The sequence below is a fragment of the Drosophila rhopaloa genome, unplaced genomic scaffold (genome assembly GCF_018152115.1).
Source record: "Drosophila rhopaloa isolate 14029-0021.01 unplaced genomic scaffold, ASM1815211v1 contig_115, whole genome shotgun sequence".
Classification (NCBI taxonomy): Eukaryota; Metazoa; Arthropoda; class Insecta; order Diptera; family Drosophilidae; genus Drosophila; species Drosophila rhopaloa.
In genome coordinates this window covers 10,887,651-11,135,000 of record NW_025334990.1, presented here as the reverse complement: position 1 = coordinate 11,135,000, position 247,350 = coordinate 10,887,651, and the positions used below count along the sequence as shown (strand labels likewise).

At 42.5% G+C, this 247,350-nt stretch overlaps 42 protein-coding genes across 62 annotated transcripts in view; 22 read left to right on the top strand and 20 right to left on the bottom strand.

Moving 5' to 3' along the window:
- LOC108046177 overlaps positions 1–939 on the bottom strand; it is a 1,121-nt gene extending 182 nt beyond the window's left edge. The window contains exon 1 of the mRNA XM_017125753.2: positions 257–939. Coding sequence (XP_016981242.1) covers positions 257–850 — 594 coding nt within the window. The 5' untranslated portion in view covers positions 851–939. The remainder of the gene's footprint in view (positions 1–256) is intronic.
- A 594-nt stretch (positions 940–1,533) lies between these two features.
- LOC108046168 (semaphorin-2A) lies at positions 1,534–51,742 on the bottom strand. 3 transcript variants are annotated; one of them, XR_006417436.1, is made up of 16 exons: positions 51,547–51,742; positions 37,649–38,227; positions 15,013–15,100; positions 13,589–13,640; positions 12,377–12,445; positions 12,018–12,128; positions 11,396–11,533; positions 10,807–10,939; positions 10,027–10,383; positions 8,507–8,735; positions 7,251–7,754; positions 6,342–6,494; positions 4,756–4,864; positions 4,472–4,565; positions 3,757–3,888; positions 1,534–3,605 (listed from the first exon to the last, which is right to left on the bottom strand). XR_006417436.1 is itself a non-coding variant. In XM_044457417.1 (15 exons), exons 2-14 carry the CDS (start codon positions 37,839–37,841, stop codon positions 4,479–4,481), a joined length of 2,223 nt encoding a protein of 740 aa, XP_044313352.1. In that variant the 5' UTR covers positions 37,842–38,227; positions 51,547–51,742; the 3' UTR covers positions 1,534–3,605; positions 4,472–4,478. The 3 variants fall into 3 exon arrangements, 1 of the variants encoding a protein (XP_044313352.1); XR_006417438.1 differs by having other exon boundaries at positions 12,018–12,125; XM_044457417.1 differs by lacking the exon at positions 3,757–3,888.
- On the top strand, positions 16,104–18,484 carry LOC108046178 (NADP-dependent malic enzyme). The gene is made up of 4 exons (XM_017125754.2): positions 16,104–16,311; positions 16,369–17,568; positions 17,622–17,916; positions 18,206–18,484. Exons 1-4 carry the CDS (start codon positions 16,141–16,143, stop codon positions 18,370–18,372), a joined length of 1,833 nt encoding a protein of 610 aa, XP_016981243.1. The 5' UTR covers positions 16,104–16,140; the 3' UTR covers positions 18,373–18,484.
- Positions 18,383–20,732, top strand: LOC108046179 (NADP-dependent malic enzyme). Its single transcript, XM_017125755.2, has 4 exons — positions 18,383–18,626; positions 18,682–19,878; positions 19,935–20,229; positions 20,433–20,732. Exons 1-4 carry the CDS (start codon positions 18,480–18,482, stop codon positions 20,603–20,605), a joined length of 1,812 nt encoding a protein of 603 aa, XP_016981244.1. The 5' UTR covers positions 18,383–18,479; the 3' UTR covers positions 20,606–20,732.
- A 6,302-nt stretch (positions 51,743–58,044) lies between the features above and the next one.
- On the bottom strand, positions 58,045–59,770 carry LOC108037797. The gene is made up of 3 exons (XM_017114436.1): positions 59,556–59,770; positions 59,165–59,303; positions 58,045–59,099 (listed from the first exon to the last, which is right to left on the bottom strand). The coding sequence occupies exons 1-3, from the start codon at positions 59,745–59,747 to the stop codon at positions 58,993–58,995; spliced, it is 438 nt and encodes a 145-aa protein (XP_016969925.1). The 5' UTR covers positions 59,748–59,770; the 3' UTR covers positions 58,045–58,992.
- A 19,453-nt stretch (positions 59,771–79,223) lies between these two features.
- LOC108037831 lies at positions 79,224–84,291 on the bottom strand. Its single transcript, XM_017114488.2, has 4 exons — positions 84,156–84,291; positions 83,910–84,093; positions 81,556–82,836; positions 79,224–81,151 (listed from the first exon to the last, which is right to left on the bottom strand). Exons 1-4 carry the CDS (start codon positions 84,203–84,205, stop codon positions 79,349–79,351), a joined length of 3,318 nt encoding a protein of 1,105 aa, XP_016969977.1. The 5' UTR covers positions 84,206–84,291; the 3' UTR covers positions 79,224–79,348.
- An 11,365-nt stretch (positions 84,292–95,656) lies between these two features.
- On the top strand, positions 95,657–96,430 carry LOC108037791 (zinc finger protein draculin). The gene has a single exon (XM_017114430.1). It carries the CDS (start codon positions 95,657–95,659, stop codon positions 96,428–96,430), a length of 774 nt encoding a protein of 257 aa, XP_016969919.1.
- Positions 96,431–96,812: 382 nt separating this feature from the next.
- LOC108037809 (U3 small nucleolar RNA-associated protein 18 homolog) lies at positions 96,813–98,476 on the top strand. The gene has a single exon (XM_017114456.1). It carries the CDS (start codon positions 96,902–96,904, stop codon positions 98,426–98,428), a length of 1,527 nt encoding a protein of 508 aa, XP_016969945.1. The 5' UTR covers positions 96,813–96,901; the 3' UTR covers positions 98,429–98,476.
- A 156-nt stretch (positions 98,477–98,632) lies between these two features.
- LOC108037812 (nuclear pore glycoprotein p62) lies at positions 98,633–100,044 on the bottom strand. Its single transcript, XM_017114463.1, has 2 exons — positions 99,935–100,044; positions 98,633–99,875 (listed from the first exon to the last, which is right to left on the bottom strand). Exon 2 carries the CDS (start codon positions 99,864–99,866, stop codon positions 98,697–98,699), a length of 1,170 nt encoding a protein of 389 aa, XP_016969952.1. The 5' UTR covers positions 99,867–99,875; positions 99,935–100,044; the 3' UTR covers positions 98,633–98,696.
- Positions 100,045–101,306: 1,262 nt separating this feature from the next.
- On the top strand, positions 101,307–104,006 carry LOC108037811 (alpha-N-acetylgalactosaminidase). Its single transcript, XM_017114462.2, has 7 exons — positions 101,307–101,793; positions 101,852–101,881; positions 102,489–102,536; positions 102,606–102,783; positions 102,840–103,411; positions 103,469–103,770; positions 103,832–104,006. The coding sequence occupies exons 1-7, from the start codon at positions 101,690–101,692 to the stop codon at positions 103,861–103,863; spliced, it is 1,266 nt and encodes a 421-aa protein (XP_016969951.1). The 5' UTR covers positions 101,307–101,689; the 3' UTR covers positions 103,864–104,006.
- Position 104,007: 1 nt separating this feature from the next.
- On the bottom strand, positions 104,008–108,964 carry LOC108037810 (hydroxymethylglutaryl-CoA synthase 1). 5 transcript variants are annotated; one of them, XM_017114457.1, is made up of 2 exons: positions 108,843–108,964; positions 104,008–105,811 (listed from the first exon to the last, which is right to left on the bottom strand). In XM_017114457.1, the coding sequence occupies exon 2, from the start codon at positions 105,776–105,778 to the stop codon at positions 104,381–104,383; it is 1,398 nt and encodes a 465-aa protein (XP_016969946.1). In that variant the 5' UTR covers positions 105,779–105,811; positions 108,843–108,964; the 3' UTR covers positions 104,008–104,380. The 5 variants fall into 5 exon arrangements, with proteins under 5 accessions (XP_016969946.1, XP_016969949.1, XP_016969948.1 ...); XM_017114460.1 differs by having other exon boundaries at positions 108,839–108,932; XM_017114459.1 differs by lacking the exon at positions 108,843–108,964 and adding an exon at positions 107,233–107,364.
- Positions 108,965–109,055: 91 nt separating this feature from the next.
- On the top strand, positions 109,056–120,636 carry LOC108037808 (V-type proton ATPase subunit C). 5 transcript variants are annotated; one of them, XM_044461827.1, is made up of 11 exons: positions 109,056–109,214; positions 112,193–112,335; positions 112,518–112,671; positions 115,148–116,159; positions 116,554–117,008; positions 118,299–118,485; positions 118,554–118,652; positions 118,713–118,968; positions 119,031–119,128; positions 119,193–119,331; positions 119,397–120,636. In XM_044461827.1, exons 2-11 carry the CDS (start codon positions 112,201–112,203, stop codon positions 119,493–119,495), a joined length of 2,634 nt encoding a protein of 877 aa, XP_044317762.1. In that variant the 5' UTR covers positions 109,056–109,214; positions 112,193–112,200; the 3' UTR covers positions 119,496–120,636. The 5 variants fall into 5 exon arrangements, with proteins under 5 accessions (XP_044317762.1, XP_016969943.1, XP_016969939.1 ...); XM_017114454.2 differs by lacking the exons at positions 115,148–116,159; positions 116,554–117,008; XM_017114450.2 differs by lacking the exons at positions 118,299–118,485; positions 118,554–118,652; positions 118,713–118,968; ... (1 more) ...; positions 119,193–119,331; positions 119,397–120,636 and adding an exon at positions 117,568–118,232 and having other exon boundaries at positions 116,848–117,008.
- Position 120,637: 1 nt separating this feature from the next.
- On the bottom strand, positions 120,638–123,282 carry LOC108037807 (transcription factor grauzone). Its single transcript, XM_017114449.2, has 4 exons — positions 123,140–123,282; positions 121,661–123,038; positions 121,208–121,598; positions 120,638–121,147 (listed from the first exon to the last, which is right to left on the bottom strand). The coding sequence occupies exons 1-4, from the start codon at positions 123,141–123,143 to the stop codon at positions 120,941–120,943; spliced, it is 1,980 nt and encodes a 659-aa protein (XP_016969938.1). The 5' UTR covers positions 123,144–123,282; the 3' UTR covers positions 120,638–120,940.
- A 76-nt stretch (positions 123,283–123,358) lies between these two features.
- LOC108037798 lies at positions 123,359–124,921 on the top strand. Of its 2 annotated transcripts, none has more exons than XM_017114438.2 (4): positions 123,359–123,466; positions 123,576–123,610; positions 123,671–123,931; positions 123,996–124,921. In XM_017114438.2, exons 2-4 carry the CDS (start codon positions 123,587–123,589, stop codon positions 124,440–124,442), a joined length of 732 nt encoding a protein of 243 aa, XP_016969927.2. In that variant the 5' UTR covers positions 123,359–123,466; positions 123,576–123,586; the 3' UTR covers positions 124,443–124,921. The 2 variants fall into 2 exon arrangements, with proteins under 2 accessions (XP_016969927.2, XP_016969926.2); XM_017114437.2 differs by having other exon boundaries at positions 123,579–123,610; positions 123,996–124,919.
- Positions 124,922–125,164: 243 nt separating this feature from the next.
- Positions 125,165–129,301, top strand: LOC108037817 (inhibitor of Bruton tyrosine kinase). Its single transcript, XM_017114471.2, has 8 exons — positions 125,165–125,417; positions 125,476–125,741; positions 125,802–126,375; positions 126,427–126,554; positions 126,607–126,750; positions 126,807–127,405; positions 127,468–128,276; positions 128,336–129,301. The coding sequence occupies exons 1-8, from the start codon at positions 125,250–125,252 to the stop codon at positions 129,212–129,214; spliced, it is 3,567 nt and encodes a 1,188-aa protein (XP_016969960.1). The 5' UTR covers positions 125,165–125,249; the 3' UTR covers positions 129,215–129,301.
- Positions 129,258–137,885, bottom strand: LOC108037816 (NADPH oxidase 5). 2 transcript variants are annotated; one of them, XM_017114469.2, is made up of 15 exons: positions 136,678–137,885; positions 135,531–135,625; positions 134,255–134,369; positions 133,972–134,190; positions 133,379–133,529; positions 133,108–133,318; positions 132,821–133,050; positions 131,188–132,415; positions 130,794–131,130; positions 130,554–130,727; positions 130,353–130,463; positions 130,091–130,296; positions 129,938–130,034; positions 129,693–129,873; positions 129,258–129,353 (listed from the first exon to the last, which is right to left on the bottom strand). In XM_017114469.2, exons 1-15 carry the CDS (start codon positions 137,308–137,310, stop codon positions 129,331–129,333), a joined length of 4,011 nt encoding a protein of 1,336 aa, XP_016969958.1. In that variant the 5' UTR covers positions 137,311–137,885; the 3' UTR covers positions 129,258–129,330. The 2 variants fall into 2 exon arrangements, with proteins under 2 accessions (XP_016969958.1, XP_016969959.1); XM_017114470.2 differs by having other exon boundaries at positions 129,258–129,873.
- A 13,269-nt stretch (positions 137,886–151,154) lies between these two features.
- LOC108037823 (autophagy-related protein 9A) lies at positions 151,155–154,016 on the bottom strand. The gene has a single exon (XM_017114479.1). It carries the CDS (start codon positions 153,892–153,894, stop codon positions 151,345–151,347), a length of 2,550 nt encoding a protein of 849 aa, XP_016969968.1. The 5' UTR covers positions 153,895–154,016; the 3' UTR covers positions 151,155–151,344.
- A 341-nt stretch (positions 154,017–154,357) lies between these two features.
- Positions 154,358–156,237, top strand: LOC108037827 (RING-type E3 ubiquitin-protein ligase PPIL2). The gene is made up of 4 exons (XM_017114485.2): positions 154,358–154,531; positions 154,591–155,545; positions 155,600–155,751; positions 155,808–156,237. Exons 1-4 carry the CDS (start codon positions 154,500–154,502, stop codon positions 156,220–156,222), a joined length of 1,554 nt encoding a protein of 517 aa, XP_016969974.1. The 5' UTR covers positions 154,358–154,499; the 3' UTR covers positions 156,223–156,237.
- An 18-nt stretch (positions 156,238–156,255) lies between these two features.
- On the bottom strand, positions 156,256–156,730 carry LOC108037829 (mitochondrial translation release factor in rescue). The gene has a single exon (XM_017114486.2). The coding sequence runs from the start codon at positions 156,728–156,730 to the stop codon at positions 156,287–156,289; it is 444 nt and encodes a 147-aa protein (XP_016969975.1). The 3' UTR covers positions 156,256–156,286.
- LOC108037830 (MIEF1 upstream open reading frame protein) lies at positions 156,660–157,047 on the bottom strand. Its single transcript, XM_017114487.1, has 2 exons — positions 156,830–157,047; positions 156,660–156,771 (listed from the first exon to the last, which is right to left on the bottom strand). The coding sequence occupies exons 1-2, from the start codon at positions 156,995–156,997 to the stop codon at positions 156,733–156,735; spliced, it is 207 nt and encodes a 68-aa protein (XP_016969976.1). The 5' UTR covers positions 156,998–157,047; the 3' UTR covers positions 156,660–156,732.
- Positions 157,048–157,279: 232 nt separating this feature from the next.
- Positions 157,280–160,790, bottom strand: LOC108037794. Its single transcript, XM_017114434.1, has 3 exons — positions 160,490–160,790; positions 159,091–159,890; positions 157,280–157,612 (listed from the first exon to the last, which is right to left on the bottom strand). The coding sequence occupies exons 1-3, from the start codon at positions 160,724–160,726 to the stop codon at positions 157,330–157,332; spliced, it is 1,320 nt and encodes a 439-aa protein (XP_016969923.1). The 5' UTR covers positions 160,727–160,790; the 3' UTR covers positions 157,280–157,329.
- A 278-nt stretch (positions 160,791–161,068) lies between these two features.
- Positions 161,069–161,879, top strand: LOC108037801. 3 transcript variants are annotated; one of them, XM_017114443.1, is made up of 2 exons: positions 161,069–161,626; positions 161,771–161,879. In XM_017114443.1, the coding sequence occupies exons 1-2, from the start codon at positions 161,109–161,111 to the stop codon at positions 161,838–161,840; spliced, it is 588 nt and encodes a 195-aa protein (XP_016969932.1). In that variant the 5' UTR covers positions 161,069–161,108; the 3' UTR covers positions 161,841–161,879. The 3 variants fall into 3 exon arrangements, with proteins under 3 accessions (XP_016969932.1, XP_016969933.1, XP_044317364.1); XM_017114444.1 differs by lacking the exon at positions 161,771–161,879 and having other exon boundaries at positions 161,069–161,319; positions 161,378–161,493; XM_044461429.1 differs by lacking the exon at positions 161,771–161,879 and having other exon boundaries at positions 161,227–161,319; positions 161,378–161,727.
- Positions 161,784–162,452, top strand: LOC108037802. Its single transcript, XM_017114445.2, has one exon. It carries the CDS (start codon positions 161,895–161,897, stop codon positions 162,387–162,389), a length of 495 nt encoding a protein of 164 aa, XP_016969934.1. The 5' UTR covers positions 161,784–161,894; the 3' UTR covers positions 162,390–162,452.
- Positions 162,453–162,844: 392 nt separating this feature from the next.
- On the top strand, positions 162,845–164,130 carry LOC108037799 (isocitrate dehydrogenase [NAD] subunit gamma, mitochondrial). Its single transcript, XM_017114440.1, has one exon. It carries the CDS (start codon positions 162,883–162,885, stop codon positions 164,023–164,025), a length of 1,143 nt encoding a protein of 380 aa, XP_016969929.1. The 5' UTR covers positions 162,845–162,882; the 3' UTR covers positions 164,026–164,130.
- On the bottom strand, positions 164,131–164,895 carry LOC108037800. Its single transcript, XM_017114441.1, has 2 exons — positions 164,533–164,895; positions 164,131–164,270 (listed from the first exon to the last, which is right to left on the bottom strand). The coding sequence occupies exons 1-2, from the start codon at positions 164,818–164,820 to the stop codon at positions 164,238–164,240; spliced, it is 321 nt and encodes a 106-aa protein (XP_016969930.1). The 5' UTR covers positions 164,821–164,895; the 3' UTR covers positions 164,131–164,237.
- Positions 164,896–165,393: 498 nt separating this feature from the next.
- Positions 165,394–165,858, bottom strand: LOC108037806. The gene has a single exon (XM_017114448.1). The coding sequence runs from the start codon at positions 165,679–165,681 to the stop codon at positions 165,526–165,528; it is 156 nt and encodes a 51-aa protein (XP_016969937.1). The 5' UTR covers positions 165,682–165,858; the 3' UTR covers positions 165,394–165,525.
- A 4,070-nt stretch (positions 165,859–169,928) lies between these two features.
- LOC108037804 (protein lin-32) lies at positions 169,929–170,595 on the top strand. The gene has a single exon (XM_017114447.1). The coding sequence runs from the start codon at positions 169,950–169,952 to the stop codon at positions 170,520–170,522; it is 573 nt and encodes a 190-aa protein (XP_016969936.1). The 5' UTR covers positions 169,929–169,949; the 3' UTR covers positions 170,523–170,595.
- A 684-nt stretch (positions 170,596–171,279) lies between these two features.
- Positions 171,280–176,805, bottom strand: LOC108037826 (homeobox protein 2). 3 transcript variants are annotated; one of them, XM_017114483.2, is made up of 4 exons: positions 176,321–176,805; positions 176,129–176,252; positions 172,099–176,073; positions 171,928–172,045 (listed from the first exon to the last, which is right to left on the bottom strand). In XM_017114483.2, exons 1-4 carry the CDS (start codon positions 176,666–176,668, stop codon positions 172,035–172,037), a joined length of 4,458 nt encoding a protein of 1,485 aa, XP_016969972.1. In that variant the 5' UTR covers positions 176,669–176,805; the 3' UTR covers positions 171,928–172,034. The 3 variants fall into 3 exon arrangements, with proteins under 3 accessions (XP_016969971.1, XP_016969973.1, XP_016969972.1); XM_017114482.1 differs by having other exon boundaries at positions 171,280–176,073; XM_017114484.2 differs by lacking the exons at positions 176,129–176,252; positions 176,321–176,805 and having other exon boundaries at positions 171,280–172,045; positions 172,099–172,403.
- A 374-nt stretch (positions 176,806–177,179) lies between these two features.
- On the top strand, positions 177,180–182,515 carry LOC108037813 (kinesin heavy chain). The gene is made up of 4 exons (XM_017114464.1): positions 177,180–177,781; positions 178,842–179,301; positions 179,760–181,639; positions 181,767–182,515. Exons 1-4 carry the CDS (start codon positions 177,635–177,637, stop codon positions 182,205–182,207), a joined length of 2,928 nt encoding a protein of 975 aa, XP_016969953.1. The 5' UTR covers positions 177,180–177,634; the 3' UTR covers positions 182,208–182,515.
- On the bottom strand, positions 182,512–184,800 carry LOC108037814 (protein arginine N-methyltransferase 5). Its single transcript, XM_017114467.2, has 6 exons — positions 184,336–184,800; positions 183,830–184,274; positions 183,606–183,771; positions 183,383–183,545; positions 182,813–183,324; positions 182,512–182,752 (listed from the first exon to the last, which is right to left on the bottom strand). The coding sequence occupies exons 1-6, from the start codon at positions 184,709–184,711 to the stop codon at positions 182,597–182,599; spliced, it is 1,818 nt and encodes a 605-aa protein (XP_016969956.1). The 5' UTR covers positions 184,712–184,800; the 3' UTR covers positions 182,512–182,596.
- Positions 184,801–184,841: 41 nt separating this feature from the next.
- Positions 184,842–187,200, top strand: LOC108037815 (coiled-coil domain-containing protein 93). The gene is made up of 7 exons (XM_017114468.2): positions 184,842–185,037; positions 185,093–185,301; positions 185,357–185,486; positions 185,543–185,842; positions 185,903–186,261; positions 186,322–186,435; positions 186,533–187,200. The coding sequence occupies exons 1-7, from the start codon at positions 184,954–184,956 to the stop codon at positions 187,119–187,121; spliced, it is 1,785 nt and encodes a 594-aa protein (XP_016969957.1). The 5' UTR covers positions 184,842–184,953; the 3' UTR covers positions 187,122–187,200.
- A 2,563-nt stretch (positions 187,201–189,763) lies between these two features.
- LOC108037793 (cyclic nucleotide-gated cation channel subunit A) lies at positions 189,764–208,855 on the top strand. 2 transcript variants are annotated; one of them, XM_017114432.2, is made up of 9 exons: positions 189,764–190,278; positions 194,568–194,751; positions 194,974–195,469; positions 202,448–202,696; positions 203,160–203,322; positions 204,312–204,851; positions 206,501–207,166; positions 207,680–207,830; positions 207,903–208,855. In XM_017114432.2, exons 2-9 carry the CDS (start codon positions 194,651–194,653, stop codon positions 208,051–208,053), a joined length of 2,517 nt encoding a protein of 838 aa, XP_016969921.1. In that variant the 5' UTR covers positions 189,764–190,278; positions 194,568–194,650; the 3' UTR covers positions 208,054–208,855. The 2 variants fall into 2 exon arrangements, with proteins under 2 accessions (XP_016969921.1, XP_016969922.1); XM_017114433.2 differs by lacking the exons at positions 189,764–190,278; positions 194,568–194,751; positions 194,974–195,469 and adding exons at positions 198,742–198,849; positions 201,140–201,319.
- A 1,738-nt stretch (positions 208,856–210,593) lies between these two features.
- Positions 210,594–211,760, top strand: LOC108037197. Of its 2 annotated transcripts, XM_044461855.1 has the most exons (3): positions 210,594–210,681; positions 210,757–210,961; positions 211,018–211,760. In XM_044461855.1, the coding sequence occupies exons 2-3, from the start codon at positions 210,916–210,918 to the stop codon at positions 211,524–211,526; spliced, it is 555 nt and encodes a 184-aa protein (XP_044317790.1). In that variant the 5' UTR covers positions 210,594–210,681; positions 210,757–210,915; the 3' UTR covers positions 211,527–211,760. The 2 variants fall into 2 exon arrangements, with proteins under 2 accessions (XP_044317790.1, XP_044317789.1); XM_044461854.1 differs by having other exon boundaries at positions 210,612–210,961.
- Positions 211,761–212,228: 468 nt separating this feature from the next.
- Positions 212,229–212,901, top strand: LOC108037821 (mediator of RNA polymerase II transcription subunit 9). Its single transcript, XM_017114476.2, has 3 exons — positions 212,229–212,485; positions 212,619–212,682; positions 212,737–212,901. Exons 1-3 carry the CDS (start codon positions 212,280–212,282, stop codon positions 212,899–212,901), a joined length of 435 nt encoding a protein of 144 aa, XP_016969965.1. The 5' UTR covers positions 212,229–212,279.
- A 31-nt stretch (positions 212,902–212,932) lies between these two features.
- On the top strand, positions 212,933–213,357 carry LOC108037822 (protein NCBP2AS2 homolog). The gene is made up of 2 exons (XM_017114477.2): positions 212,933–213,105; positions 213,162–213,357. Exons 1-2 carry the CDS (start codon positions 212,933–212,935, stop codon positions 213,244–213,246), a joined length of 258 nt encoding a protein of 85 aa, XP_016969966.1. The 3' UTR covers positions 213,247–213,357.
- Positions 213,358–213,453: 96 nt separating this feature from the next.
- On the bottom strand, positions 213,454–217,977 carry LOC108037820 (GTP-binding protein 1). Of its 2 annotated transcripts, none has more exons than XM_017114474.1 (5): positions 217,850–217,977; positions 216,332–216,689; positions 215,905–216,085; positions 215,504–215,846; positions 213,454–215,446 (listed from the first exon to the last, which is right to left on the bottom strand). In XM_017114474.1, the coding sequence occupies exons 2-5, from the start codon at positions 216,588–216,590 to the stop codon at positions 214,220–214,222; spliced, it is 2,010 nt and encodes a 669-aa protein (XP_016969963.1). In that variant the 5' UTR covers positions 216,591–216,689; positions 217,850–217,977; the 3' UTR covers positions 213,454–214,219. The 2 variants fall into 2 exon arrangements, with proteins under 2 accessions (XP_016969963.1, XP_016969964.1); XM_017114475.2 differs by lacking the exon at positions 217,850–217,977 and adding an exon at positions 216,760–216,891.
- A 178-nt stretch (positions 217,978–218,155) lies between these two features.
- LOC108037795 lies at positions 218,156–219,231 on the top strand. Its single transcript, XM_017114435.2, has one exon. It carries the CDS (start codon positions 218,320–218,322, stop codon positions 219,103–219,105), a length of 786 nt encoding a protein of 261 aa, XP_016969924.1. The 5' UTR covers positions 218,156–218,319; the 3' UTR covers positions 219,106–219,231.
- Positions 219,232–220,720: 1,489 nt separating this feature from the next.
- On the bottom strand, positions 220,721–229,169 carry LOC108037818 (CAR1 transcription factor). 2 transcript variants are annotated; one of them, XM_017114473.1, is made up of 4 exons: positions 228,462–229,169; positions 224,520–225,470; positions 223,953–223,984; positions 222,325–222,594 (listed from the first exon to the last, which is right to left on the bottom strand). In XM_017114473.1, the coding sequence occupies exons 1-4, from the start codon at positions 228,797–228,799 to the stop codon at positions 222,440–222,442; spliced, it is 1,476 nt and encodes a 491-aa protein (XP_016969962.1). In that variant the 5' UTR covers positions 228,800–229,169; the 3' UTR covers positions 222,325–222,439. The 2 variants fall into 2 exon arrangements, with proteins under 2 accessions (XP_016969961.1, XP_016969962.1); XM_017114472.2 differs by lacking the exon at positions 223,953–223,984 and having other exon boundaries at positions 220,721–222,594; positions 228,462–229,168.
- A 495-nt stretch (positions 229,170–229,664) lies between these two features.
- On the top strand, positions 229,665–231,576 carry LOC108037825 (E3 ubiquitin-protein ligase TRAIP). Its single transcript, XM_017114481.2, has 7 exons — positions 229,665–229,878; positions 229,940–230,155; positions 230,214–230,567; positions 230,627–230,684; positions 230,741–230,860; positions 230,917–231,117; positions 231,173–231,576. Exons 1-7 carry the CDS (start codon positions 229,763–229,765, stop codon positions 231,410–231,412), a joined length of 1,305 nt encoding a protein of 434 aa, XP_016969970.1. The 5' UTR covers positions 229,665–229,762; the 3' UTR covers positions 231,413–231,576.
- On the bottom strand, positions 231,426–233,147 carry LOC108037824 (armadillo repeat-containing protein 6 homolog). Its single transcript, XM_017114480.2, has 2 exons — positions 232,907–233,147; positions 231,426–232,847 (listed from the first exon to the last, which is right to left on the bottom strand). The coding sequence occupies exons 1-2, from the start codon at positions 233,021–233,023 to the stop codon at positions 231,570–231,572; spliced, it is 1,395 nt and encodes a 464-aa protein (XP_016969969.1). The 5' UTR covers positions 233,024–233,147; the 3' UTR covers positions 231,426–231,569.
- Positions 233,148–233,828: 681 nt separating this feature from the next.
- On the bottom strand, positions 233,829–241,661 carry LOC108037789. The gene is made up of 12 exons (XM_044461445.1): positions 241,239–241,661; positions 240,168–240,275; positions 237,215–237,312; positions 236,856–237,146; positions 236,461–236,697; positions 236,276–236,404; positions 236,062–236,191; positions 235,882–236,004; positions 235,741–235,830; positions 234,670–234,793; positions 234,187–234,497; positions 233,829–233,984 (listed from the first exon to the last, which is right to left on the bottom strand). Exons 1-12 carry the CDS (start codon positions 241,659–241,661, stop codon positions 233,829–233,831), a joined length of 2,220 nt encoding a protein of 739 aa, XP_044317380.1.
- Positions 238,224–238,870, top strand: LOC108037803. The gene has a single exon (XM_017114446.1). The coding sequence runs from the start codon at positions 238,224–238,226 to the stop codon at positions 238,797–238,799; it is 576 nt and encodes a 191-aa protein (XP_016969935.1). The 3' UTR covers positions 238,800–238,870.
- Positions 241,662–247,350: the final 5,689 nt, after the last annotated feature.

Here is a 247,350-nt window from a genome sequence, read left to right as displayed (position 1 = left end):
ATATTGAGAGTGTATATGTTTAAAATCAAAACCTAAAATGGAATAATTCTTTGAGATGTCAGTAGAAAAGTATGCCGTATTTAAGCATGCAAATAGGTTCCGCTTAAAAATGTTCACAACCTAATTTATTGTCTCAAAATATCTACATAACTCATTTACTAACGAATCCTGCACAATAATATTTAATATTTTTATTTTTTTCATATTTTTTATATTTATTTTTTTCTCTATGAATTTTAACAATATTATCTCTTACCCAGGCTGCTTCGGACTTTGTCTTAAACTCTGGACTTTTCAGTGCCTCATAAAACTTTGCAAATATGGGGCTTCGCTGGCGTTTTTCATTTATTAAGGCCACAAATCGATCTCGGGGCAGATGCGTGAGTAGTTCCTGCACAAAGCTCGTAAAGGAGCTCAACTGTGTGGTCTCTGAATTAGGTTCAAGTAGCACCACAAAGATCTCCTCCCTGAGATCGTCATCAACCGATCGACGATGCCTGATGAAATTGAAATGATGATGCCAGTGTTTTTGCTCTTTTTCTGAGGCCGTGTCATTCAGATGAACAAAGTTAATTAGATCTACAACTTCTGGCAGAGACTCAATGCGCTGTTGTAATCTCTTGAAATCGGAGCTGCGCAAAAACTTTATGGCTTTGCGAAAGCCCGAATCCGTAATCATGTGCTCGGCGACAATTTCATCGATGGTGACACTGGGAATCAGTTTCTCAAAGTCTTTTAGCTCGCTTATCAACTCCGGAGAGTATTTGTACTTCCTGTGATAGCGATACTTTCCAGAAACTAGCACAATGCCGAGGAGAAGAAGCTGAAGCATCAGCTTAAATGGTGACATTTTTTCAGGTTTTCTCTTTGTTTGTTTTATATAAATTTTGTGTGTGTCAATCAATGCTTCCCGGTCAGCGGTTTGTTTATTACTAACTACTTACTCACTTTTTCTGGGGCGAGAATAAAATTTCTATACGGTATGCCGCTCAGGCATTTGTTATCTTTAAGTATGTTTACTCTATTAAAATTGATAACATGGATTCTATGGAAAGGCTTGTAACGGAAAGTGAAATGTAACATAAGTACTCCCTATAACAAAAAAAAAGTGTTGCTGGCACCACATTATAAATGTATTTATGGTAAAATAAAAAATATCAAAATTATACTATTAAAAATAAAAACCAAACAGCTAAACCTAACCAAAGAATTTTAATTTAAGATTACAACTCATATTTATTAGGAAAGATCAATATTTTTTTCCATTCCTTACTTACCATTAAAATTATTTTCGAGAAAGAGTATTAAGAAGTCGACTCATAGGAATCATTGTTTATTCCAAGACTCTCTTGTTATCGCTCTTTTTTTCGCTGTCTTTCTGCTCTAGAGAACATTGCTCATATAAAATAAATAAAGGCCTGCTTTCGAAGTTGAATACGAATTCTAATAAGAACAGTTTTGTTCATACAGTTCCCCTTTTTACAGTCGCATCCCAAATAAAAGTCCACACCAACGATTGTTTTGCTTATTAAAGAATCTTATCACATTTATTTACTGCATTTTTCTTTTTATGTGTTTACATCTAATTTGTTTTTCTTAATTTGTTTCTTTTATTCGGATTTTGCTGTTTTCCGGAAATATTTGGATAGCTCGTGAACCAATCTGCGTTTTGAAAATGTTCGAATGGAACCTTGCATTTGGTTTATTCGAATGGTGGTTAAGCGCAAATCTTCTTTTATTGTATGAATACTTTGTAAAAGTCGTTTATCTATTTATGTATATATATTTTTACCGCGAATATTTATTTAATTTGTATTAATATTTTTACAGTGAATTGTTCGTTAAGTACTCAATTAATATTAATTTTCATCTTTAATTGCCACATTGGCAATTTGATTCATATTTTCTGCGTGTTTTTTCCGAGTGTCCTTTTGTTTTTCTCTTTTGTTTCCGTTTGTTTTATTTTTTACTCAACATCATGTGATTGTCATACAAAACATTTCACATAATCTTTAAATTATTTACAATAAACGTTCAAATAAAAAAACTCTACTAAAGGCAACGCAAAAACATTTCATTCATTAAAGTTAGAAGCTCAGAGCATTAGTAGCTTTTAAATATTTGTTGTTTAATAGTTTTCTTTTTGTGGTTTTGGTTTAGTTCATTTACAATGGCAATGCCAGTATGCAATGCTAAAATTTTTGCTTTCCTTCTTTTTTTTTTTGCTTGGGTAAATCCTAAGATGAAAACATTAAAAATTTTGCAGAGAAAATCTTTAGAAAAATATTTCAAGTGTGTGTATGGGTGAGAGTAATGGTTAAGATTTTCTTACATTCGTCTCTTTTGTTTTGTTTTCTGTTGAAAAAAAACCTATTTAGGTTTTGGGTTGAGTCAAGCGTTTGGGTTTTCCTTGATTTTTTGCAATATTATGGCAGTTTTCGCGGATACAAATATGTTTACTAAATGCAACGAGATGTGTTGTTTTTGTTTTGTGTGAATGAATTTCTGCAATATTACTAAAAACGTATTTACTTGCCACACCAACTTACTTACGCTATTTACGGGTAAGTAATCATGAGCATGTTGGTCTCAATGCAGTAACTTCATGTATCTATATTTATTTATAAGTACGCGTATGCATATATATAACTATGTATTGCTTATCGTAAACATTAGGCCAACGCACAATCTATACAAGAGCGAGTTAATGCCGAATAGAGAATTTCAAATAAAAATTTGGAGCCGAGTAAAAATGAAAATCATTGCTGTTACTTTACTTACGTCTAAAGCTCTTCTATTTACAATTTTCCCCCATGCTATAGTTCATATAGCCTTTATGCTGTGCGTCATTTCTTTTCTGAAACTTTATTTCCGTTTCTTCGGTTTTGGCTATCGTAATAAGTTGGTTCCATATTCGTCTATGACCTAAACAGGGGCAGCTATTCGTGTATATGTTTATCTTACGCTAGTTTAGTCGAACAAATATGGCTAAGTAATATACAAATTCGTTTAAGATCTTCCCAACCCCAAACCCGAAATGGCCAAGCGACGAGTTGCCGGAAACTGAACCAAATCGAAATAAAAATCAAATCGTTGCGCCTCATGAGCTTGGTTAATACTTTGCCTTAGGTCAGATTCTCACTTAGGTGGTTGCAGTTCCATCTGTATCTGTATCTGTTCTGTATCTGTATCCGTATCTGTTAGATTACCTTAACCTTAGCTCGAAATAGAAATAGTGTCTTCTGTAAGTGTCTTTGTGTGAGTGTAAAACCGTAATTTCCATTTGACTTATGGCAGGATCCTTTTGATAGTAACTTTTCTCGTTTACTCCATCTTTGTATATCAGTTAGTTAATGTCGAAAATCATTCAGTTTGACGCTGACAACATCTCAAAACGAAACGAAAGCATGACCAAAAAACGCATCGAAATTATTGGAAATATTGTCGATTTTAAAAGCTTAAAAATTTCAGTCTTTGTAGTGGTTTTTTCCTCTATCTTCTTTTTTTTTTTTGTTTTGTTCATTTTGTTTTTCCTCAGCTCGGCCTTGTCACATTTTCATAGTGGTTCTCCGTATTTTCCTCGGGTGCTTACTGCCTCTCTGCGCCTGCAAACAGAATAAACCCAAATAAAGCAAATATGTTTAGATATAGAAAGTGAGATTGAGTGGGCAGCAGCGGGAAAAAGGAAAAAGGGGGAGAGAGGGGGTGGGGGTGGGGTGGTTAGTGTGGGTTGTCTTACATGGGCACTCAACTTACATTTACATTTTAACTAGAAACTTTAGAAGCGAGCAAATATGGTAAGCACGAACACGAAAATGTACAATTTGCGGTGGGCGGTGGCCACGCCCTCCGTCGACGACGACAAGAACTCAAAGCTGTACAAGTACTCTGGGCAGCGGCAACAACAATTTTTGAGTGGCATCAGCAGCAGCCAAGGGGGCGGGGGGGTTGGACAAAGGACATTTTCGGTTAGATTTCGTCAGGGTCTAATACTACCAGAACTAGAACTACTGGTTATGCGGGGACTGATGATGATGGATGGGTTATACTCGGGAAAAAAAACACCTTCCAAAGTCAAGAATATTCCAAGGGAATGTTTTTAAAAAATGTATTCCTAGATTTATTCCAGAAAATGTAGTATAAAACTTTCGATGATTAAAGTATTGAAATGTTTTTTTGATTTTCAATTTTAAACTATAGTCAAAGGTGTCCAAAAGAAAACATATTTATTTTAATAATTTTTGTGGCTTAATCATTTAAAAAACTTAATTACTTTGAGCTTATTATTTTTAGAGCTATTTATCAAAATTCAGATATTAAAAATAAATAAACTATTTTTTCTTTGTGCACCCCTTTCCATTTTCGTAGAATATTCTTGAGTGTGTGAAGTTTTTTTTTCTGTGTGCTCTGTTAATGCAGGGACTAAAGATAGCATGGGTTGTTCTATATTCTATGATTCAAGGATACTCACTTCTGGGTCAGACCAAAGCATCGTTGCTGAACACATCGTTCACATGCTTGCCGTTGCTGCTGATTGGTCCTGTTTTGTCCTTCAGGCCACATTGCTAATAAAAGGAAATGTAAAACGGGGAAGAAAGAGAAGGGGTGAACACTTAGATCTCTGCTAGCAAATTACAAAATAATTAAAACTCAAAAAGCACCCCCGCACCTGACGCCGAAAAATTAATTAAAACAATTAACGGCAGCTGGCGCCCAAGCCCAAAATATATATGCATAATTCCCAGGGATACACACCTCCTGTTTGGCCTGCCATTGCTTCATGGCCGATTTGTATTTTTCGAACTCGTTGCACCAGTGCGAGTAGATTTTCTGGTAATCCTGCTTCTGCGACGGCGGGGAGCATCTGAATGGGGAAAAGTGAGCAATAAGTTATTGACATTTTCGCGGAAATTAGTCTGCAGGGGGTTGGGTTTTGATGTGCCGGCGGTGTTGACAAGTCAGATATTTTCGCAGAATCAAAAAATTAACCGTGTTTAAGGAAAATAACAGTCTGGGAATTTTGGAAATTCAGTTATTAAATGCCTATCAGAAATTAATTGGTATTACAGCTAAACCAAATTACAATTATAAAGATTTTTATACCCTTGCAGAGGGTATTATAATTTCAGTCAAAAGTTTGCAACGCAGTGAAGGAGACATTTCCGACCCTATAAAGTATATATATTCTTGATCAGGATCACCTCCTGAGTTGATATAGCCATGTCCGTCTGTCCGTCTGTCCGTCCGTCCGTTTCTACGCAAACTAGTCCCTCAGTTTTAAAGCTATCTGCTCGAAACTTTCCCAAAAGTTGTCTTTCTATTGCAGGTAGTATATAAGTCGGAACGAGCCGGATCGGGCGACTATATCATATAGCTGCCATATAACTGAACGATCGGAAAAGCCATAACTTTGGTGTTTTTAAAGATAAGAAGTTGGGACTTTCTATGGGTTTTATTTTTGGCCAATCAATCCGACATACCGAATTTCATAAGGATCGGCCGACTATATCTTATAGCTGCCATATAACTGATTGATCGGAAGTGCCATAACTTTGGTGTTTGTAAAGTTAAGAAGTTGGGATTTTCTATGGGTTTTATTTTTGGCCAATCAATCCGACATACCAAATTTCATAAGGATCGGCCGACTATATCTTATAGCTGCCATATAACTGAACGATTGGAAATGCCATAACTTTGGTGTTTTTAAAGTTAGGAAGTTGGGATTTTTTATGAGTATTAAGAATGCATCATATGAATAATATTGGAGAATATAATTTACAGAGTATTCTGCAAGGGTATATCAACTTCGGCTCCGCCCGAAGTTAGCTTTCCTTTCTTGTTTATAGTAGCTTCTTTAGTTAAAGGATTTCGGGCTCGATATATTGTTGACTTGAATAACTTTACAATTTGTTTACTTGAGATTTAAATGAAAAAGTACATAAGTTTTATCAACACTGTATATTTATCTATTCTTAAAATTGTATATATTTTTAAAATTTCGTATTTTAAATGTGACCTGGAGCATTAGGTTATCTTAAAGAGATTTTTTTCCAATTTAATTTGAAAGTTTATATTTGGGTTGTCACAGAAATACAAAAATTATGATTCGAAAACCATTTTAGAAGTGCCCAAAAGTATGCTATGAAAAGTAAATCGCCGTCTTTCGGTCGTTTTAAAGCATATTACTAGACAAGTTTACTTAGTTTTGAGTCTTAGGATGTTTTTATGTAGCACCCCTATATTATTTATTTAAGAAAAGAAAATATATTTTACTTGTAGCCTTTTTTCACTCCCTGCTAGTAAAATTGGCCGTCTAACTTAGAGATTTCGAGCTGACTCACCTGTGGGCGTCCACGGTGACGCCGTAGCTGCAGAGCAGGGTGCCATCCAAGTAGCTGTCGTAGCGCCCGCCGTCGCCCTCGTTCACCGCCAAAAGGACCAGACCGCCCTCGTTCGTCTCGATGTATTTGGTGGGCGTGTAGCGGACCTCGTAGCTGCCAGACAGAGATGGGGAGCGGTGAGACAGAGATAGGGACAGATGTAGAGAGATGGCTTTTCAGATGGCTGCTGCGATAGCGCGCAGGGGATTTTCCATTTTCTATTCGCATTGGAAACGCACAATAAAAATCAATATAAACTGTGTGCGCGAGACACACAGACTTCGACTTCGACTTCGCCGACTATTCGGTTGGAAAGTTGAAAGTTTTTCCATTACTTGAACACCGGCAGCAGCGTAAACGCCAAAAAGCAGACTTGGAGCGCATTTTAAAGTGTCAATTTACCGCAGCATTGGCACGGCTAAGTGAGATGAAGCGGCATTTCGCTTACACATTTTCCCTACCCTCATTCGCTTTCAATTTTCCCAGAGATCTGCGATTCAGATAGATGAGAATCGTGTGGTTTTTTCCCCGAAAACTCAAAATACAATGGTCCCTGGGTTTTAGGGATATTTGTTTGAAAGTTTCCTTTTTGTTTAAATTGATGGGCTTGATTCAACATATCAAGCTGTCATAGATGTGCATACAAATGAGTGGTTTAGTTTAGCTAAAATATTCTCTCAAACGGAAAAAGTCGGTTTTGAACTAACTTTAATTATAAGAAAGTAAACATAGGTCTAATATTTTTCTCATTCAGCTAAAGCTATGTCTTTCACATATTGATTAAATTGCTGGAAACTGCCAGTAATGAACATCCAAATTTTTGTTTTTTTCTCAAGCCTATAAATATTTAAGGACATTCCCAATACTCACCGTCCTTTTTCGGTGGAGTGATGGTACCAGCGCGTCTGTTTCTTTCTCAGAACTTCCGGCATTTTGACAAAGCAGGAGAGGTGCAAAGTTTGGCCATAGGAGGAGGTGACTCTCTTTCGCAGGACACTCGTGTCGCAGATGCCCGACGTCTCGTTGGCCACGTCCTGCAGCAGACCCAGTTGATAAGGTCGGCAGGCATTGACCTCCTGATCCCATCCACAGTAAGGATCCGAAACACACCGGAAACAGCTGTCGTAACGACGGGCACACATGGCCATGTCGATCTGCTTCACCTGGTGATCGGTGGCCAGGTACAAGGAACCCGTCTTGTGGCTCAGTGTCAGCTCCCTGATCGGTTCATTATGCGGCGAGGCCTCGAATATATCCACCAAATTCGAGTGCCGCTGGCCGTAGTGCATAAACTGCACTATCTTGTAAATGTGACCCGACGTCGTGGCCACAAAGTACACTAGGAACTCCTGGTTCAGCTTGTCGATCCGTATCCTGCGGAAAAAAAGGAGGAAAAAAAGCCAGAAAGACCAGCATCAGTGGCAAGCGCTTAACTGAAAACACATCCTGCGGCACTTTGTTCACAAGTTCCGGCCAAGACAAAACATTTTTCGCTGCCAGAACAACTGACAGCACAGAGCCAGCCCAGGAGTCTGTGCACTTAGAAAAAAAGGTGAATAAAAAATTAAAAGGTCACCACTAGGGGTTTCACAGAAGAGAAAACTAATTATAAAGGTGACTTAAAGTAGGTCTTTAAATATAGAGAGTGGTCGCTCGAACACCTTTGATTTAAAAACTTGAATTTTAAAGACTTCTTTGTACGTTAAAACTGTTAAGAAAAAATGTATATTTATAGAACGTTTTTATCGTAATATTCGCAGTCAACTATTTTTTTTATTGAAAGGTCATAGAAAAAGCAATGCTTAAGATCTTTTTTTTTCAGGCCAAAGGACTTCCGTTTCCAGTGCCATTTTCTTTTCCATTAATGTAAGTATATAATTTGACAAAAAAAAAAAAAAATTTTTAAGACCTTACTATGATCTTTAGTTATTTACTTTTTTATTGAATAAAATGTAGTAATTGAATAATGAAAATAGACTATCAAATTGTGTTTTTTTTCCTGTGTACCCACACATAAGCCCCGAGAAATGTCAACAGGGATACTCCCATGCGACTGGCTCCTTGCCAGTCTGGAACTGGAAACTGAAAACTGGCTGGCGGCGCTAATGAATACAGTTCTCACTTACTTGTCCACCACCAACTTGGTGAGTATGACGTCCCGCTTGAAGAAGACCGGATTGCCAAATTCATGATCGACCGCCTTGTCCATTAGCGGATGTTTGCGAATGAAATTCAACACGGAGTCCGGCAGCGTGGCAGTGTCGTTGTGGCAAGTTCCCGGACGTGGCTCCGGCACTTTGGAGTTCAGCACGGGCAGCCAGGCGCTGTTCGAGGTGGCCTGCTCCTTGAATTTGCCTGGATGGAGTGGGATATACATATATACGGAGACCATCAGTACGGAGTTGAGTGCCGGGAAGAATGCTGCTCTTAATTTATGTGTGTCAGTGCTGTGCGAGTGCTGATTTGTGGCACTGGCACTCGGTAAATAAAAATACAATTTAAGAGTCACAGTCCGAGCTTTAATGGTCAAGTGCGTTCTACAAAAAGTTTCTGAATGCTTACACACTGAATACCGTTTAATTAATAATACTAAGAGACCAAATTGGACTGCAAATATTGTTATACATAATTCAAAATGTTTTCTAAATCATCTTTCCCCTCTACTTATACCATCATCAGCTTATAAATTTAGCTTGAGAAATTCATCTATCTTTAAATCTAAAATTTCAGTTGTGTTTTCATAAAGAATGCCAAGAGGGACCCCGAAAATAATTGACCTTAATATATTCTTTAACTTTACAAATTAGAACAAAAACCCTAGAATAAACAATGAAATAGAAAGTTCAATTAACCAATTTTTCTACTTGAATTTTTCTCAAGGCAAATAAACAATATGAAATATGAAAATGAAAAGCCTCAGGAATTGTCCAACTAATGGATATGTTTTCATTAAATTTTCAGTGTGGCTTGTGTCCTTTGGCATATTATTATCAGAATCCCGCATGGACACACATTATTACGTGGCAAGTATGAAATACAATTTAAGAATCACATCCTGGCCTTCGAGAGCGGCTCCATAATCGTTTGTGGCCATAATTAATTGCTGTGGCTTTCCACATTTTTTTTTATCACACTCGCTGCTGTCTGTGCAACATGCCCGCAAACTTTTCGTAATGAATTTTAAGTGTATGCCAGATTTTTTGCACCACTTTGCCCCGGTGGCAGTGTCTGTGTGGATCTGTCTGCCCGATTGTCTGCCCGTCAGTCTTGGCACCGCTCCACATACACACCAAGACCCCTCAACTTTATGGTGTTAATGAACTTTCCGGGCCAAGTTGGGTTAAAAAAGTGTTGGCTGTACTCATTACTTGGACGGCGGAGGCAGCGCATTTAAAGAAATTCAGCTTGAATGCGAGACTGTTTCAATAAAAGTAGGTGGAATGGGCTGTGTGGATGCCACCATCAATTCAATGCGCACCATTTAACGCTCAAATTCCAGGGACTCGGCCTCCACCTGTGCGCGTAATTCCATCCGGAGTCGCCCGAGGAAAAGGAATCCCCCCGAAGAATTATGGACAGTGCAATAAATCACTGGAGCATCCCCCACACACACACATTCATATTCTCTCGTACAGTGAACACTCACCGTCGAAGGCCGCATTGATGTCCCGGATGTCGTAGCTGCAAACTGCCGACCCAATCAGACCATTCGTATTCGTTGTGAAAGTGGCATAGAACTTGGTATCGTCCGTTGGCATCTTGTAGACCGACTGTATCTCGTTGAAGTAGAAGGGGAATTCGCTGGAGATGCTGCAGTTCATCCGCGCCTTTAAATAGGTCGCCCAATTCTGGCTGATCATGTACTTTCCACCTCTATCGTTTTTGCAAACTCGAGCTACTCTGGAGTAAACCGCCTTTCCACAGTTTATGTACTCCACGGCGTGTTCGCGGAAGAAGAAGTACACAAACTCTCCAATTTCAAAGGAGCCAACAAAGTTGGGTTCTAGAAAGGGAAATAAATTGATTCAATTTTTAGTAATTTTAATTTAATCTTGTAAGTTTTAAAAAGAGTTGAAAATTTTTAAGTAATATTTTAAGAACTTTTTGTGACCATCGCTAAACTTTTTGAAGAAGTTACCAAACATTGTAACTAAGTTTATATAGTCATTAAATTTACCATAATAATACTTTACTTTATAGATACTTTATCTTAGATACATAATTAATTTAAAGTAAATACAAATGCTTTAACTAATCTTTTGTTTTTGCAATTTAGTTTTAAACATAACTATTACATTTAAGATTTGTTGAAAATAAAACATATTCAGGAAAACATCTTAAGGGATGCTTAAAATAATAACTTCCACCAATTTATTAGTTATTATTTTTTTTAGGAATTAGAATGAGCGTTATTGCTACAACTTACTGTCCAACAGCTTGGAATCGTATTTCACGGTTCTCTTGAAGTTGGCCTCCTTGCGTCCATTCGTCAGGTTGTAGAGGTCCGAGCGGAATATGACGGAGTCCGCCTTGGTGAATTCTGCATTCGTGCCGGCGTACTGCATTTTTTGGTTGGCAACAGGATGAAAAGACACAGACATTGTTAGCAAAAGGGCAACTGTTGATAAGGCCCGAACATCACGCATACGCCCAGTAAGCCAAGGCACGCACGCACACAATTACGCATAAAGTGTACGCACGTGCCCCCTTTTCTTTTGTGAGCTTGTCTGTGTGTGCGTGTCTGTGTGTGCGTGTGTCTGTGTGTGCATGTCTGTATACGTGTGTGTGTGTGCGTATGCCTTGCTCTAATTTAATTTCAGCTGCTTTATTGCTGCCTTTCTATGTTTTTGCTGCCTTTAAAATATTCTTGCCCCATCCCAAACACAACTTTGCCAACTTCCTTCTTCTTGCCCCGCTTTACTTTTGTAATTTTATTACAATTGACATTTTTCTTTTTATTTGCGCCTTCCTTTATCCTTACTTTTATTCTACTTCCGCTTTCGGGTCGAACTTACCAGGGCGGGCAGGCCGAAGGGATTTCCGTTCTCCACATAGACGGCGGTTGAGTTGTCAGCGGGATCGTAGGGACACTTGCCAATGCCCAGACCGACGCCGGGCACGTACTGGGATCTGGGTAAATGTGTTAAGTTTGCCTGGGGGTGGATGTGGGCCATTAGGTGCGCGAGGGTTAAGGAAAGAGAGCAGAGCGAAAAGCACATTAGTTGACTTTAATTTTGGTCGCCCGCTGGGCCGAAATGAACTTCTAAAACTTGACTGACATTCACAATTAGGCACATTGATGAAGTCGCTGAAAAATCCATTTATTTCTACATAGAAAAAAAAGGATTTTTGTTGAATATTTAGGCAGATATTTTAAAGAGAAAATATTTATAGCGGAGAAGCCACAGAAATCTCTAGATATTTTATAAATAAATTTGAGAAAGATTCAATTAAAGTCAAATTATTATTTAAAACAAAATAAATTCTTAAAATATCAAATATCTAATGAATATTAAATGATGCTTTTATATAAAAATCATTTTAACAATTACGCTTTTTAAAGTCTTCTGATTTGCCAAAGATTCCTTAAGTAAATGTCAATCATATTTTTTATTTGTTTTTTCTCTGTGCACTTACATTTATTACGTAATCCTTGGGATTGTGGGCGTTGGTTCCGCAAACGTATAGCTTCTGGCCATTGAAGTTCATCGGCTGAATAACCCTTATGTGATTGCGGCATTCCACCTTCTTGTCAAGCGCCAGAAAATGCAATTGCATTTGATTTGTTTTTTTTTTTTGTGTAATTGTAACAAACGTTAGAAAACAATAGTCGTAAGGAAATCATACGGCGGTTTGGGTGGTTTTTGTGGTTTTCAAAATGCAAATGGAAATTGGAAAATGGGCGAGGCCGTGAGTTCACAAATTCGTTTATATTGATAGAAAATTTTGCACATGCTATGGAATGGTTTTAATGGTTACAATTAAGCCAGACTCACCTCGCGTTTGCCCTTGGACACACAATTCAGGATATCCGATCCGGTGGGCTCCAATATGAGGACATCGCGCTGAAAGAATGACAAATGGCATTGGGTTTAAATTTATGTTAGCCAAGTTTATTGAAAGCGTGCTGGAATGCCATCGCCAACCAAGGATGTTCAACCGAGAGCACGCGCCAGCATTTTTGGTATACTCGCATGTCGCGCTTTTATTTTGTTTTGTATTCGGTATGTGGCTCACGTTGGACATTTGTTTATTTAATTCGATTCGTCTTTCTTTTTTTTTGGGCGGCACTTGAATTGAAAAGGAATCTCCTTTCGGTGTTTGTCTTGCTGCAAATACTTCTGCCTAAGTGAAAGCCACAAATCAATGGAGGGGTAGCAAAAGCCATCGACTGACAATTTTTATGCTTGACATATAGACACAATATCCGGTGCCTCTGTGGATGCACTTTCCACTTTTATTTCCACTTGCCCGAAGTGTCAGTCCCTTTGGCCGGGCTCTAAGTGCTGCAACTCGACTTGAAATGGAATTCCTTTTGGCCGCCGCCCGCACAGAAGTCAGCACAAATAATTGCTGTTAAAAGCATTTGCTACGTCTCAGGAGGTGGCGATAGTGCACTGGGCTGCAGCTTACAAGGACGAAAAAAAACTGGCGGAAAATGGTTGAACGGACAGAGGCGGATATTGATAGTTGAAGATGGAATCATTAAAGAGCAATTGCGAGCTGTCAGTGACAAGTTGCTCACCCAGAAATGCAAAGGGTGGCTCTTTAAGCATTCATTTCTTCATCGATTTTAATATCGAAATGTGGACCGGATGTGCCATAAATATGAAAATAGCCTTTATGTGGAGTAATATATTCCTGTTTATAGATCCATTAATAAATATTCATATTTAAGGGTGCCACAAAAGTCATAGCGGTTTGGAAACCATTTAGAAAGGTGCCTACAAATATGTAACAATATATTTTGAATAAGAAAGTCCACCAGATTCATTCCCTAAACAACGTTAATTTATTTTTAGCACTTTATATGCATAAGTAATATAAAAACAATAGGATTTTCTGTGCCTACTTTTTTGAACTTTTTATAATGCTTTTATAATAAGCACTTCTCTTTTAAAACTTCTTTAAATGTTGTGAACTCTTAGTTTGTGGTGGTCTGATGAATAGTTAAAGCTACCCAATAAATATAAATTCCCATATCTTACCTCACAAATCGATTGGCTGATGTTGCGCAGATTGAGCCGAAATATGCGATCCCTGTAAGACAAAAAGGGCAAAGAAATGAATTAGCATGGTAAAGAGGAAAACTTTGTCATCCCCTGGCACTCGAGTTAATCCCCGACTCGTGCCCCCTCATGCGATAAGTTAATGCCACACCAGTTGCCAGCTGTCTGGCCCCGGTAAACTTGGGCTCATTGACATTTTTTCTGCTCTTTCTCTGGGTTGAAAAATCGTTGTCAGGGACGCACACACCTGCTGTGCACTGTCGGGACTGCCTGCCTGCCTGCGTACTTATTGCAGTCAGTGTGCCCTGATTGATTGATATGTCGAATGTGGCAATATTGCCAGCCAGACACAACTTTAAGCGGTGCCTGGCAGGCCATCTCTCGCCATTTTCCGGCCACTCGAAACTTTTGCGGCGCCACGGAAAACAAAAGGAAAACGCAAAGGGGCAGCGGCGGTCTAAAGTGTGTTTTATGTAGTTGCTGGCAGAGTTTTTGGTAGCTTTCCCTCGACAACTGCGAGACCATTAATCTTCATTTCCCTGCCGGTTCTAGGAGCCCGCCAATGGCAATCGCTGACGAGAGCCGCCAGCTGTGGTTGCGTGGGGTCGTCGGTGGTTCGGTGGTTCGTGGGTTCTCTCGGCGGCTCTCGAGTCAAGTGGTAATTTTGGTTACTTTGTTTGCCCGCTTTTAGGCATCCCTGCCCCTCCCTAATTTTCCATGGCTTCCTTCCCCCAGCCACAAAACCGTGTTCAACTTGCCGCAGACAAATGAGCAGACGGGTGCGCTCCTTGTCAAATTGCAGGCACCCATACTTTGCCCCTCGTCGGTGGCATTAATTCATAATTATGTATGCCGACAGTGTGGCCAAGACCCCTGGAAAAATGAAATATGCAGCCCCAAATGCGTTTGGCTTGCCAAGTAGGGAGCCACATGCTGTCTCAGGCGGAACTTTCTAATTGTCTGCAACCGGAAAAGAAAGTTTCCCAAAATTATAGCAGATTTTTCTACATTAAAAGGGTTTTATTAAGCCCTAAATATTTATTGCAGCCAACTAACAACTATTTATATTAATAGTTAATTGACTAGTTTCAAGGTAAATGTTTCCCAACTAAGAGATACAAAACTTAGTTTGAATTGGGGAATAGTTTGTAGTTTAATAAATGTTTTATAGTATTTGGGGGATGGCTACAAAAAGCTCTTGGGTTTTGTAATCACTTATAAAAGTGTCCTTAAATATAAAGCATTATTTATTCCGAGATTTGACGTTGTTTTCCTCCTGCATATTTTAAAGTTTAAGTCCTAATGAATAATTCTAGTTCTAAAAGGGAATATAGTTTCTCCACTCAACTAATGACTTAATGACTCAATTTTAAATTCCCCATAAATACAAAAAATGAACTTACATGGCGCCCACATAAAGGGCATTATTGTGCTCATCCGTATAGAACGTCTTGTAGTGCAGCGGCCCGCAACTGAAGTCCTTCACATGATCTGCAATATGATGAAAAGGAAGACAATATTAAGTATACGCACCGTTTACATTGATTAACAAAAGTTTAGGCAGTTAATTAAAGCCTAATGAAACTGTCAGCAGCAGTTAGCAGGGTCAAAAAACGAAATGAACTAATTAAACTATTATAATTTCGGCTCAGCAAACACAAAGTTAATTTATGGGGGGCCAGTGTAAATACAACACAGCATAAGGACAGGCTCTTCTCGTCCATGTCCTTGCACATTTGACACTGACAGTGTCACGTACTTTCCCCAGTGATGTCACGTGCCCAAAGCCCAACTCCAGACCCCAAAAACACAAGTCGAAAAAGTTGCACCGCTGTCAATGTCATTAACAAAAGATTGAGGCATTTAGCTGAAATTTTTACGACATTAAGTTGTCAACTAATTTGGCACAATTAGTGAAACAACAAGAACACAGTGTGCACACAAACAAACACAAGGACACACATACACGCGGGCACAAAGGAAAGGACAGTGGGCAAGGACAACTTTTTATTTTTTTGGGCCAAAGCCCAAAGCAAATCCTTTGATGGCCGCGCTAAAAGTCATTTGTGCTGACTTGGCCAGCTCCTTTGTCCTTTGCTCGCTGGTCATTGACAACCCTAATGGCAGGACAACAACAATAGCAGTTACAAAAGTGATTTCCATAATAATGCATAATGAGTGATAGATGCGGAACTGTTTGTGACCTCATGCAAATTAGCCCCCATTTCGACAGAGGCTCTTTTAGCCCAATTTTCCCGAAATTTTCAGGAGTTTTATTTGACTTGTTTTTAAATGCAAATTATTCCATTTGTTGTAATGGTTTCGCTATCGAGATTATCTTGAATTCTAATTGCAAATTGTCCGAAATTTTCCTTTCTATTCCAGTATGTAGACCCTTTCTAAATATTTATAATAAATTTAATTCGTAATGATTAATAAAATACCAAAAGTTAAAATCTTTAAAGCCAAAAGAGGCTATGAACCCAATATCATTTTATCTTTTATTTAAATTATAGTTGTTTTTACTTAAGATGAATTTCTTTAAAATATTGAATTGTGGTTTCACACGTCAGACACCCAATCCTCAGACACACCAATCAAATTCTAAGAGCCATCCGAATTTAATTAAAAGGTGTGCTGCCTCAACACATGACACAATCCGTATTCCATTAGAGTTGGTTCTTTCCGGAAAGTCTAACAAGGTAAGTAGATCTGCAAATGATGGTATAGCTATGTATATTGATTATGGAACTCAATAGTTTCTGGGCTTTACGTTGGAAGAACGTCAGCGTTTGGGCATTCATGGTTTAATGCCGGCCTGTATTCGTTCAGATGATGAACAGATGTTGGCCATCGAATCGAACTTTTTTTCATTTTCCGAAAACGTCGCCAGATATCGATATTTGAGGGCCTTGCGACAGAGCTACGAAAAGCTGTACTTCAAATTCGTCGCTCAAAATGTTAAGTTGGTGCTGCCCATTATCTATACGCCCACGGTGGGCGTGGCTTGCACTGTATATGGAATGCTGTACCGTGGAGTTACTGGCATACATATCACCAAACACGATCGAGGGCATATGAAGCAGGTGCTGTTGAACTGGCCGAATCGGAGCAGAACTCAAGCCATCTGTGTGACCGATGGCGAACGTATCCTGGGATTGGGCGATCTGGGTGCCAATGGCATGGGCATAGCCGTGGGTAAAATGGAGCTATACACAGCCTTGGCCGGGATTCCACCCAGTAGACTTATGCCAGTTTGCCTGGATGTGGGCACAAATAACAAATCCCTGCACGAGGATCCCTTGTACATTGGACTGCGCGATGAGCGATTGAAGGGCGATGAGTATGTGTCCTTCGTGGACGAGTTCATGGAGACCGTGGTGGAGACCTTCGGCAATCAGACCTTGATCCACTTCGAGGACTTTGCCACGCCCAACGCCTTTATGTTTCTGAGTAGATATCAGAAGTGTTATTGCCACTTCAACGACGACATCCAGGGAACAGCAGCTGTGGGCTTGGGCGGATTGCTGGGCATCCAGCGGATCACCAAGAAGGCACTGGGGGAGCACGTCATCCTTTTCGCCGGAGCTGGCAGTGCTGTCATGGGCATCTTGTATCTGCTCAAGAAGGAACTAGTGAGCAGGGGCCTCACCCAAGATGAGGCCGCCAAAAACATATACATTTATGACCAAAGTGGTCTCTTAACCAAGAATAGTAAGAAAATACAGGAGAATTTATCCATATACGCCAAAGATATGAAGCCCATCAAGTCATTGGAGAAACTAGTGGACAAAGTCAAGCCTTCGATTTTGATAGGTGCCACCTCAGCAGCAGGACTTTTCACAGAGAAAATAATACGAAGTATGGCGGCGAATCATGAGCGACCCGGAATCTTCGCCTTTTCCAATCCCACCTCCAAATCCGAGTGTACCGCCGAACAGGCCTATCAATTTTCAGATGTAAGCCTTCTAGTTTGGGGTAATAAATAGGTTTTCATTTGGATACTTTTCAGGGAAAGGCTATCTTTTCGGCTGGTTCCCCTTTTCCGCCAGTGGAGTTCAATGGCAAACGACTCACTCCCGGCCAGGCCAACAACTGCTTCGCCTTTCCCGGAATAGTTTTGGGCACCATGACAGTTTTGGCAGAGCAAATGCCCAACGAGGTCTTCCTCCTGGCAGCCCATGAGCTGTCCAAGATTCCCACCGAAGAGGATTTACAAGGAGGACGCATCTATCCACCGGTGGAGAGCGCCAATGAAGTGGCCCTCAAAATTGGTGTAGAAGTAGCCAAGTATTTGATAGAAAACGGTAGGAACATAGCACAAAAATCTAAAATTAATTTAGCTAAGGCACAATTTCTCAATTTCATGTTAAGATTATATATATATAATATATATATGTATATTTATAATAGAGAAAGTTAATATGAAGACAAATTAATGGGAAATATATACATAGATATATATAGCATTTTAACTTAACATGTTTTTGAAAAATCGTTCCTTAATTAACTAAGTTAGCAAATAAAATTCAGAAAAATATTCTAACTTAAGTAGACTACATCTCTGATAACCTTTGATTTTTATAAACTTAAAAGGTTTAGCTAAACGGGCTTTAGATCCGGATGAAGTTCACGATCATATTGCAAAGAATTCCTATGCACTGGAATATGGCAGTGCACTGGCCGAGACTTGGAGTTATCCAAAGATGAAGCCGAATCCAAGTACGGCGGCCCTTCACAAGGAACTTCAAAAGAAAAAGTAGGCGTTATCAGTTGGAAAATATTAATTGTCGTTAGTTGGTGATCGATCTCAAAATTTCCAAATGGAAAAATAACATATCAAAATTATTGGACAACAAGCATAATAGCCATGGACTTCCGCCGTCTGCATCCTTTGTTCCGTTCCTTTTCCCGTCCACTTTTGGGTTTCTGCAGATGGATCAACATCTATGACGACGAAATGGCTCAAATAGCGCGACCCGACTGGCATCTTATGCTGGATGGAAGGTTTAATAAGGTGGGTATAGGGATCCTATGAAATGGGCATCCGGAGTAATAATCATTTATTTTAGGGCCTAGCTTTCACCATTGAGGAGCGGCAACGACTGGGAATCATGGGATTGATGCCCTGCTCCGTCCGCACCATTGAAGATCAGATGGAGGCGGCCAGGGCGAATTTCGATGCCAGGCCCTCGGATATCAGTCGGTTCACCTATCTGAGTGCCGTCCACAATCGCCACCAACGACTGTACTTTAAATTTGTGAGGGAGAATATCGAAAAGGCACTGCCCATTGTTTATACCCCAACGGTGGGCGATGTGGTGGCCACCTACGGATTGAATTTCCAGCAAGCGACCAGTCTGTTCATCAGCATCCACGACAAGGGTCACATCCGGGATCTGATGCACAATTGGATCGATGAGGGTGTGACCGCCATCTGTGTGACGGATGGTGGAAGGGTCCTGGGCCTGGGCGACATGGGTGCCAATGCCATGGGCATTAGTCTGGGCAAAATGATCCTGTACACGGCGCTGGGCGGGATTCCACCCACCGCATTGATGCCCGTTTGCCTGGATGTGGGAACCAACAACCAGGCGCTACTCGATGATCCCCTCTATGTGGGCGCACGTATACCCAGGGTTAAGGGTCCCGAGTACGAGGAACTGGTTGATGAGTTCATGGATACAGCGGTTAAGTGCTTTGGGCACACCACCTTCATCCACTTCGAGGACTTTGCCACGCCGAATGCTTTGAAGTTCTTGGATAAGTATCAGTATAAGTACTGCTGCTTCAACGATGACATCCAGGGAACGGGAGCCACAGGATTGGCTGCATTTATCAATGTGGAACGGATCACGGGTCTGAAACTGGAGGATACCGTATTCGTTTTTGTGGGAGCTGGAAGTGCCGCTCTGGGTATTGCCAATATGTTGATGATCGAACTGGAGGAAAGGGGGATTCCGCCCGAGGAGGCCACCAAGAATGTCTATTTGTTCGATGCGAATGGTTTGGTCACCTGCGAGAGCACCGATGTGCCGGATCAAGGCAAACGATATATTAAACCCATGGAGCCAATCAAGGAGCTCAATGCCGTGCTGGAGAAGCTAAAGCCATCCGTACTTGTGGGTGCCACTGGAGTGGGGGGAATATTTAACGAGCAAATACTGAAAACCATGGCCAAAAATCATGAGCGTCCTGCCGTTTTTGCCCTCTCAAATCCCACCACCAACTCGGAATGCACCGCCGAACAGGCCTACACACACACTGAGGTTAGTTTTGGTATACTACTATATTATTTTGACACTATATTGTATCTACCTTAAAGGGTCGTGTTCTTTTTGGTTCCGGATCTCCATTTCCGCCCGTGGTGATCAACGGAAAACGCTTTACGCCCGCCCAGGCCAACAACTGTTTGACTTTTCCGGGAATCGCATTGGCCGCCATCTGTGCCAAGGCCAAATATCTGCCCAATTCGGTGTTCTCCGTGGTGTCGCACGAACTGGCCAAGAACACCACCCAGGAGCAACTGGATGCAGGCACCCTGTTTCCGGCCATCAAAGATGCCCACGAGGTGGCCTTCAACGTGGGCGTGGCCATGGCTCAATATTTATTTGATAATGGTAAGTAATTTTAAATAAAATTGGTAGTTGCTGTTTCACCCAAAAAAAAAAGGACACATATAAAGGTGTCTAAAGGAATGCCACAATTTATTTTGAACACGAAGTTCCAATTATTTTACACTATTATTTTTCACTCTTAGACAGTTTTCTTATGAATATTCAAATACCTTGTTAACTTCTCCCCCTTTTCTTTATATTTTCAGATCTTTCGAATATATATCCCAAGCCCGATAATGTTTGTGAGTTCATAAAGGCATCTCTGTACAATTTGGACTATCGCAACTCTATGCCAACCACTTGGCCTTATCCCAAGGAGCCGCCCAGACCTAAGGCAAAGCCACTTCCAAAGGCAAAGGAGGATGAGGCCAAGAAGTAAACTTGGAAGAAGACTGCTGACCTGCATTTTCCAGCTGACAAAAAGAAAAAAAAGAAAAGAGCCTTGTGTAATTAGTTGCAAGTACAGGCATTCGCAGGACCAAATACACACAAACTTCCACGATAAATGCCCGACATTTTAACGTTATTATTGTCCTGTCTACGGGAAGCCAGTTGACATGCTCGTGCGCCTGTGTGTGTGTGTGTGTGTGTGTGTATATCCTGCTGATTTGCATATAAAATGGGACGAAATGTCTGCTCACCAAAAATGTCAATCAATTTCTTTGCCCTCCTTTTTTTTTATTTTTTCTTCGTTTTTTTTTTTAGAGGAGAAGAGAAGAAAGAGGCGAGAGGACGTGCATGCATTAAAAAGCAATTGGTGTTAAAAGAGCAGTCAGGCGGCAGTCGCACGTTGTCTGCCTGTCTATCAGTTTGGCATTGGCATGTGCCCCCGCCCTCCGGCCCCTCGATTTTCCCTACGAGAAGAGCTTTTCCTTCGCCGCTTTCCCCGCTTTCCCCGCCCAAAGAAGCCCCGACAAAACTGGAAGCAACAGAAATGCGAAATCATTTCCCTCGACTGACAGCTGTCAAAATATTTGCTCTCTGTCGATGGCTGCGTGGCTTCTGCCGCTGCGTGTGTCCTTGTCCTCTGTAAATTTCATTTTAATATTCATTACTTCACACTTAAAACCCCATGGTGACCACATTCGGATCTTTAATCGATGGCGGGATAGGGGAAAACTTAAAGGGCCGTCGGCCAAGAACAGATCTTGAGGCTCCAGTCGCTTTCGTTACGGTTAGCCTGGCTTATGGAATTTAATTGGCCATAAAAATGTATGCGGCTTGTTGAACGTGGCAAGCTGTAGCCGTAAATCGTAAATTTCCCTCCTTTTCCTGGGGGGTGGGAGGTGGTTTTCCGCATCGATTTACGCCCCACGATAAGGCTCTAAATTTAAATGCCAGCGGCAAAGGTTAAGGGTTTTTTTTTGGTCTGCTCTGGGCTAAAGATTATATGATGCGTCAGCATATAAATTATAGGCCAGATAAACCAGATAAAAGGGAGCTAAACAAAGTCAGTACTCCAGCAGTCGCAGGGAAACTTAAGGTTGTTTTTATGTTTTATGTTTTATAAGCACGTTTTACTTGAAAATAAAAGTTTTTTTCCAAGACAGTTAGTCTGAAATGGCAATGAATTATTGTGCCATAATACTTTGGCCCTAAGTTGGGCATAAATAAATATTGAAAGCTTAACATTTAAGCAACAAGTTAAATATTAATATATGAAATATGGTTCAAACAGTAATCCAATATTTGCTTCGGCTTTTGTTAAGTGCACTATTGAATCATTTACTTTGTAGTATTTTCCCTTACAGTTAATTGCCATGCTGATATTTGAATTGTTTCTGCCTTAAACCTCAGTGTTATCTATCTGGCCAAACTTAAGCCGCAAATGGGTCAAAGTCGAGACCAAAAGTTGGGGGCCAAAGCTCACTTGACTGTGCTCAGTCGATAAGTAGCCCCAATAAACAGAAAAGTCTACTCAGCTTGGCCTCTGTTGCTGTTCGCCGACCGCTACTTCATCTTTTTGAAGATTTTCATTTATCTGCTGGCCAAGATAAAACAGCCAGGCAGGCAGGCAGGCCAAAAAAAAAAATAAAATAAAAGAAGCAAAAGAAAGCAAAACGAAAGAAAGCGGCACTTAAATCCATTTAAGCGAATTTTTCAAGCATTAAATTTGCGTTTACGTTACGTATACTTAACTTCCAATGGCAACGGCATTTGCGGATGGAAATGGTGGGGAGGATGCTGGCTGAGTTGGAGGTGGAAAAAAGAAAAGTCTGAGGCTGGCAGCAGGTAAATGAAAAATTTGCCTCCTTTTTCGTGGTGGCACGGGGTCCAAATGTATTTTGCATCATTTGTCTTAGCCAGGCCAAGGATCTCTTTCCCTATCTTTAACTCCCACACACACACACACACACACACACACACACACACACACACACACACACACACACACACACACAGATACAGAAAACACCTGCCTTCGCATATGGTCACAGTTTTCGGTCCGACTTTTGTTTCACACTCCCCATATGAAAATGGTGGTTTTCTTTTCGCCTCACCCCCTCCCCCCACAGTCAACAGTTTTGTTTGGCTGCGACTTCCATTGTTGTGTTTTGCGGCCATGTAAATGCCCTGCCACGCCCCCAACACCCTACCCCCCGCCCCCGTATGTTGCTGTTGTTATTGTGAAGCATTTTTTCTTATCTCCACTTTGCATGCCGCACAGTGCTTTCCCTTCGGTTTCCTTTCTTTTTTCCAGACGAACTGAGTCAGCACTTAATTTTTATTTGATTCTGTCTCAGTTGCGTTGCGGTTGCTTGACTTGACTTCACTTTACTTCACTTCACCGTAGATTGAAGCCGAGTGCCAGGCAGTGCGTAATTTTTTATGGCGTTAATTTAACAATGATTGGCTTCTCAACAGCCAAAGGAAACCGAACCTGTACTGCTATGTCAGTTTTTATTAAGACAAATGAAATGAAACATTCCTCGAGTTTCATTTTAAGTTGAAGAGACAGGGACAAAAAAGAGAATATTTCAAAATGAGAAAAAAACACTCTGTTGTATATAAATAAATATTTTGAAAACCCATACAGAATTTCCAGCTATGTAGATTTGAAATGGAAATTCAGCGAAACAATCATCAGGAAATAAACAAAATTTTGTCCGTGTGCATTTGGTAGTTTTGCGGATCCAGGAAGGTAAAGCCATGGGTCTTGGCCATACATCAAGCTTATCTCGCTCCCTGCAACAGAAACTGTCGCACAAATCTCGAAGCCATTTGCCAATGTCCTGAACCACCTGCATACTCCTTACATATAAATATGTGTTCGATATTTAACAGCTTCCAGTCGAATGCGCCTGGCAAAAGGACAAGCCACTCGTCGGTGGAAAAGGAGATGCCGGAGTTGGCAGAATTGGCGATGCAGACGAGACATATGTATGCAAAGTGAACTGCGGCTGATGTTGGCCAGGCTTAAATTTGGCTCTGGCTTTAGGGCAAGTTTGCTCACGGGCCAACTACAAATAGCAGTGGCACCGGGAGAAAATGTGAAGGAAATTGGGTAAATTGTAATAATTAGCATTCTATAAAAAAGTTTAATTTGTCATTTTAACAGAGTAAGAAAACATATTACATTTTTTATTAAATTTAGGCTGTTCCCTTTTTAACGAAAAAAGAAATATATGTTTAGTTTAAGACGAGAGAATTGCTAGAACTAAATTATTTTCAGTCTGTTGAGTGTATCGATTTTCTAAAGCAAAAGGTTTATAATATTATATGGTGTATTAACTTGCCAATTCTGACAGAACCTTATTTAGAACTAATACCATTTATGTAACTAACAGTATTAATTGAATATTATTATAGTTTTTTGCTGTGTGTGCCGTAAAAATCCAATAAGGTAAACGGCAAACAGCCTGCGATGGCAGTGTGTGTATTTGTGTAAGCACCTGGCATTTGTGTTGAGCACGTTCGTACCTTATGTGGGATTTAGTTTAGACTTCATTTTACTGGGCTGCGCTTTTGGTTTCATTCCGTGTGTCTCACACTGGCCCTTCTTTATGCCAGTTTATGATGGCAGAGCCGTAAAAAAGAGAGAAAGAAATTGGGAAGCGCGCGGAGAAAGCTGGAGGAGAGCGGAGAAAGCGCGCGGCGACGACACACAGGAGTGTATAGTAAAAATAAAGCCATAGACATGGCTGGCACCGGCACTTGAGTCCCCTGCAGGCTCACCAGGACCCTCAGTCGCTCCTATATATGTCCTGTAAAGCTAGACAATGCTGTAATCTAGAAACACAAACGTGCAATTCCCTGCTCACTGTAAATGTGGAGTACATAGATAGGTGTGTGTGTGTGTGTTTACTTGCACATCCTCGACACGAAATGGCGTGGGAATATATTACAAGTTGGTTTACAAGGGAAGTATGTCAGTGGCTGGCCGGGAAAAACTTAAAGCACACAACGAGCCACAATTTTTAAGGGCAAATCCCCGAGAGATACCCGCTTGAATCCGTAACTGGTCAAAAATTGAGGCAACATAATTCAGCGGATGAGTTTTACGACTTCATCGGAAGCTGGATGTTGCAACTGCACCAGCGAGAGGAAACATTAGCAAGTCTAGACACCTACGTCATGCGTCAGCAGCAGCAGGAAAAGCCGAAAAAAGGACGTGCAGCAGTAGCAGCAGTAGCAGAAGGATATGTACTCGAACGAAAGGAGCCGGAAAACTGAGAAAACTGGGAAAAAATGAGACGTCAAGCAGACGATGAAGTCGACGTGGTCTGACAGCCAGCCAGACAGCCAGCGAACTCCCGAAAGAAAAGGAGCAGAGTAGAGTAGAGCAGAGCAGAGCAGAAACAGGACGAAGACCAGGACCACCAGGAGCATTTGAACCTCTTGGCTTGCTTAATATGCTGAAAAATACGCGTCTCGACTTACTGCTGCCCGAATTTTCATCGCCCTTTTCGCCCCCAGCTTTCCACTTGGAATGCATTTCCTAGTTTTACATTTCCATTTCAATGTAACGACACATGTATTTGCGGTAAAAGCTTAGGGGCAAACTAGAGAGGAAGAAACGTGGCAAGTGGGTGGGCCAACATTTCCCTGGAATTCATCAAGCGATCTGCGCTTTGAAGCGTTTTTAATTACAGAGCATAATTGGAATTCGATATCTAACTGCGTGGGGGTCACCACCTGAAATTACAACAATTCCGTAGCCACACCCCATAGTTCGTGGTTCGAGTGTGTGGCGAACTTTCCAGCAGTATGATAAAAATTTTCCAATTACCAATTTTACATATTTCAAAGCGCCCGCATAAATATTTATGGCGAAAATTTATGAAAACTAAACGTGAGAGCTACACGATGGCAAAGTGGGTGCACAGTATTCGCATCTAAGTGCACTGAAAAACAAAACTAAGTGGAAAGCATTAAGCAAATTATTTTAATTAAATTCAATTCTTAAGGCTCTAATATGTTGATAAGTTTGCTCTGCAGCTCTGTAGTTTCTGAATAAAAGAATTATCATTTAAATACTTATTTCCAGGAATTTGAAAATATATTTTTTTAATATTCCAATGAGAAAAGAAGAGTTCTTATAAATTAGCTCATGGTACACTTTATTTGCATGACATTCTTAAACTTTAATACGTCTTAAACTTCAGGGAACATACATTTCTTTAGCACCAAATATTTTCTCAATGTATCAAATAGTTTCCCTCAGTGCTTAAATATATTTACATGCATCTGCGAGTGCAGTGGATAAGCTTTTACTATGTAGCGGGGGTGCGGGGGAAAATCTCCTGCATATTTTTTAGGTGATTTGAATTTTTCAGGGGGGGCACTAAATTTTTGCAAGCTTATCCCCGGGGCTGTGTGTCACCGTGTTAGAGAAGCTGAATATCTCTGGCCATGAATGTGGCCCAGAACACTTTCCCTGCTGCCCACCATTTCCCGATTCCCTGCGGCCACCCACGTGACATTGGAAAAGAAAGCCACGTTTGCATGCCGAGGACTTTGTGTGTTGGTTGGGTGGAGCACAAAAAAAAAAAAACAGAAAAAAAGAAAAGCGGAAAACAACCAGAGCGGCGGCACTTTACCTTGATTTCCCCAAAGCTCAAAACCAACCGCCCAGCGACCCCGCCCATCACTCATTTACCTACTTACTCACCTACTCACTTACTCACTTACTCACTTACTCACCCACTCACTGCGCAATTGGCCGCAATTTGTTTTCAGCTGCTAAACAAGTCGGGGGTTTCCCTCGACGCCTTCGGTGCGTTGCAAGTGCTAATTAATCTTAGGCCCAGGTACACTTCAGCGATATGAAGTGACTGCTCACACCCCTCTCCCCACCAAGGATTGGAGGATTCAAGGCTTCAAGGACTCACAGGATAAGTGAACTACCCCTTGCCCTGGCCATTAATTAAATTACGCAAAGGAAAAAGTTCAAAAACACATAAATCAGTCTGAATCATTGGGGTTGTCTCTCCGTGTCCTGGGGGCCAACGGCCAGATGGCTGTTTTAGTGCCCTTGCGGGACTCAACATAAATATTTGTACTACTTTCCACTCCCCTGCAGATCCACACGCACTGATAAACTCATTTAAATGTTAATGCAGCGTCAAAAGTTTCTCGAAACGTAGGAAATTGCATGCATTTTATTGGCCATTATGTGTCCGTATTGAGACGTGGTGGTTGCTCGTTTTGGGTGGTGGTGTTGCAAGCCCTCGTTGAACTATTTCCCATCTTAGTTTAATAACTGCAACATTGTTGGCTTAACCCCTGTTGTGCAAAGGGGGCGAATTGTAGCTGGTGGAGGAGGGGTTTTGAAAGTAAGGAATGGGTGTGTGCCTGTCTGCATGTTAATTACGTGGCGAAAAGAAAACTAAACAGAAACACACGAAAAGGGATTTTTTCGTGGGCTTATGTGTCGATGGAGATGTACAGTGGCGGAAGGAATATAAATGTTTTTATTATAAAAGGGGAATTTAAAAGGAAATATAATATTACAGTAATTACTATTAAAATATAATATAATAAACAAAGTTTTGTATCGATGTAGCTATAATCTTTAACCACAAACTGTTTGAAAGTTCTTTGAAATCTATACACGCGAGAAAGTTTTGCTAATTAGATCAACGAAGCTCGATGCAGATCCACAAAATGTAGACAGGATCCACCTGTCCTTCTCAATCCCTTTCCAAAATACCTGTCCTAGCCCACTTCATGTTATTGTTTATAACACATTTGCTCATCATAATAAGCAACATTTTCGTAAAAACATGCCAAGACAGTGGCGGCGCCATTAACCCTGTTAATGCTGCAATTATGCGGCAAGAATTATGTTCAAGGAGCAGGTGAGGTGGCAGTTACTAAGGGCGCACTGTTACAGTGGGTAACTGCCATAAATCCAGAGCGCCGTTCCCGAAACTTTGAACGTGTGCTGGTGGTGCGGCATAATGATAGCTACTGGATGGCTGTGGAAAATTGCGAAAGGAGTGAGCGCCTGGAGTTGCTGGCAAAACACAAATACAAAGTGGAGAATTTATACGTACATACAATGGCACTAAGTTGTAAGTTTAATTACCCACATAACAGAGACATGAAAACGAAGAGACTGAAACTCTCGTCTAATTAGACAGACATGGTCTGTCTTCTGCATCTGACACAGTTGGTCCGCCAGCTTAATATATATATGGGATTCCCCTGATTCCCCTTTACGATCGTTTTATTGTGTTCGGTGTCCGTGCGTGCACTATAATTGCATTCGCATTCACATTCGCCTCACCGAACTACTGCCATCGTATAAATCGTAAAAATGTTGAAAAATAATCATCATAAAAGACAAACAAGAAGCCATGCGGCACGCAAGGTGAGCGGACTGCTCCACTCCACCTTTATCCCAGATATTATTTAAGTTTTTATGTTCCCTTCTTCGGCTGGCGGTGTCGTGTCCTTTGCCGTAGATACACATAAATCATTTGACTTGTTTGCCCTGCCCAGCTCCTCTTCATTTACTCATTAGATTTGGCCCATTCGCCCAGTGTCTCTGTTTGTGCTTCGGGTTTTTCGTCGCTTTCATAACACAAAGGACATAATAATATGCTTATTTCCAGAATACACCTTTTGTGTCAACAGTGCCAGGAGTTTCACTGTCCTCTTATATCCTTATTCCCCATTCCTGCGTCAGCAGAATTCGTTCTCTGGCAAAATGGAAGCAACAGCAACTGGCCTCGACGTTGATTGGCAGCGGCATTTGCTTTTTGGGTTTGGGTTTGGGTTTTGGGCTTGGGGCTTTTCTCGGCTGGTTGCCTGCTATTTTCTTAATTTTCAACACGTTTGCCTCTGCTTTGAGGCATTTCTTTTTCCGGACACGCCTTGAGGGCCGGACAAAGGAGTATCTGTTTCGTGACAAAAGGCAACTTTAACTTTTCCCCCGCTGCCAACTTTACTTTGAGCCAAGACTGCTGGCCTACACCTGGCAAAAAAAGTATGCTAACGCCTTGCAGCACGCACATGTCGTGGAGTCTCGAGGACGAAGTGGCAAGGAGTATCCTTTGAGCCTTTTTGCGTTTCGTATGCGCATAACTTTGCACCTCGACCAGACGCCGCCAAAGTGCGTGCGACACACATGTCTACAGAGCAAAAAAATATCCTCAAAATGGGTCAGCAATTCGATTTTATAGCTCGAGTGACTCATATCGCAAAACGATTAAATAATAAACACGCAATTACAAAATGAGAAATAATAGTTATATTATTAAATGAGATCCAATTTTACTTTGAGGAAACCATTTTAATTTAATAAAGATTTAATAAATAATAAACATCTCCCAACAAAACAAAATATTTAAATGATAAATACATAAATTTTTCTTAATGTTACTTTTTAGTATTCATACACATTTAGGCTCATTTTGTAGAAACAATCAACATTCATGTTTATTAAATGCTGACCTTAATTGAATCGAACATAAGGCATTTATATTGCTCAATTATTTTTCTCCCTGTTGGACAGGACTTTAAGAATTAAAGCCAGGACACGCAGCTTCCTTTAGCTCCTCGTCATTTTCCGGGAAAGAAGGAGGATGAATGGTGGAATATTCGGACGCATTTCTTTGACGACGCGTGGCCTAAATTGTTTCAAATTACAGGACAGCACCTTGCTGCCTTAATCCGCAACTATGCCGTGTGTATGTGTGTGCGTTTGTATCTCTGCTCGTGAGTGTGTATGTGTGTGTGTGGCTGTGTGCTTGCCGTTTCCGGCAGCTCATTTCCGTTTCACCTCAATTGGGTAAACCAGAAAAAATAAAAGCTTCTTCTATAAAACTCGTGTAGCACTAAAAAATCGTATAAAGGCAACTCCGAGGGGAGCACATGCAACGCAGCAGGTTGCGGCGTTGCTTTCAGAAGGGTGCATAAATTAGAGAGTTAGACAGAGGGGGGTGGTGCTTTTGGGTGGTGTATGGATGAGAGTGGCAAGGTTGCATGTTGACCGTAGACCGTAGACAGCTGGCGGGCAAAGACAGAAGGAGAAACAGAAGGAGACAACCGGTGGAATCCACCCCCTTGGGAGGAATAGCGGGCAACACCTCAGCACTTATTTATGGTGGAGAATTTTAAATTCAACCCACCTCTGCTGCACACAGCGCTTACTTCTCCCCCGCCTCCCCTTGTGCCACCACCCCCGCTCTAATTCGAAAGTGTGGCAAATTGCACAGCACAAAAAGCCCTCCTGACCACGAAAAACAGAGCACCCCCCAACGCCACCTCCCTGAAGGAAATTTGGCCCAAAAATTGCACGGTAATTGTAGCCGCTAAATTTCACTTTTGCTCGGGCTTTGCGCCAAAAAAGGTAGCAGGCAACAGCAATTGAGCGGTTACAGCAGCGGGAATAACAAAAGCAACAAAAAAAAAAAAAGTGAATTATGCGGCAGACTGAAGTTCTCCCCACGAAAACCCCGCCAAACCCGCCAACCTCATCTCATGACAGCCTGGCCGGCAGTTTTCATTTTTAAATTGGCGGTTTTATGTGCAATTCGAAATGGCAATGCATGTATGTGTGTGTGTGTGTGTGTCGTGGCATGACTAATATTTGCACACACCCGCAAACACACCACTACAGGGGCGCATACGCACACACTTACGGCCACAGACAGTCTGCTTGTTGTACGCATTAGCCAAATTTTATTGCATACTTTTGTGCGCTATTGCAATTTAATGTGCCACCCCCCCTTGCCCCTTCCCCTTCCACCATCACCATGTCCTTTCACCATCTGCGCACTCCGTGTGCGGTTTTATGCTTTACGCATAATTTTTGCGTAACAATTGAAATACTCGCAATGCGAATGCAAAATATCCACGGTCTGAGTTGAGATTTATATTTTGCTATTAAGCCACATTTTCCAGGGCAAACAAGGCGCGTTCCATTCCCCCACCGTAAACACACCTCTGCTCACCGCAAAGGGAAAGTTCATTTTTCATGGAAATGACTTTATATGATTATATGTGTCGGCCCTTATAAGCGAACGGTGCGTGACGTGACATTAAGGCGCTTTGAATGTCAGCAATCGATGGGTACTGATTTCAGATTTTGAGTGGGGAGGAATTTTACAGAATGAGTTCAGAGTGAATTCATCAGACTTAAAGTTAAAATATTTTATATAAGTGCGCCACAGAAATCTGAGGCGGTTAAAATTAACTTAAAAAGTATTTTAAAGTAGGGAACAATACATTTTTAAAACAGACTGCTTACAACTTTATAAGAAGCGATACATAGATTAGTTTAAGCCAATAATGTAATCATCTAAAGAAAAGACATTTAATATTTACTTGGCTTAGAATATAAGTATAATAATCCTGATCCTATTAAATCTGATTTCGCTATAAATGCTTTCCGTATACTTATGCCACGCACTGTGCAGATACAAATGTGTATTCCAATATGACTTAAATATATATGTACACCAGACGCTGCCTTTGCGGTTGGCATTTAAATTTCAAGCTGAGTCGCAGGAAAAAGTGAAAAGTATTTGTTTATCATCAATACTTTGTCTTTCTCTTTCCCGTTCCCTGCCCTCCCTACCACTCACTTCCTCTCATGAGTCATATACAAATGAAGTGAATATTTTCTCGCATTGATTTCGGTTAGCGTGACTGCAGGACGCCACGGTGCCACACACGGCGTATGCGTAATAAATATTGAATATCCATATGAAGAAGTTGTTTGGCCATAACTTTCCTTTGTCTCCCATTTGGTGTGTGTGTGTGTGTGGGTGAGTCTTTTGTTTCAGGTTTATTATTTATTATAAATGACTGCACACACGGACAGAGCGGAGAATCCCGCTTAAATACTGTTATTGAGTGCGCCGGATCCGACTCCGATTGAGAACCTTGAGTTGGGAGTATCTGCAGAGGAAGCAGGTCAATCGATTCCCTTATTTTTTCCCCTTTTTCTGTCTTCTCTGCCACTTCGTAGGCGTTTCATTGTGAGCACAATTTTCAAACACAAACACACGGACAAGCTGTGCTATCTGGGCATTAATTAGAAATGCTTTTTCCACCCCTTCCCTTGGTCTGGAACTTTATCCGTCTGATTGCTTTGTTATCGCTTTCCATTGTGCGTCGATTAAATGATGTGTTAATTTTGCACCCCCTTCTCTGTCATTCTATCCGGAATTTATCATGCAAAAATGGTCCGATATATCCATTTAAATCAGACAATTCCCATGCAACACGAGTCCGAAAGGGAGGAAGGCTGCACTTAATGCAATTATTTGGCATGGCACAAAGTTTTTTCTGTGTCATAAAAATGGACAATAAACCAATTTAACTTTTGCAATATGCTGGCCAGCAACCCCCGGGAAACCCCCGCAATACCCAGCCCCCAAAAACTTTCCCTGCCTTATGCTTTCGGTCAAAATAGTTTGGTGTCCACTCTAAAAATCCAGCACAGGCGAACTCGTGCAGCGGGTCTTCCCCCAATTTCACGCTATTCCATATATAAATTCCGAAAAAAGGGGAACTCAAACAACCACCACTACTACGCATATGCTCGAGGGTCAGACCATAACTTTAATATATTTCACAACGAATTATTTCTGACGGACACACACCATCATCCCCTTTTCTCTTAATGAATGAACATATTTCGGCTGTTCATATTGTTCCTTGGCTGCCGTTGCCTTTGTTGTTATCCTTGCGGTTGGTGTGTCTAAATACGAGCAGATAATTGAAATCGAGTGTAAATAAGTGCACCTTGAGGTGTCTGTGTGTGTACAGTGCGTAACGGAAGTGTATGGCAGGCGGTGCGAGTGAACGTTAAGTGCTATTCCTGGAGATCAAAGTTTGCAATTTATGTCTAGTTTTAATGATTATTTATGTTTATGATATCCCGGAATGGGCAAAAGTTTTGAGAAGAATGTTTGTAATGGCCATAACTAATGAGTGAAGTAAGTGTGGCACTCCTTTCGAGGTTAAAATTCATTATTTGTCTTTACAGGAAGGGTATGCTGCTTTGTTTGAGCCAATGGCACTTACATAAATAAGAAACATGTTATGATAATAAAAATAAATCATATTTCTGTTTGCACATTACATGTTATATAAATCAGATTATGTTTCTTGTGTTTCCATTGCTGATATTTCTTCATTTAAGTCCCCAATAATTCGTGCTTTTTAAGCACCAATCTCGCTTATGTTAATGTTTAAAGAGTTTAATTAAAAACACACGGGCCGACAACAATAGCTGCGTGATATTGTCAGGTCTGGTGTTGTGGCCATTGGGTTTTCGCCGTCATGTGTCAGCTTCAGCAGCAGCAGCAGCAGCAGCAGTTGCAGCTGCAACAGCAACATCGGTCACAGCAGCAACATGCGTGCTGCTGCTGCTTCCTGCAACAAAAGCCGCAACGGTCATGTAAAGTTAATTAAATCAAGCGACATGTGTTTTAAATAAATTGAATAAACTCGGCATTAACATAAAATGAAATTAATTTTAATAGGCTTGCCGTAAGTTGTTAAGCCAAAACTATAAACAAGTTGCCATTGTCATTCGAACGGTTCCAAAGAAAAGTTAAAAGACCAAAGTTTTAATGCCTGTTTTTTTGGGGTTAATGTGTACAAGTATAGCATCATTATGTTAACGAATTTATGTCAAAAGCCACACACACAAACACACACACAAAGAGTCGAAGGGAAATTGGAATGGAAAACGTAAACTTTTATAATCAAATTTAGTGGCGCAGACATTTCTGGCTTAATTAATTTGTCGTCATTAACTTGAGCCGAATTGCGAGTGGCTGTGAAACGTGAGGAGAGCTGGCCGGAAAAGTCCTCAAGAAGGCGCATCCCTAGCTCCTCTCTTTTGCGGTCGAGGAGCCCTATCCTTGGAGGTGTCGATAGACACACAAACACACATAGTCTGGCTTTTGTTTGTAGGCAACAAGAAACCGCAGCTCGTGTGGGTGTAAGTGTATTTATATCCTGGTATCATGGCATCGCTGTATCTTTGTATCTCGGGCTGCCGCATCTGATACTTGGGAAGGTCGTCGCTATGCTCTCGCTTTTTGCATTAAGATAAATTACACACACTGTGTGTGTCAAACAAGCATTTGTACTTGCGGCGAAGCGAGCTGAATTATGGCACTCTGAGTTGCACTTACAGTTGGCTAATGAATCCGTAGGCCAGAAAACCGGGTCAATGCGATTGTAAATTATGGCTTAGTCGGCTTTGGATTTGGCCCAAAACCAGGTGAATCTGCCCCGGCTGCTATTTGTGGCGGAAACACACACATGAAAGGGAACGCAGGGCCGTATTGATTTTCTTAAATTCCGCCCGTAGACATCATCCCCCACATTGCGTATACGCCCTGTTAGCAATACATTGATTGTGCTTGCGTGTGTGCTTTTCGTTTGCTTTTGGGCAATTGTACCTTTGACTTGACTTCAATTGTGTGAATTTGTTGATGGACTTATGAAATGCCGGGTAAAAGGAATCCTGCCAAAAGTTTCAGTCACCCTCGCACCCCCGCTGCTCCTCCTTTGGCGTTTACAGCTGAAAATTGCTGCTTAATTGCTGAGCTGGGTTGGCTAATTTAGCCGACGATGGCTGCCCACAGCTCGGAGTACTTCCACCTGCTGGTCGAACGTAAAAGTTTCCTCGTTTTCGAAAAAAACGTTGGAAAAAAACAAGAAAGGAAAGCTAACTTCGGGCGGAGCCGAAGTTGATATACCCTTGCAGAATACTCTGTAAATTATATTCTCCAAAATTATTCATATGATGCATTCTTAATACTCATAAAAAATCCCAACTTCCTAACTTTAAAAACACCAAAGTTATGACATTTCCAATCGTTCAGTTATATGGCAGCTATAGGATATAATCGGCCGATCCTTATGAAATTTGGTAGGTCGGATTGGCTGGCCAAATATAACACCCATAGAAAATGCCGACTTCCTAACTTTACAAACACCAAAGTTATGGCATTTCCGATCAATCAGTTATATGGCAGCTATAGGATATAGTCGGCCGATCCTTATGAAATTCGGCATGTCGGATTGATTAGCCAAATATAAAACCCATAGAAAATCCCAACATTCTAACTTTACAAACACCAAAGTTATGGCATTTCCGATCAATCAGTTATATGGAAGCTATAGGATATAGTCGGCCGATCCTTATGAAATTCGGCATGTCGGATTGATTAGCCAAATACAAAACCCATAGAAAATCCCAACTTCCTAACTTTACAAACACCAAAGTTATGGCATTTCCGATCGTTCAGTTATATGGCAGCTATAGGATATAGTCGGCCGATCCCGGCCGTTCCGACTTATATACTGCGTGCAAAGGAAAGAAGGGTGTGTGCAAAGTTTCAATTCGATATCTTTAAAACTGAGAGACTAGTTCGCGTAGAAACAGACAGACGGACAGACAGACGGACAGACAGACGGACAGACGGACAGACGGACAGACGGACAGACGGACATGGCTATATCAACTCAGGAGGTGATCCTGATCAAGAATATATATACTTTATAGGGTCGGAGATGTCTCCTTCACTGCGTTGCACACTTTTGACCAAAATTATAATACCCTCTGCAAGGGTATAAAAACAAGGAGAAACAACAAACTTTTGTCGGCTGCCAGCGCTAAATGCTCGAAATTCTTTAAGTTTACGAGAGGAATGAACATTTGTGAGCAGTTTTCATTTTGCTGCTTTACAGCTTTCCCCCCCGCGGCCATTTTCCTGTTTTCCCGCTTTCCCGTTTTTTGCGTTGTTTTTTGGCCCTGCGTGCGTGAGGGAAATAAGGAGCCAAGTTTTTTGTGTGTGTGCCTTTGCACCCCTTTTGCGCTGTTTCTATTTACGCAATGTCCGCAACTTTGGACCAAAGCCAGGTGGATATTGAGGTTGCGGCTGGGGTTTTTCTGGGGGTCATTCCAGCGGGGGGGCGCTAATATTCGCCATTAAACTTTTGCTTGTTTTTCTTTAATTAACAACGCAAACATCTGATATGCTATCCCAACGCTTTTCGCCTCGTACTTTCCTTTTCGTTTTTCCCTTTTTCTTTTTGTTGTCTGGTTTTTGTTGCTTACTTTGGCCACTCGCGAAACCTTTATGAAGTTGAAAGTATCCCTCCTTCGCTTTTTTCGGGTCGCCGGGAAAGTTTGAGCGCTTAAAACTCGTTTCTGTTTACATTTTTGCGGCCGGAAAATCCCTCCCCAGATTGCAGTAATTGTAAAGAGGAGAAATCTTTTGCGTAAACCCAAATTGTTTATTTAAATAAAAATGCTAAATAAAGGCGCATTTTCACACATAATAGCCCCAGCTAGTCATAATTTCTCATGAGCATTAAAAAGTTTTGCATTACAGCTTCGGATAGTATTTCCCGCACTTTGTTGGTTAAAGCGGATTACCTACTCACATTCATCCGATATGCGAAATGAGTTTTAATTATTCAGCGACAGCTCAGTAAAACGGGAATCTGTGTTGAGCTTAGCTCGGCTTTAGTCCATAAAAAGTCCACTTGAAAACTAATTAAACACTAATAGTTGAGGCAAGGCAAAAAAAAAGAGGAGCTTGGGTAAAATAAAACACATCTTAAGTGGCGGAAGTGACGGTCAAGTTGAAGGGGGAGGGGTGGGGGTGGTTGGGGGGAGTGAGAGGTCCTGCCATTGAACAAACAACAAAACGAAGACCGTGCAGTCGGGCAAAAGTTTTTAATTTTGTTCGAGCACACTGGCGGAAAAGTAAAGTACAAGGAAGCACAGGCTGCTGCGCGCGAATGAGTCTATAAGTTCCGCAGAACCCCCGCATTTTCCGTTCCCCTCCCCGCCCCCGAAAAACCCTATCCGATTCACACAATACGGAAGAGAAATGTCTTGCCGATGAAATAAAACAATGGCAAAACAATAGCAATGCGAACGAGTTCTGGGTGCCAAATGGCCAGAGAGTCGGGTGAAAAAGGATAACAGACGTCGCCGACGGAAGTGGAGCGAAATGGCAAATCAAGAAAAGTAGAAGGAGTCGTGGGCGGCAAATCCTCTTAAAGTGAAAATTATTCCTTTTGGCCATAAAAAGGGAAACCCCGCACACACACACCCACATCTATTTCGGCTTCTTGGCATTCGCGGCTATGTAAGCTGTTGACTTATTTCCCAAACTTCGATCCCGGCCCTCAGCCCATTGTTGTGAATAGTTTTGTATGCCGGGGCTTAGCTGGCCGGGAATGCGAGGCCCAACAAAATGGAGAAAACGTTTAGGCTCTTCTATTTGTATTTCGCATTTCCCCATGTTTCGGCACTAAGAGAGAATATCTTATTTCAAGGGCGAAACATTTCTTGAAATATGGTGTTAAAGTTTCCAAATAAAAATGTAAGTTTGTAAGAACTAGAACCCATATTCTTTAAAGCCAATATTTTTGCTATGACTTAAAATTTTAAAAATACATATTATTTTAAACTCAATAAAGCTCATCGATGAATCAAGTTTGAAAATTCTAGACTTCTTTGTGTTGATATCTCAAAAGTTTTCTGTCTTAAAATTATAAAAACATAACTCTGACTATTGTAAGTCAAAGAATAATACCCCTTCTTGTATAAAAAGGTATTGGGTACTATAATTGCTTAGTTTTGTAAACCATTTATACAATAAGAATTTTGTAATCAATCCTACTGTTTTTTTTAACCTAAATGGATCTAAAATTGATAAGTAAGACTTGACTAGTAAAATCACAAATGTTAGAAAGCAGTTAACACTGAGTTTTCCAAATTAACAAACCACATAGAATGAACTTCACTTTTCTTGTAAGACTCCTTCCGAACTTAGCACCTTTTTTCTCAGTGCAGTGCCTAGTCAAACTAAATTTACTTGCTGCATAAACCCTCCCTAATCCGGCCACAAATTAGTCGGGACTGGCTGGCCACTCACTTACCTTGACTGCGGGAAACTCTGGGATGAAATACACTGGAGGGACTTACCTTTGTGGTGGCGCAGATGATGGCCGGCAGATGAGCCCGTGCAGCAGGGCGGCTCGTAATATAAGTTCCAGGTGTTCTCATAGTCCGCCCGGGCGTATTCCACGTGGATGGCTTGGGCGACCAGGACGAGGAGCAGAGCTGTGAGGCTGCTGGGGCGATTGAGGAGCCGATTGAGGTTCCCCGGGGCACACATGTTGCCTGCCTGCCTTTTGGCCTGGCTTAAGTCCGCGCTAAAGTATTTGTTTATTTTGATGGCGCAGTTTTAGTCACTGATTTGTTTCTGGCGTTGTTCACTAGTTCACTAATTGAGCAATCTTTTACTTGGCATTGAGCGATCTTTTATTTTGTTTTTGGGGAACAGCGCGATCAGTCCCGTCACACACACATGTTCCTTCGTTTCCGTTTCCGTTCTCGGTTGCGCACTCGTTTCCGTTTCCGCTTCCGCTTTCCCTCTTCACTGTGGCGCGCACTTCGCGAGCAGCAGACACGAACTGAAGGCTTTCGCAACGAGGAAGTGTGTTAAATAAACACACTCGTTTTGGCTCCGCTCGTCTCGCTTCGGAAATGGTCGGTGAAAACCTGAAAGAGCGACAGAATTCGAGAGCGCATTATTAGTTGGGAAAATGACGCCGGCGCAGTGGGAAAAGTCCCCCATGCGATGAGTGGATTTCCCAGTAATGTTTGTGTTTATGCCAAGTGTATTGAACTCATTTGCAACGGGCAATGTGCAACGTGCAACGTGCAACGCGTGCAGCGGAGTCTGCAGCGGCAACATTTTCAAGGGTAAATGCAGCAGACACTTTCGAGCTGAAGTGCACACAAAACACCCACTCCCGCCCACCTCCACAGCTACCCCCCCCCCCCTTGGAAAAACTGGACAGCCCAAAGCGAGAGCAGACGGCTAGACGAGTGAAGGGTTTTGCAGATGGAAGGGGGCAGGGGATGCGGGCAGGGAAAACGGAAAAACGGCAACGGGAATATAACAGAGAATCGGGGCTTTGAGCCTAGCAGACGCCTGCACTTAAAGTATTCTCGTGCATTATTATTTATGCATATGCCTGTAGTTATGTGTGTGTGTGTGTGTCTGGGAAATTCTCTTCTTTTTTTTCAATGCTCCGCATCGCGCAGCGTCGCGTGTTTCAATTTGCAATGCAACATTGTATGCTGCAAAAAAGTTCTCTAAAGCCAGACATAAGTCACTCAGACAGGCCCCGCGGGGGCGAGAGCGGGAGGGGGTAGAGGGGGTAGGGGCCGGTCGGCCAGACATAGTCGAGCCCAAAGACAATTAGGCATTGTGTGAGTGTGCGGTAACCTTCAGACAGTCGGCTCTTTCGAATGTCTTGCAGCTTACTTCTCCTGTCCCTGCTGTTTGACTTGGAAGCTCTGGTCGAGACCAAAAATAGGAGTCACCAGTCACGAGGAGCAGGAGTTGGAAGCCAGAACTCTGGTCAGTTCTGGCGACGGGAAAGTTTTCAGGAATTTTTGGAGACTTTTGTTTGACAGGCTAGTCCAGCTGCACTGCGGAAAAAGGCCTGGATTAACTGAGAACAAATATTGATTGGGAACGGAAACGATGAAGCCTTGCCTTAATTAGTTTTCCAACTATTAAATATCGTCATTAATATTAGTTAAAAGCAGTTTCTAATAAACGACGATTGTTTATTCTGAAACCAATTAGAGATTCCCTTAGCCCTATCTTAATAATTCATTTTAGTAAGATGTTATTACTAATCAAAGCTTACTGCTGTGTTTAATTGAATCTCAGTTTTTAATGTTTTATTTACATAAAACAAGAACTAGAAATTTGTCCTTAAAATAATTTAATATTGATATTGTGATAGCTTATTGAAAATTTAATATTTATGGGATCAACTATCAATATTCTTTTATTGTGTTTGCTATAAAAAGTCAGTATTTATTTAGCTTTTTCTTTTCAAAGCCTCCATTTTTCTCAGCGTGCTTCCTGAATACTTGGCCCTAATGCCATATGGCTTCAATGTCCAATGCAGCCCTTAAAGAAACGGGCCAAGAAGCCGGCACCCACACACCTGTCGTGGCCAACAAAACGAGCTCCACAATTGCCTTATAAATGCCCTCAAACTTCGACTAAGCCCAACGAAAAACTTTGATTAATGTCCGCTTAAAGAGGAACCAAATACGTGGAAAAAACCTCAACAGAAAAGAAGAGAAAACAGCAGCAGGAAAGAAAGCCAAGCAGCCGGGCAGGAAAAACAACGACAAAACTTTTCATAACTTAAAGCCAGAAAAAGGGAGATGGGGGAGTAGGTCTAAACGGCGTGCAGCCAGCGGCTTCTTAGCCAAAGCGCAGCACAAAAACTTGTGCAATCAAGACGGGTTAGCAGGGGGAGCTGGAGAGGGGGTGAGGGGGGATAGAAGGACGGCAAAAGGTTCAAGGCGCCGCACAACAATGTCAAGGACCCGCTGGCAGGACGAAGGAATCACAGCGCGAAAGCGTTAAAAAAGCGAATTGTAAAACAAGCAGCAAACAAACGAGCAACATTCGCTCAGGGCTGGTACAACACCACCCCCTTTTCTGCCCCTTAAGCTTTCCCCTTCTCCCCTCCCCACTCCCCTTTTCCACACACAAAGTAGCCACACGATCCCAAACAAACTCCCCCCTTAAAGTTGGTTAATAGAAAATGTAATTCGATGCATTTAATGTTGGCAACGGTTGCCGAATGGAAATCAGTCTATGGCAACCGGTGTGGGGGGCATGCCCCAAGTTGCCCCATCATTTTCCAGCTCAAAATTGGCAGGCACTGTCTTTTGTCTATTTTTATGAGTTCGCATTGCATCCTGGCAAAGTCCTGGGCACTCGTTCATGTTTGAGTTGCTTACCTAATCCCTGCAAACAAGTTAAAAACGTTGTAAAACAAACAACAGTACAAAAGTGGGTGGGTTCACGAATTTGTGGGTTGGGTGATGCATACTTTTTCGGGGTTACAATTGGAATGGATCTACAGTCGAAGTTCGCTAAGTTACATTTTTCGCAATTTTCGCAAAATTGTGTGGCAATAGCGTTTAATGGCTAAACTTCACAGACTTTTCTTAAGACGTCTCATGAACGTAATTTTTAAAGTAAGCTCAAAATAAACTTCGTTGAAGAAAATTCTAAATGTAGAAGTTTTTAGTGGACAAAAAATTCAGTAATTCAAATCTTTAACCAGAAAACATTAAAGGGCTGTTTAAACATATTCCCTAAAATTGGCGAATTCAAATGTAACTTGCTTTTTGTTGGTTATTTAATAAGATTGAATCTTATGACTCATTATTTTCATAAACTGAAAGCGTTCTTTGTCCCATTAAATGCCATACCAGCAATATTCTCGAAAGAAAAACCGCTCTTAGCGACATTTAGTTGTTCGAGCTATGGAAGTTTGACTGTTTGAAGTTTGGGAGTGGGTGGAAACGAAGCGATTTTGACTGACATCGAGTGCCATGAGAAATACAAACAATCAAGCCGGGGCAGACAGTTGCATTCCCTCAGCCACCAGCCACCGGCCACCCTTCCACCCCGCCACCCACTTTTCCACCCCTGCACCAAGTTTTCCAACCCCACCAACCCCTTGGGTAACCTCAGCAACCTGCGGAGCGTGCCGCAGCAATGAAAACGAAGCGACAGCAATGCTAATAGAAATTAAGCGAAAGTTTGTGGGGTGAAGCGGGGGAGGCAGAGAGGAGAAGGGTCGGTCGTCATTCCCACCCACCCACTGCAACCACCTGCACCACCACCCCACCGAAGGTCGCCTGTGCAACGCTTGCTTTCATTTCGTTTAGCTGCCTTTTATTTGCGACTATTTACATTTGCTTTTATTAATCATAAAAAAAGCGAAGCGACGGAAGAACGAGAAGAATATTTTGCTGAAATTGCCAAAAACGTTGACGCGGCTCGTGACCTCCGCCCGGTTGCCACCCCACCCCACCCCCCTGCCCACTTTGTACTTCCTCCTGATTCTGGCTTAGTATCCTGGCCTGTGCTGCACGAAAGTGCAATTTGATTTTAATGGCGGCAAAATGTTGAATTCTAGTCGCATAGCCAGACAGACGTAGAAGCCCAACCCCCTCTCCCCTCCCCGGTCCATTCCACCATATCCCCTTAGCTGTTGCTTCCTGCCTGCAATCAGGAGCCATTTGTGTTTGTCGTTGATCCTCCTGGTGCAAGGCTCACGCACGTGCACTGAGCAAAAAAGATGGTGGGATTAAAAAACCAAATTTTGGATTTATTCTAGCTTAAACTTTTTTTAATGAGAAACATTTGCATAGCAGAAAATAAGATTATTTGTGTTAAGGCTATTCTTAACAATAATAAAAATAATAATTAATATAAGTAGGTACATATACAACATTTTTAATAATTAACGGCTTAATGGTATAAACACAATAACTACTTTTAATAATGTAAAAGGAAATAACAGTCACAAAGACTAAAACATCAAAGTTTTTCCCCACCTGATTGACTTCAGACCCCTATTTCTTATTAATTCCTCTCACCAGAACAATCTTAAGCATCACATTTCTCTCAGTGTAGACACACACATGGACACTCTCCCCATGGAGTGTCGTCTGCCTGGTTCCGTTTTGCATTTTGATTGTTTTTTATGAGTGAGTGTGAGTGTGTGTCGCCTGGAGTACGTGCGTGCATTTGTTTGTTTGTTTGTTTGCGCCGAATGTTTGGTCGAGAACTGAGGCAAACAACCGCTCGTCACTGTCATTAACGTCATTGTGGCTCCGGTCAGGAGCAGTATCCACCAAGCCACGCCCCCCACCGCCCCAACCATGTCCCTGATGTCCTGTGTCTGGCAATCGAACGCCGAACGCGTCTACTAGTTTAAATTATTCAAATGACATTCTTCCACTGACTGTGCCTGTACACTCTTCCCCTAATTACATTTGACCAAGGTTTAGTTCAAGGTGGAGTTGGAAAAGAGCCATGAAAACTATCAATTATTCATTTATTTTCATTTAATTGACTGAAATTTCAGGCCACACTCTACGACACACGCACAAATGCCATTTGCATTTTGTCCTCCTTTTTTTCAGGACACGCCTTCGAAAGAAATTTATTGCCAAGCATTGACCTTTGCTTTAGGAAAATAAATATAAATTCACCAACTCTATTGAATTCTACTTTTTAAGGATGTAAAATGTACAAGAAAAACATCTTAATCTGGATTTTATGAACGGCAAGCATTTACAAATATATTTTATAAATATAAAAAAAGTTACTAAAAATATTTAAAGGAATTCTCATTTACTTATTTAAGTTGTATTTAAAGGCCTTTTAAAAGTACAAGTTACATTATAATAAAATTTAAAAGAAACTATGTTTCTATTAATAGTTTTTTCTTCACTCAAAAAGGTTTATAAATATTATTAAGTAATAAGCATTTTATTGAATCCCGGTTCAACCCATTTCAGCCCACTGTCCAAGGAAAAATATTAAGAGTGAGGTGCTGGAGTGAGCCTTCCGCTTTTGTTTGCTGATGCTTGCAGAAAGTCAAGTCGGGGTTGGACCTGCCTGACTGTTGGAGAGTCCTTGATAAGGGTTTCCCAACGGCACGCACACAACCCACCGACCGTCGACCACCCACCACCCACCACCCCCTCAACCCTGCCATGGTCCACAATGCAATGCTGTGTGCATGGGCTTAACTCTAGTTTATTTGTTAATGGTTTATTTATTAATTCCTGCGGATTATCACATCAGACAGACATTGCCAACGGCGACGAGATAAGGCACGAATGGACAACGGAAATCCATATGCCATTTAGTCGAAGGAGGGTGAAATGGCGGCGGGAAATGCTTATCGGTCTGCAGCTAATTCACGCCCCCACAGAATCTTGAGCAAATTGCAAATTGCAAATTTGTGTTGAACACTTTGCCTCGTGTATTAATAATGGATAAAGCGCAGATTTGGCTGGCGAAATAGTTTCCAAACGTATACTTTATCCTCTTAAAAGTGCCAGAAACATGCGTAGACAATTTCCTTGAGCGCGAGAGAGTGGGTGGGCCGGAAATTTGAAAATTTTCAACCAACTTCGAAAGGGAAAACTGCAAGGGGATTTTCAGCAGTGCGTTTGACAGGCTGTGAGTGTTCAGGCGTGTGTGAACTTCCGCACATGCACACTCGCACACACACACACACACACTCGTCCAGGCACTCATTCAAGGAGAAACAAATTTTCCCAAAAATATATATATACGGCAAATTCCCAGCAATTAGTAAATAAAATGTTTCAACTAAAATTTTACCAACCCCAAAATTCACAAAGGCCAAGGGAAGCGAGTGAAAATTGAGAAAGATTCGAATTTTTGGAGTTGGGGTTGCCGAAAAACCTTTTAAAGTATTCAATAACATGAAAATGCCAACCCTGCTCCACAAATAAACCCCGCCACTTTCATTTTAACCTGATGGACGTGACAACAAATTGAATTTCTCACGCCTTCAGATTCGGTTGCTACAATTTTTTGTTCGGTATTTTTAAACTCGATATGAACTCAACCCAACCGCCTGCCCCTTAAAAGCATATAAATGTCATCAAGTTCATTTTAGGCAAAAGGTTATCGTTGGAATGTCATAAAAAGACGAGATATCCTAGAACTCGATTTCGGTGAGCGCATCGAATTTCCAGGACTGTGTTTAATCTTGAAATGGTTGGAATTTTGATTATTTAAACTCTGTCCCCAGCCATAATCATCAAAATAAAGCCACTTAGCCTATGCCCCTTTCCCCCAAGCCCATAAAAAACAAAATTGAATGTCAAATTCATACTCCGGTTGAAATTCAAATTCAGACTGAGTCTGACATTGAAATTTGCATATGCCATTGGCGGTGCTTACGTGTTTTGTTTGCTCTTTGTTTCTGTTTTTCCCCCAGCCCCGCCCCCCGAAAATTGTTATGGGGGTTGGGGGGGGGGCGGTGGAAAAGCGTGGCGGCCTTTGAAGTGTGCCAGCATGGCGCTTAGCTGCTGATAATCCTTTTTAAATAAATTTGTTGGCACAAATCGTTATGCCAGCCCACTCAGAGGGGGGCTTCAAAAACGCACCTTTTCTGGTTTTATTTTTTTGCAACCCCCTTTTCATATCTGCACTGCGTTTTGTAGCTTCCTCCGACTCGTTTTCTATGTTTTGCTAAGCATGTTAATACACAGGAAATTAAACACTTATGCGGAAGTCATAGAAAAGGCAACTTCCACATATATGCACTGTGAAAAAAGGATTTTATATTGCGTATGTCGCTGAATTATGAATGAAATTGCATATATCTAATATAGACTTAAAAGAAGATTTGAAGTTTATTTCTAAGTTTAACATATGTTCACTTTATACCTTTAGGTTCCTGCAAGTGACTTAAAAGTTCTTCAGATTTTTGTGCCATGCAATATTTAAGAAGGCAAGAAATTATTTTACTTTTGCAAATAAAAATCAAAAGAGGCCTTTATGAAAAATACAACCAATTTGTAGATAATAATCCTGCTGGAATTTTTCCTCAATGTAAGCAAACGTATGCAACCCGGGCATTAAGTGGAATTTGAAAAGCGTCTGAGCATTCAATTACGCACAGGACAATGGAGCAATGGGGCCAAGGTAACATCGACCTTATGACGGCATGTAGAACTACAACGGCGATGTTAATGATAATCACAAGGAGGTTGTGATGATGAGGATGATGTCGAGGATGATGTCTGCGCTGATGTACATGTAGCACCCTTAATAGACACCCCCAAACACATTAACACACAGCCGACAGAGTTGGAAAAGCGGGAAACAAAAAACCCACAAAGCTGAAGCATGAACAAAATTTCATTTAGTTTGCACTAACACGCTGTCAACAAAAGGGGGCGGGAAAATGGGGGGCGGGGCAAGCTGTGTTTTCCCTTGCCGGCGAACTTAAGCGATTTTGCATTTCATTACGGCTTCCCTTTTTTCTGCGGTAAGCTCTCTCTCTTTCGCAGCAAAAGCAGCAGCAGCAGCAACAGCAAAACAGAGCAGACAAAAACTGAAGATAAACACAAATACATAATCCAGGAGGGCACACAAAAAGGGTTAGCAGTGGGCGGGGGACATCCCCCAATTTCCCAAATCCCATAGCCACTATCCGTTCTCCTTCAGCCAAATCTGTTTTGTTGGTAACGGCTTGAGTTACTTAAATACTTTGTGCGGCGCATTCGAGCGCAAAATGAGGCACGGATTGACCCCCACAGGATTGTGTTATAAGATAATTGCTTAAAAGGATGAAATCCTTGCAGGAGTGGGGCCACTCTCCACGGGGAAACACACCAGTACGAGTCCCATAAAGATGGACAGGCAGCGTAGCGGATGTATGTACTGCGGGGACTCCTGATTGCCGACGGAGTAAAGTTTCATTAAATCGTAAATTGCCATAATTCAACGATTTACATTAGCCGCTCTTTAAAATCAGGGATAAGAGCGTCGTGGAAGGGGTGACGTGGAACGCAGGCCAACAGCCAGACATCGATTAAATTGCGCAACAGAATGAAGCAATAAACATTTAGAGGGCTCAGGACCCAGGACGAAGCGAACTCGAGCCAGGACCAAAGCCAGAGCACACGACAAAAGCAGAAAAATTATAGCAGTATGTGTGTGCCACTCAGTGGAGTACACTGGACCAAAAATAAAAGTGATTCAATTAAAATAAAAAAGTCATATTTGAAATCAAACTTCAAGCTACGGTTTCGATTCGGTCTTGTTAATATGGCATTAAATATTTTCTTAAGAATTAGAATTTGTGACGTATTTTCATAAGGTAATCTGTCTAATTCTCATCTAATTATTTTACGAATTTGTTTAAATTCCCAAAATAATAAAAGACTTCTACTTGGACTTTTAAGAAGAGTTCGTTTGTGTCGTTATTTAAAAACAAAGATGTATTTCCTTTACATATCTTATATTTTCCTTTAAATTACCAATTGGTAAAGCTATAATAAATTAGACCAAAGATACCTTAATTTCTTTTGCTTATATTATACATTTATAAACTGAAAAATAATATCTTATAATATACTTATATGCTTTTGTTTCATAATATATGACTAAAAACAATTCAATAAAATATCTTCAAAATGTAGCCCTTCAAAAATGTTTTCTAACTTCCCTTAAACTTTGTTTAAATATGATTTTTCCGAGTGCCTTGTTTGTGTGAATATTTGCCAGTGGGTTAAACGTGTGCACATCGACATCCGCATCAAATGGCCAAGCGACGTTTAGCAGTCGATAAAGTCATTCAGTGCAGCACGTGAATGCCGGCTAAGTTATGCATGTGTGCGTGTGTGTTGGCCTTTTGCCGTTTTGCCCCTCTTTTGGCTCATTTTACGCTTTTGTGATAAAGTAATCAGCTGATGCCGTCGGCCAAAGTCCAGAGAGCGATAGCCATCGATGGATGATGTCAACTGGGGGCCACGACACTGACCGTCGGTAACCGCAAAATGTTTATTGATTATTTGCGACACTCACACACACACACACACACACAATCGCTCAATCGGATGCGAATTGCATTTTATGCGGTTAAATATTGATGAAAATTGTATGCAAACTTTTCGAATTTATTTACCAAACAAATAGAAAGGACAAAAAATATGTGTAAAATAAATCAAGCCCGGAACCAGTCATGCCGAATTGGCCAAAACAAAACCGAATTCAGTAAATACCAAATCAAAATAGTTCGGCCAAAACAAATAGGGACATCAAACGAGGTTGGGCCGCCGCCCTCCAAAAAAGCTTCTCTCTGGACAGCTAGGCGTCTAGACGGGATTGCATTTCGGCCATGGCCAATAAAGCAAATGCGAACAACACTCGTCCTACACTAAAAATTAACAACGGCGACGACACGTTCTGGCCAAATCAAAAAAAAAAAAATGCCACAAAAATGGGAAAAAGTGAGAGGGCAAAAGGCATAAACCAAAAGACAGACAACTGACAGACGGCCAAATGGAATAAGAAATGGCAATGAAAGTAATAAAAGTCCCGAATGAAAGAACACGGGAAAAAAGGGTAGAGCGGGAAACGGTGTGGCCATGAATGAAAATCGGAAAATGCTAAGCAAACATACACACACAAAAAAGGCATAACTCTGTATGTGTGTGTGTGTGTGTGTGAACAGGTTGTGCAGTGAAATAAAAACGCAACAATGCGCAATCATCATTATCGTTAAAAGAGGCGCTTACAGAACTAGACAAATTGCCACTTTAGAGAGCCAGGATCCCGGACTGGACCAGGCCAAAAGCCAAAAGGCTCAAAGCGGCAACGACAACGGCAACAACATGAGCAACACTTGCAGATGCCACGGCGGCAACATGGCAACATCAAGAGCAACAAGAGCGGAAGTTGGCGGCCACATCGTGCCGAGCGGAGGACCAAGCAACCGTCTATAATGACCTCTGGGCAAATGGGCCAACACGCACACTCACACACACCGCACACACACACACACTGGCACCGACCCCGTATAAAAACCAAAATGGCGCACATTAGAGACCCTCGGCGCACAGAAGTATGCTACGCTTGGCCATTTCAGGCAATGTTGGCTAACCGAAAACGACCAAAGAGCAAAAGAGCAACAAGCCAGCTCACAAACAGAAAACAAAAAAAAAATAGAAACACGAACAAAAAAATAACACTCATAATCAACTGCCGTCGACTGAACAATGAATAGAATCAAACAAACCCAAATAGAAGCCGAGTTCAGCAGCCACATCAACACAAGAGCAAGTTCAAGGTTCGGCGTCTCATTGCTGGGCTTTTGTTTAGCCATCAGAATAGCATAGGCTGGCACTTTTTTTTTGGCCTTAATTATAGACACGCACACGAGCACACCCAACCACAAAAATGAAGGGAACAATTATGTTGGGTTCTGCACAGCAGCAACAGTCTAGCGCAGCAGAAACATGAACCTTAGATTTGTTGTAGTGCACGACAAAAAAATTTATAAAATCTCATTTTACCGCGGATAACAAGCCACTCTTGTGGGATAAAAAATAAATACATTTGTTCAAAAACTTAAAAATATTCTATAACGTGTTCCCATAATTATTTACAAGTTTAACATTACCATTGTCTTAATATTTCGGAAAGAAATAAAATTAAATTTTACAATAAAGCATTTGTATTTTAAATTTTTTAAAAGGAAAAAATATTTTTTAAGTTCTAGATTTAGTGATACTAGGATTACAAGATTTAAGTAAACTGTTAGGTTATTTTTTAAGACAAAAATAATTCGTTTTAATGATTCATTAAATATTTTAGGTTTTAGAATTGGATGTGCTATTTGCCAAGTGTTTAGAAAAGTGGAAACCATTAAAATGTTAAAAAAACGGTATGTTCAGTAAAAGGTTTTTTGCACATTTAGTTTTTAGATGAGGAGAAACATTCTTTCTCTGTACGGCTACTCGGTAATTTGCAGGCATCTAAATGCTTTTCAAGAGCTCTCATTAATAGGAGGGTTAGACCCTACCCCTATCCCTTTGACCCTTCTTAACAGCTCTGATTGCTGCTGCTACTGCTCATGCAATGGCGACAGCAATTATTGTTACAATTAAAAAACCATTAGGCGTAATTTGGTTACTTCTTGTAGCTCCTTTTTCTCGACCATGTTGTGTACGAGTATTTGTTTGATTTGGCCACACGACACTTCCGTTGGGAAGTCGGCGGAAAACGCAATGAAAACATTAATTTGCCGCCTAAGAATCAATAAGGAAAAGTGCGCAAAGAGAGCCAAGGATAACTAATCCCCTGGCTTAGGTATTTACCCTCGATTTCAAATATTCATGGTAATAACGCAGAAATTGCTTAATTCCATTTAATAAGCTGAAAATGTCTCTCTCTGCTGCAATTGATTGTGTACACACGGTGTGTAATTTACTGGCCCCTCGCTTTTACTTGGGGAATGTAACCAACTTTGAACTTAACTATTTATGAAATTGAACTTTGGTTCCCATTAGCGCATAATTTCCTCAGTCCCGGGCCCAAAGGGAAGTTCGAAACGATTGCTGAAAACGCTTTTCCTCTTTTATTTTCCTTTTTCGACTTTTTCCTTCAATTTTTTTTTGTGTTGTAACACACATGCAACATGCCACGAAGCAGAATGGCCGCAAAGTGATGGGCCTAGGCTGCCATTGATTGGCAGCTGTCTCACATGGCACCCGCTCCCCTAATCCCGACCACGCCCCCTTTTATGCCACCAGCTGAGTGTCAAAGGCGCTTAAACGCTTTGAGCATGCCGGCCACCTCTTTCTTCCCCGCTCCTTCTTATTTTTTGTTGGCCAAATTTTTCTGCCTTTTTTTTTTGCTCTGGCCAATCTTCTCAGGTTCTTTTGTGCCGCGCGAATGCGGAGCGAAACTGGCTGAAACGCTTTTTGTGCCTTTGCATTTAATACTCTAACTGTCTGCGGGAAAATGGCATCGCGTTTTTTGGGGCCCTTGTAATTAAAGTGCATTAAGCTGTTGTCTACTGCAGACTATTTCATGAATTTCTTTGGTCACCTGTAGCCAGGAAACCCCTGAGAATTTTCGCAATTGTTAAACGATTTTTACCCAAAAACCTATTATTTTTTTTTGGAAAACATAAGGAGAAAAATTCGTTCAAAAATTACAACGTATGAATAGTTTGTAAGCCCCTGCCCATAAATAATTTGTAATTAACACTAATGTTAAATACATTACAAACAATTATACAAAAATTAATATAATCTAAAGATTTTTTCTTCTTACAAACAAATCTTATGACTGTTAGTTAAATTGCCATAAGATTTGATACACTTATTGTTAGTATCCGAATGGAGAAGATTAAATAAATAAATAGCAAAGCAATTTCAAAAAAAAAAAATAATAAAATAATAATATTTTGTGCTTATTTGTTTATATAAAATCACCTTTTAAACAAATACATACAAGAAATCAAATATTAAACACGATTTTCCAGATCCTTAACCATTGTAATCATCTTAATGTTCTTATACAAACTTGTTCAAGTTGTAAACAAATTTATTTCAGTTATAATTATTTTTAATATTTTTTCACACGAACAAAAATAAACTTCGGTATGAAGTAGGTGCTGATCATGCCAAATACCTCACCATTCATAAAATCAACTGAACTTAATAGGTTTTTGCACATATTTAGCTTTTCCAACGCGTAAGCAAATATAAGGGCATTTAACTTGCGACTCGCTGCACTTTTTCTTAACCCTATGGTGCGGTTCTGGGCTCATAATCACCAAAAAACAGACAGAGGGTCGGAGTGCTTTTGAAGTTCTTACTGTTCGCATTGTTGTTGCTATCGGGCGGCCAAGGGGGGTATGCAGAGGAGTGGCAGAGGGGTGGCAATAGAGTGGGGTGCAGAGGGGGCAAGGGCATGCGAAACAACCTCGACATGCGATGCAATCGCCAGCGCTTTTTTCGACCACCTTTTGTGTCTTGGTAGCGTTTTTTTTCGGAGCCGCGAGTTGCAGGTCGCGAATTGCAAGTTGCGACCAGGTGGCTACTGTTACGGCCAAGATATTGCACACTTTGCTCAGAAAAAAGCGAGAGAATTCCGCTTAGAGCTGTTCTAAGTGGCAATAACAATTTGGCCGTTTGCATTTGCAATTTATGCGCTGAATGGGCCAAAGTTGGCTGCACAAATGCAAATGGCAACTGATGGCCAAAAATAACTCCTTTGTCTCCGTTTTTCTCTGCACTTTTTTTGTTGCCGCTTTAAGCCAGGAGAGAGAACGGGTTGCAAACAAGTTGGAATCAACTGGTCAGCGAGGGTAATGCAAAGTGAAACACGCTTGGCAGGTAGCGCTCAGGTGGGATTCTGATTGGATTCGGATTGGAGAACGTTGCACAGACTCCGCGTTCGAGATTTGTATATTCACCTCACTGGAAACTGAGTCCCCCGATGATGAGTCGTTGCACTTATCACCCAAGTTTCGGTTTATATTTATTCGTTTTTGTACTTGTTTCTTTCTTGGCACTGCTCACAACTATTCACGAGTTTTCAACTGGGCTTCTGGCTGCGCTTTTCCGCTTTTCCTCATTCCCGTTCACCATCCGCAAAGAATAACCGTTCGAGTCGCGATTTAAAGACAAACTGAACAAGCTGTCGCTGTTGCTTCGCGGCCGAAGTTTTCGCCCCATCTTCGGCTTTTGGCTCGGGCCCGCTCTCATTCGTTTCACTTGACATTCGCTTCAGGTCGGCAAAAACGAGTTTCAAGCTGGCAATGCCAAGCAAACTGTTACTGGGAACACATTCAGGACTTACCGGCTTTTTTAACAGTTTGTTTTGCTGTTGAGTTTACAGGTTTGCTCTGTGAGGACAGCCTACAAAATGTTAGGAGAAAAGTTAACTAAAAGGAAACACAAGTTATTTAACTTTTAGTTAGTTTAGTGTTTCCTTAAATTTTGTATTAAATAAATTATCTTATTAAAGAATATTAAGTTTATTTATTATATTTAATGCATACCAAATATAAAGAAGACTTCAAATTAACAAAAACAACTACTCTCGGAGAATAAAAATGGAAATGACCTAAAATTGAAGGACTAATTACCTAAAAAAGACGATTCATTTTATGAAAACTAGTTAATTTATATAGGAACTAGTTTGTTATTGCTAATGTTTAATTCTTTACTTGGACCTAATACATTTTTATCAGTGTACTTACCATCGTTTATGTCATCAGTTATGTTGTTTTGACAGCATTGATCCATTCAAGTAAACATATGCTATATTTATCCTTTTAAACGTGCATAAAATGTATTTTATGTAAATCACTATTCATTATATTAAAATCAATCAAATTTGTACACAATATGCATAGTACAAAGCTTAACCTCAACTGCACACCGTCTTAATTAGTTCAGGTTAATAATAGAAAATGTAAGCCCAAAAGGACATTTCTCTAACACATTTCTTGGCTTTTATAGAACTTTCACTTAATTGCCATAAATTAGAAGTGCCAATACGTGTTGCATTAAAATTTCAGATCTATTTGGTGAGCAGCCAATCAAGCGATTAACCACAGATTGCGCGGCGGGGGAGTAAAATCGCTTGGAATTAGGGCATGTGGAATAATTTATGCTCGAATTAATAATGGCACGTAGCCAATCATTTGAATGCGATTTAATTAATTTCCCATGCCGACCTTCACCTGGAAATGGGAACTCAGTAATGACAGGACTTAAGCCACTCGTTGGCCAAGATGAATATGCACTACTTACGACCGCTTGTATATCAATAAAATCAAATAAATATATCGTTTGAGGCCCGGGCCATCCACCTGAGATCCGCACGCATATAAATAACCAATGATGCGGCATTTATCTGCCCACCACTCCAACTCCTCCAGTTTCCCACTGCTGGCCATCAGTCTCGGCTTACGTTCCATTTAAAATGGTTTTGGGCCGCCGTGGGGGCCATTGAAACTAAAGACGAAGAAATTGTTCTTCCTCTGCACTGCGAAAAAAATCAGGAGTCATACTCTATATGGATTTTGGGGTAAAAAAGCCCAACAAATTACAGTTCTCCCAAAATCGTTTTTCTCTATGTTATATTTTTATTAAGTTTCATTGTTTAAATATTAAATATGCTTTCGCTATTATCAAAATTATGTGAATGTACTATTTACAATGGAAATCATATTTTTTAAATTAATTATTTGGAAAAAACTACTAGGAAATTTTTTTATACCCTTGCAGAGGGTATTATAATTTCAGTCAAAAGTTTGCAACGCAGTGAAGAAGACATTTCCGACCCTATAAAGTATATATATTCTTGATCAGCATCACCATGAGAGTCGATTTAGCCATGTCCGTCTGTCCGTCCGTCTGTCCGTCTGTCCGTCCGTCCGTCCGTTTCTACGCAAACTAGTCCCTCAGTTTAAAAGCTATCTGCTTGAAACTTTCCCAAAAGTTGTCTTTATATTGCAGGTAGTATATAAGTCGGAACGAGCTGGATCGGGCGACTATATCATATAGCTGCCATATAACTGAACGATCGGAAATGCCATAACTTTGGTGTTTTAAAAGTTAGAAAGTTGGTTTTTATGGGTTTTATATTTGGCCACTGAATCCGACATACCAAATTTCATAAGGATCGGCCGACTATATCCTATAGCCGCCATATAACTGATTGATCGGAAATGCCATAACTTTAGTGTTTGTAAATCACTTCTTATCAATTATGGTTTGTTATGGTTTCTTTTTCGCTTTTATAAAAACCGCGCCATGTGCGTATAGATTTCTTATCATGATTTTAATTTGACATACAAATAAACCAGATGTTGGCTAAACAAATCTTATTCTGCCCAAATATTCCATAAATTTAATCTCTAATTTTTTATGGAAGCGAAAAGAAACCATATGGTTAATTTTTATGTCAAACTACAATCAAATTGGATAACAAGTATTTCCAGTAAAATAAAATAATTTTATAGATTCTGCGCGCTTGGCTGAGCAAAAGTCTTTTAAAATAGCATTCTTTACAAATATAGGTTTGCCCCCAGTTTATGTTAAAAATGCCTGTTTTAAGCGGTTTTTTTTTATTCTTACTTGTTAGGAGATGGGCAAACATGGTCATATTTGCAGGCAAATACGTTAAAAAAAAATTGGAAAAAGTCAACTTTAATGTTTTCGAAAAAGTTCAAAAATTTTCAAAAAGTCCATATTTTCAAAACTAAACCTTGGAAAAAAAAAAAAGGGCAAAAATGGGCCAATGATTAAGCTATTCAAATTTCAAAAATTCGATTTAAGTCGACCAAACTTCTTTGAGCTAATTGTTTTGTAATAACTGCAAGGGTATATAAACTTTGGCTTGCCGAAGTTTGCTTCCTTTCTTGTTTAATGTGAATCAACATTTAAAAGCGTTGTGCTCAAAAGTTAAGCCAGAAAAGCAGATCAATCTAAAAAGATTAAGATTATCTTAAAGATTTTATATAAAGATAATCAAAGTAATAAAAATACAAAAATATAATTTTCAAATTTATACGTGTATGTAATTATTTTTCGCAGTGTTTCTCCGCCATTGTTCTGAGGGAGTTGGCAGGATTCCTTCCGAGCCAAACTTGGGGCTAAAAGGGATAAACGTTTTTAGCATGGCCTGCACGATTTTTATGCAGGGTACGTGTTGTTGCTGCCCCCTCAGTCCGTTGCCCCTTTTGGCTCAGAGGCTCTTGGCCATGTCCGTGCGACTGTTTCGCGTCATTTGCTCTCTGCTGGATCGTAATTTTATGGCTGCCAGCAGCTTCTTGGGTCTCCTATTGCGGGGAAAGCGGCGAAAGGGGGGGCGGCTGAAGGCATAGCAGGCAGTCAAAGCAAACGGAAGTAAACTGAAGCCAAAATTTCTCCTTTTTATTTGACGAAGCGTTCAGTTCCCAGAGCATTCCTCCAGAAGTTGTCAAAACAAAGCGAGCGAAACTAACAATAAGTGAGTGGAGTGGAGTGAAATGAAGGGGTGGAGAGGTGAAGGGGAAGATGGAGGCCAAGGTAGGGTAACAATGGGCCAACTGCATCACCTGGCATCGGACCAAACAACAGGCGGAGCCGAGAATATCGCTTACCGACTCGTTTGGCAATTTTTCTCAATTTTCACATTGAAAACTAAGCGCCGCAGCTCCGAAACAGCCGCCCCTCAATAGTATCATCCGCCCCCAGCCAACCCCTTTAAGCCCCCTCTCTTCGACTTGATATTTGGGCTTCCAATTTGAGTGGGGCTCGGGGATGGGGTGGCGGGGGGTGGCCAAGGGGTGGGGCGCCCAGAGGGAGGTGTCAGCGGCACAAAGCCAACTGGATTTCCGGAGGCCATCTCGGGTTCGCTGGGCACTGCTAAAATGGGAGTGGAAGCTTGGACATTTAAACCACTCATTTTGTTTCTAAGATATATGTATATAAAAGAAATAAAAAAAATAAAACAACTATTTTGTAAAATTTCTATAAGCTTTAGTTTATTATCTCCACCTAAAATTTTCATTGGGATACAAAATATTAGAAAGAAGTGCACAAGTGTAGAATTCAGTTTTGTTTATAATCGATTATCATTTTAAGGACTTATACAGTTTTATAATTAAACAAACTTAGTATATTTTTCACTTTACACCCTATTTAACAAAACAAAATTAATATGGAAAATTTATTTTGATTTTTAAAAACTGTTTAATTTTAATTTACATTTTAAGATAATTTAAAGATTTATTTTAATACAACTATAGAGAGAAAGGCTAAAGTCCAAAGTCAAATTAACCAAACTCTCAAAAAAAGCATGTTTAGCTTAAAACTTAGTTTTCTTAAAATAAAACCTTTTGTAATCGTATTTTCCCCAAGTGTAGTTATAGTATCCACCTCTATCTTGGGGCTGCTGGCCATGTTGCTGTTGCACGATTGCTCTTTGGTGATTTGGATTCCCAACTCACACACACGGCGAAACAAAGCACAAATTGTTGTATGTAATTGTGCGTTGGCACACACCCAAACACACACACACAATCACACACTCGCTCACACAACAAGAACAACAACAGCTAGTGGAACAGCCACACGAGCTCACCTGCCGCTGCGTGCGCCGAATTCCATTGCATACTTGGCGGCGCCTGCTCCAGCATTCCTCCCCCTGCCACGCCCACTGCTGCAGGGAAACCACCATGCCCCCCTTACCACCTCCCTCCTCAAACTACGACCCTGTGCAAATAAAAAGTGATATACGCGCGACACTGAATGAATATTAATCGCCTTCTTTTTGCAGCTCCCATTCTGGTGAGAAAACCTTTCTGGCTTCCCGGCCTTTTGTTTGGACCATCTGGCTGGCTGATTTGGCAGCTTAAATGATTTCCGCTTCGACTTCACTGCGTGCGGAATTCACGGAAATTTATTAGTTAAGTCTAGCTGATTGTTCCTGGAATAACTCTGCTTCCCTTGATTTTCCGTCTGGTTTTCATTTCCCTTTTTTTCGGGAATTCACACTCTTTTTTTGTGAGTAGGCGTGGTCGCTTTTTTCATACCAAAGCACTTAGTCGAAACATTGGAAAAATAAAAATAAAGTAAGGCCTGGCGTTACTCATTATCTACACTTAGGGAAAAACTGTATAAAGTGTTTTGAATAATCCTAGCACTTTTTAAAAGTCATAAAATACACTTTTGATACATCTTCATAGGACATCAAAAAAACATATTAATTGAGAACTAAAAAAAGGGCAAATTTGAGTTTACTCTACTTTTTATTTTAAAAACTTTTGGCAGTAAAGAAAATCCCCATTTTTATGAGTGAAAAAGCCCCTCGAGCCACAACTTGTCATGAGGGTTAACACCTTCCCTGTTTTTCAGCCTCCCCCGTGTACTTGGCACCTTTGAAAGGCTTCACTGTACAACCCAAAAAAATAAAAAAAATCATCACAAGTTTCGGGCAATTCAATTTGGGCCCTCGGTGGATTCAAAGTTTGTTTGGCAATTCTTTGTGCCGAGGTGTTTTATTTTTAATGAATTTTTCGCATTAAATTTCGCAACAATGAATCGCTTTGTGTCGAGGGGTTCGATGTCACCAAGGTGTTTGCATCGCTTGACACCTCGTCTGGTCGAATGACCCCCCTCCCCCATATCACCATAGTCTTAAAGCCCCCTCCCCCCCTGGATTCCCTGAGTCTGTCAGGTATTTCCGCAAACATGTTTGCATGTTTTGCCACACAGAATTTATAGTTAATTTTCAATTTTGTTCAACAAGCTGCACAGACACTAACGCTCACAGGCTCACATAGATTTGAATGAATGGATTCCATTTTGCCGCCATGCCAGGTGGAAGGGGCGTGGCTGAAGAGGGGTTGAAAGGGGGCAGGAGGCAGGCACCCTGTGTCAAAGGCAAACTTTGCAGACAACAAAAGCCCGTCACAGACTGGGAAGGAAGATGCAGGATCTGTGGGCAAGGATCTGGCGACAAAGGAGCACAAGGGGAAGTTCAAACTTTACGCTCTCCATTCTAATTGCCAGTGCTACACCCCTTCGGTAGGTGTCACAGGCTACGCCCATGCGGCTTTTGATTCTCTGTGGTTGTGCGTCTGAAAAAAGACAACTAAATAATAAAAAAAAAAGGCAAAAACTCAGACACACTCGCAACGAAACTAATCTGGTAGTGAACCCGAACATGACACACTCACTGGGAAAAAGCATCGTTACTCAACAGGAATGTGATAAAAGCGATTATGCTGTTTTTAATAAAAATATTTACCCTTTTTTAGAGGATTTGATATTTTGTGGACCTGTTATACTATGTTGAAAAGGTATAAAGAATTATCAGTGTTTGTGGGCTTTCGCTTTTTATCTTTAAATCTTGCTGTGGAATTTAATTTAATTAAAGAACAAATTGATAATACTTCCATATCATATGGACATGATTAAACTATTTTGCTGTACTTTTATTTATTAATATGGGACAAGACTATTTTTTTTTAGGCATTAAATTATTACAAATAATTAGCTTAAGTTAAAAAGGTTAACTTTAACTCTAGAATTTCAGTTGGTTTTTTTAGAAATTGGTTGTTAATTTGATCTGCACATTCCGTTTAGAGACTAATGAGGAATTTTAATCTAATGCTTATACTAATTAAATGTATTTTAATAAAATGTGTGTTTTGTTGATTCTTTCAAATATTGACAAAACTTATACTACATTCTTAGTATTGAGTAAATAATATAAAATAACTTAATTTTCCCCCGTGCAGACAGATCCCTATACACCAGCATATACATAGAAAAGCAATTTGTTTGCGGCTCTCACTATTGTTGCATGATTATTGTTTGTTTGGATGCGTCTGCGTCTCCCAACCGAATCGCGGCTCGAGTCGCTCCCCGGAATTTTCCCCATTTCCCGCCACTTTTCCCCACCATCTTTGTCACACTTTTTTTGCAGCAGCCCCTGTGTGTGTGCGAGTCTGTCCTTGCGGTGTATTTAACCTGTCTGCTTGTTGGATTACGACAACCAGTCCACAGACAGACGGAAAGGGGGAAGAAAGGAGGGGGGGCAAACAAAACAGGCAACAAAACATGTATCTATTCATACGCCACTTTGTGCCAAAGGGGGTGGTAAAAAAAAAGGGTGAGAGGGGGTGGTTGGGAGGGGTGCAGGTCTGGTAATGCAATACGCATGCAACGATACCGCAAAGGCCCCAGAAGAGACCCACAAACAGACCCACACACCCGTCGCTTCCACTGGGTTAGCAGACATTTTAACGCTTATTTTACTTTTGGCTACAAAAGCACACTTACACCCCCAAGCAAACACACACACCGACCGCAATGTTCACACTTATTTGCCTTTACACTCAGCTCAATAAAAACGCACATCAATTCCCCGTTTCCAACGACTCGATTATGGAGTTTTGCCGAATGGATTGACCATACATTTGGAGAAAGTCCTGGAAGACATCATACACGAAATAGGACCAAAAGGCTAAAAAAATGGAAAAAAAATTGCATAAGTTAAGTAAGTTATTGGGAGACAGTTCGAATAACCACCTGAGATAATTTGAAGTAAGGGGATCACCGTCAGCATTTTGCCTTCCAGAAAAATAAAATAGACGAAGGACTTGTACCAGAGTGTGTAAATAAAGATGATGGCAGCCACCAGCCACGGCAAAAATAGCAAGTGATTATTCTGCACCGAAAAGTAAAGAAAGAACTTAAATAAATTGTTTCAAAAATCGGCTTGTAATTCACCGATGTATAAATATAAATATGACTGTTTCAGCTTCTTTGTTTTTTTAACTCTGATTAGGTTACTACAGTAAGAGGAATTATACTTTATATGAGTGATTATTTTTCCAATGTATATACATCTCATTTTTACCGACTTGTAACACAATTTGTTTATTTAACCAATAGTTTTAAGCAATACAATTTTGCTTACCTTTAGGGCTCCAATGAAGAGGAACATTCCACCAGCGATCTGCAGCAGACAAACGTGTTTCCAAACACTTATTTCCCAGCATTTATATGTCTCCACCCACGTAGTAATTGGACCCAAAATGAGAAAAGAAACAATCGCGGAAAGACCAGCGATGGCAATGTGCACATGTTTAGCTTTTAGCGATCGGAACATTTTCTTCAATCGATCAGAACACTTCGAACAATCCACAACAACTGAACAGAGCTTATGTTTCAGCGCTCCCCGAGCTGAAAGCCCTTATCAATAAGCTTACTCAATGTAAATATACATTCCAAACAAGAACTGGAGTGTCTTTAGGAAACCGAAACATACATACTCTTTCAGATGCAACTCAAATTATAAATTATAGATTATATTTCAGCGTTCTATATATGTACACATAAAAACGAATGTTGAAAAACTTTTTTTCAATGACTTCTAAGGGAGGAAATAATTTTTACAAAATTGGAACACCCACAGTAAGGGTATAACAAGATTATACATCGTTATTTTGTTTGCGAAAAAATTTCTGATAACGCGTATATTATAACGCGAATATTTTTACCAATTCTTTGGGGTTGAAAAACTCAATATCGGTTAAATTGATGATTGGATGATTTCCTTTAGACGTAATTTATTAATTAAAAGTTTATTATTCGCTCCTAAGCTAATGACTGTGTTTATTAGTCATTATAGTTTGATTAACTAATCAATTTTTTCAAACTGTAAATTATACTATAAGCCTGACAAAATTAGAGATTGTTGTTGATTGTCGATTTCATTAGAAATATTTCTTTCAATAATGTTTATTTCTGTGAATATTTTTTCGGGTAATTGATTGAAATAATTTATTAAATTTATAATAAAAGGGGCAGTTCTTAAAACCTTTGTTTCCTGGTGATACCGAAAAATGCCAACGGGGAACTTTAACAAAACTGGAGGTTATGGAGCATGGGCAGCGATGAATGTTCGCCTTAAGTAGCTAGAGCTTTTCGCGTAAATTAGCCAAGTGTAGACTTCATTAAGTTGGGCCAGTAAATTAAGTGCTAATGTCGAAAGTTTTGACCGACAAAGTGCGCAATGAAATGCTGTAGTAGTTGTTGCTGCTATCCGAACTGTTGTGCTTGATATTTTTGCGCCACTCTTGCGGCGGAAAAAGCCAGGGGCAATAGAAAAGCAAAGGCAGGAGTAAAGCAGCTTCATCCGCATCCATGTCCCTATCCCCAGAAACCGCAACAACAACAATAACATCAGGATAAATTCTTAGAATCGAATTTTGGAACACCCTATACAACAATATTTAATAATTTCATTTGGTCATAAAGCAAGATTTAAGAAAATAAATACATCCAAATTGTTTTCGTTTTAAGTTGCATTGCAATTTAAAATAAACAACGTTTACCCATGTAAGATTGCAAAACTGGCAAGTGAGAAAATACAAATATCCATTTTGTCTAGATACACTTGTAAGTAAGTCATAAATGGAATAAATAAATAAGTAAATAAATGTTTAATTGGCTTAATATGGATTTGTTCAATTTTTAGACTTTATTACTCCTTTTGCAAATGCCTTGAAAAGCTATTAGTTGCATGTATTATGTATTATTATATTTTATTACAATTCTGTACTATTTAATATTCCAATGATGAAATATACACCCTTTGCCAGGGTATAAAAACATGGAGAAGAGGAGCAGACGTGTAAAGGACGCTAAATTGATGATGTAGACCGGCGAACGAAAATTGCACTCACTTTCCCCGTTAACCTCTGCCTCCCAACCACCCCCTCCCCTCAAAAAAAAGGGGCAGCTGCCACCCCCTCAACCCCCTTTTCCCACCCACCTTAATGCCTGCGTGAGGCAAAAACAGTCTGCAAATTTTTAATGCTTTAATCTTGATGCTAATAAATCTTGAAGTTCCCTGGCACTTTTACATTACTTTCAGGCGAAAAGGGTTTGCGAAGAGAGGCGGTGGCAAATACAATTAGACAGCTGCACGCTTAACGTTCTTAGTTTAAGCCAATTTGAATGCACTTTAGCCCCCTGTTGGCCCCCTTTAGCAACCCCTCCCCCCTCCTGGGGTAATTGCAAGTGACACTTGAGGCGAGTGCCTTGCTGACATCGCCTCTAATCGAATTTCAAGCTGTTCGGTGCGTGTGGTGGCCTGTCCATTGATTAACCCTACCAGAATTCCCGGGGATCGGGGGTATCCATCAGGGGGGGGGCTGTGGGGGGAAAACTTCGGGTATAATTTCCCAGGCAAAAGTTGGCCACAATGTCATCAGCGGCACTTGCCAGTTGACGGTTTTGCGGTGAAGAAGGGAATGGGGTTGCGATGGGATGGGATGGGTTGCCTGTGACACACAACTGTCAGAATGGCGTGTGACAAATTTTCGTTATTAGAAGAGGGCAAACCTCGTTTTATTAACTTGAAATTTATGACCAGCCATTTGGCAAGACAAATTAATCAAAAGCCAACGCTGCCTCGCTTTTATTTCCGTGTACATAAATTTGTATTTAAAAATGAGTTAGACGCGGAGCTTTTGGCTCAATTTCACGCCATCTCGTCTCTCAGATTCTTCAACCCACCTGCCAAAAGCCAAATGGATGCCATTTCTCTTCGCCCTTCCAGACTTTTCTTATTATGTACGAATTTGTCATTTCCTCCAGCTGAAATGCAATTTAAATGCTGCCGGGTAGCGAAAAGGAATTTTAATGTTCTCCTTTTTAATGGGGGAGACGTTAAAGCGTTGGCGAGTAAAACAAACTTGATGTCTTCGGTGGATGCCCCTCATCAACTCTCTGAATTGTCCAGTGGAAGCAGCATATGTTGACCACTCAGTTGGGCTTCTCTTTATGAGGTGGACACCCACATCCACTTTATAGTACAAAAAGCAGAGAAAAAAGTGCAAAAATATGTTGCACATAAATTCGTATTAAGTTTGGCCCGCTGTCACTTTTTCTTCGGCCGCCTAAGCAATGCGGGCAGACAGCATAACGACATAATCATAAATTTAAATATGCAACCCATAGTGCCTGCCCCTCCGCCCTTTACATCTGTGCCAAAAAAAAAAGAAAAAAAAGAAGAGGAAAAGCGGCTGAGTAGAAAAAACGCAGGGGAAAACCTTGGCAGTGACAGTTTCACTTTGCCTGGCATAAGGAATTTCCCCGGCTTGCCAGCTACACATGTTGCCCCAGCTTTATGCGTCTTAAATGGAGTTGTTTTCCAGCCGAAGAGATGGAAATCGGAGAATGGGAACACGGAAGTGCTCCACTCCAGTGGGAAAAAATCTTTATTACCCAACCTGGAATCAGATTAAAACGAACACTTGGGGTTCAAGTGCCATCCCTAATGTCTAACTGTCTGCCCAAAAAAGTATAACCAATCACACTCTCAAACATATGCAAATTTATTAAAACCAATCTTACCCTAAAATGGTACTTTTATTTATTTTAAGAATTATAAATCAAACCCCAACCCCAGAAGTTTTCGTAAAAATAATTATATTACACTGAAAAAAAAGGTCTTTAAGGTAACACCAATTTTTCCCAACAAGAAAGAAAACAAACTTCAGCAAGCCGAATTCAAACCAAGACTTAAAAGCAAAATTTTCGTGAATTAAACAACAAATATTTTAAAGTACATATCCCGCTGTAAAATAGGATGTCTGTAAGAAATGTTATGGTCTTAGAAGAGAAGGTTTTAGATAATTTTTCTGCAAAGCAATTTTTCGAAAATTATATGATAAAAATGACAAAATACCGACCGAAAAATACAAACCAAGCTAAAAACACAGATGTTTAGGGAATTAAACCACAATCATTTAGAGATATGCCTTGTTAAAATCCGATGACTGGAAGAAAAGTTAAGGGCTTAGAAGTGCAGGTTTTAGGCCACTTTTCTGCAAAGCCATTTTCCGAAAATTTGGAAAGGGGTAACACTGTAAAAATGACAAAAATCGACCCAAAATTACAAACCAAGCTGAGTATACAGATTTTTAGGTAATTAAACCACAATCATTTAGAGATATGCCATTTTAAAATCCGATGTCTGTAAGAAAAGTTATGGGCTTAGAAGTGCAGGTTTTAGGCCACTTTTCTGCAAAGCCATTTTTCGAAAATTTGGAAACGGTAACATAAATAAAATTTTGCGGTGAGTTTTTGTATCGTTCCTCAGGAATATGATATATATAAGGAAAAAATGTATGTTATATAAAATAAAATTTTGCGGTGAGTTTTTGTATCGTTCCTCAGGAATATAAGGAAAAAATGTATGTTATATTGGCCCGATTCGATATAATATATGAAAGGTAGCAGCAGAAAGAAGCCTTTCTGCAAAGTTTTACCCAAATCATCTATTATATTATTCCAGATTAAGAAAGCCTTAGAAAAATCTTAATTAAATATATAATCAGCAGCCAAGTTGACAATCCAAACCCGAATATCTTGAGTTATGGTCACCATTGGCACCATTACTATATTCCCTGTTCAATCAAGTAATTTCATGTGATTTACCAAAGAAAAATGCTCGGAAAAGTTAAGGAAATCCAACACCTGGTCACCCTTTTCACCCCTTTTTCCCCTCGACAATCCCAGGACCCCCATCATCATACCATGGCCCCAAAATCTGACGCAAACATTTTCGAGTAATCCGAGTGAGAAGGAGCGAGGCAGAAATGACAAATAAAATGTTTCGCAAAGCAAACTATGGGCCAACAATGGATTTGGGACTGCAGAGGGAAACGGGAAGGGGGAAGGAGGTGGCCCCAAAGGAGCGACATTAGTTTATTAGAGTGTGCGAGAAGCTTTAATGCCCGAATCCTAAACAAGAGATAAGATGAGAGCTGGAGAATCCTTGGCAGAAAGGACATGGCAAATGCATGTTATTGTGTGTGCTTAAAAATGAGAGGGAAATCTACTTAAATGGTGAAAAGTTGCGGACATGGAAGGTGCTTCCGGATCAAGGATATACGCAAATAATGTTTGTAAACAATTTTTATTGCTTTCTGGTTGAGATGCGGCCCGCATTTGCTTACAAAAGTAAAAGTTGTTGATAGAAATCACAGAACATAAACAGAGAGATGCCAGCAAAAGATAGAGATACAGAGATCGGGGTGTGTACAGTGTACACAATAACATAAATTGCAGAATGTGACAAAGGGTTGCCCTTTGGCCCCCCCACTCAACCCTCCAAATTGAGTGGGTCAGCAGCCCGAGGAATATAAATAACAAAGGCCGGAGATATTCCCCCGGACTTCTGTCGATGACATCAGCAAACAGTCGAAGAAATTGAAAAACCAATCCGAGTTGGCCACATACACGAGTTTCCCCGGCAACCACATCCACTGACATGGCCAAAACCGAAAGACAGCGCCGAAACCAGCAAACCAATTCGCCAGCAAAGTTGGGACTTTAAAGTTAAAGCCAGATCGGAAACGGGGATGGGGCTTTATCCTCCAAAACCTATACTACACACACACACACACACACTTACCTAGCCAAAAAGCAGACGAGGAGGAAATTGCTTGCCTTTCCTAACTAAAACTTGGGGAAATTATGAAATTCATACAGGAAGACAATTTTCTTCAACATCTAATTCGGTTGCTGCATTTCCAACTATAAATACAGTCAAAATAAATTATGTGCAACAATGTTTTTAATACAATTAGGTAACTTTTTTTATCTTTCCTCATATAACTAAACTCTTTTGTCGTCTTTATACCATTTTTAGGGAGTAAGAAATCTTTTTGGAGATTTCGATTACAAATGATAATATTTATGTACCTTATTTAATTATTTACATTTTATTCAAATTAGTTACATGTGGCTCATTCCATATGTATTTTTATTTTTATCATATTAATAGGTTAATTTCTTATAGCAACACTAGTAACATAACATTTTATTTTAACAAACCAACCACACATTCACCTTGAAAGTTTCTCTAACGATATGCTTCATTCAAAAAGTTGAACTTAGGCAAGTTGGCCCGTACATCTACAGCTACATTGCAGCCACCCGAAATTTGTTTGCGGTCTTAGCCATAAGTTTGTCCGTCGACAGGCAACTTGTGGCGGCTGCTGGCTGTTGGCTGTTGGCTGCTGCTCCTTGCCAGCTTTTGACTTCTGACAGCGGTAGCTATCCAATCCCAAGTCCCGAATCCCGGCTGCCCTTCGTCCGGGGAATCCCCGCGCGGAATCTTTAGAAAGCCCTGGCAGTGAACACACTTCAGGGACGCGGTTAAAGTGCTCAAGTGCTCAACTCAATGCATTTATATATTTCACCTCCATTTGGACTCGCACTCGGCGGCCTTGCCTGTAAATAAATCCGAAATCCCGGCGAAAGGATAACCAAAGTTCGTTGCTAGTTTTTGGCCTGGTCTTGTGGCAGTTTTGACGGAAATCCTTAACCGCTCGCCTTCCGCAATCCTGACCAATTCGTTTGGCTTTATTTAAGTTGCAATTTGCCAACAACTGATAGGTAGCCAACCGCCAGTTGGCCAAGCTCCGACATCTTGACTTTCATTAAGATTCTGCATATTTGGCAACGTCTCAGTTTCAGTTTCAGTTCTGGTTTGTAGTCACTGGCAGAGATAGCTGGCTATCTCGGCAACAGGTTTAATTCATTTTGGCTTCCCTTACTTTTTATGCCAGCCAAGGCTTCCACTTCGGCCAATGAGCAGGAGAAGGAAATCTAAAAATTACATAAGGGATCAGGGGATTTTTCGATGGCACGGCCTTGTCGCACTCCAAAAGGAACAGGAGCCACAAAGCTCCTCGGCTAGATTCATTTGTTATTGTGCTCCAGCTACTGCTCCTGAGTTTAGCTGCCATCCGATTCCCAATGCAATAACTTAAAAAACACGAAGACAGCCTGACACCCATGCTCGCAGCTCCTCTGGATTCCGTTCAGGATTCAGGATTCACTTCTCGGGCTTCAGTTCGTACAACAATGGACGGCAGGCAGCGCCTCTGGGCCGGAAGTGCCGCCATGACGAGCATAATTTAACAAGGCCAACGCAGCAGCCGTTGCCAGGACCCAACAAAAAACAAGAAAGGAAAGCTAACTTCGGGCGGAGCCGAAGTTGATATACCCTTGCAGAATATTTTATAAATTATATTGTCCAAAATTATTCATATGATGTATTCTTAATACTCATAAAATGTCCCAACTTCCTAACTTTAAAAACACCAAAGTTATGTCATTTCCAATCGTTCAGTTATATGGCAGCTATAAGATATAGTCGGCCGATCCTTATGAAATTTGGTAGGTCGGATTGATTAGCCAAAAATAAAACCCATAGAAAATCCCAACTTCCTAACTTTAAAAACACCAAAGTTATGGCTTTTCCGATCAATCAGTTATATGGCGGCTATAGGATATAGTCGTCCGATCCTTATGAAATTTGGTAGGTCGGATTGATTAGCCAAAAATAAAACCCATAGAAAATCCCAACTTCCTAACTTTAAAAACACCAAAGTTATGGCTTTTCCGATCGTTCAGTTATATGGCAGCTATATGATATAGTGGCCCGATCCGGCTCGTTCCGACTTATATACTACCTGCAATAGAAATACAACTTTTGGGAAAGTTTCAAGCAGATAGCTTTAAAACTGAGGGACTAGTTTGCGTAGAAACGGACGGACAGACGGACAGACGGACAGACGGACAGACGGACAGACGGACAGACGGACGGACAGACGGACGGACAGACGGACAGACGGACATGGCTAGATCGACTCTCCTGGTGATGCTGATCAAGAATATATATACTTTATAGGGTCGGAAATGTCTCCTTCACTGCGTTGCAAACTTTTGACTGAAATTATAATACCCTCTGCAAGGGTATAAAAAAGGCCAAAAGGGGCGGCAGGAACGGCAACAGCGGCGCCTCCAAATGGCCAATGGCAGTGGACACAGCGGCCCAGGTCGCAGAGCTGCAAAAAAATCATATTTTCCCCCAGCTATTGACAGCGTAATCAGCAGAGTTGTAATAAAAATCCAAATACAATTTATTGTTGTACAGAAACAGGTAATTCATTACTTTATCGTTGCGAGTAGTTCACAATGCAGCACCTGCGACCACACGAAAGCACTGAGAGAAATGTAAAGATAGAGTAGTTAAATATTGGATCAAATATTTAGGTATATAATCCAAGTAAAGATTTCGAAAAGTAATGATTCGAACATTAAATAAAGATTTTTAGAATATGACTTTTTTGGTCTACATACTTTATATATTATTCAAGATAATTAATTTAAAGATTCTATTAAATATTCTGTAAAATGAAATTTTATGGCATTTCTCCTCAGTAAACTATTAAATAAAATAGAATTAATGGAAGTGTCTAAATTAATTAAAATAATTGGTGGGATAAATCTATCATTGTATAAAAAGCGATCATTGCACAAATCAAGTCGTATTAAGCTTCACTTCAAATCAAATCCTATTAAACTTTACTTATAAGTTATCAATTATTCGTACGATCTATTTTATATGTTGGGAGGTGAGTACCCAAAATTCGCTCAGTGTCCTGGCTTGCAGACTCCCACGAAAGCCGACAATTTATGGTCTCTAGCCGGGCTTGTATATAAGATTGTCTAGATTGCCGCTGGTCCGATGCAAATGGTACTATTTCGATATTTTCCTTAGGCTCCGGCCGCAGACAAAGCCAAGACAAACAGTCAACAAGCCAGCGACGGTGGACAGTGTCAACAGTCATGTTTGGACAAGATCAATAAACACCTCACAGCAAATAATAATAATGGAATTTCTGGGCCGAGCTCTTTGTGCACAAATTATTGGTGATAGCCCCTAACCCACACACATATATATCGCGCCAACAAAAGCACGTACAAGTTTTCTCATTTTCCTCATTTTACTCATTTTGGTTAGCCCGCAAAAGTATGCTACGGAAAGTGAATGGACGAAAATAAATAAGCATAAATGGTCAACCGACCGACGGAATAACAATAATGCCAGCAATAATAACAAAAGGCCACGCAGCTTATGCGACAGGAAAATCAAGTTAAAACACAAGCGGCCACAGCTGGTGGAAAAGCCTAAGAGAAGTCTCAACTCAGTGAATATTTTAAAAATAATGTCGCCCGGCGGCAAATTGAAAATTAAACGAAAAACTTTAAAATAACTATAAAAAAAATATTCGGGCCAAGGAAAAGTTACACAGCCCGCTGTTGACCCCAAATTGTAGGCACAGGCACCAGGCGGCATTTTCCATTTTCCTTTTACCAGTTGGCTGTTGCGCAAGTGTTGCCAACTTAATAAAATGAAGCTCAAACATGAAAAGTTGACCAGGCCAAGAGCACGCGGTCCGGCAACGACAAACGCGGCAAGTGCATGTAAAAAGTTGTGCCAAAAAACACATTTCCCCTCCTTTGTTCTTTGTGATTTTTCTCGCTGTCACTAAGTTTTCCCCATCCCCCGGAAGTAGTCCCTTAGGTAAACAAATCCGGTCAACATCGTATAAGTCTTTGTCATTTAAATAATGTCAAAAATATTAATTTTGAATGGCATTTTGGAGTTAAGTTGTAAGATCGAATAAAGATGTGATCTGTCTTAGGTAAGGAGACTACTTTTAATTAATAGGCATTGAAAGGTGGTCCAATCTAACCACTTAAAACCAGATTGTTAACTTAGATTGAATTCTCTATTAAATTTTTTATTTATTAATTATTCATAATGTTTTTTAACAAAATTAAATTTCTTTTGTTTTTGAAAAATGGAAGACATAGTATATAACTAAAAAGTCTGATTTGAAGTTATAAATACTAAGATATACTTGGTTTACCCATGTTAAATAGAATAAAAAATTGGTTTAGTGACCTATTAAATTTCCTATTTTAATAATAAGCATGGTTCTAGATTATTTACCTATTTTTTCGACCCGATCTGTTTGTGTGTATCCGTGCACATAGGCCAGCTCATATTTTACAGTGGCTGCCTCCATTGTGAGTGCGCGAATGTGTGGACTTGGGGTTGGGGGCTTAGTGCCAGAAGTCTCAGCGGAGTGCCTAAATTGAATATCATCAAGGCTCAAATTAATGTCTTCAACAGCCAAAACTTTGCCACTTGGACCACGGGCCCACGGATCCAAGGACCACAAGGATTCGGCGGCTACTCGCCCGAGAAGTTTTCCACTTTTTCCTTTTGCTCTTTTTTTTTTTCTTTCCTTCCTTGGTTCTTTTTTTTTTGGCCTTTCCTGCTGTCCGCACATTTTGCGTTATTCCAAAGTTTTTGGGTGAGCTCCGACGCTCTGAAGCTCCAGCTTTTGGCTCCTGGCTGGTTGCTTCTTCCCGGAAAGTTTTATGCGCCTCAAATTGAAATATTTCCATAGAGCTTTACACACACTAACGATATGAGGGTACTTACAACAAACGGAGGATCCTAAAAAGCCGAAACAAATGGTATTATAAATATATTTATATTATTTATATTAATCGAGAAAGTAATACAAATATTTTAATAGTGAGTTCTAGGAACCTCTTTGAAAAGATTGTTACCTCAAACATAACATCTCAGTAATGACACCAAGAAATTAATTGAATATTATGTATTGCCTATATTTAAACAAAACTTACTACATAGGAATAGATTGTGAATCTATAAACAAAGCCTTGGATATGGGTGTTCGTTTCACTAGGTTAGAAACAATGTCATAAAAATTTCATCAGTGTTCATAAACTCTAAGGGATGCCATGAGTGTTCATTAAAAGTGTTTCATTATGATAATTTGTATAACACCCTCATCTTGGGAGATTCCGCCACCTTTAGCTGAAATACCCCTGACCCGATTCATTTATTAGAGTATCCCAAACTCATCCTCCATTAGCCAGATTCCCTTCCATCACTCCTGGCTAATTGCACGCATTGCCACCGCCGCCAATTTGGTCAGAGATTTGCCCCGCTCCTCCGAGATCTTCCCCCGATTTCCAGGGGCACGCGTCGATGCGTAAACCGCGCAATGTGTTATGCATCCCTTGGGCCGACCAAGGAAACCAAAACTAAAACCAATACCTGCGGTCAGCCCCCTCTGACTCCTTTGACCCCTTAGACCCCATTAGCCCCCTTCGATTCAGAGCGTCTATATGGGCGAATGCGTGTGTTATTAATCCCAGGCAATCTATTAAAAATGTAAAATGCATGAAGCTCAAGACAATTGCAGTGGCAAGCAGGCCAAAGTCTGTGCACTGGGGAAATGTCTGAGTGTCTGGCACACCGCACGTATCCACTATACAGGGTGGAATACTAGACTTCGGGTACACTGGGGAAAACGAAGATGTAGAAATCTGAACTATATATGCCTGATTATATTCTAAAACAAAATTTAAAACTTTTAGGTCGGTTTCCTAAACAAAAAGATTAATTTTTTCACTGCTTTTCTTTATATAAATAATTTCTCATGAATGGATTTTTAGTTCACTTAAATCACAAGTAATTTGCAGAAATTTGTAGATAATAATTAACAAGTTATATTAATGCATTTAATAAAGTTTTATATTGTGTGAAGATCCAAAAATAAAATAAAATTTTAAAAATAATTTTAAGGACCTTTTAGGTGATTGTTCATTTTATGATAATCTAATGCTCAATTCAATTTTTTACTCTGGAGGTCTCAGCTTAGCATTTGTAACATGCTAAACTATTCTTTTGATATATATTATATTATATTTTCAATATTATTGTATTTTCATTTAAGGCAGAAAATTTCTGAAATGTGTATTATATTTTTTTCCAATGCATAGATGACTTCTACGGTTCCGGAGACGATCCGTGCGTGCTCGGTGACTGGTGACTGCCACCGAATGCCTGGTGGACTGGGCAAGTCAGTCGAACTGTGCAGCGTCTCCGGGTGCTGCATTATTTACGCGACGGTTCTTGTTTATTGATGTTTGTCTGTCGCGGTCGGTGGGTCTGGTGGCCACCACTATATCTCCGCTGCAGGCTGGTCTTGCTTGGCTGGGCAAAGCCCACCCCGAGCTAACGGGCTTACCTTCCGACCTTACCGTCCTTGGCGTCGTTACCGTCTTACCGTCCTTACCGTCCTTACCTGGCCGGATCTTCCTTGGGACGCCGTCACACCGAGTGCTTACATATTCATGAGGGTTGCGGCAACAAAGTAGCCAAAAAACGTGGGGAAAAGAAAAGCTAAAAAGGAAATGTCTTCGCATGTATTGCCAAATAAAAATTGCGGTTCAAGTTCGTTGGCTGCGCTGAGTCCTCTCGTTACCCTTGTTATCCCTCGGTGATGCAGCCACTCTGGGGAATTCAGCTCCTTCTTTGTTCTATCTCCATATTATTTTTTTCGTTTTGGTGGCGTCGATCCGTGTACATATTTGCCAATTGCGATGCAGCAATTTGCTGTTTAAATATGCCCGCTTAATTGAGTTTAATTGTGTGTGCACTAAGTAGGCGGAAATATTTTACAGAAATTTTCTAAGCCCATCTACCACAAAATTTTGTTGCAATCGATATCAAATAACAGGCTTACTTACGGCGGTGGTCGGCAACAAAAGAGCCGAAAAGAGCTTATTAAAATTTATATATTTAAATAGCATTTACCGCCAACCACCAATCATAGTCCCTGTTATCCAATCCTCGAATCCCTTGCAATTTGTTGTGCCCCAAGGCGGCATAGATGAAAGTTTTGCCCCCCCCAAAACTCACCCGCACTTTTTGCACATACTTCAGCACTGAAATCGACAAAAGGGGTAGTTGACACACACACCGAAACATACACTTAGATTTTGGGGGTGGGCTACTAGACAGAAAAAACAATTTCACGGTTATTCCTGGCAAATATGAAAAGTAAAATGTAATAGCCCCAACCTCTGACAAACATGACAACAACTTCAACTCAACTTTTGTGTGTGGGGGGGGGGCGGTTTCGGGGGTGAAAGCCACCCCAGCGGGGGTTAGCAGCATCGTAGCTTGTCAAGCGGAAACGGAAGTCAGACACTTACATATGCGCGCGTAACTTTACGCCCATCGTTCTCGATGAGTTGTTGCTGCTGATTTGCCATTTCTCGATTCTCTTTTATGCCAATACCCTCAAGAAGACGGGTAATCGAAGTTGCTATCAGTGATCAGATATTTATACCTAAGGTAAAGTTAAATACAAGCTTGAATCAGAAACTAGTGCTTCTTTATAAATACCAAATATAGCTATACAGTCATCAGCAAATATCAATACTCAGAATGCAAAAATATAGCTGCACTTTTATTTTTCTCATATAAATTACTCAATTTCTTTAATATCCCAGTATTCTGTTTGTTTTACTATAATTCCCAACTCGAATTTCGGAGTATTCATAACTTTCCGCTTTTGCGAGTTTTGTGATAGCAAAACATAGAGTTCCCAAGCTACATAAATATTTATTCATTCACATATTTTATTTATTTGTATCTTCTAAAATAAATATTATGACACAGAAAATTCTTATTTGGTAATACTTTCAAACCCTAAAACTACGAAAGAGTATTTCCAACTAAGCCATTCCGCAACTTATTTCTCCAGTGAAATTTTTTCGATTTCGTTTTTGGGGTTTGGGTGCGGGGTTTGGTGGCCGAGGGCATATTTCAACAGTTGCCAGTTATGTTGCTGCTGTCATAATATTGGCATGCATATATCATTCTGACGGTCTATAAAAGTTTCCACACCCCGTTGAAGGAAACCAAAAGGAAGCCCGATCCAAGGGTTGATTTCAGTTGTCGTCGCACTGTTGCACTTGTCATAGATATGGATGTCGGGGGGTTGGGCAAATGGGGGTTTGGTCGTTTCATTCTCGCTTTTTGAATCTAATAAGCCTCGATGGACTATCGCTTATTCCGATCCTAAGTGGTTGATAATAAATTGTTAGTGAAAAATGTGCGCACTTTCCGTTTTTGGGGGTGCAGGAAATGGGGGAAAGTCATCCCTTTTTTCGCGTTTCAATGTCACATTTGTGGGATTAGAAAGTACGACAAGGCGACAAATCACAACTGGAATTTGCAGAGCAGGCTTTTTATTTGGCACGTCCTCGAAGCAGAGACACCTTTAAATCCACATCAGACGTGCATTTACCTGCAACTCCCAGAGGTAGCGTTTTTATTAATATTTAATGCGAGTTTTGCCAACTTTCCCCTAATCCCCGCACATCAACCCTCATAAAACGCAACTTTTCGCACAACTGACAACTCAATTCAGCATTACTTGAAGCGCAAAAGCCCCAGCATCCCATTTTGTATCCCCCATCCCCGAGCACGTGCCAAATATTTTGGCCAATCTGTACGAGACCGCCCCTTTCCCTTCATGCAAAATTTGCGGACTCCATTAGATGTCACTCCTCTACGGATTGCCACTTCTTGCCTTTCTTATTGCGCGACTGCATAGCTGTGTAATGAAAAATTTTCCAACATTCGCCATGGGCACGCCCCCCAGTCTACCGCCCACGGCCAGAGTTGCGAGGGTGTCCTGGCCTTCCTGAAATTTCGTGTTCTTTTGTCACCCCCTCAGAAGGAAACTAAACATAAATCATAAATATTTTAAAGTTTCAAATTACCAGTGGCAAAAACAATCAATGCAGCCAAACCACCACCCACAGCCGCGCCCACTTATCCCATGGCCCAAGGTCTTTTTGAGGCGTTCCCCAAGCGCTGTCACACAGCTGTCAACATTTGGCAAAGGGGAGGGGGTGGCAATGGGGTTGGGATAGCGATGGGGAGGTGGGTGGTGGGTGGTTGGGCGGTGCGATGAGGTCGAGGGGGCAGCGCAATCAGCGCTAATCTAATGAGTGTCACTGTTGCATGTGGCAAGTGTAACTAGAGCATTGTTCGCCATTGTTCAGCAGGTGTTTCGGAAGTCCCAAATGAAATGACAAAGTGCATTTTCCCATCGCACCTGCAGAGCGAAAAATTATGTTGTGCTTTGCCATTATCCTCCAATTCAAAACTTAATTATATCGGAATACATGATTGTAGGCCGAACAATATGTGTATTTTATATGAATTAATAATAAGTACATAACTCTATTTTCCTATAAATACTTTTGTAAATTTAGTAACATTTATAAGCTGAAAATTTAATAATTTTAAAATTGTTTTTTGTTTTTGGTTTTGTCGCAATACACAAAACAAAATGACTTTAAAAACCAATTTTTCACATTATACCTTCACACATTTTAAGCTTATTTGCTCATTAGCTAAATAATTATTCTAATAACTTAATTTACAAATATCGAAATAGTAAAAAATAAGTTAAAAATCTGAAGAAGTTTTAAATGGCTTTTGTTAACTAGTGCTACTAAAATACTACAGAATCAGTGGACTATATTGCGTCCACTTATCTTTAAATGTTATGTTCTCATAAAATGTTTTCGTCCATCAAATCAAACGTTTTCCGCAGTGTTCTCGTTTGGTGGCAGTTATGAATATTGCAGGATACCGAAATGACATCTTGTAACTTCTCAAGTATGTAACGGGGCTTTTATGTGCAGTTACCGTTACCGTTGGCAACAGAAGAAGAAGAAGTGGCAGGCGAATCCTGCAGAAGCGGCAAAGAGACAGCCGCCTGTCCCATCCAGCAGTCATATAAAAATAATTGTTTGCCAGCGCATTCATTACCCATGACAGCCTGCGATCCTTGCCAAGGATATTAAAAATGCAATTTCTGGCCGAAAAAAAAAGGGGAAAGGGAAAGGGAAGAGGGGAAAGTGCGTCGCACACACCGCAATTCGTGTGCATTTGCAAATTGGTTCGCCGGTCGGATAAGGACAACTCTCCAGTTGCAATTCCATTTAACGTCTCATCATTGCCGACTTGGACGCGGACATCAAATTAAATGCTCGAAACGCAATAAACATTAATAAAAATACGAATCAAGGTGCAGCATCCAGATGGGAATGGCATGGAAATGGCTCATAAACAAGTCCATCAAATAAAGTGCACACAGACGGGCCAACAAATTTTTTCCCTCGCTTCGTCCACTGGTGACTTTCGGCGTAAAAACCGCAGCACAATATTAACAATGACGCATGGAGCACAAACACACACACACACACAGAGATACCTACACAGACATGGCACCCACACAGGCAAATAACCATACAAACACACACATGGAGCAGACTATTAAATTTTAATACGCCATCCTGGCTGTGCCTTTATTTCATAAATTTTTAATGAAATTAAGCGGCAAAGCTTTTTGGGTTTTCGGGTTTCTGCCGCCGGTGTCTGAGTGTGGCCAGAGTATTTCGAAATAAATCATAAAAAGTGAAATATACATAAGTAAGCCCCACATCCAGACATCCAGAAGGACGAACATTGTTTGCATACCTTTTTAAATGGTTTTCCAACTTTCGGTTTTTGTTAACCGCAACTAAAAGTGCGCCCTGTTAAATTATGAATTAAGCGGTTTTATGCGTCTATATATATGCACACAGCACACATTCAGGATTTGGTCTTTTGTTTTTAATGAGTGCGACTGCAGGGGCTTGCATTTTTAAAAAGGTCAACTAGAACACAATGGGAACTTCCGGGAAATCCAGCTAGAGGTGCAAATGTTATTTGGTGTTTGTTAAACACTATTTAAAGAAGGGTTTATTAATTGAAACAATAGATCGGGGTCACCAAACTCTAACTTCGTCACAACCTCCTCTTTGTGTAGTCTTATACACATTTTTTTCAGTAGGCTTTATGCAAAACTCCTTTATTTGTTTAATTTTTATATTTTATGATTACAAAATAGAGTTAAATTCACTATTTTTATGGTAAAAATGAAATCCTCTTTAAAAAAAATTTAAAACCATTTTGCAAAGTCACGACTATCGCAAACACGACCCCTCTCTAAATCCGATCCCACAAATGCACCCCAAAAAGTATGCAACGCAAAACAAAAAGGAAAAAGTATTAAAAATAAGACACAACCCCCAGAAACCGGAGGACATGGCTGCCATATGCGAAATCAAAAGTTGTTTATGACTCAATTTGTAGTTTTGAACATGAATTATTGCAGCTGTGTGAGGGGCGGACCGAAAAAAAGACTTATAGAGAGAAGGAAGGCGAAAAAAAAAATCGGCAAACACGAATATGTGCTGCACACAAATTTCGGATGAGGAAAAACTAATTTCGCAAAGAGGAAATTAAATATGGCAAAGTTTGACATATGACAGATTTCTCGTTGTTGTTGCAGCTGCTCCTGCCGCTTGTTTCGATTTTATATTAATTTGTGCATGCGAATAATTGAAACATTTCTGGTGGCAAACATGCAAATTTCAATTTCAATTTGCAGCCAAACAAAGACTCAGCTCAGCTCTATGGACATTCTCAGCAGGACAACTCAGGTGGAGAGCACCTTTTGACAGGTCAAAGTGGAATTATTTGAACTGTTGTCATCCGATATAATGCCATCTGAGCCAAAATCCCTCTCCATTTCATTTCACTCGGTCGTCTCGTTTCATTTCATTTCATTTCGCATAGTTTGCTTTGTGTTTCGTCTGCTGGCCAATTTCGCATATTTTTACAACTTGCGCTTGGCACTTAATTTAGTCAATAACATGCAAATGATTCGCCCAGAGTCTAATTGGAAACGCAACTCAGCAGTCTGCGAAGTCGGCAGTCTGCAACTTTATCCCAGTTCGCCGTTCCTAGTCGCGACTCTCCGCCGGAATCCGCATTAAAAGCTGCGGTGCGTCAAACTTATAATCAAGAGGGGATTTCCGGCCACGGACGTGGTGGGGATCTGGGCCAAATGGGCGGGGATCCGGGGTAGGAACCCCAAGACTGATGGGCTACAGCGTTTCTGCATTTCATCACTGCTCCTTGACTAGGGACAAAATTTGCTTCCAGTGGGAGTATACCAAAAAAAAAATCTTGAATACAAACAGATTTAATTCTTTGGTTCTAAAAGTTGAATCGTATCCAATATTATAAATGAAAATACAGTTTAATAGACTATTTTGTAAGCCACCTCAGAGATAAATTAAATAGTTTTCTTTTTGTACCTTTATAATACAAAAGTATTAAAAGGCGAGTTCTTCAATAGACCGATACTATTTTTAACCACATTTAGTTGATAATATTGGCTTGAGTTTTAGCACAAGAGTTCTTAAATTAAAAACAATTACCTAAATTTTACAAAGGATTCCTTTGAATTTGAAATAAGCATAATATGGGCTTATAAACCAATACTGAAGTACACTATTTGAAAGGAAAAACAATGTTTTAGTAAAAAAATAAAAATTAAATTATGAGAGCCTTACACAACGCTAAGTATGTGACTTTTTTTCAAGAACGCTTCCCTCTACCTCTTCACTTACCTATTGTCCTGGCATGCTTAAAGTAAAATATGTTTTTTTCAGTGCTTTAAGTGCCATATGCAGGCGCTGCCAAGGATGCTCACATTCTTCATCATCAAGTGCTGCTCAGTTGCACGTCTGTGATATGACTCGGTTATTCGGCTGCGGTTACGATTCCACCCGAGTTTTCCCGGTTTGCCTGGCATTCTGTCTGTCAGTCTTGGGTTTTCCTTTTGGCTGCTCGGTGTGGGTTTCGGGTCTTATTTCGCAGAGAATGAAGCCACACACACACACACACACAATGCCGCGGCACTGTTGACACATTCCGCTGACAAATGGCCATAAGTGTATAATTGGATAGGAACTCGGAAGCGCGAGGCCATGGGGTATTCGAATATACTGTATACCCATTCCTATTTAATCCACCTAACCAAACTCTTTTATGCAAACTCACACGGAGGAGGCCATTCAATTAAATTAGCGTGGAGTGCAATCACCGGGCGAACAAACTAATATCTCTGGCCAGAATGCTTCATGGCTGACTACTTATCGCTTAATCACATCATGGGACCGGTGGTAACGGGGCATCTGCATAAAACATTTAGCAACATCAAATCGTTACTCGCCCATCCACACACATCAAAGCCAATCAAAATGGCATTTCAATAATATCAGAGCCATACAATCGCATCAGCAGGGGGTTTTTGGGCAGAAATGAATGGTGTGGTGGGGGGAGGGGTGGGTTGGGGGGGAGTTCTGTTGTAATGGAGCGCGCATATTTCGGTTCGATTCTCGATGTGCGAGTATGGGTGAGCTTATGAGTCACTGAACAGCTGTGCGTGTGTGTGTATGTGTATGAACACATCAATGATTCGCTCACAAATATTACAAGCTTGAGCACACACACACAGTTAGAAAGAGAGAGAAAAACATCGCAGTAGACAGAGACAGAAGCTGGCGGAAGTTGTGTCAAAGGATACTTTCGCTTTCCCCCAAAATGTCCTTGTCCTTGTCCAAATGTATATCAATTCGGATGGTGTGGGTGCGTCATAAAGATATTGACAGGCCCATAAAGATAACCGTAGTGGATTGTGAATGGCATGTCAAGGAAGAAATTAGGCGATGTTCTCACTCGAACTTTCACTTTCTCTGAATATTTTTCATAGTGGAAATTGTACTCATGTAAGAGGGGATCTACATGAACTTGTTTGGCTTAGATGCTGTTTCAGGATAATTATTTGTTTGAAATTACCAAATAGTTGATTCATAAATCAACAGTAAGAATGTGGTTTTAGAAACCCGTACCATTGCAAAAATAAATACCAATTTTTACTCCTATTCAGAAAGTATTCCAATCAAGTTTATCTATGTATATGTATATATCTATATCTATTATCTATTATTAAAATATTATTGTGTCACACTTAAATTTTGATTCCAGTTCTTCTGTTTGGCCTTCGCTAGATTTTAAATGGTGTAGTTCAGCTATTCCTGTTCCTTTTCCTTTTCATCGCAGTTGCAACACTTTTTCTTATTTTTCCCCTCTGCCCCTTCAGATCCTTTGTCCGTGGGGCAAGTGCCGATTTTACTTAGAGGATCCGCCAGTGGGAATTGTTTGTTAAACATGGGCTTGGGCATCGCTGGATACTCCTCTGGCATGTGAAGCTTGCAGGGACCGCACTCGGGTTTCTGGGCACCACCCGGACCACTTGCAACCGCCTTGTTCTGACCACTATGGAGTCCCATGCTGGACATGCCTCGCTGCTGCTGACCCGCTGGAGCACCACCTTCCTTGGAGCAGTCACAGCCATCAACCGCCGCCATCGTGGGTCGATTGGTGCCCACCGATTGCGTGGACACGTGGTTGAAATGCGGCTCACTTGTTATGCCACCACAATGCGGACATATGAAGGTCGACTGGTCAGCTTTCCCTTGACCCTGACCTTGACCTTGCCCCAATGAACAACTGCAATCATCGGTAGCTCCATATTGTTGCGGTTTCGGCTGAGCACATTCGGGAATGGGTGCCTGCTGCACCTTTTCCTTTCCAGTGCAACCACAATCTTCTTCCGGTGTGTCTGGGCAATCCTCCTGGCCAAATCCATCGCATCCCGTCTTTTCCGGGTACGAGCCCTCCTGATCTGGGCAATCATCCGCTTGTTTATCGGCCACCGGAAAGTAGTGTTCCTGATCCTTCTGCTGATCCTGGTCCTCGTCCTCGTCGACATCGCAACCACAGGTGGCTTCAGATTGCTTCTGCCCCGCCTGCTGACTCTTGAGATGCTGGGAGCAATCCTGGGGTTGTGGCTTTGTGGTGCAATCCTCCTTCTCCTGCTCACGTTGCAGCTCTTGCTCCCGCTTCTGGTGCTCCTGTTGCACCTGCATTTGCTGCTGCATGCATTCCTTTTGCTTCTGTTGCTGCTGCATCTGTTGCTGCTGCCGCTCATCTACGGAACACTCGCAGTCCGCATCATTTGATGGCTTTTTCCCCTGAAAGACAATTGATCCTGCCATCTGAGATTGCCCCTTTGGTTGCTGCTGACCGGAACAAGGACAATCGGGATCGTGCTGGGATCGCTGCATTTGGGATCTCTGCATTTGGGCTTGCTGTTGCATATGTGCTTCTGCTCCACAAGCGCAATCTGCCCCCGTTTGTTGCATCTGAGATCGCTGCATTTGGGCTTGCGATGGCTGCTGTTTCTGCGAACCACATACTCCACAACTGGCGGAACTTGGAGCACCATGCGAGCAATCCTTGCCCTGCGATTGCTGTTGCTGATGAGCTCCTGCTCCACAAGAGCAATCTGCTCCTGGTTGAGATCGCTGCATTTGAACTTGCGATTGCCGGTTGGGCTGTTGCTGTTGTGCTTGTGCCCCACAGGAACACTTGCCATTCTCCTGTTGCTGCTGAGATGGCTGATTTTGGGCAATGCCACACGAGCAACGATCATCCTGTTGATATGGACCGCTCATTGCTCCTGTGGACTTGTTCGCTGTCGCAACCGTGACTCCTGTTCCTGTTGAGGGATTGCCACATAGGCAGCACTTCTTGGAAGGCTGATCCTCCATGTTCGCCTCACTGGTGATGATGTACTCGTTCTTCCCGTTCCTCGGCCCTCCTGATTTGCCCTCCTTGCACTTGCAGCCCTCGTCAAGGTCGTCGGCTAGGCTTATTTCTTTTCCGTACTTGCAGAGGAACTCGATGACCACGCCGTTGGTCCAGCCGTAGCCCACTGGTGTGTTTTCCGGGCTAGTTCCTCCAGAAGAGCCGAATTCCTCGCAGTAATACTGGTACAAGGGAGAAGAAATCTGGTTATGTTACTGCCATTTTAAGCCGAAAAATTTAGAAGAAAGAAATTTATATGACAGGTTAGAAACCTTATGACAATCTATGCAAAGTATATCATGTCTCTAAAATTTATTATAAGTATTAGTATATTATGTAAATATTAGAATCAAAGATAATTATTGTTGTATGACAAAAACGTAATCTTTTCTAGGCGACGGAATACAAATTTTTATATCATGATCATTGATCAAGATTATCCAAAGAATTATAGATTTGTTAACGATTATGTTTCTTTCCCAGTAAAATACAATAAAATAATGAAATTTTTAAATAGAAACATTACCTATTGTCATTGATATAACTGAACTACATTATATGTAAAATATATATAGTAACTATTTACCTTCTCGAACATAAAGCTCTCGTATTTGAAGGCAGCATAGTTGGATTTGACCCAGCGATGAGCCCATCTTTTGGACATGGCCTTGGCCGCCGGAGTGCCCAGATTGTCCAGTCCCTCGACGACCAGGAACATCATGGGTGGATAGACATTCGGGTAGTCCCACTTCTGGCCCGCCTCCTTGTTCATCGTGTACGGCACGCCACCGTACTGCTGGTCCAAATTGTTGGTCTTGATGTACTGCATCACCCCCTTGGAAACCTTATCGGTGTCGACCAGGGGAAATGCCCTGGCCCACAAAGGAGCGAAGTTCGTGCAGCAGAAGTAGTTTCGCGGCTTATTGTTGGCCACATCGTAGTCCAACCAAATGCCCGCCTGCTCGTTCCACAAATTATCCCGAATGGCTTTGACCAGGCCACAAGCTCGATCCTGGTACTCATCGGCCTTCTTAGTGTTGCCCGCTTTGCGATTTAATTCGGCCAGGATTTTGCCATTCCTAAAGACAATGGCATTCAGCTCCACGGGCACAATGGCCGAGGTTTTGGTGTCCGCAAGGGATCCCTGATTGGAGCCATTGGGCGACACAACCCAGCGGGAACTGAAGTCCATGCCCGATTCGGAAGCCGACTTTAGTTCGGTGTACAGAACTTCGCGGGCCACAGAATCCCGAATGGTGGCCACCCTCATCAGATCTTCTCTGTAGGCTTCTGGTCTTGGTCCTGCGGAGGAATCCCGATATTGATACATGGTTCTGCCCTTCACTTGAATCGAGTGTTTGCTTATGAAGGTCTCGTATTCGGTCTCTAGTAGCGGCAGCGAATTAATGGCGTACTTCTCGTCCTTGGTCACCTCCACATAGGCTTTAACCATCATTATCAGAAGTGGTGGATTCGAGCGTCCCGTACAGTAAATCCTGCCGCAACCAGGCACAAATCCGTATTGCTGAACCAGTACCAAAAAGTTGTCGATCATTCCTCGGGCCGTTTGATGCATGCCACATTGAAGTAAGCCTCGAATTATCCAAAATGAGTCCCAGTAACGATACTCCCGGCAATCCGTGGCAGGTACTATGAAAGGATTGGGTATGTAGAGTATAGAATATTGATCGGGATTCTCCTTGACATCATCTTTAATGCGTCGGCCCAAATGCAGCCAAATTTTGTTCACATCGGATCCGAATTGCTTTATTTCGGGGTCGGAGATCTTTATAAGAAAAGATGGTTGGGGCTTCCAATCAGGTGGAGTCCAGGGTTCCAACTCCGTGCCAGGATCATTGAAGTGTTTCTGCAGTCAAAAATATAAGGTTAGTAATTCTGAAATTATTATTTTAGCTCAATAACAATAATATAACAAATTTGTGTTTTCTTTATTTTTGCTATTCAAAGCCAATAAATCCAATGGTTACGAAAAAAAAATAAAGAAAATATTTGGAAATTTGTACCTCTTTCTTTAACAAAACATATTTTATCTTACAACAAGAAAGGAAAGCTAACTTCGGGCGGAGCCGAAGTTGATATACCCTTGCAGAATATTCTGTAAATTATATTCTCCAAAATTATTTGTATGATGCATTCTTAATACTCATAAAAAATCCCAACTTCCTAACTTTAAAAACACCAAAGTTATGTCATTTCCAATCGTTCAGTTATATTGCAGCTATAGGATATAGTCGGCCGATCCTTATGAAATTTGGCAGGTCGGATTGATTGGCCAAAAATAAAACCCATAGATAATCCCAACTTCCTAACTTTACAAACACCAAAGTTATGGCATTTCCGATCAATCAGTTATATGGCAGCTATAGGATATAGTCGTCCGATCCTTATGAAATTTGGTAAGTCAGACTGATTAGCCAAAACTAAAACCCATAGAACTTCCTAACTTGCTAACTTTAAAAACACCAAAGTTATGGCATTTCCGATCGTTCAGTTATATGGCAGCTATATGATATAGTAGCCCGATCCGGCTCGTTCCGACTTATATACTACCTGCAATAGAAAGACAACTTTTGGGAAAGTTTCAAGCAGATAGCTTTAAAACTGAGGGACTAGTTTGCGTAGAAACGGACGGACGGACAGACGGACAGACGGATGGACAGACGGACGGACAGACGGACATGGCTTGATCGACTCTCCTGGTGATGCTGATCAAGAATATATATACTTTATAGGGTCGGAAATGTCTCCTTCACTGCGTTGCAAACTTTTGACTGAAATTATAATACCCTCTGCAAGGGTATAATAAGTCTGCAGATTTAAAGGAAGGTTCGATTGAAAATGATTAAGAAGTTGTTTTTATACAGAAACTAGACTGTAGCTAGTGTAATAAACCCTAAGTCATGACCTATCCGATTTTACCTCGACAAACATTTGCAGGAACCTCAAGGAGCCATCGTTCTTGCGGCAATTGCTGAACATATCGAAATCGGCCATCGTTTGGGTGGGTGTGAAAATGCAGCTCATGTCCACGAAGTGCTTGCAACAGGGAAACATATTCGACCGCTGGACAGCATCTAGCAGGGGGCCCTCACAGAAGACAGTTCTGGAATCGGAAATGGCTTTAAACCTGTTTATATTAAGGATCCAGGACATTCCATGACTCACCTGTTCTCCCCGCCAATAGTCTGTGCACCGCAGCGGCACTTGTTCGCCATCTTCAAGCCACGATTTTTCAGGTTTCTATGCGAAGGCCAAACTGATGAACAGATTGTACGATAACCAGGTCAAGTTAGGATTTTTGCCGAACAGTGACTCCCAGGCGACTGGGGTTCGGGGCATAAATCAAAAAACAGAGCAGCAGCCTCCGTTATATTGACCATTAAAGCAAATTTGTCGACATTTGCCATTAAGAGTCAACAATGCTCGGCCATAAATCAGCGTAAATAGACAGGAAGCGGCTGCGAATCCTTAGCTCCTTCCACAGGGCCACACATTTATTTTAAATTACCATAAATGCCCCTGACCGAAAACGAAACCAAAACAAGAGGAGTGCGGGTGAACTTTTGCCTAAAAGCTATTGGCCTCTGTGTCCATTTGTAATTTCCAGACAATTTATCAAACCAGCAAAGGCGGCGAGGGGCAAGGGGGAGTCGAAGTCGAAGGCCAGAAGTCGGAATGGAAATGGCGCAGAAAATGCGCTTCAAGTGGCCATGGCCATGACCGTCGACTGGTTGGATGGCCGGGAGATTTGAGTTCGAATAAAGTAAAAATTCTTCGATTCTTCCTGGACAATCAATTGGATGAACGAGAAGGGGAGGATGGTGGGCAATCAGCCGCGGGCGCGGCACTTCATAAATTCCTTTGCCCCGCCATCCACTTAAATGCAAGTTTTTGGCATCGGCATGGCATCTTTAGGGAAACTTCTCAAGAGGGAGAAATCGGAGAAACACGGAAATTAGCCTTGTCGCAATCGCATTCCCTGTCGTCTGCAAAGTTTCAATTGAATTTTCGTCCGGCAAAAAAATGCAGCAAACTTCAACTTTACGCCGTGCTCGAGAACAGATCCGCCAAATAATTAATTTTGCATATGTGAAAATGCAGCCAGAGGACGTGCAAAGGAAGTCCCTACACTTGTTCTGACACTTGACCCGCGGGCAGTGTGATCAACTTAACGAGCAGGGAGGTGTGAGTCATGGAGTCCAGTGCACAGAGAAAAGAGCATACTAAGTCACGTATTTACTTTTAAAACAAGGCTTAAGATGAGTAGCTAAAGATTTAACATCCGCACAAAAAGTTCTTACTTAAAACTTAACTCATATTTTAATGAACAATACACCCTTGTTGACATATTAATTACTATTTTTCTTTAAAAAAAACAACTTGGGAATTACAAGATTTACAGAATTAACCTTTTCTGAGCATGCTAGAATACTTGTTGTTAATTTTTGTTACTAGAAATATTTGAACACTAAATTATCTAAGACTTCATTGCATTAATTTCAAATGCAATCCGTTCAATTTCAAGAATTGTTTCTCAATATTTTTATTGAAAATCGTAAGTAAAATAAAGGTATTTTTTAAATGAGAAAATATAATTAAAATTCCCCTACTTAATATTTTCTTAAAGTTTTTATCTGTGCAGCTTCTTTTAGTGCAATTTTTTGTTCAGTGTAGCTGCATGGCTCATCATCGTCATTCACAGTCGCAGCTAATTGAGTATTCTTCCCTTAAGTGGACACAGCCGCCACTGGCGCCTTTCAGCCTCATTTGCAGGCTCCCGCACATAAATCAATAAGTTGCATTCGGCCTTAAATTAATTAAAAAGAAAATTCGCAGAGAGCAGTGAGCGGATTTTTTATTTTATTTTTCTTTTGCTGCTGTTGGCAAATACGCTGCAGTCCTTATAGTTGGAGTCTGTGCTTAAACACTCCGCCAGCTGACAGCAATCAATCAAAAATTGCACTGGCCTTAGCGCGACGGGTGGTGCCGGATGTATCACGTCGCACCACCCAAATCCACCCAAAATACACCCACCCACCCACTTTCCAGCGAAGGAGCAGGAGCATGATAAATTGTCAACACGCTGACGTTTGTCTGCAGCGATTTAAAAACTACTTAAAATGTAAATGTTGTTTCCCTGTTGCTGCTGTGCTCGTGTTGCTGCTGTACTCGTGTTGCTGCTGTGTTTGGGTTTTATGCACACGTCGCGCAGCGTAGACTGCGAAAATCATGTTGTTGACTTTGAAAAAATATGTGTAAAAATGCGCTATTGTAAATAACAGAACATAAACCCCGAGAGACGACGGCGGGAGGGAGTTCCTAGTTGACTGACTGTCTGAGGGAGAGTGATGACATGGCAATGTCAACGCCAGCAACAGCAGCAACAACTGCTGCTGCACGGCGGCAACATCAGCAGCAGCAGCAACACAGCAACAATGTATGAAGATGCCTCGCCTCTGTGATTGCATTTTTACACTTGTCAGTGGATTTGGTGCAACCTCTGTTTGTCTCCGCACTTTGTCGTCTAGTGTTTGAAGTTTAACACCGAGCAACACAAACATCAGCCGCAGCAACATCCTGCTGTCGCCCGTTTCCCTGGACTCCAAATGAGTTATAAATTCTGCTGTCAAGTATTTTGACAATTGATTAATTGAAATCGACTTGGTAACTTTTACTACAGTTGATAAGCAGGCACACACACGCACATCGGGGCAGAGAGGAAAACGGAAGTGGGCTGTCAATCACCCAGCCCCCCGGCTACATCCATGGATCATTTGTTGATGAGCTAAACTTTGACCGGGTCAGAGATCAAACAAAAGGGCGAAAGACTAGAGGGTAAGCCGCAGACGTTCGAAATTAAGCAAAAGTCTAGTTAAACAGAAAAGTTTTGGCCTTACCATCCAGCGATATACATCTTTGGCCTGCCCTTCAAGTTGACAACTTAAATTGTTAGTTGGCTGATAAGCCGCCAGCCGACTGCCGCTGCCCCGCCCCCCTTTCCAGTCGAAGTGGGCGTATATAACATTTTTATTTATATCACTATTTTTTATATATGGCGGTAGTGTTGGGGTGGAAGCAAAACCAAACGGAACACGCGCCACATGCCAACGACAAACAAATAAATAAAATTCCTCTTTCGGCATAGACACCACCCCTCTTCATCCAAGGTTTTTTGCGAGGGGTCAACTCTGAAGAAGTGTGTGTGTTTTACAAGTCTATTAACTTGTGGCGCTTATCTAATGCTGACAGCAAGTTTTTCACTTTGCCAAAGTTTTGGCCCGGAAAACGCAACTTCCTGTTTGGCGGGTGGGAATTTTCGAGGAGGGACTACGTAGTTTAGGGGCAGTGCCGATGTCAATCATTTGTTGATCATTTTTCTTTGAGCCCATGCATAATATATGGCCATCATTTGTAGATGACCACAACTGTATTCTTCTTCCACTGCACAAAAATATATTCTATGATATTATAAATTTATAACTTTTTCTTAGAAAAGTATTGAGTATTTCTTAACCCATAATTTCTTTATTTAGGGAATTCACTGAAACAATATACTGACATACTACACACTGTTATAGTTTCTTAAAAGTGCTTTAAATATGGAAGCTACTCCTCAAAAAAAAAATATAATTTTTCATGTCACTATCAAATTGATATATATTTATATATTCCAAATTTAAATAGAATACACAAACGTTTTAATTGAAAAATTCTTTAAAAAAAATCATATCCTTAGTACAAAAAAATTACACGATAAAGGAAAGTTATTTAAAAAACCTTACTCTGAGACATAATTTGTATATATGTATCTGTTTCTACAAAATATGAACAAAATGTGCACCATTTTCGTGCAGTTTAGAAGAACTTAGAAAGTGCCCATCCATGTGCTGAAAGCAAAAGTGCCAGACTGTCGGAGAAAAACTTTTGCTTGTGTAAACTCTTGATTTCTTTGGCAGTAAGGACAGGGAATTGGTCAAACTAGTGGCTGCTTCATTAAATGCGACGCCAAAAAGTTGCATCCGTGCAGCTGCTGAAAATATTTATGAACTGTCCGACTGCCGCCATGCCATACATATACTATATATATATAGTGAAGTATAGTGCTGGCCAAGTCGGAGTGTCACACCCCACCTGGCCACCTTTTTTCAATAAACTTTAAGCATTACGGTTATTAGTTTCAGGACGGGCACATAAAAACTTCAGCCCGAGTCGAGACACTGTTGGCCAACAACAGCAAACGGGGCCAACAACTTTGTGTTGCCACTTTGGCGATGCTATCTGCAATCTACTCCTGCTGCTGCTGCTGCTGTTGCTGTTGCCACTCTGTAGCAGCAACATGTTGCTGATGCTGATAGTGCCTGCGTTGACTAGTTGACTATGTTGCCATTCTGGAAATGGCTGAATGGGTCCTATGGAAATTACGGAAACCGTGATACTTCCAAGTGCATTACATGCAAAGTCCTTACGGCAGTGACAACAGCAGCAGCAGCAGTACGACAGCAGCAACAGCAACAACAGCAACAACGGCAACTTATTAACGCGCAATCTGAGCTCTGCAATTGACCGCAATGGGCGGGACTGGGCACGGGGGGCAGTGGAGGGTTAAGGCTGCGGATCCTGAAGCAGGATCCTGATGACGTCGACGACGACAGACGGAAACGGAAACGGCAAATAAACGCACGAGCGCTGACGTGCGGGCACCAGCGTGTCAGCGTCCGTGTCTTTGTGTTGCTGCTGTTCTGCACTTGTTTGCATGCAACGTGGCAACATGGCAACGACAATGCCAGCAACAGCAACAGCAACTGCAACAACAACAGCAGCAACTGCAACAGCAGCAGCAGCAACGGGCATTTATCTGGCTGCCCAGACCTGCCACGCCCCTCGTAATACATTGCGGTCGGGATGTTGCATGTTTGTGGGCGCTCGCCTGCGTTTGTATTTTTTCTATACCCACCAACTCCCAAACTTAAGGGGTATACTCAATTTTTAAATCCTTATAATTAAGTTCTGACTTACAAATTATATAGGAACATCGTTTAAAAATTAATTTTTGAAGTAAATTAAATATATTTATAAAGACGTTTCTTAGTTTACTTATGGTAGCCTGTATTTACCTTTTTGGAAACAATTATTTAGTAGTTTCTTCAACAATACCGGTAGTAAATAAAATTTTAAATTGTAGTACTAAAAACATTTACATTAAGCCATATTTTAATACAAATTTTTAATAAACTTGCACCTAATAACAAATATTTAAAGTTACTGGCTTTTGTTACTGGATAGGAAAATGAAATGGACTTAAAAATGAAAAAAACTCGTAACATAATAGCGGATATTAAATATTAGTTAGCTTATACTATGCAATTTTTATGTGAACTTTAGTCTTAAAAAATATTCTATCAGCTATAATATACACATAAATATATAAATATGTTAGCTTAATAAATTGGACTGACTTCTGAACCATTTGGAGGGTATTCCGGAGTCGTTTAATATTCTATGTATATAATCCCCACTTTTGAATTTTTTGTTGTTTTCCCCGGCGCCATCGTTCGCATGCACGGCAAGGATTTCTCTGCTTAATTTGTGGTTTTCAACCAAACAGAGCAATGGGCAGCAATGCACGATGGACGATGGACGGTGGACGATGGCTGGCAGATGGTAAAAGAGTGGAAGAGTGGCGGACGAGTCCAGCTAACCAACTGGTCAACAGCAATTGCAATTGCAATTGAGGTTGCAGTCGCACGAATATTCCAGGAAACCCTTAAATATGATTATGGCATTCGAAAGGCCTATGAAGAGTAGTTCCCATTGAGGACCTGGGCATTTTTCGGCCATCTTCGCTGGAATCTCTCCCATTCGCTTTGGGGGCCACAAATTTCCACGAACTTGATTTAATTGTCACACATTACGAAACCACAATTACATGGAAAGAATTCGCCAAATAAGCGGTAAATGGCAACAATGCAAATGGCATACAGAAATAGCAGCAACTGCAGCAAATAATAACAACCGAGTGCGGCCAGCAAGGACCTTCCCCTCCTTTTGACTCAAAATAAAATGCGCCATTTGCAATTGTAGTTTATTTTAATACCGCAATTAGTGTTGTTTTCTGGGTGGAGCGGTGGGGCTTCTGTGGTTCGGTGGGTAGAGCACGCAATCGTGAATGAAAAGGTAGGGAAAAGCTAGGGGAATGCCATGTTGCCACACCATTTGAGGTGGCCCAAACCTTCCGCAGTGGAAGTTGAATAAATATATCACAAGGAATGCAACGGTTTTCCGGAAAAACTGTCTGATTACCAGTCTCATTCCACTGCCAATTTGAAGAGCTCTTTGTCTGGCCATTTGGAATTATTTGTGACGCAGCCGCTGTTAATTGATTTTTAAGTGCCAGCTACAATCAGGTACTTCAATACGCATCATGTGACACATGCAGCCTCATATGATTGCCTTCCAGCTACAAACAAAAAGCTTTAATGTAATCAGTGATAAAAACATTTGCAGGTGCAACCGATCATTTTGAAATACCCTTTCTAAAGAATTAAGAAGAGCAGATTTATAAACTTCATAAATGTGTTAGAAAAAAAATGATTTTGGCATTAAAATAAAAATTACAGCAATTAAGTAAAGTGAAAAAATGTACTTGGTATTATTATTGTTTCATTATAAAATGTTAGGATTAGTAAGTAGCCCCTTAAAAATATTATAAATATTATAAAGTAAGTATAATTTTGTTTGGATGTGAAATATTTTTAAATTTCTAACTATGATGACTTGTAGGCAAATGTGAAATTTAATACTCCTGAAGCTTATATGCAGCTCATATGCTTGGAAAAACCTAAGGCTTAAAACGCTAAAGGATTCCGTAGAACCCTCGATTATCAAGTATGACAATCCGATTGAAAGTTAATTGCTGCACACACCTCGCTTATCCCATCCCTTTTTTTTTCTATGTGCAACGGGTGTAATCACATTTTATGTTGAACGCACTTAATTTTTTGTCCCAACTAAATGCCAATTAAAAATCGTAATTATTTTTTAATGGCATTTTGTGGTCAATATCGGGCGATTGACGATGATTGCACAGCGGTGGTCCTGACGGGTTGGTGGAAATCAACGGACTACACTTTGATGACGGGATGCCGTCGTGACAATCCACATTTATGACGAGCAAATGGCCAGTATCGATATCAATTGCATGACTTGTCAAAGCGGCGCCCGCCTAAAAGAAAAGTGCCTTACATGTCCTCGCATTTAAGGGGAGAATTGCAAGCAATTGCAGCTCAAACAGGGAATCGCAATAAGGAACCCCAATGTCCTGCAGCCATGTCCTGGCTCAATGAAATTCGAGCAATCATCACCATCAACATTTCGCTTTACTTTGAAAGGGACACGGCAACAACATGCCGCAAGTGACAATCATTTATATTTAATAAACAACTAACGCATGCAGAGCTTACAGCTGAGGTCAAGATAATGGCACTGAAGACGGAAATTTTATTTTCTTTTAGCACTGACAATCACAAAGAAAATATCAAGCGAACAACTTTTACCAATACTTAAAAGATGATACTCAAACATATATTTTATGAACAAGAAATATATTAAAATTAAATTATATTATAAAAGAAATGGTTAAACATATTTTTACAACATTTATGTTAGTTTCTGGTTTAAAAATCTATTTATAATACCTTTTTATAATATCAATCTTTTTAACAATGTAAACTTTAAATATTTAAATAAAGACTTAATTTACATTTTAAATAAAACTGATTTTAAAGACTATATATCATTATTTCCATAAATGCAGAATGAAGTCGTAATTAGTAAATCGTCAAAGGCCCTAAGTTGAAAAGGACTTGTTATTTTCCTTGTTCTTGGGTTAAAAAAATGACTTTTTCTATTCTTCTGAACGACACTGTGAGGCCTTCGATTGAGGGCGGGAAAAAGGGGAAAACTGGTCGGAAAAACAACAGCAAGATGACGAGACTAAGCGGCCATTGTCTCCGCCCCTCTCTTGCCCCACTTACCCCCCCTTTCTCTCAGTGGAAATTGTTTATCATGCATTTTGTTCGATTCCGAGTCGAGGCGTCTGAATAATGCAGCAGGTAGTTTACGGTGATGGAAAAGCGGAAAAGTGGGCGTGGAAATTGGGGGGCGGTCAAATAAATAAGCGAGCATGAAAACGAAGACGAAAACAAAATGGGGCAGAAAACAAGAAAAAAAAAAGGACAACAATGCTGCAGACACAAACACAAAACCGCTTCGAATCGCTTTGGGCGGCATTCAAATTGAATATTGAAAGCATCGAGCACAAAACTGCCAAACGCTTGAATTATGCATTAATGATGTCTGCCACAGTGGACAATAGTGGGGGGTTGGGGGGGTCAAGAAAGTCTAGGGCAAGGGTTCGGGGGGGCGTTCGTCGGGACAGAAGGGTTTTTTATTCCAGAGACAAGAACAACGGCAATGCGTCGTCCTCGCTCGCGGGCAACCACCGCTTATTAATTTTTTATGCGTCTGCTATTTTTATGGTCGACATGAAAGCGTTGGCCGCAAGCCCTTTATTTTCCTGGCCATTTTCAGCTAGCTTTCAATAGTTTTCCACCGTCATTTCCATTTGCTTTAGACATACTTATGCTTAACAACAAAATTTTGGTTTGAAGCACTGACCATTCGGAGCTGTTATAGCAATTTACATGGGTATTTACATTCAGTAAACTATAAAAGGAAATAAGATTTACACGAATTAGACTATATTAGCACTACTATTCTATCAGAGCTTATAAATTTTATATTCTGAACTGAATTTAGAATTGAACTTATAATAATAAAAATCTTCGAAATCCTAGCTACCATATATATTTGTTCATAACTTTATAACTTTTTCAAACTTATCAAATCTAAATACCAACATTCAAAATAAATAAATAAATCAATCCTGTTTTTATTTACGTTCTAAAATTGTTCACAATTCATAAAGTATTTGAAGTATTTGCTTTAATGGTTATTAATGCTATTATTTTGAGCATAACTGTCAATACAATTTCAGAACCCATTGTTCGCTAATATTGCCCCAACAAAGTATTATGCTTTGTGTGGACAGATTTTCCATTTGGCTTAATTCTGTTTGTTGGCCAGTGTTTGGAAGGCTTTTCTGCATAAAGCACGCCCTTGACAATGGTCGTCAATATCCCGATATCGGTGGACAGAAAGACGTTAATTACCGGCATTACCGCACACCCCATTATCAGCCGCACAAATCAGCGGTGATGTAGGTTCGTGGAACCTGATGCACCGTGTGCGGGGCAATGGAAAACTCATTACATGCCACAGGAGCCATCATCCAGGATACGTGGGGGAAAGAAGGCAGCAGCCACGCCCCCACATCCGCCGCCCGCCCACCGCGAGCGACCGCAACATGCTGTAATGCGTGGCCCCATCAGCATTTGCATGTGCAGCTGGATTCGCCCGATACTTAAAGCCATATGTGAGGCTGCCCTGACAAAGGACAAACTTAATGTCAACACGCTAATCTGTCAGTCGGCAGGAGTCGGGCTATGGGAACTCTGGCAACCCTGGGCACCATGAGCTGGGAGCAGGGATTGCGATTGGCAAAGGATCTGCCACAATGTCGGGCTACTTAAGGAGCGCTGCATCGCCGCGCCTCGCTGCACAAGAGCTCAAGGATATTAGAAGAGCACTTTACAAAAATAGTTTTCAAGTTTAGTACCTTCCCTAAAACCCTATGAAATATAAATTCTCATTCAAAACTAAGCTCATCAAAATTTTGTCTTGTTATTTATTAAGAGATATTGCTATTTCCTGAGTTTTCATTGAAGCAACAGTAAACAAATTGTTTTTTAAAAGGAAAAAAACTGAGAGCTCATAAAAATAATCACAAATTTCTAATAGTCAAACAATAATACATACTTATTATAGAAGAAAAAGTTTAAAAAGTAACAAGTACTTTAGAAAAGGAAGCTTAGTTTCTTGTTTTTACTAAAAAGTAAGATATCTATCGGACTATTTTCTATTTTTGTATGCTAATCAAAGACTGCTAGTCAAAAACACTTTCCAAGCCCCAACCAACAAGCAATTTCTTAAAAACATGATTAATATTTATAGATAATTATTTTTAAGTGTAACTCCGCCTTGATGGAGCAACAATAGCGCTGTATCCTTTGAAATGACAAAAATTGGTTGCTCTCAGTGAGGCTTGACGCCTGACTTGGCAGGAGACACTTGCGGGCACCACAAGATGCCAGCCATCACCGGGCCACCTAGAGACCCAACCACCCATCACCCATTGCCCACCTCCCACACAAACCAACCCCAACCCCCACCCCCCGAAGGACGCGCCTTATCAACTATGCAGGGCTTTGTCTCTAAGCGATTGCAGCCGCCCCTTTTTGGGCCCAACCTGTTTCCTCTCAGCCAGCGTCTTTTGTTGCGCTTAATGAATTTTACGTAAATTTTACGAGCGCTGATTTCTGGCAGCAGCAGCAGCACCACCACCACCCCAGCTATTAATCCGCACTTTAGTGAGATGGGTGGGTGGGTGGATAGTGGGTGGCTCTGATGACTGGTACTCCCTGTTTGTGCGTGTGTAATGACAAGTTCAACAACAACTCGGCATTGTCGACTGGTGACGAGGACGACGTGCTCCGACATTTGTTTGCCCAAGTTATGCAAATATTTTTCCAGTCAAGAAGTTTTTGTTTAATTGCATATTTTGACTCGCATTACGCGTGTCATAAAGCAAGGATCCGAAGCTTACCACAATAGAAGGAGTTGGGCGGTGATTAAGTACACTCGGAAGACATGTTCCTGAATTTTAGATTTATGTTAAAAGTTCAGATAAGCTAACAGATTTTAAGTTCTGTAATTTATTTAGTTTGCCCTAAACTATGTTTCCTTGATGAATTTTGTTTTAACGTGACTTAGTTAATTATTTTAGGTGATAAGATTATTAAAATAATGCTAAGTTGTAAAATTGTTGTAACATAATATCAACCCCAAAAAAAACGGGGATTCCATCGATAACTTTCTGTCACATTGACATTTATCAAATTCAAATTTTTAAAATGGCAGGTAATTTAAAGATAAGGCCGTAATATATATTGCTAACTCGGAAACTTAAAAGGTGAAAAAAATATTATAAACTGTGTAACTAACCAATAATAAATAAATATGCTTTATCCATTGATTTCTTAAAGATAGGGCATGAAACAACTGAAACAACAGTTTAACACCTTTGTAATACGATCCTATAAGTATTAGTATTATTCTCCCAATTACAAAACTTTTCTACCAAATTTTAAGAAATGGTGTATGTTTCCTCTGATAAATAAGTTTGTCTTTCAAAAGTACCTTCTTTACAATTAGCGAGTTACCTTTCTATCCGAACAATAGCTTTATGAGGCAAAGGTTTCTTTTAGTTTTTGAATTCGGTGTAAGCTAACCGTTGTCAATAAATCATAGACGGTTGAATTCAAAAGTCTTATATTTTGTAGTATACTTTTTCCGCATAACCTTTCTTTATTGCCATCCCTGACAGCTTCCGAGTATCGGGAATCGAGTACCTACTTTCTTTCTATCACAATGACAGGCGACTTTCTCACTTTCTTCGTAGCCTTTTACCTGGCGAATCGAAACGCATCATGACAAGTGGCGAAAACTGGATTTCCGTGGAGCTTGAACCGGCCACTTTGTTGTCGGAGAAGGAGGAGGACGGCATCGTCACCAGGGTGTTTATAGCCCCGTGCTCGGAACCGAGGATTAAGAAGCCGCTGGCGGAGCGAAAGCCTGCAGTTTTCCCAGAGGACAACACGCTGCTTTACCACTGTCCGTTTTGTGCCAATGGAATTCGCACGGGCGGCGCCTTCAAGGTCCATATGCTGGCCTGCCAAAGACGCTTCAAAAATATGCAAAAGGATGGAATAGTGATGATGTGCAGCATTTGCAAAAAGCACTTTAACTCCGTGGAATCTCTGGGCCGCCACAGGCTGCTTCACGGTAATATGAAAATCACACGGAGGTGTGGATCCTGCAATTTGAAGTTCGAGACTGAGGTTGAGTATCGGGCTCATTTGAAGACCCATCTGAGGTCACGGAATTCCAAGCCGGTCTCCGAAGATGGCGAGTTGACCGTCACCAAGTGTTTCAATTGCCTTTTCTGCCGGAAGGATTTCTTGGCCAGTTTTAGGCCCGGCCAAATGGCCCGTCGATATGCCTGCGACGATTGCGTTCAGAAGATCAAGGTCAAGGAAGCGGAGAGTAAGCAAACTGAAAACATGAAAAGAAAGGCCGACTTTAGCTGCGATCGCTGTGGGCGAATGTACAAATTGGAAGGTTTCCTCAACCGTCATTTAAAACTTTGCCAGGGTCGCATTTCCAAAAGGAACCGCAAATATGAAATCCACGATGTCAGTTAGAGCTGCAGAGGATTTTAAAATAAATAGATATGACATTATAAAACCTACAAGGTCATACTCATAATTTGTATAGTTATAATCAATAAAAGAGTGTTTAAATTTAGCTACTCATAATAAAAAGTTTATTCTTATCTCTATAATATTAAAATACATAGGTGACCATATAAAAAAAAAGATTGAATAAATAAAACTCACATGCATTTCTTTCCAAACTCCTTATTTACTTTTTGTTATTATTATATTTAAATTATTTTTATTTTTCAATTAACATAATGTAATTAATTCAAAATCTGGCGCGCTTTCCACCATCTGCTATCGATGTGGTAACACTTATCGATAAGTCAACTGTTTAGTGGTATTTTGATTCCAAGGCGTTAGTAAATTTCCCGCCCAGCTGCACGTGTAAATTTTTGTGCAGCTCACGAAATTGTGCGTAAATAAACGAATAATTGGACATTTCCAGCGAGCACCATGAGTTCAGACGAGTCCAGCGATGGTCTCGAGGACCTCAAGGACCTGATGGCCCTGTACGGCAAGCAGGAACAGGAGAAACCGAAGGAGAATCGGAGGGAACGCTTCGTGCCGAAGGCTTCGCAGGCCAAGGAACTCAACTACGTGGAGGTGCCCATGGAGAAGGTGATCTTCGGTGACCGCCAACGCTTCCTCACCAATCTGGCCAAGTCCGTGGGCCAGAAGTGGCAGCCAAGCGACGACGACGACGAGAAGGAGGAAGCAACTCCTGGCAAGCAGAAGACAGGGGACAAGAGGAAAGCCGCCTGGTCTGATTCCGATGACGAGGAAATCCAAGTGGGCGATGTCAAAAAAGCCACCAAGCACACGGGACCACTGAACCACCTTCGTAAGGACAAGTCCTACAAGGAGTACCTTACGGCGCGGTTCCATCGCACTCTTAACCAACCCAAGTGGGCGGAAAAGAAGGTCAAGGACGACGGAGAGGAGGACGGCTCCTCCGATGAGGAACTTCTTAAGACCGTGGGCTTCATCGACCGCAGGGCTCGGAGCAGTGATCTGCCCCAGAAAACGCTGAACTTCAAGCGGGTCAAGGACCTGAACAGAGCCACCTATTCCGAAGGTATTGTCACCAGTGTTCAGTTTCATCCGACGAGCACAGCTGCTCTGGTGGCCGGCGAGAACTCCATAGCCACCATATACACGGTGGACGGGCAGAAGAACGAGAAGTTGCACAGCATGCGCTTCAAGAAGTTCCCGCTATTCTGCTCCCGGATTGCTCCCTGCGGCACGAAGGCATTCTTTGGTTCGGTGAGGGGATTCTACTACGCCTACGACCTGCTGGAGGCCAAGGAAACCAAGCTGACGGTGCCGGGCGATTTGAAGACCATGCACCGCTTTGAGGTATCTCCCTGTGGCAAATTCATCGCCACTGCCGGCAAGTTTGGAACCATCCATCTGCTAACGGCCAACACAAATGAACTGCTGCACAGCTTCAAACAGGAGGGCCATGTGACTGGAATCTGCTGGTCCGGTGACTCCAAAAGGGTCCTCGTCTGCGGCGCCAGCTCAAATGTTACTGTGCTGAGCCTGCGTCAGAGACTCATCGAACACACCTTTATGGACGACGGCTGCATCAATGGAGCGCGCATCGCACTGTCACCCAATCAACGGCTTCTGGCCACCGGTACCCAAGAGGGCGTGGTCAACGTATACGACTACGAGACTGTGTTCGCCTCCAAGATTCCGCAGCCCGAGAAACGCTTCATGAATCTGAGAACCGGCATCTCGGATCTGCAGTTCAATCACTCATCGGAGCTACTGGCGATGAGCTCCTGTGCGGCTCCAAATGCCATGAAGCTGGCCCACTTCCCCAGCGCCACCGTGTTCTCCAACTTCCCGGGACAGAACGAAAACGTGGGCTATGTCAGCTCGATGGCCTTTTCGCCGCACAGCAGTTTCCTGGCCTTCGCCACCAAAGGCAAACGGGTGCCACTCTTTAGGCTTAAGTACTTCAAGAGTTATTAATTGAAAGTGGAACGACTTATATAAAATAAATATATTCTTATAATGTGAGCGCAACTGTGTACAGGGATTTCTGGAAATTCAACTTGTTTTTTCTTGGAGATGGGGATAAAATAATTTAAATGTATGTTTAAATTAGTATTTCCATTTAAAACGATTCTCAGCACTCCCAATAACAATCGGACCAATGTTTTAAGAACTCAACTATTTTTGAAGTTACAAGAAATCGTTTAATTAAGTTACATGTTAACAAGCTTTAATGGACTTATCTTTAAAAGGGAGCTCGGAAGATGTCTCGCTTCTGGGAGTCCTGAATCTTGCCTATGTCGTCCAGCTTCTTGCAGATATTCGACGACTGCGATTCGATCCACTGCAGCGAGCTCATGTGAGCGTTCAGAATCTTGCCGATCTGGATGATCGGATCACTGGTGTCCTGCCCCTTGTTGGCCTCGTTCAGGTTGTCTATGATCTCCTTCAGATCCTCGGACATCTGCTTCAGCTGCGTGTCCAGGTTTTCCACCATCAAGTAGGTCTGGCTGCGCTCCATGTCCACACGCGGGAGATTCACGAACTCCTTCTCCAGCGGCGCCAGACTGTCCTCCAGCTCCTTTTGCTGTGTGGCTATGAACTCCAGCTCCTGGTCGAGAACCTGCTGATCGGTTTTCACCTTCTTCACGGCATCGTTAAGCTCTACGATCTTCTGATTGTTGCTAATGAGCAGCTTGTCCCAGGCGTTGATCTGAGTGGCCTGTTCGGTGAATACCTTCTCCTGTTCCTCAAACTCCAGGGTCCACTTGTTGATGTGCTCCTCCAGTTGGTTGTAGGATAGCTGGGAGGCCGTGGAGATGGCCGAGGAGTCCGTGGTCTTGGTTTCGGTGGTAAGATTGGCGAAAGCTCCGCCGGTGCTAAGAGTTGGAGCCGCAGCAGCACCTAGTTGAGGAGCTATGGCCGCTGGCGCAGCTGTCAAGGTGGTTAAAGCCGGTGCTGTGCTCTTGGGAGCCCCCAATCCTGTTCCGCCTAGTAATCCTGTGGTAGGGGCTGCGGTGTTTGGTGTACTAGTGGCTATATTTGGCACCACTGATGCTATCGGCTGGGCCAAAAAGCTTCCGAAGGCGGGAGGAGCAGCGGAAGTCGCCGGTGCAGTAGTGGACACCGGGTTAGTGGGTTGACCGCCCAGCGTGAGAGGAGCTGGAGCAGATGCCGCGAGGCCAAATCCACTGAATGCCGGTTGAGCCTGTGTCTTAGTATTGTCCGCATCTCCACCGCCCGCATTCGGAGCAGTAGCTGGTCCTCCAAATGCGAATGTGGTCTTTGTGGCGGGAACAGCGGCTGGTGCTCCTGGAGCTGCGGCTGCAGCGGGTGTTCCCGTGCTCAGGCCGAAGGAGAACGAGGATGCCCCTCCTATCGGAGCAGCCGTGGTCGTAGGCAACTGGAATACCATTCTCAAAGTCTAGACAAATCACAGAAATTAATAAATCTGCAATCAAACGAAAACACGCCAAAAGTCACCAGTGTTAACACTCCTTGAAGTAAAGTTGTCAGTGTTGGAAAACAGCTCTTCCCGGTGTAATTGCAATTTAGCTACTTTCAAGCCAAAATTTGCAGAAACTTGTTGGGTTGGGCGGGTAAATTGAACATAAAATTATTTTTAGATTTCAAATGCTAGATATTTTAAAATTTGCTCAAATACTTTTATTGATATCAACAAACATCAACAAATTGTATATATAGCCTACTTATCAAATAAATAAATTATATTAAGCTAAAACAAATCATTGCCATTTAAATAAAAAAAAACTTAATTAAATTAAATAACCAATCAATTGATTAAATATAGATATTAAATATCTCACTTTATACATGATAAAAAATGTAAATATTTCTTCTTTTCAAAATTAAGACACAATAAATAAAATATTCATGTTAGTTAGTTTTTAGTTAAGCTTTTTTAAATAAAAATGTTATATTTTTAAAAATTTCGGCTTAGACTTTGCCAATCGAAATCAACACTGGTTTTGTGTCATTTTTTAGCCGCTGTTTGCATTATGCGCAACGAAAATTTAATCCGCTTAAATTGAATAGCTTATAAATAGGTAAGTTCCGAACAACAACAATCAAGCCTACAAGAAAGTGAATGACAAAATCAACAACAAAACACCGGCTTTAATTAGTCACCTTTCGCTATCTACAAGTGGAAAAGCGATAAGGTAACATTTGGGTCAAGAATTTAATTACAAACCGGGAGTGCAATGGCACTTGGTTCATTAATTGCATTTGCTAGCTCAGCAAAACACATGTGTGTAATTGTAATCACTATCAGAAGGGAAAATTACGATATTTTTCAAGCTGGGAAAGGTAACATAGGTTATCACAAGTAATTAAAAAGTACCCATGGTACAAATGGTATACCTTAAAAAGTGAAATATTTAATAGTAAGAAAACGTATGAAATTACATAGTTTTAAACAAATTTAAAGCTTATCATGAGGATGAAAAAATAGTTCAAGAACTCTTTTCGTAATTTGCCTTATGTTAACAAATATTTAAAATTATTTACATTTTCCAAAGGATTCAAAATAACAAATCATACAAAATTTTAATTTAAAACATCTTAAAATTTAAAGACAAATGTTTCTTTGATGAAATATTTCTAAACATTTTCAAATATTTCCAAATAGTAATGTACTTTTTGAAAAAGTTAGGAACCCCGTCACAAAAATAATCCGCTCTGGAACTGTCAATATACCAAATTTGAATTAATATACTTGGTGTTGGGTATTTAATTTATTTCTTATCAGAATCAAAAAGTACCTATTAAGTATTTCCTGTCTACTTACTAACATTTTCCCATCACTTTCCGATGGTTTCAGCTCCCCAAGTTCCCCAATTTTGTAGGCCAGTTTAGCTGGCAAACAGCGCCAGAATTGAACAACAAAAGCATATCAGAAAGCCTCTGTTCGCTCCTCGCATTTCGCTGTTTGCTCCCTGTGATCGCTGTGAACTTGGCGTGATAAGGGGCTCCGGCTCCTCCTGCAATCGAAAGAGCCCGCTGTTTGTCCCACCCGGCGAACACCAATCAGTCGATGGGTGTGCTCCACTGCAATAGCAATTAGCCACTAACCTTCTGCCGGGTCTCGAGCTCCTCTACCACTACCTCTTCCGCTGCCCCTTCAGGTGCCCCCGGCAAACAAACTTATCTGGAGTGCCGCCGCAAGAGCATATAAATTCCCTGGCAGCCCAAAGGCCAGGATTCAGTCGACGCCAAATGCTCGCGATGTACGGAAGAACGTGGGCCGTCTTTCTGGGCGGGATCCTCCTGCTACAGGTTCTGCAACTAGCTGTGGGCCTCGACAATGGCTTGGCACTCAAGTGAGTATTTAATTATGATTAGATTCGCTTTTCCTAAATTGAAATTCACTCCTTTCAGGCCACCTATGGGCTGGATGTCTTGGGAGCGGTGAGTAATCTTGCATTCCCATCTTCAAATAGATCTCTACCTCATTTAACTGAAAATGTGGTTTGGTATACTAAAAGTATAAACTATAAATTTGTTTGTTCTCCGGAAGAGGCTGCTGAGTAATAGAAACTTTATCTCGGGTAGAATTTTGTAGGGAAAAGGGGCCTTCTATGCCATTTTTTTGTACAAACAATTTTTTTCGATGTGACTAAGCTTTAAGCAACAAGTTCCAAATCAGCCTCAAGCCTGTTTTTTCAATGACTGTTCTCTGTTTTTTAACACCATACATGTTTTTCAAGTTTAATCAAAATTAATAATCATGTGCTTATAAATTTTTAACAATTTCAAAAAACATATTTTTAAGTACGACGGTTAAGCAAAGTTCTTTTTATTTAAATGCTTTTAGGGTCACCTATTTTCATATAAAATATAAAGGGAGCTTAAGCTAATAAGCTATGAACGTATAGCAAAATTAGTATCTGTTGACCTTCTACGCGTACTAAATTTATGGTTTTAAATGTATATCATATATATAATAAAGGCAAAAGAGCTTTATGACTTTTAATTATTCTTATAATATTCAACAAATTCTTTGCATTACTTTCAGCTTTCGTTGCCTGACCGACTGCCAACTTTATCCTGACGAGTGCATTAGGTAAAATTCAAAACTGATCATAATCCCACACATTTTCTACGAGTTTCCTCTTTTTTAAACCCCTTTTAGTGAGAAACTCTTCAGCCGACACGCGGATCTCCTGGTATCCGAGGGCTATGCGGCTGCTGGCTATGAGTACGTCATCATAGATGACTGCTGGCTGGAGAAGAACCGCGACAATGATACCCAGAAACTGGTGCCGGACAAAAAGCGTTTTCCCAGCGGCTTAAATGCCCTGTCCGATCATGTAATTTATATTAGTTATACCCCTTAAAAGCTCATAATTAACAAAACATTTTTCAGATTCATGAAAAGGGTCTGAAGTTTGGATTGTACCAGGACTACGGCACCAACACCTGTGCTGGCTATCCCGGAGTCATCAAGCACATGCAGCTGGATGCCCAAACCTTTGCCGATTGGGATGTGGACTATGTGAAACTGGATGGCTGCTATGCCAACATCAGCGACATGGCCACGGGCTATCCGGAGTTTGGACGCCTGCTGAATGAAACGGGTCGTCCGATGGTGTACTCCTGCAGCTGGCCCGCCTACCAAGAAGATGCCGGTGAGATGCCCGACTACGAGTCGCTTAAGAAGCACTGCAATCTGTGGCGCAACTGGGACGATATTGACGACTCCTTGGAGTCTCTGATGCAGATAATGGACTACTTTGCCAAAAACCAAGACAGAATTCAGCCGCACGGAGGACCAGGTCACTGGAACGATCCGGATATGCTGCTGCTGGGGAACTATGGTCTAAGCTACGATCAAAGCAGGCTGCAGATGGCCATTTGGGCGATTATGGCTGCACCTCTAATTATGTCCAATGATCTGGCGGCAGTACGTCCTGAGATCAAGGATATACTGCAGAACCGGTTTGTCTAGCCTAGATATACTTCTTAGATTTTATGCTAATGGAGGTACCTTTTTAGTGCCGTAATTGCAGTGGACCAAGATGAGCTCGGCATCCAGGGACGTCGTGTTTTGTCCCGAAACCAAATCGAAGTCTGGCAAAGACCCATTACTCCGGTGGCCAAGAGTGGACATCATTCCTATGCTGTGGCCTTCGTGAGTCGTCGGGATGATGGTGCTCCCTACAGGATTCCATTCACAGTCAAGGAGCTCGGACTGACCAATCCCAAGGGATATCGCGTACAGGATCTTTACAATGCTCGCAATAAGTTGGGAGTCTTCCAATCGGAGAGCCAGTTCATCACTCGCGTCAATCCCAATGGTAAAGTCTTTCGTTGTAACCTAATCTGGCTCTCAATTTATTTTATTTTCCTCTGCCGCAGGCGTAACTTTCTACAAGTTTACAGCGTTGTGATCTGAAGATATGCAAATCAACCGCTGCCATCAAATCGAATATGCTCTTTTATACACAATTTTCCACATTGCTAATCTACGTTGCCAAGATGAGCGGTGAAATAAGTTAATTCCGATAATAAATAGGAGGTATATAACCGATAAGTTCGTTTGACTTTGTTGATTTTTATTGTTCGTAAAACAATTGATTGTGTGCCTTACACACAGGTATAAGTATTGTACATTTATAGGCATAAATTGCAGTACCGACGCTAGTTAAGACTTGTTCCATGGTATAAATAAGGTCTGACTGGGTGAAAGATTTAATTCGCAAGCTTGTATAAATAATAGGTGTAGTACTATATATGCGATTAGGACGCGGATAAGAAGAGAGAAAGGAAAGCGACCCCTGGGATCACACCAGTTATAAATAGTTACCATCTACAGCTACAGCTTACATGGGTTTGGTCGAGAGTTTTAGAGTTATTGTCAAATTGGAGGCGAAACCTGAACCAAACCGAAGAACCGATAGCCCAGGGTTAGTGCACCCCGTTGCTGATGGTCGGCGTGCGCTCGTAGGTGCGTCGATGCAGTGAGTCCACGTCCTTTAGGTAGTAGGTGCCAGGAAACAGGGCGGAGATGCTACCCGTGGGCGTGTACGGCGCCGCATGGTTGTTCTTCTCCCGCACCTCCATCAGGGCCGAGAATTGCTCAGGAGCCACCTTCTCGCGCGAATTGAGCAGCGGCTGAACGTAGTCCAGCTTCGAGACGAACTGCTCGAAGACAGCCGCATCCTGGGTAACACTTATCGAGTACATGGAGGCTGCCAGTCCGGATCCGTAGGAGAACACGCCAATGCGCTTTCCCACCAGCTCCCTGGCTGGTTCTCCAATCAGCAGCGACACCAGGCCGGAATACACCGACGGCGTGTACATATTGCCCACCTGGTTGGCCAGCAGCAGCGATTTCTTGGTCTTGCTGGCAAATACATCCGCAGACTGCGTGAGGAAGGCCTTCTCCACATCGCGATCAAAGTAGGTGCTCTCCAGGCTGGAGCTATTGAACCGCTCCAGACCGGGGAACTGCTTCGTCCGCTCCGCCTCGCTGCTCAGCAGGAAGTCGTTAAAGCTCAGGCGGCCCACGGATTTTTGCACCAGCTTGCAGAAGGGCGTGTGGAACAGGATGGCGTCGAAAGTGCTGAGGTTGGCCGACTCCTTGGAACTATCCTTTTGCTGCTGGTCGAACTTCTTGCGGTACAACCTGTAGCAGGTGTCCAAGGCCGAAAGGTAGCACTGAATGGAGAGTTTGCCGTCCACCGTGGGATACTCGGAGCTGAGGTCCGGCTTGTAGAAGTCGTAGGCGTGCTCCATATGCGTGGCGCGGAGGCCACGATCGAAGACCAGCGGCGCATCCGGCCCCACCAGCATGGCCACCGCACCAGCTCCGCCAGTTGGGCGCGCAGCACCCTTGGCATACACTGCAATGTCTGCACAAACGGCCAGGGCGAGGCGGCCGTCCCAACTGGATGACTCCACCCAGTTGACGGCGTTGAAGAGCGCTGCCGTGCCGCCGTAGCAGGCGTTTGTGGTGTCGATGCCCTCGATGTCCGTGTTCCCGCTCTCGGCGAACAGCTGCATCAGCACCGACTTGACCGACTTGGACTTGTCCACAATGGTCTCGGTGCCCACCTCCAGGCGCCCGATCTCCGAGAACTTCACATGGTGCCGCTCCAGCAGGCGGCTCACAACCGTCAGGCAGAGCGAGTTCACGTCTTCGCGGTCCGAGCAGAATCCCATCTTGGCCTGACCCAGGCCAATTGTGTACTTGCCCGCGGAGGCACCGTCGAAGGTCTCCAGCTCCGTTTGATCCACGTACTGGGAGGGGAAGAGCACTTCGATGGCGCGTATTCCAACGTTCTGGGGCCAGTGGGATGCCATGATTGTTTCCGGTTATCTATTTAATCCTGAGCTCTGTAAAAAATAAAATAGCGATGTAATACGAAATGTTTTAACTTGATATTAAGCTGTTGGAATATTTAAAAGAAGACGAAATCACACGCTATTTCAGATTAAATTTAAATCTTTTCCTCACTTCGTCTGCAGAATAGAGCTAACAAATAATTTTCAGAAGGCAAGTTAATTCATGCTTTAAACACTATTTCAATAGAAATATTTTTATATGTTTTCCTTCATGAAGTTCGTGATTAACTGACGCTAGATTTCACAAATTTCGACCTGTTGTTTAGAGGTTCTTTAAGTAGCACTGAGTTAAATTAAATCCGAGTTCTCGGTGTGGCCCGAATTCCACTGCCAATTGGCATTGGGAAACTTTCTCCCCGCGCAATCACGGCGTATTTATAATGCTTACAAATTGGACGAGGGCAGAGACAACCTGTTGCACGCTCGAGCTGCGTTGGACGTGTGTAAGCCAGTGACTTTGAGTTGGGCTGAAGAAGTCATCAAAGTCTCGGGCAGAGGCGCCGTCTCGGGAATGGAAATGGAATTGGGATTGGGAAGGGGGCCAACTGATTTCCCTGGCTGAGAGCCCGAGAGAGAGAGAGAGAGAGTCGCCAAAGCGGAGAAAGTTTCCCCGCTCAGTCCAAGTTCACAAAAGAGAACTCAAAACCAAAAAGCGAGCCAACGTAAAGTAAACCAAAACACACGCATCACAATAAATGTAAGTCAAGAAGACAAGCCCAAAACTTGAGGGACAAGGGGCGTAGATGCTGCCGCTACACACTAAAAAATTTAGTAGTTACTTTACAAACATAAACTAAGTACATACTGTATGATACAAATAAATCATGATCATTTTATACGTTTGTACATTTTGGATTCACTTTCGGCAAGTGTCAATTAAATACTTCTTATAGATGATGTCATTATATGGAGCTTCATTCGTTTTTATGACAACTTGGTTTAATTTATTTATTTGAATACAAATTTAAAAGAAATATAAAAGCATTATTGAAGTTCTACACCAAATATACCGTCTCAAGAAATTAAACCAAATAATATATTTAATTAAAGAAGACTAGTAAACGTCTTGTCACTTGTATTAATACTGTTAAAACTAGTTAAAAAAAAAATTTTTTTTTTAATTGATTTGAATTTTGAGAATTGTTAAAATTGCCTATTAAGACTTTATAAAAACTAGTTTTATTGTTAATCTAATAGTTTAACCAGCACATTTTCAACCAAAGTCGGATTAATTTTGTTCGGTGGAGTATTGTAGGACAGGTTGGGAGCGTCTTCACCTATATGTAGGTCATGCCCACGAAACGCTCGCTCTCCCTTCGCGGAACCCCTTCCCAAAAACAAAAAAAACACGCGTCTATATTGTATAACCGATAAGAGTGTGTCCAAGCCCGAAAAGCGATTGACATGTTTACCGTTACTGTTAGCACCTGCGACTACTACTGGCCTATTGACTATAAGTTTTCACTTTTCGTGGCTGGAACTTGGGAGGTTGGGAAGCGCGAGGCTCACTCGATCGAATCTCTCCGCGGACTGACGACCACCGAGGCACTGCACTGGCATATGAATATGACCATGACGGCGGAGAGGCCTCAACTTAAATGCCTCAGAAACAGCAAACAGAGGCGAGAACGGGCGCTGTAAGTCAATGCCAATTGCTGAAAGCGCACGGCGAACAAATAGCGATCGTGCATAATTACGGGAAATATTTATCGCTTAGATACGGCCAGCGATCACAAAACGGCTGGGGCTAAGAAGTCGCCGGAATATATAGATATACGGATAGCCGTGGCTATTGCCGTGGCCATGGGGTAAAGATCAAAGGCTGTAAAACGCTGATAAGCCCGGAACAAAGCGGCTTCCTGCAATATACTACCGAAAAGATAGGACATTTTACCATTTTAGAGCGAGCACACCGGGGGAAAAAGATTATAAATTTAAGGTTGGTTAAGATATGTCCCGAAAAATATAATGTTCTGCTTAATTTGGTTGCTATGCCTTAATACAAATGAACAAGCGCAGTGAAAAGCCCATTGTTTTCATTTACAACTTTAAATCTACTCGAACTTGATCAATTCAATCTATTGTTTTTGTTAGTTAATTGAATGAAAAAAAGCATATAATGTAGTGTTTTATTTTTTTTTAAATTCTACTAGCCACTATAGAAATAAGTGAAAATCTTAAAAGTCTTTTATGTTTAACTTCTTTTTATTGGCTAATCATTAAAACAATTTCACAAAAAAATTAAGACTTGCTTTAGTTTTAAAATTTCTTAGATTAACAACATTTTATTATTAAATGTAATAAAACGAACCATTATTTGGTCTTCAATTTTATAGAGATAAAAATGAGTAAATGTCCAAACTCTTAATGAATGGCCAGTGAATCATGTTTGAACATCTAATTTCTTAAAACTTTAGAATATTTCAAGTACTATTTTTTCCACGTGTCCAAGTAAAATGAAGCTTATCCGCTGCGCCTAAGAAGCCCTTGGGTTAATATATGGAAATGGATGCACTGTTTATGCGGAAAAGTAACTAAACCGGGGAAAGGGGCACTGTTGTGGTTTTGTGTGTTATTTTTAGCACTTCGGAATTGGGAAATATATTTGAGTAAACAGTGCCTGGAACTGTTGCGCACTTCGCTAATTGTTTGCTCTTGAATCATTTCTTTTTTGGGCGTTGAGAGGGTGTGGAAGGGTGGTGCGGGGAGGTCAAAGGTCGTGGTGTTCCCGAGAAAAGCACACGTGTATATTTGAGCCGGGAGATAAGCAAAGTCTAGGGGCGAGGATTATGAAATCAATCTACGGCAACATGATCACAACTATTAACTATTGCTTTTCTGATAGCCTAGACTACAAACAGCTGGGAAAACCTTATAGAACAGCTTTACCCGATTAACCATTTAATCCTAACAGCTTGTTCCTCCGACTTCTGGTTACATCAGCGTGCGATCTAATGCCCCACCTCGCCCACCGCCGCCTTCCAGGGCAACTGCGATTTGCGTGGAGCACTCACTTACTTACTTGGCAATATTAGTGGTCCAGGGCGGGCGATATGTTTAAAACTAAACTAATTTCAATTTTAATTAAGCAACGCAACTGCGGCACCTCAGCCGGGCAGTGTTGGAGAGCGTGCCCAGCCGAACAGCTGTTTTTAGAGTCAGCTGTTTGGCTCAGGCGCTTCGCAGCACTGCCACTATCACGTGAATCTCGTCGACTATTGTGAACTGTCACTATTTTCGCCAGCGCTTTTCTCACCACACAATTTTGTTCGCATTTGTGGGTGGCGGCGGTCGATTTGCGCTGATTTTTGGCAGAAAAAAACGCAGCTCGCTGTTTTTATATAGCACAAAAAGCACACTTGTTTCGTTTGCAACCAACCAGAGCCGCTAAAAAGTAAGTGCAACAGTAAATCGGCGGTTTTTCCACGTCGCCGTGAAAAGTGCAAAAGTTCTCCCCCTCTTCGACGAAGAAAACCCCCATATTACTACATCGCAGTAGGTCTGCTGACCAGGGAAAAGTGCAACAAATGTTTTATAACTAACCGAAGATAGTGAGAAAATGTGTTTTTGCAATGTGGCTATGATTTTTTTCAAAGCAGTGTGACCCTGAAAAGTAGAGTTCGCCAGTTTGCAGCGCATCGTTTTCGACTGCAGCATTTCGCGAGGCGGGCGGTTATATCTGGAAATATCCAGGTGGATATCCAAAGGGGCTGTGGGCGGGAAGTCGGAAAAAATCTGTGTAAAGTGTTTTGATTTTTGTGCTGAAAAGAACCCGTGAGCAGCGGAAAATTATCGATCGAAAAACTGTCATGTGACTGTCAACGAACAGCTGACTGGTCGAGAGAAACTCACCACGGCGAGGGGTGAGGAGAGCAGCTCTCTCTTTACCACTATTCCTCTCTCTCTCGCCATCTTCCTCTCCTTGGGTAAACAAAATAAGTTGAAAACTAATGTTTAAAAATTAAAATACTTTTCAGTCATTTTCCCACTAAGCACGTACTTGGATGATTAATAGATCATGTTGTGCGAAAACAAGCAAATACTTTTAGTTTCGCCGCGCGAGGACCAATAAATAATGATATTGCGTGCAACAAGGACCTTGGTAAAATGCGACCATATATTAATATAGAAACTCGAGGCGAAATTCAAACAAGGCCAATAAGGCGGAAATTCGAATGGCCAAACAGCTGCTGGAATTCCAGCGCGTGCTTATCTGTGTGGCCGTGTGTGTGTGTCTCCTGATCCGCCCACATCCCCTCCCTCCAGCATTTTCACCCACCACCCCCTACAATCCACCCCCCGGCAAGCACATTATTATTAATTAATTTGGGCGCACACCCTCTGCGACGAGGATATCGTCAAAACTTTGTTTTTTCTCCTTTTGCGCCTTTGTTCCTTGCTTTTTTATTGTTTTCTGTTTTCGTCGCTGCAATTTCCTGTATTGGCTTGGACTACCCCAACTGAATGTGGATATGGGTATGGGATTGGGATAGGAATACGGATAAGGTCCTGGACCCCAACCCCACTCCATTAGCAACAGCCGTTGGCCAGTCAGACTGTCTCCAATCGCTTGGCGACGCGATGGCTGGAGCCCTCCGCCCACCGACCCTTCATCCTGGCCTTTCCCTTGGATTCGGGCCAATCCACGTCACCATCCAACATGGCAGCATAACAGTCACTCCCCCTCCTCCTTTTAGTCCTCCCTATCTTTTTTCCCTCTTCGCCCCGCAGCAATTTGACTTTCGCTGCTAAAAATAAACATACGTAGTTGTGCACTGAAAACAAAACACAACCACCTACTCTGCATGAGTGTTATAACTGAATTGCAAGTCACCTTTCATGAAATGTCGAACACATATTGCGGATCCCAATAGGATAGGCGGACTAAACATGCGTTGTTAATTAACATACGCAAAATTCTCTAATTAGAGCGTCCCTATAAACTTTACTGACATTTCAACTTCCATATCTATATAGAAAAATTGATAAATATTTATATATCAATTTCATATCATTTCACATGTCACGATCGGTTAAGATTTTTATCGGCCTGTTACCTAAATACTGTTTTTGTATCAAAATTGTATTATTTTACGTAGTTTAAGGGCAAGTACCTATTTATATTACCGAAGATTTGAAAATTAACTTTAGAAGTCAAATTAGTTGTCTGATGGAATATACCTTGCCAAGCTAAATTAGTGATCACTTTTGTTATGTCATTTTTAACCTTCATTTTTATTCAAAAATCATATGGAACTCAAATGGTATTATTTCTTAGTGTGATTCCGATTCCCATTTACCATTTTCTTGTTGTCTGTTGCCAGGCTTGTTGCTGTTGTCGCTCCCGTCCCCTTATAGCCATTGTTGTTGCTGCTTTTGACGCTTCCTGGGCGAGGACAATGCACTGCCTTGACTTGTGATTGGGGATGGAGGAAGGATTTGGAGATGGAGCTGGCCAGTTGTCACTCCTTGGGCTCGTGTTTTGTTTTCGTGTCTCTTTGTGAAGGCCATCATCGTGGTTATGTAATAACAGTGCCCACCATAGGCCGAAATTGGGTAAAGTTAGATTTATATCTCGTGGCGTTTGCTGTGTGATTACTCATACGCCCTGTGGCAGGAGTAAACAGAGGAGGAGCGGCGCTAGGAGTCAGCGACACTTACCCAAATTGAGCACTCGTTTTGGCTTTGGCCATGGCGCCTTCTGCCTTCCGTGCTTTCCGTGCGGCTTCGTCATCAAACGCTTTCGGACACGGACGGATTCGGGGAACGAATCGGATCGCAGATACTTCGGCCTTTCGTTTTTCCGACTTCCATGGCATCTGGTCGTTATGCCAGCACTCATTTGGCAGCGAACCCCCGACAAAGAAGCACGTCAGCATGTGGCTTAGCCGGAAAAAGTAGGAAAAACAAACGGAGTGAAGGAAAACCCCAAACGGTGGCCAGGGGAAAATGCCAAAAAACCTGGTGGAAAAGTTCCTGACCATTCTGTTGAGACGCAAGGAGTGCTAGGATCAAGTGTTTGTGTAAGCAACAAGGACTGTGCATACATAAATATATGTATATATACATACCTGTACCGAAACATAGACAAACTGGCGCTGGACTGTCTGGCGCCAGAGTTTGGGGTTGTGATGGTTCGGTTCAGGACTCCTTTGTCTGGGAAAACTGCACTTTTCAGGGTTCGATCGCGCATATATAATTGCTCCTGAGTGTCAATTAAATATTCATCAGCAGAAACTTGAAAGTTTTCAAAGTCATGCAATCAATAGGAGGAGTTACATAATTTAGGAGGGGGTAATCGATTAGCCAAGGTCACAGACAAATTGGCTTCGACTTTCACTCACTTTCCCATCTTTTTTCCCACCCCAATAGCCATCAAGATGATGTCCGAATACTGGATTATTTCGGCTCCTGGCGAAAAGACCTGCCAGCAGACGTACGACACCATGAACAACCTGACCAGCAAGCAACACAACCTGTGTAATAACTACAAGTTCCATATACCAGACCTGAAGGTGAGTTTAGTTATCATCAGACACTTGTAAATTATCTTATTCTGTCCACTTTAAAAGAATAAACACTTGTCTTTTATGGACTCAGATAAAATATAACCATATACAGCTTATAAATATTTTTTGGCGTTTTTTTTACATAACTTACACTATGATCTTCTTCTAATCACTGTTTATAACCACAGGTGGGCACCCTGGACCAACTGGTGGGCCTCTCCGACGATCTGGGCAAGCTGGACACCTATGTGGAGCAGATCACCCGCAAGGTGGCCAACTACTTGGGCGAGGTGCTGGAGGATCAGCGGGACAAGCTGCACGAGAACCTGATGGCCAACAACAGTAAGTCGTCTGCCTGCCACCAATTACATTGTATTAGCCTAGCTTAGTCTAGCTTAGCTTAGTTCCGTTTAGTTTAGTTTAGTTTTAGTTGACGTGGTTAGGTGATGCCTGTTCCGAGTCACGAATCTATATCGTTTTGGTTCTTTAGTTATTCATAAGCAGTTCTTCTGACCGTAGACACTGTTGAACCGGAATGCTCAGATATAATCGTACCATGTGTATTGCCCACATCTATTGTTTACCCACAACTGTTCTGTACTAACTAACAACCAGTGAGAATTACCAACGAATTCCTTACTTTCCCAGCCACCGTGGGCTGTTATTATGGAATGTTTTTATCTATCTAAGACTCTGTTTGAGTAAATCCCAAAACTAACTAACACGAATCCCGTCTTTTTCAATCACGATTTTTATATACGTTTACAGTAGTTCAAGATTATGCGAGAAACAGATTTAAAAACTAATCGATTTTCAGCCGAAACCCTTAGGCCTTACATTTATTTTATTCGAGTTTCTAGACCTTATACGTTTTTTGTTCTCCAACATTATTTTCTTTTCCACTCCTAGGTTACTTTTAATTTTGATCTGTTTTCTTGAGTTTTATTTTGATTTTCCTTGAACTCATGCGCACAATCATCACCACTGAAAAGAAGGATATTCCGTAGAAGACTAGTTCGAGTTGGTCTGAAAAGATATAGTGCCATCCAACAACAATGGAATTAAAGTTTACGGCCAACAAAAAATAAAATAGTTGCAATTAAAACGAAAGAAAATTAGCCGAATGGGAATTTGCGTTGTTTATTTTGTGTTGCGTTTGTTGTACATTTAAATACGCACCGAACTCACACGCTATATAAATCTACAACTATACTATACTATGCCAACTGAGACACACACAGATACACACACACACCAGCGTATTTTTGGCCCAATTCAAGGGCGCCCAAATCCCCGGTCAATTACTCCGTGCTCACGGTTGAAGGTCGCCCAAAAAATAAAAAAAATATATATAATAACACTATGCCAAACAATAGAAAGACACTCACACACGCTGAAGGAGTACAGTGAACACTTTGTATATTTTACATAAATTGTTGTACGTTTCTTTTCGGTTTTTGATACGATTGAGTTGGACGAGTTATTTGTGGTTTTCCGTCATTTGAAAGCCCATTAGTTTTTAAATCATTCACCGCAATAAAATAGAACGAGAAAAAGATACAATGAAGATGAACGAAATCTTATGTGTAAAGATATAGACCCATAAACTGCATATATATATATTGTATAAATACTTGACTTTGAACTTTTGCGCGAGTGTCGTTCCCTCATACTTATTTTTTAATTTTAATTTCGACTTTACGTGTACTATTATTTGTATAAATAACAATGTAAGTGCGTGCGTGTAAAAGTTGGCCAACTTTTGTACTGTACATATATGTATCTCTATATAGACTGTTGTAACTGTTGTGTGTGTGTGCCTGATTGGAGTGTGTGCGTGTGTATCTGTGTTGTCTCATTTCCTCACCTGCATCGATCCGCTTGGAAAACGCTTATTTCTGTACCATTTTTCCCGAGAAAACCCACTCACACACAAGGAGCCTGTAGTGCAGAGATGCAATTGAAAGGATTTTATTTTGCGGGCACATGTGTGTGTGGGTGGGCGAGTGTCTGTGTCCTGTGCACCTGTTCATTCGCCTTTCACATCCACCGCATTTCGCTAATTGGGAAAGATGGGAGATACTTGCAATTAGAGCTAATTGGTAACGTGTGGCAAAAACACGAAAGCAACGACAACGAAACGCTTTTACACTGCAAACAAAAATACCAGAGTACCAGAAAACGCGCAAATGAAAGCACAAAATGAGACGCAAACATCTATCAGCCATGGGATCACTGAGTTCCCCCGATTACATTTTTTGTTCCACTGTTGTTCATGGGATTCCGATTCCTTTTCGCACACAAAACTCCAAAACTATACCCAAAATACCCGCACACATGAGTTTCAAATTATTTACATTATACCCATATGATTTTCCTTATTTAATTTAACGATATTTACAAAACGATAAGTACATTTTGGTTTCGCTTTTGGTTTATGATGATGGTAACAACCCACAGAAGTCCGGTTTTAGTGTTATGAAAGCAGTTGATCTCGAGATTGTGTAGGCAAATCGTGAGGTCTAGCCCCTAAATGTATGCTATATAGTTTTACTTTTAATTTATTTCGACCGTCCCGCCCGGAAATCGAACCGAAATCGAACTGAAATCCTAGCTATGACTAAGTCTGCAACCGAATCTAAATGCCTTGTGTTGTATTGTCTGTATCGGTAATTGAATCGCCACCAAACCACACGAAACTCCATCTCAAATTGAACCTCGATCGCCACTGCCACCACCATCCGACTACTGAATCCTGAATCCTGAATCGGCTCAAATGTTGAATCTCGAATCCTGAACGAATCTCGCGCGGATGCAGGTCCTGGGCCACCCGACGACAGCATGCCGTGTCGCCACCACCAGCGCATCAAGCATCTCAGCCTGCGACACCAGCGAAAACACCAGCACACGCACCACCAAAACAAACCCCAACACTACCATCACCACCACCATCACCACCAGCTGCCGCAGGATCTAAAGGGTAAATCCGCAGTCGCCTGTTCTCCCGCCACCCCTCCGCCTGTGCCCCTCAATCTTCCGCCTGCCTGTGCCTGCGATGTCCTCGCCCCAGGATCCATATCCGGCGGCAGCCTGACTAACCTGTCGTCGGGAAACGACGCGGAGCCGGAGCCGGAGTTCGATGGCTGTCCGTGCGACGAGTGCTTCGCCTGTGCCCCGCCCAGCACCAGTGCCACGGCCAGCACACTCCTGGCGGACGAGTGCTACTCGCAGACCGCCTCCTCGATGCTGAGTGCCACCCGCTGTGCCCTGTCCACGGTGGCGGCGATAGCCACCGGAAGCGGACTTGGCGGCGGACTGGGCAGCGGCCCAAGCACCAGTGCCGCGGCCGCTGCGGCTGCCTCGCCCTCCGGTGGTGGGGCGGCGCCCGCCTCCTGCTCGACGCTCAGCTCCTCGGCATACTTCTCCACGTCGGCGCCCACGACCAGCAGCTCGGTGCACAGCAGCATGTCCCGCTCTAACAGCAAGCGGCTGAATAACAACACTTGCAGCATCAACAATAACAAGCTCAGCTTCCGCAGCGGCAGCCATGTGAGCCAGTTGCATCTGGCGTCCACGCATCCCCAGCAGCTGCAGCTGCATCATCATACGCATCATTCGCATCAGCAGGCAGTGCATCATCCGCATGCCAATCCGCTGCAGTCGCCCACGCAAAAGTCCATGTCGGAGGACGAGGGCGATGCATCGGCGGCGGCCCCCGAAGATGGGGAGACGGACGAGGACCCCAAGAGTCCGCACAGTGTGCAGTCCGATCTGTCGGACACCTTCGACTGGTGGTTCAATAAGCCCAAGCGTAACTCTAAGAAGAGCAGGTATCTTATCATCGCATTACCTACTTTGTAGAACCGTTGCCAAATCGCCAGCACCCCAGACAAAAAAAAAACCAAGTCAAAACCAGAAAAAAAAAGCCAGTCACCCGCTGTCATCCCGCTAAGCTTAGCCAAAAGAACAAACACACTAAACACGCTGTAAAAACACAAGATACAACACCACACTGAAACAATGGCGCACCCGCTTTGCCTGCCCTCATCCAAAAACCACACACCACACCAGCAATATGAAAACCCAGAAAATCCATAAATGTTTCAGTTGATTAAGAACCGAGAACCGAGTCAAATGCAATAATAATGTATTTCTTTTTTAAATCACTCCCCATCGCACATTGCCCACCCGATCATTTTGCCATTTCGCAATTTACACTGACAGTGCACAACAGCAACACGAGACATCAACACCACAGCAACAGCAAAACCAAAACCAACAGACGCAACAGCAACATGCAACCAACAACCCACTGACCCCACAGCAACACCAACAGACACAACAGCAACACCAACAGACACAACAGCAACAGAAACAAACCCAACAGCAACACCAGCAAACCCAACAGCAACACCAACACCACCTATCCAAAGCAATGACATTTTGGCATCAAGCATCGACCACACCGCGCTCTAGTTATCGCTCTTTCTTCAATTCTCTTGCCGATCAAATTTATAGCAAACGTTCTACACCGAGTCAATTAAATATAAACAATGGATTTAATTTAACACCAACACATAGATCGTCTCCAGTGAGTAGTTGTTGTGGCAGTAGTAGCCAGGGGCGATCCAGTCCGGACACGGATCCCGCCGAGCCGCCCGAGTTTCCGCTGAGTCCAGGTTAGCATGCCTGGGTTGGTCCTGGTCCCCATTCGACCCGACCCAACCCAATCCACTTTGCAGATCTCTTGATCGACGTTGACATATACCCTACTATAAGTGTACATGTTGATGTTGCCGTTGCTCTCCCGTTTCGTTTCGTTTCCTTTCCTTTTCGTTCGATTTATCTTCTTATTTTCTCCGATTCTGTATCTGATTCTGATTTTCGATTAATGTTTTTTTTTGAGCAACTTGATGTTTCCCAAAAACCACACACCTCTCCACTTTCTTTGATCGTCGTCCACTCTTGGGAGTAAATTGCAATTGCAGACGAGTTTCTGTTCTATATTTTTGTTGAAGCAACTATTTTGCCCAGTGATCGTCACGAAGTTTTATCCTTCTTTCGCCACTTTTGATTTGCCTTTCTCTCCTATCTCTGTGGTATTTGCAAACGCCTTTTGTTTGCGCTTTCGTTTTGCTTTCTCGCGATTTGACTATGAATATTTGACTATAAATACACGGATCTGTTGATTATTTGTACCAGTGTAAAAGTGTAAAAGCGATTATGTTGTTCTTTCAGTGTACGCTCACCAAATCACCAAATGTTGTTCTACGCTCCACATCATTACAGCCACGATTAACGCCGATTCCCATTAAGCTATATCAGCAATCTCACCTCAAAACAATCACCAAAAAAAAAAAAAAACTTAAAACTGCAGCTTTGCCCAGCGCCAATGTTAATCAATCTCTGAGTTACTGTTTGCTTTTTTTGCATTTTATTTCGTCCTTTGAGTGTCTATATATACTTATCACACAGCACTATGTTTTTCAAAGTCCAGCTAACGTGTTGTGCCGTGTGACACGAAAGGTATTTCCAATTGCGACTAATATGCGTAGTCCAAGATCCCCGTAATCCCCGTAGCCTCTATTAATGCATCCAAATTGTTCGTTTATCGATGTTCCTTTTTAATCTTAACCTATATATCCTGTAAGTGTGCGTGTGTGTGTCTGAGTAATCCTAATGTAATGTTCTGTGCGTCCAATCTGACTAACTAACTAGCATTTTTCAGTTACTTCATTTACTTATACAACTTTATTTATATAACTTTAATTTTAAATAGCTTTCGAGCCTAGTTTCCTTCAAACTAATTCTATACAACTTTTAGATCAATTACTATGTATTTTTTCTATTTCGTTTTGTACTTAAACATTAATTGAACAACTCGTTTGTTCTGCTAGTCAACTAAGTGAACTATTTAATTTTTGTGCTATACAGCATTGACTAATACTCTTTTTCTACGAATCAAATAGCTGAACTGCCGCAGTACTTGACCCGCTTCCAATGGGATATGGCCAAGTACCCGATCAAGCAGTCGCTGCGTAACATCGCCGACATTATCTCTAAGCAGATCGGTCAGATTGATGGCGATTTGAAGACCAAGTCGCAGGCCTACAACAACCTCAAGGGAAATCTGCAGAACCTGGAAAAGAAGAAGACGTGAGTGGGATTAAATAAATAAATAAATCTTATTGATACATATTAAATTTTTGTTTCTCTCCTTATAGTGGCAGCTTGCTGACCAGGAATCTGGCTGATTTGGTCAAGAAGGAGCACTTCATTCTGGATTCGGAGTATCTGACCACCCTGCTGGTTATTGTGCCCAAGTAAGTTAGACATCATATTGTTTCTTAAGCTATGGATATTAAAGCATATTTTTTTCACAGGGTCATGGCCAACGACTGGCTGACCAACTACGAGAAGATCACCGACATGATCGTTCCCCGCTCGTCGCAGCTCATCCAGGAGGACAGCGACTACTGCCTCTTCAACGTGACCCTCTTCAAGAAGGTGGCCGAGGAGTTCAAGCTCCATGCCCGCGAGCGCAAGTTCATTGTGCGCGACTTTGTCTACAACGAGGAGGAGCTGGCCGCCGGCAAGAACGAGATGACCAAGCTGATGACGGACAAGAAGAAGCAGTTTGTGCGTAACCCGTTGAAAATAGGTACCTTCAGAAAGGTGTTCTTAACTCAAATCCATTTCAGGGACCCCTGGTTCGTTGGCTGAAGGTGAACTTCAGCGAGGCCTTCTGCGCCTTGATCCATGTGAAGGCGCTGCGTGTGTTTGTTGAATCCGTGCTGAGGTATGTTATCAAATTATAAGCGTTAATTGATAGCAATGGTAACAATGATTTTGTGAACCCACAGGTACGGCCTGCCCGTCAACTTCCAGGCCATCCTGATCGAGCCCAACAAGAAGAGTGTGAAGCGTCTGCGTGATGTGCTCAACCAGCTGTATGGCCACTTGGATGGCGCTTCCGCTGGCGGTGCTGTCAGCAGTGCTGATGTGGGTGTTCTTTAATATTAAGTCATCACTTAAATCAATCTGATTTTATTTATTTTATTCCTCAGAACGTGGACATCCCCGGCCTCGGCTTTGGCCAGTCCGAATACTTCCCCTATGTGTTCTACAAGGTCAACATCGATATGGTGGAGCAGGCCAAGGTCTAAGATCGCCCGCCGTCCCCAACATTGCATACATCCAGCCACACAAAATACACTTTACTACAAAACAACCAACTTAAAATCAGCTAAACCATTCGCAGACATTTAATGAAACAAAATTAATAGATTACTTTAAATAATTTTAGTCATTGTTATCTAATTATTGTTGTTATTTATGTTGCGCGTTGCCGATATTTGTTTCAAATCAGCTTCCGGTTCGAGAAATCGTGACGCGCGTCAACCAACCGAAATAAGTCAAGCAAAAAAAAAAGAAATCATTTGCAATCATCCCAGATCTTGTAGAACTTCCCGATTGTTCTTTGTCCCCCTTCAGTTCGCAAAACAGTATTTTATGTTTTTCTTATGCCTTACTATGATTATATGATGAATGAACAGAGTGTTTAACCCGTAGCTAAATTTACACACATTGTCGCTGAAGCCTTGGCTTTATTTCTCTTTTTTGTTTGTTTTTGGTAGCTATACAATAAACATTTGAGTTACATTTTGTTTTACAAACATTTCGTCTCGTTTCGTGCTTGTGCTCCACTTGGTAAATGTATTCGTGACTAACAGCCAACATACAAAAACATGCCCAAAATAAATTTAAGCCCAAAATGGTGTCGCAAATCGCAAACCGAACGTTTCCCACGGAACTAATTGCGCTAACAAATTTCCGATGCAATGGTACGTTTCGAGTAAAGTCAAACTATTATTAACGGAAGTATTGTATTTATAACTGTTGCCTAGATATTGAAAGTCTAAAAACATTGCGCTCTGTTTACATACTACTAATCGCTAAGATGAACCGCTCGAGCCTTTCGTGGTTTTATCTTTTTTGTTTAAACCCACGTGTGCGTTAACCCAACAAATAACCACCAGCAATCGAGGGTCAACCACATAAGATATGAACAATAATATTCTATTCGTATGTAAAGTTTTTCAGTTTTTCCTATTGCTAAATCGAGAATTGTGTACCGAGTTAAGCGAATCGTGAGAGAGATACAGTATCTATTATATAAATATTTTAAAGTTATGCATACTATGTGTAAAAAAGAAACGAAAGAAACCATGTAAATGTCATTGCGTTATATAAGGTGCAATTAAGCCATCCTTGTAAATAATTATAAAGAAAGAAAGACATTCCCAACTTTGTTTTGTTATCAATTGTTTGGATTGGAGCATTGTCCAGTTCGCATTTATTATTAAATACTTGTAGCTTAAGTCTAAAGTATCAAACGCTTTTTGAAATTAAACTTTCACAGGGTTTGCTCTGATTAAATTAACTCAAAAGAGTTCAATTCTGATATTTTTAAAAATAATAGAAACAAATTCATAAAACGGAATAACTGTGTAGTGGGGCATAACCTGATAGTAACTAAATTTAAACTCGATAAAATTCTGTGAAAGTAAAAAAAAGGCGTTTGGATATTTCAATGAATTTTCTTTAGGTGCTAGATCTCCTGTTTGGGCTTATTTTGCGAGGAGGCGTTGCGCGATATCTTCAGGATATTTGGCGGCTTCGGCTGGTTCTTGTCCGCCTCGTATTGTGCGCGATGCAATCGCTGGCGATGCTTGTACATGTTGGCGCTGCAGAAGAACGTCATCGGGCAGTTTGGACAGGTGTAGAGCACCTCTCCGGTGTGTGTTGATGTGTGTTCCTGCAGGGGTTATTATAAAGTAGATATTAAACTGATATTGAGAAGGTACTCCGAACTCACCTTTAGCTCTTGCGGTCGTTTGAAGGCCTTCTCGCACATGGTGCACTTGAACTTGCGCTCACACTCGTGATTGTGATATATGTGACGCCTGAGAGCTCTCGCGTTTGGTGACACTTTAGCGCAGATGTGGCAGCGATGCTCCCCTGCACTTTCCACGTGGATGCTCTTCATGTGCTGCTTCAAACCGGTCATACCCTTTAACCATGCCCCGCAGATCTGGCACTGCTTAAGCTCGGGCTCCGGACGCGGCTTGTCCGAGTGCATTAACTCCTGGTGCTTCTTCAGAATGATCTTCGTGCGCATCTGCTTGCCGCACTTGTCGCAGATAATGGTGCTCTCCGGGTCGTGCATGGAGCTCATGTGGTTCTTCAGCTTGCGCTCGGTGAGGAATCTGTTTCGGATAGTCAACCAAAGTAAAAAAAGTAGTGATAGTTTGTTAAAGAGTTGACTCACTTTTTATTACACTCGGAACAGGTGAATTTGAACTCCGATTTGGGCACATGCTTGTTTAGCTTGTGGTAGTCGATGGCCGTTTTGCTGAGAAAGGTTTTCGAGCACAGGTCGCAGCTGAATGTCAGCTTAATGGCCGGATCCATGTGGACCTGCTGGTGTGACTCCAGGTGCCGTGAGTTCTGGAATGACTTTTCGCACACGCTGCACTTAAAGTGCTCGGGATTCCAATGAACGAGCACATGCTCGGCTAGCACTTTGCGCTGCGTGAATTTTCGGCCGCAACACATCATGTAGCCGGGATCTACCTGGTGGGTAAGTCTGTGGTGGCGCTGCATTTCGGTGAAGTTGTGCACCAGCAGATTGCAGATGGCACACGGCAGCACACTGGTAAAGAACTTGGCGATGATAACATCGTACTCTTCCTGTTGTTTCTTGCGCTGCTCCAGCAGCTCGCGGGACATGCGCACTTTCGGCTCCGCCGGTTTCGTCCGCTTCTTGTACTTTTTGGGCCGCACCACCGTTCTCTTGGGCAGCACGGCGAACTCCTGCTTTCCAGGATTGTCGAGCTCGAAGTCTGAATCCGAGTCGAAGCCACCGCTGCCTCCGTAGTTGTCCTCGGAGGAATTATCGCTAGGCTCCAATTCGTCGTCCAAGTTGCATGAGAAGTCGGGGTCCCCGACGTCCTCCATGAACTCTTCGAGCGCTTCCGCCTTTAGGTTTAGTTGAATGTCTTCTTTTGGTTTCTGAAGCGGGGCAGTTGCGGTGTCTGATTTTCGGGGGCGACCACGTCTCTTTTTTGGTGGCGCAGGCTCTATATTTCCCTCTGCGAGATCCTCATCTTTCTCCTTGTCCACGGAGGATCCTTCCTCTGCCTTTAGGCGCTTCCTTAAACGTCTGGCAGTGCCCTCCAATTGATCCTGAGTTCTTTGCGTGTTGGCAGTGCTCTCCAAGATCTCGATGCGGGGTAAATGGTCCAGTTCATGTTCCTCTATCTTGACCTCCGGGTAGAAAAAGTTGCGGCCGCCAAGTTCCGGTGGCTCCTGCACCCGAGCATCATCCTCTATTGGCAGCTTTGCAACTTCCGGAAAGGAAGAGGTTCCCTGGGTGAGAGGATCATCTTCCATGAGCAGCACTTTTGTTTCCAGCAAGGAGCTCTGCGCTGCACTAACGAATTCATGCAAAGTGTGGAAGTCGGACACGGTCTTCCAGCAGCGTCCGCAGATCCTGTCGTGACTTTCCTTGGAGATCTGGAAGGGGAAGTGCTGATTGACGATCCTGGTCACCTCCAGTTGGGCGGACCGCGGGGAGTTCACGTCTATATAGTCCCCCATCATGGCCGAATACTCGCACATGCAGAGTAAGCAGCAAGAAGAGGAATCTACATAAAAGATAGTTAAAGTAGAATGTTAACATTTGAGCATCACCAGCTTGGGCATGAATCGCCTCCTCTGTCCGACACCTGCACTGTCGTAAGCTTACCCATTGCTATTTGTATCCTTTGTTATAGGCAATAGAAAGCCATCTAAAGATTGGAGTGTAAAATGCAGTTTTTTATTTACTAATTTGTTTAAAGCCGCAGTGCACTCAAAACGCCAGCTGTTTTTGCAGTTCACAATAGCACAGCAAGCTGCTGCCATTTACCAACACTGCCAATATCGATAGGCGAAATACGATTTTACATCTGCCAAAGAGCTGGTCACTCCAAAGGTGGATGCGTTAAAAGTTATTGTTATTAATTTAATCATTTTGAGAAAAAACAAAGCTGCCAATGCGATAAAGTTAATTTGTTTTAAAGTAGAAACTAAGGTAAGTTCTCCGGTAAAAGAAAAGTCAACTGCATTTGGGTAAATAGTGAAATGTAAAGGTGTAACGCACATTTGGCCATTTGTTTACGTTTTTACTTTCTTATTTTAAGCAGATCCAAACATGTCGGATTCAGAGAAAGTTGTGGTAAGACTATACTACACTCCCAATGTTTGCTATTACTAATCCTTCACTCTCCCAAAAAAGGACGAATTCTCAAATGAAATCCTCACGGCCGTGGAGCCCAGAGAAACCATTTGGTACTCCATAGGACAGCTTGTGGAGATGATTGAATGTCCAGGTTGTGGAAAATCTATGGTATCCTTCAAAAACCGCTTCGCCCACGTTAAGAAGTGCTTCAGCATCAAAAGACGAGGTCCTCTGTACAGAATCCATGGCTATGCGGAGTGCAAGTGCGGTTTACTCATAGCAGACACTGCCAAAGCCCAAAAACTGCATGTTTGTATGGTAAAGAATTTAAAATAATTAGGAATTGCCTTCAAAGTACTATATACTGTATATTTTTATTCAGGGTAAAGTTCGACCCTGCAAGCCAAGTTTGCCAGTTGAGCCGGAAAAACCTCCGGCTGAAGCACAACCTCCCGAAGAACTACCCTCCACGACAAAGAAAAGCGAGCCTGTTCAGATTTTGGAGCAAACTGTGAAGCCCCAAAGCAAAACTTGGATTCGCAACTTTATCTGCCCTATAAAGCAAAAGGAACTACCATTCCTGGATGTTTCCTGTTCCAATGAAACCGAAACAAAGCCAACCTCAAGGCCGCGTGTCCGTAACTTCGACAAACCATCCCGAGTGCTGGCTCCCAAGGATGTCTGTGTCTACTCCATAATTCGCAAGAATGGAGCTATTTCGGTGGCGGGCAGATCGATCCTAACGCAGCGAGGGAGTAACGAAAACATTGTCTTGATTAAAAAGCGAAAACTGCGACTGCCCGCAATAAAGCAAAGCGGAAAATCATGACCATAAGTTTATAGCAAATGTAGATCAAGCACGTTAGTTAACTATATCTAAGCCATTACTTTAATATCGACAGAGCATTTAGGAGACTGTTTTTCGTAAGAACTTTTGCTTAATTAAAAATCAAACTAATATGAATTACTTTTTTTTAAGTTTAAGGCAGTGTACCTTATTGACTACGTTACTATTTTTAATTTGTTTTAACTTTCCGGGGAAACGAAAAAATTCAATTCCTTTTAGAATAGATTACTTAAAATATGTCGATTTTATTTGCTTAAAACAGAAGATGTAAAAAAAACAGAATATATCTTAATAAAGATTCGGTTAAAGAAATATATATGGTTTACTGATTCTCTATGAGGAATTGAATTTTTAAAAATTGTTCTGATTGCGTTTAACCTTTTTTTAGCCTTTAAGTTTGCTTACATTAATCTCGATTAAATGCTTAAACCAAAATTACATTTTGTATTCAATGTTTTTTTTTATAATTTTCATTTTTAAAGTAGTCACTCACATAAAATAATATACTCTATCGGTCAATGCCTTTTTAAAAATTGTATAATTGCGTTCCATTTTTTTTTAACAACTAAGCATGTTTACTTTAATTAAGATTAAAACTTAAAACTAAATTATGTTTTCTATTACTCATTTCTTTTTAAATTAAGCGGTCACTAAAAATTGGATATTTTTAGTTGTGTCTTTTGATTGGTTGCGTTCGCATTTGAGCACCTGGTCACACTTCACCGCGAGCAAAACAAAATAATCCACGTAAAAAGGTTGATATCCCGGCGTTTATTTATAAATTATTCGATGTCAGCCGCTAGGAGCCAGGAATACGACTGCACCACGAAGTGCAGGCACCGCCAGCATGGAAACACTATCACTGCAGCGCTGACAAAGCGCTCCATTGACTACCAGAAGCTAGCGGCTTTTATTTTCAAGACGTGCGGAAATTTCGCCAATATAATAGACGACCTGGTAAGGTGGTGAAATTACTGAACCCATAGAAGGTCTTATATTTATCTCTATCTTCTAGGGGCGCTCGGCGGTGCACATGTCCGCCTCGACGGGGCGTTACGAGATTCTGGAGTGGCTGCTCAACCACGGAGCCTACATCAATGGCCAGGATTACGAATCGGGAAGTAGTCCGCTGCACAGAGCCCTGTACTACGGCTCTATAGATTGCGCTGTACTGCTGCTCCGGTACGGTGCCAGTTGGGAGCTCCTGGACGAGGACACCAGGTGTCCGCTGCAGGCCATCTGTCGAAAGTGCGATGATGACGACTTGGCCACAGAATCCCAGTAAGTGTCGAGCAGAAAGTTGATGCTTCCCATCTTACTGACACGAATATCTCCGTCTAGGAACGATGTCCTCGTTTGGGGCTCCAACAAGAACTACAATCTGGGCATTGGCAATGAGCAGAGCACCAACGCTCCGCAGGCGGTGGACTTCTTTCGCAAGTCCGGTCTTTTGCTGGAACAAGTTGCCCTGGGCACCTACCACAGCCTGTTCTGCGACAAGAAGGGACACCTGTACGCAGTGGGTCATGGCAAAGGCGGTCGCCTGGGCATCGGAGTCGAGGACAGTCTGCCCGCCCCCAAGCGCGTGAAGGTGTCGTCCAAACTGGGCGATGACTCCATAAGGTGCATCAGCGTCTCCCGCCAACACTCACTGGTCCTCACAAGCCGCTCGCTGGTTTTCGCCTGCGGCTTAAACGCAGACCATCAGTTGGGAGTGCGTGATGCCACCGAGCATCTCACCCAGTTCAAGGAAGTGGTCGCCTTGCGTGACAAAGGTGCCAGCGAGCTGGTGCGTGTGATCGCCTGCGATCAGCACTCAATCGCCTACGGCAGCAGGTGCGTCTACGTGTGGGGGGCCAATCAGGGTCAGTTTGGCATCGGAGCCAACACGCCGACCATCATGGTGCCCACATTGGTGAGTTATTACTATGTATTTATGGGTGGTGTCTAAATGTCTTTTCTGCAGATCAAGCTGCCTGCCAAGACCACAATACGTTTTGTGGAGGCCAACAATGCAGCCACGGTAATTTACAGCGAAGAGAAGATGATCACTCTTTACTATGCAGACAAGACTAGATACATTAAGACGCCCAAGTAAGCTTACTTATTTATGTTGAAGAAAATGATGTAAATATGCCCCTTCTAGCTACGAAGATCTCAAGAGCGTATCGGTTATGGGTGGCCATTTAAAGAACTCCGCCAAGGGCTCTGCGGCAGCTCTAAAGCTACTGATGCTTACTGAAACCAATGTGGTGTATCTGTGGTACGAGAACACTCAGCAGTTTTACAGGTACAACATATAAGTTAGTTGTTAAATCCTTTAATATATATGTATTCTCCTTGCAGATGCACTTTTTCACCTATACGACTGCCTGACATCAAGAAAATCCTTTACAAGTGCAATCAAGTGATGGTCCTCTCTGAGGATGGCTGCGTTTATCGGGGGAAGTGCAACCAGATCGCTCTGCCCAACTCTGCTCTGCAGGAAAAGTCAAAGCCCAACCTTGATATCTGGCAGAACAATGATCAGAACAAAACGGAAATCTCCCGGGAGCACGTAATCCGCATAGAGCTGCAGCGACTGCCTAACATTGACCGCGCCAACGACTTGTTTTGCGATGAAGGTTTCTCATCGTTTGCGGTTCTGCAGGAATCCCACACCAAGTACTTCCGTAAACCCACACTGCCACGAAGGGAGCACAGCTTCAAAAAGCTGCTGCACGAGACCAGTGACTGTGATGCTGTCCACGATGTAGTGTTCCATGTGGACGGAGAGAAGTTCGCGGCCCACAAGTTCATAATTTTCAGTCGGGCGCCAGGACTCAGAGAACTCATACGCTGTTATCTGGATAGGGATATTTATCTAAATTTTGAGCATTTGACGGGAAAGATGTTTGAGGTGGTTCTGAAGCACATCTACACGAATTACTGGCCAACAGAAGATGGTGATTTAAGGGTTATAGCTGAGAAAAATCGCGAAAAATAACTAATTAAATTTCTTATTTAGATATCGACTGCATCCAGCAAAGTCTGGGGCCCGCGAATCCTCAAGAGCGAACTCGCACCTGCCAGATGTTCATACCGCACCTTCAGAAGTTTCAACTAGTCGAACTGGCTAAGTACGTGCAAAGCTATGTGCGTGACCATCAATTCCCACTGCCCAGTGCCCGCCAGCGCTTCAATCGCATGCATCGTTCGGATTATCCAGAGCTCTACGATGTAAGAATTGTGTGCGAAGACGGGAAGGTCTTAGAAGCTCATAAGTGCATGTTAGTGGCACGGTTAGAGTACTTTGAGATGATGTTCATGCACTCGTGGGCAGAGCGCTCCTCTGTCACCATGGAAGGAGTCCCCGCGGAGTATATGGAGCCGGTTCTGGATTATCTATACAGTTTAGAAACCGAAACCTTTTGCAAACAGGGTTATCTGGAGACGTTCCTTTTCAATATGATCACAATTTGTGACCAGTACTTTATTGAATCGCTACAAAACGTGTGTGAATCTCTCATCCTAGACAAAATCAGCATACGAAAGTGCGGCGAGATGCTTGAGTTTGCAGCTATGTACAACTGCAAACTGCTGCAGAAGGGCTGCATGGATTTCATTTGCCAGAATCTAGCCAGAGTTCTTTGCTATCGCAGCATCGAGCAGTGCGATGGGGAGACTCTGAAATGCCTGAATGAGCACTATCGAAACATGTTCAAAAGGGTATTTGATTACCGCCAAATCACCCCTTTTTCAGAGGCTATAGAGGACGAGCTTTTGCTCAGTTTCGTAGACGATTGCGAGGTGGACCTGGATTATAGAATGGATGCGGTGTGTGTTTAACAACTTAAATCTATAAATTCGATCTAATGAATGCTCTTTCTTTTAAGGAATCCAAACTGAAGCAGGCAGCCAAGCTCAAACAAAAGGATTTGCGTAAGCACGGTGCTCGAAACCAGTACGAACAGCAGGCCATTTCCAGCATGATGAGAACTCTTAGTGTCAGCGATGCGGCACCGAGCTTAGAGGTCCCTTCATCACCCCAGGAAATTGCTCGAAACGAGGCTAAGAACTGGTCACGAGTTGTGGACAAGAAGGATCAGAAGCGGAAACAAGCCGAAACGGCTTTGAAAGTGAACAATACACTTAAGCAAGAGGAGCCGCCGACTCCTGAACTGATGCCCATTGAGAGAAAGCTCCTGAAGGAGCAAACTCCTCCACCAACCTCCCCCGAAACGGAATCCACCACGCCACTGAGCAAGAGTTACAATCTAGATTTCAGCTCTTTGACGCCCCAGTCGCAGAAACTTTCGCAAAAGCAACGGAAGCGTCTCTCTTCCGAATCGAAGAGTTGGCGAGCCAATAACCCACCCCTGGTGGAGCAATCCTCCACCCCAGTGGCCGTGCCGAATGCTTGGGGAGTGACTGCCACGCCATCGGGATCCTTCAATGACTCCTTTACTTCTCCGACCACTGGAAGCAGTTCGGATCCAACTTCGTTTGCCAATATGATGAGGGGACAGGCTGCCTCCTTCAAGCCCACGGAGCAAGGCCAAAGCTTCTCGCGCATCCTGGCGGATGAGAGGAAACAACGGGAGTCGTATGAGCGCATGCGTAACAAGTCTTTGGTTCATACTCAGATCGAGGAAACTGCCATTGCCGAGCTAAAGGAGTTTTACAACGTGGACAACATTGATGACGAGACCATCACTATTGTCCGCATGTCCAGGCCCAGTGACATCAACTTTAGCACCTGGTTGAGAAAGTAATCCGTATCTGCCATTCAGGAAGCTATGTAATGTGGAGTGTTTGTCGATTCGTTTTTGTTTTTATTAGAGTGTCCGAATTGTAAGTGATTTTGAAGCGATTTACTGCGACCGGGGCATCAAATGTAGAACTCGGAGCCGCCTGCAAAGAAGCTCACGATGTACTCGTTCTGAACCAGATGCAATTGGGAATTGGACGGAACATTGGGTAACAAACTTTATTGCATGAGCACATAGATTATACAGATAGATATAGATATTTACAAGCTGGGGACACACTCAACAATGAGGCAACAAGACAAGTGACGAATAAATAGCCATCTAAGCTAAGCTAAACCGAACCGAACCCGAAATAAACCCGTTGCTTATGCAAATGAGAACACGATGATCGAGGGGGGATTGACACAGAGCGAGAGGTGGATGAAAAGGTGGACAAGGAGATGGAGACGAGAGATGTGGCTTGTTCAAAAGCACTCCTTACGAAAGGCGAATCCGTACTGGTCGCACTTGTATCTCAGCGTTTTGGCCAACTGTGGTGGGCCGCAGTAGAAGACGGTGACCTTGCCCTTTTGTTGGGCCTGCAGCTGCTTGAACACCTTATCCCAGTTGGGTCTGCCGGCATTGGTGCGGGTTTTCAAACCCGTAATCAGATCCCGCTTGCCCTGGGAAAATAATTTATAGAGTATTAAAGGAGGGTTTAGTTATTTATAAGTTTTCCGGGATTACTTTCTCGTGCAGCAAATCCAAAGCTAGTTGAAGGCCCACTGCCTTCATATCGGTCCTTTGCAGAGCACTCGTTATGTACATGTGCATGTCCAGGAATCTGTGGATAAACCATTGCTTAATTGTATCTCTTAGATATATTCATCTACAACTAACCGTTCCATGGCCCCTCCCAGCTCCGCCTGCTCGATCTCCAATTGGGATAGCAGATTGACAAACCATTCGAAGGATCTTTGATCCCTGTTTATCCAGAAGAAGTCCACCTTGCGCAGGTTCATCACAGACTTGGGTATCTCGCTGGCCCATTCGAACTGGCATCTCGGGCAACTGTGGCGGGCTTTCCAGTAGCGATGCATGATGGACTTCGCCAGGTTACAGAATTAGATCAGATTACGAAATATATATCAAATTTATGTACCTGCAGGATGGAGGCAAATGGTGTGACCCCAATGCCTGTGCCAATTAGTACCGCATGCTGGGCCCCAAAGATGTGGCTGGAGGGCGCTCCATATGGACCATCGATGAAGATCTAGGAGGAGAACCACAATGTTAGCATTAGGATAAGGTTAGTGGGTTAGCCCTGGGTGGCTGTTGGTATGTGTGTTGGTGTAACCCGCACCTCCATGACTCCCGCATCGAGTGTGACTTTGCCACCGCTGTTAGTTGTGGAGCTACCAGTCGATCCGCCACCGCCTCCGCCTGATCTGTTATTTATGGAGGTGGACAGGGAGCGCAGGAAAGTGGGACGCCGCAGAATGGACTTTCTGCTGCCCGATCCCGCCTGTGTTTGGTCCTTCGGTTGGATGATGAATTAGTGGCTTAGATGGGTTAGTTGGGAGTTTAGCTACCGACAACTTACCTCCAGCGGCTTGGAGGCCACCTCCGCTGCCAGACTGAGTCTGGCCACCTGCAACTTGTCCACTGAATCCGATTTGGAACCCACGTGACCCTGCTCCGCCCGGCTGGCCGGACTTGCTCCATTGGCTTCACCACTGGCCAGTTGATACTCCCGCTCCTCCACGCTGGGCGTCTTGAAGGCGATGATTGTGGGCTTGGTGCGCATGTAACGGAAGCTCTGCGCCAGCGATTTGTTCTGCGGACTGAGGTAGGCCAATCCCACGCTGTTGTTCCTGGCCCGACGAACCCGCTTCTCATCGAAGGCGGACTCGGACTCGGAGCGACCCAAAGCTCGAAGTCTGTAAGATTGAGATGGGTGAGTATCTGAATGATATTTTAATTCTAATGCTACTCACGCCTTGAGGCGACTCCGCTTTTTGCTCTTCACACTGATGTCCGGCAAGGATATGCTCTTCTCCAGCGGTCTCTGCTTCAGACTGGAGTCCTCCCGCTCGCCATCACTGAGGAAAGCTCCATTCGGAATACCCTTCTTGGGCTCCACTGTCTCCTTCCGGGAGAACGTGCGTTGCAGGCTCTTCTTGATGCTGCGGATTCGATTAACGCTCGTGACTGGAGGATCGGGAGGAGCTTCTGTCGTGGGCTTGCGATTCTGGCGAGGAGGACGCACTGGCGGCACAGCCTGCACGGCCAGATTTCTGGCCAGGAAATCCGTCTGCGGCGTGGCTGATCTCTCCACGCTCATTGCAGGATTACGGGCTTCGTTTAGGAGCATAAAACTGGGAGTGGGAATGGCGTGCATGTGTTGGGGAATATCCTGCGAGGAGCTACCCTGCTGCAGCTTCTGCTGCTCCCGCTCAAAATACCGATACAGGCGATTGGTCCACTCGCCCACGGTGCGTATGTGCAACCACATGTAGTCCTCCTGTTCCGGCGCCGAACTGATGGTGAAGGGATGCCATTCGTAGTTGGCAATCGCTGGAATGTTCACAAAGACGTAGTCTCCGGGACGGAAATTAAAGTGATGCGGTCGCTTGATCACCAGGTGCACCACCTTGGAGGGCAGCAGCAAACCCGAACTGATGTAAGTCTTGCCGTGCTCTCCCTTCATCCAAATGAAGCGGAGTGCCCGCTCAACTATGTAAACGAGTCCCGGCAGCAGGAACCACTTCCAGAAGTTGGGTCCATGGAAGAGGCACAGCACCCAGAAGGGCACGTACAGCAGATGGGTCCAGTAGAAGACCTCGAAACTGCCCTTTCGCCGCACAAACGGTTGTGAGCACACGAACATCACCATCAGGATGCAAAGTAGCGCCACTCCCGTGGGATTGGCGCATCCCGGGATCAGGCCAAACAATCCAGGACGATCTGTGAGCAGCCACTCGCCGATGGTATAGTGTCCAGCATTTATATTCGGATCGTTGATCACGATGATCGAGAAGTTGAACAGGTGCATCACTGTGTGCACTAAACTTAGTACGGAGATCGTGATGCCAGTGAGTTTGTGCAGATAGACGTGGTGATCCAGTGGGAGGTATGAGGACAGACCACGCCCCCTCAGGTAAGTCAGCGAATGCCGCAGCATCAGGACTAAGACCCATGCACAGTTGAAGTTCAGACATTGTCCTGAAGATAGAACATATATTTTATTTAAAATAAACCATCTGAGAAAATTAGAAACAAATATTATTCAACTTTTATAACTAATGAGTGCGGCGACTTATAAAATTGTAGGCTATAAAAAGAGCCTATTTTAATTCACTATCATTATGTTCTTGAGAATATTAAAGAATTTTCAAATAAATCTCATTTAGAACTTTATTTGCTTTACGCAGCTTCCTTTTTCAATTTCAAACTATTTGTTTTATGGCTCAAGCAATTAGCCATTTAAAAAAGCTAATAAAATAATAATTACCAGAGGAGATAAACGATGGTTGTAAATGTAATGGCTTCTAAAGGTTGAGTGTTATTTTTTTTCCCGAGTAAAACGAATATATCCAGATACGAGATCAAGGGAAAATCAGTACTCACCGCAAGCTCTAGCTATAATGACAAATCCATTGCTAGCACGGTACTGAATAGCGCGGGAAATGAAGAGGCACAGGTTGACGGTTATATAGAAAAAGAGGTACGTGACGAAGACCTGGTTGTTCTTCATGTAGGCCAGCGAAAACTGGTGGGGCAGGGAGTTCCAGAATCCGCCCTTGGCCGCTCCTCCCGCCTGCCGATCCTCGGCGATGGGCACTAGCCAGCGATCGATGCTATGGATTGGAATTTACTCACTATTTACAGAATTTATAATCTCTTGCAGATCTCACGTTATGCTGAGGTTTTCCAGAAGGCCACCATGCTTGTGCAGCTGGTTCTTCAGCGCCTCGTAAGTAATTTCCCCGCTATTGTGCGGATCGGCATCCTCGAACATGGCGCTGGTAAGGTCCTCTATCTGGTCCTCGGAGAACTCCATCCCATTCTCCTTAATGCAGTGTCGTATGACATCATGTAGCTCCTTGTGCTGAATGAGTCCGTCGCCTGATAATTTTTAAAGGAAAGGGTCAGGAAAAAAGCAAAGTATGCAATCTGCAAACCAACCATCTATGTCGTAAACCTTGAACAGGAAACGGATCTTGTCATCAGCCGACTGACCAGAAAACTGGTGTATTGCATCGATGAACTCCTGCAAGGAAATGGAACCCGAGTTGTCCTTGTCGAAGATCTGGAAGACACGCTCCGTAAAGAAGGGCTGGAAAAACCAATAAAATTTGATAAGTATGACTAAAAAAATATCTTAATTATATATCTATGATACACCATTATTAAATATATTGCATTATTTCATTGATAACATAGATGTCTGGTTAAAAGTTGGCAAAGCAAAGTTAATTAAGTATTGGCATTTTCGCATTTTTGCTGCTTACAACTATGCAAAATTAATTTAAATCCAGTAATTGGCAAACCAACTTTTTACAAATATTATTATGGTAATTAATGTAATTTTATTAAAAAAAATAAACTTTTGTTTAGTCTACAGCAAAATAATAATTATAAAAACTTAAAACAATTAAATAAAAAAAGTTAGTAACTCAATCAAAAATACTGTTACTTGAAAATAGGAAGACCGCAAAAACAAGTTATTTAAAAATAGTACTGTTCATTGCAGTTTCTGACTCACACCCGCAACTCACATTCTTCGAGGTGACGATTTTCTGGAACTCCTCCCTTCGAATCTCCTGCTCGTTTCCCACTGTGGTGCGGAATAGCTGCTCCAGTCGGGCCAGCGAGCTCTTGTCGAATCCGGTCCTCGGTCGGGAGTTGGTCAGGTGTGAGATGAACTCCATTACCTGGTTGGTGGATACCAAATTACTGCCATCCAGCTCTATCAGGCGGTACAGCTTGTCGAGGATCTGTTGGGTGAGTAAAGGGCATGTATCATAAGTATTTCCCTACTAATAGTTTCCCAGTACTCACCCCCCTTGTGTGCCAGATATCGCGAAAGTTTTTAAAGCTAACCCTGCTATTTTCACCGCAGATCACATAGGCCACCGATTCGATCTGTTCGGCGAAGTCCATCTGGCGATCGTCGCTACATAAGCAAAAGATTCATATCAGCATTGCCAGTTTAACGATACCCAATAAGCAAACTTCCCACCCACGCCTCTCCTGGTTTTTGTACACAGAAAAAGATTAGATCATCCATTGAACCATAATCCGATATTCTTGTTTTCATTTAACAATAATCTTAAAATGAGTAACTCTACTTTTTACATAAATATTCCAATTGATCGTAAACCAATTTACAATCTTAAAAAAGTCATTGATAAAAACAATATTAAACTGATTTATTAAGTTGAATCGCTCAACAAGATGTTATCGAAAATATTACTTAAAAAACTGGATACCATTTTAAATTGTTCTCGAATTCAATAGCCTGTTTTCACTGACACATATAATTCCAAATTTATCTTTTCGGATTCAATTTGCTGATTTACATGTGTACTCCATCAGCAGTTGGCAGCCGAATGCCAAATTATTTTGATTAGTGTTTACGTTACAAAATTAAGTATATTTACAATGCCTGATGATGTTATTCGCTTTGATGAAGTTGTATTGAAGCTTTAATTGTTCGGAGTACTTGATAAATATCAGCTGGATATAGAAATATGTGTCAGTGGTATCATATCGGTTTAATTTTCTTTTCTGTGCACGCGATACCCGGACTCCCGGATCCCGCATCCCCAGATATCGCTGCTGCTCGCACTATATTTGTATTTGAATGACTTCATTACGACAGGCAGCCAATGACAGTTTCTGGCTGCAATGCAGTGCATGTGCCGTCCAGGTCCCAGTCCCAGTCACAGTCTCAATCCCAATCCAGAGCCAACTTTATAGGCTGTCGAGGCACGCGGACTATGTTAGCTGTTGTATATGTTAACACACAAGGCAGATAGCATCGCCATGGGCAACGGACATCGTCTGGGAACGGAGCTGGCATCTGGCATCTGGGATGTGGATGTGGATGTGGATGTGGCAGGGGCTTCTGGTCGGCGCAGCTGGAATGCCTGGAGCACGCCAGCCAGGTGCGTGTGTGGATCGGATCGGACTGGACTGGATCGGATAGCTATTTTTTCCAAGGCGAGCTAATTGTTTTGGCACCGTCGCAGCAGCAGCAGCATCAGCGATCTCAGAGGAGCAGGAGGATCCCAGGGAACACAGAGGAGATGGAGCATTACCAACCCACACTTACGTTAGCCGACCCTTGAGATGCTCGATCCAGCGATCTTGCAGGAGATAGCCATTCCGCTCGAGATCGAACAGCTGGAAGAGCTTCTGCTGGAATTCCTGTAAGCAAGTCCGAAAAACAAGTTGTAAAGCGCTCAATTTATGCGTCTCCGCTTTCTGTTCAAGTGTTAATTAATTTACGTTCACATTGTTTGGAGAAGCATTTGTTTATGCCCCCGCTATTGAAGATTTATATACACGAAAGTGTTTACACAGGGACTGACCCACGTAATGAGCATAATCAAGAGAGTGTTCTGGTCCCACGATATCCAAACTAGAAAACTATGCGGCAGTGATGAAGACTGATAGCTGGCATAAATTAGCCACTTATTAATATTTAAATGGCATTCGATCTCACGATCAATAAGCATTGTCTGCAAATCGATGCGCAGCAACGTTTGCATTTGGTCACAGTTGGCGATGCGATCTGCCGGCGATGATGAAAAATGTGCATACTTAACGGATGAGCCCTGACTGGTTAAACGACTTTCGGGGAGCCCATAAAAACAAATTACTCGTGGCCGGGGAGCCGAAACAAAGTAAACACCAGCCGCAAAAACTGAGCCCATCAAAAAACGGGTTTTACGATCGACCAGCGATCGGGTAAAGGACCACAGAATAAGTGGCACAAGGTCAGGTGGTCTGGATCGCACTGCGATACCCATATCCATATCCATTACCATTCCCATTCCCATTTATTTGGATCCGTTTGATGATGTAATTTATTGCAAACAGCAAGAAACTTGATGGTTTTAAGCGGGGTGTCAACAGAACATAAACAAACATACTCTTTTTAGCTGGGTATTAACCGATCGGTAAAGAATTTATAGTTTTTATCTAAGTGTTACATAATATATTCGAATTTAAATGGGAAAAAAAATATATTTTCGTTGAGATTAAGAGGGTAGAAACAAGTATCACTTTCACTCCAAAGTAAATCTATTTAAATATTTGGCAATATTAAAGATTTGGTTTTATTGTTATTAAAAATATCTTTTTCATATTGTTTTAAAAATCTTTTCTCTTGTATATGTACTGTTTATATGATTTTTCCTCATTAATGTTTGTTGTTTTTCTTATTCTCATTTAAGGATCCTCCCGGAAGGACTCACCTCGTCCAGGAAAAGCTTGCGGAAGGCCTCCCTTGTGTGTTTTCCCTCGCCCTCGTCGAAAAGTGCACTGCACTCGGATATGAGCAGCCAGCGCTGTTTTTCCCGGCGCGCCTCCAGCTCCATGGAGCTGCAGTTCTTATCTAAATTGAGGTTGTATCGTTCCATGTACAAATTTGATTGCCGCTGATTTGGATTTCCATTTCCATTTGCACTGGCAATGGCTTCCTGCTTGCCAACGCTGCCAACTAGAATACTCGGCGAGCTGGCCACAATTGGGCCCGCTTTTGCCGCCGGTTCATCAGCACCGAGATCCACTACATCCAAATCCAAGACGGCGACTTCGCTGGCACTACTATCTCTATCTGGCTGCACTTCCTCCTCCTTCTCCGCTTCCGCTGGTGAATCGCGCGCGCCATGCAATCTCTCCAGATACTGGGCCGCCTGCTGGAGCACGTGACTCACACCTGTGGGAGCTGGCGGCTGGATGGGTTGCTGGGCCGGAGTCTGCGACTGGGGCAGCTCGTCCGAGAAGGACACCTTCTTCGGGGAACGCGAGGGCGTGGCGGGTATCTCCAGGGAGCGACTGGAGGAGACCGAACCGCGATGGTTGTTCGGCTCCTGTTCAGAGTCCATGTCCTTGGGGGCAGGGTACTAACCAAAGGGGAATCACCAGAAGCACTCGACACTGAGGTTCACCACATGCCAAAGGAGTGGTGTACTATTTGCGGTTATTATCCTTGCGTCGGTGGTTAAAACACTACAGCAACACGATGACTGCTTAGCAGCAACAACACGTTTACACAGAAGCAACACTATATGTACACAGCAGCAACAAGTTAAATGTAACAAACTCGGCACTTAAGTTCACAAAAAGGCCAAAGGCGTAGGATATTATTAGAAAACTGTATCCTTGCGTCGGTGGTTAAGACACAGCAGCAACACGACGACGGTACGGCAGCAACACGAGTTTGCAGCAGCAACACGAGGTCAGTACTTTCTTAAGGAGCAACACAAACTTGACACCCAAGTTCACCACATTCCAAAGGAGTAGGCTTTTATAAGTGGGTATTATCCTCGCGTCGGTGGCTAAGACACGACACAGCAACACGACGACGGTACGGCAGCAACACGACGACGGCACAGCAGCAACACGACGCGACTCAGGTAAGAAGCAACACCAATCGGCGGCAGCGGCGAGCAGCAACTGAAAGCGAAAGCCAGGCAGGTGAGGTGAGGGCCTCGGATCGAATCGAATGGAATCGAATCGGAGCGCTATAGCTACAGCTATAGCCATAGCTCGCTGCTCGTGGCTCGCCTGTATTGGTGAGCGGGAATCGGACTGAGCCGATCGCTCGACGCTTTGGAAAACGCGTTTGCCCAATATCGGTTCAATATTTCAGGCTTCTGCCAGCCAGCGAGTTTTAGAATGGACATGCAACGTCCCAGCCGATACAGTATATGTATCTTTGCATCTGTATCTGCATCCGACTCATAAAATGGCTGCTCAGATCGCCTGTTCTAAATGTGTGTGTGTGTGTGTACCAAGTGAGTGTGAGTCTGATATTCTAATTTGGTTTTTGCGACTCATACCGGGGCTTGTGTGTACTTATTCGATAAGGGCTGCAAATAATTCAGGTGTCGCTGCGACGTCTTCATTTTTTAATTTCAATGCCCGTGTTTCGTAACAATCAAACTTGTTTATGTGCCAGAGCCGTCGAACGTGTCTATTTCCGAATTCCCGCCCAGAGTGCACGGCACATACCGCTGCCTTTGTTACGGACTGCAATCGGAATTGGGTTAGGAATTGGTTTGGAATTGGCACTGGGTTTGGGGTACTACTACTCATCGCATAATGGGTCAATGCCAATGGGTCACGCCAACTGGCCAGGAAGTGAGTGCGTGATTGGTGCGGCGTGGCCAGCCACTTTTGGCCAATTCAGATTCGAGAGCTCTAAGCGGTCAATCCGGCCCAAGGTCGGGCCAACACTTCCCCACCCGCTGAATCTCGGATACTTTCAACAACTTATTGTTATCGAATCGTTGAACTACCTCCCCCTCCCATTCCCCTTCCCCATTCCATCCCATCCAAAATAAGCGATTGCAGCGCCTTGAACGCTCGTGAAGTTGAAGTTGAAGTTGATGATGAAGCTGTGAAGTCTCCGCCAAAGGGCAATAATATGGATACTTTGTAGAGCAACAGCTATGACTCGTGTCTTGTTTTCCTAAATGTTGCTACTTCGTTGCCACACGGAGAGAAAAATATACAGCTTTTAACCAAGAGCAATTAAGTGTCAAGTAAACACTAACACAATTAACCAAATATTCGGTAAAGCAAAGATAAAATACTTGTATTTCTTATCATCTTATTCACGGATTTAATGGTCCATTTATAAAATCAAGATTAATGATTAAATCAAGAAGGGAATTTAGTTATATCTAAATTGTTCCATTTTTAATAAGTATGTCAATACGATCAAAATATATATATATATATATATAAATATATATCTTTATAATTTGGGATATTATGTCAGATAAGAAAGTGTTGAAACGAAAAAAACTTGTTCTTTATATATGAGTTTAAATCTTTGTGTACAAATGTATTTTTAAATAAATGTAACAAAACCCATTTATAAAATTTGTCAAATATTATTAAACATGTCATGTTAATAACCAATTACCAATAAAACATAACATTTTATCAAGATCGTACTGTTTTATTTTTAAATCTGCTTCAGTTTATTCAACAAAATTATTATTATAACATGATTCAAATACGTTTTAAGCCGCCTAAAATTGATGGCTAATTTTGGCAATATATTTCTCTCTGTGATCTGCTGATTAATGTTCGACAGCGGCCTTTGGCTTTTGTTTACAGGTTAGTGCCCCACACGGAATCGGATTGAGATACATTTTTAGCATCGAACTCGGAGTTAGATTCAGATCGTTTCCGCCTCCGCTTCACACTCTGCTAATCTAGTGCTGCATGTGTAAGCCCCTTTTATCTGGTGTCTACTATCTGGTATTTGGTATCTGGCGAGTGCTATCTGCCATCCGAGATTCGCACATCCGCCGCAGTTAAGACTTAAGGCTTTGCTCACCTGTCCGCCAGGCTTTTATGGCCATTGTTAATTGCTGAAATTGGCATTCCCAATCACAGCGGGCGACACTCTTGGCCAGCAAGTCGCATTCGTGCCCCGCTGGTGGCCGGGGAATTGGCCAGTGGCCAGTGTCCAGTGTCCAGTGGCCATTAAACACTACTCACTACTCAGTACTCACCAGCCACTGGTCATTGGTCCCTCATTGTGATGGCAGTGGTGGCGCTGCAATTGACACCGCTGCGGCCAATTAAGCTCGATGATACAAACATACGACTGCGAAGACATCAGCGAATTCATACGCCGGGTGGTCCGAGTGCAAAACGAATCCCCGACTGCTGGCATGCAGATTGATTTGCTTGGCAAACGTTCGCCGCTTGTGGGCAATTTTCCAAGTGGCCGGCGACGAGAGCAGTGTCATCAATTTAAATTAAGTTCCAGCTTTTTATCGCCACTCGGCGGACCAGTCTCCTCCGCCTTCGTCCTCATCCTCATCCTCGCCATCTCCAGTCGACTGTTCCAAGTCTCCTTCTCCTTCTCCTGCTCCGTCATCATTATCCAAAACATGTCATTAGGCGGCCATGGCCAGAATCCTGTTCTGCGGCGACTGTCTTCGCTATCAACTTGGAATTCCAGCACCGAGCTCCGAACTCTACGATCTCCCAGCTTCGAGGCAGCGACGCCGGCAGCGACGTCGAGTGTTGCGTGCAGCGGAAATTGGCCAGATACAGATACTTCAACTCGATTTTCAGACTCCGCAGAGCCGCAGACGCGCTTACATCGATCGGTTTCGCCTAATAAAGCGACCGCGATCGCCACGCTAATTAAAATAATTGAAATTTCTCACGGGAAACGCGCATCGCGACACTTGCAGGGCATCCTATGTCCAGTCTATATCCCCATCCCCATCACCATCCCCATCCGCACTCCAATCCCCATCCTCTGCCATATCCGTTGCCAGTGCGGCTAATTGCAAATTGCAACATGGACATGTGGACATGTCCAACAATCGAATTGACAGCTGCTTTACCCCTGGCACATTTGATGGACATTAACATGGATCATCGTCCGATGCCCGTTCGTTCTCCTCCGATCGGAGGCGCTGGCGAGGATTCCAGCATAAATGCATAAATTTCATTAGTCGCTGACAGGAGGAACAGGACGGTTCCCGCTAGTGCTGGGCCCCTAAATTAAGTGTCCGCCTTGCTGGACGGACCAACCGAATAATTCAACTTCCACTGATTGAGATACTTAACCCATTTTCTGATTATGTTCAGTCTAAGAACACCATTCAAATTTTGACTTACTGCTAAGAGCTCATCCAATTATTTGATAAAATTTTGACAAGCTTTCATTCTGAAATTTCGAATTATAACTAGGAGTAAAAGTGCAAATCAAAAACTATTTTCTAAAATTTAACAAAATTTAAAAAAAATTATAGCGTGTTTACCTAGATAGAATATATTGTAGTTCAGAATTATTTTATAGGTTACTTTATTCCGAAATCAAATTAAAAAGGAATGTTTTTGGTGACAAATAAAACTACTATTGAAACTTAAACTACAGACATACAACGAAATTAAACTGTTTGTGAAAAATATATATGCTTAATTACCAATTTTTTTTAAATCGTTAGTTTCTTAGCTCATATATTTACTATTTTATTAATTCAGGTATTATATAAAAATTGCTTAAAAATTACACAAGAACATATGTCTTTACATGAATTAATATACTGAAAGACAAGGCGACTATTATACAATTATACAGTCATCGCTCAAAGAAACTTATCAGAAATTCGTGACTTTTTTGAAATTCGATATTTGAACCTTTTAGTTCTGCCAGAGAATGGGTTAATAGTGCCACAGGAAATGCCGACCAAAAATAAAAAATAACTAAACGCAGAGTTACAGAAAATATTGTTGCCTGCGATCGTGAATCGTGGCATGCGCACTCTGATCGAGATCGCAGCGACAGATAGCGGACCAAAGTTACGATCATACATATGCATATAGACTGGGTCCCCACTGCCCCACCACCCCACTACCCCACCACACCTTCTCAGTCCCCGCCTCGGGGCAGTAAAGTTGTCGAAAATGATTTGCAGATCAAGATTTGTGCGCACAATTTATGTGATAACCCACTAAGAGTAGCCGAAAAACAAAAAAAAAACGGAGAGAGCAATGCTATTGCTATGCAAGATCGGTACTACTCCCTGCTCCAGATCCAGGTCCTGCTCCTCCAGCTCCTTCTGCTCCTCCAGCTCCTCCTACTGCGTCCAATTAGTGCGTGGACTCCGGCTGCATTTGAAATTCATGGACAATTGTAGCGCTAATAATGACGCCTTTAAATGTGCAATAACAATTTTTGAGGCGCGCAAAAAGTGCCTTCTATATATAACTATATCGGTGTGCGATCGTGTGCGTGAGCTTAAGTACCGCCCATAGGCCGGCAAACCAGCTACTGCTGCACTTACTCCCCCTCAAGATCCCCGCATCCCCATCCTCGAGACGATCTACAAAAAAGTTGCTCATGAGATACGTGAGTTTTTTACTGATCAGCAGGCCGAGCAGAAGATTGACTTTGATCTGTTGGTGGTAATGGGTAATGGGTAATGGGAAATGGATAATGGGGCAGCCTGAGTGCGGTTTTCACTTAGCCGGGCCAATTGGCATCCCAAATATGAGTCATAAAATCTGGTATCTTAGTCGCTTAAGGCAGGTTGCGTATACGCACCGTGTGCGCTTACAAGCATTTCAACGGAATTCAATGATAATATGATAATGAGCACAGAGATAGATTGCCTTGACATTTTATCACTGACTCAACATTAAATGGAGCTGTTAAAGTGAGAACTTCATTTTCGTGTGATTTTGTACTCAGATTGCAAAACCAAGGGGAAATCCATTTCTTTTTCACTTCTTTCGTTGAAATGTTAGCACTTGAATCACAGCACCCACGACTTTTATCAATCTCTGATAATAACAGATCCGAAAACAAAATTGATTTGTTTGCTATTGCAGTTAAGGGAAATTAGTTGAGTCATGGTTTGAAGGTTTTTTAGGCAACCACATAAAAAAAGTGTTTTTTTTATTTATCTAATACATATAAATACGAAAGTATTTTGGAAATATTATCATTATGGCAATCAAAATTATGTAATCAAATGTTGTACCTGTACTAAAATATGACGTTCCTATTTTCAATTAAAATGTTTATAATAGATTTCCAATTTTGTGATGTAATATGATAAATGAATTTAATTAATCATACTGATATGTTCATTTTAAGCAAATTAGTGAAAGATGCATTAAAATGCAAATGTAATGAAAATTTTATTGAATCTAATTAGTACCAGTATGTCATTTACAATTTATTTAAATACACAGAATTTAAGTTATAAACTTGCTAAAGTTTATGTTATTAATAAAAATGAAGTGAAATATAAAAAATCAATAAATATTTTATTCATTTTTCAAGCTTTCCATCGCTTTGAAGGATTTATAACCCGGCTGCAGTCAAATGAACTACCAGTCAGGTGGTCGTAATCATTAATCAATTTAATGCACTCCGCCTGGCTGATTAAAATTGGGTGGATGTCGCTCCAGTGAACCAAATTAAGCCCTTGGGAGTGGCCCCAGCCGCCCAATTGAAATGCCAGCTCATGTCCGGGGACATGGGACTTGGATTTGGATTTCGACGTGGACGTGGACTGGGAGGCTGGAGGCTGGAGGCTGAAACCTCTGGACCGCCCGGTCGACAGGCGAACAAAGTGTGTGTCAGTTGCAGTCAAGTGGAGCCATAAAGCTCCCCGATCCCAGAGATCGACGGTGGCGATGCCGATGCCGTGTCAGCTACTGCGATCAGTCACTGGCGAACGGGAATTGGATTGGGACTGGGATTTGGATATGTGGATATGGATGTGGATTCGGTGGTGGGCGGTTGGTTTTCAACTATGGATTTATGGCCTGCCCAACGTCAGCTTAATGAGCGGCCTGCATCCATAATGCCGGCCCAAAAAGACGTGAGCACTGGTAAAATAAAGAAAAAAAAAGGAAAAATAGTGAAAAAATAGAGAAAAAGTCAATTGGATTAGATTAGACGGCGCAGCTGTCGTGACAGGTTGAGAGCTGAGTTTGGAGTTTGGGAAACGGGCACGAATGAGAATTTATGGCCAATGCCAGCCGAGCTGGATCTCGGCCAGATTCAGAGCTCTGGCTGCGTGCAGGGTACGGGTACGCAATATGTTATAATGACTTCATTACACACAAAAAATAAGCAACAGGAGTCGCGGAACGCAGCTCAGGCTGGAAAATGGCATTAAAAAGCTTGGCTTTGTTTTGACTTTTTCCCTGCCAAATTTGGCCGCTTTGATTCGTCGCATAATTGGCAATTATCGTGGCAGATCGAAACGTGGGCGATAATCCCCTCTGTCCCGAAATCCCCCTTTTGATATATATATATTTGTTTTGAGGTAGCACGCAATCCCTGCGGGTTGTCTTTGTGTGGTTCAGGATTTATGCACTAATGTAATATTGTGGCTCATTGTTTATTGAGCTGTGGGCATGGTCAGGTGCGGTTTGCGGCCATTTATTAATTGCAAATCCATTCACTTTGCCTCCAGTTGTGCGCGGCTTTAGCCTTAGGCCCCCAAGTGAATGTGGTGCAAAAAAAACAGCCAAACTCCTGCACGCACATTTGCATTTTATGGCTGAAATTAGCGTCTAATTGGAGTTTACACGCTGCATATTTTATTCGTAAATAAATTGTGTTTTTGCAGCGCCCGCTTTTCGGGGGTTTTTGTTTACCTTTTTTTTGTTGCCCGTTGCCAATTGCCAATTGCCATTTGCCGAATTTGTCAGCGTTTCTCGCTCTCTCAATCTGAATAGGCCCGAAGTCAAGAGCTGCGTTCCGATCCGATCCACTCACCACGCACTCGCACTCACACTCATTTGCGGGCACCTGCAATGGCTGCTCGACTTTGGCCTATGCGGCGTATGCGTGATTTATAATTGCGAGCCACCAACACTGGCACACACCAACACACCAATACACTCGCACACACACCTGCACAGGTGCACGCAGTAGGCGTGTTCATTAGTCGGCCTTAAAACGCACACACTTCCAAAATGGCGACCATATCGCCAATACCGCCACATGGCTAACTTATAAATTGAGCAACCAAAAGCAAATCTTGAAAGTGACACAAATCGCCCGAGTCGCAGGTGGCAATTGCTTGGATTCAGATTCGAATACATTCGGTGAGATCAGCACAAGTTCCCAGGAGCCTAATCAGATCAGCATTTTCTTTATATAAAGCACGACTTATGTCACCAAAGTCCGGGTTAGGCCTTGCCTTCTATATCTTAAATACTGTCAAAATAACTTTAATTTAAATAATACATTTATTTAACTGTGCAACATTTGACTGTTTTTTATGCTAAATACTTATCAAATAAATATTTAAAATTTCCAAGGCAACTTATATTGCTTTAAGCTTTCTTATTGTGTTAACAAAAAACAAGCCAGGTTAACAAAAAAGAAACTCCTCACAAAACCTTTATTTTTGGACATGGCAACTTGCCTCAATAAAAACACGCCCCAAAATGTCATAGAAAACATAGCTTCAGAATTTAGAAGTAATTGCTAATGATTAAAACATTTTCAATACAATTATATGATTAACACGGTTAAAAAAATTATGAAAAGACACTCTGCGCAACATTTCTGCCTTTAGATGATGCTCAGACCAATTAAAATGTTAATAATTTTAATAAAAAGTGGCAACTTCTGTCAATCGAAACAAAAATCATTTAAAACAAAGTAGACATACAAGTTGTACCGTTTTATCTGGATAACATTTGTTGCTAGATAATAAAATCATCGAGATCACCAATCATTATCTTCAGTCGATCGAAGCCAGTACCATTTTGTTGGAAGTTTATCTTTAATACTTGAGTTTCCATAGTTAAATGAAATCAGATATTTTAAAAATAAAACGTCTAGTATTTTACTGAATGAATCTTAGGGGACCCGCAGTTATTTGCTGAGAAGGAAAAGGTGAAATTAAAACTCCATCACAAGAAACATTTAAGGAATTTGCACCTGCACAACGTGGAAGAGATTTCCACCGAGATTTTCACCGAAATCGGATGCGTTGCATGTCGTCGGGTTGGAGGCATCTCTAGTTACCGCTGCTCCTGCTCCTTTTGCAGCATGTTGAACAAGTGCTTGGGAGCTCGGAGTTATCTCGAAGAAGTGGCTCCAGTGCCGCTGCCGAGTGACAGGCGGTGGCTACCAGCGGGCAGCTTGAAATTCGATACGCCATTTGCTGCTCCGAGTAATCCTGATGCAATTCGATGCAGTTCGCGGTGCACTGCCCACTCTGGGCTGGCATTTTCCAATTAACTTCGCATTAGCCACCGCCCAAAGTTAAGTTCTGGCGACTTGCGTCGAGTGTTTATTCATATTTCGCTGCTGCCGGCTGTCAGTTGGGGCCATGTAACGTCATCCGGGAACATGACAGACGCGGGCTAATCCCGCAGCCACCATCCACATTCACATCCACATCCCCACCAGCGGTTCCCCAGCAGAATTATTAACGCCATTAACGGCAATAGAAATATTTGTGCAGGCCGCCTTAAAGCCCCCAACTCCGAAACCCCTGCTCCCTGTTCGCAACTCCCCATCCCGATCCTCATACCCCGCCCAATAATATCCAAACGGGTTCCGCAGAGGAAGAGGAGAAAATTACAAGTCATGGCTACAAGCGCCTGCGACTGAGGCCCACAAATGTGACTAATGGCATTTCTGAATGCAGATTCAGCCGGGGATTTACTGGGGCTCCGAAGAGGGGCGATGCAGCCAACTCCTTTGCAGTTCTTTAAGTTTATAGGCAACAATTTTTAACGCCTCACCAGGCAGACCAGTGTTACACTTGCAAAAATGCTATGAAGGTCACAAATGAATTTTCATTTCTATTAAAAAACTATATATTACAAGCTGTAAAATTTTTTTCTGATTTTGTAAAATAAAGAGCCATTTCCTTTACAATTTATTTTTCAATTAAATAATAAACGCCTTAGAAGTTTAACTTAATTCCATACCAAAGTCGAAACCTTTCACTACATTACTGAATTTAAGAAAAGTAATTTTTAAGTGAAGCCTAGCAAACCCTTTAAAACATTAATATATATTACTCAATTTATGATCCAGTTACAACCTGTATATTTTTAAAACATCTATTTTCATAAGTTTATAGCTAAAATAGTTCCAAATTTATTACCTTTTAAAGAAATCTTTAAATATGTATTTTCTTAAGGTTTATTTAGAAACGTATGTAACTGAGAAAATATGTAAGGAAATTTTATTAACCCATAAAACACATAAAACATTCTGAAAGATTTTTAGCCCAAATTTATGTGAATTCATTTTTAATACATACAAAAAACATAATTTGGGTTATATTAATTAAAATATTAGAAAAACCCCAAAATTTCTTCGTGTGCAGCAGATTCCATGTGCGTGTGCTTTTCTGCAGCGTCATTAATTTTGCCATGAATTGACAAAAACATCATAAACTACTTGTTGAACAGAAAATCCACTTCGGGCGACAGCATCCCAGCATCGGGCCAATCCAGCCCACGCGCCAATGGAGCCCAGCTGAAGTGAAAAGGAGCGGGCCAATATAAGCCGGGAAAGTAGGGGATCGGGAGATGGTAAATGGGGTATATGGGATCTAAAGAGGTGGAGATGGGAAATGGGAGATTGGAGACTGTTGCCGCCCGGCAGGCTCATGTTCGACGCTCCGGCTGCCTGTGCGTCTGTGGGGAGCGGCTGCCTCATAAATATGCCAATGACTTGGCCCCTTTCCACCGATCCTTTCCGCCCACTCCCCCGATCTCCAAGTGACCTGCAGCTGGAGGGCTTATACCAAATTAATGAGTCCGAAGAATGCAATCTCCTCCTGATCATCGTGCTGCGATTGCGGGCAGGATTGGAGCAGATAGTGGTAGTAAATTGGTCAAACCTATAACTGTAACTTACAGTTTGTGAGTCAATTTGAGTTACACCTATAACTGTAACTTACAGTTTGTGAGTCAATTTGAGTTTCACCTTCTTTGTAATGGAGATTGCTTTTACTACAATGTTGGTAATGGAAATACTGCAAGGGGGAATTTAAAAAAACTGGTCTGTTTCAAAGGGAGTTTTTAAAATTTAAATCTTCATTGATTCTTTGATACTTCACAATACTTTTATTTATATCTTAGATGTTTTTGAGTGTTTTCCCTTTAAATTGGCTAAAATGGTTGGACCCGATCTATCGATTATTATCCTTTTACAACAAATAGGTTTTTGAGCAAAGTTGTAGTTTTACAAAAATGGTTATATTTTTACGAGTTTAATAAAGTATAAGATTCCGTATTTGGACCAATTTGTTAGGATTGAAGACTGAAAACATTCTATTCCGACTGCAATCTATTTACCTGTCAGATCCAGAAGAGGTTACCATGTTTTCCCACATCGCCAGCTTGCCTTCTTCCTGCTGACCCACACGGCGTATGCTCAATGTTAATTAACGTAATGATGGCTGGGAAACAAACGCTCCACAATTTAAGCCAACAAACATTTACAAACAGGCAACAGCAATTGGATGTTTAATGGATTGCGGGCTCCAATCAATACCCTTTCCCCCGATCCTCCGATCCCCCTGCGAATCGCATCTCGAAAAACAAGTAGCCGACAGAGAGCCGGGCAAAAGGTAAATCGAAGCCGAGATTAATAGCGATAAGGCTATTGATTAGCATTTTAGCCACTGCCATTAGATGGAGGAGCTGTGGCCGCGGAGGCAGCTAAACTGCAAAAGATCTGTAGACGTTGTAGATGCTATCATCCAGTGGACGGAGGAGGAGGCGGGCTACAAAGAGGGATCACAAGATCGTAAGGTGTTGCAGGCATGCGATGCGGAGATAATTCAAGCGGATGCTAGGCCAAAACCAGACTCCTCGGCTGATCGAAAATTAAGCGCATGCCGGCAATTTGCATAAAAGCAGTTTAATGTTTAAATGTTTTATTGAATCGGGCCTCGATTACAAGAGCAAAAGGGGGAAGAAGGGGAGAAAGCAGAAATGAAGGCGACTCTAATTTGCAATGCAAATCCGGGGCTGCAACTAAACCATTTGAACCGAACGCAATCTAAAGCGATCCTCCAGCCGAGATGCCTATTTGTAAGGAGCCAAGCAGAGCCGGTTTTTTAATTATGAAAAAAATCGATAAGTTATCATGGCAAGGATGGAGGCAAACAGAACGTGCGTGCTCCAAAAGTGGGAAACGCTGCTCCAAAACGCTGATCAGTTGTCAATCAAAGGCGACGCTGATGCTTCACACTCGAATCTGCAGGGGATCGGGGGTGATCATTGGTGATCGGTGGACACTGGACATGGAACCATCATCATTAGTCGCTGCCGGAGACATAGAGACACGTTTGATAGCGGCCGACGTGCGGCAGCAACAACTGTTGCTGCTGTTGCTGTTGTTGCTGTTGCTGCTGCAGTTGCAGTTGCAGGAACAGCTCTAATTGCGGAATGGCAGCTGCGATCTGGAGGCTGGAGTTCGGAGCTCCGTTCTCCAGCTCGAAACCTTATCCAACTGTCAGCGGCACTCAGCGCCGCAAAGTGACGCCTGATCTTGAACTGGTTCTGCTGGCCGATCGCGACGCGGTGGTCCACAGCCATCAGAATCCCAGACAACCGCATATGCAAGTGGCTCCCGTCGCCGCACGATCATATCCAATCCACATCCATTTCCATTCCCTCTTAGCCTTTCCAATTCCAACTCCGATTCCGAAGCCGAAGTCGAATTTCTGGCCCTGCTGTGTCCAAATTGCGTATCGAGTGATCACCAGATATCCAGAGTTTCGGGGTCCGCCGAGGTCTACCACATGCAGTGTCATTACTCGATTGGCGCAGGAAATCATAAATTAAATTCGATTGTTTGACAAGGCTCGCGAAATGTTTCCATTTGAGCCATAAGCGTCGTCCCACTCCACTGCATTTAACTACACGGGGGGAAATAGATCAGCAATAATTGACACTTAGATTGGAAACACCTCTAATATTTATAATAACTGTACAATAAGCAGGAATACAGGAATATAGAGCACAGAATCGGAAAATAATTTTCCAGAAATTGGTAACTTTTAAAGAAACCAACTAAATGTTCTTCTAAACTCTTAAACAAACTAGAAAATACAAAAAATAATATTAAAATTGCCCCCTTTTCGATTTTACTCAAAAGTTTCATAGAATCTAGGATATGAAAACCCAAGTATTATATGTACATAAATATATTATTTACAATGGTTTAAATTATAATTGTAAGAAAAGAATTGTATTTTATTATATGTTATTTTATATTACCTACCCACATTTCTCAATAGTATTTATTATTATGTATTATGTATTTTGTAAGTTCCTAATGGTTAACACTTTGAATCTGATTCTGAAATACTTTTTTCTCTGTGCCGGATCGGCTATCGCGAGCTCTACAATTAGTACTACATGCAACTGCAACTGCATCTCCAGCGTCCATCGGACTCCGACAGTCGGAGGATGGATCCAAAACGGGCAAGTGGCCGACTGGCAGTTCGTACATTCGTGTAATGTTGGCCAATGCTCCCCCCAAAATTGGCGTGCAGCGGAAAAATGAGACAACGTGATCCAAAGACTCTCCAGCGATCCAGCCGCAGATTCCAGCTCCAGCTCCAGCTCCATGCAGCACGCACATAATTCATAAATGTTGCCACAGCCATTGCCATCGCAGCTGGCGGGGATCTGCGGTATCTGCATCTGTATCGGTGTCTGCGGACTTGGGAGATTCATAGGCACGCACTCTCCAGTCGCTCCACTCTCCAGTCTCTGCTCGCCGCATTGGCCATCAACACCAATCGCCAAATGGCGTTCGTGTGTGGCAAGTGACACACGAGGCGCTGCAGCACAGCTGGATGCGTTCTCCTCATCCACTCGCATCTGGATCTCGGAACCAGGTGGATGTGGTGTGCCAACAATGCCTACAAATGGGGGCCATCCATCAGAGCCCCTGCAGTTGGCCGGGGTGTCACCTTCGGATTCCCACAACCCGGAGAGGTAAGATCGGGATAAGTGCCAAAGCCATTAAATATAATCCTCACAATGAATTCGGAATTCGTGTGGTACTTACTTGGTTTATACTGTTAAAAGACTGTAATATATTGGAAAAATGGGGTTAAGGTAACCTATCATATATCACCCTATTAAAAATAGTACGTATAATCAAAGTTTTTTAATATTGCACCATAGCAATCATAGCAATTTACTCAAAATAACCAAGGTAAGTAAGCTATTATTTTTGATAATGCAGTTATGTTTATTGCTTCTCGTTTAGTTTAGCTTAGTTTCACATTAGTTTAGCTACGCACTAGACGACGTCGTTCGCTCGTTCGTTCGTTCACACTTTAAAACTTAGGTTAATCACTAATAGCAGAATGGGTGGTCCTTAGCTCTACAAGTGGTTAGATCCACTCGGGCCGCTGCTATGAGCGGATGCTCCCCAGCAGCGGCGTGCTCTCGGCAGCCTTTGAGGTAATCACGGTATGGCGGGAGCCGGAGCCAGAGCCGCCGGCAGTCGACGGAGCAGCTGGTGGCCGTGGTGGCCAGTGGCTTGGTCCCGGACGCTCGTCCTCCGCCTCGTCGATGCGGGACTGGCGCGCCTGGCGCTTCTGCTGGCTCAGCTCGTGCAGATAGAGGGCGCTCAGGCACATGTCGGCCACGCCCACGTTCAAGGGACTCCTGCCCACGCGCGGCTCCAGTCCACAGAGTCCGTAGAGCAGGGTGTCCGACGGACCCTCCAAACGGCCTTCAGCCCGACTGAGACGCAGCCGGCGCATGCTGTCCAACGGGCCCACGCTGGCGGACAGATTCTGCTGCAGCATCTGGCGGAAGTCGCTGGCCGCGACGGGGAATCCTCCGGACACAGGGCCTAAGCCCGGACGCAGCGACTGTGAGATCTCCAGTTGCTGGGGCGTCAGTTGGGCAGTCAGCACCGAGTTCGCAATGGAGCAGTAGTCCGCACCCATGGTGCCGAACGAGATGAGGCTGTTGGTCAGCGGGTTCTCCTGCACCATCGAAGTCTTAGCCTGCACCAGCTCACCCACGGCGTGCTCACGGACGCCCCGCAGGAACTGCTTGGCCTCCTTGGGCATCTGCCACTCGGGATTGTTGAGGGTGAAGCGCAACAGCGACATCTCGGTCTTGCCGCCGGCTAAACTCTGCTGCTGCGGCTCCTGCTGTTGCTGCGGCTGTTGAGCCGCCGGCCGGGTCATCTCATCCAGTTCGCTGGCCAGCTGCCAGTCGGGATTGCCGTGCTTGCGTACGTCCATCTGGGCGAAGGAGCAGACATTGCCCACGCCCCGCACGGAGACGGTGAAGGTCCTGAAGAAGCGCACCAGCTCAATGGCCTTGGGCCGGAACACAAAGATGAGCACAAAGGGCGTGACGAACGGACTGAAGATCTCGCTGAGCAGGTAGCCAGCCTTGAACTGGAAGAAGTTGCTGAATTCCTGGCGAACTCGAGCCGTGTGCGCCTGCTGTCGCCATTCGGAGGGCAGGTAGTGGACGTGCGCCAGAATGGCGGTCATCAATTGCTCCGGACACCATATGAGATTCTCATCGGGAATTAGAGTTCTGGAGACCACACCCACTGCAGTGAGCACAGCGATGATGGTGAGCACATGCTCCACCTGGAAGACATGCTCCTCGTAGATGCCCAGTCCCAAGATGAGCAGTAGCAGTCCTCCACTGATGAACAGCAGATTTCGGGCTATCACAGCAGCCAGCGGCGAGGAGAACGAGCTGAGGTATCGGTCTGAATAGTCATAAGCCCGATTTAGCCTAGCATCCAGTTCATGGTCAAGCTCGTTGAAGTGGCGCAGGTAGAGGCGTCCGTAGTTGGACCAGGTGCGCAGTCCCAGAGCACTTGGTTCTTTGCGCAAGATGTTCGCATAGGAGAAACTGAAGTAGATAAGCTGCCAGACGAAGATCACAGGGGCAAGGACCAAATTAAGCAACGCCACGCCCAGTATCAGCTTGGAAAGGCGCTGAGCCAGCTCCGTTTGATTGCTCCTCACAGCAAACTCATCCCGCAGCTGCCAGTTGTTCTGGAAGGGTGATCCCGGACCGCGGAACAGGATGAAGTCAATGTTGAACAACATACCTCGACTGAGCGAGACTACTTCCCCGTACAGAGGTATGTGGAACCTCACTGGCAGCAGCTGTTTGTTCATCAGGGCCACCAGGTAGTTCTTGAAGCGCAGCACCCGGTGGTAGATGTCCAATTCCGTGAGCGACTCCTTGTCGATGCACATGTGCTGCTCAGCCTGGACGCGACGGATGCGTTGCTGCACCTCGTGCCACGTAAAGCTGTCCAGGTCCGCGTCCTCGATGTGAAGCGCAGAGTTATAGAATCTCCTGATATCGGCGTACTGGGTGATGTGGTAGACCATCTTAAGCACCCGGATACCCAGATAGATGGCGGCAATGAACACAACCAGGTAGGTGAACCAGCCGAAGCTGGCCACGCACTCCCCCGTGGGGATGATCACATCGGATAAAGTAGTTTTGGTGGGATTGTCTCCCATGGGCAGGGCATCTCCAAAGAGGACGTCGAAGCGCACGCAGTGCATCACAAAGGTTAGCAGCCAGACGACGAAGCCGAACTCCAGCACCTGCAGCATCTCGTCCAGCACAATCACCCGGAATCCGTGCTTCTGTTGGTACTGATACATCCGCGAGAAGAAAGAGTCCAGGTCCTCGATGTGGTTCCACCGTGCACGCCCCGTCTCCGGCACCATGTGGATCATGACGCCACTGTTTCGGGGCGTGTCCTCGCCTTCGTGCTCAGTGTCGTGTTCCTCCAGCGGCTGCTCCATCCCGTGTTCGCCGAGGGGGTCTAAATGCGCAGCAGCTGCGTTCGCTTTTGCGTCTTGTGTTTTTGCTGGGCCTTGGCCCGCGGAGGGATGCTGCTCCAGGAACGGACTGGCCGCCTCCTCGGCCAGGGAGCGGTAGTTGATATGGGGGCTAGACATCGCCCAACGTCAAGGTCAACCGTGCTGCCTATTTATATCGTTGTATAGTATAAGTTGGAAAATTCTTTGTTGTTTGATTCTGCTGAACCTTCCCAGCGAACAGCTGACTCTGCGAAGCACAGTGTTGGCAAACGTAGAAATAATGGGAAAGTAATAGGTAAGTAGCAGGTAGTACCTGCTGCAAAGCGTTCACACTGGACATTTCAGTAGCAAAGAATACAATTTAAAAAATGGAGTTTCTATTTGAAGACTTAAAGTAAACCTTTTAATAATTAAAATCTTCATCGTAAACATACTCTTAATAAAAAGTCCATTGGAATTGTTTAATCGCAAGCATTTATTTATTTACTTTTTATCTGTGTGGCTTATATTAAAGATAACATATTTTCCCACAAGTATCATCTTTAATACTTTTGTATGTATAAAATATACAAGTGATTGAAAAATTCTCAAGTTCTAACAGCTCGTAAGGATGCACGCAGTGTAAGCCGTCTAAAACCACCGAAAATATGGCTGCAGAAGAGTTGGCAGTTCTATCTCGCATTTGTAAACAAAAGTCAGGAGTTTATAGATAAACTTACAATTTGTAATTAAAAACAACCAAAATGGGTAAAAGACAGCATCAAAAGGACAAAATGTAAGTGCCTAAGACAAACACAAACACATCAAACATAAGTAAGACCCTTACTTTCCTAGGTACCTTACGTACACGGAGTGGAGTGAGTTGTACGGCGGGAAAAAGTTTGAGTCCGCGGAGAACAACCATGTCAAGTTCAAGCGGCTTCCCTTCGAGCACTGCTGCATCACAATGGCGCCCTTCGAGATGCCCTACTGTGATCTTCAGGGCAACGTGTTCGAGTACGAGGCCATCCTGAACTTCCTGAAGACCTTCAAAGTGAACCCCATCAACGGTCAGAAGATGGACTCTAAGTCCCTGATCAAACTGAAATTCCACAGGAATGCCAACGATGAGTACCACTGTCCCGCCTTGTTCAAGCCCTTCAGCAAGAACTCGCACATTGTGGCGGTGGGCACCACGGGAAATGTCTACTGCTGGGAGGCCATCGATCAGCTAAATATCAAGACGAAGAACTGGAAGGACTTGGTGGATGACACACCCTTTCAGCGCAAGGACATTATCACCATACAGGATCCTCAGAGGCTGGAAAAGTACGACATATCAACTTTTCATCACATCAAGAAGAACCTGCGAGTTCTAACGGAGGAGGAGCTGCTGGAGCGGAAAAATCCTGCCAGCGGGCGCATTAAGACTATGAATCTGGAAACCAAGGAAACGCTAGAGCAGCTACAACAGGACTATCAGCCGACCGAGGAGGAGCCCTCCACTTCCAGGCGCACAGCCGATAAGTTCAATGCCGCCCACTATTCAACTGGAGCGGTGGCTGCCAGTTTCACGTCCACCGCCATGGTGCCCGTGTCCCAGATAGAGGCAGCAATTATAGATGACGATCTGGTGAAGTACGAGCGGGTTAAAAAGAAGGGCTACGTTCGCTTAAATACCAATCATGGCCCCCTCAACTTAGAACTCTTCTGCGACCAAATTCCTCGAGCCTGCGACAACTTCATTAAGCACTGCGCCAGTGGCTACTACAACAATGTTATGTTTCATCGATCCATAAGAAATTTTATTGTAAGTACGATCCACTTTACAAGATGCATTATATTGAAATCGTTTTTGCTTTAGGTGCAAGGAGGTGATCCCACGGGCAGTGGCTCTGGTGGCGAATCCATTTGGGGCAAGAAGTTTGAGGACGAGTTTAAGCCTAATCTCACGCACACGGGCAGAGGAGTGCTCTCCATGGCCAATTCAGGGCCCAACACCAATGGCTCTCAGTTGTATGTTCAAAAGTATTCATTTTTTAACCACTGCTAATCTGTTTTTTATTGTGCAGCTTTATTACCTACCGCTCGTGCAAACATCTCGATGGAAAGCACACAATCTTTGGCAAGCTCGTCGGCGGCTTGGACACGCTTCAGAAGATGGAAAACATCGAGGTGGACAACAAAGACAGACCAATTGAGGACATCATCATAGAGAACTCTCAGGTCTTTGTGAATCCCTTTGCCGAGGCAACCGAACAGTTGGCCAAGGAGCGCGAGGAGGAGGCTGCCAGCAAGGAGGAGACTGTCAAGAAGGAGGAGCAGCAAAAGCGCATGAAGGAGCCATTGAAGGTTTACAGGGAAGGTGTGGGCAAGTATTTAAAACTTCAGGCAGTAACCAAAAAGCCAGAGTCGTCGGTATCTGCCAGCCAATCAGCCAAGAAAAAGAAACTGGCAAATGGTTTTGGAAATTTCTCCAGCTGGTAGCAGTTGTCCTTTTAAAAATAAAAGTTTAAGAGATTTTATGTTGGTATAAAAGTATTTATATTGACTATTTATCAGTGGATTCGATTCCTCCATCTGTGCGCTCTCTATCCTGCCAGCTTTTCTTCATCTCCTGTAGTTTGCCCTGCCGACGTCGCCGCTCCGTCGATTTTCGCTGCTCTTGGGCCTTGATCTGCGCCGTAATTGAATGCTCCCCATTAAGATGTACATCAAGTTTCTCCAGCAGCATTTTCCGGGCCTCCACCCGGTTTTTGGATGCTAGTCGATGAGTGTGACACTTAATGGTTATGTTGGTGGGCAGGTGGCGCAGGAATACGCAGTTGGAGGTCTTGTTTACCGCCTGGCCACCTGGACCACTGCCGCGCATGAAGGTCTCCTCGATCTCGGACTCCTGGAGCGTGGGAAAGCGGGAGTAGTCCAGATTGGCAGTGGATTTGCAGCGCACAGCGGGCGGAGGAAGCGCCAGGAACCGTACCAGACCGCGCAGCATACCTACAGAATGCGTCCCTTCTTCAATAAGGTCTCCCCGCGCTAAAATTATGGTACTTTTAATTTTCAGAAACAGTTATGAAATAGAAAGAGTTTTTACCTTAAAACTGAACTCTACGTCCACCGGGTTTGTAAGGGATCGGTTGTCCCGGAACTCGTGTCGAACTCTTCCCAGAAAGTAGTTCTTGTCGGTCAGTTTTAAATGATTGCCGTAACGAATTAAATGTTTGTACAAACGCAAAATTTGCTGCCGGGAAGGTTGTAACATTTTTGGTGTTTGTTATTTTTTGCTCACATGTGTGAGATAGTGTTCGAAAATGCGGAATGCAAACAGGTTGGCAGTTCCACCACAATCAGCTGTTGCAGCCCGCGATCAAAAGAAAATGCTGATAACGAAAACAAATTTGAAATAATGTGTATGATAAGATTGAACAAATCGCCTCCTAAATTTGGAATGTATAACCCTCTCCATCAACTTCGTTGGGTAGTTATGACCACAGTCGATTTGTAATCTTTTTCCTCGCACCCAAAACATATATACATACATAAGTAAGGTCAATACAAATTCGTTTTATTCTTTACGTTTGAATACGGATAAGATTACACTTTGGGCAACTTTTCCAAATCTATTCCGTCGTCAATGGAGACCCCAGTCGCTTGGCTCAGTTCCAGCAATTCCTTGACCTGGTGGGCAATCTCCTTATCCACTACATCCCCGCCCTGCTTCATTGATTGATCTATGATCTCCTCATCCGTCATTTGCCTGGCAAACATCTCCTGTGGCGACATATTTAATGGCTCCACCAAAGTCATGAGGAAAGAGGCACATATGGCCAGGCTGTACGGCAGGAATCGCGTATACTCCTTCAGAAGCTCTCCACGACTAAAAGGGTAGCAGAAAACGGTATATATATAAGCATAGATATGTATATGTATGTACATAAAGACAGGTCTAAATTATCTATTATCTTATCATTTCAAACGTGATTTCTTCGATTTAAGCTGATAGCGTTTTTTTTTTGTCAAAAATAATTGACTTGTATTTAAAAAAAAAGAAATCATGCTTAGTTATAATGATTATTTTCTTAGTAAGATAGTAAATATCAAAAACAATGATTATCAGTTAGCAAAAAACAAAAACGTCAAAATCACTCTGAGTTTCAAAGGTTTTATTATTTCTATATATTTTATGTTATTTTAGTAGGTGTCAAAAATTTTCAAATATTCAGCATGATTGCGAATTTGGAAATATAATCCTTGTTTTTACGAAATTCAAGGGATTCCTGTTTAAAAATTTGAGCTGAAGCGTATAGTTTAAAAGGTACATTTTAAATTCTTGCAAATATAAATGTATGCATCATGTATGCCGAAGTTTTAATACCCTTGCAGACTTTGCCGAAGTTGCTAAAACTCAAAAAGTAGCGAAAGGAATAAGATATACATAAATAAACTAGATTTGCGTCGTTTGATGTCAATTGCTTTTATACTGCAAAAATGTCATTTAAAAATTGAAAAAAGGGATACTTTCGCAGCCTTTAACTATTTTTCCTACGGAAGCTATAAGAAATAGACGTCCGATCGGCAAGCGCTTTTACCCTAATCAAGATATGCGTAAATAAATAAGACTTGGAAAAATGTATGTCAGTAGCTTACACACTACGCGAAAAATTCAGAAAACCAACAAATTTGGACCGATTTCACCCTGTTGTTCCTATGGGAGCTGTAGGATATAGACGTCCGATCGTCACGTGCTTTTACCCTAATCAAGGTAAGCATAAAAAAATACGATTTGGAAAGATTCATGTCAATTGCTTATATACTGTGCGAAATATCCTAAAAATCATTACATTTTAACCGATTTCACCGTATTGTTCATATGGGAGCTATAGGATATAGACGTCCGATCGCCACGTGCTTTTACCCTGATCAAGGTATGCATAAAAAAATACGATTTGGAAAGATTCATGTCAATAGCTTTTACACTGCGCGAAATATCATCAATTCTTGAAAGATATATCCGATTGTTCCTATGGGAGCCATAGGATATAGACGTCCGATCTGGGCGATTTTCAAACTTGATCTGCGTACACATGTTTTAGGACGAGTGTGAAAGTTTCAGATCGCTAGCTTTTAAACTGAGCTCGCAAACGGTATTGAAACAGACGGACAGACGGACAGACGGACATGGCTATATCAACTCAGGAGGTGATCCTGATCAAGAATATATATACTTTATAGGGTCGGAAACGTCTCCTTCACTGCGTTACAAACTTCTGACCAAAATTATAATACCCTCTGCAAGGGTATAATTACAAATTTTACAGCTATTTCAAGTACTATTTTTGATATATTTTAGCTCACCTCATGGCCGCTGGAACATCCACCTGTGCGTGCTTCTTATAGCTCTCATGTAGGGCCAAGCAGTATTCAGCGAAGATGGCTTCAAAGTGGGCATCTCGTACCTCGGCATAAATGGATAAAGCCAGAAATACAGAGAGATCGATCATGGGAGAGGAGACACGCAGCGTCTGGTAGTCGAACATCATGATCTCCTGCGGCTCCTCCTTGTCATTATATTTGTATGCCACGTTGTTTCTCAGATAATCGCCATGACAGAGGGTGGCCAGTGGTTCCCGGGGCGCCACTCGTTGCATGCCATATAGCCTGTAATCCGCGATCAGAAAACAAAGCTTCTTCACAAACTCCTCGTCAATCTGGGGCTGATAGGTGGCCACCGCCTTTGCTATCCGCTTGTTGCACGTCTTCATTTGGAGCTCAAACTCCGGATGAACCACTTCGGAGGCGTAGCGCGATTCCTTAATACCTTCAGTCAGCTTGGCGAACTTCTGCGGATTCTTGTGCTTCATGGCATAGGCAAAGCCATGAAATTTGCCCAGATATGCTACGGCAATCAATGCATGTTCCAGGCTCAGACCCACCAGATCCTTGGTCACCCGCCATCCCTGCTCCGCAAAATTCTCCAGAATGATCACGGCCGAGTACGGATTCAACTCACTGTAATAATACTTAGGGGCGGCAAACTTTCCTCCAGCCAACTTCTGTAACTCTGGTAGCACTTCCGTGTAGAAGTTTATCTCATTGCTGAAAAGAGCCCCAAACTGAACGGCCTCATACACATCTGGTGGCATCATAGGAGTTTTCTGCAAAAAAACAATTAAAAAAGGATTTAAATCAGAGTGATTTGCAGAGTGATTCACTGCAAATTTTGCATATTTTTGCATATAATATGCACCTGTTAAATTAGGTCCTGGAATTATCTTACTACGAGTTGGAGATAACAAGCCATAATTTGGTAATCTGCATGAGTTTTCGAAACCTTATCGACCAATTTGCTTTGATCCATAACTGCTTTGATAAGACAACCACAACAAAAACATGAGGAAAATATCTACAGAATTTCACAATGTTTGCCAAAAATGCTTGACATCTGTACTCATGAGAGACATATTTGCGTATTCAAGTTACAAAGCTGCCATATCTTTATCCGCAAACGTAGATACGGGGACCTATACTATGCACTTTTAATGGGAGTGTACTGAAAACAATTCTTCAATTCCGTGAATGAGGTACTAAGATGAAATTACCCCATTTGTAGAATCGTCACACCCCTCCCCCTTACGACATAACACAATTCATTAATTCCGTGACTGGAGGCACAATGATAACATTACCCATTTGTGGAATTGAAACAGCCCCCTTTTGACTTAATTATTGATATGCAGCTATCAAATCTCACTACCTTAACGACCATTTTTCGTTGGAACTTCTCTCCGTCGTACTCAAAGTTGATTGTAGTCCGGTAGCAGAAGGTGAGCATAAAGGCCTCTGATGGTCCGATCACGTCTATATCGATGTCCCCCACAAGGAAGGTATCCGCCTTGGAATCGCTGTAGTTGTCCACCAGTCGCCCGTTTTTCAGAATCTCTGGGAGAATCGTTGCACGCAGCCACTGCGTCTCATTCTCGATCGCCGACATGATGAATATATATATAAATACTGACTAGTAAAACAACTCGAACCGCTTTGCATCCGGCTAATGACTGAACCGAACGAGAAATTGCAGTTCGTTTTGTAGAACAAAATGTACATATACTCTCGGAAAGCTCACGCCATATCCGAGATTGCACGAAATCGTGTTGGCGCGAGAACGGCATGAAAAGCTTTACAATCAATAACAACATTTTATTGTACACTAATGCAAAATAATGATGACTACCAATATGTTAGCCAAACAATTAAGAAAAAAACTTAAAGCTTCGAACTTTTTTTTTTTTTTCTAGTTATATCTCTAAGTTTGCCAGTGATTTGTTGACAAAATTTTATGTTTTAGAACAGATGCTAGTAAGACCAAGAGGGAAATGCCGCTTAACTGGTATTTATTGAACACGACTGGATCTATGACCAAGACCAACACCTATGTCCGAAAGTACACGGAAGGCTCGATCCTTAGTGGCGTGATTAGATCTGCACCCAAAGCACTGAAAAAGAGAAACACTTCCGTCAGGATCTCGGAATTGGATAGCGTTTCAATTGACTCAACTTCCTCGCCGAAAAGCAAGACGTTAAGCGGTGAGACAAAAGTGACCAAGAATCCACAGACGACTAAGACCGTTTCATTGGAATGCAGATTGAAGGAATCCAAAAAAGAGCCAGTCGAAGAGGACTCTCCACAAATGCGGGAGTTCTTCCTCGAAGTGCGACAGCGTGAGCTCAAGGACTACTATCTCCAAATGAAGGCTGCTGAAACGGTTCGGAAGGACTCTTGTGAGTGTCCTCATTGTGGTCTGCCAAAGCTTGGAAAAACGGATCTCTCTCAGAACATTTACTGCACGGGAGATAAGAGCTTGAAGCGGAATATGGATCGGAATTGTGATCGGTATAGGGATCTCACTTGGTTGTGGAACTCCTCCATGGCATATCCCAACTCAGCACTGAGCTGCGGATGCAATGGAAGTGGTTCCACAACCTTGTAATCTTTATTCATTGTTCACAGTGTCACCATTATATGTTTTATGTCTAGCAAGCCAGGCTTTAGCTGCTGTCGCACTAGGATTTTCGTTTCCCCTTCGTGTTTCAGTTTCAATTTGTAATCCAAATCATTCGTACCCCATTGAACTGAATCGAATCGAATCCCAGGTCCCAGTATGTTTTCCCAACCCGCCCAGGAGTCGGTGGCGACACAGACGGAGCCGCAGGCGGTACCGGCGCCCGTATGCACACCGCTGCTGATGGTGGACGAGGATGGACGGAAGCGGTACTGCTACCACGGCGGGAAGTGCAAGTGCGCCACGTGCGCTAGAATCCGGGCGGAGCAGGCGGTGAAAATGGACCGGGAGCTACTCTCTTATATTCCGCACTCGAAACTGCAGCTGAATGTGCCGCTCCGGATGGCGAAGCCGAAGCAGTACCGCCTGGAAGCCCGACGTGCCGCTCCGGAGATGGCCAAGCGCCTGCAGGAGGACCACGAGAGATTGAGGGCCGAGTACCCCATGTACTACCTTCCGGATCGCTACTTCAGCGACAACTTCTACGAGTTGCCCGGACCGCAGCACAAGCAGACCCAGACGGACATCCCCATCGGGCGCTACGGCATCGATGGCTGTCCCTGTCCCAATAAGGCGCTCTGCTTCGACATGTAGTCCTGGGCAGGATTCGGGGTGGGCAAGAAGGGGTAAATAAAAAACTGTCATGCGAGAAACATATTTTCAGCTTTTTATTTTCTCTCAAACGTAAGATATTCTTTCTCCAGTACACAGATGCTCCCTTTAAATAACTATTTGAATAGAAATTTGAAAATAATTAAGGTATATTTGATCGAAATTTGGGGAACTAAACATAAGATACAAATGTATCTTAACTTAGAGATTTAGATTATCCTTCATTGGCTTAAATGCTAACCACACATATCCTTTTTGGAACTCTCTTACCTTTACCTTTCCAATTTTAAATTATTTGAAATGCCTAAAATATTGAATATATAAAGAAAGTAAATACACCAAAAACGCAATAACACAAAAACAAAGATTAAAAAAAACTCAACCAAAAGCGTGAAAGCAAAGCGGATCCTGTCATTTGTTGGCGAACTTGTTAAAATTTTGGGACTCTTTCTCTTCGTTTAAATATAAAAATAAAATGCTCCTTAGGCCCAGTAGTCGCAAGCTGTCGCGGATCGGCATCCGCAACTACACCGATGGGATCAACATCAACAGCAGCGTGCGAGCGGCGTTCGCCAAGGGAGACACCCGGCAGCCCGTTAACGTGCTGCCCAAGTCCAAGTACGGCGGGATCAACTACGTGTCCCTGCTCACGGGCAGCACCATCATCGGCCAGCAGGGAGCCCACTTCGTGACGTCCCTGCTGCAGAGCAGCAAGGTGCCCGTGGAGGGGCAGGTCATCGAGGCGGGACAGGATGATGAGTACTTCAACTCGGTGCTCCGGAACAGATCCGCCATCCACGTGGACATCCAGGCTGATGGGGAGGCCAAAAAGAAGGCGCTCAAAATTAGCAACGATCTGGACTTGTATGTGTTCAAGACAAGAACGCGCAGTTTTCCCGGATTCAAATGTCGCTTCCCGGGCGTGGACATCCAGATGATTGGCCAGAACAACATGGGAAACTACAACGAGCTGGAATATTCCCCAGTGAAGGGTGTGGTGGAGGCCCTATCCGTGGTGACCCAGAAGGGCAATGAGAAGTACCTGAAACACGCCTTTGCTGCGGCGGCAAAGGCGGGCCGAAAACGGGTGACCCTGATCAACAAGGCCAAGGAGTGGCCAATTAGCGACGGTTCCCTGGTGGAGGCCGCCAGGCGGATGCACTGCCCCTACAAAGATTGCCTGGAGCTGGAGCTCATGGAGGTGGAGGAGGCCGTCAGCCGGCTGATCACCGAACCCACCTACTTCGACTGCCTCTTCGCCAGCGATCGCTATGCCACCTTCCTGTCCACGATCTGCAGCGGTGTCTGTGGCGGAGCTAATCTCTTTAGTGCCGTGGAGATCGGGGATCACCATGCCGTGTTCAAGCCCCTGCAGACGAAGCTTTCGCTGACCAACTATGCCACTCTCAGTGCCTATGGCATCGTGTCCACCATTGTTGATCTTTTCGAGCACTTGGGCCACGATAAGTGCGCGGATGCCTTGTGGTGCGAGATGCTGCGCACGATGGACGAGGGAATCCGCACCCAGGAGTTCGGGGGCAAGGACACCGGCGATTACGTAATCTGCAACATAATCAACCAGTTGCGCTGCCGCGGATTGGGTGAATCACAATCCTAAAGAAGCTTACACTAATACTGTGGAAGACCCTGTGACATCCAGAACGTTTTGTCATTTTTAGCATAAGAAAATTATCTTTACAAATAAAAAGAGAAACCAAGCCAATGTATTAATAGTATTTTTGGTATATTTAACATTAACTTTACTATATTGCAACAAATAAACATATTAATTTCATTATACAATTATGAGATTTTTATAAGCGGAAATCGTCAGAAGTTTCGCCGCTTTAGGGAGCACTTGAGCTGCGGGTCAAAAGTTGGGTTAGTTACTTTCTAAAAAAAGGAGCAAAAAAATACTTCTGAAGTAAAAAATTAACCAGCCAACTACTCAAAAAAAAAAAGTTTTGAAGTATATAGGAATCTTATCTGTTATAAAAAGTGAATAATAATAATTTTAAATGTCATTTTTATAAAAAGCTTTAGAGGTTGTTAAGCCGGCCTAAATGTATGAGAAATACTTGTTTCTAGGGCGTCTAAAACTGGGCCTTACGGCCCGTAACCGCACCTGCTCCTCCTCCGTGCGCAGCTTACTCTCGCTCATCTTCATCTTCCAGTTGTCGGTGTAGGTCACCAGCTCCACCATCACCTTGAAGGAAACATTTTTCCGGGGCTTCACGCTCTTGAAGAGCTTGCCCTTTTCTTTGTTACTGGGATACTTCATGTAGTCGTAAACGACAGGCTGATCTTCCACCTCTTCGATAATATCCTTTTTAGTTTCAGTGGCATTGGTTAGATCTTCATCCAGCTTGGCAAGTTTCTTCGGTTTGTGGCGCTGCTTTGTTGGGCTGTCCATGATCGCGGGTACAATTTAGTGAGATTTTGTCATAGAGCTATCAAAAATGTATCAAAACTTCACTTGTGTGTGTTAGAAAAGTCAGATTCCAAGTGCCTGCTGCCTGCGTGTAGTGTAATAAACGTAATGTCCTCCCATTTGCACGTACAATTTGAATAAATTTATGCTCCAGCCGGCGGCTGTAAACAACTACATAAATACCGGAGTAGAACCTATGAAAGGAGTTGGTGGAGGGGGGTTTTTGGTAATAAAATGTCTGGCCAGAAGTGAAGCATATTTGCAGGCGCCAAAAACAAAAGCCGCAACACAATTGCCCAGTATGTGGGGCCATGTAAGCCCCAGTCGATACTTTATCATCATGCAAATGGGCACTGTACCCCCACCGTAAAGCCCCCCCTCAATCCCCCCACCATGGCTAATAAGTACGATAAACGACTCCGCAACACAAACAAACAAAAAGGGAGCTGAAGGATAAACAACAGCAAAAATTCAGGGAGCCGTGGAGCAAATCCTTGCCGTGGGCAATCTTGAGTTATGGCTCAATTCCCGACCAACAAGAAGGAAAGACAATCGTTTACACACACATATAAGTTGTAATTTATTCGCCACTAGAAAAACTTCCTTTATTAAATTTTAGTTGAACGAAAACACGCACACACACATGCACTCGGCGCATCCATTTTAGCAGCTCTCGTAGGGTCCTGGTCATTGCTCCAGTGCGTTGGTGGGTCCGTGGGTCAGTTTGGCCTTCAGGGATCCACAGACCATCATGCAGGTGAACAGGGACAGCTCCAGGACTCGACACATGCAGTAGGCCACCACATCCAGCAGGTGCTCCACGACTCCCAAGTACAGACACATGCGTGTGTGAGTGATTGGGTGACTTATTTGCGATTGCGGAATGCAGTTATTTCCCTGCCCAGCTAATTCCTCTAACAATTTCCCAGGTGCACTTCAATATCCTGATAAGCTTAGGCCTCTTATCGAAACTGCTGATACAATTTCACAGTGTTGATATCCCACGAACTCTTTTCTTTAAATGATAACACTCTGCTGGCTGACCTCTCGTTATATTCAATCCTGTTGCTGTATCAAAGCACGAAGGTCCTTTTCGTCCTCGTCTCCAATTTCTCTACAAAACAAAACGAGAGCAAAACAAGTGCCGAGAGAGAGAAAGTTGGAGTGCGAGGAGAAGAGCAGAGAAACGGACAGTGGGACAAGGATACCAAGGATGGGACTACTGCCATGGGCGGTGCATGCGCAAAACTGGTTATTTTCCACTACGTTGTGGTGCCAAATTAAAGTAGGAATGAATATTGATATCGGGCCAACAGAAGATTTAATGATTTTCGGCTATGAATTATTGAATCAATATTTTTGGGAGCAAATATCTGTCAGATATTTCTGTTACATCATAAAACAAGAAAGGAAAGCTAACTTCGGGCGGAGCCGAAGTTGAAATACCCTTGCAGAATATTCTGCAAATTATATTCTCCAAAATTATTCATATTCTTATTCATATTCTTAATACTCATAAAAAATCCCAACTTCCTAACTTTAAAAACACCAAAGTTATGGCATTTCCAATCGTTCAGTTATGTATATGGCAGCTATAGAATATAGTCGGCCGATCCTTATGAAATTTGATATGTCGGATTGATTGGGCAAAAATAAAACCCATAGAAAATCCCAACTTCCTAACTTAACAAACACTAAAGTTATGGCATTTCCGATCAATCAGTTATATGGCAGCCATAAGATATAGTCGGCCGATCTTTATGAAATTTGGTAGGTCGGATTAATTGGCCAAATATAAAACCCATAGAAAATCCCAACTTCCCAACTTTACAAACAAAAAAAGTTATGGCATTTCCGATCAATCAGTTATATAGCAGCTACAGGATATAGTCGGCCGATCCTTATGAAATTTGGTATGTCGGATTGATTGGCCAAATATAACACCCATAGAGAGTCCCAACTTCCTAACTTAACAAACAGCAGAGTTATGGCATTTCCGATCAATCAGTTATATGGCAGCTATAGGATATAGTCGGCCGATCCCGGCCGTTCCGACTTATATACTGCGTGCAAAGGAAAGAAGGGTGTGTGCAAAGTTTCAATTCGATATCTTTAAAACTGAGAGACTAGTTCGCGTAGAAACAGACAGACGGACAGACAGACGGACAGACAGACGGACAGACGGACAGACGGACATGGCTATATCAACTCAGGAGGTGATCCTGATCACGAATATATATACTTTATAGGGTCGGAGATGTCTCCTTCACTGCGTTGCACACTTTTGACCAAAATTATAATACCCTCTGCAAGGGTATAATTATCTATAAAAGAATCAACTCCTTTAATAATTTCGGATCCAAAATATTTTAAACCACAAGTTTTTATACCCTTGCAGAGGGTATTATAATTTTGGTCAAAAGTGTGCAACGCAGTGAAGGAGACATCTCCGACCCTATAAAGTATATATATTCTTGATCAGGATCACCTCCTGAGTTGATATAGCCATGTCCGTCTGTCCGTCTGTCCGTCTGTCCGTCTGTCCGTCTGTCTGTTTCTACGCAAACTAGTCTCTCAGTTTTAAAGCTATCGGATTGAAACTTTGCACACACCCTTCTTTCCTTTGCACGCAGTATATAAGTCGGAACGGCCGGGATCGGCCGACTATATCCTATAGCTGCCATATAACTGATTGATCGGAAATGCCATAACTTTCTCGTTTGTAAAGTTAGGAAGTTGGGATTTTCTATGGGTTTTATATTTGGCCAATCAATCCGACCTACCAAATTTCATAAGGATCGGCCGACTATATCCTATAGCTGCCATATAACTGATTGATCGGAAATGCCATAACTTTGGTGTTTGTAAAGTTAGAATGTTGGGATTTTCTATGGGTTTTATACTTGGCCAATCAATCCGACCTACCAAATTTCATAAGGATCGGCCGACTATATCCTATAGCTGCCATATAACTGATTGATCGGAAATGCCAAAACTTTGGTGTTTGTAAAGTTAGAAAATTGGGATTTTCTATGGATTTTATTTTTGGCCAATCAATCCGACCTACCAAATTTCATAAGGATCGGCCGACTATATCCTATAGCTGCCATATAACTGATTGATCGGAAATGCCATAACTCTGCTGTTTGTTAAGTTAGGAAGTTGGGATTTTCTATGGATTTTATTTTTGGCCAATCAATCCGACCTACCAAATTTCATAAGGATCGGCCGACTATATCCTATAGCTGCCATATAACTGAACGATTGGAAATGCCATAACTTTGTTGTTGTTAAAGTTAGGAAGTTCGGATTTTTTATGAGTATTAAGAATGCATCATATGAATAATTTTGGAGAATATAATTTACAGAGTATTCTGCAAGGGTATATCAACTTCGGCTCCGCCCGAAGCTAGCTTTCCTTTCTTGTTTTTATTTTAATTTTGAAAACATAGCAAACCAAAAAATTGCTTGAGCTATAACTGCTTTTCATTTAAATTTTAATTCATTTTTCTTTTCCTTATCTAAATTAGAAGATTATTATCCTATTTTTTAATACACTTTGTTTTATCAGACAAAACGGATTCCATAATGTTTTAACTAAAAAGTTATTTCTTATATTTTAAATATTAATATTTTTATTTATTTACTCTTAGGTTTCAATGCAATTTCAAGATACATCTAACATAAGGAATATATTTTTATACCCGTTACTCGTAGAGTAAAAGGGTATATTGTATTCGTGCAAAAGTATGTAACAGCTAGAAGGAAGCGTTTACAACCCTATAAAGTATATATATTCTTGATCAGGGTCACTAGCCGAGTCGATATAGCCCTGTCCGTCTGTCCGTCTGTCTGTCCGTCCGTATGAACGCTGAGATCTCGGAAACTATAAAAGCTAGAAGATTAGCATTTTGCATGCAGATTCTAGGAGTTCCTACGCAGCGCAAGTTTGTTTCAAAAAGGTGCCACGCCCCCTTTAACGCCCACAATCGCTGATATACGATTTTAAAAATTTAAATATTTTGGAAAAGTAAAAATGCAGTTTTATTGTGTTTATCAATACCTATCGAAATGTAGAAGAAATTTTTCAAATCGGACCATTCGTTAAAAAGTTATGCGTGATCAAAGTTTCTATCTCCATCTCCCTCGCACTCCCTTTACCTGAGTAACGGGTATCTGATAGTCGGGGCACCCGACTATAGCGTTCTCTCTTGTTACAATTGAAATATATTTATGAAGAAGTATTAGATAGCTATAGCTACAAGGCCTAGTCAGATATTTTATTTAGTTGACTTTATAAGCCTTGATTAGTAGATGGCAAAGGGGACAAAAATATCCCTAAAATCGATGGTCATAAAAAACAAGGTAATTATCATTCCATGATATATTTTTCATTGCCATTTAATAGTATGATCCTTGCTCATTGTCAGTTAATAGTTTGATTCGACAACTGGCTAGACGGCAAATGTCGTGTGTTCGCTAAGTACCAAAAACTACCTTTGCAGGACCAAAGACAACCACTGGTCCGCCTCGACCATATGTTGGTTCCAAACCGAAGTTGGGTCGGTGCAGCATATGGTCACTAGACGCGAGCCACAATGCAGTTCGCCAGCGGGTTAATTGATGGCCCTGCCATTCAGTACAGTAGCTCATCCTCGCCACCTCTCTTCCACTCGTGTGTGCCGTTGAGCGTGAAAGTCACAAATTACGGGGAACAGAGGAGAGGAGAAGATCACATGGCATGATAGCACCAATTTGGCAAGATATGACGCGTGCCCTGCGCGAGCGAGATGACAGGAGTCAAAGTGTAGGCGGTCGAGCGAAAGGTAGAGGGAGAGGGAGTGAGAGAGAGAGGGACACACTTCTAACCCCTAAGTGTGCGGCCGGGGGTCAAAGTCACCCCTGCTCCTCGGGGAGATCCTTTCGGCCGGGTAATATGGTAATAACGGCAAGGATCCTGGGGCCAGGGGTCATTTGCGGGCCGCTTACACAAACTTGGTCAGCAAGGCGGTGAAAATATTTGTAGAACGCACCTCGCGGGGGTTGACTGCAGCGCAGCGACTCGGGATCGTTTCAGTTGCATCGAAACTTTCAGGCCGCTCGGATCTGCCATGAGCTACTACTACTCTTCCGCCTCCGAGGAGGATGGCAGCTCCCAGTACTTGGGCAGTCCCAACTACAACCTGACGACGCACCCCGTTTCTTCGCAGGATTATGGACAGTCGGCCTTCCTATCGCCGGAATGGCAATTCCTGGATGTCCCAGGCGGAACTCAACCAGAGATGGCATCCTTATTGGAGATCCCAGCTCGAAGCAGTGAACAGCATACCAAGCGGCGGAGCAACAGCTCTACGGGATCAGATGGAAGGAAGAGCAGTTCCGGCAGTGAGCAGACCAATCTCAGTCCCACTGTCCAGAAAAAGAGACGACAGGCGGCCAATGCGCGGGAAAGGAAGAGGATGAATGGCCTGAACGAGGCCTTCGATCGTTTGAGGGAAGTGGTGCCCGCTCCGTCCCTTGATCAAAAGCTGTCCAAGTTCGAGACTCTCCAGATGGCCCAGTCCTATATCCTAGCCTTATGCGATCTCCTCAACAACGGCGATGTGGAGGTGGATACCGCAGCCTACACAATCTTCGGCGGCAGCGAAAGTAACTTCGGGTTGAGCGGAGGATCCTTATCATAGATGGATACTTGAAAACATTCTGTTAGATTTAAGCTATGTGATTTTCTTCTTACTGTTGAATAGGCTAAAGATATAAAAGAAATAAATGGAATATAAATGAGATCGAGTAAAATTAATTAGATTCAATGATGGTATAAGCTCTAATTCTAATCTGGACATTAACCTTTATTTAAGGAAGGGGGCCAATATAACTGGAATTCAAAAATTCATTGCTCTATTAAAAATATTGTTTTTTAGAAACTTATATTTTTGCAATCCGAGATTATAGAGTGAAAACGTATTTATTACTGAGACATAAAGAATCAACATTTACAATTTTGAAAATTTACATATTTTTTTTAATTATGAAAACTAAAAAAATTATGTTTATTACTAGAAAATATAGAATATGAACCTAATCTAAATCGGTGAAGAAGTAGCTTTAAATTGGGAGAAATTTATTTAGTTCAATGGCAATTTAAGGAATGCTCAGATAACCCTTTCACCTTTTTTGTCCAGTAATTTTAACACCCCACTACTCAAGCCCTCGTTTTCAAGAACCCTAGATTCAATTGGCCATCGGATTGTTGGCTACGCCTCAACGGCTTCGAAAACGATCATAAATTAATTGGTGAAAAGTTCATTGATAGGAGAATGTCAAGTTTCGGGCTAACCCCGAACGATCCCAAAACTCTGCCTTCACCAATGTGGGCGGCCAAGCGTAACACCCCTCGATTCCTCGACCAGAACTCGTCTCATTGAATAAAAGGCAGCTGAGTCCTGCGGCTTCGGTTGGGTGCTGTTCTTTATATGATTCGATGGCCAGGATGGCCGGAAAGTATGTGTGTAAGGACTTTACAACTACAGATTGATCACCGAGGGACATTTCGCTTGGGCTTCACAGGCGGCTTTGGTGGGCTTGGATGCACTCCGGGGTCCTCGGTCCGGACTGTTATGTGCTGCACCTCCACTTCGTCCTTGCCGAAGGAGTTCTTCGAGGGCCGAAAGCCAGGATCCGGTGGATGCAGGACTATCACCTCTCGCTGGTGGTCGCCAAAGGTCAAATTTTGGAAGGGATTGTTGGTGAGCAGAAGGGTACGGTTTTCGTCTAGAATCGGGGAATTGGCTTTGTGGGATGGCCGTAGAACAGGTCTCCTGGGCCTTGACGATATCGGCCTGGATAGTAATGTGCGCCGCATCTTTCGGAGAGGAGGGCCCGCACCTCTTACAAATGAATGCCGCTCCACAATCGTCCTGTTGAGGTGCTCCTTGATGATGCCCAGCGCGGTGCTGGCCAGGACAGGCGGAACCCTAAAGGAACCCAGTACGGAGAGGCCATCCTCCCTTGGTTGGAACTGCTGAGATCGCTGCGGTTGACTTGCGGACGACGGATTGGTCCAGGACACACTCTGAAAGCCGGAGCACTGCCGCGGGCAGTGCAGCTGCTTCCCAGACGCCTGTCCTGAGCCCATCCGATGGCCATAGGGTCTTTCAATCGGCTGCTTGGGCACCACAAGGAGGTAACGATGGTTGTTACCTTCGTCCTGTAATTTGCAAATAAAATATGCGGCCGATTTTAGATCAAAGGGCAACTTGCTGTTGGCAGCTGCATTGGTGTCCATAGTTCTCTTCGCACTGGATTGCCCTCCAGTTGTCGCAGTGGCGACTCGTCTTTTGATCGGCTCTCCTGGCTGAGTCCTCGGAGTCCCCAGAAGGCGAATGGGGCTGGCAGACTTTGATGATTTTCCGGACTTTGGGGAGGGACTACTCTTCTCTGAAGGCGAGTGGGTACCATTATTAGATACGGGTAGTGATTCACGAGGCTTAGTTTTCCCTGCCATTTGTTCCATTTTGAACTTATTTAGTTTGGCTACAACATTTGCTTGACCTGGCGGTTTATTCGCTATCCCAGTTGATTCTTCCCTCTGGCCTTCGCAATCCATTAAAACGTTTAGGGCCATGCATATACTACCAGCTTGCTTTCGTTGATTCATAACAGTTATCTTCGGTTCTTTTGGCTCAGTAAGAGGAATGCAAATACAATCCTCGATGGAGGATCTGTTATCAGGATGACATTTACAGCCTCCTATATTGTTGCCATTTCCTCTTTCATCTTTTCCATTGTCATTCGGATTCTTTTTATCGTTTTTATTTGGTGAAGGAGTTTCAGGCAATGTATTCGTATTTTTTTTTTCAAATTGTTGATAATCCTTGCCTTTGGTGTCGTCTACATCGAGCATATTTCCCGTGGTTCTATTTTGAATTTTCTCTTTGTTATTGTCCAAAACCCTTGGATTTCTGGACTCTTGAGGGTCCCTATTTGGCATAGAATTTATATACCCATTTTCAGTTTGGGGAAGTTCATCCTCACTGCACAGACATTCATATTCTAACTTGTATGCATCAGCTCCCCAGGAATCTGGTTTCTTTTTGGGAGACATATTACCTTCATTTTGTTTTCGTATGTTATTTTTTTTATCCGACATCGGATACGATTGATCCTCGCCTTCGGAGGAGTAGGCATTATTGCCCTTGATTCGTTGGTCTCTTCTATTTGCTTCTGTTCTATCATAATTATTGGACTCCTTATGAGATCGGTTTCGGTTGTCTCTTATAGGATAGGCATCATATTCAGTATTGCCGTCATATCCATCGGAATAAAAGTTGTCCATTTCTGTTCTTCCACTAGTTGTGTTTTTATATTCATTGCGGTAACCCCTCGGACTTTTTTCATTATTTTCATTGCGGTAATCCTTTGCACTTCTGCTATTATTTCTATTATTTTTAGGTGGTACATCCCGTTCCTCCCTTTTGGGATATTGGTTAATCTCTTCTGGGGGTCCACGATCTTCAGGGTTATCATAGTTGCGTTCATCATTCATCAATCCTGTTGGTTCGTATTCATTCTCTTCTGAATCACATTCACAATCATCACAACCTTCGGGAGCTTCATTCCTTGTTTTCCCAAAATTATCTAATTCTTTTTTGCTTTTCTCTGGATCTTTAGTTTTTTTCGTATCCCTCGGTTGATTTCTTGATGCAGATTCACTCCGATACCTTTTCCTTAGTACCTTATCTTCATCGCCACGCTCTTGAAGAGGTTTTCTCGACCTTTCTTTTGGAGGGTCCGCAGAAGGAGCATATGGGCACGTATCATCATTGCACTGGTAGTCTCTTCTTCTGGAGCTTTGGTATTTGCCATTTCCATTTTTTGGGTTTCTGATGTCCTGCATATTTCTAGGTTGACGTTCTGTACGATCTCTATCCTGCCTTAATGAATAACCTCCAAACGGACAGGTTTCGTCGTTGCATTCTTGAGTTCGCCCTTTTGAATTAATAGTTTCTTCAGCTGATTTTTTCTTCGGCTTCACAATATCTTCTCTTCCTCGACCATAGGATCTTGCCTTGGGACCTTGTTGTTGCTCTTCATAGGTACCATTTTCGGGCAGGTTTCTATCCCGACCTCGCGATCTTCCATTGGAACTTGGTTTTCCTTCCTCTTCATAGTCGCGATTCCTTGCAGGCGGCCTTGTTTTTGCCGCAATTCTATCTTCGCGGTGGGGACATTCCAAATTGGGACATTCCTTGGGACGATAATATGCCGGGTACTCTTCATTTTGGGAATCGTCGGATTCAAGCTGATAACCTTTGAATTTGTTTGGGTTCTCGGTACGATCTCTCCTTGACCTTGAAGGGGAAGAATCTTCATAGTTGGAATTAGGGTTACTAACCACTCTATTATAATTTCGAGACCTTCCTTGGGTTGGACGCTCTTCATATGGTTTTTTAATCTGAGGTGAACGATCCGAATTTTGATTACGTTGCCTCCTTCGAGATGGACTTTCATCATCATAATCCCGCCTTCTCTCTTGATTAGGATTTTCCACAAATTCTTGATCTATTTCGTTGCGCTGACCGTTTTGATTATCGTTTCGCAATTGTCTTCGAGCTGGACGCTGATGGATGTTTGGGTTTTCCCGGCTAGCAAGCGAGTCTTCATCAGTATCAGCACTTCTTTTCTGGTTTTGATAATTTCCTCTGTTCGATCGATCCCTTTGGTAGTTAGGTTGTGGCTCCCTTTTATAAGCAGGACACTCCACAAACTGATAGTTTTCCATTGGTGGCCTCTGTCGTCTTTTTGCGGTGGGATGGTGTATTGGGTGTTCAGGCTGTAGTATTGCATTTATATTCGATGAGTGTATGTTATCTAGTCCATTTTGTGGAAAACTTGCATCATAGGGTGCCGTGTAGTTAGGCGCTGGTGGTCCATCTTGTATTTCCTGCTGCCAAGACTTTGATGGTGGGACCCTGGGCATCTGGGCAGGATTTGAAGCAGGAGCCGTAGATTGAGCCTGAACCCAGATCTCTGGATCCTCGGTATTGATGCAGTAAACGATAGGTTGATTGGGATATCCATAACGTCCGTACTCATTTTCCATTCCCCCATAAGGTTGATTTGGAGGAGGACCTGATTGGGGATAGTTTGTGGGACTCTGTTCGGACTGCGGCGGTGGGTAATAATTTGCCTGGGGTGGAGCTAAAGATCGATTGCAATAAACGCACTGACATGCCTGGATATCGCAGCGTTGTGGATCTGGATTCGATTGGTTATAAGTGCAGTAACATTGATTTTGAACTGGTTGGCTGCTATTGTAGTAACCCTGATCCGAAATCGGCTGATTATTTTGATATAAGGCTTGATCATTAGCTGAATTCCCCTGTTCGTTTTTCTTTAAAAGCATTACATTTAACTGATCCTCGCCAGACTGACGTCGTTCGTTCTGCTTATAGCTCCGGTTTCGATCATCACTGGAGTCTCCTTCTTCTGAGTAATTGCCACTTTGGTTTTGCTGTTTCACCAACTGATCCTGGAGTCGCTTGCAGATGGCTTCGTTATTTCGTTTCCAACCTCCGGAACAGGGTTTTTTACCGTCATCAGATACAACTCTTCGCTCCCTAGGCACCCATTGCTTTCGGGTTTGATAGCATAGCCTGGGACCTGGCCAATTATCATTGTGTGCTCCATTATTGGTGGACTCATTGCCATCCCAGTTTCCCATATCCACGAATACACCATTTTGGTTGGTTCTTGGAGAACGTTTTTGCCTGTTTTGCGATGAGCATGGACACTCATCCTGAGTGTGATTCTCATTCCCGTTTCGTTTTTGAGATTTTTTTGAGCATGTACACTCAACTTGTGCCAGATACTGATTTTGTGTCTGGTTTTGGATGACTGCTTTGGACCGAGCTTGACTTTGCGGTGCAGTCTGAACTTGACTACTTTTCCCTGGATCGCAGCAGCCGCATTGCCCTCCTTTCAAGGAGCTTTCACTTTCAGAATGTGGGGAACGGTCTTGACCTCTGTCATCGCATGCCGGACAGGAATCCTTGTTTTCTTCTTGGTTGCACTGAACACAATAGCTTGTAGGATACCAGCGATCATTGCCGGAAGTGGCTCTTCCTGTATTAGGATGGTATTGATTTCGAAGTGGTTGATCCGGCTCTGGTTCTAGGAACATATTGTAGAGGGTGAAACCGCACTTGGTTTCACTGGAGCATGGAGTTAATAAAGCTGTGTAAGACATTTTTGTATAAAACAATATAATTTCTTTCCCCGATTAACCTACCTGCATGATCGCAAAATGTGGACTCCGAAAATGTGGGTGGATAATTGGCTTTAATAGTACTACTGTCGTCCAAGATTAAAACATCATCAAGAAGGCGGTTGACTAGGCTGAAATTGTCCTCAGGCTGCAGATCAAAGGATAATTCTGGTTATTTTTTTCAGTATTCAATATTTATATTATTTCAAAACTCACCTTTTTCGTTTCTCCGAAATCCAGATTACCCAAGAAATGAAGGTCCTCGAAATAGGCGTGTCTCGGTACATGACAATAACCTGCACGCTGGCCGAGTCGGATGGCGGCGCACTCTTTGGAGTAGTAATTTCGAAGGCCAAGCACCTGAAGTTTCACTTGGTCAGGAGTCAAGCCACTGTTCAGCTGACTCGTAATCCTTCGCCAAGCGTCCTCCTTGACAGAACCACTATGAAATCCCGGAGACTGCGAATTCCACAGGCACTCACTGGATCGATATAGTTCAATAAGCTTCTTGGTCTTCTCTAAGCGTTCCATATTCAAAAACGAGGTGGTATCCTTGGGTGCCATCTTGCCTCTCAGTCCCTCGCAGTCCTTTCAGGTGATCAATCTATCATAGCGTTGTCCCTGTCTGCCTTATATTGGTAGAATGCAGAAACACCAAATATAATACATAAACTTGGAACTATTTTTGTTTGCCCCCAAACCGAAACAATTTTGACAGAAAATATGCAATTAACTCGAATCACGTTAAAAGCACTTTTTAAAGGTAATTTGATTTTAAATAAATTATTTGCTCTTAATATATTCCTTGTTTTATTATTCGTTTACATAATCAATCATATAATATTTTTTTTACCGCTTTGCCCTCCATTTTTAGTATAGTGCTGATTATTATTTATTATTAACCGCCAAAAAACCTCCGTTTTAAAAATTCCAAAAACACCTATTTTGTTTTCCGTTACATTTAGCAGGGAATACTGGGTATCAGTAACCACAGCTAATAACGGTATTTTTATGGTATTTTCGGAAAATGGACTTGGTAGGTTTTCCCTCAACTCCTGTAGTATTTAGCGTGGCATCCAAAACGGTCACACTGGCCAGAGCGAAAATAGGCAAATAAAGTCAAGTTTTGAGTGCCACAAATTCCGACCCACTAACGTATGAGAGTGCATTTAACGGCCGCACTTAATCATTCCGGGCTTGTGCAAGAAGCGTATGCGGCAACCAGAACCGAATCCGCAATCTCCCGATACTGAAATCGGTCCCCGTGTCTGGTATAACCACAAAATTTTCACTGCATCTATTCGAGCCGCCCCCAACCCAATTTTCGCGAGTGCGACGGAGTCGGAAAAGCAGCGAAGAAACGGAAGCGGATAAAGACGGGCAAACGGAATCAGTAAACCCCGCGGGCAGTGGCAGTGCCAGTAGCAGATAGTGCCGTAGTGATTCGCGGATCATCCACGTAAACAGCTGCATGCGCAGAGGTCGCGCCCAGAGCTCCAGTGCTAATCTCCGCCAGAAAGAGCCAACAAAATGTCCGCGGAACGCGAGATTCCCGCCGAGGACAGCATCAAGGTGGTATGCCGATTCCGACCGCTGAACGACAGCGAAGAGAAGGCCGGCTCCAAGTTCGTGGTCAAGTTCCCCAACAATGTGGAGGAGAACTGCATATCCATAGCGGTATGTTGTCTAGTTCCAGACCTATCTTATAAGTTTCCATCCCGAGAGTTCCCTAGATTCCCCGATTTCCCTATGTGTTATGCATTAATCTCTGCGTGCCGTGCCATGACGTCATGCCTATTAGCGTACATTTACCCTTCCCAAATTGCCGACCAATTGAAACGCAAGCCGAAAGAGAGAGGCACTAAAGTTACCCATGAATAATTGCACAAAGCAATCTATAATAAATCCAAAAAACAGCATGTTTCATCATAAGAAACTACTCCCAATCAATATCGCTTTGCATTAAATTGATTTTCCCCCGCGAGGAATAGGGTGTGTAAGCGAAAAACAACAAGAGAAAGGGAGAGGGAAGACCACCCACTAGAAGGTTTTCTGCTAAAAGCGGGTGTTCCATTCTTTTGGGCCGCATAAATATGCGCTTTTCTAGAGTTTCCAGTCCGCCTTCAGTGCTTACCTCACTTACATTTCCACACACTAACACTTAAATATACAGCGAGACCGCCTTTCCACTACTCTTCCCGCCCCCTTGCCGCCGCCAGTGAGTCATGCACGCAAACCGTAAAATAAAAAGAAGAAAAAAATAACAATAAGAGCAACTTTGGAGGCAATGGAATTCGCTTGTATTGCTTTTATTCGACATGAAATGTTATTAGTTTGTATGCTATGAGTTTTCCGTTTTTCCGCCAAGTGCTGACCAGGTGTAATCCGTCATTTTCCTGGTAAAAAGTTGGGCAATTGAACCAGTTCCAAAAAGTCATCATTAATATATGTATGAACCTCCCTCCATTACTCTCCATCTCTCCCTCTCTCTTTCTTTCGCTCTGTCTTTCTTCCGCCGCTTGTTATTCACTATTCTTCCCCCCTCCACTCACCATTTCTTAATGCTCATAATTACAATCTGCTTCGCGGCCATGCGTTGAAAATGATTTGAAAGCAGTCAGCGGGAAAAAGTCGGGGAAAGGGGAATGAATCTCCGAAAGAAATTTCACCGCAACTGTTAGTACAACTATATATGTATGTATACTATACTAAAAAACATAATCCCCTCCATCCGCAGGGCAAGGTCTATCTGTTCGACAAGGTCTTCAAGCCGAATGCCTCGCAGGAGAAGGTTTACAATGAGGCGGCCAAGTCCATCGTCACGGATGTCCTGGCCGGATACAATGGAACGATATTCGCCTACGGCCAGACATCCTCCGGAAAGACGCACACGATGGAGGGCGTGATCGGGGACTCAGTGAAGCAGGGTATCATACCGCGTATCGTCAACGACATTTTCAACCACATCTACGCCATGGAGGTGAACCTGGAGTTCCACATCAAGGTCTCCTACTACGAGATCTACATGGATAAGATCAGGGATCTGCTGGACGTCTCCAAGGTGAACCTCAGCGTGCACGAGGACAAGAACCGTGTGCCTTACGTTAAGGGCGCCACGGAGCGGTTCGTCTCCTCGCCGGAGGACGTCTTCGAGGTGATCGAGGAGGGAAAATCTAATCGCCACATTGCGGTGACAAGTGAGTATCCAGCAGCAGCTGAGTTCAGAGCTATGGCGGCCAAGAATCCAAATTTGATAGATGGAAGTTTCGACATGTTTAAAACTAAATTTAACAAATTGTATAACATTATTAATAAAATAATTGAGACTACCATTTTAGTGTTAAATTTATAATAATAGTGTTAAAATTATAATAATATATTTGAACATGATGAGGCAAACGACGAATTAGTCAATTGTTTTCAATTAGCTGTTAACAAACTAATTTTGCTTAGAAGTACTTTTAAATATTGTTGCATATTGACTAAAATTTTTTATTTTGATATCAGATTCCCTGATCACCAACGTAATTGTCAGGATTAGTTCTTTTATTTAAATGAAGATTTCACCTTGAAGTCAAAGTCTTTGCTCTGATCCCAACTGCTTTGTTTTTCTGTTCTTAATCACCTACTACATCGATTGATCCATCCTTTTCAGACATGAACGAGCACTCTTCGCGATCGCATTCAGTATTTCTCATCAACGTGAAGCAGGAGAATCTGGAGAACCAGAAGAAACTCTCCGGCAAGCTCTACCTGGTCGATTTGGCCGGTTCAGAGAAGGTTTCCAAGACAGGAGCCGAGGGCACGGTCCTCGATGAAGCCAAGAACATCAACAAGTCGCTGTCGGCCTTGGGCAACGTAATCTCCGCCCTGGCGGACGGCAACAAAACGCACATCCCCTACCGCGACTCCAAGCTCACGCGCATCTTGCAAGAGTCGCTGGGAGGCAACGCACGCACAACCATTGTCATCTGCTGCTCCCCGGCCAGCTTCAACGAATCGGAGACCAAGTCTACGCTGGACTTCGGCCGACGAGCCAAGACCGTGAAGAACGTGGTCTGCGTGAACGAGGAGCTCACTGCCGAGGAGTGGAAGCGGCGCTACGAAAAGGAGAAGGAGAAGAATGCCCGGCTCAAGGGCAAGGTGGAGAAGCTGGAGATCGAGCTGGCGCGCTGGAGAGCGGGTGAGACCGTCAAGGCGGAGGAGCAAATCAACATGGAGGATCTCATGGAGGCAAGCACGCCCAATCTGGAAGTAGAGGCGGCGCAGGCGGCTGCGGCGGAGGCGGCGTTGGTCGCCCAACGGACTGCCCTTGCCAACATGTCTGCTTCGGTGGCCGCGAATGAGCAGGCCAGGTTGGCTACAGAGTGCGAGAGGCTTTATCAGCAACTGGACGACAAGGACGAGGAGATCAACCAGCAGAGCCAGTACGCTGAACAGCTCAAGGAACAGGTGATGGAGCAGGAGGAGCTAATCGCCAACGCTCGGAGGGAGTACGAGACCCTGCAGTCGGAAATGGCCCGCATCCAGCAGGAGAACGAGTCCGCCAAGGAAGAGGTCAAGGAGGTGCTCCAAGCTCTCGAGGAGCTTGCTGTGAACTATGACCAGAAGTCGCAGGAGATCGACAATAAGAACAAGGACATCGACGCCCTCAACGAGGAGTTGCAACAGAAGCAGTCTGTGTTCAGTGCTGCCTCCACGGAGCTGCAGCAGCTTAAGGACATGTCCTCGCACCAAAAGAAGCGCATCACCGAAATGCTGACCAACCTGCTGCGCGACCTTGGGGAAGTGGGCCAAGCCATCGCCCCCGGCGATTCCGGCATCGACCTCAAGATGAGTGCTCTGGCTGGCACGGATGCCAGCAAGGTGGAGGAGGACTTCACCATGGCCCGTCTGTACATCAGCAAGATGAAGACGGAGGCCAAAAACATTGCCCAACGTTGCGCTAACATGGAATCGCAGCAGTCGGACTCCAACAAAAAGATCTCCGAGTACGAGAAGGACTTAGGCGAGTACCGGCTGCTCATCTCGCAGCACGAGGCGCGTATGAAGTCGCTTCAGGAGTCGATGCGCGAGGCGGAGAACAAGAAACGTACCCTCGAGGAGCAAATTGATTCGCTACGCGAGGAGTGCGCCAAACTCAAGGCCGCCGAGCACGTGTCTGCCGTAAACGCCGAGGAGAAACAGCGGGCGGAGGAGCTGCGCTCCATGTTTGACTCCCAGATGGACGAGCTGCGCGAGGCTCACACCCGCCAGGTTTCCGAGTTGCGAGACGAAATCGCCGCCAAGCAGCACGAAATGGACGAGATGAAGGATGTCCACCAGAAACTGCTGTTGGCACACCAACAGATGTCGGTCGACTACGAGAAGGTGCGCCAGGAGGAGGCCGAGAAATCCAACGAGCTGCAGAACATCATCCTCACCAACGAGCGCCGCGAACAGGCCCGCAAGGACCTCAAGGGCCTCGAGGATACAGTGGCCAAGGAGTTGCAGACTCTGCACAATCTCCGAAAGCTCTTTGTTCAGGATTTGCAGGTAAATTTAATTCATTCATCTATCTGTTACTTAATTTTTTTTAAACCGTCATTATAAATTTTAAGTACTATAATTACCTCGTTTTATCTTGCTCTAAACTTATTAATTTCCTTTTTTCTGCTAACAGCAACGAATCCGAAAGAACGTGGTAAACGAGGAGAGCGAGGAGGATGGCGGATCCCTCGCGCAGAAGCAGAAGATTTCCTTCCTGGAGAACAACCTCGACCAGCTGACCAAGGTGCACAAGCAGTTGGTGCGGGACAACGCCGATCTGCGATGCGAGCTGCCCAAGCTGGAGAAGCGCCTGCGCACGACCATGGAGCGGGTGAAGGCTCTGGAGACGGCCCTAAAGGAGGCGAAGGAGGGCGCAATGAGGGACCGGAAGCGCTACCAGTACGAGGTGGACCGCATCAAGGAGGCGGTGCGGCAGAAGCACCTGGGCAGGCGCGGTCCACAGGCACAGATCGCCAAGCCAATCCGCGCTGGCCAGGGGGCGATCGCCATCCGTGGAGGTGGCGCCGTTGGCGGAACAGCGCCGCTGGCCCAGGCTAATGCTGTAAATTCGTAGATCCGATCACCACCCGTCGCCGCCCAGTTCAGCTCCGCTTTAAACTAAACTAAATCGATTACGTTATACATACTTAACATAACTGATAATTGCCTTCGCTTAGAGAGATGTCGTGTCGCGATCATGTGCAGCGCTTTAAATATACATACATATAATTTAATTAAATGAATGAGAGGAAACCGGAAATTAACTAAATTTTACAAACCGAAAATAATAAAACCCACAGATATGTAAGGACATCTATGTACGTTAAGAGTATTTATAAACTTTTCAAACATAAACCTAAATAAAAGTCGCAGACAAATTAAGGTCGCTTGGGTTTGATTCTATTTCCAGTTCAAAAAAAGTATTGAGGATCATTTGGCTACGAGGTATGGCATCGCCTACTGCTACAGTCGCATGTTGTAGCCAGTGCCACAAATATTGTGGTGCTCCCATTCCTTGGAGTCGGTGATTACCTGCCACTCGTACCACACTTTGTTTGCATCTACGCAGCGCCAGAACTTGATGTTTATGTTCTGTCCTTCCTTAAGAGTCCTTGGTCGCTAAAAGGTTAAATAACTAATATTAGATGATCACCTTTAAAGAATCTTAGCTTTACTCACCGTGGGGAAAAACATGGGGAACCAGGAAAACATTCCCGCCGTGTGCGTCAGCGGGTTGATGCTCAGACAGATGTCCTTGTACAAATGAGTATCAAAGTATCCCCCGATTCCGTGAAGCACACAATCCTTTTTGATAGTAAACGTGAGCACCTTACATCGAGTATTGTCTATCTTCTCCGCCCGATTGGGATGCGTGAATTCAAACAAAGCCTGTGGCTCATCAATGTGGTAAATATTCTTCAGTAGCGACACATAGCCGTAGTCAAAGGCAGGCACAGTGGATACTAATTGACTGACATTTTGGTGCAGCACCGCAGACATCAGGGGATTAATGTACGACGTGGACTTGTAAGGAATGCTTATACCATCCGGCTTGAGCAGCTTCAAAGCTCCATCAAGGCATTCTGGCGAAAGTTCGTTATCGCCAAAGGAACCAAGTAATTCGGATACCATAATGTCAGCCAGCTCGGGAGGCGAAAAGTCGCGCATGTCCTTGGAAAAAATGTGCACATCTAAAGGATTAAATGGAATTAAGATTTTATTTCAAATAAGTTTATTTGGATTTCTTACCTTTGTTGGCCCAAAGCGTTTTAACCATATTGGAGAGCGTCCGGATGGCATTGGAATTCTTCTCTATGATGTATAGCCGCACTTGGCGCTTTGTCAATTCAGCTGCATTGAACACAGCCCGCGCAAGAGGACCGCGTCCTCCACCCAGCAACATCACCACTGTCTAAAAGGGAATATTTTGAAATTTAATTTGGCACACATTTAAAAAAAAGGATTTCCTTACCAACTTGGTTTTGGCCTCTTCATCGCTCACTCGATCTAACAAAGCCGCCTGTACTGCGTCCTGATAAAGTTTGTATTTGACAGGATCAGTTTCAAATACTTCATATGTATAGCTGTCTAGATTCTCGCAGAGTGGCTGCAGTGGGATCTCCAGCATGTTTTCATAGCTAAACAGAAAGAAAATTATGACATTGAGTCAATAAGAATCTGATAGCTAACACCCACCTGTTAAGCTCGTGTGTATCGCAGTTCTCACTAATTAACTTCTTCAGATAATCTGCATACTGGGACAGAGCCTTATCGGTGGGATTCGTGGAGATGATGATGTTGGCTCTCACAGAGATGAAGTGCCCGATGATGACCTGCCACTCCTTCTTCAGCACGCAGTAGTTGGAGCGATTTCTCACGAATAGGGAGGATGGAATGATGATGGCCTCGATGGGCTCGCCCAACCAGCGACGCACTGTTTCCTTGCTCGGTCGATCCGAATCGTTCAACTCTATTACAACCTTGACTTTGGTGCTTTGTTTGACTGCGAATCGTAGCTTGTTCCACCAGTTCCATGGGTCATTCTGTTCCGCGAGAGCCACATCCTCGGCTGAGGCATCTTTGCGGTGCTCGAAGGTGGCCAGCTCGGGATTAGTGATGGGCACCTGTATGAACCAGTTGCCTAGGGGAAATATATCTTAAATAAGTTGCTACAGTCTGCGCTCCAACGTCCAGACCCTTACCCTTCGTTTTGGTCTGCACAATGGCCGCCAGATTCTCGTTTTCCGGACCGCGCAGTCGCACCATCACGCTGCCCACGTTCTGCAGGTGCTCGGCCCAGGCCACGTCCCGCAGGAGCACCTCCTTGGCATGCTGGCGCAGCTTGGCGTTCGGTGAGTCCACATCCACGTCGGACAGGGTGAATATCACCTTGGAATTCCAGTCCACGGCGCTGAGAATAGTGGCCGGATATGTGGGATCCGACTCGTCCGGTTCGAATGGCACCATGTTGGCGTTGATGGAGGTGGCGACCACATTGTAGTTGTTCGCGTAGGCCTTCTCGATCAGCTTGGGAATGCTGCTGACGCCCTCCTGGTGCAGGCAGACGTAGTTACTCATCTTAAATCTGCACGGCTCTTCAAAAAGGCCAAAAAATGCGGTGACCGGTGAGAATGTGACCGAATTTGACCAAAATTCAAATGGACAAAATGGTGTGACCGCAGCGCTAGTGGCGGAGAATACTGCATTTCAGCCAATGTTGTTGACAATTTTTGTGTCGTTCGCCAATTTTTGTGTTTTCCCAAATTTATATGATAAGCAATAGCTTCCGGGCCTCTAATAGCATGTAATTCTGGCTGTTCATGGCTAACCGCGATGTATTCTCCAAGATCCTGCCAAATGTCAAGTTGGGCACCCGCTTCGACGAGGATGGGCGTGAAGTGCAAGTGAGTCAGGCTCACCCTGCTGGGAATCCTTAATCTAATTCAATTTCCATTAAAGGTGGAGCGTCGTGAGGACTCGGACGCCACGGCCAAGGAGCAGGACACCTTCGACATCCTTGTGGCAGCGGGGTATTACCGGGCCCGCATTAAGGGCTTATCCGCCTTCGATAAAGTGGTGGGCGGAATGACCTGGTGCATCGAGTGCTGTGACTACGATGTCGACGTGGACCTGCTCTTCCACGAAAGTCTCTCCATAGGACAGAAGATGTGAGATATTACAAAAAAAAGAGTTTCAAGAAAACCACTTAACTTTCACTTTCAGAGCACTGGTTGAGAAGATAGTCTCTGTTCTGATTGACATGAAGTGTCCGCATAGCCTGGAACCCCATCAAGTGCAGGGGCTGGAGTTCCTGGCCATCCATCCTGTCATCCAGTGGCTGGTGAAGACCTCTGTAAGTCACCCACAAAGCTTTAAATATATATTAATTAATAAGAATTCATTGCATAGGTGGAAAATCGAGCTGAGCGTGGCCAGCGCTTGAAAAGATTCGCCATAGGCCAATTCCACAATCAGTATCAGTACAAAAGCGATAAGGACAATCTCACTAAAATACGCCTGGCCTCCACTAACATTAAGGTCATTCAGGACCTCTACGGCCCCAAGAGGCTGTATGAACGTCAGGAAGCTCCTGGAGATGACGATGTGTCCCGAGTGCGTCTTACTCTCTTAGAATACGGAGATCCAGGTCCGATGTTCAAGAGCAGCGCAGAGAGAAAGGCAGAACAGGGACCTGGAGAATCAGCGGAGGTGGGTTTTGGTATTTTTTTTTTAACATTTTGTTTATTAAACTTTCTCTTTTATCATCAGCTCGATTTGGAGGAGTATCTGCGCAGTTTATCCCTCGCAAAAGATGACTTAACGGGCACTCATAAACGTATTGATCTCGATCCTTCAGCGCGACAAGAGCTGCAACAACACTACGCTGAATTTAAGCTGGAAATGGAAACGGATGCTCAAGAACTGAAGGCACAAAATCAACAGAAACGTCTTGAAGCGGCCAAAATTGCCTTGGAACACAAGATTAGACGCTACTGCAAAGACAACGAACAGCTGGAGGAAGCAGAAAGGGAGCAAACCCAAAAGACCAAGGAAGTGGAGGACCAATTGAATACCCTAAACACTGAGCTGAAAGCACACAAGGAAACACAAGATAATGCAGATCCAAAGTGAGTTAAAAAATTGAATGCTTTGTATTATTTAATTTTACTTCTTATTACTTTTTTAAGGCTCCTTGAAAAGGTTCAAAACTTACTGCAGCAACATGAAGTGCTGAAGAAAAGCGAGGCGGAATTTAAGGAATCTTGTCGCACCGATTTGGCCAACCTCCAACAGCAAATTGAGTAAGTATGAATCTTTTATTAAAGTAATTAATTGAAAAGAAATCAAATCCTTAAACTTTTAATTACCAATTAATCATTATACCATTTATTTTCCCAGTGACCTCGAAGCCTTTAGTGCCCAGGACGCAGAGGCAAAAGCTGCAGCCTTAGCGAGCGAAGAGCAACACCTGAAGGAGCTGCGCCTGCAGCTGGCCAAACGGAATCGCGGAATAGTAGCCATTGAACGGAAGCTGGATGCAATACCCGACCGCACAGAGCTGGCCCAATACCAGCGTCGCTTCCACGAACTGCACAACGAAATGAGCGGCAAGCACCTGGAAACCAAGCAATATTACACCCTGTACAACACACTTAACGACAAGAAGCGCTACCTGGAGAAGGAGTTGGCCCTTCTCAATTCCATCTGTGAGGCCTACAACGAGGGCATGATGAGTCCACACGGCCGCGAGGACTTCATCCGCCAGTTCGAGTCCATTGTGGACGGGGTGAAGAGCGCCCAGGACAAGGTGCGTCACAAGTACAACGAGGAACGGATGCGGCGCGACGAGCTGAACGAGGAACTGCAGTCGCTGCTGGAACTACAGCGCCAGTACGCTCTGGCTGTCAAGCAGCTCACCCGCGAGTGCCAGCTCTGCGAGCAGCTGCAGCAGCAGCTCAGGTCAATTAGGAGCAGGACCCAGTCCTAGCCCATTTTAACTATTGATTAACACGGAACACTCTTAGCGAATTCGTTCAATAAATTATATCGCCCTAATTGTAGTGCAATTATCCAGACATCCAATCAAGCGTTCTTATCCAAGGATTTTTCTCGAACGAATCGAGTGCGCACATTTGTCAAGCTTAACTTTAACCTTTGTCTCTTTCGCCTTTCATTTTTCATATTCCCACATATTCGAGTATTTATGGAATTCCTGTCACTCCTGGGTCAGCAGTTTATTTCAATACAGCAGTCGCTGTGCGATAAAGCATCCCACATGTAAAATTTGCATATTTGCATTGCTGCCAGCTCACTTCATTCCGTTCCATTTGGTGCTCTAATTAATATGCGGGCCGCTTAGTGGCATGCCGAGCAATCAGAGCCACTTCAGGATACCCGGACTCCTGGACTGCAGCTGCTGCTTGCGGTTAATTAATGTCCTTGCACCTTAACATTGAATTCAAGCTGAGCCATTGCAATTACATTTTATTGCGTGGCAATCAATTCCATTCAACAAGTGACATTGAGACGGGGGAGAAAAAGAGAATTGTGGCCCACTTCCTGTCTTCAGCCTTCGGCCATTTGGCCAAGATAAATTTCCAGCGTTTGGCAAATATTTAAAGCGAGGAGACCTCCGGCGAAGGTTAAACCGGAGTCCTTGACAGACATTTCACAACTAACTTTATGGGAACTCTGCTCCCGGCTACCATTGTCTCCTCCTCCTCTTCTCACACCACCAAATCAGCCTTATCGAAGGGAAAACACACCCATATAGAAGCAGTCAGGCATTCCGCCCATATAGTCCGTATAAATATGTGTAAAATGGGAGGTTTTATCCAGAGACGGGGCAGCCCCGACTGAGCTAAAAGTGAAAGCCAACGAGGGCCCATATCCTCCCGCGTTTCCTCATTTGTATTTGCTTTGGCATTTCGCCCGTCCAAACACAAAGGCTGAATGGAAATGGGATCGAATGGGGATTGATTGGGGATGCGACAAAGGGGGCCACACACATAAGCCTTGACAAAAGTCAATCAGCATATTTGCTCGATTGGAGGGAGCATGCCAAGCGGATAATCGATTCGCAATGTGTTTGAATAACAAATTACTGGAAATTGTGAATGCGAAAGTCATTGTAGCACAGATCCCTGAACACAAACCGAACATGGAGTACTTTTCGGTGGAATCAAGGGATTAAAATGTATGCAGCTGTCAGTGTCGCCGGATTTCGATTGCCAACATCTCCATCCTGACAGCCTCGGAATCCCGATACCACTTGTTGGCCTTTGCCATCTTGTTTGGTGAGTGAACTTGTGGCTCGAACTATTGAACTTTGGGCTCAAACAATGAACTGTCCTTACTATTTGCTCCTTCCACACCCTCCAGCCTACAGTCAGAGAATCCTTTTTTGTAAAGTGAGTTTATGACCATGACATTTTATATTTTTATGTCTAGTCATTGTTAACTTACAACCCAAATAAAAATGTATTAATAAAAATGTAATATTTCTGACAAAGAAATCTCTTGGTTTGAAATTTGCATGTTTATCATAAAAATGTTTATCCATCCAAATTTTGTAGAATAATAATAGTTACTAATTATAAAAAATGTATCTATGTATGTATTAAGTCCCTAAAAAAAGCCACATAAATTGTAATTCAATATTGAATGAGTTTGTTGAATGAGTAAGGAACTTGTTAAAAACCACGCTGTTGTTAAGCTCTGAAAGAATCACTTTAATTTGTTACCCAGAGTGTTAATGCAATCACGTTAAATGGTACAAACATTTATTTTCTAACTTTTAAGTCATAGATAATTTTTGGTTTCCAAGTGAACAGAGTTTTCTGAGTGTAATAAAACTGAAAGCAATAAACGTAGACATGCACAGATGTTCGAGGAAAACTTTATCCCCATTTCAGCAGAATTGAAGGGAGCAAACCAATGGGGTAGCTCGACCATATAATGTTCTGGCCAAGTTTAATCTAATCTCTGTGGCATGTGAATAATCGTGCCGAATTAGTTGTGTTCGATTTGGTCAGATGTCAGTGCACCTTTTTGTCAACAAAGAAAGTTCCCCGTCTGGAATCCTCTCCATCGGGGACCACATATGTGGCAGACAACTTTAAATCTAGGCAGAACAAAAAGCGAGCGATACATGCATTAATCAACTTCAGCAAATGAACCAAGTTGGCCCCGGGGCCGAACCCGAAATCGCAGTCCGAACCCATGACCCCGACTCCTGAATCCTGACTCCTAAGCCCCCAAAAAACCCACTCCGCGGCACCATCAATTTGTCAATGTGTCAGATGATCAACCGAAACGAGCATTGGTACATAGATTTAATTAATTTATGTTATCCCTGCGGGCCTGGCAACAGCCGACTCTGGTAACTCTGGCCAGGATGCCGGGATGCTGGCATCCTGCGGACTCCTGCGACTCCTGGGAGGCTCAACAGGTTGGCCAGCTTCCGTGCGCGTAGAGCTTTTGCGGGAAAAGCTCACCCGAACCGAACGACACTCATGAATGAAAAGCAGACGGACTCGGACTCGGCTTCAGCCTCTGCTACTGCTTCTGCTACTGCTTCTGCTTTCAGTTTCAGTTTCCGGAGCTCTCATTGCGCCGCCAACCGGGCAAGCGAACGTACACGGCGCGGACTCCTCCGTCGAGATCCCAAAGAAAAAACCATCACGAGATCCCCATTGTATCCCTTGCGCGGTTCCATTCAAACCAAAAAAAAAAAAAAAAACGGAACAGGGCCAGCCGTCACATTTGATTTGAATTTTAATTCAATAAAAAAGTGCACAAAAAAATCATAATCATAAAAAAAGGATATCGCAGCAGGCAGCAACAAATGTAAATGCCTGTCATTTCGAATCCTCCCCCGTGTCTGTGTGTTGTTGTGTGATGTTTGTGAAGTCGCGAGGCGTAAAAAATATTCAAATTTCATGTTGAAATTACTGCACGCATTCTTAAATAATCCAATGCCAGCACAAGTGTGCAAAAAGTAAGGAGTCAGAGAAGGAGCCACCACTCAAAAGGCGACGCCAAGCGTTTGCTAATAGGATTACGCATCATCTCCACCGCTGACAGAGTCCAGGATTAGCAGGATCCACTTGAGGAGCAGGCCAGAGCAGCCCAGAACAGAACAGGTACAGCTGGCTACGGAGCAACAGGCTCGAATCTAATCACAGCCACTAAACTAGAGTAGACCACATGGCGTATGCGTGATTTCCATGTCCATTCCGATATTGATATCGCTCTGCCTAATTGTTAACTACAGCCATAGGACACACACAGAGCTGCGAATTAATAACGAACTTGGTGCCATATTAATTGGCATCCGCAGAGCAGGTGATGGGGGAAGGGGGGGAGAGGGGGCGTGGGGGTACTTCAAGAGGAGCAGTAAACTCCATAAATATCACATTTTATTAAACAAAGCCCGAATCCATTTGCGTTATTGCCTTTACGTGCACGAATGTTAATTGAAGTCAGCTCACCTTTTCAGGATGGTGGCATATTCACCTGCCCCCCCAGGCACCCCTTAACCCCCTAAAGCCCCTCCAAAGCACCCCAATGTTAACCCAATGCAGCCCCCGCAGCACTTATCTTGCCAGCAAAACCACCAAAACAGATTAGATAAGTCGATGGCTGCGGAATGATTAGCGAACAAAGGGGATGTGTGGATGTGAATATGGATATGAAGGTGGATGTGGATGTGGATGTGGGATGTGGACTTTGCTGTGCAGGATGAGAAAGTAAGAGTACTTGTATGCGGGAAATGAATATTCATAATGAGGCGCCAGTTACACATTTCCCGTCGAAGCATGAAAAGCAAATTACGCACAAAATAATTGACATTAGCATATTTTGTGCATCCCGTACAATTAAGTGTATCTGTGCGTGCGTATATCCTATTTTAGAAATTGCTTTCAACTTCGTTTTTCTTTCTATTTTTTCCCCATCGTTTTGATTGAACTTGAAAGTCCCTGTCCCGCAGCCACATGGCGTATACGTGATGCGTCTGAGAGGATTAAACACAGCTAGCTCGCGAATGGCAAACAGAGGGTGTACAGTAAGTGCTGGCGGGGGAAACGCTTCATATATTGAATAAACATTTTTTTCTGTGACCCCACCCGACTCTGTGGGAAGTTCTAATTGATCCCCCCAGCTGACAAGCGGAAATGGACAGAGGGCCGCTGCGAAATTTGTTTTCAATATGGACATGTGTTTACTTATTTAGGACTCTTGGTCCGTTGTACCCTCGTCCCACTCGGACAATCATAATCCCCGCTAAGCGAGGCGAGTGTAAACGATTCCATGAGGCATAAACTTCACACGTTCCCCCAGTATCGCTTTACTTAGCCCCATGGTGCCACTAAATCATTACAAATAAGACACATCGATGCACAGAAAAAAAATATATTTGAGTTAATGGTAAAATAAGAATATACAAATCTGGATCTGTAAAGGTTAACACCACGTAAAATTATTAAGTGCTAAAATAAGAATTAATGAGAACTTCATTAAAATATTTATTTGATAAAGATAATAATGATTTGTGTTCTCTTGAGATAAATATTTTTGTGAGTATCAATTAAAATGGCTCTTCAATTTTTAGTGCTGTGCTTTTATTGGGTAGATAAGATACACAGAGAAAATGGTTTTTAATTTTTTTGTCAAACCAGGATTTTATTTAGTAGTCTTACTGAAGCATTAAAATCTGTTGGAAAAATGCTACTGTAATATAAATTACAAATGCAAATCGTAAATGACTTTTTAACAATTTGTATACCGATTGATAAGAATATATATATTGTTATTTTATTGTTTACGTTTATTAGTGACTATTAATTATAAAATAATCCATTTTCATTATTTTATTAATTCGAGGAATATCTTATTTGTTTAATACAAGGATAAAACTAATATAATTTGGAGCCTCATATTGACGATTAAGTGACTATTACAAATTTCTGTCAATCTATTCAATTTATTTTATTTGACATTAACGTTTTTTCTCTGGCAATAAAATTCAGATCAATCTGCTATGATTGTAATTAATTTGGTTGTAAAATTAGGTAATGAATAAATATTAATGGACTAAGGAGATTATTCGGTTAGGTTATGCTTTTTTCCATGTGCACACCCAGTGGGGTACATTTATGGCTCATTAGCAATTTAGATCGAAGAAGCGGAGGGCTGGGAATTATGCCAGAGGCAAAGCCAAAAGTTTGTCTAATTTTGAAGTTGCTGCCAATGCGATTGCTGCTGCCTTTGAGGTCCACGGGTTAATTGCCTAGATATCCCGCTGCAGGACGGGTTCCCCGGGCTTTTCGATTGGTTTTGCAGGGCCAAAGGAAGATGCAAACATCTAAAGTGGCTTGCCAGAAGAGCCACATTTTATCAAAGTCAGTTCTTATCTGCACGAAAAATGTTTGCAGCTGAAGTTGATAAATGGATTTACTTTGATTTTATAGCTAAAAATCGATGCTGAGATGGGGCAGAGGAATGGGGAGCCACTGTACGAGGTACTTGTGCCATTTGAATCCCTTGCCCAGAGTCAAATTCGAGACAATGGACCAACTGGCGGTCAAAGACTTCGAGCCCCTGCCTCTGACTCATCGAAGGTTACCACTTCGCCTGGCCAAAAACCAAAATTGCACTTAAAATTGAATGCTTGGCTGGAGGAGCGTGCAACCCAAAGATAATCTATGACATAAAATCACGCGACAGTAAACGCTGCTTAATGCCAGACAAAGGAAAAGGACAAAGGATCAACTGCAACTTGTGTTTTCCTTTGCTGCGAATGTATACGTATATGTTTATGTACCTTCTTTGTGGCAACCACTCGACTGGAAATTACATAAAAAATTTCGCATTGCCGCTTCATTTTTGCGCTCGTTTTGATTATCAGCCATTGCATTTGCATTTGCATTCGCATTCGCATTTTCATTTCCATTTCTATTTTCACTGTCAAACCCCTATTCGATTTTTTCTCTGAGTCACAGCTGCATTTTATCTACAGCTGTTGAAATTTTTGCTCTACTGGCAGCTTGTATTTATCATTTGCGCATCATTAGCTCGCGACTAAACGGAATTATTTGTTTGCCTTCGTTTGCCAAGTGAGAACTTTCTCTACTTGGACAGCTGCTGCTGGATTCAGAGTCCCTAGAACTCCTCAATTATCACTAGCTGCAAAAAGTTTGGCATTAAGGAATTGCTCTTGAATTTTCTGGGAATTTTGTGTTAGTTTTTCCAAGCGATTAAAGTGAAATGCCTGGGATTTTCATGGCAATTACAACTGTATTCGTTAATGAACCATTTATCGCTTATAAATGATTTCAATGAGTTTTGCAATTCAAAAAGCACATTTTATTACTTATTTTAAGCTTTAATAGATCTTTTAATACGTACTTTATTTTTCATGATTTTTCATTTAATTTTTTTAACAAGTACTTTATCTTTAACTCTTTTAATCCTTATTTAAATGGACCAATAACTTTCTTAGAATGTTTGTAATATTCTTGAGTCATTTTAATTAAGCAGATTATCAATGTTACTAAAGTAGTTTTTTAGTAGTTATCCTATTTTCTGTAAGAGTTATTGATTTTTTCCTTGTAAACAATTTATTATATTTTATAAGAACCAAATTACAGTTAGTATTAAATCAGTTTCGTACAGTTGAAACCCAAATTTCATGTGTTGATTAAAAGTGTATGTTTGCTTATGCCTAATATTTCATTAATTTGTATCTTATTTTTCAAAGCTATTGAAATTAAGCGCACTTACCCAAAAAGTTCCCATTTTAAGTAGTCAAAAGTTTTCTAGGAATTTCCTTATGCCTTGCAAGATCTTAAACTTGAAGAGATTAAATTGCAAGACCCAGGTAGTTCCATAATCATTTACCATCAGCTTTAAATGCTTTTCTGATTACCTGCCCAGAAAGTTTTATGGGCCAAAGAGTGTGCCTGGCAGCGGCACCTCTTTATGCTCTTCTCCTTCAAGTCGAAACTTTTTCACATGAGGTGCAAGCAGGAAGGACCCCTTGAAAAATTTCTGTTGCCTACCTTGAGGGGCAATTTAAAAATTTCGAACCACAAACCGTTCCGTAAGCCAACAATTTTGCATTTAATTGCTTAATTACTGCAGCACGGCAGACATCCCAAAGGCACCGCCCCCTCACCCCTCACCCCTCCCTTTTGGCCACTAAGCGGCTGGCATTTATGTTTACGTCTCTCCAAGTGTTTTATAGCCGTGCAGAAAGGAACATTTATGACTGCTCGGTTTCCCGGCAGTGCAGCCTGGGGGCGTTTGACGGTGGGCGTGGCCAGACCACAACTGCCCCCGAGTGGGCGTTTTGGGGCGCACGGGTCACAAACTACTTAAATTCTGGGCCGGAATTGAATGCAAAAGTTTTACTCCTTCGTCCTCCTTGCAGACTCCTTGCCCGCTGTTCATCATGGTGGTGGGTTCGTGCCTTGCGTAGCTGCATTCCATCCGACATCCAGCCATCGCCCAGCTATGTGGACCTACATGATGGCTGCCGCTCGCGGAGATCGGGTCAACACGATGATGTCCACCCGTAGACGCCCCGAAACCGAATCCCCAAAATACGGCTACAAGTGAGTAGGAATTAGTTGGGAATTGATTTTACCAGAATTATTACTTTATTAAAAATGAAGGTGTTTTTCTTGGTATATAGCTTTGATAAATCAATAGATTCGCTTTAAAAAGCTGTGGGATATAAAATAATAAAATAATATAATGACTTATAAGACTATAAAACCAAAGAATTTCATTTACATCTTCTATTTGTGTTCTTCTACTAAACCATTCGTCATTAGCCTTTCCACCCGACCCATGTACCGCACCACCCGATTCGTGGGCCCCGCCTCCTCGGCGCCCGCCCAACTGCAGCTGCCCAGCGGATCCCATCAGACGGCGGTGGGCGTGGCATCGCCGCCGCTCGAGGAGATTAGCGGCGGTCTTTTCGCGCCTTTTGCGCCCACGGCAACGATTACGGTCGAACAGGCGGCCACCTCGATTCCGATGGCAGTGGATGGCGAGGTTCATCACCTTCACTATCCACGTCGTAGCTGGCATCGGAGATATCGCCAGGGGAATCATCGCCAGGCTGGAGGAGATGCCGAGGAGGATGACGACGAGGACGACGACGACGATGAGGATGACGAGGATGAGGATGAGTTCGGGGCGGCCGTAGGCGAGGATAACCCGGAGGAGGCGATTGCACGTGCTGACCAGCAGCAAAAGCAGAAGCAGAACCACCAACCCAATGCCAGCGATTCCAGCTATGTGGAAAATGGCAGAAAGCTGATACAGGTGGGTAGCTAATCAGCAGGTAGCTATAATCTTTTCTTTTAGATTTAAAGGGTATATTCTAAAAATAAAAAAAATGTAAGACAGAAAGCATTCCCTTCCCAATACACCATTACAACAACATTCTACCTAAGATCTATAAATGGAAATCTCTTGACCTTTTAAAAAATTACCAACCATGGCGATCTAATAGGATTATATTATTATGATTATATTATTTTAATATGTTTGTTTAATTAATGGGAAATAAAGTTGCTAATAGAATTAAACTAATGTCAGGCTCAGATCGATCTTAATTTGAACGCTGACATTAATTTCGGTTATTATATCTTTTATTTATTTTGTATTCATAATTTAATGTCAGCCATTTTCAAAGCGTGCAAATCAATTTGCCTGCATGGCCAAAGTGGCGTATGCGTAATTTGATAGCACTTGCAGATAAACGGCAATTGATAAACGATGGCCAATAATCCGCATCCAATAACTGATACATTATGCTGTGGCTCCGGCGCGGTTGTAATTCCATTCTGTCCCTGGCCACAATTCAATTATGTGGAAATGAAATTAAGTAATTGCTCTAATTGATTGACGCCTCGCCCTCAGGAGGCGGAATTGGCCCAGTTTCCCGAGCTGCGGGCCATAGAAACTCCGCATTGTCTGCATAACTCCCCGCAGACTTGCCATTCCAGACTAATGCAAATGAACTGGGCAGACCTTCATAAACTTGACCTTGCCGTAAATCGCGTTTTAATTACTTCCTCTATTGTCACGTAGCCGAGGCATCGCCCCAAGCCGTCTACTTCAACCCCCCTCCCCTCAGTTGAATGCCATTTTTGGTTGCCCGCAGAAATTTTTATTAGCACGTGTCAATCGACTTAAAACACTGAAAAAAGAAAGACAAAAAAGGCTATGTGGTGCTTTAGATGGGGAAGGAGGTGTTGGGTTTATGGCGGGGGCTATTGTTCAATTTATTTTTGGATACTCTAACAAAGAACATTTTGTTAGCTGACAGAGGTGAAGGTGAAAAAAGTTTAAACAGATTCGTTAATAGAGATATGAACTTTTTATCTACCGATACTTATTCTTTATTCAATTAGAGCATACATATATTTGTTGGTACTTGTTATCTGTTTTTATGGTTTAAACTAATTCTCCTTTTGGTTTCATTCGATCTCTCATCTCTATTAAGGGTACGTCAGAATCCAAACATTAATAATATTTTAAAACTATATTTTGAAAGTTTCGAACAAGAAGTGATTAAGATCTCTGACATTATTATTCAAAGCTTTTTATCCAAAATAAAAGATTTTGTTGGGCATCTTTTTAATTAAACTTAGAAAATCAAATCAACTGATAGCAGGCAGTCAGAAGTAAATACAACGAGAGTTAAAGCTAGCCAGACTTTAGTTTAAAGGAAAATATTAGTTGTACAGTTTTATGCAAATTTTAAATAGTCATTTCCATTTTCAAATTTAAAATGCAAAGGTTTCGGAAGAACAGGTTTGTGTCCCTTGACTTCCGTATCTTAAATCGCAAACTGGCCGCATCTCGCCTTTCAAATCAACTTACTTAGCTAACTTACTGCATTTTTCGTTTCCTCTGCAATCCTCATCAGAAGTGGGAGATCTCTCATGTCCTGTCCGGGATAATTGCATTACTTAGGTTTCCTTATAAAAAAAAAGAGAAGGAAACCAGACTTCTTCCGACCCGCAGGGCTATAAATAAGTGAGTGTGTATTTCGGTCAGGGGAAGAGTGTGGGTGTTAAGCCGGGAAGAGGGTCACCATCGACAGTTGGCCAGCTGGTGGATACTGGTGGATCCAGCAGGATACAGCTGAACACTGGGGCAAATCGAGGGGAAGCGGCGCCAAGGGCGACAACCAATTTGATAGATAAGAGACTCGAGTTCCTTTCGCCTCCGCTCAAAGAGAATGAAACGGAGGGCGAAAAAACAGCAACACAAACTGTTTCAATGTCATTTCATAAATGGCAACAGCAATACCAATACCGAAAGAAAAACGCAATGAAATAAATACAAATGAAAAGCCCTCAAAGCCCCATCCCCCGGGCCCACGCTTCCCGGACTTTTCCACTTCCATTTCATGCCCGCATATCGTTGTGGTTGCCGTCGTCCAAATATTGGCTTGGTCGGTTGTTGTTAATGCTTTTGAGGTGTGTTCGAGTGTTTGTCCAGCAGCAGCAGTAGCAGCAGAAGGACAAAAAACAGCACAAACAGCTGAAGAAGAGCTAAGGAAACCCCAAACTACTGGCATTGTGGTTATATAAACGTCCATTACTCAAAATTGGCCGTGAGGAGGTGTGCTAAATGAGGGAAACTTTATAGAATTGGCATTGAAAATATGACAAGTCTCGTGCCAATCCAAAATAGTTACAAGTTCTCGAGTTGAACAGCCCCGACAACAGCGATGTGTATCCTTGTCAGCTGGTCCGTACAGTCATTCAGTCATCCAGTCATGCCATTAAACCGATTAATGAACTCTATTTGCTTGGCCTTACCTGCGTGCCTACACTGGGCGAAAAAGTTAAAGCAGTATTAAATTCATGATTCCGAAAGCATCGAATGCGGCTACCATAAATCAAACATAAAGTTTACACAGATGTTTGAATAACAGTAATATATTTATTATTATTTTAAATTAACTCTAGGAAATTTGATATATGACTAAACACTTTTTACACTTTTAAATATATTGGTTATATATATATGTCTCATTGTTTCAATTCCAATAGTTAATAATTTAAAATGAACTTAAACAGTCAAACTTCCTTAACTGGAACCACCTATACATAATTTAAGTTATGTACTTACCAATGCCATTAAAATACTTATAGAGGCTGTGAGTTGTGGAATTTATAGTTAGGTTAGTTCGTTTGTTATAAGAAAAATATGGAACTTTAAATTAAAGTCTTTAATTGAGTGTTCGATTCTCATTTTTAGGGTTCCCTCTTTTTTAAGCTATAATTTTTAGCTATATAATCAGGGATACCTTTTTTCTGCCAATGTCGATGTTGGCTCGATTGTCTTTGCCATAATGTAGTTGTTGCTGTGCAATTTGAGAAGGCGGCAGGACACTCAACACGATGATGATGGCAATCGGAGAAAGGTAGAGAAGGACGGCGAAATAAAGAGTGAGAGGGAGAGGTGGGGTCGACGGAGAAAGGAGCGAGAGCAAACAGCGAAAGTGCGGTCTGTCTGCGGACATTCCGCTTAGTCAAATTTTTTTGCGCCATCGACAGTTACGAAAAAAACGCGTTCGCAGGCGGCAGCTTAGCTCGCAGGCAGTAACTTTGTAATAAATAAAATTACTAAAAACAAGAAACAAAAAACAGAAACAATGCTGAACTCGTCAACTAATGCGTTCGGTAAACAATCGAAAACAAGGCTTAAAAATTGAAGCGGCAATAACAAAAAACAGTGGCAGTAGCGAACAACTGGATTTCCATGTTGATGAGGGTTTCCTCCGGTTCCCTTGTTACTTTAAAAGGAAAAACACGACAATCAGGACATCGAATAATGTGGGGGGCTTTGGGAAAGGGGAGCATTAGTCAGTTTATTAAACGGACCTTGTTATCGTTTAGACCGTTGCTTGTTGCCAGTTTGCCGATAAGCATCCACATCCAGCTTATGGTCATCGACATCCAATCTGCGCCGCAATTTGCATAATTTCCCACGTTTCCATCGAAATCACAATCAGTATAAATAAATATTCAACTATCGGCTGTATCAATAACAGAGGAGTGATAAAGAGTATGGGTTTCGAAAAACAAAGGAGTTAAACGTTCGAATCCATCAAGTGATAAGATATCAAATAGCTGTTATTCATCCTATCATTTATTGAAATCCGATCCTTTCCCCTTCGAAAAACCACTCTTAAACGTTTGGTTTAATTCATTAGAAAACAAACTATCGACAGTATTCTTCAAACGCTGTGGGCAAACAAAAGGATTAATCCTTTGAAACCATTAAGTAATACGATATCAAAAAGCTCTTGTTTATTCTATTCTCTGGAAACATCTTTTAATATTCATCAAGCGGATAAATATAGAAAACCTCTAAATCGTTTCCTTCGATATAATATTTCAATTCATTTTTTCTTACATTATCAACTAAATCGTGATGATTTTCGAGAATCTATTCCTTCATTCCTATTTAAATAATTTTTAAACCTTTTTAGTCGATACACAAATCTAAATCTATTACCTTTACACGAAATATTCATGTGATAAAAATCAAAAGGACTCTTCAAAATGCTATTACTCAAATTATCCCTTATTAAATAAGGGACTCCAGTTTACAACTCCCTGCATTTGATTTCCTCAATTACGGGTCAGCTATTTGGTCTTTTCTAACTCGATTTTTATGGTGTAATGCCTCGACTTAGTCATGTTTTTATGGGGTAAGCATAAAATGCCCACGCATGCCATAAACGGCGATATGAAAACGCTTGATTTGCTTAGCATAAAGTTACCGGCCAGGTGTAAAAAGGGGGAATGGGTGATTTCGGCCTAACGGACTCGGAATTATGGAAATTTATTGTGAGTTCCACGCTGGCCGTGTGCCATGAATGGCAATCAGGGCGGTGGTCCGATGATAATGCCAATGCTGGTTCGCTGGGTCAGTGTTTCGATTTCGATGCCACCCTCAAGTACGGCCGAAAGTAAAATAAATAAACCAAAAACCGCTCGAATTTTGTGCGTAACCTTGCAATTGGCAAATGGCTGGCTGATGATGAGCTCATTGAAAATCAAAATTATTGGCCAGCAGGAAAACTGATCTAACGCACCGGCTATCCGTCAAATTAATTGCAATTAATTTATGCAAAAGCTTCGCGACGTTTGCAAACGCTGCCTCTCAGCCTAATTGAAACCGAGTTGGTCCGGCCAATTAAAAAGCATTTAGACTAAAACGACAAACGCCGGCCGGCATAATCAATCTTGTCGATTTGGCTGGACTGGATGTCTTGTGGTCGCCGAAGGACCAAGTCACTGGAGACTTCATCCGACGGTGGTGCAAGTTAATTAATTAAAACGCGGCAGCACGATGAGTGGCGATGCAAATTAAGAAAATTGCAAAACAGCATTCCGAATTGACAACAACAGCCAGCAAACAGCCACTCGTTTTTTACTATTGTGCGGTACAGTCGAACTTCTGCTTAACGAACTTCTTTACTTAAATGTAGTTTTTGAAATTTAAACTTCAATATGTGTTTTCAAGATATAAAAAAGATATACAGTTTAAAATGTAATGCTTTTGAAATTTTTAAAAATAATATATTGGGTAATAATAGAATAATATATATATTAACTATACAAATTTAAAAACCAATGCTCGTAATATATATGAATCCAAAATGATAATACAAACTTGGTGTAAAAAGATAAAAATCAATTTTTCCAATTGAAAGTCTTGCGGCAAACTTTGATGGTTCGTGTTACAGAAGTTCGACTGTGGTTTATTGTGTATGGATGTCGTGGTTCGGTCAGTGGCGACTGCGCTGCCGGCGTCGCTGCCTCGCCTTGGCCAAGTCAAGTGTTTTGGCGGCAGTTATCAGTGTGAACAGTTTGAAAAGTCCGCTCGACGCAACGAAGCGCATGCGCGCAGCTGCTGTCCAAAAACTAACCGTTATTGCCGCCGTTATTGTTATTGCCGCAGGCCAAATTCGGAAGCACTAAGGTGGAAGTGAAAGGGAAGATTCGCCAGTGAAAGGAGACGGAAGAGAGGAGAAGAGGAGCAGAGGAGGCGACACACTCGATTTGTATGCGACATTTCAAAGTCAAAGCCATGGTGCAGTCGTTGGATATTTCCGCCATAACGGGACAGCAAACAGATGCGGTAAATCCACCTACACACTTACTCAAACACACACACACACTCACATGTGGCCTTCGAACCTACTTACACACTCACACACACGCAGCGGGGGGCGTGGCATTGCATTGTCATTTGCCATTTGCCATTGCCCGCCCAACGAGGCGTATGCGTCATATTTACTGCGTTTTTCCTACGCTTTTCCATTTTTTTCTGGAACTAAAGATGGCTTAATGGATTAACCAGTGCCAGCGGCTGATAAGCGTTTATTAGACTGTCAAGCACACGCCTTTAATGCCCAGTAAATAGCTGGAAAACTGGAGCAAAATAAGATCTCAAAATGGTTTGACTAGTCAAGCTCCTGGGAATTCCATTTACTTTGGTGCGTTCTTAAATAACTAGCGGTTTTTGACAAGATTTGTACATACTTATCCAAACATTTAACCAACTAAAAATTATATTATGGGTAAGATTTATAATTTCAAGAGTCAGACTTTAATTGTCCAAATATAATTTAATAGAATACTTAGGCATGTGCTTTCACTAGTGGCTTCTTTGGACAACATCACCATTAAATCCTTTCCAAACCGCATGAAATCTGTACTTTATTAGTGTTTCAGTTGGCTTGCAATACTACCCCTAAAGCTGTCTAGCAATTGGCCGCGTCATTCAACTGGCAGACATAACAAAATTTAAGCACCAAACTTGGAAGCTGACCAACTTTTAATGTGGTTAGAACGGGGAAACCAGAAAAAAGAGATACCCATAACCCGAGCACTAAAACGCTTCAATTAGTGAACGTTCGGCGAAACTTTTCCCTAAACTTATGGGAAAACGTAACCATCTCGTTTACACAGAGGGAAAAAGGAAATATGTATATTTTCTCTGTGTAATAAATAAGTGAAGTAATTTTACTTTTCAATACTTTACATATTTTTGGGTAATATCCATTAATAGTTATGTCTATGGAATAAAAAATAAAATAATTACAAAACGATATTAAAATTGTTTATATAAGAAACAAATTATTAGAATGCAACAATTTTTAAATTAATATTTAAATTGGATACATATTAGTAACAATATATTTTTCTTAATCTTTTTTTATAAAATACGTTTAATTATAAAATCGAAATATTTTTGCCCGTGTAGGAACCAAATAAGCGGAGCAAACCATCGGCTTTAAGACGCACTCTGCAAGCTCTACGTCAGCGTCTGACTAAAAGGAATCGCCCCAAACCGCCGGACTGGTTCCTCGAGAAATTCTCGAATGCCACCAACACGGACAAGATTGGCAAGGGTTCGCCGGCGGAGGATGCGGCTCTCTCCAGCGAAATTCGGGGCTCCAGTGTCCTGTGCAACCGCCTCTCCGTGGATCCCACCCTGCAGTCGCATTACAGGGTGAGTGAACTTTTACTCCTTGATGATTGATTCGTTGACCTATCATTTGAAGTGTTTATTTAAGTATTATTAATGAGATAATAATGATACATTAGGCAATCAACTTACGATCGTGCTTAACTTCTGCGGCTTTTAATGATCCGATTATTTAAAATTGAAAACCATAAATTTCAATTTTAAACAATTTTTAATTGAGGTCACTGTTTATTTATTTCTATTCTTATTGATTTTGTCTTTTAATTTTGATTGTTTGCTATCACTTGAAAATGTGAATGTAATTTTAAGGGATGTTTACGAAATCACACAAATCTTGCCTTGATAAATCTTTGCAAAACGCCTTGAGGTGTGCAGTGACGTATTTTCTCGAACCTCAACTGAATTACTGTGCTAAAATAGAATCATTGTACAATTTTAATGGGACATTTGTGGGTAATAATTATGCCATGAACATATATACTTGCAGTGGCTGGCCATCGTTTCCCTGGCGGTGCTTTACAACATCATCTTCGTGGTGGGCCGTGCGGTCTTCTGGGAGATCAATAAGAGTGCTCCTGGCGTGTGGTACACCCTGGACTACCTGTGCGACTTCATCTATCTGCTGGATACGCTCGTCCACATGCACGAGGGTGAGCCAACGACATCTCCATCTCCATCTCCATATCCCCACATTCCCCCTTCGTTCGGTTACGGGTTTCAGATTTGAGATTTACCTATGCAAATGAGACCCGCAGTAAGCCGCCTTCAGACAATGGCAAGCGATTCTGCTGTCGGCAAAGCCATTTGGCACGCATTCGAGTCCCATTTCTGTCCATGAGTCCACACACACACACTCGTACGCAAATGAGTGTGAGAGTCCTGCGAGCTCTGGATTGTGGGTGTGGTTGAGTTGCCAAATGCAGGGGATAAGCCAACCTTGACATTTTGTACAATAGCAACAAACGTTCTGCTACCGATTAGTTACGCTGGAGTATGGTGTTATTCATTTTAGTGGGGAAATGTGACAGACTAAAAGTTAAGTTAGTTGAGGATTTATTGATATTATGGCTATGCTTAGGGCGTTTAGAGTTGAGTTTGATAAGGTATCTTAAGCTTTAAGGTTTTGCGGATCATCAACTTTAGAAAACTAAAATCAATAAGAACAAATCAACATTTTATCATGGCATAAAATCTTTAAGTTTAGCCAAACTTTACATTTAAACAAATAACCCGGTATTTGATGTTTTTAAAATATGTGTCACTTTTGAAATGACCTAATGTAAATTTTAATTACATTTTCGCAGTAAGTGCCTTGAGTATTAGAGTTTGGATACCTTACAAATGTTCCTAAAAATATTAAAGTTATTTTAAATCAATTTCCATTTTATTTAAAATATAATTTGTAAGCTAATTGTTACTTAGAAGACAAACATTTAATAAAAGAGGCAACTCCTGATACCCACTGAATCCTGTTCCATGAATGCCATCAAAACGCTCAAAATCCAAAGAACTATAAAAAAAGTGTCGCCGCATGGCGCAGGCAAAAGGCACGACTGAAACAAAAGGCAGAGTCACCACCCGGAGCAAATCTCTAGGTCACACAGCTAAATCCCATTGTTTCCGTTTCCATCCTCCGCAGGATTCCTGGACCAGGGGCTCCTCGTGCGGGATGCCTTCCGGCTGCGAAGGCACTACTTCCACACCAAGGGCTGGTATCTGGACGTGCTGTCGATGCTGCCCACTGACTTGGCCTATTTCTGGTGGCCCCCGGAGACCTGCTCCAGTCTGTATCTGCCGTGTCCCGTGATAGTGCGTCTGAACCGGCTGCTCCGGATCAACCGGCTGTGGGAGTGGTTCGACCGGACGGAGACGGCCACCGGGTATCCGAATGCCTTCCGCATCTGCAAGGTGGTGCTGGCCATCCTGGTGCTGATCCACTGGAACGCCTGCATGTACTTCGCCATCAGCTATGAGATTGGCTTCAGCTCCGATTCGTGGGTGTACAACCTGAATGGAACGCGGAACAACACGCTGCAGCGGCAGTACATCTATAGCTTCTACTGGTCCACGCTGACGCTGACCACCATTGGCGAGACTCCGACGCCGGAGAACGATGTGGAGTATCTGTTCGTGGTGGCCGACTTCCTGGCCGGCGTCCTCATCTTCGCCACCATCGTGGGTGAGTGGGTCAGCGGGTGACAGCCTAGAAAATCCCTTTTGGGGTCCTCTGTTTGCGCTTGTTTACGCAAATATTTCGTCTGATCGTTTAATTGGTTCCACAGTGACATCTGTGACATCAATGGGTATTAATTTACAGCCACGCACGTCAGGGTCGTCGTCTTCGTCCTCGTCCTCGTCCTCGTGGTCCCTTTCCCGCCCATGAACCCACATTATTCATTACGCCTTCAGCTCCAGTCTGTTCTGTTCTGTCCTGTACCATTCGGTTCTATGCCATTTTGTTTTGTTTTGCCGGGTTGATTTGTTGCCGTCGCCCCCTGTGACATCTCCCTTCCCCTTTTTTTTTTTGGCAAACGTGCCTTTTTATCATTTTTGTCGTCCTCCTTATCGCTGCCATTACCGTCACCAGATGGGCGGTGGTGGCAAGAAGCAGGACTCCCCAGCTCGCCTCATTCTACATTCCACATTCCGCAGCCTCATCCTCATACTCGAACCCACTGAGCAAACAAATTTACTTACTGTGATGAATGCCGAGTTCGTTTGGACAGGACAATTTGACGGGCACACTCGGAAAAAGTAGAAAAATAATAATGATAAATAGTCAAGTTGTCTTCAAAAACTGATATTAACCAACAGAAATTATGAGTGCTTCAAAAAATATGTAGTGATTGTTAATCTCCTGAAAGGACTAGTTAAAGGATGCAGTATATATACAAACTTATTTTGTATGTCCAACGGATTTCCGAAGTAATACCATTTGTTGTATGATATAGATTACTTTTCCTTTTTAAGAAATTTTTAATCTCAAATGATCTTTATGACACTACTGAATGCCCTTCCCAAGTAAAAATATTAGAAAGTTGTACAGATGTCTATAATAATTTCAGATTAAAATATGAGTTTTTCAAAAATTGAGTTTAGGCACATATCATATGCAGATCAATAAAATATGTTTTTGAAATTTATTAGTTTTTGGTTTAAAAAGAGATTTGCAAGTTTATTATTTTAAAATAGAATACAAATTGTGTCGAAATTTTAAATACATTTTAAGACACCAGTTTTTTGAAATAACTATTTAACATCTGAAATAACTCTATTGTCAAGTAAAAGTTGTTTACAAAGATTAATTTAAAAGCTGTATAAATTGGTTAATCAAAGACGTTTAGAGCACAACATTGAATTTTAAAGCACAACCTTCATCCTTATGGAAAACGATTTGGCTACCAAGTTTCTGAAAAATAGCATCATCATATTTTACTGTGAAAGATTTATTGAAAAGATAAATATTGCCCGATTCATTAAGTCCTTGAAGTCTGCAAAGTTTAATTTTTCCTGAAAGCAAATTGCTAGCGAGTGAACCACAACTTTGGGATATATTTTTGCTGAGTGCCCGGCGGCATCTCCGCTTCTCCATTTCGCCAAGTTGGAGATGCGTGTGCTTGACTCCGGCACCGGAAGTGCCGCCATTAGTCGCCTTTGTGCCACGTTATCCGCACGCCGGAATCCATGAGTGGCATGGAACACTGGGCGCTCGGTTCGGTTTCATTGTGCTGGAGTGGGTGGCTAACCGGTTATGGAAGGCCAAGATGAATTGCTGCCGCCCAGCTCGTTCATTAACCAAGTTTCCCCTAATCTAATCCCCACCTCCAGGTAACATTGGCTCCATGATCTCCAACATGAATGTGGCTCGCGTGGAGTTCCAGAATCGCATGGACGGCGTGAAGCAGTACATGGCCTTCCGGCGGGTGGGTCACGAACTGGAGGCCCGGGTGATCCGGTGGTTCGCCTACACGTGGTCCCAAAGTGGGGCACTGGACGAGGAGCGGGTGCTGGCCGCCTTGCCCGACAAACTGAAGGCGGAGATTGCCATCCAGGTGCACATGGATACGCTGAAGCAGGTGCGGATCTTCCACGACACGGAACCGGGTCTGCTGGAGGCTCTCGTCCTTAAACTCAAGCTGCAGGTCTTCAGTCCGGGCGATTACATTTGCCGCAAGGGCGACGTGGGCAAGGAGATGTACATTGTGAAGCGGGGCAAGCTCTCCGTCGTCGGAGACGATGGCATCACCGTGCTGGCCACCTTGGGAGCCGGTTCCGTATTCGGTGAGGTTTCCGTGCTGGAGATTGCGGGCAATCGGACGGGCAACCGTCGAACGGCCAATGTGCGATCCCTGGGCTATTCGGATCTCTTTTGCCTGGCGAAACGGGATTTGTGGGAGACTTTATCGGATTATCCGGAGGCCAGATCCACACTCACTCAGCGAGGATGCCAACTGCTGCGCAAGGATGGCCTACTGGATGAACAGATATTCGCTGGTAAGTTCGTTACTCAAATTTAATCATCAGAAAACGCCGTGTGGGTCAATATTATGGCTATTAATTCCTTTTAATTGGTTGTTTTTATGGGGCTTATGAATCCGCCATCGTTTTTAATCTCTCAAGCAATAAATTGATTTTTAAAATCCCAACCTATTTATGAATGTTGGCTTCTCAAAGCGATACCCAAGATTTCATTATTTTAAATTTGATATTTAATTTTAGCAATTGTTGAGCTCTTGAAATCATAATTTCACCAATTTGCTTAATAATTGCAATCCAATGATTCTTTTATTACATTTTATTATTACATATAAAATTAAAAACATTAAAATTAATGAATAAAGTATCCCATCTGTGACAGTTAGTAAAAGTTTTTTATTTACATGCCGCAAATTAACAAAAAAGGAAATTATTACCTGACTACTTTAGACTTGTAATAATGTGCCTTTAAATTTTATAGAATTATATAAATTGAATAGTAATTTTAATGAATACAATTAAAATTCGCAGATTCGCAAAGGGTGCACGATAGCATTGAGGGCGGCATTGAGAAGTTGGAGCTGTCGGTGGAGAACCTCAACATGCGGCTGGCTCGCCTCCTGGCGGAGTACACGGCCAGCCAGGCCAAGATCAAGCAGCGCCTGGCCAAGCTGGAGATGAAGTGAGTGTCCTTGGAGTGTTGTGCCTGAATTTACAACCTAACCCCCCTTGCCTTTTTTGAATCCCCTTTCAGCGGCGGCCCTGGCACGTGGCGACTGGAGTGCGAGCCTCAGACGCGGGTTCGCAGCGGTCGCCTCTATTCGCTGCAGCCCAAGAGGCGCCCACGTTCGCGACCCGACGCGACTGCCAAAATCGGCGATGCTGCCAAGCAGAACACGCTCTAAGTCCCCGGAAAAGCAGCGGGAAAAGCCCCGGTCTCCACTGAAAAACCCCCTCCAACCTTCATATCTCCAACCGAGGCCGGAAAATAGTGATAAATGCATTAAACTTGCAGGAGAGTTTTTTTGGCCAGGGAGATAACCCCTTGGCTCGAAGCCAACTGCTATTTGGCCTGGGCCAATCAATTTTTAATTTTTACAATTAGTTTGTAGCGCAGACGGGTTGGGGGGGGGGATGATGACTAAAGGAGTTGTTTGTTGCAAACTTTATAAATTTGTAAAATGATTCAAAACTGAATGTGCCTCAAAAGTGTGTGCGTGTGTAGAGCTAAGATAAGAGGGGCGAACGGAAAGGCAGGGCAATGGAAACGGCGACGGCGACCCATCTAGTTAACCCATTACGATCCAGTGTACACATTTTAAGCATAGTCCAATTTTACACGTGAACCGAAAATGTTCGCCTAGGCTAGGATGATTTTACACACACCGACCGATGGATTAATTGCACCAAAATCAAATCGACAGACCAGTTAAGATACAATTTCACATTAACTACTGACCAAGAACCGAGGACTTTGCTGAAATACTTAAGAGGACGAGGACGGAAGGGTGGTGCACACAAATCGAATTCAATGAAAGCAAATGTTAACAACCAAGCTTCCAAAGCTTTCAAACCAACGCAAAACAAACAAAGTCAAGAAACAAAATGGAAAACAAATGAAATGTATTTTTATATTAGTCCTAGACATTGAGTGTACGATGTATTGTCTGTGTGTAAGTACAGCTAAAGCTACAGAATAAACGAGAATCGAGTAAAATTATACGGAGCACTTATGTCTTAGCGAAAACATATCCGGCGCAAGTGTTTCAGGCGACGGGTAAATGCAAATCGCCCACAGCCTCCGGCCACGCGTTACATCCAAAGGATTCTTTGCCAGGAGTCCTTTTACTGGCTCTAATGACATCTATGAAGGCGTAGACAACAAAAAATACAGAAAGAAATAAAGGAGAAAGGAACTGTGTACGAGAGCACCAACAAAAAAGTCAATAAATGCAGACGCATTGGGGAAAATGACAGCGACACGCGTTGGCTTTTTAGCTGCGACTTTCTTTGTGCGTACAACGCGGCGTATGAGCAATGCCAGAGCTAAAAAGGTAAAATGGAGAAGCATAAGTGTAACGTGGGAAGAAGGGGTCTTTACACAGCAAATTATGCTACAATAATAAAATATTACTTTTGGTTTTAACATAATACATCAAAAATACTTCATAGAACCTATCACAGATTACATTACATAATCAGATAAAGAATTCCCATGAATCTCATTATTTTGGAAATGCTTAAGAGTTCCTTATTGCTTATATGAAGTTCAAATCATCAAATTTATTACTTTGAATAAATTACACTTGGAAAGGTAAGAAATTCAGCATCATAATAGAAGTGCAATTTCGGATATATATTTTGTAATTTGAAGAGCAAATATTATTTGAAATTTGCATTACAAGTCTAGGAACATATAAAAAATATATCTTGCCTCTCAAAAAGGGGATTACAAATTAGGTACAATATAATATCAAAGTCGATTTTCTTCTAACCTAAATTCAATTAATAAATATAAGATAAATTAGTTAATAATAATTTTTTGTCACAATTATTTTGTATTTATCTCTGTGTATAAGGCACACGGAACCATGTGGAGCCATGCGGAACCCCAAAACGGTCGCATCATGCCGTAAGTGCAGTAAAAAATCAATTTTGACAAAATGTTGAAAAACACACTCAAAGCCTTAAAAACGTAAAGGAGAAGTTGGGCCCCTTGAAAATCACTTGGGCGGTGCTACATATTAGGGGGCGTGGCACGTGAACGGAACCGATTTTGGTGAAGAGGCCGCGGGGCGTTGGAAAATGACTGACAATAAAATGTTGACGCAGCCAAAGAGCATTATGGATACAGGGTGCTTGAAGGCGATTGGATTAAGTCGATAAGTCTATGGGTAGGGGCTCAAATAACCCCACTCCGATGAGGAACACAATAACATTGGGAGTACCTGCTGGTTTTTGCTTTATTAAAGGCAGGCCTCCTCATATAGCTTAAGCTGATTGATGTTGAGGGTTTCTCAGTTCACACATCTGCATAAAATAAATCCTAATGTGTTTGTGCTGTTGATGTTGGTTTTTCGTTTATTGAAAAAAGGTGAGTGAGCAGTTTTCACTCAAAGATTTCAGTGGGAAAACTGGTTAATAAAGAGTTACATTTTTGACAGTCGAAAGCCCTTAATTTCATATTGTTTCCCCTCATCTTATTTTTATAAAAATACATTTTTTAGGGTATTATCAAATGTTAAAATGACATACCTAATGAGACTTGTGGTTTGATTCTCTAAAAGTCTGCATTACAATTTGTCATTTTGTTAGTTATTTTTAAATTTCCAATGACTTGTAGAAAGGTGACCGAAAATAAAACTTCTAAAGTCAATAACTTTATTAAATTAAAGCCGTTTTAATTAAGCTGTTATAAAAACTTAATAGGCTGAGATTTCAAAGTCGAAAGTGACTTGTTTTATCTTATGAACTGAAAGGCCCTGTTACACCTGAAAAAAAACCTTTCAGTAGCACACGTTTGGAAATAAAAAGTAAGTTAGACCATGTCCCAGCCATCCCCGTCACCTGGTGATATGCAGTCCCTCCGCTGTCTGCACTGCATGAAGGTGATCCGTTGTTCCCGCTACGATACCAGTGGACTGGTTCGCCACATCGAGCAGGATCACCCGGAGATCTACGCGGCGACCAACGATAAAATCAGGAATTTGCACAAGCTGGCCGCGGACCACGGCATCAGCGAGGAGCGTCTCTCGAGGATTAGCAAGATGACGGGTCTCTCGGAGTCTCAGATGGCCGACAAGGCGGATAAATGTAAATGTTTTAAGGGGAATATACATACTATTTTAGTGACATCTCTTCCTTACAAGACATAGCCAAGAAGATGAGCTCTGGTCGGAGTGGTGGCTCCGGCACTGGAGAGCCAGCGGAAAAGGATGCCTCCACTACGGCGTGCAGTGTAGCATCCTCGAAGGAGGAGAAGTCCTCGTGTCCGTGCCCATGTCCACGGCCAGTGGACAAGACGACGGCTCATCGGAGGCACTGCTATCGGGCCTCCATCGAACGCTGGGCTCCGGCGGAGGGTTGCATCTTCTGCCCGTGCTGCGCCTGCAACAAGCGTCCATTGATCAAGGCTGCAACGGAGATCGTGGAGGCCGGATGCTGTGCATCCTGCGTGGTCACCTGCTGGCCCCTGTGCTTCCTGCCCTGTCTGCTGCCCTCGGACAATCGGGAGTACCTTTACTGTCCCCACTGCCGCACCTTCCTTGGCATCTACGATCGCGACAATAACTGCGTGAAGCCCAGCAAGGAGTTTGTATCCTGCGCCACGTCGGCCACGCCCCCTCCAAAATCACCCCTCATACCGCCCCCACAATAATCTTCTAAGGACTTTTAGGGGAATTTGTATTTTTTTAATGTTCAAATTGTTCGTGTAAAGCTTTGACCGGGTTAATAAGCCAGTTGGCCACTATGTTGCTATCTTAAATAGCAAAGAAGGGGTACTATTATATATATGTACATATTTTTATTTTTGATTTATCCTTTAAAGAAATCTTTGTGTAACTAAAGTAAAATATTTTGGTCAATATAAGAAAATAAATTTAAAACCCCACATTTTTATTAATAAAACTAAACTACTACACAGTGGCGGATCCACGGGGGGGAAATTAGGTAAATTTCCCCCCCTTGGAACCGCAGAACCTGAAAATTTTAATTGTTTGCTAGAAATCACCGCGATTTCCAGTTTTCGTCTTTTTCAATTTCCCCCCCCCAAGAATCGTCTCTGGATCCGCCACTGCTACTACAACCATTAAAAGAAAATGTAATTAAAGTTCTTAAAATATCCAACAACTTTTGCAATTGTATAATTAAACCTAAAAAATCAACATTAATATTTAAGAAACGAAATATAAATTATATCTTTTTATTTTTTTAATTAAAAATCATTCGAAATTCAAGCTTTTACAAATTTTAAATAAGGCCAATAATAGCTAGATTATCTAGGGTTACCCTTACAAAAATAGCTAGTAAGGTGGCGTGAAAATATATGATTGCGGTATATTCGGTATTTTAGAGTGTTCCCGGTAAGGTCATACTGATTCTGACGCTGGAAATTCGATTCGCCTTTTTTATGATGGAATTGTCGCCAAACAACCAGATCGAGGACAGAAAACCCATCCTAACCGCCGACGGCCTGGTGCAGACTTCAAACTCCCCCTTCGAGCCGACGATATCGCAGGAGACCCAAACGTCCAACGGAATCGGGGGACAGTGTCAGCTGACGGTGGACCAGTTGGACATAGAGATTCTGCCGATAATCTACGACATTGTGCGCTGGTGGGTTGGCGCTATGTTACAGGTTTTGGGGCCAATGCCCCTGTCCGGATAATGCCAAAAATACACAAAATGCGTCAGCAATTGCGCACTCAAAACGGGGCCTTATATAACATGATGTCTTTGTGTCTTGCAGCGTGGAAAAGGATCCTCTGGAGAACGCCGTGAAGCAGCGGGAGTCCCAGGATTGCAACCACAAGGTGGGTTTTTATATTATACAATCCGACAAGCTCTAATTTGAATCCCCTTTGTAGATCTTTGAGCTGCAAAAACGATTTGAGTCCGCCCGCGAGCAAATCCGCCAGCTACCCGGCATCGATTTCAACAAGGAAGAGCAGCAGCAGCGATTGGAACTACTGCGCAACCAGCTGAAGCTCAAGCAGCAGCTGATACGCAAGTACAAGGACACGGAGTTCTAGGCAGGATTAGGAAGCGGAAGAACCCGGCAAGATGGTGCTGCGACTGCTCATGCGCTACCTGGCCAACAACGAGCAGCTCATCCAGCGCATGGCGGATAGCTATCCCATGCGACGCGCTGCCCAGATGGCGGTCTCCCTGATGTACCGCACCAAGAGCTTGGCCAGAGAGCAGGGACTGCACGAGATGACGCCAGAGCGCTTTAAGTTAGTCTTTATCCCGGCAGGCGATTCCAAAACTAAACATAATTTCCCAATTGCAGGGCCTTCGTCAACATGTTCAAGAACAACGTGCGACAAGAACTGGAGGGAGTCAAGAAAGAGCTCAATAGCAAGAAAAAGAACTAGGAATCATTGATTAATTTGGTCAGCACCAGCAATTGTATATACGCGGCAAGATAAATTTTAGTTAACTACAGTAAACACAAATGAATAAACATTGAAGCCTGAACATTTAAATCAGCCTAAATTTGATTTTTTATAAAGTACTAAAGGTGAAAAAAGTAGAAATCAGCTGCCATCTTTTATTCCTTCCAAGGTAAATAATATCGTAGATTTGTAGTCAAGAAAATTGCTTTTATTGAATGGATTGAAAAACTAGACATCTTAATTCATTTTCCAGTGACAGTAGTTATCTTAACTCTAAATAACAAAAAAAAGAAAATCCAGATTGTCATTCGAAAACCATCGTTTTACAGAAGAAGTATCATTTTAAATAATCAAAGTATAACTTAATTTATGCATTCACAACGCTTTCAACTTTAGTAATACAAGTAATTCGTTAAAGTCGGCAAATTCATTAAAATTTGTTGTCTTAAGTCAAAAAACAAATAGAAAATATGTATTTTTACATATTTAAATTAATAATTCAAGTAAAATAAAATCGAATTTTTGGGTTTATTCAGAAATAGGAGAAAATTCAAAAAATGTTTGTGGCATCTGTGAACTTAACTATAAAACATATAAAAACGGACAAATTCAGTTTAAGTTAACACTCAGATTAAATATAAATTCCAATTTATAATATGATAAACAGAATTTAGTAAGGAAACTAGGTAAACGAAAATTCATGATGCAGTGACTTTTGTGGTCTTAATTCTAGAGAACAAAAAATATCGAATTCGGTTTGGCATTTCGCACAATGTACAGTGGACGAGAACGGGACACGGAACAGTTTATTTGAGGCAGACGCCCCTTCAGATCAAGAGTCCGGACTGGAGAGTAGGAAAATATATTCATCCGCATTTTCCGCGCTTTAAGGATTTCAAAAATACTTTAGCTTACAAAACTAGAAAGAACAAAATTTTGAGGGCGGCACGATTCACTCAGTGAGACCTGTCGTCGCGACTTCTGCGGCGGACGGCGAAGCTATCTCGCCGAGGGGCAGACCCAGACCGGACGAACCGTTGGACTGACCTGTCCCTCCACCTGACGGAGTTGGACGATTGTTTCGTTTCCGTTTTCCGCCGCGCCGGCTTCCGCCCTCGCGCTTGTCGCCGTTCTGCTTCTCCTCGCCGGCATCCTTGCTGCATCCCGCTCCCGAGGTGCTGCCTTGACCCTGCTGACGGTGCTGGTTGTTGCTGCCATTGCTGCCGCCGTTCTGTGAACGCGACTGCATCTTGGCGGGCTTGGGGCGATATGGAGATGCAGCGGCATTCGGTAGCGGGCGCAGGATGTTGCCCACCGCCTTGGTGCGTCCCTCGCGGAAGACCAGACGCTGACCGGAGCGAATGTACTCTGGCTGCTTGATGAATCGGAACTTAACATGTGCCTTGTCGCCGGTCCGTAGGCAATCACGCGACATGTGGATTATGGAGGCTGTTTGGCGGATGCTGCCGCAGTGAACCATTGCCTGGTAGCGCGCCGATATCGTCGTTGGATGATGCAGCACTAGGATCTCGCCCTCGAACTCCCAGCATGCCTGCGGCTTGAGATCCTGCGACACCATCACCATGCCTTTGCGCAGATAGGCGCGTTTGATCTTCTTAAGTGCAAAGCTTGCCGTTTGGCCACAGCGCACGCGCGCCACATTCATCCGCTTACGGTGGATGCTCTTGATGGTGATGGGCACAAATCCACCCACGGCGTCTGGTCCCAGCATCAGACCGTCGTTTAGTCGGATGGTGCCTTGGAGGCAAGTGCCGGAGACGACCGTGCCAACACCCGGCACCGAATACACATCGTCAATTTGAAACTCGGCTGGCAGACTCTCGGAACCGGCCATACGCGTGCTCAGCAGGTTAAGGAACATCTTGAGCAGCTCCAGATTATCACCGGTCACATTGGACACCTGGAAGATAGGGCATAGACGCTCGCTAACGAAATTCGTAGCGCTAAGGACGACATCGTCGTGCGAACGCACCACTACCGGCACCTTCCGGCAGCCCTGCGATTTGAGCATCTTGAACAGTAGTTTCATGTTGTCCTGCAGCACGTTGGCCGGGCACATGTCGATCTTGGTGACCACCACAAAGACGGGCACGGCTAGAGCTAAGGCCAGGCCCAAATGCTCCTTAGTCATGCCGATGATGCCAGCATTGGCGCCAATCTGGAGAGAGTATATCAGAGTTAAGCCACGCTGCGATTGCTTTACCGAAGTACTCACCATCAGCATGCCAAAGTCTGGAGCATGTCCCGTCATGCCGAAGACCGTGGTTTTCAGGTAGCGCTCGTGCCCCGCCAGGTCGATGAAGGTGATAACCTTCGCCGAGTTCTCGCAGATCTTCACCCAATCCAGGTGGCCGTGGTCGGGCTTATTGACTACATTGCCCACCCCATCAAAGCCGAGAATGTCGTTGCCCACAGAACTAGTGCGTCCACTCTCGATTTCGTGCTTGTGACGGAAAAGACGCTGCCTGGCATGACCACGGCCATTGTCCAGCTCGCCGTGGGTAAGCACGCCCAGCAGCGTGGACTTGCCAGCATCCACGTTGCCCACAACGGCCACTCTAAGGAAAGGAAAAACTGTCAGATTTGGATTTCTCAGAGAGGGGATCTTTATCTTACCTTATCTCCATAAAGTCCGTCGTCTCAATGTGCTTACGGATAAGGAACTGCGCCGATTGGCCCTTCTCTGCCCGCCGCTCACGCAGCTTGACCACATCCGCATCTATGTTGGCCGCCAGAAGATGTAGCGTAGCCACGGAGGCATCAAACTGCTCCGGATTCAGGCCATTGTCGCTGCCATCTATTAGACATAGGATTTCAATTAATATAATAGTTAGCAAGTTACTTTGAGTTTCCGATTTCTATTGCTATATTTTGACTCCTATTTTTTAAATACAGCATAATAAATGTCACGAATTACGAGATCCAATTGGTGAATCACTTAAATAATGAAAAGTAGGTTGGATTTTACCTATTATACTATTATTAACAATTAATTTCGGTTCCCTTGATTTGAGCTAGGCTTTGGACTGTTGAAAGGACTCACCCTCGCCCACGCCAATCTCGTAGATGGTCTCCCCGCAATTGTCGGCTATGCGATCCTGGAGCCTCTTCTGCAGCAGTTCCATCTGCTCGTCGCTGGGCTGGACCAGGACATCCTTGCCCCGGATGCTGGAGTAGTCCACACTCATGGCGGCCATCTGCTGTGGCAGACCATCCACGTTGAAGATGTTGCTCCGGGCCGTCTTGATGCCCACGCCTACGGCCCCGCCCCCGCCATTCGGGGCACTCTGTACGTTATTCATAGTGCTAGTAATTATCAGTTGCCTCACTGTATCCTTGGAATCATTGGAATCTGTGTGTGAGTGTGCAGGTTGATGGTGATGCTTGATGTTTGGTGAGTTCTGCAAGGATTAGAGAGGAAGTGCGTCGGTTAGAAGGTGGAATTTCCTGGAGACTGGAGGCAATCCCGACCTATCCTACGCCCATTTGGCTGAGTTGTGCTTTCGTCTTTTGCCTGGTGTTCACTGCTTGCATCGCGATGATAGAATAAGCATGAAGAAGCTAGCGGCGCTGCTTTTATAACCGCCCACAAGGATGATGAAATTCCAAGCTACGCATGATGCAATATTCGCTTTAATTGTGCACTCCAAAGAGAGGCCAAAAGAAGAGAACAAGGTGAAGAGAAGAAAGAGTTCAAGGAACTTCCCGCATTCTACAAACATTTCCTTAGAAAGTGAAATTATTTTTAACCCTAAATGGAATTTCCACCACGGTTCTACGACCCAAGCGGTATAATCCCAGGCTGCGATGATGAAATATTAACTCAAGTTGTGTACTCCAAAGAGAGGCTTATAGAAACATAAAAGAGAGTAAAAAAAGAAAGGTTCACGAAAGCTCGCATATTTAAATTCTTTCGTTGGAAAATGAAATGACTCTTATCGCTGGGAATACATTGTTGCGGTTGGCTTGCCAAAATATTGTTGATCAGCCTCATTTTTTTAAAAATATATTTATAGTCACTCAAATTTATAAAAAAAGGAGTTAAGAACCGCATTTGTTTTATAAATTTAAAATGTACTACATATGTATGTATAAATAATAATGTCTATCTAGGGTTAAGAACAGCTGATGGCCGATTTGTATTTGTTTATATAATAACGCTTTGTTGACGTACACAAAGAGCAGATAAATAGCAACAAATGTCATTAGTTAGTACGCATTTTTCGCTGTTTATTTATAGGCGGCAAACAAAGAGCGCAGGTAATGCGTGTATGTGTATGTGAGTGCCAAACATATGTACTATGCACTTGTGGACATACATACATATTTGTATGTGGCAAATCAAAACAAACACAAAATCTGCATAATAATCGCCAAACATTTTGTTTGTTTTGGAGCGGCAAGAGGTTGGGAAAAGTTTAAAAGTGGCCATTGAGTAACCAGCCAAACAGTAAATCAGCTGAAGTACCCTTTTTAGATGCATGTTGAACTTGGCAATAAAAAGTGAAAGGGTAATGGGGAACACAGTAAAACAAACGGGGACTTCGTCCTTGCCACTTACAGTTCATATAGATAGCCTTCTGTGCTCGTATCAGTCCAGTGTCTGCCTCTGTACCTTTTAGTTGTTAAAGCGATTTGTATAAAATTTGTTTAGCTTTTCCTAAGCCACGTACCGTGCGGCGTTGCCAGACCGACTTAATATCATATGTACCTGATGCTACTTATCGATAGTTAACTTATTTTTAAATACATTTGTACTTCCCCCTACATCAGTATTTCTGGTATTTCCTAATGTTGAAAATATATTGAAATTGAGTTAAACATTTTAAGTTTAATTCGTACAATCTTTTTAATTTATTCAAAGTAGTTTTCAGCAGTACTTCCCCCTACATCAGTATTTCTGGTATTTCCTAAAAGCTCATCTCTAATTGAGCAGGATGTAGTCAATGGCTTTCTGGTCATTGTGAAATAAATACGGAATAAAACTAGAGGGCCCAACCTATTCGTAGGTTATTGACGAGATACTCAGATATGGAGGGTGACAACACGGAAAGTGCCGTCGGCGAAGGCGGAGAATCTGCCCCAGCAACTGACTCATCGCCTGCGTTGAATGTGCTTTGCGCAATTTGTAATGAATTTTTCCGGGCTAACGACATCATATTCTCAACCTCCAAGTGCGGCCATGTTTTCCACAAGGACTGCCTGACCCGTTGGTTGAATCGATCCAGCACCTGCCCCCAATGCAGGTCCTCCTGCACCCGGAATCGTGTTCACCGGCTGTACCTGAACTTTTCCGAGGCCACGGAGTACGATGACACAGAGCCTCCGAAGATGCCCATCGAGTGGGTGCCCTTGGATCTGGACGTGCACAGTAGCCCGGACGCCCACCTGCCGCCCGAAGGAGCAGTCCAGTGCGGCACCAACGAGGACGGGCTGCCGACATATGTGGCCAGGGGCTACTACGACGATGATCTCCTACCTTCCGTGTATGTGCCGGAAAAAAAGGCCGCCTACGGATCGTATTCTTGTCGTGCTCACGTTTTGACCGACGATGTGGAGATCCTGGTGCTGAACGATTGTGACCACAAGTGGGTGGCTGGTCGGCATGGAAGCTTTCCGCAGGATGCCATCCACACGGGCTACTCCGAGTTGGGCGAAGTCACCTATACGGGTCGAGGCTTCTACGAGGGAATCCTAAGATTGGGCAAGGTGCATCCCAGTCATAAGGTCATGTACATACCTCACCGGGGTCAGGAGGTGAACGTTAACACCTACGAGGTCCTGGTCGTCACCCCACGTGATCACGCCGAACGATGATGCTTTAGCATACCGGAAATCTCTTTATGAATTGTGTCTTATTACTGTATGAATTTTGTTATATGTATGTATGTACGTCTATGATGTTAAAATATAAAAGAATTTTTGATTTGGGGCTTACCCTAACATTATCTGTTGTTCTCGAAGTGTACGTAGCCTAGTTATCAGTTATTTTAATTTATTTACTCATTTTATACCCTGCACGGTATAGTTGTTTTGGCTTCAAATGTAATCAGCATGTTTAATAACAACATTTTTATTTTATTTTACTATGTATTTTATTTTGAGAGATAAGAACTAAAATTTGTATGATTTTTATTTATCAGGAGCACTCTGTTTTCACTTCAACTTTACAGAACGCTGTTATTTTTTTTAGCTCCTCGGGAACTTTAATTTATGGGTAATTTTTTTTTAATCCATTTTTAAAAGGTATGCAACCCTTCGTTGAAAATAACTATTTTAATATCTTAACTTATCTACCACAATGTTCTATTTAAAATTTCATCCAATTGTAGATTATCATTTTATCTTAAATTTTGTCAATTCCGATTTTTATTCTTATTTAAGGGTGTTAAAAATGGTAATCTGTGAACGGACCCAAACAGACACATTATGCGTTGATCAATTCCTTATCATATAAAAGAAAGAAAGAAAACATACCCAAAAGATAACCTGCTTACAGATTGGTCTGTTCGATAATAGCCAAAATCTGTAGGTAGTGAAAATGGAAATGGGATGCGAGGTTTCTTTTTAAAAAATTGTCTACTTTTGTTCATTTGCGGTCCAACAAACCGAATATATACATAGTTCGGTCAATTGCTCTACATTATAACAAGTTTAGAGTTAAATTGTTATTTGAAATTTTTTTGTTTTTTTTAACACTTATTAAATGGAACAAAAAGCCCAGAGTAAATCATCATCCTTTGGAGTTATATGTGCTATTTGTAGCGAGTTCTACACCCCCTACGATGTGATATCCCACTCTGCCAGTTGTGGGCATATTTTCCACAAGGTCTGTCTCACGCGCTGGCTGAATATATCCCTAACTTGTCCGCAGTGCCGAGCGAGCTGTCACAGGGACAAAATCCGCAGGATATATTTGAATTTCTCGGACAGAGAGGAAGGCAAACTGCCTGTTCAATGGGTTCCTTTGGATTCTAACGCTAAAAAACTACCGAAAGGCGTAGTTAAATGTGGCTTTGATGATAAAGGTAACTCAACATATGTGGCTCGTGTCTACATGAACAATGATTTGTTACCAGCAAGCAAAAAACAAAACAGCACTATGTTCCTGGGATTGTCAGGCATACGAATTCTTTTCGGAAGTGGAAGTTCTGGTGCTGACCGATTGCGATCATAAATGGGTGCCTGGCACAAAGGGAAGTCACTCGTCGGATTCTCTTCAAACCGGATACTCTGAGGATGGAGAAGTTACCTACACGGGACGTGGCGTTTACAAAGGAATCATACGGCTGGGAAAAGTGCATCCGTCACATGAGGTTATGTACATACCGCATCGGGGACTTGAAGTTAATGTACCAGACTATGAGGTCCTTGTAGTAAACCCTCGGTAAATTACTATTCTTACGAAATTGTTATTACTGCTTTCTTCATCTTCATGTTATAATTTTTTATTAAAAATGTGTTAGACGCTATGTATATTCTGATTAGTGTTTGGAACCTACGCATGTTGTGAACATAATGATTATGCCTAAACAAAGGGGTTTAAGTATTTATATAAGACTACTCGTATAACTCTACAATTCATATTTCTCACTGCACTCCGGCTTGGCTTTGTTGTTCCAACAAAGGGCCTCACAAAATTTGCTTTAAAAATACGTTTAGCTTGTATAATTCGTTTAATAAATCTGCTGAATCTGCACTGTAACATGACATTTAATATATATGTATATATTTAGCTAAAATACAAATATATATGTTCAACATGCTTGTAACATTTAATCAACAGGCTTTTACTTTTCAATAGAAATAGGATTTTTTTTTGTTGTTTCATTGACTTTGTACTTAGTTTCTAAACAATTTGTATGTATAAATATAAAAATGAGTGTGTGACTGTGTTTTGTGTGGGAGTGTTTATGTTTTGTTTGTGTGCGACTACATAAGACAATTATATATAATTGGTATTTACAAATTGATAGGATCCGATGTGTAATGCATGCGTGTGTTTTGTATTGTTTGTTTGCTGATTTATTGAGCCTGGTTTTGAGTTGGACAACGATTTGATTTGTAATTGGGCTGAATCGGTTGTTTTAGTTTGACATTTGAGCTCAGTTTAGGACGAAAAACAGTCTACGAGTATATATGTATAGTCCCTTCATTAGGAAACATTTACGGAAAACGATTCAGGAAACAACGAAAAAAAACTTGTTTAACAGACTTGAAGAACATTGTGGAAGTAACTGAGGGATGACTCTCTATAAACTATATTAACTAGTTTACAAATGTATTTTTCTGCCCTGACGAAGATGTGTTGCTCTGTCTCATTTCTGGGCCGACAGATAGTTCATGTACTTGGTGGTCTGCTGGGCATTCCGCACCAGCTCGCTCTCCTCCTTTATCAAGGGTGGCTGCTCCTGGACCTGACCCTGGCCACCCTGAGTCTGCCAGTTCTCCTCGTTCTGCGGTTGATGGATGTCCGGCTGGGAGCGGCGCGTGAAGTGGCGATGCCGCTGGGGCTGGTGTTGCGGCGAAGTCTGCTGGCGGCGATCAAACGAGCTGGACGCCTCGCTGGCCAAACTGCTCTGGCTACTGTAGCGCGGGAACCTTGGACCGCCGCCGCCTCCATGCGTGGGACTCTGGTTGTATCTATAGCCAGCAGACTTATCCATTTGAGACTTTGGCGGTCTTGGCAGAGTGCGAGCCCTCGATGAGCTGCGGCTATTCGACTCCGGTCCGTTAGAGTTGTACGCACAGTTCTCATCCTGGTAGCCACTATTTATGGCATTGTTAGAGCGCCGCCAGGTATCACTGTGTATTTTCTGATAGCCGCCCTGTTGGTGCTGCTGCATCTGTTGCTGCTGCTGCTGTTGTTGCTTCTGGAATCGCGGCGGCTTGTCGTAGGTGTTCCGGTTGTTAAATCGACCACCACGTTTGTAGTTGTTCCCGCGCTCGTAGTTACTAATATAGGAGCGTTCGCTGCGATCGTCACGATCTCTCTGATCCCAATTCGAGTTCACGATGCTGTTGTAGTTGCCTCCTCCAGTCATGTTGCGCTCAATCCGCTCCTGCGAGTGTTTCCTCCTGTCGTGGATGCTGTAGAGCCGCAGATTGCCGCCTCCTTCACTGCGCACGCTGTGGTGGTCATCGTCGCAGCTCACGCTATACCGCCGCTGTTGGTCCCGTGACCGTCCGTTGCTCTGGTCGCCGTCGTGGTTGCGGTTGAAGCGAGTCTTCCGCCAGCTAGGGAGCGGCTTGCTCTCGTCCCGATCCTCGCTGCTGGCCATGGATGGATACTGGTCGGAGTTGGTACTGTAGAGAAAAAGCGTATTCAATTATACCAATCATTAAAAAATAGGCAGTTAAAAAATATTAAATTACACAAATTTAAAACTTAAAACAAGAAAGAAAAGCTAACTTCGGGCGGAGCCGAAGTTGATATACCCTTGCAGAATATTCTGTAAATTATATTCTCCAAAATTATTCATATGATGCAATCTTAATACTCATAAAAAATCCCAACTTCCTAACTTTAAAAACACCAAAGTTATGGCATTTCCAATCGTTCAGTTATATGGCAGCTATAGGATATAGTCGGCCGATCCTTATGAAATTTGATAGGTTGGATTGATTGGTTAAAAATAGAACCCATAGAAAATCCCAACTTCCTAACTTAACAAAAACCAAAGTTGTGGCATTTCCGATCAATCAGTTATATGGTGGCTATAGGATATAGTCGGCCGATCCTTATGAAATTTGGTAGTTCGGATTGATAGGCCAAATATAACACCCATAGAAAATCCCAACTTCCTAACTTCACAAACACCAAAGTTATGGCATTTCCGATCAATCAGTTATATGGCAGCTATAGGATATAGTCGGCCGATCTTTATGAAATTTGGTAGGTCGGATTGATTGGCCAAATATAAAACCCATATAAAATTCCAACTTCCTAACTTAACAAACAGCAGAGTTATGGCATTTCCGATCAATCAGTTATATGGCAGCTATAGGATATAGTCGGCCGATCCCGGCCGTTCCGACTTATATACTGCGTGCAAAGGAAAGAAGGGTGTGTGCAAAGTTTCAATTCGATATCTTTAAAACTGAGAGACTAGTTCGCGTAGAAACAGACAGACGGACAGACAGACGGACAGACGGACAGACGGACAGACGGACAGACGGACAGACGGACAGACGGACAGACGGACATGGCTATATCAACTCAGGAGGTGATCCTGATCAAGAATATATATACTTTATAGGGTCGGAGATGTCTCCTTCACTGCGTTGCACACTTTTGACCAAAATTATAATACCCTCTGCAAGGGTATAATAATATGAGGAATGAAATGATATATATAAAAAACTTTTGTACAGTGTTCTCAATTCATTTTTCACCAGGGATCATCGAAAGCTATTTTCCACTCTTCGTTCAATACTGTGCATAACTAGGAGAATAGGATTATAAATGAATATAAAAATTAACTGAATAACAAATTATTCATATCAAACTATACAAGAAATAAACATTTTATATTTTTTTATTTTTTAACCTATCTCAATCATCAGTAAATTGTCGAAAATCAAACGAATATAATACAACAAAAAATACGTTTTTTAATAATGTCAAATAAGTTATTTGATTTAAAAGGTTTTCCTTGACTTACTTATAGGACTTGAATCAATCTTGGAAATTTCGCTATAAATAAATCACAATCGATTGTTATTTTTTGATTGATAGATATAAGTATAATTAATCATAATTCTTAATATTTTTAATTCAATATAGACCCAATGTCAGAATGATTGATATATATTATTTGTAATTGATTATAACGTACACACACTTTTATAGAAAACAATTTCACATGCATAAACATTATATTTTATAATTTAATTTACTAATCAACTTTCCTCAGATAGATAGAAAATTGAGGATCATAAATCAAAAATCATCCGACAATTTCAAAAATCAATAGAATTTTTAGTTTTACATTTACAATTTCTAAAATTTGTAATATCATTTTAAGTAATATTGCAAAAATAGTTTATCCGGAAGAGATAAATTAACACGTATTTTAATTCTGAATGTGTATGTTACTAAACACTTGGCAAGCAAATAAATGTGCGCTTAAACGTAGTAAGTACTCTCAGCTGCATATGAATACAAGTATTTAAAACTATATGGTAAATTTAAAGTTCCTCCACCAATATAATAAAATAAAAGTACATACTCTATGCTGGGTGGCTGTTGTGGCTGCTGTGACTTAAGAGGCCGCGGAACTTGGCGTGGCTGAAATCCGCGACGTCGATGGCCAAGTGCGAGGGAGTTGTTGGCAGGGTATGGGTGACCTCCAGCCTCCGAGTACCTATCGTCACCCTGTTCCGTCTCACCGTAGCCAATGTCGCAGAACGAGTCCTCGCACACCTGCTCGCTCCACTTCTTCGTCGACGACGGAGGATCAAAGGAATCCTGGTCATGGGCGGAAGTGTTGGCACTGCTACCGTTCTCCGACTGCTTATGCTGGAGCTGCTGCTGCTGCTGTGGGCGGCCATCCTCAGCAGAATGCTGGGGCCCAGCGCCGTTATTGTTCACCCCATCCTCCTCGCCATCTTCGACCACCAAAAAGTCTGTGTACATGGCCTCCAGGTCTTGACCGATGTGTTTAAAGTGGCTGTAAAAGAGGTCCAGCACCATCAGCAACATGGCTTTCACCTTGGCGGATAGCGCGGGCTGCATGATCAAATGGCGGCGGACGTGGAAGAGCAGAAGATCGATCTCCACCTTGTGCCGCTTGCGCATAATCTCCCCGTTGAGTGTGATCTGTGAGAGCACCAGACGGGCGATCCGTGTGCCCAGCACCACTGAGGTATCGTTCAGCTCGCGGGTGAGCAGGTCCAGCAGGGATTCACCCAGAATGGTGATCGGGGCATTATCCGCCAGCCGTACCCTGTGGTAGTACTCGCCCAGAAGCGTGATTGAGTTGTACAGACGGTTCTTGTCGTGCAGCCGATACGTATCCGCGTTGAGAAAGTTCGTCTCCAGGATTTTGAGCATGGCGCTGCGCACCTTTGTTTCCTTCATTGCCAGAGCGTCGAAGTTTCGCGACGAGAAGAGCAGGGCGAACTTTAACGCCGTATCACCATCGCCTAGCGCCTTGTCATTTAGGTACTCCATGGATTCGCTGCAAGTGAGAACCAAATAATAATTTATTGTCAGATCGCAGAAGTTTTCTATTAGGGGCCTCTTAAAACATAGTATTATCCAGTAATAATTTGATAGTTGTGAGTTTTACGGATTACGTATTGGTGTATGTTTAAATCAAAACTTAATTGAATCAGTTTGAGTACACTCACTCGCATATCTCTGCGTACACCCCAAAAAATTTCAAAATCTAACTTTGAACATTAACTGTTCGGCCATTTATGCATGTATTTTATTCATTCTTTTTTTAAACAAAACTATGGTTTATTGTCTTCATTGACGTATAAATATTAGAAATATTCAACAGGGGGTTATATTTTATTTTTAATTTTAAACCTAACACTACGAAAAAGTGTACGCGCAAAAGTCTGCGTACAGCAGTTTTCAACTTCGAGGAATGCAGGATTGTGCGATTTCCGTTAATTTTGTTGTCGCCGATCTACTTTAGAATGTCTAAAAATAGACATTACGCAGTTAAAATGAAACTCTTTCATTATAATAACGAGCATATTGCAACATGGAACAAAAAGGCAAGGAAATTTCTGTTGAGGAGTGGAAAATAATATTAAAAGGTTTTTTGGATGGAAAATCTTATAGAGAAATTGGTGCTTTAGTTGCTAGAACCCACTCATCCATCCAAAGAGTGATAAGTAACTACAACTCGGCTGGAAGTATCTTGCCAAAGGCTCGTTCTGGCCGTCCGCCTTTACTTATAAACCGCGAGCAGAGGAATATTATCAAATCTATTCAGCTCAACCCAAGGACGACAGCTCACCAGGCAAAGCTGAAGGTCGAGGATAGATTTTCCAAAAGAGTTTCCGAAGATACTGTACGCCGGACCATAAAAAAGGCTGACTACCATAGCAGAGTCGCCCGCAAAAAACCTCTCATATCGGAAGACAATAGACAAAAGCGCCTAACCTTTACTAATGAGTATATTTCCAAACACCAAGACTTCTGGAATAAGATTATATTTCCCGACGAAACTAAATTCAGCATATTTGGAATCAAGGGAAAGGTTTTGGTATGGAGGAAAAGCGGAGAAGCCTCAAATTAAGAAAATTTGGTTGGCACAGTAAAGCAAGGAGGAAGCGGAATAATGGTGTGGGGGTGTATGGCAGCAAGTGGCGTTGGAAAATTGGCATTTATCGAGTTAATAATGGATCAGAAAATCTATATTGACATATTAAAAAACAATTTAAAAGAAAGTGCTGAAAAATTAGGGCTCGAAAGTGAATGTTGGTTCCAACAAGACAACGACCCGAAGCATACGGCGCAGAATACCAAGCTTTGGCTGCTGTATAACGTCATAATTCAGCTGCGAACACCTCCCCAAAGTCCTGATCTAAGCCCAAATGAGCATTTTTGGGATCTTCTTGAGAGGAAAATCCGAAGACACACGATAACATCTAAAAAATGCTCAAGAATGTGATTCTCGAGGAGTAGGGGAAAATTACTGCAAATGAGACAAAAAAAAAGTGGATTCCATCCCGAGACGCCTTACGGAAGTTTTGCAGAGAAAAGGATACCCTACCAGTTACTAAAAATAATATTATTTGTGTTTTAAACAGGTGTACGCAGACTTTTGCGGGTACATTTTTTGGTAGTGTTAAGTTTAAAATTAAAAATAAAATATAAAACACTGTTGAATAATTTAAAAAAAAATACGTCAATGAAGACAATAAATTATAATTATGTTTAAAAAAAAGAATGGGTTGAATATATGCATAAATGGCCGAACAGCTAGGGTTTAAAGTTAGATTTTGAAATTTTTTTGGGGTGTACGCAGAGATATGCGAGTGAGTGTAACTCTATGACTAATACTTGTAGAAAGAAACGACTGCATTATTTCTCAATATCTTACATACTTATAAACATATATACAAATGTGTTTGTTTATTTCCCTTTTTATTATGCAAATTTGAATATGTTTTCTCTAATCATTAAACTTTCCCACATGATCATTATTATAGTTTTTACCACAACTGGCTTTAACGCCCACTTTTGTTTACCCTCAACTGTTGGTATGTTATTGTACACATTTATATGATAGGTTCGCAGGCACAGCAGCATTATCTGATAAGCCCAAGTTGCGAACTATTTGCTCAGCAAACTAACTCGAGCATGAGCCTGAGAGAATCGGAGGGAAAAATGTTCACTTTGAACTGATTCGATGGCGCCGATGTCTCTCTAGGGGTGATTATTTGTATGAAAAGCTGTAAATTTTTAAGACACGCTGACGTCCAAGCAACCTGGTCGCAAACAACAAACTCGTGCACACACATATTTACATCTACACTGCGTTTAAAAACTGTATAGCGCTTGAATATGTGTAGCTCTTTTAAATAAATTAGTGGGCTGGAATGCATTGAATGTATATTAGCTATTTAAACAAAAATATTAACTATTTCCTATTCTACTAACCAATTTTATATGGTGTCATAAATAAGTTATGATTAGAAATAAACGTTTTGTAAGTTGCCTTAAAATAATTGATCAACCGCACCAATTGAACGCTAAAAATAAAGGAATCCCTGAACTTTGATAAGTGTTTTTCTTGCTAGGGGCAAAATATATAAATTTCCAATGGAGTAAACGTAGAATGCATAAATTTAATTTTAAGCAAACCCCGAAAATTAAGCAATTCATTTGCCTACGCTTTCTAGAAAGACCCATCCATTGAAATACCGCCGTAACAACAAGATGGATTAAATAACAAATATGGGAATTCCAAAACTGCCTGTTTGTCAAATAATTATACATTAACTAGCTATAAATCAACAAGTTATCAAAGGTTGGAGTTATCAGAAATTATGGGTTGAGGTGCTCTCTAGTTTTGAACCTACGCTCACGCACCACACTGTACCTTAGCCTCACCGGGTATTTATACGCGAAAAGAGGTGCCGAACATACACACTACTTATGATATTATTAATCATCAATGGGCACGCGGACAGAGCGGAACACATACCACAGCATCGACTCGTCGCGCACTATGTTGCAGTAGTCCGTCTCGATGGTCTTGATCTTGGAGTTCAGCACGATGCCATCGTCCTGCAGATCGAGGTCTCTCATAAGGGCGATGATGTGGTCATAGGCACAGCCACCTGTTGGAATTTGGTAGCTGGTGGCGCCTGCGTTCAGAATGTTGCAAACATCCCGCAGACGCGCCCCCTCGCCACTACCACCGCTTCCTCCACCCATCGCCGAGCTGTGACCACTGTCCGCCGCACTGTTGTTGTAACTGCCGTAGGTGGTGTTGTTGCTGTCGCCACTGTTGTTGCCGACCATGTTGTTGGCCATTTCCATTTCTCGACGGGATCGCTGCCGATTGTTGTTGTTATCGCACGGTTGTTTGTCTCTGCCCCTTCCACACACTTCTTTTCTGCGTTTGTATGCGTGCGCTGGTCGTCGGTGTTCCACCAAATAAGAATCAGCGTTGACAAAGGTGTCGAAATGAAATGCGCACGCCAAATTATCCACCTTTTCGCCCAGCTCCCGCTTCCGGTGCAAGTGCGATTGCAGTTAGTTCACTAGGACCCACGGTCGATTGGAACGCAACTAGCAAACGGAATTAAATGCACAAATCTATCACAATCCTATTTATTATTGCTATTCGACGACTTTTATAGTTGTGTATTAGTGGTGGCACCGATGGCACTATCGAAAGCGCACGGTGTGCTTTCGCAAACTGCCCGCTGGTGGTGGTTCTGTCACCGATAAGTCCATTATGGTGGCTGGAAAACCTTTGACAAACCTTTAGACTAAATTATTTTGTAAATTTGTAATTATGTTCTCTGCAAAAACAAAGACATTTAGTTTACAGCAAAATTCACAGAAAATAAGTGTAAACCAAACTTAGCTAATTCACTTTGTATTATAAATAGTGTAAATTTATTGAACTTTTTTTATCACATGTATCGAATGTACAATGTACAAAAGTAGCTATAATAGTCGAATCGAAAACATCCAACAAAAAGAGCATAAATCCAACAATAATGATGTCTTGTGAATCAAAAGAGTGTGAAGTATTGTTAACTCGTTTAAAAACAAATATCTTTTAAGTTAGCCAATATAGCGTGAAAAAATCTAAGCTTCACAGACTGCCAAACTATCGATATCTGCCATATGCTGCTGTGGTGAAATTAGCTAGTGCGGAGATGGTGAAATCGCCTGAAATCAGCTGTGTTTCGTTGGGCGCGTAAATTGTGCGGCGTGCATTTTGTTGTCTTTTTGTAATAACTGTTTTTATGTAGTTATCTGTGCCAAAAAATGTTAAACTTAAACTGCGTAATATGCGCCGAACTGTTTGGTCAGGCCGACGAGGTGTTTGCCACTGTATGTGGGCACATGTTCCACCACAGTTGTCTCAACCAATGGCTCGATCGGTAAGGAGTCCTCTGGAGTTCTTCGAGATCTCCCGATGTTATATTTCAGTATCTATTGTAGATCGAAGACCTGTCCCCAGTGCCGTAACAAGTGCACTGCCCGCAACATTTTTAGAGTCTACTTCAATTTGGCCAACTTAGATGTGAGCCGAATCGATGTGGGCTCCCTGCAGGAGCAGCTCGACAACGCAAAATTGTCGATGAAAATGATAGAAAAGGAGCGCAACAAGGATGAGCAGCAGATGCGCAATCTAAAGGAGACGCAAAAGAAGTGCCTGTGAGTCTTACCGTAGAAATTCCCTGAAATCACCCTCTGATCCTCTCTTCCTTTTCAGAAAAACCATCGCTGGTTTGGAGCAGAAGGTGCAGAAGAAGGAATTCCTCATCAGCAGCTATGCTGAGCAGATTAGCATGTTAAAGAACGACGCCCTGGTGGTGGATGGGTTGCGCAAGGAGAACAAATCCTTAAAGTCGCAGATACAGGCCATGGAGGGCATCTCGGCCATTCTAACAGCTGGCTCGGCGGATGCTGAACGCCTGCTCAAGAACGAGGCCGATCCCCACGTTCTGGCCAACTGGGTGTCCACACTGAAGCGGGAGTTGCGCCAGTGCGAGAGCAAGAAGACGGAGCTCAGAAACGTAGTCAAACTGGTGCAGAATGATCTGCGCAAAGAGATCGATCTGAAACGGTTTGTCTACTTTAGTGTGTAAATGGTTCCCATTTTAAGTCTTGTCCTTTCTTTTACAGCAAATTAGAGGAGCGTGTTTCCCACCTGGAGAGCGATCTTTACCAGGCACAGGAGAAGGTCGGCAGGGCTTACTTTCACATAAATTCGATTTTAATAAAGTCTCCTCTTTTCAGCTTCAAGCTCTAGAGAGCAAGCCCATTTGTTTGGACTCCCCCAACACCTCTTATGGTCTAAATAGTAACGTTTTAGCCCTTAAACGCGATGCGAGGCGTTCCACCATTTCGCCTACAGTTGTAAGTACTCGCAGTTATTCGGAAATAGCAGCATTTAATGTTTTTCATCCCTGCAGAAGGAGAATATAAAGCGTATTGAAGAGTCCACCTCTCCGTATCTCAACATCAAATCCAGCAGCGTGGGCTTGGCTCATCTTCTCAATACCAAGGGTAATATTGGACTGGTCAAGACCAAAATATCACCCATCAAGGGAGCCGGTGGTGTGAGTATGACCAGCGGAACCATACGTAAAACCAACAGCGATCTCAGTGAAAAGGTAGGTACAGCAAGCCAACTAAGTGAAGTAAAATTAATAGTTTTAATCCCCGTAGTACTCAATCTTCAAGAAGCCTCGACTGCTGCTGGGCAGCTCGAGCAGCACAGGTCTGGCGGCCACCACAGGCTCTAACTTTGTTTACAATGGAATGGGCGGCTCCGAGAAGGTGGATCCCTTCGCGCAGCGCGCCGAAGAAGAGGGTTTGGCGGGCAGCAGACCCTCAGCCGTCCTTTCCCGGAACGTAAACCAACGCCTTAAAGCCGGCTCCCTGCGCAATTTCAACTTGGGCAAATAAATCAATAGCCATGTGATCATTTAAGACTCCCCCAGTTGCTGTATTAGCGTGCGATTGCTATTAAGGATTGCCGTATTGTTAGATAGCCAATGCATGGAGTAAGCAGTAGTAATAAGTTAGCATTAAATACAAAAAAATACAAAAGGCAAATGTGCGATCAGGCAGCAATCTTCTTTTCCGCTGTTCCCGTCCACTCTTCGCGCAGGTGGACACTGCAGCCGAGATCACGCAGCGCCGCCTTGATGTCCTGCTGCACGCTGGGGTGCTCCTTCATGGCGTCGTTCAGCAGATCCTCGACACCAAAGGAAATCCAGGTCTCGCACTGGTTTCGCGAACGTGACACCATGTTGCGGATGGCCCAGGCTCCGTTTCGCTGGACGATCTTGTGCTTGGGGTGGGCGCGAATCGCCTCAACAATCACCTCGGCAATTCCAGTCTCGAAGAAGGCGGCGCTGTGTTCCTGCACTCGGAGTGTCAGCGTGGTCACGCAGGCCAGAGCGGCAGCCACGATGTTTTCGTTAGAGTGGTGCGTCTCCAGCAATTGCTTTATGATGGGAGCCACGCCTTGCTGGACTATATGTGTTTTCACCGAGTCATGACCAGCCAGCGCCCGCAATAACTTTAAGGCCTCCTTGTTCAGACGCACTTCGTCTAGGTTCCGGCTCATGATCTCGAATACGGATTTCAGACCGCCAGCCTCGTCGATGGCCGTGCAGAGTTCCTGCCGCACAGCCAGTGTTCCAATGGTGAGCAGCAAATCGGCCAGCACGTTGGGATCCTCGTAAGCCGGCAGTAGTTCGACCAGCGGGAGCAGAACCTCGCCGGCTATTTGTCGGGCGTGTTCATGGGCGCAGCCAAATTCCACGCGGATGTCGTCGTCGAGGACCAGGAATCGAAACACGGCGGTCAGCTCGCGCATCAGGCGATCCTTGCCTTTGCCCAGCAGAGGCTTCATTAGCTTAAGGGCGGGAGTATTCATGATATTCTGGCGGTTCACTTCGTGCATGATGCACGCCTTTTGGAGCCACTGTAGCGTCAGCAGGGTGATGTCCTGGTTCTCCACTTGGAGGGCCAGCAACTTCAGAACCACGGCCATGGCTTCGGCATCAAACAGATCCGGCTGCTTGTGGGTCAGGCTGTTAACAGCCTCCAGTGACTTTTTGATCAAGGCTTCGTTGGGTGAATCAGCAGAGAGGGTTTCCTCCAGCAGAGTGATCAGAGCATCGTGAGCGCCATTCTTGCCGGCTAGAACCCGGTGGGCCAAGGACTTCTGACACTCGGCATCCAGAGTGGCCAGCTGTTCCAGCAGCTGGGAGGTATCCTCCGTTTTTTGGCCAATGTGCTCCTTGATCTTGTCCACCGTTTCGTTGATTACCGGTTGGCCGGTCTGAGGATTAACGGACAGGTCCTTTATGATGTTCGCCAGATTGATGCCCTACAAGAAGTCCATTGAAGTGAATCACCTGTCGGAATTAGACAATTGACTTTACTCACCTGCGCCTCGAATTGCTTAATGGTTTCCTCTTTCGCCTCCGAGGGCGTCATGGAAAACTCCACCACATTCTCTTTGACCACATCGTCAAAGGTGTCCTGCGATATAACCTTGGCCATGGCAGTGATTCGTCCGATTTTGGCTATATCCCAAGCAGCTGCAGCGCTTTAACTTTTCAAATTTTTACTTTGTTCTCTCTGTCTGCAACTTCCCACACACACCCGCACACACGCACACGCTGACACAGTTCAAATTTACGGCATGCGGTCACACTATCGTACTCCAGCTGACCAGGTATCGATAGATATCGATTTAAGAAGCTCGTGAACGTACCGTTAGACTTAGTTCACCACCAAACACACTCTAAAAAATGTTTTTAAAATAATTGATTGAATCTTTTATAATTCAATACGGGTTAGGTAAATAAAATAAAATTCGTAAATTTAATAAGGCCAAAAATATTATGACTAATCGACAGGTCGAACAATAAAATTAAAGTTGCAATAAAAAAATCATTATTATGTTTGATTTTTCACAACTAAATCAATAAAAACAGGATACGAAAAAAACTTTATATTATTCAATTGAATATAAAATAAATTACCCAAACATTTTAAATTCGAGAAAAGCAATTATTTACCATTCCGTTCGAAATGAAAATGTAAAAATAGCTTGAGCTTGCTGTTTGTTTTTAATTTACATAAGTCTGTATTTTGGCTTAATCATGCTCGTTATTCACACTGCGGATTACATAAAGACGGTTGGGCGTCAAAGCGTCTAAGAATAGAAGGAGAAAACACGCCGAGATAGACACAAACACATGCACATCTAGAGAGGGTCAACAAAAGCGCCATTAATATATGGCCAGAAAATCCTGGCTAGCAGTAGCTTGGCCTAGCCGAAAAATTGGCAGTGGCTCGCCGCTCATTTTCGCTTCGGCAGCTTGTAGTCGGTCGGCGGATGCAGCTTCAAGTGATCCAGAAACACGGGCTGCATGTCCGCCCGCCAAGAGATCTCCTCGCGAGCCCTCACAGGCCCGTCCTTGCAGGTCAGCCAGTAGGTGCTCATCAGGCCTTTGCCCTGAAATTCATTAAAATAATTAAATTGGATTTAAAGAAATGTTAACTTAATAAATAAAAAAAATGTTGTACCATTAAAAACCACACTACGTATGAGTGATATTGTGGTTGCTCATACGACGTGTTGCATTAAGTGAAAATTTTTAATTGAAGCTCTTATTATTATTAAAAATGAATATATTATAATCATAGTCCCCACCCACCTTGACATCGATGAGGCCGCGGTGCTCGGTCCGGAATCCGCCCACCTGCTGCAGCGAGTCGTGCATCTCCTCGGTGATATGTATCTTCTGGGCCTCGCCGGTGCTCTCCATGCGCGAGGCCGTGTTCACCGTGTCGCCGAAGAGGCAGTAGCGCGGCATCTTGGTGCCAACGATGCCGGCGACCACCGGACCCGTGTGCACTCCGCACCGGATCTGGACGAACTCGTCGCCGGCCCTGGGAATCCGGAACACCGACGAGGCGTCTAGCAAATCAAGCGCCATTGTTGCTATCTCGCTGATGTGCTTGTTTCCTGCAGAGAAGGCAGCGGGTTGGAAGGTTCCATGGCATAAATTACGCGCATGGCCACAAATGAAATTTAAATTAGCGCAAATCTTTTTTTGGGGGCAGCCAAACAGCGGGGCGATTGACGGGGAGCCGGGCTAAATGACTGACTGACTGACAGCTGAATTTGCATAAATTACCGTTCTTCACCGGCAGACCCGATGCCACCATATACGAGTCTCCAATTGTTTCCACTTTGTAGACGTCGTAGCACTCGATACGCTCGTCGAACACCCGGTAAATGGAGTTCAGAAAGGTCACCACCTGTCAAATGAAAAGTCCAGGAAAGAACTTTAATAACTAAGCGTCCCACTACCTAGACCGGACAAAAAGCAACGTGTGTCCATTGTGCAACAATGCGCAAGTAGATATCCAGCATATAATCTGTACTTGCCCCGCTCTTACCTTGCAACGATCTCTATTTCTCCAAAACCCCAACCCCATAACCATGATAGCTAATCCCACAAATTCAAACTCCCAACTCATCTTAAAATTCCTGAACAGTTCTAAAATAACTCACAATATATGAAATAAGAACACATGTAAATACAATATGTAAATATGTAAATACAATTAATCCATTACTTTTGTAAATATGAAAACTTTGTAAATATGTAAACTTTGTCAATAACTTTATATTAGTTCCATAAACATATCTAAGCCCCGAGCTGAAGGCCTAAGCTGCTATGGCTCTTACGAAACGTTAGCTCTTAGTTTAACACTAACTGTTAGCTTTAGATAAATAAATAAATAAATAAATAAAACTAAGCGTCCAATTTAAATTAATAACATCACACATATGCCAAAAATAAAGCTAAGCCACGCAAATCTCTAACCTCATACCTCATCTTAAACTTAATAAATAAGAAAGGCTTTATTTAAAATTAAGAAATTAAATTTGTAATTGCCAAATATAATGTTCAGATAAAATGATTGATTATTTCTTGCTTAAAGTATATATATGCTGTTAAATGTATAAATTGAGGAATCAAATTTTGAACTTGATTTTCGGGGTATAATTTAAGTTACCTGGAATACTTTTAAAATTGTTAGTACAAATAATTTATTTAAATTAGAATTTTAAAATAGAAAACTCATAACTATCGGAATCTTAAATTTAAACAATTGTTAATATAGCAACGAGATCTTATAAGAAATCGTACCTGTATTTATTTCTAACAGTACAAGCATCAATAACATAGGAAACTTACCTCCAGTGGAGTACAGTCCGCGGCGATTTCGGTGAAGCCCACGATGTCGCTGAAGTAGACGGTAACTGCCTCGTAGAGCTCGGCGGGCACCTGTCAGGGAGTCAATTAGACCAGCCTAATTCCCACCCACTCCGGACTCACCTGCTGGGTCTGTTTCAGCTGCATGGCCACGCTGGGGGGCAGCATTTGGAAGAGCAGCGAGTCGCTCTTCCGCTTCTCCCGCTTCAACTCCTTGGCCTTCTGCGACAGATTGAAGGCATAAAGCTACGGGAAGTGGAATGCTTAGTTGGATTAGTTAAACTATAAAGGCTATATCAGCACCTGAATCGTGGCAGCGGCATTCTTAACCAGCACTATGATGACCGGCGATACCAGGAGCACCACAACCAGAATGGCTATGCCAATGGCCTCTTTTCGGTCAGCCTGCACCAGCGTTTCGTCCACATACTCCCTTTAAAATAAAAAAGAAAATCAGAAAATAGTTAAAAGTATTGTAAATAATTGGGATATAAGAAATAAGCTTAAGTTTCCCTACTTGATTAATCGTCGCAGGGCCTTTTGTAGTATTCTTAGGTCATCGGTATAGTTGTTCATCAACTCGTAGAATTCGATGGCACTGCGCTCGTTTGAAACATTCGGATTGTTCTTCAGCAGTGTGTTGCTCCTGTGAAAGGACACCATGTCAAATCATATTATTATAAATTAATCCAGCATACACACATTTGTTTGGCACGATGGAACTTCTTGGTGCTGGTGATATTGGTGTACATATTCTTAAGCATGGGTGCGTAGTTCAGGGTGGAGTTGATCATCTCACGGGCCATGAATTCGTAGCGCACATAAGACACGAAATTCTCGGCCGTCAAGGATCCTCGTCCATAGTATCTGATGCCGAACGAAGTTGCGATGTTCTGGCACTCAATGCTTTTGAGAAGGTTTTTGAATCCCACCAGATAACTATTTGATTTAATAAACAAATTTGAGGCGTTATATATTCTTAAAATTTTTTCCAAGATATGCTAATCAGATTTACTATAAATTATGAATTTAAGCTAGAAGACCATTTAACTGATATTTCCTTCTTAAGTATTTTTATCTTAGAGTTTTAAGCTCACCGCCAAACGCCACTGCTGTCTGTTTCCTTGATTTGCTCATTTAAATGATGCAGTAATCCCCGATTGATGGATGTATACCAGTTCATCACCTCCGTGATGGAGCTCTCTTCCGGTTCTAAGCGCACCCGATCCCTGAACTCGTTCAGTCGACTCTGGAACTCGTATCGGTTCAGCATCATCTCCCGATCGTCCTCATCCTCGTCTGGAGCTGTAGGAACACTGATTTCACTCCAGGTGGTCATGTTGTTCAAGGCGTGATCCGTGTTTGCAAATCGCAGTGTTAAGTTGGCTCTGTTTTTAATCCAAAGGTAAAATGATAAGCTGATAATCCTCTGGAATTGAGCAGACGAAGCACTTACCGCTGTTTGCTGCCGTTTGTGAAAATATAAAAGGCTACTTCAGAGCGCTCCAGTTGCAAGCGTGTTACCACCTTTCCCAAGTCGGTGGCAATGGTCACCTAAGTTATAACAATTATTTAAGGCAGGTCATTTTAAAGTTTTGTCATGATTAAATCATAAAGCTTGAAAACAAATTTTTGAATCAAAATGCTTTTGAAAAAACTCAATAAGTACGTCTGAACAAAACTTTAATTTGTATTGCCATTGTAAATAAGTGTACCCAAAAACAACTGATTTTTTGGTAAACATTTTTAATTTAATTATCATTGCTTTGAAAACATAAAATAAAACATTATATGAAAGTTTGCGCATTTGCACTGATTTAATTTGCCAAAACAAAGTTAGAGAAATAAACTTAAATACTTAATTATTTACAAGGCCAAGTGAAACCAAGAAAAAGAATTATAAGTATATCTACTCAGGTATGTTTAAATGATTACAATTTATAAGAAAATTGTAAGATCGGGCTTAGAATAGCCTAAATTGATATGTTATCTTTTGTATTTGTTTGCTAAAAAAAAACTGCCTTTGATATTACGTATACGCCGAGTGGAACTATCAGGTTCATGGGAAAAATATAAGATAATTAGATTAAATATATTCAGCAGTAAGTATAGAAATTTTTTAAGACAATTTGCCTTATAAAATGAACAAACAAATGAGTCAGTCTAACTAATTGTAATGCTTGTGATTTCCAAATCAATTTGATTTTATTATTTTGGCCAGCATTATAGGAATCCCTAAATTTAGAACTAGGGGGTTCTCCTTAGTAATCAACTGAGCCCTTGCAGTCAGGCGATCTTTTTGAGTTTATGATCGCCGTAGTCAAATTGATAACGACAAGATAACTACCACTAGGCGTATACTTAATATTCTACGAATCCTTATCAAAAAGCTGACTTATCGCACCCCCCAGCTGTTCGGTCATATAAAAGAGCTCGATTGGCCAGCAGCGGGTCAGTTACCCAAGATGTTGTGGCCCAAGTTAGTTTGCTTTGCATTGGTCAGTCTGGCCTTTGGCCAACTTTACCAGGTAGCCAGCGAGGATACCATCTCCGTTTGTCCCACCAACTTCACCCGAGTGGCGGACAAGTGCCTCCTGGTGGACGGGAGCTGGAAGAACTTTTACGAATCGGATCGCCACTGCCGATCCATCAACGCCGGTCTCCTGAGCATCAAGAACCAGACGGAACTGAATGCCATCAACCAATGGCTCCCAGTGGTTGCCCAATATCAACTAGAGTTCTGGACAGCCGGCAATAAGTTGGGCCAAGTTAGGGACGACTACTACTGGCAGAGCACCGGGGAGCAGGCCTTCTATCTGCCCTGGAACACGGGACAGCCCACTCCCGCCAGCGGGGATTGCCTCACCCTGTTGGCCAACTATAACCTGACCTCTGAGGCATTCGTTATGGATCCCCATCGCCTGACCGTGAAGAACTGCACCCAGTGGGCACCCCACATCTGCCAGACCCCGTTGCAAGTGTTCAAGACCCAGCTGTGCCTCAATACCAGTGCTTTCTTCGAGGCCAAGATTCCCGTTTAAGTCTTTTAAAAGAAAAGGGAGATATTGACAATATTAAGTACATTTCATTAAATAGTGCTGCTCAAATTAAATCAATATTTGATTATTAATTATTAGTTTATTATCAAAGGCGTGATATTTTTTATAAGTGTGTCTAAGGGTAAATTATTATTAAGTAATTAAATTTGATTAAAATACTATCTTTAGAATGTTTATTAATATTCCAACTGATAGTTAAATACTGCCAAATGAGTAACCTTATCAATTCCGATTTTGAAAACTTTCATTAAACTAGTTATCATAGTTCTTTAGATTACACTGTTGTTGGTTAAAATTATTAGATACCGTGAAGTAATTAGGCAAATAAGTACATTTAGAAAGACAGTGCCAAATTTTGTTGTAAATTATTTGTAAGAGAAGTAATTTCTTTTTAACAATTCCGATTTTAAAAACTTTCATTAAACTAGTTATCATAGTTCTTTAGATTACACTGTTGTTGGGTAAAATTATTAGATACTGTGAAGTAATTGGGCAAATAAGTACATTTAGAAAGATAGGACTTATATTTTTAAAAATTATTTGTAAGGAAAGTAATCTCTTTTTAACAATGAAAAACTGTCAACTGTTATTTGCAAGCTCCACTTTTTCAAGGATTGAAAATTTCTTTCATCAATAAGTTTATTCTTTTTTCCTTGATTTGTTTATAGTGAGTTTTGCATTCTAAGTACGTGACCCTATTCAATGAGTACCGACACCCCAACCACTAGTCATCGGCCTCCCACTTTCCCACTTTTCGCTCCCCATTTCCCGGTATATACTACCCACTCCCATTTTCCACCCCCTCAATGTCGCTGCATATTTCGCATTGCGTCCTTATCAATTCACTTTGGCTTCCCCATTCCCCCCTCAGCACACACTTTTGGCTCATATAAGTACGTACAATATTTTCCGTTCTTTCACATTTTCCTGCGAAGACTTCGCATTTGCATTATGGATAGATGAAGTGGGCGGTTGTGGGCGGAAGTGGGCCAGAAGGACGCCGTTGAGTGGCTGGCCGCGAGCTCGTGCTCCAGAACCCTTCACGGGGACTTGGACGGCACTTACCTGAGCAAACAAACGATTCCAAGGTTTCTCGTGATGGTCAAGTGAACGTTGACCAAGGAGGGAATCTCCTCCGTCATCTACTTGGCGCTTGATTGAATCGCAGTAATAAATTTTAATTACGCTTCAAAGACACAATTTCCGGGTCGCCTTGGCATTGTTTGTTTCTTTTCATTGTCGCAGCTACTCAACCAATGACCAAACCCACTGACCCATCTACTGACCTATCCTCCAAACCACCCACTAACCCACCCACTGACCCACCCACTCACCCACCCATTGACCCACCTGTGTCTCGATGTCGGCCACGGCGGAACGGTACTCCAGGATCTCTTGTAGTGTCACCGATGTTTGCACAATCAACGCCAATATTGGTATAAATGGTAGAATTATCATCTGGAAATGGATTCGCATGTCAATGAGAGTAACCTTTCGCCCACAGTGGATTTGTGTTATAATGCATTATTAATATAGGTTTACTTAAATCAATTAAAGAAGAAGAAGGTATTTACCATTTTGTGGGAAAGTAAAGGAACAATATTATTGTATTTTAGTTTCATATAGAATATGTATTTGTCTTAAGAACTAAAACAGGCACTTTGGAATAAAGGAATTTGATAAAATAGAAAACAAAATATGGGTAACCAAAAAAGATTTAAACAAAAATAGAAGTAGACTAAGGGAACCTTTTAAAAATATTTTAACTCAACTAGTTGACGTTGTTCATGATTATATATCATTAAAATCATTAATATCTGTTTATAGACTTAAAAAATAACAAATTATATTTTTTTGAGTAATCTACTATTATTTTGTACGTTACTGCCCACTAACTTTCTATTGGTGTTAAAAAAATTCAATCGTTAGCATGGAAATAAAACCTTTCCCAACCTTTTTTTGAGTAAGTAAAGTTAAAAAATCTATCAAAAATATCTTATAAAGAATTTCAATAGTTGCTGCTGGCTTTTGACCCACTGTCCCATATATTTTCATTTGTCATCAATATGTGCTCGGTGGAGGAAGAACCTGGACCAATCTCGGCGTTATCTCCGGCTGATTGCGAGCGGTAAAGGTAAGGTAAAGTAAAGGTAAAGGCAAAGGTAAAGGCAAAGGTAAACGTAAAGCAGGTGTGAAGGGAGGTGAAGGAGTCGTGATTAGTCTTTATCGTAGTCCGCTAATCGCGACATTCATTAGACAGACGCACTCTGTGGTCCCCGAGGCACGTGACTCTGACCAGTCGCCCTAATTAAGATGCATGCGCATCCGCTAATTTATGCTGCTCCGGATAAGTGTGTTTTTTTTGTTGTTTTTCGATTCGCACCTGTAGAGTGTCCCCATATTCCAGGTGGAGAAACTCACCTGCATGAGCTGCAGGCGCCGACCCGTTTTTATGGCCGGGTTACGGGCGGCGGCATTGCAACATCTCCCACTGCCGCCACTCGATATATCCTCGGAACTAATCGAGCGCACGGAAATTTTATCGAGCTGCAGATTGTGATGTGTGGGCACCAATAGGAGGCCACCGCCTCCTCCTCCTCCTCCCCCCTCCTCCCCTCCTCCTGCCGAGGAGTCCATCTCCTCGGGAGCCACAGCCATTCGCGCGTCCATCGGATGGTTCGATTGGCAACTGCTAATGTCGATCTTGACGCTGGGAGTCGGCTTTCTGCTGTAACCCGCACTGCCGCCCGCTGGACAAGGGTTCAGGTTCTGGTTCTGGTTCAGGCTCGGGTCAGGGTTCTCCTTCTCGTCCTCTCCGGACTTGTGCGCTTTTCCATTTAGCATATTGCTGATTGTTCAGGCGAGGATGTGGAGTGCCAGTGGCTCATAAACACGATTGCTGCACGGGGAGAAAATGTCACCGAAATATTTATATCCGAGGTGCTTAAGGGTCCCGCAGAAATTCCATAGGAATTGAAACTATCGAAGGTGCAAATTGAACACTTAAATTCAAATTCCTATTTTAAAAACTCATAAGGACAAATGTAAAATGTAAAAGATTTGTTCCGAATAATATAATATTTGTTTAAGATGTGAGAGTGATTTAAAACTGGCATTGAAAATCTATTAAATATTATATTTGGCGCGCTATATATGTATGTCTGTATTATTAAAATAAACTTTTCGTATTTTTTTCTGTAGGAAATCCATTTTAAATACAGCTAGTATCAATACTTTTTATAGTGTGTCATTTAAAGCTTTAAACTAAATTAAGCGGTATAGATTTTTGTATAATTATTTCTTGAAACATTTTTTAATGTTAAGTTTATTTCTATATATTTAGTTAAGCTTTTTTCGCAGTGTGCTGGAAGTGCAAATGTCACTGCGAATGCTGACTGTACATAATTGTTGCGTGTTCAATTTGTATCTGATAGTTTCACTCGGGCGACACTTGTTGAGTTTCAATGGGGCCGTAATGAGGAGGGCGCGTATAATAATTGCAAGGAATGGCAGATAAGCACATATGGGTGGCCGGACCACGCCCCCGCCCCCGTGGCCGCCTCGCTGGCCGCCAAACAAATGTCAGGACTTCAGGACATCAGGACATCGGGACTTTGGGACCTCGGGACGTCAGGACGACAGGACGACAAATTTGATGGATGAGCAGCCAGGCAACCAAGCGTTGCCTTTTGGGAGGGTGAGAATTGAGCAAAGGGGTTGGGGGCTTTGAGTTTAATTGAAAGCACATTTGATTGCTGCTCCCCCGGGCGGAACGCGGTTTTTTTTCCCAGTGTAGCACCAAAGTAAACAATTTGCGCGATGGCCTGCGTTCTTGTATCTATGTGGACATATATCCTTCATCCTTTGTTGTTTCTGTTGTCGCAGTGTCCGCTGGCTGGTTTACTTTTCGCATTTATCAAGAGCACATTTATTGATTAAAGTTTTAATTGCCCACACACTCGGAAATAATTGGAAAAAAAAACTCGAAAGATATTTATTAAATTTTGATATATTCCACAGCTGGGCTTATTGGATTTGACTTTATGTGTTATTCGCGGCCGTATTTCCAATCAATCGCACAGCACGAACATAAAAAGTTTCTTTTTTAATTTTTATTACACATGACACGCATTAAATTCCCACACAACAATGGCAAGAAATTCAATTATCTATTAGCGACAAGTAAGAGGAATGCGACATTAGGCCCCGCAATGTGAGTTTTCCGTACGTGGGAGTTTTCTCCGTATCCGCCGTATTTTTCCTTCGTTTTCCGCGATTGAATGCGAGCAGCGCCCAGTGCCAACTGAGCTTAAACCTGTTGAGTTTGGTCTGTTTATAGCGAGGGTCCTGTGGGAGCGTCCGTCCCCTCCCCCCCTCCTGCCCAATTCCACCCCCCACGCAGGACTGCGCACACGGCACTCTGTTATCCCGATGTAAACTTTTATAAGCTGTAATCTGTTGCGTGCAGGATGCCTGGATTTTATTGCTTTGCCTCATATTCGGGTTAATTTTCGGGGTAGCCACAGGAATCTCTAACGACCTTAAATTAAGCAATTTGAATGTATACTGTTAATTATGTTGCCTTTGGCCTCCTGGATAAACTCTTGTTAGCCCTTTTTGCCTTATTTAAAAGCGAGATCCTCTTAGTGGCCTGCCATTTTGAATTTAAAATTATCTACGGTGTTATCTGTTTAAGTCTAAAATGCCTACACTATCTATTCCAAACACAAATGATATTTTCAAATTTTAAAATTGGCAATAATATATTATTTAATAATATAATTTTAATATATTTGTAGCTCAAAATAAATCTTTCAAGAAAAACGGCTTTTGGCATTTTTTACATGACATGTAGATATCTTTCGTCCTTAAATCAATCAAGCAGTTCACTGCTTCCCGTTTGCTCACCTAACGGATACGCGAACCTTTTGTAAAATTGATGTATAGAATATGTAAAAATAAAATAACATCATAACACAGTTGTTTATCGAGTGAAAAAACATAATTATTATCATAAGAATGGTTCTAGAAATTTTTGTTTTGTGTTCTGTCGACAATATATAAGCCTAATCAAACATGAATGGCTGTATTATGTTCCTAATTGTGTATAACATTTTCTGACGTGATTTAAAATCAGATTTAAAAAATCAAATTCCGAGCACCTGTAATTAAAATGGCATACACAGTAATTGTAGTAAAAACCATTTATAAAATACATAAAAAAATTAATTATAATTTAATTGACACACAACAAATTAATGTTTGTCTTAAATTATATTTTGTCAGTAACTTTTTATTAAGGAAATATATAATTATTTTGAAAAAGCAGCCTATAAAATAACAATATTTTCAATTGATTGCTTGCCCATCATTCGAATTTATTTTTCCTTGGCAAAGCGGTAAATAGCTCAGAATCCGGCAGATCGGCAAGACTTTATTCAGATATCGGGCAGCATAAATCGTAGTTTGGCAACTCTGAGCGTTCCTTTTGTCCCGCCTCTTCGGTCCGCGGCCATGAGATCATCCAGCCGAATCGGCATAATGCCCGCCTCGAGCTAGCGACTTTCCAAACGAAAAAGAAACAGCCGGGCATTTGCATAACTAGCTGTAAAATTGTTGGAAATTAACAGCGCAAGCGGCGAGCGATTGGCTGGATCCGAGGGTTCGAATCGGAATCCGCAAAAGCCGGCGATTCTAGCTGAAGAGAAGAGCAAACCTGTTCTAGGCGGTGGAGAATAAAAACAAAACCGAAAATGAGGAGGCACCAATGGACCACCTTGATGGTCTCCAATCCCCCCCTCCAACCCGCCAGTCTTCACTGTCTTTAGTCTTCAGTCTCCAGTTCCATTACCATCGCCATATCTCCTCCCGGGGAACACAATTGGATCGGGTAACTTTGAACTGGTCGGGTGTCGTCCGCTATGGTGTCCAAATTGATGTTTCAATAAAGCCTATAAATTTATGACTAACGAACCAAGAAAACATTCTCCCATGCCGATTGCCCGTTTCCATTCCGGTTGACAATGTCGGGGGATTCCGGGGGATCTGGGGATTCGGGTTGGTAACTCCATGGCACTGGAGATGGAGATGGAGATGGGCGAGGTGTAACGGTGACAACGAGTAGGTGTCGCCATTGGTGCCACTATGAATTAATTTGGACAATTTATGAGCCAATCTCTTGCCGTCCGACAACTGGCTAGGAATGTGTTTAGCGGCCACCACGGTGGTCGCTTGTCTTTTCGTAAATTGAATTATAATTTGATACCCGACTCTGCGACTCCCCAACTCTTGAGCTGACCATCTGGGGGTTCCGATCGGCCCGGCATATATTACCGATTGATCGGGCCACATAAATCTGACACTAGCGACACAATTAGCACGGCCTTTCAGTCCCCGCCCTTCGCCATCTCCCTCCCTCTCCGTCCATTTCGATCGCAGTGACTGGGAGAGTGACTGCGACTACGACTGCGACTGTGACCGTGGAAGCAGCCACCCAAAAGTGACAGCCGCCACAGCAAAATGTACATAAATAGTTCGCATTGCTCTTGGCCCAGCTGCAAGATAATGCGTAGAGTGAACGAAGGATGCAATATTGGCAAGTCGCTGGGGAAATACTCTTGGAGCGGTACCTATTCTTATACCGGCAATTGTAACTTCTTATTTATAAGGAATTTATACCAAACTATCACGATTCAAGTGCAAAGCAAATGTTTAACAGGGCCTTCATTAAAAAAATTGAGCTGTAAATTGTATATTTTTTATATGTTATATTTTATGTCAACTAAGAGAGGCTTTAAGTTTATTATGAATGACCCGTTTTTACGAACTCACGTTAAGCCAAAATAAGATTTTAAACAGAGAAGTCTTATCGAAACTTGTAGTTTAAAATCTTATTTTCGTTTACCATAAACACGAGAACCCGTTTTCTAAAAGTAATTAAGAATATATTAAAATATACAAAATAATTTGACCAAAAAGTTATCAAAAATAAAATCCCTATTATATTCATTTCTTTGGAAAACAACAACTCTTTTTTATGGGTTATTTCGAAACTTTAAAATCACATTTTTAAATACATAAACAAATATCTTAGATCATTATAAATATATATTGCACTTTAAAGCTTACTTCTAAAGTAGTTTCATTCCGTTAACTAAATAACAAATGTATTCAAATTTTGATCGAATAGCATGTACCCTCTGTTAGTGCATCAAGTGACAGCCAAAAAGCTGTGGCAAGATCCGGAGCTGTTCACATGCCGCCGCCTGGCCATGGACTCTGAAAATGTCTCATTTAAATAACTTGCATGCATTTAGTCATACTTTTTGCTTCAACCCGGTGCACCGCTGGCCCCCTCCCCCTTCATGATCCTACTGCTCCTCCGATCCCACCCCCCCTGCAGCGGACAGGCATGGGCCTCTGGGCATGCAGCGGGAATCAAGCAGCGCATCGCGACGTCAACTTAAGTGGCCAACGGAGGTAGAACAACAATAACAGCTTCGAACACAGCCCGGCGATCAGTGTTGCCAATTTGGCTATTGACATTGCCAAATTTTATATAATGTTTAGTAGTCAATCTCAAAAACAAAATATACATTTTTTGTTATGGCTAAAATCCGGAAAAAAATCAATTCAAACTCCGGTATTTTTATCAAACACCTGGAAAATAATGCTTAAATGTTGGAATGTGATATACCGTTGAATTAGTTATAAAATTTCCAATCGAATGGCATTCACAGCTGAAAAATACAATCTTAGTCGATTTTTAGCAACAAATCATAAACTTATCCAAAATGACAAAATCCGGAGATCCGAAAAAACCCACTTTTATTTCGGTTCTTTGATCAAAACCCTCGGAAATAATGGTCTTATGTTGGAATGGCATACCTTGTTGAATTCGTTATAAAATTTCCAATCGAGTGGCATTCAAGCTCAAAATTTTCATTTTGGTCGGTTTTTCGCCAAAATAGATGATGTAACCCCTTATTAAATATGCTGAAATCCGGAGATCCGGAAAAATCAACTTTTTTCTCGGTTCTTTGATCAAAATCCTGGGAAATAATGGTCTTATGTTGGAATGGCATACCTTGTTGAATTCGTTATAAAATTTCCAATCGAGTGGCATTCACAGCTCAAAACTTTCATTTTAGTCGATTTTCCGCCAAAGATCATAATGTCAAAATCTGGTAAATCCGAAAAATTCAGAAAAAAAAACTTTTGTTTCGGTTTTTTGATAAAAAATTTCTGTATTTACTTCTTTTAATTTAGACACATCGATTCAAATATTTTTTTTTTTGTTTCATTGAATTTATGCAAATGGAATAGTTGGCATCACTGCCTGCGATCCTCTTCTGCACTCTGGGTCTTTGAGTGTCGAGTATGTAAATCCCCCGATCCATTGTCATTCCATGGTTGCCAATGCATTCTGCACTTCAGCGAACAGCTTTTGTTCTTTTTATTTTTATTTATTTGCTGCTGTTGTCGCTGATCGATTTTGTTCACGTCACTTGTGGTTTGCATTTGGCTTTCGGTG

What these genes read in the sequence shown, in the direction of transcription:
- LOC108046178 (XM_017125754.2), top strand. Translation starts at nt 16,141, where the DNA reads ATGAATTTCTTTAAAATATTGAATTGTGGTTTCACACGTCAGACACCC. An exon ending in TTTCCGGAAAGTCTAACAAG is followed by an intron (nt 16,312 to 16,368) that starts GTAAGTAGATCT and finishes GGAACTCAATAG; the next exon opens with TTTCTGGGCTTTACGTTGGA. An exon ending in CAAGTATTTGATAGAAAACG is followed by an intron (nt 17,917 to 18,205) that starts GTAGGAACATAG and finishes TAAACTTAAAAG; the next exon opens with GTTTAGCTAAACGGGCTTTA.
- LOC108046179 (XM_017125755.2), top strand. Translation starts at nt 18,480, where the DNA reads ATGGACTTCCGCCGTCTGCATCCTTTGTTCCGTTCCTTTTCCCGTCCA. An exon ending in TGGATGGAAGGTTTAATAAG is followed by an intron (nt 18,627 to 18,681) that starts GTGGGTATAGGG and finishes CATTTATTTTAG; the next exon opens with GGCCTAGCTTTCACCATTGA. An exon ending in AGGCCTACACACACACTGAG is followed by an intron (nt 19,879 to 19,934) that starts GTTAGTTTTGGT and finishes TCTACCTTAAAG; the next exon opens with GGTCGTGTTCTTTTTGGTTC.
- LOC108046168 (XM_044457417.1), bottom strand. Translation starts at nt 37,841, where the DNA reads ATGTGTGCCCCGGGGAACCTCAATCGGCTCCTCAATCGCCCCAGCAGC. An exon ending in CCAAGGATTACGTAATAAAT is followed by an intron (nt 11,534 to 12,017) that starts GTAAGTGCACAG and finishes ATCCACCCCCAG; the next exon opens with GCAAACTTAACACATTTACC. An exon ending in ACCAAGTTGGTGGTGGACAA is followed by an intron (nt 7,755 to 8,506) that starts GTAAGTGAGAAC and finishes TTTTTTCCGCAG; the next exon opens with GATACGGATCGACAAGCTGA.
- LOC108037797 (XM_017114436.1), bottom strand. Translation starts at nt 59,747, where the DNA reads ATGTTCCGATCGCTAAAAGCTAAACATGTGCACATTGCCATCGCTGGT. An exon ending in TCTTCATTGGAGCCCTAAAG is followed by an intron (nt 59,304 to 59,555) that starts GTAAGCAAAATT and finishes TTTTCGGTGCAG; the next exon opens with AATAATCACTTGCTATTTTT. An exon ending in CTTACTTCAAATTATCTCAG is followed by an intron (nt 59,100 to 59,164) that starts GTGGTTATTCGA and finishes CCATTTTTTTAG; the next exon opens with CCTTTTGGTCCTATTTCGTG.
- LOC108037831 (XM_017114488.2), bottom strand. Translation starts at nt 84,205, where the DNA reads ATGGCGAACAAGTGCCGCTGCGGTGCACAGACTATTGGCGGGGAGAAC. An exon ending in ACTATTGGCGGGGAGAACAG is followed by an intron (nt 84,094 to 84,155) that starts GTGAGTCATGGA and finishes TTCCGATTCCAG; the next exon opens with AACTGTCTTCTGTGAGGGCC. An exon ending in AGAGCTTTATGTTCGAGAAG is followed by an intron (nt 81,152 to 81,555) that starts GTAAATAGTTAC and finishes CCCTTGTACCAG; the next exon opens with TATTACTGCGAGGAATTCGG.
- LOC108037791 (XM_017114430.1), top strand. Translation starts at nt 95,657, where the DNA reads ATGACAAGTGGCGAAAACTGGATTTCCGTGGAGCTTGAACCGGCCACT.
- LOC108037809 (XM_017114456.1), top strand. Translation starts at nt 96,902, where the DNA reads ATGAGTTCAGACGAGTCCAGCGATGGTCTCGAGGACCTCAAGGACCTG.
- LOC108037812 (XM_017114463.1), bottom strand. Translation starts at nt 99,866, where the DNA reads ATGGTATTCCAGTTGCCTACGACCACGGCTGCTCCGATAGGAGGGGCA.
- LOC108037811 (XM_017114462.2), top strand. Translation starts at nt 101,690, where the DNA reads ATGCTCGCGATGTACGGAAGAACGTGGGCCGTCTTTCTGGGCGGGATC. An exon ending in TAAATGCCCTGTCCGATCAT is followed by an intron (nt 102,784 to 102,839) that starts GTAATTTATATT and finishes AACATTTTTCAG; the next exon opens with ATTCATGAAAAGGGTCTGAA. An exon ending in CACTCGCGTCAATCCCAATG is followed by an intron (nt 103,771 to 103,831) that starts GTAAAGTCTTTC and finishes CCTCTGCCGCAG; the next exon opens with GCGTAACTTTCTACAAGTTT.
- LOC108037810 (XM_017114457.1), bottom strand. Translation starts at nt 105,778, where the DNA reads ATGGCATCCCACTGGCCCCAGAACGTTGGAATACGCGCCATCGAAGTG.
- LOC108037808 (XM_044461827.1), top strand. Translation starts at nt 112,201, where the DNA reads ATGATGTCCGAATACTGGATTATTTCGGCTCCTGGCGAAAAGACCTGC. An exon ending in GAACCTGATGGCCAACAACA is followed by an intron (nt 112,672 to 115,147) that starts GTAAGTCGTCTG and finishes GCGCGGATGCAG; the next exon opens with GTCCTGGGCCACCCGACGAC. An exon ending in AACCTGGAAAAGAAGAAGAC is followed by an intron (nt 118,486 to 118,553) that starts GTGAGTGGGATT and finishes CTCTCCTTATAG; the next exon opens with TGGCAGCTTGCTGACCAGGA.
- LOC108037807 (XM_017114449.2), bottom strand. An exon ending in TGTTCCGAGTGTAATAAAAA is followed by an intron (nt 121,599 to 121,660) that starts GTGAGTCAACTC and finishes TATCCGAAACAG; the next exon opens with ATTCCTCACCGAGCGCAAGC. An exon ending in AACGACCGCAAGAGCTAAAG is followed by an intron (nt 121,148 to 121,207) that starts GTGAGTTCGGAG and finishes TAACCCCTGCAG; the next exon opens with GAACACACATCAACACACAC.
- LOC108037798 (XM_017114438.2), top strand. Translation starts at nt 123,587, where the DNA reads ATGTCGGATTCAGAGAAAGTTGTG. An exon ending in CGGATTCAGAGAAAGTTGTG is followed by an intron (nt 123,611 to 123,670) that starts GTAAGACTATAC and finishes CTCCCAAAAAAG; the next exon opens with GACGAATTCTCAAATGAAAT. An exon ending in AAAAACTGCATGTTTGTATG is followed by an intron (nt 123,932 to 123,995) that starts GTAAAGAATTTA and finishes ATTTTTATTCAG; the next exon opens with GGTAAAGTTCGACCCTGCAA.
- LOC108037817 (XM_017114471.2), top strand. Translation starts at nt 125,250, where the DNA reads ATGTCAGCCGCTAGGAGCCAGGAATACGACTGCACCACGAAGTGCAGG. An exon ending in CCATCATGGTGCCCACATTG is followed by an intron (nt 126,376 to 126,426) that starts GTGAGTTATTAC and finishes TCTTTTCTGCAG; the next exon opens with ATCAAGCTGCCTGCCAAGAC. An exon ending in TTACTGGCCAACAGAAGATG is followed by an intron (nt 127,406 to 127,467) that starts GTGATTTAAGGG and finishes TTTCTTATTTAG; the next exon opens with ATATCGACTGCATCCAGCAA.
- LOC108037816 (XM_017114469.2), bottom strand. Translation starts at nt 137,310, where the DNA reads ATGGACTCTGAACAGGAGCCGAACAACCATCGCGGTTCGGTCTCCTCC. An exon ending in ATATCTGGCACACAAGGGGG is followed by an intron (nt 134,191 to 134,254) that starts GTGAGTACTGGG and finishes CTCACCCAACAG; the next exon opens with ATCCTCGACAAGCTGTACCG. An exon ending in CCAGTACGGATTCGCCTTTC is followed by an intron (nt 129,354 to 129,692) that starts GTAAGGAGTGCT and finishes GCTTCTTTGCAG; the next exon opens with GCGGCTCCGAGTTCTACATT.
- LOC108037823 (XM_017114479.1), bottom strand. Translation starts at nt 153,894, where the DNA reads ATGTCTAGCCCCCATATCAACTACCGCTCCCTGGCCGAGGAGGCGGCC.
- LOC108037827 (XM_017114485.2), top strand. Translation starts at nt 154,500, where the DNA reads ATGGGTAAAAGACAGCATCAAAAGGACAAAAT. An exon ending in CAGCATCAAAAGGACAAAAT is followed by an intron (nt 154,532 to 154,590) that starts GTAAGTGCCTAA and finishes TTACTTTCCTAG; the next exon opens with GTACCTTACGTACACGGAGT. An exon ending in AACACCAATGGCTCTCAGTT is followed by an intron (nt 155,752 to 155,807) that starts GTATGTTCAAAA and finishes TTTATTGTGCAG; the next exon opens with CTTTATTACCTACCGCTCGT.
- LOC108037829 (XM_017114486.2), bottom strand. Translation starts at nt 156,730, where the DNA reads ATGCTGCGCGGTCTGGTACGGTTCCTGGCGCTTCCTCCGCCCGCTGTG.
- LOC108037830 (XM_017114487.1), bottom strand. Translation starts at nt 156,997, where the DNA reads ATGTTACAACCTTCCCGGCAGCAAATTTTGCGTTTGTACAAACATTTA. An exon ending in ACGTAGAGTTCAGTTTTAAG is followed by an intron (nt 156,772 to 156,829) that starts GTAAAAACTCTT and finishes CCATAATTTTAG; the next exon opens with CGCGGGGAGACCTTATTGAA.
- LOC108037794 (XM_017114434.1), bottom strand. Translation starts at nt 160,726, where the DNA reads ATGTCGGCGATCGAGAATGAGACGCAGTGGCTGCGTGCAACGATTCTC. An exon ending in AACGAAAAATGGTCGTTAAG is followed by an intron (nt 159,891 to 160,489) that starts GTAGTGAGATTT and finishes GTTTTTTTGCAG; the next exon opens with AAAACTCCTATGATGCCACC. An exon ending in GATGTTCCAGCGGCCATGAG is followed by an intron (nt 157,613 to 159,090) that starts GTGAGCTAAAAT and finishes CTACCCTTTTAG; the next exon opens with TCGTGGAGAGCTTCTGAAGG.
- LOC108037801 (XM_017114443.1), top strand. Translation starts at nt 161,109, where the DNA reads ATGCCGCTTAACTGGTATTTATTGAACACGACTGGATCTATGACCAAG. An exon ending in ATGGATCGGAATTGTGATCG is followed by an intron (nt 161,627 to 161,770) that starts GTATAGGGATCT and finishes TTTTATGTCTAG; the next exon opens with CAAGCCAGGCTTTAGCTGCT.
- LOC108037802 (XM_017114445.2), top strand. Translation starts at nt 161,895, where the DNA reads ATGTTTTCCCAACCCGCCCAGGAGTCGGTGGCGACACAGACGGAGCCG.
- LOC108037799 (XM_017114440.1), top strand. Translation starts at nt 162,883, where the DNA reads ATGCTCCTTAGGCCCAGTAGTCGCAAGCTGTCGCGGATCGGCATCCGC.
- LOC108037800 (XM_017114441.1), bottom strand. Translation starts at nt 164,820, where the DNA reads ATGGACAGCCCAACAAAGCAGCGCCACAAACCGAAGAAACTTGCCAAG. An exon ending in TGCGCACGGAGGAGGAGCAG is followed by an intron (nt 164,271 to 164,532) that starts GTGCGGTTACGG and finishes TTTGACCCGCAG; the next exon opens with CTCAAGTGCTCCCTAAAGCG.
- LOC108037806 (XM_017114448.1), bottom strand. Translation starts at nt 165,681, where the DNA reads ATGTGTCTGTACTTGGGAGTCGTGGAGCACCTGCTGGATGTGGTGGCC.
- LOC108037804 (XM_017114447.1), top strand. Translation starts at nt 169,950, where the DNA reads ATGAGCTACTACTACTCTTCCGCCTCCGAGGAGGATGGCAGCTCCCAG.
- LOC108037826 (XM_017114482.1), bottom strand. Translation starts at nt 176,668, where the DNA reads ATGGCACCCAAGGATACCACCTCGTTTTTGAATATGGAACGCTTAGAG. An exon ending in ATTTCGGAGAAACGAAAAAG is followed by an intron (nt 176,253 to 176,320) that starts GTGAGTTTTGAA and finishes TTTGATCTGCAG; the next exon opens with CCTGAGGACAATTTCAGCCT. An exon ending in CACATTTTGCGATCATGCAG is followed by an intron (nt 176,074 to 176,128) that starts GTAGGTTAATCG and finishes TGTCTTACACAG; the next exon opens with CTTTATTAACTCCATGCTCC.
- LOC108037813 (XM_017114464.1), top strand. Translation starts at nt 177,635, where the DNA reads ATGTCCGCGGAACGCGAGATTCCCGCCGAGGACAGCATCAAGGTGGTA. An exon ending in AGAACTGCATATCCATAGCG is followed by an intron (nt 177,782 to 178,841) that starts GTATGTTGTCTA and finishes CTCCATCCGCAG; the next exon opens with GGCAAGGTCTATCTGTTCGA. An exon ending in TCGCCACATTGCGGTGACAA is followed by an intron (nt 179,302 to 179,759) that starts GTGAGTATCCAG and finishes CATCCTTTTCAG; the next exon opens with ACATGAACGAGCACTCTTCG.
- LOC108037814 (XM_017114467.2), bottom strand. Translation starts at nt 184,711, where the DNA reads ATGAGTAACTACGTCTGCCTGCACCAGGAGGGCGTCAGCAGCATTCCC. An exon ending in GATACACACGAGCTTAACAG is followed by an intron (nt 183,772 to 183,829) that starts GTGGGTGTTAGC and finishes CTTTCTGTTTAG; the next exon opens with CTATGAAAACATGCTGGAGA. An exon ending in AAGAGGCCAAAACCAAGTTG is followed by an intron (nt 183,546 to 183,605) that starts GTAAGGAAATCC and finishes ATTCCCTTTTAG; the next exon opens with ACAGTGGTGATGTTGCTGGG.
- LOC108037815 (XM_017114468.2), top strand. Translation starts at nt 184,954, where the DNA reads ATGGCTAACCGCGATGTATTCTCCAAGATCCTGCCAAATGTCAAGTTG. An exon ending in AGGATGGGCGTGAAGTGCAA is followed by an intron (nt 185,038 to 185,092) that starts GTGAGTCAGGCT and finishes TTTCCATTAAAG; the next exon opens with GTGGAGCGTCGTGAGGACTC. An exon ending in AGTGGCTGGTGAAGACCTCT is followed by an intron (nt 185,487 to 185,542) that starts GTAAGTCACCCA and finishes TTCATTGCATAG; the next exon opens with GTGGAAAATCGAGCTGAGCG.
- LOC108037793 (XM_017114432.2), top strand. Translation starts at nt 194,651, where the DNA reads ATGTGGACCTACATGATGGCTGCCGCTCGCGGAGATCGGGTCAACACG. An exon ending in ATGGCAGAAAGCTGATACAG is followed by an intron (nt 195,470 to 202,447) that starts GTGGGTAGCTAA and finishes TTGCCCGTGTAG; the next exon opens with GAACCAAATAAGCGGAGCAA. An exon ending in CTGGCCAAGCTGGAGATGAA is followed by an intron (nt 207,831 to 207,902) that starts GTGAGTGTCCTT and finishes ATCCCCTTTCAG; the next exon opens with CGGCGGCCCTGGCACGTGGC.
- LOC108037197 (XM_044461854.1), top strand. Translation starts at nt 210,694, where the DNA reads ATGTCCCAGCCATCCCCGTCACCTGGTGATATGCAGTCCCTCCGCTGT. An exon ending in GGCCGACAAGGCGGATAAAT is followed by an intron (nt 210,962 to 211,017) that starts GTAAATGTTTTA and finishes CTTCCTTACAAG; the next exon opens with ACATAGCCAAGAAGATGAGC.
- LOC108037821 (XM_017114476.2), top strand. Translation starts at nt 212,280, where the DNA reads ATGATGGAATTGTCGCCAAACAACCAGATCGAGGACAGAAAACCCATC. An exon ending in ATCTACGACATTGTGCGCTG is followed by an intron (nt 212,486 to 212,618) that starts GTGGGTTGGCGC and finishes TGTGTCTTGCAG; the next exon opens with CGTGGAAAAGGATCCTCTGG. An exon ending in CCCAGGATTGCAACCACAAG is followed by an intron (nt 212,683 to 212,736) that starts GTGGGTTTTTAT and finishes TCCCCTTTGTAG; the next exon opens with ATCTTTGAGCTGCAAAAACG.
- LOC108037822 (XM_017114477.2), top strand. Translation starts at nt 212,933, where the DNA reads ATGGTGCTGCGACTGCTCATGCGCTACCTGGCCAACAACGAGCAGCTC. An exon ending in ATGACGCCAGAGCGCTTTAA is followed by an intron (nt 213,106 to 213,161) that starts GTTAGTCTTTAT and finishes TCCCAATTGCAG; the next exon opens with GGCCTTCGTCAACATGTTCA.
- LOC108037820 (XM_017114474.1), bottom strand. Translation starts at nt 216,590, where the DNA reads ATGAATAACGTACAGAGTGCCCCGAATGGCGGGGGCGGGGCCGTAGGC. An exon ending in ACGGACTTTATGGAGATAAG is followed by an intron (nt 215,847 to 215,904) that starts GTAAGATAAAGA and finishes TCCTTTCCTTAG; the next exon opens with AGTGGCCGTTGTGGGCAACG. An exon ending in CAGACTTTGGCATGCTGATG is followed by an intron (nt 215,447 to 215,503) that starts GTGAGTACTTCG and finishes TACTCTCTCCAG; the next exon opens with ATTGGCGCCAATGCTGGCAT.
- LOC108037795 (XM_017114435.2), top strand. Translation starts at nt 218,320, where the DNA reads ATGGAGGGTGACAACACGGAAAGTGCCGTCGGCGAAGGCGGAGAATCT.
- LOC108037818 (XM_017114472.2), bottom strand. Translation starts at nt 228,799, where the DNA reads ATGGAAATGGCCAACAACATGGTCGGCAACAACAGTGGCGACAGCAAC. An exon ending in CGCGACGAGTCGATGCTGTG is followed by an intron (nt 225,471 to 228,461) that starts GTATGTGTTCCG and finishes TCTCACTTGCAG; the next exon opens with CGAATCCATGGAGTACCTAA. An exon ending in CAACAGCCACCCAGCATAGA is followed by an intron (nt 222,595 to 224,519) that starts GTATGTACTTTT and finishes TTTTCTCTACAG; the next exon opens with TACCAACTCCGACCAGTATC.
- LOC108037825 (XM_017114481.2), top strand. Translation starts at nt 229,763, where the DNA reads ATGTTAAACTTAAACTGCGTAATATGCGCCGAACTGTTTGGTCAGGCC. An exon ending in CCACCATTTCGCCTACAGTT is followed by an intron (nt 230,861 to 230,916) that starts GTAAGTACTCGC and finishes TCATCCCTGCAG; the next exon opens with AAGGAGAATATAAAGCGTAT. An exon ending in ACAGCGATCTCAGTGAAAAG is followed by an intron (nt 231,118 to 231,172) that starts GTAGGTACAGCA and finishes TAATCCCCGTAG; the next exon opens with TACTCAATCTTCAAGAAGCC.
- LOC108037824 (XM_017114480.2), bottom strand. Translation starts at nt 233,023, where the DNA reads ATGGCCAAGGTTATATCGCAGGACACCTTTGACGATGTGGTCAAAGAG. An exon ending in TTAAGCAATTCGAGGCGCAG is followed by an intron (nt 232,848 to 232,906) that starts GTGAGTAAAGTC and finishes GACTTCTTGTAG; the next exon opens with GGCATCAATCTGGCGAACAT.
- LOC108037803 (XM_017114446.1), top strand. Translation starts at nt 238,224, where the DNA reads ATGTTGTGGCCCAAGTTAGTTTGCTTTGCATTGGTCAGTCTGGCCTTT.
- LOC108037789 (XM_044461445.1), bottom strand. Translation starts at nt 241,661, where the DNA reads ATGCTAAATGGAAAAGCGCACAAGTCCGGAGAGGACGAGAAGGAGAAC. An exon ending in ACAAACGGCAGCAAACAGCG is followed by an intron (nt 237,147 to 237,214) that starts GTAAGTGCTTCG and finishes GATTAAAAACAG; the next exon opens with AGCCAACTTAACACTGCGAT. An exon ending in GACAGCAGTGGCGTTTGGCG is followed by an intron (nt 236,698 to 236,855) that starts GTGAGCTTAAAA and finishes TAAATCAAATAG; the next exon opens with TTATCTGGTGGGATTCAAAA.